Source organism: Dromiciops gliroides, chromosome 1 (assembly GCF_019393635.1).
Source record: "Dromiciops gliroides isolate mDroGli1 chromosome 1, mDroGli1.pri, whole genome shotgun sequence".
In the NCBI taxonomy this organism is placed as follows: Eukaryota; Metazoa; Chordata; class Mammalia; order Microbiotheria; family Microbiotheriidae; genus Dromiciops; species Dromiciops gliroides.
The window spans coordinates 734,284,013-734,572,317 of NC_057861.1; the positions used below are offsets into that span (position 1 = coordinate 734,284,013).

At 39.9% G+C, this 288,305-nt stretch overlaps 1 long non-coding RNA gene and 1 pseudogene across 2 annotated transcripts; both read right to left on the reverse strand.

The window, feature by feature from the left end:
* LOC122753915 overlaps nt 1-9,865 on the reverse strand; it is a 101,570-nt pseudogene extending 91,705 nt beyond the window's left edge.
* A 27,851-nt stretch (nt 9,866-37,716) lies between these two features.
* LOC122737281 lies at nt 37,717-158,334 on the reverse strand. Of its 2 annotated transcripts, none has more exons than XR_006354242.1 (3): nt 158,263-158,334; nt 51,086-51,191; nt 37,717-37,907 (listed from the first exon to the last, which is right to left on the reverse strand). It is a non-coding gene; the product is annotated as an uncharacterized LOC122737281 (long non-coding RNA). The 2 variants fall into 2 exon arrangements; XR_006354241.1 differs by lacking the exon at nt 158,263-158,334 and adding an exon at nt 75,064-75,183.
* Between the last annotated feature and the right edge of the window lie 129,971 nt (nt 158,335-288,305).

Here is a 288,305-nt window from a genome sequence, read left to right on the forward strand (position 1 = left end):
AGCTTCCAAGCTGATGCATCACCGCTATGCTACTAAATCTGCTTGGGTACCTTTGCTTGCTTGCTCGACTCAGTCGATAAATCTAGACTTTCTATGTCTAAGTGGGGAGAGATGGACCCCCCACCCTTATAGCAGCAAAGGATATCTCTGAGGGTATAAATATCTCAGAGATTTTGCAGACCAGCTGGGGTCGAGGTTACAGCTGGGAAGGCCCTGATATTTAAAGCAGCCATCAAAGGACTTGGGTTTGAATTCTGGCTCTTCCATTGACTCCCTTTGGGACTTTGGCCCAGTCCTTTGACATCTCTGGGTCTCAGCTTCTTTATCTGGAAAATGAGGGAGTTTAGACCAGATGCTTCCAAGGTCACTTCTAGCTCAAAATCTAGTATCCTATGATCCCAGGTCTACCCCAAGGACATTCATTTTAGCAGACAAACTTTCCTTCTCTTTCTCTTCATTAGGAGACAACCAAAGACTAATTATTGTTATCGTGCTCCTAGCAAAACCACCCCATCTATTTATGCTCCCGAGGATCCTCACCTGTTTGCAACAGAAAGAAAAAATTACAATGGAAAAAAGGGAATAGCATTTGATTTTTCCAGCTTCAATTCCTCACCAGGAGGAGTCGTGATCAAATCCGGATAAGGCCTTCTCAGAGTTATTTTGGTTTTAATCGTTTCATTTTTTTTTTTTCTTTTAAACACAAGTCTCTTCAGAAATACCTGGCACTAGATTCTATATCAGCAAAGAACAAAGCCAGGCAGTAATATTTATCTCCATTAGCTCAAAATAAAGACAAAGACAATTAGAGGACAGAAAAATCCACCCTTTTTTCTGCAGTAAAAGAATATACTCCCCCTAATAGATCTAGGACAACAAGAACCTGTACAAAGAGGCTCTGACACCTAGTTTGATAAATATGATTTAGTCTTATTTTTATCTCAATAATTATGAGAAAATTGGGGATAAATGTGAAACAAAAATTACCTAACAGACTGATAGGCTGGGTTTCTTATGGCCTCAACTAATGCTATTTTATAAAACATCACTGTGAGTCTTATGAGAATGGAAGGGGATGGTGGTACATGTTTCACAGGATGAACCAGCATCATATCTGGAACCCATACTTCCTACTATGCCTTAAAAATAATAGACACTTAATATTTTTATAAATGAATGGGACAGGTCTTCGCCTTACACCAGCTGCTTCCAGTATCCAATAACAAGAGAGAAAAGAGAAATGATCCTAAGGTCAAGCATGAAACACTAAAGTCAGACCTAAGGAAGAACTTCCTGAAAGGGAAGGTTGCCAAGTATTGTGCATATGGGACTAGTCAGTGTTGGAGGGGCTGTGGGAAGACAGGGTCCATGGACACACTGCTAATTCAGCTGGAAAGTGATCTTAGTCGGGGTGGGGTGGGGGGAGTATGAATAGAGTGCTGGACCTAGTGGCAGAGACCGGAGTTCAAATCTGGTCTCAGATATATCCCAGCTGCATGACCCTAAGCAAGTCACTCAACTTCTTTGTGCCTCAGTTTCCACAACTGTAAAATGGGGACAATAATAGTACCTACCTCCCAGGTGTGGGGATAAAAAGAAACAATATTTGAGGAGTGTTTTGCAAACCTGAAAGCTCTGTATAAATACTGCTGCTGCTGGCCATGATGTTTATGATGGTGGTGATGACGATTATGTGAGATTTGAATTCAGATCTTCTGTCTCTAGAACCAATTCCTTCTAGTGTAACACAGTGCCTCTATTGATTGTCCTCTCAGAAATGTCTTGAAAAAGGAGCCACATATTCATCTCCTGCTGGAGAGGCAGTAAAGATGTAAAATGCACAGACAGTTATTTTTGGGTAAAGCTAATTTGTGAATTTGTTTGGCCAGACTATGAAGATCTGCACTGAGGGACTTTTTTGTTTGTTATATTTGTTTAATTAGGGGAGAGGTAATGAGAGGGATGGATTAATTAAAATGTTTGTTACTTGAAAAATAATGTTAAACCAATTTTTCTAAAACAAACAAACAATCAAAAAAGATGGTACAGCAGGATGGAAATAATAGTGGCCTTGGAATTCAGCAGTTCACTTCAGACACAAACATGGGGTGTGGTTACAAGCAGCTCACTTCACCTCTTGGAGGCTCGATTTTCTGTAAAAGAGGCCCAACTTACCATGGCACTCCCTGTCTACCTCGTGAGGTCTGGGCTAAGAGAGCACCAGAGCCACCTTTCATGCCAAGGCCCCGACAACCAACGCTAAGGAAGACAAGAGGTATTCTAGCCTCTCAGGAAGAGTGGGAGGGGAATCCCCTGGGAGCCGGTGGTTTTGCCTGCCTCTTTCTGAGGGGTGAAATACCTCCATTTCTACGGAATTTAGGTCAAGCAGCTTCCAAAAATCTCTCAAGTTTTCTGACATTTGCAAGTGGGTTTGTTCTTTGAGAGCAGCTTCCCCACATCTGTTTGCCTTAACAATAAAAGGGAGGTCAGAACCATGTAAAAGCTCATCATGGTGAAGGGAGGGCCTGGTGTAGGTCTTAGTATCCCAGAAATGCCACAGCTGTTAGGAAGAAACTCTTCTTCCCCCTTCTCTCTCCCTCTCTCCCTCTCCCTCTCCTTCTTTCCCTCTCTCTTTCTCCCTCTCCCTCCTTCTCCCTCTCCCCCTCTCTCTCTTTCTCTCCTCCCTCCCCCCCACTCCTTTGGCTCCTAGGGATCCTTGGTGCTCCACCTCAGCAGAGATAAGGCTCTGTTGAAATCTATACCTAGACACACACAACTCTCCCCCCACTCCCAGTCACCCAACAAACACCGTGTATATAACAAAACTCTAGATTTTTCTCTACCAGGGTGGACAGAGACTAATCATCCTTAATATTCATAGAAATCTGCGGTTCCTGCCCACCAAAAAAAACCACAACCCAACAACTCCTTCCAGCCTCCACTTCACTCCAATCCCTGCCATTTTACAAGCACTGCAAATAAGGAATAAAGCTGCCCTTGACTTGGATTTCCCCTTTTCTCCATGGTCTGTTCAGCCTGTCACAGAGAAACTCCCAACCAACCAAGTGGATAAAACACAGGTAAAGAAAACTATCTTTTTTTTTTTTTTTTTTTACAATTCTCTGTATGGCTTGGCAGGTTCTTGAGACAACTTTTTTTTTTTTTTTGCCAAAGTATACATTCATTTCCCAAGCCATCCTCTTTGAATAATAGTGAATAATGGAGTTTAACTGAGGTCCTACAGGTGCAAGGTAAAATTTGAAGTGGGTGTGGGGGAGAGGGCAACAATCCCAGCCCTCAAGGAGTTTATAATCCCCAATCTTCAGACTCGAGGGCCAGTGAAGACAAATTAGAGGCAAATGTGTATATAGGCACTGGCTCCATCCGGACAGTGTGTACAGGGTCGGTAAGATCACTGAATTTCTCCTCTTTGTGAGCCAACGCAGATTGCCACCTAGTCCTGGCAGTTTTCCCCAAACAGTTTTTGCTTAAGGGAAGCCACTGGTGAGAAAGAGATAACAGACTTTGAGTATTAATATGGAAGATCAAACCTGATAGAGTCAAAAGAACATAGGACTGGGAGTCAGGAACCCTGCGTTCATAGGATCATAGAGACCATCAACTGCTACCTGGGCATTTTACAGATAAGGAAACTGAGGGATAGAGAGGGAGTATTATATGCATGGGGACAAGATTGGAATCTAGCACTTCCTGACTCCAAATTCATAACATGCTCTCCACTACTCTGTGATGATTCTCTTAGATACACTTCTCACTGTTGCTGTTACTACTATTAATACTACTACCACCACCACCACAATAATTATTAATAATAATAATATAGATGGACACTTAAAATACTCAAACTAATACTCAAATGGATCTGTCATATGATGATATTGGGAATGCTCTTCAGTGATGAAAATCATAACCCAATCATCCCTGCCTATCCTGTGGTTTATTAGGAGTTCCTATAAATTTAGGGTTCATCCCCTGGTCTGGAGGCCTCCTTTGTTTCCTCTTGACACAGTGTACTATTCTGCCTCCTTACTGTATAAGATACCATACCCTTGACATTGGTTAGCACTTAATTTACGTAGCATTTTCTCTGATTTTACTAGTGACTGATACTCTCTCTCCTGAACTTTTGTGGTTGTTATTGTTGTTCTGAATATGTGATTATGCTGACCCCTGGGAATTCTCGGTGAGGAAAACCCCTCTCCCAATGCAGATCAACAGCTGTTTGGCATCTTAGGGCTCTAGGGAGCTGCAGGGGGAAGGGAGATGGGGATGGGGTAGAAGGACAGCAGAACAATTAAATGAATTACAAAGAGTCAAAAATCAAATCCATTTGGTGGCAAAATTCTTTAACCCAGGTCTGCCTGACTCCCAGAGTGATTCTCTATCCATCAAGTATCTGCTTATGGAAGTTCAGGCTGTTTGCCTCCAGTGGAATATAATCTTTTTGAGGACAGAAGCCATTTGGATTTTTTTTAGGCAGCCATGTTTATCTCGTTGAATTGAATTGACTTTTTTTTTTTCCTGGAAAATGAGGGTTATGGGTCACACAGTAGTAAGTATCAAGTGTCTGAGGCCAGATTAGAACTCAGGTCCTCCTGAATCCAGGGCCAGTGCTTTATCCACGGCACCACCTAGCTGCTCTGAATTGATTTTTTGCAAATTCCACAGTCCAGGCAAACAAATCTACTTCTTAGAATCCCATGTCCTTTGCAGATCACCTCAAGGACCACCATCTAAATATGGCTTTTCTTGATCCCCATAGCTATTAGTGCCTTCCCACCCCCAATTATGTTGTGTATTTTTTTTTGTACAAATTTATATAAGGAGGAGGATCCCACTTGAAAGCAATGCCCTTTGTCAGATGAGAGCACATCTTGATTGAATCAGTCAATCAGAACTAGGCATCAACAGGGTCTGGACATCTCTTTGAATTTATACAAGACATTTCAACTAGTTGCACAGGAAGTCAGTTCTAATTGGGAGCAGAGCTTGGTAACTCCCTGTGGACACTACATAAAATCAGGAAAGAAGTTCAGAACCCAAGAGATTCCAGTTGAGAGGAGAGAATATTCCAGCTAAGCCCCTAAGAAGTTATAGATTGGGGGAGGGTGGAGAAGGGGAGAAGACCTGGATTTCAAAGTCTCTTTCCCATCCTTTTCTGTTCTCATACCAGAACTTGTGAACATTGGAGGTTTGGGAGGATTTGGACTCTTTCCTTGGTGTCTATTAGTGTGTTTGCAGAGTGTGATTTCAATGTTGCATTAAGCCAAAGTAGACTGGATTCAATGAGGAAAGCAGATGCAAGGCTCTCCAAAGAGCCCAGCAAAAAAAGCTACACCATACCTAATGACAACATCTCAAGAACTAAAGTAAAGGACTCAAAAGAGCTGCCAGTTACTAAGTTAGTACTTGTGGTCTCTAAGCTAGAACCCACTTTCCTCTGGATGCTTTATGTATGTGTGAGTATGTAGATTTTTGAGATATTTTGTACTAACTGTTTTTACATGTGACCTTAGTAAATGCCCCTTTTATACAAGCTCTCCGAGTCTAGCTGATGATCAAAGGGAGAGATGTATACCAGTGGGAGCTTCTGTACTATCCTGTTAGAAAAGTAAACCTTAATACCTCAGGGTTAGTCCTAGAGCCATGGATGGATGTATTGGCTATGCAATAGAGACCTAATTCTTAGGAATGAGTAGGAATTTGGGTAAAGACCTCCAAAGTCTTTATGTACTATACTTTCATACATACACATATCGACTCCCCTGATACAATATGTAAAGAATTAATTGTTATTTGAGGTTTTTATGCCTCGGCACACATTGGCCTGGGGCTCCACAAACCGCACAGTGCTCCACCCACTTATTTGTAGCCATTGCCATGGCGCTGGCACATCAGGTCATCACCACTCCCTGATGCCTACATGGGCCTGGCAAAATTATAATGATTGGAAGCCTAGTGAGGGCAGTCATGTGACTGTCAGAGCAGCCAGACAATTGGTTGGGGGCTATGTGGGGTTTAGGGGAACGGGGAGAAGTCACCATTCTAGCAGGAAGCTGGAAGGCAACAGGAGCTGTGTATTCTCAGCTGATTCCTGGTTGGTGGTATTTTTTCAGGTTCTAAAGTTTCCCTTTCCCCATTTTATTTCCTTTCCCTTGATCCTACTGATCCTGTTTGTGTTTTGGTTTGTTTTTTTTTTTAAGTTCATTCTTGTTAAAATAAATCCTGTTCTGTTTTGAGGAAGGCTGCTGGTCTCGTTCCTTGCCCCAATATTGCGGTGAGCCGCTTAGCTAGCACTCCCCAATTAAAAATTGGTCCCCACAAATGTAAACTTCTTGAGGGCTGGAATTATTTCATTTTTGTCATTGTATCCCCAGTGCTAAGCACAGAATGTGTTTCATAATAGGAAATTTAAAATACTTGACTGAAACATATACATTGTTTCATGCTATAACTACATGAGGGACCTTGGACAAGTCAATGTCTTTTTTCTCTCTGGGCTACTGCCTCCTCTCCTTACTAATGAGGAGGTGGGAACTGGTGACACATCTGCTTCTGTGGTTCTGAGGAGCCATTTCTCCTTATCCCTCCCAAGGAATCACAGGAGATGCCTGGATTGCTAGAATAAGAGGTTTAGAAGAGCACGACCCCAGAACGTGTGGCTCTTTTCTGGGCTTGCTTCGAAATGGTAATGTTTCCCAACTGATTTATGTGACATTTGGAAAGCAGACCCCAGAACAGCCTGTTCTCTTGCTCAGCACTGTTAACATAAACACATGCACAGGCTATACACGACTGACTCCTTCTATATACAGGAGGCTTAGGGCTGGATGGTTATATCTTACCCCTTCAGATCCTGCCTCCCCACACACACACATCCCGCCCGCCAGCCAGAAAACCAGACCTGTGAAAATGGAGAGTGGGAAAAATCAAAGGAAGTGGTGCTCTCAGGGTCTCTGAAATGAAGAGGCAAGAGGAGATGTTGCTAAGAGACAATGTGAAGCTAAGATACTTCAAAGCAAGTATTCAAGATGGCATGTGGTCTGAAAGAAAGACTCCCTAAATAGGAGTCGATGCTAGAGTCCTCAACCAATTCCTTTGAAAGGGGTGGGGCAGTGGGTAGGGTTCTTTTCTTCCTTGGCAAGGTCCAAGCAGCAAGGATCAAATAAGTGATGGAGAAGCCAGCCAGCATGAATGTTTGGCTAATGCCATGGGAGGGACTGACAACAGAATGGTGGGGAGAAAAGCAATAGCATTAATTATTGTGGAAAAAAATGAAATGAGGAAAATGGCATGAGCTAAAGCCTCTCTCTCTCTCTCTCTCTCTCTCTCTCACTCACTCACTCACTCACTCTCCCTCTAGCCTTCCCTCATATGTGTTCTACTCCCCAGAAAATTCTCTGTCCCATAAATATGGAGGAAAAAGAATGAAATAAAAAGAGATCTGGATTTGGAATCAAAGGACTTGGGTATATAGTAGGTGCTATATAAATGGTCCCCCAAGCTATCAAGGGGATTTCTTAAGAGGTAAGTATTTATCCAGATGACCTGTGAGAAGGCTTCCAAGTCTAAAATTCTGTGATCTCTTCCAGTTGGTTTCTTCACTGGACTTCCTTCATTAGACCCAGCCACCTAAAGGTGGTGTAGTGGATAAAGAACTGGACTTGGGAGTCAGGAAGACTTGAGTTTATATCTTGCCTCAGAGACTTAATGGTTGTGTAGCCCTGGGCAAGTCATTTAAACTTTCTTGGCCTCAGTTTCATCCTCTTTAAAATGAGGGTAATTATAACACCTACCTCACAAAGTGGTGCTTAGGATCAAATGCACTGACCCATGTAAAAGTGCTTTACAAATCTTAAAATGCTATATAAATGTTAGCTATTGTGAATATTGCTAAAACTGGAGATCATCAATGATCTTCTTATAGCCCAAACTCAATTGCCCACTCTTCATCTTCATCATCCTTAACCCTTTGGATCTGAAAAAAGAGCTAGTCCCAGAACATTGAGGATGTATCAGAGACGAGGTCATCTATGTTGGTGATAGGCATAAGGAAACAAGGCTGTTAGCAATGAAGAATTGCTAGAATGGCTTACCTTTCTTCCTAGAATGGAAGAATGAGAGATTTTCAATCACCCTCCTCAATCTTCCTCTCTCCAGTTGGGTCTGCAACCAGATGGCTATCAATTTTACTCTTAAAGATAACCAGGGAATTGGTTTCCATGATCCCTCTTGGTGGTTGTATGGTTGTTTAGAGTTCTTGCCTATCAAGGCATCTTTCCTTATGTCCATCATAAACCATTCCTATTCCAACTGAAGCTGATTAACTCTTAATTAGTCTCAGGAGGAGATGGAGAACAATTGATTACTGTCCTTTATAAGGAGAAATCTTAGTGGTCCGAATGTTCCCTTTTAACCTTCTCTTCTTCAATAAGAACTACAGTAGCTCCTTTCACCTTTACATTGCTGACAGATTGCAACCCCTCTAGCCTTTAATAGATAGGATTTAAGAAGTACTAAATCAATTAGAGAGGCTCATTGTTTACCCTCCACCAAAAAAAATAAAATCATTACCTGGTGGCAATGAGCCTTTCCAAGGTGGGTTACCCTGGCCTTGAGACAGAAGACACTGGCTGTCATTAGACCTATACTCAAAGCTTGAATTGGACTGTTAGAAGTGGATATATCAGCTAGATGGTGCACTGGAGAGAGTGCTGGGTCTAAAGTCAGGAAGACTCATCCTCCTGGGTTCAAATCCGGCCTCAGATGCTTATTATCTGTGGGATGTTGGGCAACCCTCTTAGCTTCAGTTTTCTCATCTGTCAAATGAGCTGGAGGCAGGAATGGCAAACTTCTCTAGTAGCTTTGCCAAGAAAACCCCCAGTGGGGTCATTAAGAGCTGAACATGACTGAGAGCAACCGAACAACAAGAGGCAGATATGGCCTGAGAAACCCAAGTTCAATCCCGGAGCAGGAAGGGCAGTCAGCAGCAATTCAGGGGAGAAGGACTATTGTGTGAGGTAATGTGTTTTAGTGGGAAGAACACCAGATTTGGTCTCTGAAGACCTGGATTTGCTCCTCAGCTCTGCTACTCAGTACTTAGGGGACCTTGGGCAAATCAAGAATCTCTCTACTTGACTAGATTACTCTTATTTATTTATTTATTTATTTATTTATTTATTTATTTATTTATTTATTTATTTATTTATTTATTTTTGGTGAGGCAATTGGGGTTAAGTGACTTGCCCAGGGTCACACAGCTAGTGAGTGTCAAGTATCTAAGGCTGGATCTGAACTCAGGTTCTTCGGACTCCAGGGCCAGTGCTCTATCCACTGCACTACCTAGCTGCCCCTGGACTAGATTACTTCTAAGGGTCATTCCAATATTGAGTGTATAATCCTGTGATGTCACTTCCCCTCTCTGGGACTCTGCTTCCTTGATCTGGATGATGAGGGAGTTGAACTAACTGACCACTGAGATCCCATCCAGTATTCAAACTATGACTTCATTCTGCTTTCAGATCCCCCTCCATTGCTTCAGGTGTTCCCATCTCTACCTTAGTCTTTTGTTGCTCAAACAGCCGACCTCACTAGGTTGCTTCTTTCGTGCCCGCAGGAAAACTCCAACTTCTTCAGGAGCTGCTGGCACAGCTGCCCGAGACATGTCATAAACAGCCCATGGAGGGAATTTGCTTTCAAAGTTAAAAGTCAAAGGCAATAACAAGACAGTGAACATGGACAGAGCCGGCACTTGGCAGCAGCTGCAGGAGCATGGGCACCGCCCTGAAAGTGTGTCTCTGCAGGACCACACAAGTTCAGCATGATGCCAAAATCCTCTACTCATGCATCCCAGGCTCTTCTGCCAACTTAGTGGAGAAGACTGGGAGGAGTTCCCTAGTGGCACCTGTACTCAGCTATGCCAGTCGTGGTTAACTGAGATCACCTTTGTGGATTTCACTTTGCTCTGAAGGCCTACCACGCCCCACTCCACCCCACACACACCTCCTGGACCAAGGTTTGGTTCCATTCTATTTATGGCTCCCTCCAGGGATGGGATAGATACAGGGGCTGCTCAAAAAAAAAAAAAAACACAACAAAACACAAAAAACCATTCAGAGAAGCAAACAGCTATGGAAATCATTTCACTGATGGCTGGGGCCGAAGTCAAGATTTGGATCAAAGTTCCATTATTGCAAAAGACATATGGTTTTTGTTTTTGTTTTTTTTGGGGGGGAAAGTTACTCCAAGATTAAAAAAATAGTTTTTTGGGCACCAATTCTATGACCCAAATCAAAAGTGAATACTGGGGGCAGCTAGGTGGTACAGTGGATAGAGCACTGGCCCTGAATTCAGGAGAACGTGAGTTCAAATCTGGCCTCAGACACTTGACACTTACTAGCTGTGTGACCCTGGGCAAGTCACTTAACCCCAATTGCCTCACCAAAACCAAAAAGAAAAAAAAAGTGAATACTACAGATTAATATCTGTTGAGCTTGAGCAGGGAGGAGGTGAGTCTCCAAGGTAAGTCTTCTGTCTTTCTCTCCTCTCTCTGATCTTCCCTACCCCCACTCACAACTCTCAGCTGCTCCAAAAGATGGCTGTTGGGGCAGCAAGGTGGCGCAGTGGATAGAGCACCAGCCCTGGAGTCAGGAGGACCTGAGTTCAAATGGGGCCTCAGACACTTAACACTTACTGGCTGTGTGACCCTGGGCAAGTCACTTAACCCCAATTGCCTCACTAAAAAAAAAAAAAAAAGACAAAAGATGGCTGTTACTGTGTTTTCCACAAAGGAGGCGAGAGAGCAGAGGGTCTGAAAGGAAGAAGCGAGTCATGAGCTGAATTTCCTACCCATGCGGGAATACTCTTTGCAGTACCACTGACAGCTGATCATCCAGTCTCTCCTTGAATGCTTCCAGGGATGAAGAACTCACCCAGCACATTTTCAGAAAGGTCCAAGTCAATTCAATTTAATAAACATTTTTTAGGCCCTTCAACTTTTCCAAGCATTGGGGACACACAACTGAAAGTGAAACGGTCAGAAGATCATAGATTGAGGACTAGAAAGCACCTCAGAAATAATCTATTTCAACCTTTCTCCCCTCTATTTTATGACATAGAATATAGACCTAGAGTTGGAAGACAACTTAGAGAGCATCAAATCTAACCCCCTGATTTCACAGATGAAGAAACTGAGGCCCAGAAAGGGAAGACATTTGTTTAGAGTCACATAGGCAGGAAACCCTTGAGTTGGAATTTCAATGTGGGGCTTCCTAATTTCACCTCCAGGCCTTTATCCACTCTTTTATCCTGCCTCTCTAAGAACAATAAGGCTCAGAGAGTCAAGTGACTCACCCAAGGTCACATGGATCACAAGTGGATTCGAACCCAGGTCCTCTATCACTCAAGCGTTGTTTTGTTTTTCTATCACACCATGTGACTTCGAGGTTCTTTTATTGTTCTTTAGAAAGTTCATCATATTGCTCTGAAATCTGCCTTGCTGGGAATTGGATCTGGTGATCCTAGCTCTACCACCTTCAAAGACTCAAAATGGATCTAGACCTCTTCCTGCATGGCAGATCTGCCCAAGTGGGAAGCCATATCATAGTCCCTTAACTCTTCCCTCTCCCTGGTTAAACATTTCCTGTTCCCTCAACCATGGCTCCTATATCGTGGTTTTCATATCCTTTATTAAATCACCTTCTTCTCATCTGGACACCCATCCATGTTTCCCTTAAAACATGGTGCCCAGAACAGAAAATAATATGTCTGGCATGGGCTTAGGGTGAATATATTTTTTTAAGATTAAACAGGATTTGGGGCAGATAGATGGCGCAGTGGATAAAGCACCAGCCCTGGATTCAGGAGGACCTTGTGTTCAAATCCAGCCTCAGACACTTGACACTTACTAGCTGTGTGACCTTGGGCCAGTCACTTAACCCTCATTGCCCTGGACAAACAAAAAAAGATTAAATAGGATTCCTTCAATTCCATTTTTCAATGCTAATTTGTTAACAAATGGCTATATGTGAAGTCCTGTGCTTAGGGAGACAATGAAGAAATGAGGCACAGTCTCCTGTCCTCAAGAAACTTACAGTGTAATTCAGGGATCAGATATTATACAAATTAAGGAGATAAGACAGGATGAGGGCGAAGGGCAGGACAAATTATATATATGTTTGCCTGTGTCTGTGTGTGTGTGTGTGAACTGGACTAGATAAACTCTGTAATCTTTTCTATTTCTCTAGAACTTTTAATTTCTTACTGCCTCAGAGGGCAAAATTTTGTATGGAATTCAAAATGTTAAAGCTGAAAGTGATCTCTTAGAGCTTATCTAGTCCGATTGCGGTCATTTTATAGGTGGGAACATTAAGGACAGGGAATATTGACTGTCTTGCCAAATGTGGTAGAAGCACTATCTGCCATGTCTGCCAGGGTAATTTTTTCCTTAAAAGGCACTGAAGGGGGCTGGGGGCAGCTAGGTGGCACAGTGGATAGAGCACTGGCCCTGGAGTCAGGATGACCTGAGTTCAAATCCGGCCTCAGACACTTGACACTTACTAGCTGTGTGACCCTGGGCAAGTCACTTAACCCCAATTGCCTCACTAAAAAGAAAAAAAAAGGCACTGAAACCATTTTCAAGATTTAATTGATTCAGAGGACTAGGTTTGGGCCTTTTGTTGTAGCTTCCTAATAGTTTAGGTAAAAATAAAAAGCCAGACCAGGAGGAATCAGGAGTTGTTCTCTCTCAAGTTTCTAACTGATAGACCATCATGGCCCACAAAGAGGCAAGGAAGTTGTAATCAAGTGAATCAATACTGTATTCTTCCTGAATATTCTTTCCCTGCTATGGCTAAGTGACTCTTCTTTTATTAACTATTACATGGCCTATGAGTATATTTCATTTCATTTGAATTTGTAACTAAAGCACTTTTACCTGCTTAAATCAGGACTAGCCTATAACCCCATGTAAGGTAGTACTCTTATCAGTATTCAAATTATGTCCATCAAGCTTCAAGGGATTCCTGAGAGGTCTGGTTCAAGTTCTTACTAGTTATACTTACCCATGACCAACCCCTGTGGCTGTAAAGACTTCAGTAGGTGGTTTGGGGGGTTTTGTTTTGGTTTGTTTTATATAGAAACAGTTTGGTCTCTGATCTGCTAAGCTGGGATATATAAACTTTTTTTTTAAATTTTGTTTTGATTACTATATTTCAACATATTGGGTTGTGGGTTTTTTTTTTTTTTGCAGTCCTATGTATTTTTTGCATTTAAAAATATTCCAAGAAGAGGTCCACAGGTATCACCAGACTGAGGAAAAATGGTCAAGAACCTCTGGGAAGAGTTAGAAGACCTGAGTTTCAAACTTTGTCCACTATTTACTAAAGCTATCATCCTAGACAAACTCACTTATCCTTCTTGAGACTTTGTTTCCTCATCTGTAAAATGAGACAAATAACCTTTTTTCTGCCTACCCAGAAAACATTTGTGAACATCAGAGAAGATTACATATATGGAACTGTTTCAGAACTGGAAAGCATTATGGAAACATGTACTACTAATGATATTCAACCATATTCTTTCTCTTGCCCTTGTCTTTCCAGATTAATAACTGAGGAGACACAATTTTGCTCTGAGACATTTAGTAACAACTCACATGAACTGAACATGCCTTTTTACTAACCTGGGGGCCTCAGGCTACATTTCTTACATGACTTTCCATCCTGGGATACTTAGTCTTGGCACTGACTGATGAAGATTGAGGGACAGATGGAAATCAATCCCCATGTATTGGAAAAATGATTACCTGGAACAAAATACCCAGCATGGCATTATCTGAAGAAATCCCTGGCACCAGTCACTGTGTATTGCTATGAAATGAGCCAATTTAATATTCCCTTTTCCTGTCTCAGAAATCCCTTTGTTAAACAAACTGAAAAACAAAATAAAAAGGGGTGTAATGAAATGGAAAGATTATTGAACGTAGAAGTAGGAAAATTTGGTTTAAGTTCCAGATGTAGCATTTCCTAGCTGTATGTTACCAGAGGCAAATCATGTCACCTCTCAGTTTCCTCCTTTATAAATGAGGACCTTGGATGAAATGAGCTCTGAGGATCTTCCCAGCTTGAATATCCCATTATTCTATTAATTTTGTTAGTAAATGAATATGAAGAGGAAGTGAAAAAAGGATAAAAACCTTCTGGAAAATAAGTTCTCCATAGTTAACTGTGGTAGAACAAGAGAGGAAAGCCAAGCATAATATATCTTTGAGATTTATGGAGAGCAGATTTCAAATGGTTCAGAGAAAGGATAGGTAGGCTATTATGTACTTCAATTCTAACAGGGAAATCAGCCCAGGGAGGAAGATGAGCTCTAAACCAATAAGAAACAATTTGAGGAGAAGGAAGAGTTTTCTAAAGAAATGGATGTGGATGCTTAAGAAACTCCTAACCAAGTTCAGAGTTTTCAAAGCCATGCACAGAAGATGGAGAAAGCTGGGGCAGGCAACAAGGAATGAATGAAAAAACATTTGCTTCATGCCAAACACTATGCAAAGTAAAAAGGATATAATATTAAAAAACAAGATAGTCACTGATCTCAAAGAGATCATATTCTAACAAAAGGAGGGAAGGGTTCAGCTGCATGGCAGATGGCAAGTACTGGTGAATCTAGACAAACAGGGCTAATGGTAATGCACAAGGATCTGCAGGATGTGGCAGTGCGGCAAATAGTAAGGCCCAGGGGAGTTTTCAAAATAGCAATGGTAAAGTTCAGACTGTCCTGAGGCTCTAGAAGAAAGTGAGAGACAAGGAAAAAGTGACTTTTAACAAAAGCCATACTGGGGGGAAAAGAAGAATCAAAGAAGGAATATTGCTCATGGTACATGTGAATATGAGAACCGATGATGGAGAAAAGATAGAGGGGTTCGTTTCTGTGAATTGAATGTTTACCACACATAGAGTACTGTACTAGATATCCCATGCCTCAAATACCATTTCACACATCCAGTGAAAATTGCCTTCCTAAAGAAAATTCTAGCCCCAAATGCCCTCCTCATGTGTGTGCAGTCATTCATACTCCATCCTCAGATGTACCCTCTTCTCTTCGGTGGAGAAACTGTATACATCTCTGTTGAAGAAGAAAGCAGCCAGCACTGAAGCACCACAACATGTAAAATTCAACAGCAGACTAAGAATGGAATGTAAAGTTCCTTCCTGCTCAGAATAAGAGGCCCATAAGAGGACTCGTTGGTAAGTATCACTTTAAAAGTTCCTTCCTTTGTTCATTAAAAATATCTTTGCTTGAGATAGAGGCACTGGAATGCAAAGACGCTGGTCCCATGAACGACGTCCACTCCTTATCACTATTGGGATGATTTTATTCATTTATTAAGTACTAACAGTGCAGAACACCAAATTAAAGGCAGTTCTGGTCCAGTGGACAGCAACTTAATCTAAGAAAAGTCCTCCATCAGACTGAAAAATGCCATTTCAGAAAATGATGCCTTCCTTACCTAAAGTTCAAATGTCTTCTTTTTCCTCTGGGTCTAGGGGGATATTTCAAAATGTTCAAGGTATTCATTGGTGGGATTTGTTCTCTCCGGGTTTGAACTCAGAATTTTTTTCACTCTTACTATAAAGCCATTACTTTCCTTGCCTCCCTCTCACCCTTCCCTGGCACCCTACAGAATGCAGGGACATTCTCTATGCATCGCTTTAGTCAAGAGAGTCATTTTGGGTCATATTCCATTAAAATAGAGAAAATAGGCCTTGAAACAATTATTCCTGAAATTATAAGCACTGGAGAGACACTGCTATGATTCATAAGCCAATCCACTTCAGCCTCAGGTGCAAAATGGATGTTTGGTGAATAGAGTGATTTGGAATCAAGAATCAATCAGTAATTATTTATTAAGGACCTATCAGTAAACAAACATTTGTGGAGCCCCTTCTAGAAAGAACTATGATTCTGAAAATAGTATGTCCATCTACTCCCCTAAGACCCCAATTGCTTCCTATAATTTGCCAAACTGAATATCCCTCTCTGAGGGTTCCCCTCAAGGGCCAGGAAGTGTCTTTGCTTTTGTAATTGTACCTTCAGCATTTAACACGATAGTTAGCAAGCAGTAAATGCTTAATAAATGCTTATTCATTCAATCATTCACTCACTCACTCACTCACTCACTCACTCACTCACTCACTCACTCACTCACTCACTCACTCACTCACTCACTGCATATACCAAGTACTCTGTTTGGCATTCGAGATAAAAAGACAAAAGCGAAATAGTTCTGCACTCAGAGAGCTTATATTCTGAGGTAGAGAGAAAGAGACAACAGGAACACATGCATATCATAATTCAAAATAGAGTCAAGGTTTGTTTGCTTGTCTGATTTTTGGGGGTGAGAAGGGGGAGACAAAATAAAATCACCCTTCCTCTCAAGGAACTCACATTCTATCAGAAACCTGGGCTCAAATCCTAAATCTGATATATAGTAGCTCTGTGATCCAGAGACAAGTCCCCCAACTTCCCTGAGCCTCAGTTTCCTATAAGATGGTGATATCAGGTCACAGCTGTAGTGCCTCCGTCTTTGAGCCTTAGTGTAAGAATCAAACAGTGCTTTGCAAACTTTACAGCACTATACCAGTGTCATCATTCTTTTTTACTGTTATCATTACACCAATACAATGTCCTTTTAAACCTTTAAATGATTAATATTGCTTTCCCCCATTCATTCATTCCTTTGTTTTAAAATTTCTTTATTTTTGTCTTTTTTTGGGAAACAGGTTCACCAAGAAGAAAGGACTTAGGCAATACTAAACTTTTTTAAATAGAATTTTATTTTCCAAAATATATGTAAAAACAAAATTTTAACATCAATTTTTTAAAAACTTTGTTTTCCAACTTCTCTTCCCCCTCTTCATTCGCACCCCCCACCCACAAGAACTCAAGCAATTCAAAATAAGTTACATGAACTGAAGCAGAGTGAAATGTACTGTATACAAAATCACAGAAACACTAAATTTTTGCAGCTAAAATGGTGGACTCTTGGCTAAGCTGAAAAAGAGCTGCTATTAGCTATGCATGCCTGCAGCATTATGAAAATAAGAATCAGGTTTCTTGGCTTGGACCATTTGGGGGCGGAGGGAGAGAGTGGGTGGGTTGGTTAGAGGGACTGTCTTAAGATGTAACCCCCGGCTGGAACTAGAGTATGCTGTTTGGATCATTATCATCTTAGGAAAGCTAGAGATGAGCTGGTATTTCCACTGCGTCACATGGAAACAAGCACCAGTGAGCCCAGAAGAATCCAGGTATTTCAATCATCTCCCCAAAGTCATCTGGTCTGCCCATATACACCACAGGGGCAGCAGTTAGGCCAGTCTTAATCATGCCTCTTTTCTGATCTGGGACAAATTGGTGCTTTGTATAAATCATTGCAAATGAGCTCCCTGATATATGTGAGGGCCACTGAGTCAGCCATCAGTTGGAGCTGTTAAAAGAAGGGCACTTTCTTCCTTGGAAGCTTTCATGTTTAATTAGATCTGTAAATTAGACATTTTTTTTAACCTCTCTAACTTTTGTCTTCGCCAACTGGGACCTTGCCGGTTTGGCACAAGAATCAAAAAGACATGTCTGGCTTTGCAGGTAATGGTGACTCACTGTTATAAAACCTCCCTGTGTTACTAAAGAGGACTGCATGGCCTCTCTGGGACTGCCAGCCAGTTCTAGTGGAATAGGACTGGCTGATTTAAAGGGGCCATCATCACCAGACTTCCCTTGGGGATGTAAGAGATTGTTCTCCCTGTAGTTATTTCTAGGCAGGTAAAATACATGGAGGAAAGACTCCCAAATTCTGATTATTGCAGCAACCAATAATAACCTTAAAGGATTTCTTCAACCAAGATTCTCCCTTCTGGGGGAAAGGTGGGGGACTACAAGTCCTGAATGAGACCTAGGTTGCCCTGTTGTCAGGTATGGTATGGCTAATGAGACAATTTATCTTACTTAACCATATTTATTTATTACAGGGGAGGGTTCTAGGTCAATAGTAAGTAGCACTGAGTGTTGCACTAAGACTTTTGGAACACCCTGTAGAAATAAAAGACATGGCTATGAGTTGGAGCAAATAGAATCAATAGGTCAGCTCTGGGGATACAACAAAAAACAAGAGTCCTATTCCTACCTGCAATAAGCTTACATTCTACTCAAGGAGACAACATAGGAATAACTATTCACGGACAAGATATAGTTAATATAGGTGATCTCATGAGGAAGGCACTAGGAAGTGGGGGGCAGGGGAGGAGGGGCACAAAGACCTCCCAAAGAAGCTGACATCCTGAAATGAGCCTTGAAGAAAGCAAGGGAAGCCAGGGGCAGGGCTGAGGAGAAGAGCATTCCATGGAGGAACAGCCAGGGAAATGCCTGGAGTGGGGAGATCGATTCTTGTGTGTGGCCAAATGGTGGAATGCAAGGTGTGGGGTGGGGAGTGCAAGCAAACTGGCAAGTCGGGAAGGGGGTGAGCTGTGAAGGTCTTTGAAACCAAATACAGCATCTTATGCTTGATCCAGGAGGCTTATCAAGGAGTCTCCACTAGAATTCAGTTAGGGAGGGTAATATGATCAGACCTATGCTTTCAAACAAAAACAAAAACAAAAAACACCTTGGCAGCTGAATGGAGGATGGTGTGGAATGAGGAGAAACATAACATGGGTAGGAAATTAGAAAACTATCAGAATAGTCTGGGGAAAAGGTACATTGAGAATGGCGAACCTAGAACCAAGAAGACTTGAGTTCTAAGACTGATTCAGGCATTCACTAGCCATGTGACTCTGGATAAGTCTCATAACTGCTTTGGACTCAGTTTCCTCATGTGTAAAATGGGATAATAATAGCACCTACCTCACAGGGTTGAGGTGAGAAGCAGGTAAGGCATTATTTGTCAATTATTTCATAAACCTTAAAGCATGACATAAATATTATATTATCATTGTTTTTGTAATTAAAAAGAAAAGGAATGACAAAATTGACTACGGATGCAAATGGCTAATTGCTCCCTTGTAATTAGCAGCCGTGGGTGGGATGATTTGTCCCAACTTTTTTGGCTGTGAAAAATCACAGATTGGACGCACACAGTTTGGGACTCCATTTTTCTTCAGCTGTTTAATTCGTCACAGATATTGAAAGAAGCCAAATCAATTTAACAATGAACTTCAGGGCTTATGTGTTGTGAGTGGAATGTGGATGCCTTTTAATCTTTAGGGGGCAGAACCTTACTCCTGAAAGGAACTTAAGAAAGGAACTTGGGAAAGGAACTTAAGACATCCATGGGCTCTCACCAGTTAGACTCTGGAGACACCCAAGTGGAAGAGCAGATGGCTGGGTGGAGAAGGCAACCAACATCTTTACTCCTCTACTGCTTTCTCAAGAAACATAAAAGACGATTCACAAGTTTATCATTTATGCTCTTGGGTAAGGTATGAGAACCGCAGTTGATCAGGATAGGCAGTCACAGATGGGTTGGGATTGGCATCACTGAATGGGAATACCCACATCCCAGAGGACATAGAATTACAAAAGAATGGTGAAGCCAGCAGCTTTAAACTCAGAATGGTCTAGTAAATAGAGCACTAAACTTAAAAGTCATGAAGACCCAAATTCAAATCCTACCCCTGACACTTACTAGCTGCGGGGCCCTGAGGAAGTCACTGACCCTCTCTGGGCCTCAGTTTCCTCATCTGTAAAATGAGGGAGTCAGAATTGATAACTTTTAAAGGTTCCTTCTAGATCTACAATTATATTTTCTTTTGTACGGATGGGAAGATGAGTTATGGGAATATAGACTTAGAGCTGGAGGGAAATTCAGAAGTTAACTGGTACAAGTTCTTCATTTTATAGGTGGAGAAACTGAGACCCTGAAAGATGAATGATTTAATGACTTGCTCAAGGTCACATAGTAGAACCACAATTTGAACACAGGCCTTCCAGCTATGTACTCAATGTTCTTTCCACTACCATGCCACACCATTAAGTTAACCAACGAACTCCCACATCCAAATGGGCCAATTGTTCTGGAGGATGACTAACTTTCCTGGTATGATTTAGGCAGTTTATAATATACAATGACTCTTTGTGTTCACAAATGCACCATTTGGTTCAGGGGGAGTAGTGGGCCAAATATGGAAAGGATGACTGAATGTAACTCAAACTGGAGGGGAAAGGAACTTAAGACATCAATGGGCTCTCACCAGTTAGACTCTGGAGACACCCAAGTGGAAGAGCAGATGGCTGGGTGGAGAAGGCAACCAACAAATGCAGCTACCTACAGCAATTAGCCCTGTCCACCAATTCCCCAGTCATTTAGGGAGCATCAAAGTCATGATGCTGGTGATCATATTCTAGCAGAGGAGATAGGAGCTCTGGGTGTTTGTGATGGAGCATATCAAAAGCAGGATATAGAGAGTTCAGAGAATATGAAGACAGAGTACAAGCAGGAGTCAGTGATGGAGTTCATATAGAGACTAGTGGCTTGAGTCACAGAATTGCAAATTGAGAAGTAGAAGGGTCTTCAAAGTTACCCAGTCCTCACTGTGGGGCCAGTCATTATCTGGGCTAATGTTTTGAAAGGTGGGGTTTTATGGTATTCTGCCTTATTAATAGTAGTAGTTCTCTACCCTCCCCCTCCAGATTCAATAGAAAATCATGTCAATGTGCTTCCCTCAAAGGGGTTTCCAAGGGGAAAGCTGGGGAAGATGTCCCCTCTGAGTCCACTGGAGGGGGAATTCAAGTCCAGAGTTACTATGGGAAAAAAACCCTTTATAGCACAACATGAAGATTAGCAATGAGAAAAAGGCATTTAATAGGCTGCCTGCACCCTGGAATTTCAGGGAACCAAGTATAGATCACTGCACAGAGAATGGCACCATTTTTTTAACTTCCAGTTGCCATGTGGCAAAGTGTTTGAATCCCATTCCTCATTATCACAGTTGTTACATGTCCCTTATGGAAATGAATGAAGTTAAGTGAAAGATACATCTTAGGGTAATTCAAAGTAAGAGACTAAATTGGAAATAAATAAAGAATATCACCAGGCTGAGTACTGACTTGAAGCTGAATAAGAGATGCTGCTACAGCATTTGGAGACCTAAGGGAATGGAAGAGCAGCTGGACAAATGGTAGCAACAAGAGCAATAGAAAAGAAAGACAAGTAAACAAACAAAAAAGGAGAAGTGGGGCTCAGAGGAAGAGCCATATCTAGGACTTTCAACACCTGAGGCCAGAACCCCCAAATACCCCAGATGCAAACAGTTGATGAGAAACAATAGAATGAGAGACTTTGGGGAGCTACTTGGTGTCTTCCTCTTTTAACTAGTCTTGCCAACTGAGCACTAAGCTTAGTTGTTGTTGGCTTTCTATGGACCATAAGCAGTGTGATTTCATTACATTTCTGGACCATGGGGAGAAAACTCCAGTTATAGCACTCTATCACCTCCAAAAGTTAGAACTCTGCTTGGAGGAAATGGAAGAGGAAGAGCAGAAGAATATGGAAGGTTCAAGAAAGTTGGCTTATGACGTTATGGAAGAATAGATTTCCAAAGGATATGAAGGGTGAAAAGGAGGCTCCACTCAAGCAGAAACTGAACATTTGGGAACCAGCTTCAGAAGGCCATTCTGTCCAAAGGCATGATGGAGGGGCCCTTGACAACACTTCCTTCCAGGGTAAGATGGGGATTAAAAGATGAAACTGTTAGACTTCAGGTGTCATCAAGGTGATAAGGAGTGTGAGCCTAAGAGAAATGTTAGATCCACCAGCCCATGGGCTAGCCTCAGGAGACACCCAAGTGAAGAATGGACAGATAGCAGTGTGGGGAAGACAACATGGTAGCTATCAGCTCTACCCATTCCCTGGCTATTCTGGTAGTCTCAAAATCTTCCTCTGACACTGAGAATGGGGACTTGGTACAGCAGTAGGAGAACCAGCCCTTGCATGTGTCAGAAAATGGAGTGGAAGGTGTATGGGGAACAGAAGGTGAATGGAGGCAGTGAGTCAATGCTGTGGTTGGAGAAGTAGAGTAGGTGCTGAGGTTGGGGGTGTGAGTCTCTTTCCCTCCCTCTTCTTCTGAGCTAGGAGAGGGGAAGGGAAGCCCCCTCCCACCGGCCTTGGACTGAGCCTTGATTTATGGGGCATAAAGGATACATCCTGGGGCTGGTGGGCATTGGCCCGGATGCTTTGAAATGCCCTCATCTGGTCCACCTCTTTGATACAATGCTTTTCCAAAAAGTGACATCGGTGTTTGGGGAGAAATTAGAAAAGATCATAAAATGATAGATTTAGGGCTGAAAGGGACCTTAGAGGCCATCAGCTCTACTTCCCACATCATGCCATCAAGAAACTCCAGGATGTCTCCGTTGCCTCAAGGATCAAACACAAATCCCTGTGTTTGGCTTTCCACATCCTTCCCCATCTAGCAGCAGCCTAACCTTTCCAGGCTAATGGGAGATTAGTCCCTGGTAGTCTTTGTTCCAGCCAAACTAACCTGCCTGTTATGTTCATACAGCATTGCCCTTTCAGTGTCTCTGCCTAAGTGATAAACCTGACCTGGAATACCCTCCTCTCCTCCTGCTCTTAGAATCATGGGCTGCCTTCAAGTCTGAACTCCAACACCACTTTATAGAGGAGGACCAAACTGATCCCTCCATTAAAAACTTCCCTTCCCCTCTCCCCCAGAAATGGCTTTGCAGTTACCTATCTGGGAACACGGTATTTCCCCCAACTAGAAGGAAAGGTCCTTGAAGGAAGGTAGTGACTGCTTTGCTTTTATTGTATCCCAGACCTCTAGCATGGCACCTAGCATATTTCCCCTACCCCCACCCCCACACTGGATTTATCAATATAGGAAATCCTCAGTGATGAAACTCCCTCTGCCTATGCAGATAGACACTGATGTCATTTTGTGGAAAGACATTACAACCCAGAGTTGGACCAGTCTCAGAGTATTTCAAAGCATCTGGGCCAACCTCCACCAGCCCCAGAATCCATACCCTGTACTTCCACAAATCAAGGCTCACTCCCAGACTGGGTGGGAGGAAGACTCCCACAACTGTACCCTGGGGCTCTGCACTCAGACACACCCTACTCTGTAACTTACAATCTTAGAGAATCACCTAGAACCCAGAGAGGTTGTGACTTGTCCAGAGTCACATAGCCAGGTTGTCAAAAGCAGGTCTTAAAGCCAGGTCTTCCTGACTCTGAGACCACCAGCTCACTATCTACTCCACCATATAATCTCTTCCAGGCTCAAAATAGGTACTTATGAATCATTTGGTGAATGAATGAATGAAACAAACAAAAATAAAAAGTATTCTGAGATCTGCATTAAAATCAGTGGGGTGTACAGTAATGACAGCAAGGTTTTGTGATTCAGCCCCTCAGTTTTCTTATCTCTAAAATGGGAAAGAGTTGAACTACATGGCCTCTGAGGGCCTTTCCAGCTCGAGATGTGTCATCCTAAGATATAGTCCAACCGGTATCTGAACAAGAATTTATCTCATTCCCATGTTCCAGCTTCTTCCCAGCTTCATGTCCATGCCTTTCCCCCACATTGGCATTAATGGGAATGGAATGCTGATGCTCACTTGGTGTTCTGATGTTCATTACCTCCCATTTGGCCAATACCCTCTCCAGCAGAGAGCTAAATTGGCAAAGGAGTTATTTTCTCTCATCAAAGGTATGTAAAAATTGGAACATTAATAGTCTTTCAATTCCTGATTACTCACTGAATCACACATATACTGAATGAAAAATATGATTCTTGGACCAATGGCCATAAAAAAATCAAATGAAATAGATTGTGTTACTTTTTTAGGATAAGTGAATCATCATACTTTTCGCAATTAATTACTAAAATATATTAATGTTGAAAATATATCAGCAGATGACAACACCTGAATGGATTCACTTGGAATTAGTTGTCTAAATTAGTCTTTTAGGAGTAATTCTCATTTGAAAAACTTCATCTAGCAAATCTCAGGCTAGACATATTCCTCAGATAAAGGACAAATTATCTTTGTAGAAGACAAAGTGAAATACCAGATTGAATCTTACTGAAAAATGGATGAAACTGATGTGAGTTGAGCCTCTTTGTACTCCTAGTGGAAAAATACAAGGTCTTCCATTGCTATCCTCACTTTCCTTATAGCCATTTTATAGCCTCCTACCATTTTCCAATTCTCATATTACTAAATATCCCTGTTCGCTAAAAACAAAAAACTAAACTAAACTAAAAAAACAAAAAGTAGGTGAAGTCATATTTCTTCTCATTGTGAGATAAACCACAATCATAGAATCTCCAAGTTCAAGGCACCAAACAAACCGAATGATGAAACCCATATTTGAATGAAAATTCCTTCTACAATATACCAGACAGGTTTCTGTGTAGCTTTTGCTAGAATAAATATAATGAACGGGGAACTCATTACTTACTAAACCACCCATTCTACTTTTGGATAGTTAATCATCAGTTTTTTTTTTTTTTTTTAAGGCATAAATCTTTCAGTAGCATTTCCTTTCGGCTATGCCCCAACTAGCTCTCAGGTTTGATCTACAAAAGGATAACTACCCCAGGTTCAAGGTATCCTATGGGACTATTTAAATTATGACTCCCAAACCCCCACTAGTATGTTTAGCTTTTAAAAGTCAGTCAGACACAAATAGCTCAAAATAAAGGCATTTATTGAAATGTCAGAGAACAGAACATCTCTCTCATTAGCCTGGGGCACATGCTACAACAAATACACCCAGCATTGGTAGGGAGGGTGGGCACACACAGAGATTGCAAATAAAAAGGTACATTTCTAAGGAATGCATGGGACACAGGTCTGGGTGAGGAGCAACAATTTATTCTTCTGATGCTATAGAATGCTGCTCCACTAGACACAGCCACATTGCTCCTGGTTCTACTTTCTGGAGCCAAGTAGAATAAATCTAATCCCTTTTACGCATGAGACCTTCAGTAATTGAAGAGAGCTAATATCTAGATTCCCAGTCTTCTTTTCTCCAGGGTCAACATTCCCAGTTCTTTCAACCAATCCCCATGTAACATGGATCCAAGACCTTTCCCCTTTCTGGCTCTTCTCCTTGGACACTAACCAATTTCAAAAAGTCCTTCTGAAAGTGCCCTGAACTGAAGACAATAATCCGGATGTGAACTGAACACAATACTCAAGATGTAAACTAACCAGAGCAGAATATGGTGCAATGAACACCTCCTGCTTCCTGGAAGCCACACCTCTCAAACACTGCCTAAGTCTGTATTCCCACTTTTTGTAGCCATCTCCTGAAGCTCATTCATAGTGAGTTTTTCAGTCCACTAAAACCCCCTACATTGGGGCAGCTAGGTGGTTCAGTGGATATAGCACCGGCCCTGGATTCAGGAGGACTTGAGTTCAAATCCGGACTCAGACACTTGACACTTACTAACTGTGTGATCCTGGGCAAGTCACTTAACCCCCATTGCCCCACAAAAAACAAACAAACAAAACAAAAACAAAAAACAAAATCCTACATCTTTCTGAGATAAACTTTATTACCCATCACCATCTTGTACTTGTAAAGTTTATTTGTTTAACCCAAATGTATGACTTTCCATTTAGTCCTATGGAATTTTCTCTTATTTGATTCAACCCAATGTTTGACCTGGAGATGTATTTTTTTTTTTGGATTCTTCCACTTTCTTTTTTTTTTTTTTTTTTGCAGGGCAATGGGGGTTAAGTGACTTGCCCAGGGTCACACAGCTAGTGTCTGAGGCCGGATTTGAACTCAGGTACTCCTGAATCCAAGGCTGGTGCTTTATCCACTGCGCCACCTAGCTGCCCCCACTGTCTTCTAACATAGCCATCCATCCTTGCTCAGTGTCATCTGAAAATTTTTTAAAGTATGCCATGTATGTATCTAGCTAAATAACTGATTTAAAAAAAAATGCTATGCAGCATAGGACAAAGCATAGATCTCTATGGCACAGCAATAGAGGCCTCCTCTTTCTCATTTCACCCTGGGCCATTAACGACTTCTATTGGGGCCCAGTCATTCAGCCAGGTCCATCTTGATCTCATCCATAAGAACAGCATGAGAGACTTAGTCATTTATAAATTTTTATTAAAATAAGTAAACTATATCTTCAGTATTCCCTAGGTTTATCAGACTAGTAATATTGTTCCCCTCATAAAAGCAACATTAATCTGGAATTCCATGTTGGGGCTTTATGATCACCATTTTCTTTTATAGATATTCACTAAACATCCTTTAAGGTTACATCCTAGAATTTTGCCAGTAATTAAAATCAAGTTCACCAGACTATTTTGGAAACTCCATTTCATTCTCCTTTTTGAAAATTGAGACATAGGCCTTCCATAGGCACCTTTCCCATTCTCTATTGTCTCTCACATATTACCAATGGCAGGTCAGAAAATTCTTTCAGTCCCTTAGTATAGCGTTTACCTGGACCTGGTTACTTCCATAAAGGATAGCTAGGTGCTCTCTTGCTATATATTTATTTGACTCTCTATCTACCCCTTATTAGTCATTTTGGTTCTTTGCTCTTCAGTCCAAACATCATCCTCCTTGGAAGAGAAAACTGAAACAGAAAAAGAACTGAGCAGTTCCCCTTTTTCATCTGTTATCATTCACCCAAGAACCCTGAGTAGTGCATTTAATTCTCTGATTTTCCTCTTTTCTCTGACATAGCTTTAAAAACAAGAACTTTTGGCTGTCCTTAGCTTCCCTCACTAGTCTCAGTTGATTTGGAGCTTTCACTCTCCTGACACTATTCTTACAGGACCCTGTTATGCTTATGTCTTCTTTTTTCATTACCTGACATTCCTTCCATCTTCTATATCATCTTTCAAAATTCAAAATGAGTTATCAAGTTCCCTACACCTACACCAGTCTCTTTACACAGTCATTTCAGGCTGATGGCTAACATCCACTGACAATGGAATCCTATTAGACTCACTGAAGATACTCCAATACTTCAACATGGCCTGATATCTCAATCTGGATAAGCCCTCCATGGATGCAGACCACAGCCCATCCATGCTTGCCCTTCCTGTACAACTCTTGTCCATGCCCCCCCCCCCCGAATTCAGTACAAGGGGTCCACCCAATGTGCTTGGGACCTTCCTTGCTTTCTCATGATTTTGCAAGGATACCAGTGGAGAACTCTAGCTGAGCATTGGTTGTTTTCATTCTGTTCACATGACAAAATTTAAGGTGAGACACATTTTGGGTTATACCTGTGCATTAGCATTGTACTGGATTCTGCTCCTGAATTCCTTCAGTCTCCATCAACCTCAGAAGAATTATCCCTCTGGAATCTAGAGTAAAGAGCAATGGGAGAGATGGGAGAACATTGAAAGGAAAAGGGTGGAATGACCCATGAGCCAAGTGTATATTTTCCTTCCCAAGGGGCCTGTGGCGTTGGCTTCATTTTTTAAAAGTGTACCAGGGCTCCCATAATGTTCTACTTTGTTTCTTATTCAATTAAGTGAAAAGAAGTGCTGGGATTCACATCCAAAGACAACTCGAGGGGGGCATATCTTGAATATTCCCCTTGCAATGGATTTTTCTTTTCTCTCCAGTTTATCTTGATGGCAATAAAAACAAATAATGCACAGATTTGGTAGAGACATTAGGAAAACAAACCCAAAAGTTGCCACTATTTTGAGCCATCAGAAATGCCAGAAGTCTTAATTGCTAACAAATGTGTCCTGTACTCTGTATTATCTCACTAGGCTAAATATAAAATGAGCTGCTGCCCCCCACATCTTGCCCCCTGTAAAGTGACCCTGAGATTACTTTGTGAACAATGGATGGAATTTCTGATGTTTCCTTCTGAGTGGGCTTTAAAATCTCAACAGTACATCCAATAATCTCAGATAGACCCTCCATATCTTTCCCCCTATATTTCTGTGGCTATGTTTCATATGTCAGGGGTCTCCAGACCTATGTTAACACATAAGCATCTCATTTTTGAGTTCTTCTCCACATTGGTTGTTTTAATTAAGTGATTAAGATGTTTATGGAAAGTGCTAGGCTCAGAATCCTTGCAAGCAAACTTCTTTCAAAGGCTAGGCAGGGCTCCAAGGTGACCTAAGGCCACTCTCCGGCAGCTTCACTGATGTTGCTCCAGCCCAGTGGTGCAGGGCTCGGCCGTGGTCTGAGCCAGCAATCGACAGATCCCATGCCATCCCAAATACCCTCACCCAGCAGGGGACTGAGGGAAGGAAGCTATGGATGAGCTGCCTCCGCTTACTGTTCCAAAACTAGATGGCAATCACAGGTGCCAAGATTTTGTGATGAGGGCGTGGAGTTGTAAAGGACATGGGATCTACTGGGTTTGGAGCTATTGTGCACAAGAAAGGTTACTCTTTGTGCTCAGATTGACCACTTTTAGGAACAGAAGTCCTGTAGCTAGGCCATTATGTGGAGTTAGGATCATCACTTCCAAACCATCTTTATTCTGCATCTGTCCATCCATCCTTCCATCTATCCATCCATCCACCCATCCAATGTGGATTTCAGTGTCTACAATGCATCACGCATTATGCCTGCTCCTGGACATACCAAAACAAACAAACAAAAACAGTATCTGCTTTCAGGGAGATTATAATCTAATCTATTAGATACAACTGAGTGAAAACCAAGTAAATACTATGTATCTTTATCTCTCTCTCTCTATCTATATATAGACACATGCATATGGAATGGATACATTGCATTTTAGAGAGGGAGGGCACTAGCAGCTTTCAGGGGATTCAGGAAAGACCCTGTGGGGGAGGTAACATCTAAACTGAGCTCGGAAGGAATCTAGGATTCAAAGAGTCAGAGTGGGGGGGGGGGGGCCGCGGAGATACTCTTTAGGCATGTGGGGAAGGGGGGGAGGTAGGGCAGCCTGAACAAAAGTGTGGAATCAGGAGATGGAATGCCATGTATGAGAAACAGTAAGCAAGTCAATTGGACTGGAGTGTGTGAAGGGGAGAAAAAACCCTCTAAATGATAGTTTGTATTTTACCCAGGAGACAATTAGGAGCCACTGAATGTCCCTGAGCAAAGGATTAACAGAGCAGTCAGACTTATGGTTTCAGAATATCAATTTAGCAGTTGTGTAAGGGATGAATTGTTTCTTCTGGAAGGCTCTGAATCAACATTAGACACCCCCCACCCCCCACCCACCCTGGGAGAAAGCCTTCAGGGTCACTGGGTCCTTCCAACCTCTGTTCTTTCTGGAAGGTCAGAGACCATGACACAGTCTAGTGTGGTGGATGCATGAGAGAGACAAAGAGAAAACTTCTGAAAAAAACAAAGGTTACAATTCTCAGGTATAAAAATGTCAAGTTTTCTCCTCCCACAGGGAAATGTGGGCCAAGGACACCGTGCCCTGCTCTCTTCCCAGAGTGCTTGCTTGGGGCACACTGCCCTTCAAGGTGAGCTGGGCATTTGGTTCTAAGAACTTAGCTTTAATTTATCAAATTCTTTGTGATCTCAGAAGAGAGGAGGAGATCAAATTTCATCCCCTGGAGATGAGTCAGAAAAGCAGGATGATCCCTTTGGAAGAGGTAAAATATGGGGGTACCTTGTGACAAAGGGAAAATGGTATAGTGAAAATTAGTCAATTTGGAGTGAAGGATGTGGGTTCAAATCTTGACCCTGTCAATCTCTGCCATATGACCTTGCAAGTCATGTTTCTCTCTGGGTCTTAGTTTACTGACATGTATAACAAGGTGGTTAGACAAGATGTTTACCCATCTGGTTCTATCTGTGGTTTAAATACAAAGGTCCAGAAAATGTCCTCAGTAGAGTTCCTAGATGTCTAAGATGCCAAGTCCTCTCTGTTTCCTGAGAAAATGCTAGCATTGTGCTGAATTCACATGCCCTTTAACATTTCCTGAAGATAAGATGAGCATTTCTTGGCCAGGTTCTGAGGCCCATGAGTTTGAAAAGAAGAATACATCTGATAGAGTTAGGAATACCTTCCCATTTCCTGGGGGTGGCTAAGTAGAGAATCAGATAGAGTGCTGGGCCTGGAAGTCAAAAAGATCCAAATTCCAATCCTACTTTAAACACTTACTAGCTGTGTGACCCTGGGCAAGTCACTTAACCTTAGCCTGCTTCAGTTTCTTCAACTAGAAAATGGATATGATATTAACACCTACCTCCTAGGATTGTTAAGTGAGATAATATTTGTAAAGTGTTTAGCCTGGCATTTAATAATTGCTCCCCCACCCCCCTTCCTTGTGGGGTCAGAGCCAGGCTTTATGTAAATCACTTCACTGAATGTAGAAGATGGATTGGAGTGAGAGCAGACTGGAAGAAGGGAGACCAAATAAGAGAGCATTTTGATAGTTCAGGCTAGAGCTGATAAGAGACTGGATTAGGGTGGTAGCTAAGTGATTAGAGAAAAGAAGACAGACATAAGAGATCTGGAGTCAGAAATGACAAGATTGATCAGACAGGTAGAGTGGGAGAAAATGAGAAGTATTATGTTCTTCCAGTCTATCAGAACCCAAACTTCTCAGGCTGATCCATGTAGCTTCATGGCTGGTAAATCCACTGGTGTTGGTTGGGGTGACAGCTCAATGCATTTTGTTCCACATCGAGAAACCAATTTGTTACAAAATAAAGAAGAAAACCCAGTTACAAAATAAAGGGAAAATCCTTCACATGCCAGCAGTCATTCTGTCTATGTGTGTAGACTGAAAGGGATGATTGAAAGGTAAAAGTGTTCAAGAAACCATTCCTTCACACGGGCACTCATTCACTACAGTGGGGCTAATGGAGCAGCTGACTTGATTCCTAGTTCCATGATTCTCAGCTCTGAGCAAGTCATCTTGAAAGCCAATTAATTGTGATTAGAGTAAGGAATTCCGGCTAAGTTCCCCTTGCCCCCCTTCCCTCCCCTACCTTGCTTTTGATGTCTTTGAATATGTATCTCTGTTCACCAATACAAACTACCTGAGTGCAGCCTGGGGGAAGGAATAAGTCATAAGAGGTAAAATGCTTCCTTCCTTCATACTGTTTCCTAGTTTGCTTTTCCCCCCAATTGGTAGGGTCCTCCATTATGATCTGATTAGTACAAACTTAATTAAGAAAATGGGAACAGCAAGTCAAAAAAAAAAAATGTGAACACATCTAATGAACCATGTGCCCCAACTAGTAGCCATGGCAGAGGTTTAGACAAGAAAATAATGCAGGCAAATTTTGTCAAAGGGAGAGAAGGGTTTCTGGAAAAATAGCAGAAAAACAATTAAAGGGTCTGTGTACTTTTTTTACAAAGACTGTGGTTGTAGAATCCCATGTAGATTGTGAACAGACCACTGAATTTGGAGTCAAGAAGACTGGACTTCAAGTCCTACCTCAGGCACTTATTATCTGTATGACTCTGGCCCAGTCATTTAACCTCTTTTGGCCTCAGTTTCCTTATCTGTAAAGTGGAAATAATAATAGCACCAAACTTAGTTGGGTTGTTGTTAGGATCAAATGAGATAACATACAAAAAGTGCTTTGCAAACTTCATAGCACTAAATAAATACTAACATTATGTACTGTCACTCAGAACTTCCACTCATCCCTCCTTTCCCTCCTCCCCAAGCTTCTGATTGATGAGTGCCTCGTGCATGGTCCATGATATCAAGCCAAGTGCTCAAGCTCTGCTTTGCTTTAACCACCCTGGCATCTTCTCCTTAACCTACCAATTGCTGCCCCTTCCTAATTTCCCCACTGTTTTCTGATTCTAGAACCATAATCCAATCACCACGGCCACTGCTATTATAAAGGATGCACAAGTCTATATCTCTGTGGCTCCATGTACCACCACTATAGCTTTAGAAATCAAAATACCCCTCCCTGGCTATGTGTTGTCTCCTCTATTAGAGTGTAAGCTCGTTGGGGTCATTAAATAGTTCTGCTTTTGACTTTATCTCCACTGCGACCACAGTGAGGGCTTAATAAGTATGATTTTCTTTCTTTCATTTTCTCTTTTTATAATTCATTGCCATAAGAGATGAATTACTGGGTAGGAAGAAAGAGATATAAAGAAATTTATGTGGTATAAAAATCAATCAATTAATAAGTACCTACTATGTGCCAGACTTTGTGCAACATGTTGGTGGTAGAACACCTACAACCAAGAAGTTCTAACAGGGGAGGTAAAATCAGCATATACAGGACCAATACAAATACATATGAGAGTTAAATACAACCTAGATGGGAGGACAGTAGCTGGATGATGATGAGGAGGTGGTGGTGGTAGTAGTAGTAGTAATAGTAGTAGTAGTAGTAGTAGTAGCCGCCTCCGTAGTCATCATCGTCATTGTCATTGTCCCATCAGAAATAGGGAAGGCTTCTTGGAAGAAGGTGGTGCCTCTCAAAGGAAGAGAGGGATTCTATGAAGCAAAGGTAAGGAGTTCATTCCAGACATGGGGGACAGCCAGTGCAAAGGAAGGGTGATGGGAGATAAAGTCTGAGCTCTTCAATTAACCTCTTTATGATTCAGGCAACTCTCATGGATTATAAATTACAAGTAGGTGCTGATTTGCATCAGTAAAAGATTTCCTCATTGAAGCAGCCTATATCAATGAAATCATAGTCTGCCTCCCCTCCCCCTCCAAAAACAAAACAAAAACCCAATGGTTTGGTAGCCTCGGTTCTTTCATATAGCTCTTGCTTATGTGCTACAATGAATTCTGAGGCTTGATGGACACTTTGTGGCCAATGAGCTACATGTGATGAGCAAAGTTACAGAGGGAAGCGGCTCCTGGGCCAGCCAAGTCCTTGGGAGGATCAGCTTGGAGATGAGATTGCCGTTCCATTTAGGAGCACCCTGAGATCTCAGCCAAGCTAACATCCTGTATTCTAGGATGAGAGCCAAGGTAGGCTGAGGGGGCGTGCAGAAGGCATGCACCAGGGAGCTCTCCCAATGTCTACCATATGTTTGCTCTCTCATTCCTCTGTGTAGGCAGGAGCACACAGCAAGTTCGAGGCCAAATCCTTCCATCCTCTTGGTTATACTTGCCTCATCTAGGCCTGGCTTCACTGTCATAGGGATATAAAGCATCTGAAGCTGATACAAACTCCAGATGAAGACTCAAGGGACACCTTACTTGCATAACATGTGTGGATTACTCATTCTTTTCATTGAAAGAAAATACAGACCCATGGCTTCCACTAGGGATTGGTTTAAATGGCTCCGCATCCAGTTTGAACATTGGAAATTCACAGACAGAGGCTCTGTGTTGCAATAATTGGGGAGTAGAAAAAGTCCTCATCTCTACACCATTAGTATGAAAATCACTGGTTTCCACTGTGAGCCAAAGTGCCCTTGCTTAGAACCCTTACATTTTGCCCAAAAGAGAAAAGGAAAAATTAGTTTCTACATATGTCTCGTGTCTCTGTCAAAAAACCTAAAGCCTTTGGAAGCCCATCTTGGACCCAAGGTAAGGCTGAGATAGCACCTCAGACCAATTATATCATTAAACAAGGCATAACACACTCTGTGCTTCAAGTTTTCAGTTTTTTTTTCTTTTTTTTTTTTTTGTTCAGGAAAAAAAAAGTGAAGGGTGCCAGCACTCAGCATTGCTCCAATAGGTGTTAGCTACCGATGTGCCAAGGGGAGGTTCAGGGATCAAACCTGACAAAAGAATTCTTCGGGGTTTTCGAGGAACACAATGACACATGATCACTTAAGGATTTTTAAGACTATTTTTTTAAACATCTAGCCATTTTTCTGTATATACATCATCAGATTGAAACATGCCTCAGAGTTACACATTCCCTAAGCCCCAAAAGAATGGCTTGGCAAAGGAAGTCTTCAGAGCTCAGCAACTCAGCATGTTGATGTAACATACGAAGGCTCTACTTGGATTAAGATATTGCCAGTGGAGGGAAATCACAGGGTCTAGCCAGATTCTGTCTACTTCCTCCCTCTCTCCCTTCCCCTCTCCTTCCCCCTTAAAAGAGATGAACTGCGCTTTCCAAACCTCTGTGCCCCAACAGATATATACTACAATGGGATATTACGAGAGACAACATCTTAAAGAAGAAGAATTAGGTATTTTTCTAGTAAACCAACTGCTGGCAATCATTTCTAAAGTCAATCAGAATTTATTTGATTCTTAAGGCAGAGGATATGGGTGCCAGATGGTGATGGTGGGAATGAAAGCTCTCAAGTCCAATAAGGCTGATTTCTATGTGTAACAAACACAACAAACACATGTTATGAGAGTGTTGGCCCATCCTTTACCTGAGGACAATTTAATCATTCCTTTCATGAGAAATGAGGAAAGGGATGTGCTCATTTGAGAATAGCTGAGTTCTAAAGGTTTGTATTTATGAAATGATTCATTGGGTTCTGATTATGAAATTAAAATAATAATTGGTGCAATGAGTATGGTTTGTTCAGAAAAGCCTGAAGCACACGATCATAGATTTTTTAGTTCAGAGGGACACCAGAGGTCATCTTGTCTAGCCAACTCATTTTACAAATGAGGAAACTAGGGCTCAAAAGTTAAATGACTTGCCCAGGGTCACACAGCTAAAAAGTGCCTAAGGCAGGACAAGAAATGTTCCTGACTCCAGGTTCCTCATGTAATCCACGATGACAAGTTGTCTCTCCAGTCACTCATCATTTTATTAAATCTTGAGAATTTATTAGGGATGGGACTTAGTCAGACTTGGACTTTAGGAAAATTATTTTGGCAGCTGCATGGAGGGATTATTGGGGAGGAAAGAGACCATAAGCCAAGAGTTCAATCAGTGATCTGTTGCAAGAGATAATAACTCTTGAACTAGAGTGATTTGCATTTAAGTAGAGAAAAGTAGGTCTTAGAGATGTTCTAAAGATATAATCTATAGAATATGGCAGCTCGATGGTGTGGTGGATAGAATAATGGGCCTGGAATAAGACTTGAGTGCAAATATGACCTCAGGTATTTACTGACTGTGTCACCTCAAGTTAGTCACTTTGCCTCTCTTTGCCTCAGATAACAAAAGTACCTGCCTCCCAGGTTATTGTAAGGGCCAATTGAGAATAATATTTGTTTTTGTTTGTTTATTTTCACTTGACAAAAGCTATTTATTTCTAACACATTTTTAGAAATTTTATTTTTGGCTGGACCCAGATTTGGAGGTGGAAGTTCTCAGGGAAGACAGTCAACGTCTCCTAGCAATCTGTTCTTGTTATTTTTAGTCTCCTTCATTCTCTTGGCCAAAAGTTTGGCATAGAGAATAATTTTTGTAAAAGTGTTTTTGGAACCTTTAAAGCACTTTACAAATGATACTTATTATTATTCTATGGAGAGGAAGGAAAAGGAAGATTCAAGGATGATTTTGCCATTTTGAACCTGTCTGCTGTGACAGAAATAAAGAAGTTTGAGGGAGGGGTGGGTTTAGGAGGGAAGATAATGAGCTCTGTTTTGTATACAAGAGTTTCAATGACATAGTTAGGTTAGTTAAGTTAGAGTTGGAATCAGTTCATTTCTCCCCTCCCCACCCCTCCCCCAATTTTCTGGGATTATAGTGAGAATTGTTTTTTTTAAATCATACACCGTACAGGGTTGTTGTGAAGATCTAATGAGACGATATGTGTAAAGTGTCTTGAAAGCCCTAATATCTTATAGAAACATCAGCTATTATTTGTAGCTAAGGGAGGGTTGTGCTGTGTGTGTGTGTGTGTGTGTGTGTGTGTGTGTGTGTGTGTGTGTGTGTGTGACTACTTGAACTAATATACCAGCTTTGACCTCTCATGGTTACTGGCTCATTCCCCTCATTAGTTCTCTCTCCAGGTTTATAAAGGTAGAATAAGACATACATATCTTAGAGATTACTAAAAATCACACAATCTCTCTCTGATTAGCTTGTTGCCTCCAACCAAAAGTTGAGTTAGGGAAAATCTCCTCTCTCCATCTCTAACCACACACTTAAAGGCTTGGACAAGAAATCATACAAATGGTCTTGTACTCTAATAGTTTTAAATATCATAGATACATAGGTAAGCATTGGAAAGGTACAAAGTTTCTAAGTGTAGGCTACAATGGCTTCAGCCAGGCAATTGCATGTCTTCCACCCAACCTCTTTCCACTGATTGAAGAGGGATTGGAAAGTGAGTGGTTGAACAGCTGGGTGGAGGGTGGATCACCTGGACAGTGGTGAGGGGAGGGGAGGGGAGGGGAGGGGAGGAAAAAGGAAAAGGAAAAGGGAAAGGAAAGGGAGTTGTGAAAATGGACTTTAATAATCTCCCTGATCACCTTTATTCAGGACCAGTCTGATCTATTCTCCAGTCTAGTTTGTATTTGCTGACTCATCTCATCTAGTCAGTACTACATCTCCACCCTTGGTTGGAGCCTGCACTGGCTCCCTAGTTTCATGGGGAGATAGGGAATAGGAGGAGTTGTATTCAATTCCCTTTTCCTACCAGGGCAGGGCCAGTGGATAAGCAGGGCCCTGGTGCAGCCCACCCTCTTCTTTCTCTGTTTCAACCATGTGGTATCTCTCCTTTCCAGGTCAGAAGCCCCAGAAGACTAGGGAAGTCTAGACACACCAAGGTCCACAAAATCTCCATGGTCACATCCCTGGGGGAGGAGCTATATATTTTTATTGGGGGTGGATGAGAGGCACATGAGTTATATTAGGTGTCTACTGGGATCCTTTCCAACTCTGAACATCTCTGATTCTTTAAGAGCATCCATGCTTCTACGTGGATGTGTGGGCAGGACTGGGAGCTTTTAGCTCTTTTTCTTATATGTCACATGAACCCAAGAGGATGACTGGATGATACCAGGAAATGGTCCATGGAAAGTTTGAAATAAAGACCAGGGATAACCTGGCTATGGACATTGAATGGTGAAGTGGATAAAGCACTTGACTTGGAATCAGGAAGACTGATCTTCCTGAGTTCAAATCCAGCCTCACACACTAGCTATGTGACCCTGGGCAAATTACTTAACCCTCTTTGTCTCAGTTTCCTCATTTGTAAAATGAACCACTCCAGTATCTTTGACAAGATAATCCCAAATGGGGTCATGAAGAGTCAGGCATGAATGAACAACAAACCACTTCTGACTGAACAACACTCCACTTCTGAAAACAAACGAATGGAAGGAATATATGTCTATGATAGATGGCATTTAGTGGAAAATTTGGACCTGAAGTCACAGGAGCAGAATTAAAATCCCAGATTTGTCCTGTGTGATTTTGGACAGGTCACTTAACTTTTCTGGGTGTCAGTTTCCTCACATATAAGATGAAGGGGCTGGACTACATGGCTCTTCATTTCCCTTCCAGCTCTAGCTTTGTGGTCCTGTGACCTGGCTTTGAGTCCCAGCTCTGATACTTAGGGGCTATGCCAAGGCGGGCAAGCTCTTTGATTTCCCTTGATCCTCCTCTATGAAATGAGACTATGGATTGGATGATCTCAAGTGTGTCTCCCAAGTCTCTTTCTTACAATCTCATAGAGTCAGATGAGAAGAGTGTCATCTTGTACCTGAGTGTCCAAAGTCAACATTAAAGGAGGTTCAACACAAGGAAACCAAGCATCTCTGGATATTCAGAAAAGAGTTTACACTTGTTACAATATGGACAAAAAAAGAGTCATAGAGTTTAGCAGCAACATGACTACATGTGTCTTTTATAGGTCTTATGCGTAGCACAGGGTGATGGAGAGAGAGAAGGGGCTCAGAGTCAGGAATACCAAGTTCAAATCTTGCTGTAAAAGATACTGGCTTCTTGATGATACACAAGTTACATTAGCTTTAGTGAACCCAGGCCACTGCAGAAGAGTAGAAGTTACCAAGGAGATGCTGACAGGCAACGAAGAAGTTTCCAAGCATGGGTATTCTTCTCACTGAAAGGGGATGATGATGAAAATATGGGGTTAGATGATGATGACCACCACCACCAGCACTACTACTCTCTCTGTCTCTGTCTCTCTCCCTCCCTCTTTCTTTCTCTCTCTTGGCCTGAAGGAACTCTCTGAACTATAAAGGGGGACAATAATGGTGCCTCCCCTACTCAGCTGTTGTATGTATCAAATGAGATCATGTCTGTAAGGCACTTTCTAAGTAACATGCTGTCATTAGTAATTTGGAACTTATCTCTGTGGTCAAGAGATGAGCACAGGTCAGAGTTGAGGCCATTATTTCTTTCTTCCCCTTCACAAAGTCACAAAGTCACAGATCTTGAACTGGAAGAGACTTTTCTCTAATCCATGGCCCTAGATGAGGAAAAAAAGTTCCCAGAGGGGATCAGTGACTCATCCCATCCCCTAAAGGCTGAGTAGTAGCAGGGAAGACCTGAATAGGTCCTGATTCCAAATGCAGCCCTCATTTTACCATGTCATATGGCCTTTGACAGGCAGGGGTAGAGGATGATCTTACACTTCCATCCCAGAAGGCAGAAAGGGTATTAAAAACGCCACCAATGTCTCAGGCTCTGCACCTGTAACGGCCTCCTAAGAAGTTCTGGACTGGCTCTATGTGGGCTCTTATTTCTAGTCACTCAGCTGATAGGCTCAGTCCCTCTTAGAAATGCAAGAAAGTAGCCTAGCATTTCCATACACAAAACCAGAGAACCAATGGGTGGGAGGACTTAGGAGAGGTAGATGAAGTGCTTTCCTTCCAATCCAAAGTTTAGCAAGACAAATAATCTCCATTCCAAAAGACTACATTTTTAAATACATCATACTTGTTGGCAGGTAACCTCTGTGAAAGCAGAAGATTATATTGTGCATGGATTCTGTAGATCATCAAGTACAAACTGGGATGCTCAGTACGTCATCAAAATAAAAACTGTCTGAGGAAATAGAGGAATTACCTCTTAATATGATTTCATTCAGAGAACATGACGGAGAAAGCAGAAATATAAATGTTTAACAATCAAGAATTTCTTTTCAAGAAGGAATGGTGGAAACCATACTGTTTCTACTTTTGGGTTGCCTTTTTTTTTCTTTTTTGAGGTTTTTCCCTTGTGTTCTGATTCTTCTTTCACATTATGACTAATGCAGAAATATGTTTAATGTGATTGTACATATGTAACCTATATCAGATTGCTTTCTCTGTCGGGGAGGGAAGGGAGGGAGGGAGAAAAATTTGGAACGAAAAGTCTTATGGAGGCAAATGTTGAAAACTATTTTACATGTAACTGGAAAATAATAAAATACTTTTATGATTATTTTAAAAAACCTTTTCAAATTTTGACCTGCATGCTTTTCAACATATATTTATATCTCTATCTCTATCCATAGATATCACTCCTTAGAATCATTATCATGAATTGGAATAAAATCAAAGATTTAGGCCTGGAGATGATCTTGGAGATCACATAGTCTAACACCCTCAAATTATAGATGAGGAAACTGATAGAGAGGTAAAGTGCTCAAGGTCACACAGGTGACATTGTGGCAAAACTAGGATCTGAAGCCCAGTCCTTTGACCTGACTCTGAGATTCTTTCTCCTGGACTGCATCTGCCCTTAATCTAAACAGGATGGTTATTTGAATAGGCTAAGCTGAGAAGTAATTTATTCAATGAATAGCACAAGGGTACCTCGCTTCACGTTACTGAAGTACTACAGCATCAAACTTTGATTTGTCAGTTCGTCCAGTGACCAACACTGTTCCACAAGTGGGCATGTTGCTGGAAGAGCTTAATCATATATCTCAACAGTCTTGCTATAATTGAAACCAAGAGCAAGAAGGAACTTGCATCTAAATAGGAGTGTGGTTCCCAGGTATTCCTTGGAGAGGTGAAGAAAGAAGTTGGCAGAGTATATTTTGTTATACACTCCAAAGCTACAAGAAACATTCTTTTAGGAGACATTTGGTCATCTTGAATTGTGACATTAATGATAAGTATTTTTTAAAAAATCAAAAAAATTGCATCTTACATGCCAATACTTGTTGCTGAGGATAAAGTAGAAAAATAGTATGAAACACTTGCTGAGATTCACCAAATCAAATGAATATAAACTCTATATGGTGAACAATACATGAGATAGTTTTGCTCATGAATAAGAAGTGAGAAATATCAAAGTTTTGTAGACTATGTAGAAGCTTCATGGCTCTAGATAATAAAACTTTAATAAAAAAGAAAACAAGTGTAAATGTTAGACTTATAGACATGGCAACATAGAATTCATGGCAAGAATGAAACTCACTCTTTTAACAGACTACAGAAACTTCTAGACACAAGAGCTATCTTTGAGTCAGCTGTCCATGCACAGGCAGACTACCTTCTCATTAGAGCTAGGATCAGAATTTGTAATGAATAAAAATAAAGGACAGTAATCATAAAAATACCTAGCATAGAGTTAAGAAGGTTTAACCCTGAATTATTTGAACAAGCTATGAAAAAAATAAAAAGGAAATGTACAGCAGAGATAACATTGACATGCTGTGTAATAATTTATCCAGAAGTTGACCATGTAAATTAATTGCTACAAGATGAAGACAAAGGAGACTAGAAAGCACCATGGTGAGCAAACATTGAACTTGGCAAATCCAAATGGAGAGAGAGGGCTTCCAAAGGCAATATCAGGTTAGAATATACACTTATCTGTAAAATTTTATGAAGGATTATGGATGATTCTGAGCAGTATTGTCTCATAAAGCAGACAGAAGAATTAACAGGTGAGACCACTCTAAAGAAAGCATGCCAAAAATTAATTAATTCATTTTTAAAAAAGAAAGCAAGTTATCCAACTAAGCAAAGGTATCCCAAGAGTATTCAAGGATGACAACAGAAAGAAAACCACAAACGGAAGAAAAATAGAAAAGATTTGCAAAAACTATTATGACCCACTGCTTTTCTCCATTAAGGATAGTGAAATCCCCCTCCTCCCCCCCCGCCGGACCCTAATATCACAGTCTCTAAAGAACTTGCAGAGGAAAATTTCTAAATCACTAAAGAGAATAAAACTGGAAAAAGCAGCCAGATTGGATCACGTATATGGAGAAAAGATCCATGCTGAAGGGGCTACAATTGTGAGGGTTCTGAGGATCTGTTTACAAAGGAGGTAAAGATACCAAAGGAGTGGACAACATATAGGACTTTCTTGATGCTAACAAAAGATGAATGAGGAAACATCAGCAGCTACTGACCCACATACCTTCTCTCCTATCCACAGGCATGCCCCAGAGATATTGTGGGTTCAGTACCAGACCACCACAATAAAGTGGATTTCAAGTGAGTCACACAATTTTTTTTTTGGTGAGGCAATTGGAGTTAAGTGACTTGCCCAGGGTCACACAGCTGGTGTTAAGTGTCTGAGGCTGGATTTGAACTCAGATCCTTCTGAATCCAGGGCCAGTGCTCTATCCACTGCACCACCTAGCTGCCCCAAGTCACACAATTTTTTTTGGTTTCCTAGTACCTATAAAAGTTATTTTTACAATATACTGTAATTTCACTGGTGACTGAGGACAAGAGGGATTGTGCAGTTCTAGGTATTTCTGGAAAAAGTCTCAGTTTTAATTCAAAGATCAAAATTCATTCTATTAAAAAAAAACAACAAATATTCAGTCTGTTTTTGTGAAGAGAGATTTACAATTTTGTATTTCATTATGCATTATATTTGCTATTTGGTTATATGCCATAACTGTAAGTGCCAGAAGAGTAGAAATCAGGTCATATGTACATTTTGTATAAATAGTCCTGAGTGTTCTATGCTCTGAAAACTCAATGGTGTTTTGTGAGTGAATGAATGATAAAAAGATATAAACTGAAAAATTCCTTGCCTTCAAGGTACTTACATTCTATACTGAGGAGCACCATGTGCCTAAAAGAATATATACAGATGTGTTTGGGGGAGGCACTGGAAGCTGGGAATATTGGGAAAGGCTTCATCTTGCAGGCAGTGAACACAGTTGGTGGGTAATAAGGATTTTTAAAAATTCAAATTTATACATATTTACAAATATATGAATTTTAATCTATACTTTTCCATGTTGTGCTATACTTTATTTATTCATTCATTCACAGGTTTGTTCTTTCTTCCTTTTCAACAGGATACACCTGATGCTACTTGGCAGTGATGCTATTATTTTTTAGCAAATACAAATATCTAACCATTTCATAATTTTCTCGAATTCAGTTCCTCTTCATGAGCTAATGGTGAGTGTTGGGAAAACAAATCATTGAAATTTTTTATGGTCAAGGTAATGACTGGAAGAAACTGTGAGGACTTGATGATGTGTGGGATTAGTCCCCTTGGACAATACCTTAGGAAATTAGTGGCCTGTCTCAATCACTATCTCTTCCTGGCAATGTGTCTTTGATTGCTTAATGAAAATCCACTGTTTTCCATAAAAGGAAACTTTTGGCTTTCACAAATTACCTTTTAGAGAATTCAAAATTAGGAAATTATGTAACAGCTTTCACAAATTGGAGGCTTATAAAAATGCTGACATAAAATATGATAGCAATACACAGCGTAGCTTGAAAAAATAGACAAAAATACAAAATGGAGAAGGAATACTTTGGTTTTTGTACAACAATATAAACACGTGATCTTGCCTTTCTAATCAAGTATTTCCTGGCTCAGGGATCCACAATTCTATAATTTATATGCACGATTTACTATATGTGAAAAGGTGTCCTAATACCTTGTAAGAACATGAACATAGTAAACTTCTTGTTTTTATTGTACCTTCTGATCAAGAGTAGCCCCATCACTGGAAGGAGATTTAAGTGATCCATTACAATACATGAAGAACCATGTAATTAGGTGCAGAAGGATCACACTGGGGCTCCAAAGCGAAGGAGTACACATATTAACAGAAGTTAAAGATATAGAGGAACAACTGAGTTCAATTCCTACCTCAGACAATTACTAGCTGTGTGACCCTGGACAAGTCACAAACTTTCTCAGTCTGCTTTTTCCTCTACAAAATGGGAATAATAATTGCACCTACCTCACAGTCCTGTTGGAAAGATTAAATAAATTAGCATATGTAAAGCATTTTGCAAACTTTAAGCTGCTATATAAATGCTAGCTATCATTATTATTAGTGCATCTGTGTGGGAACTCCACATTCACACAATGCTTGTCCAAGAAAGTCTCAGTCAGTGAAGCACATACTCTTTAGGCTGTCCCTCCCAGAAGCCTGGGTGGAGGCTTCAAGATATAATGCCATAATCCAGCATAGACTTTGGGTAGGAATGCTTTCAGCATAAAAAGAGGATAAGGTTTCAGTGAGAAGGTAAGACATAGGGTGATAAGAATCTAGAAAGGCAGGCATAGCTGGGGAAGATACAAAGGTATATGAAGAAATTATAGATGAGTCCAGGATGTGCTGAGAGCAAGGAGGTTAGCTCCAGTACCAAGCTAATATGAAGACTGGAATAGCAGAGACAATGGAAGAGTTTGGTTTAATTTCTGTTGGCCTCTAAGAGAAATCAACCATTTTCTCAAGACTCCTGCTATACCATTCTACTCTATCCCTAAAAGCTTTCTGGGATTGAATATATCTCCCCATTCCTGATTTGTTGGGGACACGAAAGCATTAAATCAGAAGTCAGCTAGGGCTCCCGGAAGATATTTGTTGGGATCAGCCATTTGAGAACCAGTATCAGAGGTGTTTAGTCTTTGATCCAATTTCCTTGCCTGCTTAAACACATCTTTGCTTTGAGATTATACATTATGTGGCTTGCTCTGGCATAACAACACATTGGTGAGAACTCAGTTGTAAATCTGATTACTCAAATGACACCAGAAAGTTGATCAGAACTGAGAGGAAAGCAATATGAAGGAATCCTTGAACTAAATAGATATTTCTGTATAATTTCCAGTTAATAGAGTTCTAGTTAATAGAATGATACCAAAGAGTGTTTACTATGTTTCAAAGAGTTGCATGTATAGTACCATGATAGTTGATATAGAACAGTTCCCTCTTTCACACCCCAACCCAAGCATAGGGGTTCTACCTCCAGGAATTTGGCTGACCAAATCTAGGTAATTCCAGGATATTACTCATTAAGATTCTCGAGGAAAGGAAGTTCATTTTTTGCTTGATCCTCATCACTTCCCTTATCTGACCAGAAATGACCAATTAATTCCCTGAGTTAGGAACAATATCTACCCAACAGCTGACTCAGATCTTGTGAAAAGTACACTCCCACAATCCATGGGAGGAGAGCTCATTTTCTTCTTATCCCTGATTTTGCCCAACAGCAATGGAATGAGGTGCAGAATAGTAGTGGGATAGAGGCATTGACAGTACTCATCCCAGGGCAACATCATTGACTGTGATTATACCTATCTTCTGGCCCCTCTGCAAATACCCAGAAGGTGACTACTTCTCCAAACAATTTCCTTCCTGCCTCCTCACACTAGTCAACTGGTCTACATTCATATGAAATACAACATATGCTTCCTCTTCATGTTGGTCTTTTGGCAAGACGAAGGAGGAAAGTAAGAATAAGGAAGTTAAGTTTGGGAACCGGGGTAAAACAAGGGGAAATTCTTGGAGCTTGTTTGGGGCAAATTGCCTAGTAGCAACACTGCTAACTTTGAAGAATGAACAAAAGTAGATTATAGAATATGAAGTTCTAATCCTCAAGTGACTTGGGAACAAATTTAAATAAATAAATCAATCTATCAGCAAGCAATCATTAAGCAGCTATTGTGTGACATGCATTGCATTCAGCATTAGGAAGAGAAAGACAAAGAGTAAAACAATCCCTACTCTTAAGAGACTTGAAAATAATATATAAAATAAAATTAATTAATTACAATTTTAAAATCCTCTGATATTTTAAAAGACCCCAATTTTTTTTGCCAGCCTTACTCCAGACCTAATTTGGCCTCCACATTCTGTAATCAAGACAATGTTCCTCATGCAGAATATTTCCTAGCCTGAGTTTGTGCCTTTGGAGGGGCCATCCCTCATTCCTTGAAGGTGCTCCTTCCTTACCTCTGACTCATTGAATCCCTTTCATCAAGACCTACCTCAAATACTGTTTTCTACATCAAGGATTCTTTTTTTTTTTAATTAATAAAGTATTTTATTTTTTTCCCCGTTACATGTAAAGATACTTCTCAACCTTTGTTTATACAAGCTTTACAATTTCAGATTTTTCTCCCTCCCTCCCCTCCCTCCCCCCCTCCCCTAGACAGCAGGTAATCTGATATAGGTTATATATATATATATATATATATATATATATACATATATATATATATACATATATATATACATGTACATAATAACTTTAATCCTATTTCTGCATTAATCATGTTATAAGAGAAAAAAAATCAGAGCAATGATGGAAAACCTCAAAATAGAAAAAAAAACAACAGCATCAAAAACAAAAGAAATAGTATGGTTCATTTAGCATCTATAGTCCGCAGTTCTTTTTTTTTTTTCCTGGATTTGGAGATCCTCTTCCATCACGAGTTCCCTGGAACTCTTCTGTGCCATTGCATTGGTGAGAAGAATATAGTCCATCACAGTAGATCAACACTCAATGTTGATGTTACTGTGTACAATGTTCTTCTAGTTCTGCTCATCTCACTCATCATCGGCCCATGCAAGACCCTCCAGGTTTCTTTGAACTCCTCCTGCTCATCGTTTATAATAGTATTCCATTGTATTCATATACCACAACTTGTCCAGCCATTCCCCAATTGATGGGCACCCCCTCAACTTCCAATTCTTTGCCACCACATAAAGAGCAGCTATAAATATTTTTGTACATGTGGGTCCCTTTCCCCCTTACATCAAGGATTCTTAACCTGGGGACCATGGTGCATGGATAGAGTTGAGGAGGTCTGTGACTTTGAATGGGAAAAGAATGAGATCTTTATATTCACCTTGTACTGAAATTGAGTGTTTTCGTAAATCATGAAAATAGGCCACAAACATAAATAAGAGAAGGAATCAACAGGATTTGCCACTTTGGCAAAGTAGTCAGAGAAGGCTTCTAGGAAGAGGTGTTACTGAAACTGGCCTGGGAAGAATTCTCATGTATGGAAAAGGCACACCTGGTGCTGGAGAGAAAGAGGAGGGGAAAAGCATTTCAAGGTGAGGAAATAGCATGGTTGTAATGAGTAGGGGAAGCAATAGAGGCAAAGGACCTTTAAGCTAATGCTTAAAAAGCCTTCAGCAAATGTATGTCTTTCTCCCCAAACTCTCCTTGCAAGAAGGATTTTAGCCAGAGATCTAAGCCACCGGAGAACTTGGGAGGTCTCCTGAAGACATCAGTGGAGAGACCCAAATGATGAAATAGGCAGCCTCTTATCAAAGCTCCAGGCCCCGGGAGTATGGCACACTGACAAATGATATTTGAAGTGATAAGAAATGAACAACGTGAAGCAATGTGTATTAATTCACATTGTACCAAGGCCCCTGAGATATTATCTCTGACTACTGTAGGCATATTTAGGACCAACCTACCAACATTTCCTCATTAGAAAAGTATGCACTCTGAGCTGAAGAGCCACAAATTGGTTATCGGTGACTACAGTTTTCTGAATTGTGCAGAACTGAAGGTTTTTAAGTGTCTGCCAAAGATGGTTTGAAATCTAAGAGGAATGTATTTCTTAGTTAATGGGCCAGTAATGTCAGCATCAAGTCCAAAATGGTTAGAAATGAAATCATTTCATTTTGAAGACTGTTGGCATGGAGCACCTACATTATGGGGTAACTATTTCTCTAGTCAATGGACCTATAACTAGTAAGAGGAAAACAGGGCTCTGGCCCAAGGGGGCTGACATCAGGGATGGGGTACCAGGTATTTCCTCCCTTTTAATGGGGACACACATTCTCCATCTGTTGGTTCCTGCTAGTGACCACAATTGCTACAATCATCCCTGGGCCAGAGCCTCTCCTTGTTGCTATATGTTATCTCTGTCAGTACCCACATTTTCCTAAAACCCTTGCAGAGGTGAAGGTCAGACTATTCCCTCTCTCATATTACTTGATCACCTGCCACCCTGCCCCACCTCAGCCCATATAAAGCTGCTTTATAGGTTCAAAAAAAACTGTGGTGCTTATAATGCCCTTTCTCTTATCACCAAGCAGGTTTCCATCAATCGTGCCAGGTAGAAGGCCCCTATCTGATCATAAAAGAACTTTTCTTTACCTTTCCTACAGGTCTGATTCCAGCATTCAATTACCCCCCCTCTCCTCCCCTTTCTTTTTATCCTTCCTTTTTATCTTTCCAGCCAAGAAGGCTTTATTAAGCACTATATGCCAGGTGAGGTTCTAAGATACAAAGAAAGACCAAAAAATAAAATAAATGAAAAAATAAAAAAACAAACCCAGCAACAAACAAAAACCATGCACAAACACACACACACACACACACACACACACACACACACACACACACACACACAGCTCCTGCTCCCTAAGAGCACACTCTGATTGGGGGAAACAACCTATAAATCTCTAGGCACAAACAAGGTATTTTTAGAGTACAAGAAATTTACCTGCTGGGGAACCAGGAAAACTCTCCTGAAAATGGCAAGAAAGATGAGACTAAAAGGGCACGGAAGGGCAGAGTATGGTGGTCAAGGAGCCAGGCCATGCCAAGGTACAGAATTTGGTGATGCTGACTTGTGTTTGAGGACCTGCCAGGAGGCTGAGGAGCTGGATCCTAGAGAGGATTCCAGAGGATTAAAGGAAACGTCTTGAAGGCAGGGATTATCTGCATTCCTTGTATTTGTACCCTCAGGGTTTAGCCCAGTGTCTACAACATAGTAAGGATTTAATAAATCAATCAATATCTCTCTCTCTCTCTCTCTCTCTCTCTCTCTCTCTCTCTCTCTCTCTCTCTCTCTGCCTGTCCCTGTCTCTGTTTCAGCCTCCCTCTCTCTCCCTCCCTCCCTCCCTCTCTCCCTCTCTCTCTCTCTCTCTCTCACTCTCTTTCACTCTCCCCTCGTCCCAATCTTCTTCAGGTTTTACCTGTCATGCACCTGCTCAAACATCTTCTGTGCGTCCTTCTTACCTTCAGAATCAAATAATCAAGTCAAAGAAAGTAAGAGGGTTGAAGGGCTTTAAAAAGTAAATGGAGGGGCAGCTAGGTGGCACAGTGGATAAAGCACTGGCCCTGGATTCAGGAGTACCTGAGTTCAAATCTGGCCTCAGACACTTGACATTTACTAGCTGTGTGACCCTGGGCAAGTCACTTAACCCCCATTGCCCCCTCCCCCCCACAAAAAAAGGTAAATGGAGGGTTTGATATTTGATCCTGGAGGTAAAAGAAAGACCTACACTTTAGAAAGATCCAGAATCTGGAGGTGAAACAGAGACAGAGACACAGAGATATGGAGAGGCAGATGGAGACACAAAGACAGAGAGGAAGATGGAGAGAGAGAGAGGAGGCAGAAACAGAAAAAGAGAAGAGAGTAGAGGGAAAGAGAGGGAGGGAGGGAGGGAGGGAAGGAAGGAGAGAGCATTTATTTAAGAACTTTCTAAGTTCTAGGCACTGTGCTAAACCCTGAGGGTACAAATATAAACAATGAGGATAACCTCTGCCTTTGAGGCACTGACATTCAGACAATGTGCAAAGGGAGCAGGCAATGAGTGATGGGGGCTGGCATAGGAGTGTAGAGAGGGGAGTGAATGCTAACATCCAATGATGTTGAGAAGGTAAAGTTAACAAGACTTGACAACTGACTGTATGTTTGTTTGAGCTACAGAAAAGAGAGGAAGAGACCTCCTAGGCCATAAACATGGTGACTGAAATGACTGGGCCTTGAGGAAAAGGGAAGAGCTTACTGTGAAAGAGAATAGTTGGGTTTTTTGGACATAATGAATATGAGGTGCCTACAGGATTAACTTGATTGTTGTCCTTAAATGAGTGTGCTTTCATGTTCAATTCAATTTAATAAACATTTACTAAGTATCTAGTTATGAGCCAGGCCCTGTGCTAAGAGTGGGTGTAACAAGAAAAAGGAAGACAGTTCCTGCCCTCAGTGAGTTTACAATCTAAAGAGGGAACACACCACACAAAAGGAAACTGAGGGGAGCTAGGTGGTGTAGTGGAGAGAGCACCAGCCCTGGAGTCAGGAGGACCTGAGTTCAAATCCAGCCTCAGACACTTGACACTGCTTTACCAGTAGGAAAAGTCTCTCAAGTTCAAATATTGATGTCTTCAAACATAAGTGTTTATGCTTTCTCCTTTCTTGGCTTTGGACTTAAGGTCTAAAGCACCCCTCCCTCTCTCCAGGCACTGCAGTTCTCTAGTTTGGGAGTTTAATTAAAATATATGCCTGGTGATCTCCAAGGAGGGTGGGAGGAAGCAGTGGTGTATGTCTGCTTTAGTAAGCAGGGGGATTTATTCACTGTACAGAGCTTATGTATCCATGGAATTTTTCTTGGGTGTCTTAACTCCAGGGTGGATTTATAGAGGCTCAGAGAAAAAGCCTGGAAGTCAACCCATTCCCCTGGTTATGAGCTACACAAAAGCTTAATTGACAAGTCAAGGAGAGACCTAGGTCATGGTTCCCAAGGAAGCAAAGGGCTTCCTTCCAGCAAAGCTTCACATCCCAAACACCCCAAGTCCCTGAAGACTGCAGGAGTAGCTGCCTGAGGCACCTGGAAGGAGGGACTCAGGGACTACACTGTGAGGGGAGGAAGAGTCTCAGCACTAATTCTTATTCCTTCTGGTTCTTAGGCAGTAACACCAGAAAAGAGGCAGATGTATGCCACTCCTACCAGAGTCTGCATCCTAAGTGATGTGTGCTGACAATCATCTACCCACTTATGGACATTTCTCCGGGGAAGGGAATCCCCTCAAAAGAAAGGCTAAATAAGACTTGAACTGGGCAAGGAGACTTGGATAGGATTTGGCTAGGCATCTCCCATAAGGTAAAACCCCAAATCCCTAGGCTAATATTCAAGGCCTTTATCATTCCTACTTCTCTACATAAATCAGTAAATGTTAATTAAGTGCCTACTACCAGTGCTGAAAGGCAGGGTGGTTTAGTTAAAGAGTTGGCCTTGGAGCCAATTAGACCTGGGTTCAAATCCCTGGGAATATCACTTAATGGCCTAGTGGGATCTATGGACCTCTTACAAAAATCCTGTGTTTTTTGTTTTTTTGGTGAGGCTATTGGGGTTAAGTGACTTACCTAGGGTCACACAGCTAGTGTTAAGTGTCTGAGGCCGGATTTGAATTTAGGTATTCCTGACTCCAGGCTGGTGCTCTATCCACTGCATCACCTAGCTGCCCCAAGAATCATGTTTTTAAAAGCATAATTATATATATATATATAAAAGGTTACAAAGGCAATCACATTGAAATGCTCCAGGTTAGAAACTCCTGGTGAATAAATGGAATAAATATCAGGAAAATTAGGAGGATATTGAGGAAAATCCTAGGCATTGAGCAGGTCAGGAATGGAGGCTTCATGTAGAAGGTGGCCCTAGAAGTCAGTCCTGAATGAAGGACACTAGGAATGCTAAGAGAGTCCAAAGCAGAAAGCTGAGGCTGGTATGAGACAGGGAGAATCATAGAACCATAGGACTTCTAAGGGTACACTGCTTGCCATCAGCCTGGCCAGAACTGGTTTTCTCCAGTGCTCCTCAGTTTGCCTGTAGATTTTTGGAACTGGGCCTCACTGATGCCTGAAAGCTTTCCTAAAACTTAAGTTTAAATGAACATATCCAGAACCCAAATCCCAAGCCTAGAGATACCATGGGAAGATTACAACTTTGAGCTTCAAGCATCCTTTTCTCTCCAAGAAGGCAACAGGAGTAAATGTGAACTTATGTAGATGTCATCTTGGCCTGATTAACTCTTAGAAAACAATGCCAACCTTCATGTGAGTAATCAGGAAATTTTAATCATTTGTACTTTTTAATCAGAGTTAAATTGAGCAAAGTAGTTTAAGAGATAACATGAATAAGGGAAGCCATTTCTGGGAAACAAAGAAACAAAAAAATGATTCCTTTTCCCATAATAGCTAATATTCAGAAATGAAGAACAAACTGAGAACAACAAATATAAAAATTTACATTCATAAAGGGCAGTACAAAAGGTCACCTAGGAATGGTCAAGCAGGTCATAAATGACTCACCTTTCACTTAACCTCTTAGATCCTATGCCCATTGTTGATATTGGGCCTCTCTTCAACTAGTCTTATTCATGTTTCAACCACAGATTCTTAAGGCAAGGGAGATTTCCTAGGATTGGAAAAGACAAGAAAGAAGGCAAATTAATGATAAAGCCAAATTCTCTGGCCACCAGTGCACATGAGCCAATTGTGATGTTGTGTTAAATACTACTGATGCATATTACAGGCTGCAGGGTCTTGGAATAATCAATTAAGAGCCATAAGAAAGCTTAGAGGCCAACCACTCCAACCTCTTCATTTAGAAGAAGAAACTGAGGCATAGGAAAGTGATTGGTCCAAGGTCACAGGGCTAGTAAGAGTCAGAGAAAGGCTTCAAATCAGAGTCTTCTTAACTCCATCGTCCATTACATCATGATGCCTTACCAAACTATGTGGTATATATGATGTTTCAATCAATTAACTACTATTTAATAAATGTTGATTATGTGCAAAGCTTTAGGGAGATGAAGATAAAAATGAAAGTCCCTGCCCTCAGAGAGCTTACATCCTAGTGTAGGAGACCACATGAATGTACAAAATATATGCGATTTGTTTGCAAAAGAAATACAAGGTAGCTGGGGAGGGAGGGTGCTGGGAGTGAGAAGAGACAAGCAAGACCTCATGAAGAGAGCTGACAGATTCCAAAAAGGGTAGGAGAGGAAGGGGTACCTTTCATTCATGGTGGCAGCTGATACAAAGACAAGGAGGCAGGAGATGAACTGTTATGTGTACAATGAATCTAGTGGGATAGTCTGGCTGAATTACAGAGTACAAAGAGGAGTAATGTGAAAAGCATCTAGGTAGTGTAGTGGATAAAGCATAAAGCCTGGAGTCAGGTAGACCAAAGTTCAAATCTGGCCCCAGACACTTACTAGCTGTGTGACCCTGGGCAAGTCACTTAACCCAGCTTGCCTCAGTTTCCTCATATGTAAAATGAGCTGGAGAAAAAAAAATGGTGAATCACTCCAATATCTTTGCCAAGAAAACCCCAAATGGGGCCAGACACAACTGAACAAATCGAACAACAATGAAAATTGGGAAAGTAGGAAGAGAGACAGATTATGGCGAGACTGAAGTGTCAAGAAAAAAATGGAGGCTATGGAGATTTAATGAATGAATGAATGAATGAAATGTATTTTAAGTGCTTACTACATACCAAGCACAGTGTTAAACACTGGGTAATCAAATATAAAAAGAGAGAATCCCTGCTCTGAAGATGCTTATATTCTTGGAGAATAGATCCAGAGTGGGTCACTTCCAGGTCCCCTTCATTTTAAATTAACTACATTGTTCTTTAAAGTCTTTTGTACTAGGCAAGGTTGTGGAATTGAGAAAACTCTAATTCTCATATCTTTTGTTTTTATCCTATCCTTTCTAGGCTCAATAAAAGTAGAACCAAGAATGGAGCTCCCTTAAATGAGTGAATGCATGAATGCATGAATGAATGATGGAATAAGGTATAGATAGGTCTTTTCATCTTCATCAGCTGCTCAAAAATCATAACTTATAATTTTTGCACAGTCTTGTGATTTCATTAATATACAACTCTCTCATCAAGGAAACTTCCTCTATCAACAGAGGTCAATGCCCACTGTCATTTATGACTGGGGTACAAGAAGGGTAATTGGCTGGTCTATGGTCATACAGCTGGTTTGTTTCAGAGTCAGGACTTGAACCTGGGGTATTTCTTGACTCCAAGGTCAGTTTCCTATTCATGGGTCACATTGCCTCTGTTAATAAAGTACTTTCCTAATGAAAACTGTTGACAGTAAGGAGAGTGATGTGCCTATCCCCAATCTAAAGCTGAGTAGAGTGATCATCAGAGAAGATGTACCACTGATTTGTTCATGGTCATACAACTAGTTTCTTGAGAGGGATAAGCAAATAAAAGCTCATTTAAGAAGGTCATGAGCACCTAGAATTAGGAGAATCATAGAAAGCTCCTAGGAGGAGACAGTACCCACCTATATGAATGCAGGGAAAGAAGTCCATGTTAAGAAATAGTCAGTCATCTACTTTGTGAGATACAAGGAGAGGGAATGTGAAACCAGGCTTGAGGGGTAGGATGGAGATTGATGGGAGAGGCCTATAAATGGCACACTGTAAAATTTGTATTTTATCTGAGGCCACTGAAGTGGCAGCATAGTATAGTAGGTAGAAAGCTGAACTTAATAGTTAGGAAGCTGAACCTTCCACGATACATCACCTCTCCAAGTTCTAGTTGCTCATTACCTCCTAAAATCACCTTATCTTTTCTTATCTGTGTCCATATTACATTTTTCCCATCAACTCTTGGAGGGAAGAGACCATTTCATTTTTTTGTCTGTATTCTCACGCTTTCCCTATGCCTTGTACAGGTTGGGCTTAGTAAACATTTGAGGATTAACTGAACTCAGTGCAATCTTTTCAACTTATAGATGGGAAAACTAATCCTAAATACTATACATCTGTTAACAAGTAGCAAATGAAGAACACTGGCTTTGAGGTAAAAGGGCCTGGCTTCAAATCCAGATTCTGGTCCCTTAATGTTTGGGCGACCTTTGTCAAGTAATGTAACCTCTCCAGGACTCATTTTCCTCATCTATAAAATAAAGAGATTGGATCCAATGATTTCTCTAATGTGCCTTACAGTTCTAAACCTATGATTATATACTGAAGTTTCACCTTTAATTTCCTTCTTGATTTGCTCTCGGAACAAAAATGGTGAAAACCAAAGAAAGAAAGAGGAGAAGAGAGGAACTAGGGAAATCACTTAAAAAAAAAAATTGTTAACACAGGGTTAACTAGGCTTAGAAATTTGGCTGATCTGTTTCATGTTATCATTTCTTAAACTCAATGACTCAAAGGGGCAGGTTCTCTTAGCATGAGAAATCCCAAAAGAGGAAATGAGGGTGGATCAAAATTTTGATTTCCTTAAGACGATTAGAGTCAATTGGTTAGTTTAAATCTTGAATTCATTTAGCAACTTTACCTTGAACTCTGGAAGAACCCCTTTCCTTTCTTTGTTCCTTTCTCTTAGCCACTTTTCATTTTAATTGCTACACCCCCTTACCACTTGTACAAAGGCCTAAAGAACTTGGAAGTTTGGGCATGTTCCTAGTGGAAAAGCCCTGCCCAAACCCACCCACTGACCACTACCCACCACCCATTTCCACACACAAACCTCATTCTTTCAGGTGTTTGTGAATTTTCCTTTCCCTTGGTGACTCATGAACTTTTATGCTATACTCTTCTCTGCAGAATAAGAATCATACCCTGTATTTCAAATGTTCTCAGGCATGGAGAAGCAAGAGTATTCAAGAGAACCTAAGATTTCTTAAATTGTCTTAATGCAAAGGAAGCTTATTGTACATTCCAAGATGGGTTCTTATTCAAGGTGAATAATCTGGAAATAAATGTGCTAATGAGACACCTAACCAACTTCAAAAATCAAGGGTTCAAGTGTGATGTGTGTGTATGGGCGGAGTGGGTTGAGGCAGTGATCCAGCCAAACTTTCTCAACATTCTCCTCCAAACAACTTTAAAATGATGCATCAAATAGAATTCTGGAGAATCAGAGCCAACAAAAGGTCAGGGTGAGACATTTTTCCAGCTAAGAACAACTCAAGAGGTTGGTGGGAGAGGTTCGTAAAACCAGGGGAGGAGGAGGAGCCATCCAAGAGTGCATATGATAACAATACCAGCTGTGGGCCTTGGAGGTGGTAATAGTGGCAGCAGCAGCATCTGGATCTCTTAGGCCAGATGTAATATGGGGGCCCGACAACTGGTCAGAAATAGATTATAGAGGACTTTCTGTTATCACTGGGTACAAGATCTGGTGCTATTTGGCAACTTCATTGACCACACACAGTTCTGGGTCATAGTTCCAGGATAGAGAAGAGTAAGTGTGATTAGTCACAGGAAGCAGTGGCCCCCAGTAACAGTTTCAAGGCCAAGAGAAGATATAATGCTTTTGCCTGCAGGGGAAAAGGAATCTTTCCTGCATAAAAACTATATGACATACCATAAAAACAATGAACACACCAATCCCCAGATCATACTATCTTGAAAGCACTGAAAAATTATAGATCCTCGGGACAAACTCTAAAAATAGCAGCATGAAAATGCCTGAAGCTTAGGACTGTTCCTCCCTATCGAAGGTGAGCAATCTAAGTTTAACTTAAAGTTAAAAGTCAAGAAAAAGGTTAGGAAAATGAACAAACAACAAAAAATTACCTGAAATAAAAAACTACTATGGTGACAAGGAAGATCAAAATAAAACTAAGAAGATAGCAATATCAAAGCAGCTACAAAGTATCAAAGGGGGAGAATGTGAATCACATACAAGCTCAACAAGGATTCCTGAAAGAGCTAAAGAAAGAGATAAGAGTAGTAGAAGGAAATCTGAGAAAATAAATGAGTGCTGAAAGAAAATTATAAAAAGATAATTAATATATTGGTAAAAAGAGGCACAAAAATAGTGAAAAAATAACACCTTAAAAAACTGAATTGACCAAAAAAAAATGGTGGGCACAAAAATTTACAGAAGAAAAATATTCCTTAAAAAGCATAATTAACCAAACCCCCTCACACTCACGATGTAGAAAAATAAATACAAAATCACACTGAAAAATTAGCTTCTTAAAAATTAGAATTATCAAACTGAAGATAATTATTCCATAAGATATCAAGAAACAATAAAACAAAGTCAAAAAATATAAAAATGGAAGGGAATGTGAAATATTTCATAAGAAAAACAACTGACCAGGAAAATAGATTGAGAAGAGTTAATTTAAGAATTATTTGGACTGCCTGAAAGCCATGATCAAAAAAAAAAAAAAAAGAGAGAGAGCCTAGATATAACATTTCATGAAATTTAGAACCAGAGGGTAAAATAGACATTGAAAGAGTCTACAAATCACCTCTCAAAAATGTTTCAAAAGGAAAAGTTTCGGGAAAATTATACCCAGATTCCAAAGCACCTATGTCTTGAAAGCTGTCAGAAGGAAATAATTTAAATATGGAGCCACAGTCAGGATCACATAAGATTTAGTACCTTCTGCATTAAAAAAATGGAGGGGTTGGAATATGATATACTAGAAGGCAATCGAACTAGGACTACAACCAAGAATAACCTACCCAACAAAACTAAGTATAATCCTTCAGGAGGGAAGATGTTCAGGTCTTTCAAGCATTCTTGATGAAAAGACCAGAGATGAACAGAAAATTTGACATTCAAATACAAGACTCAAGAGAGCCATAAAAACAAGAAAGAAAAATCATAAGGTACTTAATAAAATTAAACACTTGACAGTGATGATACATGTAACTTCTAAGAATTTTATAATTATTAGGGCAGGTAGAAGAAGTCTACATAGACAGAAGTCATGTGTATGAGTTGATTATGTTGCGATGATCTCAAAAAAATTAAGGCATAAGAAAGAGGAATGCACAGGGAGAAGGGAGAAGGAAGAGAAAAATGAGGAAAATGATCCCACATAAAAGAGGTGTGCAAGGAAGAGCTTTTATAATGAAGAGGAAAATAGGAGTGTGGGGTGAAGAATGATAAATAGAAGAAAACAAAATGAAGGGAAATATGCAGGATTCATGACTGTAAATGTGAATGGGATGAATTTGCCATAAAACAGAAGCAGATAAAAAACAGATTAGAAACCAGAATCTAATAATATGCTATTTACAAGAAGCACATTTGAATTATAAAAATACACTCAGGGTTAAACTAGGGGCTTTAGTAGAATCTACTATGTTTCAGCTGAGTTTAAAAAAAAGGCAGGGATAGCAATCATGAGATCAGACTAAGCAAAAATAGACCCAATTAAAAGAGATAAACAGGGAAACTAAATTTTGCTAAAAGGTACCATAGACATTGAAATAATATCAACACTAAACATATGCACACTGAATGACACAGCATCCAAATTCTTAAAGGAAAAGTTAAATGAGTTATAGGAGGAAATAGACAGTAAAATTACATTAGTAGGGGCCTCAACTTAACCCTCTCAGAGCTACATAAATATAATCATAAAATAAATAAGAAGGTCTTTAGGAGATGAATAGAATTTTAGAAAAGTTAGATATGATAGACCACGAGAGACAAGTAGATGGAAATATAAAGGAGTGTACCTTTTCATTAGCAGTATATGACACCTTCACACAAAAATGATAATGTATAAAAACTTCACAAACAAGTGAAGAAAAGCAGAAATATTAAATGCACCCTTTACAGACCACAACGAAATAAGAATTCCATTCAACAAAAGGCTTTGGAGCATAAATTTTAAAATTAATTGGAAGCTAAATAATAGAATCTTAAAGAATGAATGGGTCAAAGAACAAATCTTAGAAACAATAATGTTATTAACAATAAAAATAACAATGAGAAAACATAACAAAATTTGTGGGATGCAGTCAAAGCACCATCTTGGGGGGAATGTATATTTCTAAATGCTTATATTAATAAACAAGAGAAAGAGTAAATGAAAGAATTGGGCATGAGATTAAAAAAAAACTAGAAAAAGAGCAAATTAAAAATCCTTAATTAAATTCCAAAATAGAATCCTAAAAATTAAAGGAGAGATTACTAGAAAGTTGTGGGATATGATTGTGATAGAATGCTACTGTGTTATAAAAATGACAAACAGGATAGTTTCAGAAAAACCTGGGAAGATCTGTATTAATTGATGTAGAACAAAGTAAGCAGAACCAAATAATTGTACACAGTAAAAGCAATATTGTAACTATGATCAATTGTGAAGGTCTTAACTACTCTGATCAATACAATGATACAGTTCCAAAGGACTTATGAAAAATGCTCTCTGTTCCCAGAGAGTGAACTGATGAACTCTGAGTTCAAGTTGAAGTATAACTTTCACGTTATTTTTCTTGACTTTTTTTTCTGCAACATGATTAATTTGGAAATATATTTTGCATGATTTCACATCAATAGGTGATATCACTTGCCTTCTCAATGCCTTCTCAATGGGTGGGGGAAGGTCTGGGAGGAGGAAGCAAATCTGAAACTCAAATTTTATAAAATAATGTTAAAAATAAATACATCTTGTAAGTGTGTACATACATGTATTTGTATGTATATATACACATGTGTGCATATATCTGTGTCTGTATATCTATATTTCTCTATCTACATCTATCTTTACATATATATCTCTATATCTATCTATCCATCCATCCATCTTTCTATCTTTCTATCTGTATGTCATCTATTCTAATCCATACCAGAAAACATCCCCTCTCTGCTGCACTGAAAAAGGAGTCATTTGGACTTTACTTGAAGACTTTCAGGGAAGGGAAATCCATTCACCACCAAGGTAGCCCACTCTATTCTGAGAGTTGCAATTGTAAGAAAGTTTTCCTAAAAATCAAGCCTAAATTTTCTCTTTACAATTTTCATCCATTCCTCCTAATAATAAATTAATTCCTCTTCCCCATCTAGGTTTTCAGGTACTTAAAGACCACTTTACTCCTTTCCCTATTCTCTAAGCCTTCCCTTCTCCAGGGTAAATATCTCTAGTTCTTTCAATGGATCTTCCAATGGCAAGGTCTTGACTTTGCAATTCTTGTTACCCCATTCTGGACACTCTCTAACTTAACAATATTTTTTCTAAAATGCAGTGCCTAGAATATAACAGAATATTATGAATGTATTCTGAACAGGACAAGAGTATCACTTTCTTATCCATGGAAATAATGCCTCACTGTGCCTCCCTTACTGAAGTCCAAGATAACATTCAATTTTCACAGATACTGTACCAATCCAACTTTTGGAATAGAGAAAGGTCAATATTTTAAACTTTTTCTTTCTAAAGAAAACTCATTGAAATAGGGTCCCAATTCAACCACAGATAAATCTTATGTGTGGGTGTTTCAGGGTGCTGGAGAAAGGCAATGCCTGTGTTAGGAAACTGTATTCTTTCAATCCATTCTTCCATCAATCCATGCTTCTATCAATTCATTTATTCATTCATACATTCATGTGATGAACCTCAGAGGTCATTCAGTCCAACTTCTATCTCAACAGGAATTGCCTCTACAATGTTCCTGAAGACTTCCAGTGATAATGAAACCAACTGGCCCCTAAAGCAGATATTTCCACTTTGGGAGATGTTGAATTGCTAGGCAGTTTTCCTTCTATCAAGTCTACTCTAATTTAAGCAGCATGGGACCATGGAGTAGACAAGCAGGGTTCACATACCAGCTCTGCCACTTACAGTCTATAGGACTTTGGGTAGAAGTCACTTATCCTGTTGAAGAATCAGTTTCCTTATTATAAAATGAAGAAGTGGGAAGGAAGGAAGGAAGGAAGGAAGGAAGGAAGGAAGGAAGGAAGGAAGGAAGGGAGGGAGGGAGGGAGGGAGGATTTGTTATGTGCCTACTATGTTCCAGAGACTGTGCTAAGCTCTGTACAAATATTATCTCATTTCAAACCCTCACCTAAACACATACTTTCTGTGTGACCCTGGACAAGACATTTAATCTCTCTTGGCTTTTGCTTTCTCCTCTGTAAAATGAGGGTTATGGATCATGCCCAAGCTCCCTTCTTTCTTTAAATCTATGATCCTATGAAAAGATAGGAAGGGACCAATTTCAATGCCAAACAAAGGACATAACCATTTACTTGAAGACAATGACCACACGACTCCATCCTGCCTAAAATTTGGCTTCTGAAACTGAACACAATAGGAAAGATGGCATGTGGATGGGCCAGAGGACAGGTGGGGGCTATCACTATTATTCATTCATTCACTTATTCATTCATTTCAACATTCAACAAACATATATTAGGTGCCTATGCCCAGAGCATTGCACAAAGCTCTAACAAAATAAATTGTTTCTATTCTTGAAAATTTAAAGACAACAATAGTTAAAAGATGAAATAAAAAATATTTCTCTGTGAATCTCAGATATGCCAATCACTTGCCCTATGCTCCAATCAAGATCCTTGTATCTTAGCCTAAAACCCTCCTCTCTAGCCATCACTCCTCTATATGTTTTGTGTCCTCCATTATAATGTAAGCCTCTTGAGGGCAGGGCCTGTCTTGCTTTTGTATTTGCATCCCCAATGTTTCACACACAGTAAGTGCTCTTCATTCTTTCAAAGCAAGGTTCAATATGAGATTAAGGATCAAGTAAAGGGTCCACAAAGAAGGTTTGGGGGAGTTAACAGAGAGAAGAATCTGAACTAGAATCATTAGAGAAACCTCCATGGAAGAGAAAGGAGCTTGGCACTTTACCTCTTCATATGATCATAGATATAGAGCCAAAATGGATCATAAAGAGCATCTAGTTCAACTCTCATTATACACATGAGGAAAGTGAAGCATAAAGACATTAAGTGACTTATCTATGGTCACACAGATAGTGGCAGAAGTAGAATTTGAACCCAGATATCAGTTTTCATACCCAAAGCGCTTTTCTTCTCTGGGCCTCAGCATGCCATAATATTTGTTGTAGTTGTTCAATTGTTTCAGTTATGTACAACTCTTTGTGACACCATTCAGGGTTTTCTTGGCAAAGATACTGAGTGGTTTGCCATTTCCTTCTCCAGCTCATTTTACAGATGAGGAAACTGAGGCAAATAGGGCAGCTAGTGTGATTTGAACTCATGAAGATGACTCTGCTTGATTCTAAGCCCAGTGCTCTATCTACTGTACCACGTAGTTGTCTACTCATAATATTAGCTGTCATTCAATTTAACTAGTGCCCTTTAAGCTTTGTAAAACATGTTATTGTGCCTACACTAACCCATTTGATCCTAATAACAGCCTTGTGAAATAAATCCTAAAGGTATTGTAATCCCCACTTGGCAAATAAGGAAACCGGTTGAGAGGGCCACTTGCTTATATGTTTAACTATGCTGTAACTATGCCCTGCACTCGAAACCCAAAGTAGTCTCCCCAATAACTAGAGTTCCATGGAGTCAGTATCCTCTTTGTTCTACGTCTGTATTGTTTTTATCTGCCATCCATTTCAAGACTTGTATAAATGTGGCTTTAATTTAGGACAGTTAGAATTCTCTTTTAGTAACCTCCAAGGAAAACAAAATTATTTGTTGTATTTGAAACTGGCTTGAACAAATGATTATTGCTGCAGGGTGTGGAGGTGAGTACAGTTGTCAGGTCTGGATATGAGCTTTTCGATTTGTTCTGCTGCAGAGGGAGTGCTGAACTTGGAGGGCTGGCTCTGGGTCTTTGAGAAAGCCAAGAACTCTAAGAAGAGGAGGAGGAGGAGGAGGAGGAGGAGAGCATTCTAGGCATGGGGTCAGCCAGGACAAAGCATGGAAATGGGGAATGAACACTGTGTGTGGGGAATAGCAAGGCTAGACTTAAGGGAGTTCATGGAGAGGAAAGTAGGGATTAGTTCATTGTTTGTTTTTGTGCCTCTAGAAATGGGTACACATTCAACCATACTTACTGTGTGATTGTGATGAAGTTAGTAAAATTGGGATCATAATTCTTGAAGCACCTACCTCCTGGGAATCAGAGATGATGTCTGCAAAGCACTCTTTAACCTTTAAAACATTCCATAAATGTCATCTGTTTTTATCATTGCCTTTGCTCAGGTCATGCCCCACTTGCCCCTCTCCCCACCTTTGACTGCTGATCAACCCTTCCATATACTCTGCCATTTAAAGACAAGATGGAGCCTCCCCTAATTTTTGCCCTTACCAACTAGCTTGCATTGTACACTCTAAAACTATTGCCCCTTTGCACTTTATTTTTTTTAAATTTTTTTTTTTGGGTGAGGCAGTTGGGGTTAAGTGACTTGCCTAGGGTCACACAGCTAGTAATTGTTAAGTGTCTGAGACCGGACTTGAACTCAGGTCCTCCTGAATCCAGGGCCAGTGCTCTATCCACTGCGCCACCTAGCTGCCCCCCTTTACACTTTAAAAAGGTCTTTTATCAATATTTTCCCCTCACCCTTCTCTGTTCTCCCCCACTAAAAAATCCTACAAACACAATATTTCATAAAATATTTGATTTTCTAACAGACACTACCTTTCTATATTTAATTTGCAAAAGAGACAGCACACAGGCAATGAATTAGGCCTGGGGCTGAGGAAGTAGGGCAACAGGGGGGTGGGCTGGAATGCCCTTGGGAAAGTGAAGCTTTTCCCTGAAGAGATCTTATGTTTTAAAGCCAATATTCTTCTAGAAATTATATCTAATATTTAAAATGATATCTAATGTTGTAAAAAAGCATTTTATGGTTTGCAAAGTTATTTATATACATATGTGTGTATATATACACAAGTCTGTATATATGTTGTTGTTTGTCCTTGGTTCTTGAAGAAGACCATAATATTGCAGTGATATCATGACCTGCACTGAATTGAATTTAAATGAGGCTGGGCTGTGCATGGTCACCAACCTCACTCATTCTTCCAGAGCAATCTAGTCCAGTGGAGATTGGTCTGGATATTTTAAGGCATTTGGGGTTAAGTGGCTTGCCTAGGGTTACACACCAATAAGTTTCTGAGGTGAGATTTGAACTCAGGTCCTCCCAACTTGAAGGCCAGTAGTCTATCCACTGCACCACTTAACTGCCCATATATACAAACTGTGGTAAAAAAATATGAAAGTTTTTTAACAGTCGGTTAGGATAACTGAAAGACTCCAGTTTTTGAAGGACCACCCTTTTTGGGAGGAGACCAACAGTCTGCTTGCTGCGCACGTCAGACTGCCTGCTACGCACTCGACTTCCGGGGTGGAGAGAACGGTCTCTCTCTCTCCAAAGGTGGCCTTTAGGTTTGGGTGATTTTTATACGGAAATATAGACTAAGCCTAGACTTAAGACGATTTGTATTGTATTTCTACTTTCCTATCCTTCTAATCAACATTACCTTGTGACTACCATACAATAAAAGCTCTATCTAGAAAACTAGAAGCTTCTTCCATTTACTAGTCTGGGAGATAAATTAAGGGAAAGGTTAAGTAGGGGAGATTTATGATCTAATATCCAATTTTAATCTCACAAAACTGTTCATGGGAAAGATATATGTATTTAGATATCCCACTGTATTTGTGGTGATCCTCATAACAAACCTGTGAAGTTGGTGTTATTATTGGACAGCTGGGTGGTTCAACAGACAGAGTGGCAAGCCTAGAGTGAAGAAGATTCATCGTCTTGATTTCAAATCTGGCCTCAGACAGTTACTATGTGATACTGGGTAAGTCATTTAATCCTGTTTGCCTCAGTTTCTTCATCTGTAAAATGAGCTAGAGAGAGAAATTGCAAATCACTCCAGTATCTTTGTCAAGAAATGTGTAAATTAGGTCACAAAATGTTGGATACAGCTGAAAAAATGACTGAACAAGTGCTTTTATTGCCTCCATTTTACGCATGAAGAAACTGAGGCCCAGAGAGGTTAAGTGAATTACCCAGAGTCCTATAACTAATAAGTATCTGAGGCAAGATTTGAGCTGAGGCTCAAATGGACATCCTGGTCCTGGATGTTATCTACTAATCCACCTTGTTGCCTCATGTAATATCATAAGCAAAGGTCCTGCAAAGGTCAATGGAGAAGGGCATAATGGCCAAGAGTAGGCTGGGTGTCTTTTAAAATGAATAATTAAGCTGGAGATGTATAATAAAAATATGTTATCAGAGAAACATATGGCAATAAAACAAGCTGGGCTCATCATTTGGAGGATTGTTGAAATGATGGATGAATTAATGGATGGATTGATGGATGAATGGATGAAAGAAAAAGTATTTATTCGGCACTGAGAACTATGCTGATTGCTAGGGATACAAATACAAGTAGAGCAATCCCTTCCCTGAACTAGCTTATATTCAAAAAGTATAATACAACACATGTAGGGGGGTGTTGATGGGGGTAGTAGAGGGAGGGATTTGTTTTGGAAAGTCAAAAGTGTAGTTATTAGGGAATAGAATGACACTATTTTCCCAGTAGCCATGGTAGGACTGATTTAATTATTATTAGAGAAATGGAAAGCTGGAGGGTTGAGCATTCGGAAAGGAGACAAGAAGTTAGAATGAATGACCCAGCTTGGGAAGGGCTTGCTTGAGATAGTGGACCACCATTAAGGATGGGGTGAGTCACAAGGCAAAAGTTGTAGAACTGAAACTGCTAAGTTTCTAGTAACGTATAATGGATGGGGAACCAACATGTTCCACTGGTATATTTCCAAGGTCAAGACAACCTAAGCAAAGCACATTGGGTCAAATTTATGGGGCACATGGAAAAGAGTAGCTAAGATGAAAGACACAGATGGGTTATGATTCACAACATTGGAGAGAATTTCCATATTGATGAGAGTAGAGATCCACAAGAGTATCAAAGCATTATATTCAAATGATAACACTACAGACTAATATGAAAGTGACTGTGTCTCCATTATAGAAATTATAGTGTATCTACAGGGACAGAGACTAATAAAGGAACTGCTTATATTGCATTTTAGGATAATAAACTTTGTTGAAAGAGATAAATAAATATGACTCCCATGATAATAGGATCATAGATTTCTAGTTTGAAGGGGCATTAAATAGCTATGTAATACAAGTCTTTCATTTTATCAATTAGGTATTTGAAGTTCAGAGATGTGCCCAATGTCACATAGGCTATTAGATGGCAGAGCCATCATTTGACCTCAGGTCATCTTATTCTATACCCAGTATTCTTTCTATCATACCTGATTGCTATTGTAATGTAAATGAAAAGCTCATTAAAAAGAAACTACAATTTGAATAATTGAAAAACCAATAATGGTCTTAGAGAACAGATAATGAAGTGTAACAGTATCTTCCTGGCAGAAAATTGGGGGGGGAGTTTCCAAGAACAGAATGGGGCCAATATATTGATAGGCTTATCAATATATCAACTGTCAACTGTACTAGTTGTTGTTGTTTTTTATTATCTTCTTTGTTCTAAGGTAGGTTCAATTCTGAGGGATGGGATGGGGTAGATAAATCCAAAAAATAACTATGTTGTAGAAACAAAAGATATCAGATATCAGTATTGATATATCAATCAATGTTTTTTTAGGTGATAGGGAGGATATATGGCTTATGAGATAGTCTCTGATGAAATAAAAATGAGAATCTCCCAGAAAGCCATGGAAAAGTACATGGTACATGGGGGTAGGCTGCAATACTATAATAAAAATAACAATAACTAATATTTCTGGAGTGCCTACTATGTTTCATGTACTATGTTAGTACTTTACAAATATCACTTTTGGTCTTCACAACCCTGGGAGGTAGGTGCTATTAATATTCCCATTTTACTGTTGAGGACTTGTCCAGGATCACAGAGCTAGCAAGGATTTGAGGCTAGATTTGAACTCAGATATTCTTGATTCCAGGCCCAGCACTCTGTGCATTGTGGTGCCACCTAGCTATACTCATGAGGTTATAAAGTTAAAATAGAGGTATTAGAGATAGAATGTAACAGGGAATTATGCAGATGTGGGATAAAGGATGCCATTAAAGAGATGCAGGAGTCAAAAGGAAGATGGACTGGTCACTTTTTAAGAGGGAATTCCATTGGTATCCTTAAAATATCATGAGAAATTGAGAAGGCCTCTGGCATATCAAGCATAAATTTAAATGTGGAAAACAGCCACATTGGTGAATTGTAGTTGTCATTGGAGGGAATGACTATCTGGATGAGATCACAGATCGTATTGTAATACGTCTTCTTTCTTGGTCAGGTGTGGTTTGTACAAGATTACCCCCAGGTCCCTTCCAAATTCTGTGATTCTCTAGTACCCAGATTTCAAGTCATCAGCCAAGAAAAGCAGGCTTCTACTCTTATCTCCATTCAGGTCCTTCAAATTTAAATTGGTGGTTGCTGCAATTAACATGCCTTCCATTCTTGGCTAATGTAACCCCCCTCGAAGAAAAACCTCTTTTAAAACTTTATTTCCTTTTATAGTGAAAGATTCCTTTCAGGTGGGGGCTTGGACCACATGTTGCTGGTGTCCCTTCCAATTAAGAGAGTCTGTGATTTTGATCTTAAAGACAGAAGTCAGAATCTCTGGATTTTGAACTTGAATCAAGTCTCATAGACTTGAACCTGGAAGGGATCTTAGATTTCAACCTCCTTGTTTTACACACACACACACACACACACACACACACACGCTTTGGCTTTGGGACAACTTGTATCTCCTGCCCTCATCAACCTGTATTTTTCTCATGAAGAAACTACTGAGGACTTGAGGTGACTTTACTTCACAAATTGACATCTGCTAGGGTTTTCTCACTACGGTTCCCAAGCAACTTTCTCTCACTCCACAGAGCTCAAGCCAGGGATCCGGGGCTGCCCCTCCTCTTGAGCTAGTATCACAGGCAGTGGCTGCTGTGTCTGTTTCGCCCTAGATTCCATTTACTCCAGACAGTCATAACTAAGGATTCAGTCCATCTGGATACAGAATCAGTTCCAGGTACCTTCATTTGTAGTTCCGAAATTCACCATCAAATTTCCCAGGAAGGTCCTATCCCATGGAACATTGAAATCTCCCAAATCACACTTCCTCTTGGTTATAGCAAAATCCATTTAGTCAACACACCCTCTCTCCTTTCACAAATTTACATAAAGTAAATACCAATTCTCTATCCTCTACCCAAGCAAACACTGTTCTTCATTTTGTACCATAAACACAGGGAATGATCTCCTTACACACCTACCCTATGTTCAAGTAATTTATAATCAGCTAAGTACTACTAGCAGCTAGCAGCCAACCCTTGATGACCAATTGTTTCCTTTCTAAAATCTACTAATTCTCATTGTGAGAATTCCCGCAATCAATAGAATCGATAGATATTTTCTTAAAACCTTTGAAGATGAGAACACAGCCAGGCAAACCTGTATATTATCCACAAACATTAAATTGACTACATTTCAGTTTCTCAGTAAACATACCAGGTATGCTCACATTATCCCTGTTTTCCCTTTTTTTTTTTCCTCCTTATTATAATGAGTTCTCCCCTTCTGTCCAGTTCTCTTGGCTATATATTTTATAAAGAGATTTTTTAAAATTCATAATTAAGATAGATATCTTTCTTTTCTTTTTCTCAATGTTTTAAAAATAAGTGTCCTTCACAAAGAACTCTGATGCCTCATTGTGGCATGGAGGTGACCCTGTGTTCTTTTAGCCATGCCAGCAGTGCAAAAAGTTCTGGCAGGTTCTGCCATACTGGAAAGGCTTTGCGCATGGTCCTGGCAACAGAATACATCTGTTTTCTGATGAGCAGCCTAGCTAAGTAGAGAAAGGCTCATTACCAGCAGGCTGGTGACTTGGTGATGAATTATTTGGCCATGGCAACTCATGAAACAAAGAAAAATACAAAATGGTCCTCAACTGGCAACACTGGTTTAGAATATAAACTCATTTGTCAACTCTTATAGAAGAGGATTATGAACAGTAGGACCTCATAAAACAGTGAAGAGCAATGGAGAAAAAAACCCACAAGCTTAGAGAAGGCTTGGCAAGATACATCTAAGCAAAATCACCCCAAGGGCATTTAAGGATGAACTGGGAAGGAGGACAATGAACAGATGAGAAATGGAAAATATCTGTCAAGATTCTATAACAAACTCTTTTCTCCATCAATGACAGTGGAGTCACCACATTTGGACTCTCACATCACAGTCTGTAATAAGCTATATGAGGGAGTAGGACAGGCAATAAATAAACCAAAGCAGAAAGAACAGCTGGACTAGCCTAGATATAAATAGCTCCAGTCTTCTATTGGAGGCAACCCAATTTTGAGAGCAATGGAGGATCAATTCTCAAGGTATCTGAAAGAGAAGAGTAAAACAAACTTGGGGGCAAGGGGTGGGGGTAGGAATAAAACCACAGACAAAAACAAAAAGGAAATGAATTATCAGTAACTAGTGATCCCAGTGACTACTTTCCTATTTTTTAAAGATAATTCCCCAAATATTTATGAGAAATATTTGATGGATGGTTTGAGGATGGAAGAGGTAGTCTCTCACAAATGATATTCTTTTCTTGGGGGGGGGGGCGTGTGGCATGCAATGATGGTTAAGTGACTTGACCAGGGTCACACAGCTAGTAAGTGTCAAGTGTCTGTCAAGATAACGGAAGGTGATAGATGAGATTTGGCAGATACTCAGGAGCCCACCTGAGTGGACTACTGGCTGATTTGACTGGATTAGTGGTTGACTAGATTCTAAGCACATCTGGCTGGTACTTGAGAGTACTTAAGAAAGCATGGTTCTCAGAATCTAAAAAAACTTTCAACTTCCAGCCCAGTCAACCAACCAACTTGAAGAACCTCCCATTTCTGACTACCAGTTGAAAGGACTGTACGAATTTAGCCTAAAACAAGCAAATATTCAGGGGAGGTGTGAGATCTGTCCTGGTTTAACAAATCTGTAGTCCCCACCCCCTTTGGTACCATTATAATGGCACACTTTATCCCACACTGCATTCTCACATTTCCAAAATGTGTCTTCCCTTTTGAAGGTTGCAACAAAATTTACTCATCTCCAGATGCCTGGAACCTTTTCCACAATCCATGACTGCATAACACTTACCCAGAGTAGTTTCATGGTCAGTATGAGGGAGTTTTTTAGCCCCTAGGAATACAATTCACCTAGGTCTGAAAGTAGTTATTGTCCTTCCTACAAAAAGTTGCTGCTTCATGTACTTGGAGCTCTGTTTCTCACAATGGGAAGAGATTTGTACCTTTCCAATGGACCCATTTTTACACTTTTACTTTGTGACCAAGGATACACGTTTACAAAATATCTCACTAGATTTAGAGATGCAGTAAATTCTTTGGCTGAGGAAGGATAAAATCAGTCAATCAATAAGAATTTATTAAGCACATCTTACATGCTAGTCCTGGGGATATGAAGGAGGGAAAAAACATAGTTCCTACCCTCAGGGAGTTCCCATTCTATTAGAAAAGACAGGGAGCGGCTAGGTGGCACAGTGGATAGAGCACCGGCCCTGGATTCAGGAGGACCTGAGTTCCAATCCGGCCTCAGACACTTGACACTTAGTAGCTGTGTGACCCTGGGCCAGCCACTTAACCCTCATTGCCCTGCAAAAAATAAAAATAAAAAAACCAACAACAACAGAAAAAACAATATACAAATAACTGTACATAGGACATAGATATATGTATATGAATGTATTACAAATCATTAAAAACAATTTGGTACTGATTTTTAAAAAAAGATCAGTGGAACAGAATAGGTACACAACATACAGATGCAAGCAAACCTAGTTTTGATAAACATAAAGACTTCAGTTACTGAAAAAAGGTTTCGTTATTTGACAAAAACTGCCAGGAAAACTGGCTAAAGGTCTAGGAAAAATTAGGTTTAGATTAACATCTCATACCATATAACAAGACAAGCTCCAAATGGATGGATATATGAGTTCTATTTAAAACGCCACATCATAAATAAATTAGAGAAGCAAGGAAGAAATCACCTTCTAGATCAATGGATAGAGAAAGAGTTCATGATGAAAGAAGGGACAGAGAATCCAAGTCATTCCCCAGTTGAGAAATGGTCAAAGGATATGAACAGGCAGTTTTCTGATGAAGAAATCAAGGCTATCTATTGCCACATGAAAAAATACTCCAAATCACTATTGATTAGAGAAATGCAAATTAAAACAACTCTGATGTACCACCTGACACCTATCAGATTGACTAATACGACAAAAAAGGAAAATAACATATGTTGGATAAGCTGCGGAAAAATCGGAACACTAATGCATTGTTGGTGGAGCTGTGAACTGATCCAACCATTCTGGAGAGCAATTTGGAATTATGCCCAAAGGGCTAGCAATACCACTTCTGGGTCTTTTTTCTAAAGAGATCATAAAAAAGGGAAAAGGATCCACATATACAAAAATATTTATAGCTGCTCTTTTGTGGTGGCAAGGAATTGGAAATTGAGGAACTGCCCATCAACTGGAGAATGACTGAACAAGTTGTGGTATATGAATGTAATGGAATTCTATTGTGCTGTAAGAAACGATGAGCAGGAAGAGTTCAGAGAAACCTGGAAGGACTTGCATGAACTGATGATGAATGAGATGAGCAGAACCAGAAGAACATTGTACACAGAATCATCAACATTATATGTTGATCAACTGTGATAGACTTGATTCTTCTCACCAATACAACGGTACAAGAAAGTTCCAAAGGGCTCATGATGGAAAAGGTTCTCCAAATCCAGAACAAAAAGAATTGTGGAATATAGATGCTGATTGAATCATACTATTTCTTTTGTTTTGGTGCTGTTGTTTTTCTTTGAGGTTTTTCCTTTTTGCTCTGATTCTTCTTTTATGACTATTGCAGAAATATGTTTAATGTTATTATGTGCATATATATAACCTATATCAAATTTCCTGCTGTCTTGGGGAGGGGGTGAGGGAGGGAGAAAAATTTGAAATTGGAAATCTTATAAAAACAAATGTTGAAAACTATTACTACATGTAACTGGAAAATAATAAAATACTTTTATTTAAAAAAAAGACGGAACAGAGAGGACTATACGAGGTAAAATAAACAATTTTGATGTTATAACATTTGACAGTTTGTGTACAAAGAAATATACAGCACAAATGGAAGATAATCTTAAAGGGTGGGCATGTTGCTTTCAAAGCATTAATGTGTATGATAGGCTGAGTAGTGCAAGTAGTGGCAACAGGAGTAGGGGAGAGGCGTAATGTTCACAGTCAATGTGTCTCTCTGCCATCTTTAGTACAGAAGACATAGGTCAGTAACTCAACACTATGAAGCTGGCTCTATTTACACAGTGGCCTGAGTTATTTACTTATGGATGCCTATGATACAGGGTCATCAACTAGGATTTGGAATTACAATAGACCTTAGAGATGACCTATCAGATGTTGTTGCATAAATTTTGGGTTTGTGCGTTTTGTTTTATTTTTGTAATTTTGAATACTTATACTCTCATATATTAGGAATCAATTTATTCTCCCCTTCTTTTCTAAAGAAGAGAGACTTTGGGAGGTGGGAGGAGCTATGATCACTATCTTATTTATTTGGAAAAAGAGATCAGACAATCTGCTTGGTCTCAGAGCTGGGAGCTGTATAGAGGTTGATTTAGGCTGGATGGAAGGAGAAACTTTTTTTTAAAGTTGTAAATGTATTATACATCAGTCAGTTTATTCACTTAAAAACCAAGAGCAGAGTACAAAAGGCCTGTGACCTCCTTTCAAGTCAGAACATATTTCAAATTACATGTTTTCTTTTAAAAGTATTGTCAACACAAATTTATTTATAAAAGTTGTATGTGTGCATGTATACATACAGATTTATAATTTTCAGTCAATACCCTCATTACATTTATAAATACAAGATTTACACAGCATCCCATCAGGAAAAAAAATTAAAACTTCTTGAAGGTATTTACATAATATTTCATACACATCAAACATTCACAGGAGTATATCATTAGAGTTGGGTGATGTTCAGTGGTCCTTTTAATGTTGCAGCAAAAATTATATATATATATATATATGTATGTATATATATATATATACACATACATATACATATATATGTATATATATCCCGCCCCCCCATAAAACATCTTAAAATATTACCGAGGGCTTCATAGTGAAACTTGGCCCACTAAAGCATCACTCTTTTTTTTTTTTTGCAGGCAATGGGGGGTTAAGTGACTTGCCCAGGGTCACACAGCTAGTAAGTGTCAAGTGTCTGAGGCTGGATTTGAACTCAGGTCCTCCTGAATCCAGGGCCAGTGCTTTAACCACTGTGCCATCTAGCTGCCCCTAAAGCATCACTCTTTGAGAAAGAAATTTTACATGAGTGTTCCCATGATATTCAGCAAGTGAAAGAAAGAGATTGATATGAAGTCCAAGTATCATAAGAAATGCACATTAGAGAACAGTTAAGGCAGTCATGCAATTAATGGGAACAAAGATTGCCCAGGTCAGTTAAGAGAGAGGGAAGAAGGGAGAGGAGAGAGGGGAGAGGGAGCTGAGTACCAATGTAATAATTGTGTATGATTCTGGATAAATATTCCCTTAGCACCCAGTGATTTCATCCCACACACAGTTAGGAAGGTTCACATTTATTGAGCCTTGAAGGCAAGGGAGTAATCTCAAATTCTATTAAATGTGCCAACTAAAAATGTTCTTTTCCTTTGAAACCACTTTGGATCAGTCCTAGAATTTAGTAGTTCTACTTGATCCATGTTTAAAGAACCCTTTCTATGTTTAAAAAAAAAATAATTGCTCTCTGTATTATTACTGCACACTGGCATGATGAATTTTGCTATAGTCAAGACCCGGGAAGGATAAAATAAGTAAGGATCCTGCAAATTGAAATTAAGATGATTCCCTTCCTAAGAGTAACTATATGATGTAGTCCCCTCTCCAAACCGCATAAACTGACTGGGATATACATTCAAAGAAATCAGCAGAAACACAGAAAGGAGCCTTAACTGTTTCTTATAAAGAGAATGTAGCCCCTGTTAAAGCCTGCATGGTTTGCTTCAAGCAAAGGTGGTCTTGAAAGATAACACATGCCCCATGAGTGCTTGGTCCTCCTGTTGCTTTTCTCTCTGTTGTGTCTATTCTTTCCTCTTCTCAGGTGAAGGAGGATTCAAGATGAAACAGGATTTGGTTTTGATCTTGTGAGATTCAAAAGGCTGGAGAACCAAGGATCTAGTGAAAGCATCATCAAAACTCCAAAGAACAACCCAGCATTGAACCAGACTCCTAAGCTCAAATAATGGTTGCTGGTGGGACTTGATCCATTACTTACACCATATTTGAAAGTGAACTTGGTAGAGGAAATCTTTTTAAGCAGCTGCTTTAAGGTGGAGTCCACTCTCCCTAGGCATGAAGGTGGTACAGAAAGGAGTGTCCCCTAAATCCCAGGGGAATGTTTGGTACTTGTATATATTGTGTATAAATATCCTTTGTAAAAGTTAATTGACAGGGGCAGCTAGGTGGCACAGTGGATAGAGCATCAGCCCTGGATTCAGGAGTACCTGAGTTCAAATCCGACATCAGACACCTGACACTAGTTGTGTGACCTTGGGCGAGTCACTTAACCCTCATTGCCCCCCTCCCCCAAAAAGTTAATTGATGTCACTTGACTACATGATACTGGGATGATAAGAGCAGAATCAATTAATAATATAAGGGAGATGTTAACTATAAGTAGTAATTAATGCTGGGGAAAGCCATCAGAATGGGGATGTGTTTGAGTCAATGACATTAGAGGCAGAGGCACCTCAAATCCTATTAGAATGCAAGTTTATTGAGGTCCCAGATTGTCCTTGCTTTTGTATCTGTATCTCCAATACTTAGTACTTCCTATTTGAGATAGTTAATAAATGCTTTTTCATTCTTTCATTCAACTCCATAGGACTATAAGCTTCCTGAGGGCAAAGACTGTCTTTTGCTTTTCTTTGTATCTGCAGTGCCTAGCACATTGGTGCTTGATAAATGTGGTCCTATTTGACTCACCACTATTTTGCATTATGTGCAGTTTCTTCCATTATTTTACATATTAAATTTAATGCTAAGCTTTAGAATCACAAATGATAAAATCATAGCCTTCAAAGCTAGCCAGTATTAGAAGCTACATAATCCAACCTTCTCCTTTTGAACCATGTGCCTTTAGTAAATATCAGTATTTGCCTTGGGTTAGATAGTGGTTTATAAAGCCAGTGAAACAAACACAGTGGAGATGAAGATGTAAAATGCGTGAAAATAAATCCCAAAATTTTATTTCCCTAAAAACCAAGCTGGGGGACATAGCCATAACAAATCAATTGAGTATCCAGGGGAAGCAGCATGAAACCTTTCCTGAAATCAAATGTATAAGTCTTCTGATAATAATAAAAAAGTAATTAAGACAAATTCAATTGAGGGTGGGGAGAAAGAGACCCTAGGATACAACGAAAATGTTGGGGAAGGGAATAGCTAGGTGGCACAGTGGATAAAGCACCAGATCTGGATTCAGGAGGACCTGAGTTCAAATTTGGCCCCAGACACTTGACACTAGCTGTGTGACCCTGGGCGGGCAAGTCACTCTCATTGCCCTGCAAAAACAAAAACAAAAAACAACAACAAAAAAGAAAATATTGGGGAAGCCACTGACATTAAAGGGGTAGGGAAGGGTGAGACTAGGGCCAGGAGTCTCATTTGGCAAGCAGCTGCTATAACGGAGGAAGAGAACCATTTGGTAGTTTTCTATTTTAATTATTTATTCCTACTAAGTAGAATTTAAGCTCAGTTCTTTCTATGACATTGAAGAAGTGTATTGCTAGCCAAACATAAGTGTAACAAATATTAAAATGACAAAATCTTTTAGAAATCACTTTAAACTTTTAAGTCCTCAACGTTTTAGTTTCCTGAGACAAAGCCCCAGTTGGATCACCCTAGTTTCTGCTGCACCATTTAGTATGTCATGAATAAACACCAAGCCCTTCAGCTCTGCTCCAGGAACATTTTGCCTGAATAAAAAAAGTGTCATTTGCTCATTTATTTCACTAAATCTCCAACAACCACAAACACATTTTTGGCAAACAAACCTGGCATGGTTTGGGGGTCAGTGAGACAAGTCTGAACCGCTATAGTTCTGACAAGAGCAAGGATGTCTCTTTTTCAAAACTTTACAGAGAAAGAAAGTCAGAGAAGAGGAGAGAAAGTGGCAATGGGGAAAAGAGAAGGAAAGAGGAGGAAAGGAAAGAGGGAGACAGAAAGAGAAGGAAACAGAGGGGGAGGGAGGGAGGGGAGGAGGGAGAGAGGGAGAGAGGGAGAGAGAGAGAGAGAGAGAGAGAGAGAGAGAGAGAGAGAGAGAGAGAGAGAGAGAGAGAGAGAGAGAGAACACAGTTGTGTAACTTCCTTGACTGGTATAATTAATTTTCTTGTAAAGAAAGGCAAAATTAAAGGGGTCACCATTTTTTCCAGCTGTATTTTCTGTGAAGCAATCCAAAAGGGCACCCTTCCCTAGGTCCAGCAGCAGGAGAAGAAGACAAGAACATGCTCCCTGCACCCGCAGCAGGAATAAAGGGTTTCTTAAACCATGGTAAACTCTTACTGGTTTCCTCCCCAACCATGACTTTCCCGCCCCCTTTCCTCAAAAGCCCAAGTCAGCAGAATCAACCCTAAGCAAACAAGCCTATTTCCCACTTGAATTCTTTTCATTGTGTGCTGCAAAGAGAGCCTCCAGGTAAAAGGTCATCAGTTGGAACAGTGCAGGTCAGCTCCCTTCCTGAACTTGGGGCCAGATTCCCAGGAGGAGGAATTGCATTCCCTGCATGGTTCTTTCCATTCTATGTTAAGCCAAGCTGTGTGCTGCAGAAGACCGGGGAGGTAGTGGAAATGTCGCAACAGCTGTGCTCTCTGCACTTGGGGTTTGGCTTCCTCTAGAAAAACTCAAAGGGGAAAACAAAGTTCCTGACATCTCTGGGCAAACCATCATCCTCCCACCCTGCTTTCCAGACACCCGAGGGGGAGTGTGGAGCATCAACAAGTGCCATTGTGCACAGCTGTCCAACAATAGGCAGACTTTCGCCCTTCCACCCCTTCTCTCCTGGGGCTCTGCTCCCCAATCTCGACTGACTGAGGGGCAGCCTGGGATCTGTGTGGTATCCTGAAGCCCTCTGAGCTTGGCCATTGAGCCTGGCCACCTGCAGCATGTGAAGGGACAGGCCTGGCTGCCTTCAGAGGCCCTGGGCTTCATTTTTATGGTTTTTTCTTTTACACAGGAAAAGTCATTTCATGGACAGCTTCTTGGGCAAAGCTCTGGCACACAGTAGGTGCTTTAGTAAATGCCTTAGTAAATGACTTTACTTCAAAGGATAGGAAGATGAACAACTCTTGGGTCTCAGAGCCCAGAGTGTGGTCACTCTACTACGTAGTTGTATTTTTTAAATGGGTATAGGTTTCTGCAGAGCAGCTAGGTGGCACAGTGGACAAGTGGAGAGAGTTCCAGCCCTGGAGTCAGGAGGAGTTCAAATCCGAACTTGGACACTTACTAGCTGTATGACCCTGGGCAAGTCACTTAATCCTCTTTGCCTCAGTTTCCTCATATATAAAATGAGCTAGAGAAAGAAATGACAAACCACTCCAGTATCTTTGCCAAGAAAACCCCAAAAGGGGTCCCAAAGACTTGGACATGACTGAACAGAAGAGAAGACATTAATCCCCTTCCTGCCTAACACAAAGTTCTCCACAAATGACCTTGTTCTCATGCCCTCCCGGATAGTCCTCTATCATTGATTCCCACATCATGATTTCCCTCTCTCTCTCTCCTACCTACAGATATATAACTCTTATAGCCTAAAAAAGTCCTCAAGTTATCACCCAAACTCTCTGCTCCCTGTTATCATCAACCTTCTAAAAGTCAACAAGAGTACTCTATCCTTCCTCTGCACATGCTCACTTATTCCTCTGCATTCCAGAACACCCCTCCCCTTCCCTTCTCAGTCCTGCACTCTTTTCTGGCTCTACTCCCATCATCTGTTTGCTCCTTCTTAGTGCTGTTGACTGGTTCTTCTTCCTCCCTAAGCCCAGGTGTGAGAAAATAATGTGTTTTGGAACTCCCAAAGGTCCCAGCTGGAGGGGATTTAGATTGATTGGATTGACTGACTGCTGATTGACTCACTTGAAGCTGACTTGATTGAAACCTGAAATGCTGGCTGGGTTGGGGGGACTCTGACCTCAACACGGGACTACTCTTTTTTTGTTGTTGTTCGTTTGGGTTTTTTTTGCAGGCAATGGGGGTTAAGTGACTTGCCCAGGGTCACACAGCTAGTAAGTGTCAAGTGACTGAGGCCAGATTTGAACTCAGGTACTTCTGAATCCAGGGCTGGTGCTTTAACCACTACACCATCTAGCTGCCCCTGGGACTACTCTCAAGTCCAGTGAACCAATGGATTTGGGTGATGCTAGCCAATTAGCTTGAAGCATTGTGTAAGGATGGCCTTTCCTCCAGATGCAGAGAAAGCTTCTATTCACAGTTGCTCTTGGGAATAGGCTCATGGTGGAGAACTTGAGGAAGGAGGAGGCCAGGCTGCAGCTATAGGCTAAATAGGCCTTTTCTTAACTTTCTTACCCAGTGTTCTCTTTTTACTAATACTTGGTATGTTTTAATAAATGTTTAATACCCCAAACTGGTGCTAAAGCTTTTAATTTATAAGTAATAAATATATTAGAAACCCTAGCTAATTTTCCCTACACTTGGGACAGAAATAAGGCAACTACACATTTAATGTTAAATGTCATACAGGCATTCTCAAAGGCTCTGTCCTCAGCCCTCTTCTCTCACCATATCTCCTTATTTCATTCATTTCCATGGTTTCGATGATCCCCTATATGCAGATGATTCCAAATATCCCATTTCCAGCTTACTCCCCTGAACTCCACTCTTTCGTTTATGATTGCTTGGTGTACGTTTGTACCTTCGAGGTCCTCTTTGCAGTACCTCCGACTCAATATGTATAAAATCAAATCCATTCAAATTTATTGATGCATTGCCATTATCCTCCCTGCCCCCCAAAAAAACCCCTCTGTATTTTTGTTGATGGCAGTCACCCAAGCTCAACATTTAAGAATTACTTTAAACTCTTTACTCACCATTATACCCAATATCCAGATGCTGTTTTATTAAATCTAATTTCACAATGCCTTTTACATCCACCTTCCCCTTACCTGTTTTAATTCCCAGTCACTACCCAAATTCTCCTGACCTCTGGTTTAGACATTTGTCATAGTCTCCTAACTGCTCACCTTACCTCCAATTGCTCAATCGGTAAACGTTTAGAGATCCAAAGACAAAAGCTGAAATAGTCCCTGTCTTCAAGGACATACATTGGTTCTGCAGGGGGAAACGCCATGTATACATATACATTTACTAAAAACCAAGGATATAAAATGTGTAAGGATAATTTTGGCAAAGAGGTGCTAACATCTGGGACACTGAGTTTCTCTTCTTGCAAATGATTCCTTCCCACTGCCAAAGTAATCTGATCAGGTCACAGAATTTTCAGTGACTCCCTGCTATGTATCAAATAAATTATAAACTCCTTATACTCCTTAGTATGTCCTTCTTGGTCTGGCTCTAACCCATCTTTCCAGTCTTGTCTTATTTCATACTGTTCCCCTTTATGTTCCAGATGAACAGGACTCCTAAGGATGCTGCTATCCTTCTCCATCCTCTCCCACCTTAACCCATGTGTGCACACTATATTTAATGCCTAAGACTAGTTCCCTCCCCATGTCTGCCTTTAGGACTCATGCCCTTCCCTCAAGGTCTAATTCTTATATCATCCCTCTAAAACCATTCCTGAACAACCAGACTTGATTATCCTTACTTTTACATCCAAGAAATCCCAAAAGATCTGGATACATTTCAGGGATTCAATCAATGAATGGGGTAAAAAAAATCTTTTTTTTTTCACTAATCTCTGAAATTTAGCATTTCCTTCTATTATAATTAGACAAACATTATTCTGAGAAAGGGTTCGTGGGCTTCACGAGACTGCCCCCCCCAAAAAAAAAGGTAGAGTACCTCGGGCCTGGACTCAAGGAAATCCTTTCATCTCTGCTTTCCCTAGTTTCTATTTGACCTTTCCTGGGTTCATTTCACATCCTGACTCATCTTTATTTGTATAGATGTCTCTTCTTCCACTAAACTGTAAGTTTTGAATTCCCAGAACTGAACACAAGATTTTGCATGCAGTAGACATTATATATGTGTTTAATTGAGTTGGAAATTAGATCATATGGGTAAGGTGTTTTGTGCTGTCTAAATGTGAGCTATCATTAGGATATGGATTGACTCTTCCTCTTTCATAGAATCTCCCCAAAAGGACCTTTGGGTTCTCCCAGGCTTACCCATAGCTAATGAAGAACACCCCCAGATCCCAATATTTTCTACAGTTAATAAGTTGTCACTTATCTAGATGTTATTTACTTGCAGGCTCCCAGCAAGAGGGCCACCCACTTCCTCATGATGCAGCCAATCCCACTTTGAGATGGCTCTGTTAGGCAGATTTTCCCAACAGAAAGGAAAATCTGTTTTGGTTTGTTTCCCTCCTCTCCAACTTTCACCCTTTACTTCTAGTTCTGCCAAGCAGAGCCTGTTTAAAACCTCTTTCATCTGACAGCCCTTCAAATACTTGAAGAGAGCCCATCTATCGCTCCCCACCTCCCCCAGCAGTCATCTTATCAAGCTAAACATCCCTTTGGTTTAAATAAATTTGCCAATCTTCACATGGCATGAAATCAATGACCTTCACCATCTTGGCTGCCCTCTCTAGATGCTGTCAAGCTTATCAGCACCCTTCCTAAAACACGCTACCCAGAATTGAACACCATTCTCCAGGCATGGTCTAACTAGGGCTGAGGACAACAGGTGTATCACCAACATGGCCCTGGACCCACCAAAAATTAATAACTCCTCAAGCTCTAGCAGTGGGAATAGCAGAATTTTCATCAGAGAAAGTTCGTCATAAATGCTTGTTGACTACTGACTGACCTCCAATCCCAGAACCATGCTCCTTCAGGCCCACTGCCAACTTTGGGTCTGAAAAGTGTGGTCAGGGCCAGTTGGATACAGGCCATGTAAAATGGGTGAAGCTGATAGGTAGAGAAACCTATCTACAAGGTTCATTTACTACACTGATAGGGAGTGGGGATGCTAACAGTTCAATACAAGAAAACTTTGGGAGTCTTAATCTGCCAAATAAAATAGTTTCCTTGGAGCTAAATAAATATTCTCCTGTGGACTGACCCGAGGAATCAACCAGCTGCTTCTATTTAAAGAATCCCCTCTGTCTCCCTTTGTCCACTTGATCAGATCAGCTCCAGGAAGAGCCAAGCTCGGTCATTTATGAAGTCCCCCCTTTCCCATAAGGAGACAGAGGACATGGAGAAGGAGATGGGCAGCAGCTGCTGCTTCCATCTCAGTTGACTTGTCACAAGGCTAGAGCAATTAGGGCTGGAAAGGACCTTAGACAGGACCCAGCCTAATCTCGTTTTAAGAATGAGAAAGTTTGGGTGGTTTGCTTGACCAATGAACAATGCTGCTGCTGCTGCTGCTGCTGCTGGTGGTGGTGGTAATAAGGATAATGGTGGTAATGGTAATGCTAAGGATAATATTAACAATAAGCACTTATATAGAGTTTTAAAGTTTGCAAAACACTTAAAATATATCATTACATTTCAGCCTCCCTGTAATCCTTTTGAGGTTGTTAAACAAGCACTGTTGTGCCTTTTTTATAGATGGGGGAACTGAGGTTCCAATGAAATGAATAACTTGCCTAGGGATCAAGTGGATAGTATCAGAGTCAATACTGGAACCCTGAGATGACTGAATGCAGGTACAGTACCTTATCGACTCTGTTTGTACATGGCTGTCTCCCACACCCACCTGCACCCCTACCCCCATTAGGTTATCAGCTTCTTTTTTGTTGTTGTTTGCCTTTCTTAGGCATCATCTACACTTAACACAGTGCCTAGTACACAGAAGGTGCTTAATAAATACTTGCAGACTGATTCTCTTGGTCATGGTCAACAGCTTTTTGCAAAATTTTACAGGTTGAAGTGAATAGAGTCAGGAAGACCTGAGTTTCAGTCCTCCCTGAGACCTTTACTAGTTGTATGTATGACCCAAGGCAAGTCACTTCACCTGTCTTGGACTGCTTCCTCATTAGAAAAATGGAGATAAAAGTAACACCTTTCACACTGGATTGTTGTGAGGACCAATTGAGAGAATAAATCTATTTTATGTCATTTTATCATATCAACAAATATTATCTATTATGTTGTCATTTGTAAAGTGATTGACACACCTCAAACTGATATAGAAACATGAGCAATTGTTATTACTAATCTCTTCCAAATTTAAAAGATTTGCATTTTAACATAGGATTCTAGATAAGCCCTCCCTCCACCCCCACCTCAGCCCACACATTTTTCCTTGAGTTTTGAATTTCCAGTGGTGAAATTCCTGCCACCATAATAGGTAAGCCATTCTGTTCAATTAAGTAAGCATTTATTAAGTACTTACTATATGCAAGACACTGCATTGGTACTTGGGGATACAAAAATATGGAAAAGACAAAACAATCTAAAATCATTTCATTCTATGGGTGCATAGAGCACATACCCAACAAAGTGTCATATAAGGACAGTTGAGGAGGGAGGGAGCAGCAGTAGCTGGGGGAATCAGGGAAGGCTTCATGGACGTGGCATCTGAATTGAGCCTTGAAGGATGATAGAGTCTGACAGCTGGTCCTGAGGAGTGAATGTGTTCTAGGCACAGGGGATAAGTGAACATAGGTCTGCATATACTATATATATATATATATATATATATATATATATATATACCATATGCATATACTATATGAATATGGCACTGAAGATGGAGGATCCGGTGTGTAGAAAGGCTCATAGCCCAGTCTGGCTGGAAAGTTGAGTTCCTAAAAGGAAATGGTATAACATAATCCTGGATGGGCAGATGGAAGCCAGATTGAGATGCAGGTCCAACAATGCCCCTCCCCTGCTCAGGAACCTTCAATGACTGCCTGTTTCCTCTGGGATAAGATATAACCTCCTCTGTTTGAGATTTCAGACACTTCATAATTTGTCTCCCATCTACTTTTCTAGGCTAGTTTCATATTACTCTCCTATACTCACTCTGCCATCTAGCCAAACTGGCCCATCCCATATATAGCTTCTAAACCTTTGAACAAGCTGTGCCCTACAGTTGGCAGACTTTCCTTCCTCACTTCTATCTCTTAGAATCCCTAGCTCCCTACATGTTTCAGTTCAAGGGCCAGCTCCTATGCATCCAGCCTTTCCTAGTCTTCACCCCTGTTAGTACTCTTTGCCCCCCCCACATCCCCCCAGGTTATTTTTTAAAGTCTTTCACATTTTTTGTTTATGTGTATATGTATGTATTATGTATGTGTATATATTTCTATATACACATACATATTCATATACACATACACACATACACTTACACATATATTGTGTGTATATGTATATATGTATATATGTGTATGTGTGTAGATAGATAGGTAGATAAATAGATAGATAGGTAGGTAGGTAGGTAGGTAGGTAGATAGATAGATAGATAGATAGATAGATAGATAGATAGATAGATAGATAGATAGATAGATAGATAGATATGTTTGTTTTCACCCCCAAGAAAATGTAAGTTATTGAGGGCAGGGACTGACATTTTGTTTTGTTATCTCCCTGTATCCTTAGTATCTGGCATTCAGTGGGAGTTTAATAAATGCTTTGGAGACAGTTTCTCTTTTAGAATCATGCTTATACCACTTGGTAGCTCTGTATCAATCTTCCACAAATCATTTAATCTCCTTGGGCCTCAATTTCCCCCTCTGTAAAATGAGAGGGCTGGACCATCTGAAGTCCCTTCCACTTCTAATTCCAGAACCCTATAACGTTAGGAATTGAACTGAATGAAATGACACACCAGCTAAAGGATTTGTCCTTCATCTACATTACCTTACCCAGTATTCTCCTTTTAAGTCTATCTGCCATAGTCCTAAGTTAGACGTATCTGGTGGCTTCAGAAAGTTTGTCCAAAGATATTTAAATACTGTATTTTCCAACATATAAACACATTCAGAATATAAACTAGCAAGTTGGGATGTCATTTTTTAAAGCAACCATTGAGAATATTTTGAAGATGAGAGAAAGCCTGGCTTATCATCAGGTCAAAACTGCAGATAGATTCTGGTGCCCTGCCTAGCTAGGAGAAATGTATCATGGGTTTCCTGTCCAACAAATGACAATATGGCTCTTGGAATATTCTCTTCTTCAGAATCAGAGACTGTCAATTAGGCCTGGTGTTGAAAATCCAAAACATTCCAGTTGGCTAAACATTGGACTACTGTGAGTTCAGTGATGGGCTCTGACTGTTCTTTCTGAAAAGTCTTGGGAATCAAGGCGGGGGGGCAGATTAAAGAGAAAGAAAAGAGAGAGGAGAGAGGTAAGAGATGGAGGAAAAGAGAGGAGAGAGAAACAGAGACAAAGACAGAGAGACAGAGAGAGACAGAGAGAGAGACAGCCAGGTGCTAGCCACTACTTCAAGGTGTCTCTTTCTTTCAGATTTTGCATTTGATTAGAGATCCAGAGGCAAGGGATTTTTCCAAGGACAATTCTTTCACTGTAATTTATTTCCTTCTCTTGCAGACCCAAGGTGCCCAATTATTGACAGGTACACAGTTCTCTCATCATCCTCATTTGTAGGAAGAGGAGGGAGGATAAAGTCCAACATCTTGGGCAAGTTTGAAGGGATTTATTTGAGAGGCAGCACCAGGGTCTTTCTGGATAGGTGTATTCTTCTGCCTTACTAAATGAATAAGTAATGCCACTTTAATATAGAAGGGGTCCTTAATGCAGTCAATTTATATTCATGGATGACTCCCCCCACCCTTTCCTACAAAAGCAAATGAGCTTTTTGGAAACTACATGAAGGCTGCCTAAAGAGGTAAACATTTGGGTGGTCTGTTGATATTCACAGAGCACATTTGAAATTAACTAAATTGCTTTCTATGAGAAACAGACTTTAATGCCCGTTCAAAGAGCTAGGGGCTTGGAAGAGAATTTGGTAAGTAGCATGAATATGTCTTTGTGTATACTGCGACTTGGGTTGTTGTTTTAATGGTAGCATCTGCTAATGAAGGAAAGAAATGGGGTGACTAGAAACAGAGGCTGAAGGCCATGTAATACCCCCACCTACCCACCCACCTAGGGGATTTCAGCCAGCAGGAGAGATCTGACATATTTACCATCTGGTATGTCCTTGGACTTTTCCAGTGAAAACCAATCTCCCTCCCTCCCTCTCCCTCCTCTCCCTCTCCCTCTCCCTCTCCCTCCCCCTCTCCCTTTCCCTCTCTCTCCCCCCTTCTCCTTCCCCCTTCTTCCTTCCCTCCCTTTCCTTCTTCTTCTCCCTCCCCCTCTTCCTCCTCCTCTCCCTCCCTCTCTTCTGCACTCTCTCTCACTCCCTCTCCCCACCCCCCAACTTTGTGTGTCTCTCCCTTACGGTCTCCCTCCCTTGCCCATCCTCTCCTACAGCTCAAACAATAGGTGAATTATCCCACCTGGGAAAACAGTAGAAGTTCCCAGAGCTTTACCCACATGGTGTAAAGGCTAAGACATAGGCAGGGGTGGGATCTCCCAAAGTTTAGAAGACTCTAGAAGTACTTACAAGTTTTTAGTTGGGTGTCAACAATAAATGGTGGCCCCTGGTTAGAAAGAATAATTATGGTGCAGCTAGGTGGCACAGTGGATTAAGCACCGGTCCTGGATTCAGGATGACCCGAGTTCAAATCTGACCTCAGACAAGACACTTACTAGCTGTGTGATCCTGGGCAAGTCACTTAATCCTCACTGCCCCACAAAAAAAAGAAAAAAAAAAAGAAAAATTCATTGAAATAGGAAGTCCCTAATTGATGAACCTCTTTTTCCTCCCCAGCATCCATCGAAGGGGAGTTCCTGTTGGGGCAGCCCCTTCTCTGTCCCCTTCCACACACATACACATAAACACACAGAAGTCCTCAGCAGTGACCTGAGTCCCAAGGTCTACCTCCTTAAGGATTTCTTGTCCTCGGCCCCAGAATTTGGTTTTATCAAGTTTCACTCATCTGCCAAAATGACAATCATAGCTCTAATGGGGGGGGGGCTCCCCTTACCTACAAGTTATTATTTGGTAGGAATAAATGTCAAGGTGAGGGGCAGCTAGGTGGTGTATGGATAAAGCACTGGCCCTGGATTCAGGAAGACCAGAGTTCAAATCCGACCTCAGACACTTACTAGCTGTGTGACCCTGGGCAAGTCACTTAACCCCAATTACCTCACTATATATATATATATATATATATATATATATATATAAATGTCAAGGTGAGGGAGGAATAGTCATAGTAAATATTTATATAGTTCCTCACTTTGTGTCAGGAATGGTGCTAAGCACTTTACAAATGTTATCTCCTTTGATCCTCACAGCAGCCCAGGAGGGTAGGCATTATTATAATTATCTCCATGTATCCCCCTCAGGAAGCTGAGGCAGACAACAGTTTAAGGGACTTACTCAGGATCACAAAGCCAGTAAGTGTCTGAGGCTGGATTTGAACTTTGATTTTCCTGACTCCAGGCCTTGTTCTCTATCCACTGTGCTACCTACCTGCCCCAGAAGAAGTGAGCTGGTATGTGGAGAGGGCCATGCACATGTGCATGTATGCACGCGCGCACACACTCACACACACACTCACACACCCCTCTAGTATCAAAACTGATACAGAGCCCAGTCAAGTTAGTCAATAGACATTTATTAAGCCCTTACTATAAGCCAGGCATCCTTGAAAGACCTGAGGATACCAAGGAAAGCCAATAAGACCCTGCCTTCAAAGTGCTTATATTCTAACGGAGGAGACCACAAGCAAATAACTAGATACAGAGAAGATACATAAAGGAAAAGAAGGGGATCTCAAAGGGAATGTACTCTGCCAAGTGGACGCCTGGATCCCGTTGTGACAATGAATTGTCCTGAAGTGTCTCTTGCTCTCTTTGGTGAGGACTATGGTGGAGAGCAGAGCTAAAGATACGCTCTCCCTTTGATAGATAGAGGAATCTAGGCCTTTCTCTCTCTCTTCACTAAATCCTTATTCTCCTTAATAAATACTTAAAAGTCTAACTCTTGCTAAAGCTTATAATTTATCAGCAACCACTCATTAGATATTTTAGACAGACTAGCTAGAATTTTAGCCCCTTACACCCAGTTTTACAGGTGGTGATGCCCTTAGAAAATACCTCTAGTTTTATGGGTTGCCCTGAACTGGAAGCCTCAGGTAAGTTGTCCTCTGCTGGGTACCACAGAACTTTCTGGTGCTCATGGATATTGCTCCAATTATAGAACCATATATCCACATCTGAAAGGGGTTTCAGAGACCCTCTAATCCAACCCCTTCATTTCATGGATGGGGAAACTGAGGTCCAGAGATGTCATACATGATAATAATCTGGAAATCATCAAGAATCTTTTAGACAATGTATCAATATATCAATACTTATCAGACATCATTAGGACGTAAGTCTTGGAGAATCTCCAGAGTCTCAGGCTACGCACCCCATTGGCCAGTGGTTACAGGTTTAATAAGTGTCAGTGGCAAGATTTGAATGCAGGTCTTCCTGACAAAGCCCATGTACTTTATCCATACATTATTATACTTTTCCCATAATGTGTGATGGATAGATCATTCTAAGGAGAGAAGTCTGACATTAGAAGCAATGACCTAAGAGGGCAATGAATCTAGAGTCAGGTCTGACTTTAACTTAATAACCGGGTGACCTTGGACAGATCACTTCAATTTCCTGTATAGCAGTTTCTTCACCTGTAAAATGAAGGAGGTGTTGGCCCAGTCTGTGAGGTAACCTTCCCAGTTATAGACCTGTGAATATATGGCCCATATTAAGATCAACTTTCTCATGGGAAAAATTAATTTTCATTAATTTCTTCTTCCCCCTTTCTGTCATTACCTTCCCCCTGACTTAAACTCTCTCAGTTCTATGTACACAGACACGATCACACACACATGCTCACACATATTCTCTCTCTCTCTCTCTCTCTCTCTCTCTCTCTCTCTCTCACACACACACACACACACACACACACACACACACACACACACACACACACACACACACACACAGAGTCACACATGGCCTTTCTCTCTCTTTTATGATTTCAGAGACGTCAGGCCTTGCAGAGTTCCTGTATTTCCTAGAGGAAAAAGGAGGCAGTTCCTTGAACTGTTTACAGATCCTGTTGCCTGGCTGCAAGAATCATTTCCAGCTTGAAACCCAAGCTGATGGCTACCCTAAGAACAATCAGCACTGGGACCGAGGCCAGCTGACGTGTTCTCTTTCTGAGCCCCCAAGAACACGTCAGGAGAAAAGTCCTTGGCCGCCTTTCTCATCTTCCTCCTTCTTCGAGAATGGCCCCAAATGAAATGCTCTTAAGTACTCTACCAGGATATTAATGGATGGGAAAGATTACTTTCCAAAGGACAATGGGGTAATAGGTCACTAGGTTGTCTATGAGAGACAGCCTAGCATAACAATATGAATAGCAACATTTAAATAAGATTTTAAGGTTTGCAGAACACTTTAATCACTCATTTGATCTCCTGGGGTGGGTGCTCATGGTTATCTTCATTTTACAGACAAGGAAACAGGCTCAGAAAGTGACTTGCCAAGCATCAGAGAGAGAGCTGAAACCAAGTCTTCATGTTTTCAAGTTCAATTAATGCTAGAGGCTGGACTTGAAGTCTGGAAAACATGGTTCCAATTCCCACTTCTGGCACATGCTGACTAGGTGACTGCACAATTCACTTGATCTGATCTGCATTTCCTCTTCTGTACAGTGATGACCATCAACATCATAGGAATAGCTAGGTGGTACAGTGGATAGAGCACTGGCCCCGAAGGTGGGAAGATCTGAGTTCCAATCTCACCTCAGATACTTACTAGCTGTGTAACCCTGGGCAAGTCACTTAACCCCAATTGCCTCAAACATCCAGGGCCATCTCTAGTCTTCCTGATGTATATCTTGCCACTGGACCCAGATGACTCTGGAGGAGAGAGTGAGACACAGCCCTCCCTCACTTAAATCCAATTCACTGCAAGTCATCACGCTGATGTCATCACCTTGATGTCACTGTCCTCTTGAAGAACCAAGGACAAACAACAATCATCATCATAGCTAACATAAATGCTACTGTGTGCCTGGCACCGTGCCAAGTGCTTTACAATTATTATCCCATTTGATCTTCATCACAACTCTGTAAGGTAGGTACTAATGTTATCCCCATTTTACATCTGAGGTGACTGAGGTAAACAGAGGTTAAGTGGCTTGTCAAGGGTCACTCCAAAGCCATATATACATACGTCTGTGATATTCCTAGCAAGTCATTGTCGTTGTGATCATCATCGTCGTCATTATCATCATTGTAATCATTTGGGCTGTGTATTTATGGGGCAACCAGAGACCATTTTTACATTAGCAATATGGACTTTTCATCAAAAAACAAATCTGAAATATATTTTCCTTCAAGGCCAATGCATAAAGGGTTGATCTTATTGATTGATTGATCCACTAGTGGGGTGATTTTGGAATAATAATGCTTCCTCACCCAATTTTCAGAATAGCTCCCATTGCTTCCTTGAACACTCTACATACTCAGAAGAAAGGAAGGTATTTTTACTGACAAAAATTTGCTAGCATTAATGAGACAACTTGACTTTTACTTTTTTTTGAAATGTTATTGTATTTCTTCAATGCCAACTCCCACGAACCTCTAAAAGCCTTATGGAGTTGCAAAAGACTCCCCACCACTTTAAGCTTGAAATTATGTTGAACACCTCAGGAGATTGGTGGGGAGGACGATGAATTTTTCTGGTTCGCCTTCATAACTCTACAAATCTTAGATGTAAACAGCCTGGTTTTGCCTGGGAATCCTCCGTCTGAAGGTGACTTATGGGGAGAAGTAGCTGAGGCTGGAATCAACATGCCAGCTCTAAGACTCTTTTGATCATCCAATCGGTCTTATTCCCCCAAACAATCTAAAGTTTTTGATGGAAGTTAAAGCAACCTTAAAATCGCCCCAATGGGGAGTGGAAAGGGAGAACTTACAAAGGAGTGAAGATCAAAATGAGATAATATTTGTAAAGTGCTTAGCACAGTGTCTGGTATACATTAGATGCTTATTCCTTTCCCTCTTACTAAATCCAAAGCCCTTTCCTCAGTCCTTATCCTTAACCATCCTCTCCTGCTAGATATTCTTTCATCTCTGAGTTTTCATGCTACTGTTCTCTTTCAGTTCTCCTACCTGTCTGGCCACTCCTCAATTTCCCTTATTGGTTTATCATCCATATTCTGTAGCATAACTATGAATGTACCACAAGACTGTTTCCTGAGCCACTTTTCTTGTTCTCTACCCTCTTGTTCTTATTAGCGCCAATAGGTTCAATCATCATCTTCAACTCAACTTATCCAAAAGGAGGACTCATCTTTCCCCTTTCTTTAGAACTTCCCTATTATTGGTGAGGACATCAATATCTTTCCAGCAACCCAGGTTTCCAACTCAAGTGTCATCCTCAATCTCTCATTGTCCATTATCCCCCATGTCCAATCAGCTACCAAGTCTTTTTAAGCATAGCTCCATAACATTGTCTTGTATCTGTCCCCTTCTCTCCACTCACATGGGCAATTCCCTAATTTACCACATCTTGCCTAGATTATTAAATCATCTCTATGCTTTCATTCTCTCTGATCTACAATCTATCCTTCACACAGCCACCAAAACAAGGAGCTGATATACCAATCTGACTATATCACCCTGCTATAGAACCTTCAATAGCTGCCTATTGTCCCCAGGATAAAACATACAAACTACTCAGATTGTCAGTCAAAGCCTTTTACAACATGTCTGCAGTCTACTTCTCCAAGCTTATTACTCCTGGTCAAGACTTTATGTTTCACCCAAACTACCATACTTGCTGCCCTTTATGCACAACATTCCATTTCCTTCATTCATGCCTTTGTAAGGTCTGACTCCCATGCTTGCAATGTTTTCCCATCTTACCTCCATCCTTTAGAAGCCCTGACTCTCATCAAAGATCATCTCAGGTGTACCCTATAAACAGGTTTTCCTTATTCCCTCAGCCATTAATGCTATCTCAGTCCTGGAAAAAAAATAATTACTTGGTATTTACCTGTAGTATCCCTCCATTAAAATGTAAGCTCCTTGAGGGAGGGAATCAATTCATTTTTATCCTTGTATCCTCAATACCAGAGAGACCTGGGTTTAAATCCTGCCTCCCCAACACATACTGACAGTATGACTCTGTAAGTCTCAGTGTTCTCACTTCTAATGGTAAAAAGCTTCCAGTTCTAGGAGCTTTCCCTATCAGTCAAATCATAGGATTGATCTCTCTCCTTCTCCCTCTCTATATTCATATCCCAATCCTAACAATCTCAATTTCAATCCCTGTCATTATCCCAATCACCAATGACTAGCACAGTGCCTTATACAGGTTGGGCCAAAAGCCACACATAGTGCAAACTTATTTCCTATATATGCCTTATATGATGCCATCATATTGTAAATTATAAATGAAAAATAAAGGAGTTATTAAATATCGAAATCCCATCATGACTTTTGGCTGACCCTGTAAAGACTATATGCTTAATAAAGACTTGTTGAATTAAATTGAGTTGAGCCATCTGCTTTTCAAGCTTATATCAACCACACAAGACTAGAAAAGTTCAATGAGCTTCATCTGTTCCTAATACCATCAAGAGAAGGAAAGAAGGAAGGAAGGAAGGGAAGAAGGGAAGGAGGGAGGCAAGGAAAAAGAAAAGAAAAAAGGGAAGGGGAAGGGGAAGGGATGTTGAATTTCTAGAAAGAAACAAACTGTTCTAAAAATTGAGGGAGATATTTCTCAAGTACCTAATCAACTTCTTCATTTTAAGAAATAGACTGCTCTCTGCAGTCCATCTTTTCAAGTTCTCTTTGTCAAAATAAGTCTTTAACTGGAGCTGCAGAGGGAAGGGTTCAGTCATCTGAAGGGATGATGCTCTCACAGAACATTTAATATTCATAATGTTTCCCCTTGTATTATCTCCCTGATAGGCAAGACATAGGCACAATTGACTGCATCATTGTTCGAGAAGAAAATCAGCTCAACAAATACAGAAACTTTCAATGAGAAGAGAACCCTTTTCTTAGACTTTCTCTGGAAGCCTGGGCAAGGGCACTTTAGAGGCCTGGTGAGCCAATCTGCACTATCGAATAACTTACAATTAGTCAGAAGAACTGAAAGGCACTACCTATATAAACACATAAAGACAAGATTGTGAAAGGAAAGAGACTAACAATTTGGAGGGGAGGGATAGCAAAGCAGCCTCCACCAACCCTATTCCATTCTTTTGTTCCTCACCTTAAGGGTTTAGGCTCCTTTTTTGTTTTCTTTCTAAATGCACCTTTCAGCAGAGGAAATTCTAGGTTTAATAAGATCTTAACACTAGAGAAGTTCTTAAGAGCAAAGGAGGGGGGGGAACCCTTTATTTGATTTTCATTTGGAAACACCTGACTGCCAATTTTGAGGTACATCAAGGTTAAACAAAAATGGAATGGAAGGATGATGGGAAAGAAAAAAAAAAAAAGAAAGGTCACAGCCTTTCAATGAGCATGACAGGTTAGGGGGAGAATATATAAAATGTTATGGCCAAACAAGCATTTTAGCCAATAAATCCCCCTTGTCACTGTTAGCAGCTTGGTATTTAAAATCCCACCCATGTGTTTAAAATTGCACATTAAACAAGGATACCCAACCCAGACCCATGTGAAGATAAACCATGGTGGCCAGCTGTTTTTATTTTAAAAGATATTGAACTTTCCATATTAAATACTGTAGGTCTTTTTAGAGGGCAACTAACATATGTCTCCTGGGGAAATAAAAAAAAAAATCAATCCTCCCCCCCCCCCCCACTAAAAACGCCCGAACAACAACAAAAAATCCCTAAACTCTTTAAAATAACAACACGTGAATCTAAACCCTCCGAAGTGCAGTCAGAGTCACTATGTCACAGATGACCCCTCAACTGGAGGCTGGAGAAGAGAAGGGTAATTATCCTAAGTGCTTTGGGGTGGGGGAGGGGAGAAGGCATCTCAGTAAGATGGATTGGGGACAAAAGAATGGTTCCAAGACACTCTGTAATAAAAGCTGCTGTTTCCATAAGAGCCTAAATCCACAGCTGGAAGTAACCTCAAGGGACATTTTGCCCAACCCCTTCATTCCACAGAGAAGAGAACTGAGGTCCAGAGTGGTCAAAGAAATTGCTTAAGGTCACATAGGAAGTATTATGTTTGTTTGTTTGTTTGCTTTTTTGTGGGGCAATGGGGGTTGAGTGACTTGCCCAGGGTCACACAGCTAGTAAGTGTCAAGGGTCTGAGATTGGATTTGAACTCAGGTACTCCTGAATCCAGGGCCAGTGCTCTATCTACTGCACCACCTAGCTGCCCCACATAGGAAGTATTATGGATGGGATTAGAACCCAGGTGTTCTAACTCTGGCGCTAGTATTCTTCTTACTATATTACACTGCCTCCCACGAGCTTTTCTATGCATTATGTCCTTTCAGCCTTGAAACAACCTTGTGACATAGGTGCTAAGAGTATCATCATACCCATTTAACAGATAATGAAACTGAGGCTCACTTTCTCAGTTTCCTCTCAGACTGAGAAGTGACTTGCCCAGGGGCATATAACTTGCTAAGTATCTGAATTGGAAGTTGAACTCAGGTCCTTCTGATACCACTTCTATCACAGTGATTCTTTGGCCCAATATGGTAGCCTCATGTCCCCTCCTTTGAAATCTTCCTTCCCTATTCCCTCCTCCCTGCCAGAACTCTGTGTACTGTGGAGAAATGATATAAATAAGTTGGGTAGTAAAATGACCTTTTCTCAAATCACGTTTTGGGCAAGATTCGTTCTACAGCTGTCTCGTTAGTCCGGGTCTCCAGAAGCCAAGAACCAGAATTTTTTTTTTTCCACAAACCCTGTTCAAGATTTGATATCCAATTGAATTCAGTTCTGAGGAAACGTGATTCCACATACTTCCTTTTCATGATATTTTGGCACATTGAAAGCATGTGCTGCCAAAGACACAGGGAGCAGTGAGGTGTGTTCCAATAGTATCCTAATCTTAGGGCCTGGAAGTTTTATTTGAAGGGACAAAGGTGTAGAGAGAGGAAGGAGAGAAGAAGCAAAGGGTGAGGGGAGAGGAGAAAGAATGAGGGAGAGGAGAAGAGAAGAAGAAAAGAAAGGAAATTAAAAGAGGAGAAGAGGAGAGAAAAAAAGAGAGGAGAGAGGGACAGAGAAATAAGAGGTGACAAAGCAGAGAGAGCAAAGAAAAAAGAAAAGTGGAGAAGAAAGAGGGGGAGACGGGGAAAGGACTGTGGGAGGAGAGGGAGAGGAGCCCCAAGGCGGGATGTTGGAGAGCTTTGGGGCTGGGGATGGAAGAGAAAGTTGTAAAAGGAATATTAAGGATAATCAAATACACCCCCTGGACATCACTAAATATACTATCATGTAAATAAGGGCAAAGAGGGAAAATAAACAGAAATGCTCACTTTCTGTTGCCTCTCGTCATCCTTGGGATCCTGAGGAGACAGACCCATGTACCAGGGGATTGCACGTTTAACACATGGCAGTGTTTAGGGCCATGCCTGACAGACAACAGTATTTGTCAACACAATGTAATCCACATTTCAAACAAAATTTCTTGTCTGCTTGTAGGATATGGCACATCCAGGCCTATTTCTAGCAGGGTCAGAAATCACAGGAAAGCATAAATACCAAGGGGGATTAGCTGGACTTGGAAGGAGCAGTGAAAGGAAGGAGGGGCACAGAGACCCCACCCTACTTCCTTCTTCCTATATTTAACTTCTCCATTTAAATTCTAAACCATGCCCCCTATGTGGAATTGGGGAGGGGGTAGGGAGAAGGGCCCTCAAGTGTAGATTGAGCCTGGCATAATAAAAACTCTGGGCTCAGTGGTGCCTCAAGTCCAGAATTGGATGCTTCTTTGCCTCAAGACTGAGGACAAGTCATTTTAGACATGACTGCCTCGGTTTCCTCATGGGTAAAAAGAGGCTAATAACACAAGCAGTGCAAATAATCCTACAACTCACGAGATTGTTGTGAGGAAAGCACTTGGCAAATGAAATGTGAAGCTCTATACTTAGCCTTTTAAAGGCTTTATTGTACTCCCTTACTTCTAATCAGGGTTAGGGTCCTTCTAAGTTCCTCTCTTCAACTTTTCCTGTCTTCCTAGTTCTCTTCTTTCCTCCCCTTTTAAAGTATGACTGGAGAATGGGTTGAAAGTCTACTTTCGAATCACAGAATCATGGCAGACATTTGGAGCTAGAAGGGATCTGGGGTCATCTAGTCCCTACCTTCTTAAACTGTGGGTTAAGAAACTGGATGTGAGGGTCACAAAAAATTTGGCAAAAATAAAAGGTTATGTACACCCATTTTATATACCTATATACCTGGGGTCATGTAAAGATTTCTCAGGCAAAAAGGGGTCACTAGGGGAAAAGATATAAGAAACCCTGGGCTAGTCTAACCCTCTCATTTTATAGATGAAGGAATTGAAGCCCATGGTGGGGGGCTGAGGGGTGGGAGGACTAGGCTGAGCAAGATCACACAGTACATACTGTGCGACAGTAACAGGATTTGAACCCAAGCCCTAGAACTTCCCATCCATCGCACACTCTCTAATGCTCATGAGTGACTGCCTCCTCTTCCTATGTGTTAAGAAAGCTTAGTCTAGGGGCAGCTAGGTGGCGCAGTGGATGGAGCACCGGCCCTGGAGTCAGGGGGACCTGAGTTCAAATCCCGACTCAAAGACTTAACACTTACTAGCTGTGTGACCCTAGGCAAGTCACTTAACTCCAATCACCTCACGAAAGAAAGAAAGAAAGAAAGAAAGAAAGAAAGAAAGAAAGAAAGAAAGAAAGAAAGAAAGAAAGAAAGAAAGAAAGAAAGAAAGAAAGTCTGTCCAATAATGATGTTTGCATATAACAGACATTTTAGGTAGTGATGGTGGGGGAAGGGGAAAGCAATGACCGAAGGAGCCCAAGGCGCAGCTACTTCTGGAACCTTAACTCCTGGATTTTCCCCAAAGTTGGATATTAACATTTTGTTTATCTTGTGTTCTACTACTTCTATCCTCCATCAAGCTTATGAGCCATCTCTTCCCCTGACACAACTTTTCTACACAAATCATATGGAAAATTCTGTGTTTCTGTGTGCACACACGCATGTGTATGTCCCAGTCTCTCTGTCTCTCTCTCCCCCTCCTTCCCTATCTCTTTCTCTCTCCCTATCTCTCTCACTGTCTCTCTCTCCCTCTCTTTTTCTCTGTCACTGTCTCTGTCTCTGTCTCTGTCTCCCTTCCCTATCTCTCCCTCCCTCTCCCTCTCTCCCTCTCTCTCTCTCACTCACTCTCTCTCTCTCTCTCTCTCTCTCTCTCTCTCTCTCTCTCTCTCTCTCTCTCTCTCTCTTTCTCTCTCTCTCAAAAATGCTTGCACTTAAAAACCATCATCACTTGGAGTTTAAACAGTCCTTGGAGATAGGTTCAAAGAATCTTCCAGCCCACCAAGTAAGTGTGAACCAAGTTTCATAAAATCATTGACCGCAAGAGTTGTAAAGCACTTTAGAGTTAATCGGATTCAACTTTCTCATTTTATCGATGAGAAAACTGAGGCCAAGAGGACAGATGACTTTGCCAAGACCCCACATCTAGGCAGCAGCTGAGCTGGCATTAATAGTCATGTACATTTCTACAGTGCTTTACAATTCACAAAGCTATGCTCCATATACCATCTTATTTGGTTCTCACAACAACCTTATGCTATAGCTAATCTATAACTGAAGCTCCTTGAGGACAGACTGTTTTTGTCTTTATATCTTCAGTACCTGACACATAGTAGGCACTTAATAAATGCTTGTTGATTAGTTACCTATCAAATTAAAGTTGCAGATAACCCAGAAGGCCATGGAAAAATCCAAGCCAATAAAAAACTTATATGTGCCTATGTGCAAGGCCCTGGGCTAAGTGCTGGAGATACAATTAATAAAAAAAATGAAAGACAGTCCTTGCCCTCAAAGAGCTTAGAGTCTAATGAGGAAAGACAACACACCAAAGGCGGGGAGGAACTCGATGATATGGAGGCATCCTGGTCTATGGAGTTCAAAACAGGCAGCCTATGCTTAGTGGAGTGAACTGGGAGTTCAGTTTCTGCCCTCTCTAAAGGAAGGCATTGGGAGGAATTTAGTATTCCTAAATCAGCAGAGAGGGGAGAGGAGGCTGAGGGAGGTGGTGTCAGTCAAGGATTGAGTTAGCCCCATGATAATGGGATTAGAAATAATGAGCTTAACTTGGAAGGGCATCTTCCCAGGCAGAGTCACAGAGGCAGAGTTAAGAGAAGCAAAAATTCCTGGAGGCCAGGTGCATCCAGGAAAGATGAATCATGAATCTATGGAGACCACCCATATCTCATCAATCATAAACATAGAGTCCTGAGTTCCTAGAAATGACATAAAAGATATCATTCAGGAGATATGTGATTGGAAAAGAATATAGGCTGGTCATATGTTGGGAGCAAGTTGCCAGGATACTGAATATATCAAGTCCAACTTCCTCATTTTATAGGTGAGAAAACTGATACACAGGTATAGTGACTTACCCAAGATCATTTAGCTAATAAGTGTCTGAGATGGGATTTGAACCTCAAAGTCCAAGTGTCCTATCCACTAAACTGTGATGCTTCTCAATGTAATCATAATATATTATTTAATATAATTACATAGAAGAATAGTAATTGATCATAAGCATATAGGACTTTCCAATGCATTTGAAATATATAATGTTTTCTTCACATCTCTGAGGTAGAAAATGCACATATTGCTATCCCCATTTCCTAAATTAGGAAACTGATGTTCAAGAAACTCATGGAATTTTAGAATAAAAGATGGAGGAAGAAGGAGGGATCATGGATGACAATCCCTTTCCCTAGGTCACGTTGGTAAGTAACAGAATCAAGTTTGAACCCATCTACTCTACCTCTAACTCAGTGCATTTTTCCAGTGATCCATGAAGTGACAACAGAAAAATCCCATGACTTTGGATGTCCTGAAAAAGATTCTATTGTTGCAGAGACAGCCATGAAGGAATCTACTCACTTCGACATTTGTAGTAAAGCTCAGCTCAGGATAAGCTATTGTTGTTATTACCCACTGACAATAACACTTTATGGTTGACAGAATGTGTTACTTACAGTCTCTCATTTGGCTTTCATAACATCCTTGTCTGGGAAATACTGAAAGTATTGCCATTTTAAAGAGGAGGCAATTGAAGTTGAAAGAAATTAAGTGACCCAAAACTCCACAGGACCTGAACCCACAAATTCTGCCTCCAAATTCAGGGCTCTCTACACTACATCAAAACTGCCTCACTGAAGTAATAACAATAACAATAATAATAATCGTCTCTAGCACTTGTAAGTTCTGCAAAGCACCTTAAAAATATCTCATTTTATCCTCACAATAACCCTGTGAAGTAGATGTTATTATTATCCCAATTTTACAGATGGGGAAACTGAGGAAGATATTTGTGAAGTGAACTGCCCAGGATCATACAATTTATAAATATCTGAGGTGAGATTTGAACTCATGTTCTTCCCAACTCCAAAATCAGTGCTCTATCTACTAAGCAGCTGTCCCTGTTTCTTGTCCCTGGGATTTTGAAGAGAAATGGGTAATTTTCTATTTATGCTTTTGATCCATTCATTTTTTAAAAATAACCTTACTTACTAAGGTCCAGTTTATATCAACGTGTACCTGAGTTTAAAGCCATTAGAGCTATCTCAATATGTCTCTGTTGAGTGATAAAATAATTTTAACTTTTAAAGTACAATTGACTCATCCAAGGTCACACACAATTTGTAAGTATGGCAGAGCCAGGACTCAACATAAGATTTCTAGATTGTAGATTCAATGATCTTTCCACTATGCTGGAAAGTTTTTCCACAAGGAGCTAGTTTCAACTACAATAACCCAAACTATTTGGAAATCAGAATTTCTGCCTGCATTTCTGAGATCCTTATTAGTAACTTGTGCTCCCACATTTCTGCCTGGTGTTCTGTGACCTCTGATTTCACACTTAAATAATTCAAGCACTGAAGACCATGGCATCCTAGACTAAGTGATTAAAAAAATAACTAGATACAGAAAGCTCTTTTTACAACTTCATCCTTGAGCTTCATTAGGATAAGTACCTAAATAAGGATGTAGAACTTTGACAAAGTGAATTACTGAGATGACATGAGAGGATTTCAGATTGTTGTGTAAAAATAGAAAATATTCAATTGAATTTTGGTAAGTGATAGACATTTTCCAAAATAGAATAATCTATCCATTCAAGCTTTGATTCTTCTCCATGACATCTCTCCCATTCACCCCTTCTCTCCACTCTGACAACCTCAGCCCTAGTTCATCATTTCTCATCTGGGCTATTGTGGTAATCTCCTACTTGAATTCCCTGCCTTTACTCTTTCTTCTCCCCTATCCATCCTCCAAACAGCTGTACAATTCATAATCTTGCAGTGTTGGTTTTGTGGTGTCCCTCACAGATTCCAAAATCTTCATTGAGTCCCTGTTGCCCAATGTAATCTTGGGTAGTGGTAAGAGAGACGAAACTTCTAGAAATATGGCAATAATGAACCTTCTGTACTCCACCCCTCTGCCCCCGGTCAGACCACACCTGTAGCATCATATTCAATCAAATTTAGAAAGCACATTGATAATCTGAAGAAGGAGTGCCAGGATCCTTGAGGCCATCTCATAGAAGGACCAGCTGAAGTAATTGGGCATGTTTAACATAGAGAAGAGAAGAATCAGGGAAGACATAAAAGCTGTGTTCATAAATCTGAAGGGTTATCTTAGGGATTGGTCCCATAGGACAGAATCAGGAGCAACGAATTGAAGTTTCAAAGGTGGAAATTCTAGACTTGTGTCAGCACAAATTGGCCTGACTGTGCAGGTACTGACTTCTCTTAATGGTCTTCAAGCAGAGGACAGATGATCATTTGTCAGTGATGCTATAGAAGGCAGTCCTTTTTTTGTCTTCAGGGAAAGGAGGGTTAAGTGACTTGTCCAGGGTCACAGTGCTAGTAAGTGTCAAATGTTTGAGGCTGGATTTGCACAGGTTCTCCTGAATCCAGGGCCAGTGCTTTATCCACTGGGCCACCTAGCTGCCCCCGAGGGCAGTCCTTTTGTATATAGGTCTGGAGTACAGGTATATTATGGTCCCTTCCAGCTCTAAAAGTCTGTGTTTCTGTAATTCTATCTCAAGAAAAAATACAAAATCTTGGCCCCAAATTTAAGGCCCTTTAAAATGGATGGCTGCCATCCATCTTACCCGACTGATTTCATATTTTTCTGTTTCCAGCATTCTCCATGCCAGTTGAACTGATCTGGTAAGAGTTTTCTGTACACAAGGTTAATTTTCCCATTCCATACTTTTGAATATGGTGCTCCACATCCCTCATTTGGAATGTACTCCATCTTCACCTCTGCTTCATAGAATTCCTAGCTTCCTTGAAGGCACAGCTAAAGTGTTATGTCCTTCATAACTTTTTTCTGAATCCCCCTAGATATTTACACCCTTTACCTCTTTGAATTCCTTTGTTCTACTTTGGACACAGTCGACTTGATGTTGTATCCCACCCCCAGCCCAGTAGAATGGAAGTAACTTGAAGGCAGGTAATGTTTTCATTTCTGCCTCTGCATCTCAAGGGCCTAGCACAGTGCCTCGTACATTATAGATGTTTGTTGAATTTAACTGAAATCACTTTCATTAATCTCTGGAGGCAATAGGCCATATAGCCACATAAAGTTCAAACCTCTCGATGGAATAACCATTAAGTTTCTCTGTAGCTAAGCTTGCCCTAAGTGCACCCTATGTCCTAATGACCTTTCCAGGCTGACCATTATCTTATTGTTCTAACCATCAGGTTTCTGTGACTATTACAAGAGAAAGCTAAATTTATCATTTTGAAGATAATTAGTGCATTGTTTAGGGAATAAGGATATTCAAAGTACTGGGTATAAATAGTTGTTTTCTTTAGTTTCAGTTTCAAGACTTGAAAACTTCTGGGCCTCTTGCCTTTAGAAAGAGATTCAGGTTCATTATTCTAATAGTAAGTTGACCATGCCACAGTCATGGGTGACAATTATTCATTCTGACACTTGGCAAATCTGAAAATAGAACTCCTCCACGTCAGTGTAGCTACACATGGTGCTGGCCTGATATGGCTTGGGACTTCTTTGTGGAGCCTGTATCTTTGCCATATTAGTCCATTTGAACCAGATTGAGACTGACTCATTATTTACACCCAAGCCACACATAATATTTTCTTCTTAAAATGATATAGTCAGTCAAGAAAGGAAGGAAGGAAGGAAGGAGGGAGGGAGGAGGAAGGAAGGAAGGAAAGAGTGAGGGAGGGAGGGAAGGAAAGGAGGAAGGAAGGAGGAAAGGAAGAAGGAAGGAAGGAAGGAAGGAAGGAAGGAAGGAAGGAAGGAAGGAAGGAAGGAAGGAAGGAAGGAAGGAAGGAAGGAAGGAAGGAAGGAAGGAAGGAAGGAAGGAAGGAAGGAAGGAAGACATACATCCAAATGTTTCCCCTTATCCCAGTTTCCTGGTTCACTCAAGAGCAATCCCAAATGGATTTGCTGAAATGGTATCCATGGCCTAACTCTACCAATCTCATCCATGCAGGACCATGTACCTAGGTTGGGCAAAAACTTGGGGAGAAAAAACAATCAAATATAGATGGGTAGAATCTGCAGTGAAAGGCTTACTAATATTATTCAAACAAATTGGAGAGAAGGAAAAAACAATCTGGAGTGCAAAGTCTTAATGGCAGACTATGTCCCAAGAAATGAGTTAGACTTGAAAGTCCTATCCAAATTGTGTTAATGAGTAAAGGTTAGTAGCAATTAGCATTCTCTTTGTTTGTTTCTATATGATTCCTGAAAAAACTTTTCTCTCTTAAATAAGTTAAACATTTCCTCTGCAGTCTCTACAGTATTATTCATTGTATTTCATTCAATATTGAAAAGTCAGCCTGGCATAATAGATGAAATGGTGTCCTCAGTGTGAGGAAGACCCACCACTGGCTATAGGATGCCAGCAAATTCACTTAACTTTTAATTGTTACAAGCTGAGCAAATGTCACAATATTAAAGGGGGTTTCCTTATCTAGATCTTCCTATGCCAGTGAAATCTCAAGTCTAGAACTACTTACATATATGGAGAGTGTCCCAAAGTTCTTAATGTGGTTTTGTTTTAATAGCTTAAAACTGCACTAAGACCTTTGGGATACATTGTATATGGCTATATATCATTTGATCCCATAAAAACCCTAGGATGTTGATGATATTATCCTAATTTTACAGATGAGGAAACTGAGCCAAATAGAAGTTAATATCTGTGTATATATGTATATATACACATATGTATATGTATATATATAATAGAGAGAGATTTAACTAAGTGAGATCTAAATGATGTTTTACCAAATATTTTAAATGTAAAAAGTGACTTTGCAGCATGGTTCCACAACCCAGCCATGCCTTCACATACTGTCCATGTTCTCTCCAAGGTCCCCCATGGAAGATCTATCCAATAGGTCAAAGGTCTTCTTCTCTATCTTAACATTTGGTGGGCACTGGTACAGCATTTGGGCTGTCCATCTGCTGTCCCTCCCTCCCACCATATAGCCAAAGAGCCTCCTGAATATTTCTCCTGCATGAAATCTTCTGCCACTTCTCCCAAGTGTGTCATTGTTGGTACTGTGCTGTGGTTTCCAAGGACCTAGGATTCATCTCTCTATTGCCCTCTGGGTTATCTGAAACTTCTTTCAGACATTCATTCTGATCAATCAATCATCAATATTTCAATGCCAACTCTGTGCCAGGCATTGTGCTAACACTGAGGATGCAAATACAAAATGAAACTATCACTGTCCTGTAAAACATGTCCACATTTACATAGATACAAAATAGCTACAGTAACACTACGATTTGGGGAGGGAAGCAACTGTGGAAATAAATACCCTTGTAGGACATGATACCAGACTTGAACTTTGAAGGAAGCTAGGGAGTCTAAGATACTATCAAGATGGGAAAATAGGGATCTAGGCTGATAATTATTAATGGTCTCAATCATAATATATGCATATATTGTATTATATCAGTGTATATTGTACTTCAATATAAATATATATTATAGGTATTATAATATAGGCACATATTATGATATATAATACAGGTACATATTATATCATGTCATAATAGAATATAAAATAGGTATACTAATCGACTGTTGGTAGAGTTATTAACTGGTCCAATCATTCTGGAGATCTACATAAACCCAAAGGACTATAAAACTGTGTATACCCTTGGACCCAGCAATACCACTACTGGGTCTATACCCCAAAGAGATCAAGGAAAAAGGGAAAGGAACTATATATGCAAAGATTTTTTATTGTAACTCTTTTGCAGTGGCAAAGAATTAGAAATTAAGGGGATGCTTATCAATTGAGGAATGACTGAATAAGTTGTGGTATATAATTGGAAAGTAATACTATTGTGCCAAAAGAAATGATGATGGGGATGGTTTCAGAAAAACCTGGGAATATTTGTATGAAGTGATGCACAGTAAAGTGAGCAGAACCAGGAGGAGTTGTACACAGTAACAGCAATATTGTAACAATGATCTCCTGTGAAGGATTTAGCTGCTTTGCGCACAATAATCCATTTCAATTCCAAAGGACTCATGATGAAAAATGTCATCTCCCTCCAGAGAGAGAACTGATATATTCTGAGTGCAGAGTGATACTAACTTTTTTTCACTTTCATGATTTTTCTTGCTTCCCCCCCTCCAATACGACTAATGTGGAAATATGTTTGATATGACTTTACATGTGTATTGAGTACCTTATTTCTTATCTTCTCAATGGGTGGGGGAGGAGAAAGAAAGGAATTTGAAACTGGAAATAAAAATGTAAAAATAGTTTTTCAAATGGGTGATATGAAAAAATATGGCTGATAGAGGAGGGGAGAGATTACACATACCTGGTACAATGCAATGACTAAAAGATTTGGGCATTTTGATATTTCACAACAGAGCTACTTAGTTTTATTAGCAGCTGCCTAAAAGCATAAGATCTGCTTATGCTTGATGTTGCTGTTTTAATGTGACACAGATCAGAACTTTGAGGTTTTTGCTCAATTGAATCCATGAAAATTCCTGACAACGGATAAGAATAACTGGGTTTTCATTACTTAGATTTTTTTTCCATCACATATGTATTAGAAGTGATCCCAATGGACCATGGGTAGAGCTGAGTTGAGTTTCCCTGACAACTTCCAGAGACATATGTTCAGCCCTGAAGGATTCTGGGATCATAATCCTTTGGTCCCTATAATCATAACCCAGCAGAGGTAAGGAGTCCATTAAAAAGAACTTGCCATGGATCCAAGAAGAACAGACTACTCAGTAGACTGAAAGGGGAGAGAAAATGTCTGTCTTCACTCTCTTCTTCTTTCTCTTAAATATGTGACTTGGAACTCTCTCAGCAACTTCCTGCTGGGAGAGAGGGGGGAACTCCTCTCACCCAAGCAGATGTGGGAACTGTTCACCCAGGACATCAGACATATGTACTGTCAGTGAGTCTGACCATAGACCTGTAAGGTCTAAAATTCTAGCTGTGATGTCTAAAATCTAATGAATGGTTGCCTTAAATTAGAAAACATATAGCACCAATCTTTGGGCATTAAGTATTTATTAAAGTGTATTAGGGTATAGTAAAGAGACACCCATAGATAAAGTGTGAGATTTGCCTGCTCTCCCTGTCTTGCCTGTCCCTATTGCCAAGCCAAAGTCCAGAAACAAAAAGACCTCGCTCCTCTGAGGCTCCTCCCAGAAGCCTCCTGTGAAACCAGAAACAGGGCCATCCACCCACACAGCTCCAAGCTAACTGGCTGGTAACACTGATTGACAGGACCCACGGGCAGCAGATATCACTTCCTGACGCTAATCTGACCTTCAAAACCCCAGAGAGGTCACTTCTGCACGCTAACTCACATGCTTTCTTTTCAAGGCAGAGCTTCCCTGCAGTATCTTTCTCAACAAGTTGGTAGCGCTCTAATTCTCCCAGACCTCACATCCCCAGCTGCCTCTTCTGCTGTGTATTCCTCTCCATGCACATAGTTGAGTGAAGGACAGTCAAGAGAGATAGACTTTTTTTTTTTTGCAGGCAATGGGGGTTAAGTGACTTGCCCAGGGTCACACAGCTAGTAAGTGTCAAGTGTCTGAAGATGGATTTGAACTCAGGTACTCCTGAATCCAGGGCTGGTGCTTTAACCACTTCGCCATCTAGCTGCCCCGAGATAGACTTTTAAAGTGACTTCCTCAGGAGTTTCCTTTGGGAGTTTCTAGGTTGTTAAGGCAAAGATGACTGACAGGAGGAGTTTTCTGCAAATATCTCCTTCTCAGATAAGATGACAGCAATAAAGGACCTGCACTCCAGCCATGCCCTGACTCAGTGGAGGGAGATGGTTGGAAAGTGCAAAGCCAAGGTGGAAATGGAAGTCCCTATTCAACAGTCTGAAAAATAGACTTTTGGTTTAATGTTTTAGGGTTCAACCTGGGAGAGGATCATAGAAGTGATGCTTTACTGCTTGGTTGCTGTGTTAAGGCTGTGAATGTACACTTAGGTACACATCTTTGGCATTTTATACACTTTTTTTTTCTAATGAACAAAATAATATCTATCATGTCCTGATTGAATACTTCTCTGATCCTTTCTGGGGAGATCTTAGACACACAATAACCCTAAACCTGAAGTGATTTCCCCCAGAGCTTTGGGGTGGGGAGTCAAAAGCCAGACACAGTAAGAACGAGGCTGAACTAGGCTTTGGAGGCCAAGCATGTCCAGAACCAACCCTGCAGCATGCAAGCCGAGAGCTGGAGACCTTTAGTCGAAGAGGATGCCCACCAGCATGGAAAGCCATGCCAGGCTGGTGGCCCATTTATGTCAGTCTTGCTTTAGTCTTGCAGAAGCCTTAGGCTTTAAAATTCCATGGCACCAAACAAGGAGGACTTGATTAAATCCCTAATTTAAACAGAAAGTAAAAATGGGCCAACTTCATCTTCTACACCTAAATGTACAGAACGAATAAGAAGCAAGAGCAGCTGTGCCCCACCCTTAGAAAATCCAGGCTATGACAAGTGGCTCTTAAGAGAAATACAGCCAGGAATGATCTCAAGAAGGGTTTCTTTAAAAAAAGACGGCTCCTGGGGCAGGTAGGTGGCACGGTGGATAGAGCACTGGCCCTGGATTCAGGAGGACCCGAGTTCAAATCCGGCCTCAGACACTTGACGCTTACTAGCTGTGTGACCCTGGGCAAGTCACTTAACCCCAGTTGCCTCACAAAACAAACAAAAAAACAAACAAAAAAAGATGTCTACTTAATGCATTTCAAAGGTGGTTTAATTTGCAGAACTGCATCATACTTGGGATTTCTTAAGCACCAGAGAAAGAAAAAATATGGTAGAAAGAGGTTTAAAATAGCAAGTGCTTAACATAGATTTCTCCAATAAGTGAACATTCACTGAACTGTCATGGACACTATGCTCTGGGACAAGTCAATTCTCTCCCCCAAGCCTCAACTTTATCATCTGTAAAATGGAGTGGAAGGGGGTGATCTCTCTAAGGATCCTTCCAGCACTGATTTCCTGTGACAAGAAAGCTGTTTCCACCTTCCATTGCATACAATAAGTATGCCTGAATTGAGGACTCATCCTCAATTTATTGAAGATAACATGAAACAAATGTGCCTACCATGTGCAATTCAGTTCAATAAGCTACGATGTGCTGGCACAAGCACAGTGATTGAATTAGAAACTCATTGGAAGTCATGGAGAAGCAATCAAGACGATTCCCATTGAATTAATAATCAGTGTGCAGTAATCAATCATTCTGTTTTTTTTTTAATTTATATGACTCGCAGAATCTTCAAGTGAAATGGAAATTCAGAGGTCACTAGTAAATGTATACCAGTATAAGAATCTCCCCTAAAACAGAAAATAATAATAGTGGTAAGAATAACAACCAATAATAGTTAACATTCCTAGGGTGGGTTAAGGTTCGAAAAATGATTTACATACTTAAATTATCTCAATTGATCCTCACTTCAACCCTAGGAGGTAGGTGCTATTATTTACCCATTTAAAAGAAGAGAAAACTGAGGCTGAGGAAGATGAAGTCACTACCACAGGATCACCCATGAAGTGATCCAAGGCAGGACATAAATTTAGGTTTTTCTGACTCCAAGTCCAACACTCCATCAGCTATTAGTGATTAGGCTGCTAATAATGATGATGATAATAATAATTATAAACTTTTTTAAATAACCCCATTGTATTATTATTAAAATATCCCAAACTAGCTTTTATTTGAATATATCAGTGAGGGACAGACTATTACCTCCCAAGTGTAGGGGCCAAACTTAATAAGGGGAGAGTTAATTGGATGACTTGCCATAATATTGGCGTCCTGAAAATAATGACGGACCTCTAGGTCTAAAGCTCCCTCCCCTCTGAACTGCCTTTTTAGATATTTCTCCCAGGCCAATAAGAAAGGAGCCTAATGGCCTCTTTTCCACAAACGAATCAGATTTTATTAATGGGAATAAAAGACAGCAAAGGTGAAAGTAATAAAGTCAAAGACAAGGGAATAGGGAAAAAGAAAAATAGATAATCCCCCTAAATCTAACCTAAGTCTATACAATCCCCAAACTCACTTCCAGTTCAGCTAATTCAAAAGAGCAGGGATCCTTTATTAACTCACCACCTGGGGTCTGTAGCTTCAATGGGAAACAGCTATGTATGCAGCCCGGGGCCCACAGGACAAACTGCCAAGAAAAAAAATCTCCTGCAGCTCTCATGATCGGAAAGAAAGTATGCTCCCCTCAGCAAGCCTTTATCTCTCCCTCCCCCAAAAGGGGAGGTCCTTCAAACTTGATTGGAGAGTGGTTTCTCCTGCTGACATCAGCAGGACAGGCCAGGTGTGGCCCATCCCAATCAGTCTGCCATATTCCATTATTTTACCACATAAGGCAGCCTATTAGATGTTGGCATAGCTCTAATTAGAAGTCACATGAAATATATATATATATATAAATTTAAAATAAAAAACAATAAAAAATAAAGAAGTTACATGAAATCCAAAGCTGCATCTCTTTGACGTTAGTGCAGTGCTCCTAATTCTGACAAATGGAGGTCAAACAAAGAAAAAAAAAAGATTGTCCTTCCCCAAAGTAGAATCCTTCAAATAACTTGAAGATAGCTATCATGTCTCTTAAAAATCTCTTCCTTGGAGGAGCAAGGTGGCACAGTAGATAAAGCACTGGCTCTGGATTCAGGAGGACCTGAGTTCTAATCCAGCCTCAGATACTTGACACTTACTAGCTGTGTGACCCTGGAAAAGTCACTTAACCCTCATTGACACCCCCTCCCCCCAACAAAACCCCTTTCTTTCCAAGTTAAATAAAACCATTTTTTAAAAACTGGCTGCCATGTGGGCTAATCTTCCAGTCCCCTGCAAAATCTAGTACTCCTTGTCCTTACATGCTGCAGTCTGTCTCTGGCTTTCGTTGATTCTTCCATCTCCCCCAAATGCTGAATCCAAATACTTTCCAAATTTTGTCAATTCTATCTTCACAATATCAGTCCCTTTCTCTGTCCCACTGAGCTCAGCCCTTCATCAGCCATCCGTTCGACTATTGCAATAGCTTCCTAATTGGCCCCCCTACCTGGTCTCTCTTCTCCTGAATCCTTAATCAATAAACATTTATTAAGAACCAACTATGTGGGGGCAGCTAGGTGGAGCAGTGGATAAGGCACTGGCCCTGGATTCAGGAGGACCTAAGTTCAAATCCGACCCCAGACACTTCACACTTACTAGCAGTGTGACCCTGGGCAAGTAACTTAATCCTCATTGCCCTGCCCCTCCCCCCAAAAAAAGAACCAACTATGTGCCAGGCACTGTGCTACAGGAAGGGTCTGACCATGTCATTTTACTGCTCCGGTGGTTCCTCATTACCTCAGGGGTGCAATCCAAACTTCTCTGTTTGGCACAGAGGCATTTCCTAAGCTGGCATCCACTTTTCATTCCATACTGATTCCACATTGCTAGCCCTCATGCAATTCAGGCCAAACTGGCCCACTTGGTGTTTCCTGTACAAGACATTCCATTTCCCACCCCCATGCCTTTGCACAGCCTACGTCCCCCTTTCCCCAACTCTGCTTGGAATGATTTCCCTCCTCACCTCCAGCACTTGGCATTATCAGATCCATTCAAGGCTCAGCTGAAGCACCACAACCTCTGAAAAGAGTTTCCTCCACCCCCACCACTGCTAGCTTTTCTCTGAAATCATGTTGTAATACACTGCATATATTTTATATTGACATTTCTCTGTTCTGTTGTTTTCCCTCTACCATAATTTATAAGTTCCTTTGGAGAAGGGGCTGATTGTCGTTTTCTTATCTCTATCCCTAATGCACTGCCTTAAAAATCTAGATTTTTCCACATAAATCATTGTTTAACCATAGTTCCTCCAACCTGGATTTAAATGGTTGATTTTTTAGAACCGAAGAGTAGTGTTTTGTATTTCCTCTTAAATTTTACATATTAAATTTGGCCCATCACTTTAGCCTGAAGAATTTATGGAAACCATGAGTTAGGTGGTTCGGTGGATAGAGCACTGGACCAAGAGTCATGAAGACACATTTTCCTGAGTTCAAATTTGGCCTCAGACACTTACTAGCTATGTGACCCTGGGCAAGTCACTTGACTCTGTTTACCTGTTTCCTCATCTTTAAAATGAACTGTGGAAGGAAATTGAAAACCACTTTAGTGTCTCTGCCAAGAAAACGCTAAATAGGGTTGTGAAGAGGTTCACATAACTAAAACAACTGAACAACAATCCATATTCATTATTCCTCCTAGAGCTATGTCATCTAAATGTTTGCTAAAGGTACTTTCATCTCAGTCATTGAAAAAAATGTTGACACGAGGGCAAGGAAAGATACCATTAAAGTTTGTTTGGTCATTTCTGATTCTTTGTGATCTATTTGGGGCTTTATTGGCAAAGATGCTAGAACAGTTTGATATTTCCTTCTCCAACTCGTTTTACAGATGAGGAAACTGAGGCAAACAGGGTTAATTGACTTGCCCAGGGTCATCCAGCTAGTGTCTGAGACCATAATTGAGGTCAGATTTCCTGACTACAGGCCTAGCACTCTATCCACTGTACCACCTAGCAGCCCACACCATTAAGGACTTTCTTTCAATCAATCAAGTCACTAATCTCTTTGAGTCCAGTTATTCAGCTAGCTCCAAGCTTCCTAACAGGAGTCATCTAGGAAACATTTCTCTATCTCATCTGCATAGAGACCAAAACACATTGTGTCTAATGCCTTGCTGAAATCTAAGAAAACCATAGCTACAACATTCCTCAGACCCATCAGTATAGTAATCTTGTTGGAAGGAAGGAAGGAAGGAAGGAAGGAAGGAAGGAAGGAAGGAAGGAAGGAAGGAAGGAAGGAAGGAAGGAAGGAAGGAAGGAAGGAAGGAAGGAAGGAAGGAAGGGAGAGAGGAAGCAAGGAAATGAAAAGAGAGGAGGGGAGGGGAGGGGAAAGGAAGGTGGAGGGGAGAGGAGAGGAGGGAGGGAAGGGGAGGGGAGGGAAAAGAAAAGAATGAGAATTTGAACCCAAATTCTCTGACTCTGAATCTAACATTTTCTCCTGTACCACACTTCCTCTTTCAGCATGGTCCTGGTCAGAAATGTCCCAAACAAGTACAATTTCTCCAGACCTACATAGGATCTGAGTTCCTTGAATATTTCTGAAATATTCATTTTCCCTTGTCTCCTTTATTACAGGATTCAAGCACCAGATCCCAAGGGCTACTGTGAACCCTGACCACTAAATCCACCATGTTACACAAGTTGGTCCATAAGGAAGGCCAAGGGGTGCCAGACTCACCATCCAGTCTGCTCAGCATTCTGTCTTTGGCAGTGGCAGTCCCTGGGGCAAGTTGTGGGAGAGCTTCATTAAAGTCCATTGACAGGCATTTATTAAATGCTTACTATGTGCCAGGAACTGCTCTACTCATGAGTGATATAAAGACAAAAATGAGAACAGCCCCCACTCTCATGGAGCTTACATGCTACTGAAGAAAAATAATATGTACACAGATAATAGAGGATGTATGCAAAGTAAATAGAAAGTAAATTCAGGATAGGAAAATGCTTATAGTCAGGAGGATCAGGAAAGGTCTCTTGGAGGAAGGAGTACTTGAGACTGAAATGGAGCTAAGGATCATCATGGGACAGGAGTGAAGAGGCAGAGCATGAAAGGCATCAGAAACATCATGGGCAAAGGCATGGAGGAAGGAGATCTAATGTCACAAATGGGCCATTTGGGCTAGAACTGTATGAGGAGGACAAAAGTGAGAAAATTCTGGAAAGACAGTTTGAATCCAAGTCACAAAGGCTTTAAATGACAAGCATAAAAATATATTATTTTAGAGGCAACAGAAAACTGCTGAAGTTTCTTGAGTAGAAGAATGGGATTAATAGATCTTTGCTTTAGTATTATTGTCCAGGAACAGCTAGGTAGTGCAGTGGATGGAGCAGGGGCCCTAGAGTCAGGAGGACCTGAGTTCAAATCCAGCCTCAGGCACTTGGGACTTACTAGCTGTGTGACCCTATGCAAGTCACTTAACTCTAATTGCCTCACTCATACAAAAATAATTATAGCTCACAGAATCATAGATATAGAGCAAGACCCCAGTAAACATCTAGTCCAATCCTTTCATTTTACAAATCAAGAGATCATAGATTTACAGCTGGAAGTGACTTTATGGGCCAATGAATCCAATCCTCCCATTTTACAAATGAGGAAACTGAAGAATTTAAAGATTATGTGACTTGACCAGACACATAACTGGTAAGCATCTCTGGTAGTATGAGAAAACTAACACCCATGGAGGTTAAATGACTTCCTCAGAGTGACACGAGTAGTAAGCATCAGAAGTAAGATTTGGACTCAGGGTCTCTAGCTTCAGGGTCAGTAGTCTTCCCATTGGAATATCAATTGAGCAGCTATATGGTTTATGGATTGAAGGGGGTGGGGTTGGAGGCAGGGAGATCAATTCTGAGGCTGTTCTAATTATTTAAGCTAGAGGTGGTGAGGAGACTGTGTAAGTGGAAAGAAGGGAAAAGATAAAAGTTCCAGAGGTAAAATTGATAAGATAAGGCAACTGATTAATAGCTGCCCTCAAATTTCCCTCAAATATCCTGAACTTTCCTTTAGAAGAAATCCCTTCTGGATCTACTGTCTTTTGATGAATTTATCTTTGCAAATGGACAACTTAGTTATTATTTTCAGGTGTATAACAAATTCTTTGTTTTCTTGTGCGTGATCCCTATATACATATATCCAATTCCTATTAGTTCTACCTCAAAAACAATTTTCCCATCCACCTCACCTTTACCATTCCCACTACACCCCCCTGAGTTTAGAGTCTCATTTTTCAGCTGGATCACTGCAAAAACATTCCTAACTGGCTTCTGCCCTTTACCTCCTTCCAACTCACTCCTCATGTTAGATTACCAGAGTGCTCATATTTAAGCATAATTATTCTGCTTTTGTCATGGCTCTGACCAACAGCCTTCACACTATTTATCAAATATTTAAGTATACCAGCACCTCTCCAATCTACCTTTCCAGCCTTATCTTATGTTGTCCTCCTTAACATAGCTAAATTTGAGCCAACCCATTCTATTGACTTCCCCATACATTCTCTTAGACCTTTCTAACTTGACACTTCTTTCTATAACCATTCTTCATACATAGAATGAACTCCCCCATCACTTCTCATCTCTAACTGCTTCAATCCTATGTTTTCTTCAAAGTGAAGGTCAAAAGCAATAATTCTTTAAATTTTAAATTTTCTAATTTTTAATTAAAATTTTAAATTAAATTTTTTAAACAAAAAATTAGAATTTAAATTTTAAAAATTAATTTAAAAACTTAAGAGTAATTGTTTTTACATTTAATTTAACTTTTTTTAATTTTTAAAAAAGGGTTTTTTGTTTTTTGCAATTCCTCAAGCCAAAGAGATCCCTGATTACTCTTAACTATCCAAGAAGTGGTTTCAAAGAGAGGATGTGATTGGCCCAACTACTCCTATTTGCCCTCATCATAATATTGACTCTGCCCAAATTGGTTTTCCAATATAGATGCTCCTCTATGTTGTGAAGTTGTATTATAAGATCTATAATTATCTTTATCTTTTTATTAGCTCTGAGCCCCCAGCCTGAGATAGATAGCACTTCTCAAAAAACACTTCAAATTTTGATCTAAGTCTTCTCTGTAAATATTTTCCCCTCAGTTCTTTCTTCCCAAATGTATTTGTAATATGTATACACTACTGGCCAATTTCACAGTTTACAAAGAAAAAATAAATATTTAAAACAAAGAAAGGCAAACAGTCATCCTTTGTGGAAGGGAGAGATGTGGAGAGAGACAAAGACAGAGACAAAGAGAAAGAAAGACAGACAGACAGAAAGTACAGCAAAACTAACCAATACGTTGACTTAGTCTAATGGGATATAATCACATGGGAAGGAAACAAGTATTTATTGAGTACCTGCTATGTGCCAATCACTGTGCTACATGCTTTACAAATATCTCATTGGATCCTCACAACAACCCTAGGAGATATGAGCTATTATTATCCCTATTTTGCAGCTAAGCAAACTGGGACTAACCAAGATTAAGAGACTTGTTTAACATCCTAAGTGTCTGAGGTCACATCAGGTTTTTTGATTCCATGAGTACATAGAGCATAGCCCTAATATCCAAGTATGCTAGCCTTATAAATGCCCTTGCAGTCTTGATGCCATATTCTAGTTAATTTTGTACAATGATTGGGGTTCCTTTCCCCACTATTAGATTGCAAACTCTTTGAAGGAAGGGACCATGTCTTGTTCATCTTTGTATCACAATGCATTAAATTGCAAGAAAAGTCTGACAAAAAAAAAAAATAAGGCATCATGGTGCAATGAGAAGAGTGCTGGATTTGTAGCCAAAGGAACTGAGTTCAAATTCTGGCTCTTCCACTTACTACTTCTATGACCTTACACAATTCACTTCATTTCTCAAGGCGCCTGGTCCCTTATCTGTAGACTCTGGGGATTAGAACACATGATCTGTAAGATCCCTTTCAAGCTTTGGACTCTGGTCCAAAGGGTTCAATTTCTATTGGGTATGTGCTCTTCTATTATCTGGGGCTGTTTCAAAGCTCACAGTTCTTATAACACCCCCCCCCAAGAAAAACCCAGCTGTCAATTAAATATTTACTTAGTTCCTTGAGAAGATATAGGAGAAAAAGAAGAAAAATGTTAATGATTAAAGAAAATCAAAGAGAAGTTATGATGGCAATGGCTATAGGGTTGCTTTTGAAGTCAAATCCAGATTTGAATTCAGTCCTAGCACTTGGAAGCTACATGACCCTCCGCAAATCATGTAAGTCTTCTGAGTCTCAATTGTCACATCTTTAAAATGCAGACAGATGCCTGTAGAGCCTGACTTATGGGGCTATTATAAAGAACCAATGAGATAGGATATGTAAATCACTTTGCTAACATGAAAGTACTATATGGGTAACAGCAGCAGCAGTTATAGTCACCATGATTTTATAGATTCTCTTTTCAGTTGTCTTCTAAAAAATGTTATCTTGGGGGCAGCTAGGTGGCACAGTGGATAGAGCACTGGCCCTGGAGTCAGGAGTACATGATTTCAAATCCAGCCTCAGACATTTAACACTTACTAGCTGTGTGACCCTGGGCAAGTCACTTAACCCCAATTACCTCACTAAAAATAAATAAATAAATAAAAATTAAAAATGTCATCTTTACTTTCTTATCACTATGTGTTCTGTACTCATGAGCCTGTGGAGCCATTTTAATGGCATTGTTTTTAAAACTGTAACAAAGATCCTCAAGAGAGCTCCTAAAATTATTTTGGAAGAGTTTTTGTCTATTTTCCCTCCAAATGGTAAATTAGCCTCTCCTTAAAACAAACGTCAAAATGGCCATCTGTCTTCCTCTAAAAATTTCATTTCCCACCCCCCATTTTATCGCACACTAATGGTTGTTTCCACTTCCTTGCTCCCCTTGTCTAAAGTGCTGCCCAGTTCACTTGTAGACCCTGGAGGAAGAGGAACAAATTTAGGAAGAAAATTCAGAAGGGAAAGGTTAGGGTTTTTTGTTGATTTTTTAAAACCCTCTCTGGCACATTTTGCCTTTTCCTATGTGAATGAAGAAAACTGGAGCTATTCATAAGGGAATGAAGAATCCCCAGAGGGTCATTGAATCCAGACCTATGCAAATGACCTTGCCACAGGGGAATGAGAATGCACTTTCCCATCTTAGAATTTGGATGGGAGTACCATTGTGAATCTTCATAAAACACAGTTCCTAAAAATACAGAATTGGTAAATTCAGTATACCCAACCCTTCCCTCCTGAATGTTGGGATAAGTTTGGGGAAACAAGAGAGATGTCAGAAGCGAAGATAATGTGAGAATATTTATATGCCTTGCTAAATAAAGCTCTGTGAATAATAATGATATCAGAGAGGCATAATAGCACCTGGCTCACCATCATCCTCTCCTCTTTAGCTTGTGTCCTTCTCCCTATTCCCCAACCTCCTAATATTCCACAACCTTCTCTCCTCCATCTCAGGCACATGTAGAGATAATCATACACTAGATCTTAACTATCCTCCACAATTATTCTGCTTCCTTAATGAGAAAATGACATTTATTTACTTATTTATTTATTTTGCAGAGCAACGAGGGTTAAGTGACTTGCCCAAATTCACACATCTAGTAAATGCCAAGTGTCTGAGGCTGGATTTGAACTCAGGCCCTCCTAAATCCAGGGCCAGTGCTTTATCCACCATGCCACCTAGCTGCCCTGAGGATTGCAATATTGTACAGGAGGCAGGAATAAAAAATATCCCAAAGAAAAGCAAGAAAACAAAATGACCGCCTAATGAGTCTTTACAAATAGCTGAGGACAGAAGAAAAGTGAAAGTGAAAGGAGAAAGGAAAAGTTATATCTAGTTGAAAGTAGAATTCCAGAGAATAGCAAGGAGAAATAAAGTTTTCTTTTTTTTTTTAATTTTCATCAACAAACATTTATTTTATTTTCAAGTTACATGTAAGGGTAGTTTTCAACATTCATTTTCATAAGATTTAGAGTTGAAATAAGGTTTTCTTAAACAAGCAATGCAAAGAAATAGAAGAAAACAAAGGAATGGGGAAGACAAGAGGCCTCTTCAATAAAATTAGAAATATCAAGGGGACATTTCATGCAAAAATGGGCATGATAAGAGGCAATAACAGTAGGGACCTAACAGAAGCAAGAAGAAATCAATAAAAGCTGACAAGAATAAAGAAAAGAAACATACAAGAAAGATCATAATATCACCAATACCCACAATTATGTGATCACTAATCTAGATCATGACATCCTGGAAAATGAGGTCAAGTGGGCCTTAGGAAGCACTTTTTTTTAAGTGAGGCAGTTGGGGTTAAGTGACTTGCCCAGGGTGACACAGCTAGTAAGTGTCAAGTGTCTGAGGTCAGATTTGAAGTCCCCCTGAATCCATGGCCGGTGCTCTACCCACTGTGCCACCTAGCTGCCCCAGGAAGCATTATTAACAATAAGGCTAGTGGAAGTGATGAAATACCAGATGAACTACTTAAAACCCTAAAAAATTATGCTGTTTGATGCTACATTCAATATGTCAGCAGATTTGGAAAACTCAACAGTGGTCATTGGATTAGAAAAGATCAGTATTTCCTAATCCTGAAGAAGGGCAATTCCAAGAAATGTTCATATTACCAAGCAGTTGTGCTTATTTTACATACGGATAAGGTTATGCCAAAGATTCTACAAGCTAGGCTTCTGTAAGATATGTACTGAGAATTAACAGAAGAGTAGGTTAATTGTCAAAGAGGTAGAAGAACTAGAAACCAAATTGCCAACATTTGCTGGATTATAGAGAAAGCAAGGGAGTTTCAGAAAAACATCTATTTCTGCTTGATTAACTACACTAAAGCCTTTGACTATGTGGATCACAACAAAGTGTGCCAAGTCCTCAAAGAGGTGGGAGTTCCAGATCATCTTACTTGTTTCTAGGGCAACCTGTATGTGGGCAACAGTTAGAACTGAACATGGAACAACTGAATGGTTCAAGATTGTAAATGAGTACAACAAGGCTTTATAAAATCACCTTATTCATTTCACTTATATGCAGAGTACATCATGAAAAATGCCCGGCTGGATGAATCAAAAGCTGGAATTAAGGTTGCCAGGAGAATTATTAATATCATATTCTTAGTTGTGCAGATAATAAATACTATTCTGATGGCAGAAAGTAAAGGAGAATTAAGAAGCCTTTTGATGATGGTAAAAGAGGAAAATATAAAAGTTGGCTTGAAGCTTAACATAAAAACAAAAACAAACCCTAAGATCTTGGCAATTGGTCCCATTACTTCCTAGCAAATAGAGGGAGACAAATTGGAAGCAGTATCAGATTTTATATTTTTAGGCTCAAAGATCACTGCACACAGTGACCAAAGCCATGAAATTAATAGAACTTGCTCCTTGGAAGGAAGGCTATGGCAATCTGGACAGCATTCTAAAAAGCAGAGATATCACCTTGCCAATAAAAGTCTGTATAGTCAAAGCTATGGTCTTTCCAGTAGTGATGTATAGCTGTGAGAGTTGGACTAGAAGAAAAGCTGAACACTGCAAATTGTGGTGCTAGTGAAGACTTTTGAAAGTCCTTTGGCAGCAAGGAGCTCAAATCAGTCAATACTTAAGGAAATTCATTCAGGCTATTCACTGGAAGGTACAATACTGAAGCTGAAACTTAAATACCTTGGCCACATAATGAGAAGACAGCACTCATTGGAAAAGAACAAAGATTGAAGGCAATTGGAAAAGAAAATGAGATGGATAGATAGCATCATGCTAACAATGAATATGATCTTGGACAGACTTTGAGAAATAGTGGAAGATAGAAGGGCCTGGAGTCACAAAGAGTTGGACATGACTGAACAACAACAACAAAACTATTCCAAACCTTCTCCGCTATTCTCTAGTCTCTAATATTTTCCCATCTCCCCTTTCTCTCAGCTGAATACCTTGATTCTTATTATACCAAGAACATTGAGATCATTCAATGAGGCCCCTCTTTTCCCTTTCCTTCACCTCCAAACCCCTGGACATCATCTCCCCTTTTTTCCTTTCACTCAGTTTCTGACAAAGAAGGAGCCATTCTCCCTTCTTTGTCAGAAAGATCATTCCCCCTACATGTACACTTGATCTCACTCCCTCTTATTCTCTCCAGAAGACTGAAAGATTGTAAACTCTTATTATTCATTCTCTCTCTCTCTCTCTCTCTCTCTCTCTCTCTCTCTCTCTCTCTCTCTCTCCTTCCCCCTTCCTCCCTCCCTCCATACAAGTTCCCCTCCATGGATCACCTTTGTACAGGTAATTCAGATATATATCTATATCTATATCTATCTCTCTCTCTCTCTCTCTCTCTCTCGATATAGATATAGATATAGATATAGATATAGATATAGATATAGATATAGATATAGATATAGATATAGATATAGATATAGATATAGATATAGATATAGATATATAGATATCTCCAGTCATAGTCTTTCTCTTGAGTTTCAGTCTCAAATCACTAACTACCTCTTGGATATTTCAAACAGAATGTCCATCAGACATCTCAAATTCATTGTGTCCAAAACTGAATTCATGTAAGTCAGCCAGATTCAGAACCTGGGCATTATTCTTGCATCCTCGCTCTTCCTCACCCCACATATCCAGTAAGTTCCTACATCTTATTATTTCTCCCTCCACAATAGCTTTCATGACCTTCTCCTACTTCTTCTCTCCACTCAGTTATAACCTTAGTTCAGGCTTTTGTCCAGCCTCAGGTGTATTATTTCAACAACCTGATTGGTCTTCTTGCCTCAAGATTCTCATCCCACCCCAAATACATTGTACACACCACTGTTGAAGTAATTTTCCTTAAATGTAGATAAGTCAATCATCTATTTAAACAATTCTAGTGACTTCCTATTGCCTCTAGAATCAAATATAAACACATTTCTTTAGCTCATAAAGCCCTTCACAACCTGGTCCTAACCTGGCATTCCAGCCTCACTGGATATGATTCGCCCTCCTGCACTATCAGATCCAGTCAAGGTGGTCTTCCATCTATTCCTCACCCATGACACTCCATCTCCTTTCTCTAGGACATTTCATTGGCCATTGCCCCTACCTCCCATGCTCTTCCTCTTAACCTCCACCTCAAAGAATCCCTCTCCTCCTCCCCACACACAGCTCAAGCAACACTTAATATGAAGACTTTTCTGATCCCCCAATAGATAGTACCCTCCCTCTCAAACTACCTTATATTTAACTTTGTTGCATTTATTCTCTTTATATTTAATAAATGTATTTGTGGTCTTTCCCATCAGTAAGTTTCTTGTGAATAATCTTTGTATCCCTATTGCCTGACATAGTGCCTGTTAACAAAGGATGTGCTTAATAAATACTTATTGATTGATTGAGTAATGGACAGAGAAATAGCTTTGAAGCCAGAAAGACCTGGATTCAAAATCTATCTTTGACACATCCTGGCTATTACTTCACCTCTTAATGATCTGGAAAAATCTTGGAGATTCTAAACTGAAGAGAAGGTGATAAATTTGGCAAGATCTATCAGTGGAGGAAGTTCCCCCACCAGGAGATCCCCAAACCAATCATAGGTCCCATGGCTATCTATGTTGTTAATAGCATCCAAATTTTACATAGCACTCTAGCTCCCAAAGCACTTTCCATATATTATCTCTTTTGATCCTCGCAACAAGCCTGGGTGGTAGGTGAGTCATTCACTACCTCCCTCCAAAATGATGCTAACATAGATCAAATGGCACCAACATAGATATTCACAGCTGCATACAAGATGTTAGCAGAGTGTCTAGTGTCAACCATGTGGCCCAACATGGAGTCAATTAATTTATTTCCTTTGAAACGATCGTCTGGTGCTGTGCTCAAAATAAAATCGAATCATCAAACTGAAGGAATAATCAGAGGTAAGATTGTCCCAACTGATTAGTTCAAGACAATACCTCCTTGAGGCCCATTTTTTAAACTTTGGGCTTGAGGATATATTTATTTAGTTGGTTTTAGGAGCAATGATATACTTACAAAATGGCATGTTCTTTCACTATAGAGGAATAGACATGGGTGGGCCTTTATGAGAGCTAGGGCATGAACTCAAGTGGAACTAATGCTGAGTTCAGTGATTCTTGAATTCTTTATTCTCAAGATTCCCTTATATTCTTAAAAATATATTGAGGATCTCTCAAAGAGCTTTTGTTTCTGTAGGTTATATCAATTGACATTTCTCATATTAGAAATGAATACTTCTTTCTATTGTTATGAAAATAGTTTTGATCACTCTGAAGTACCACCTCACACTCATCATTTTGACTAATATGACAGAAAAGGAAAATGATAAATGTTAAAGGGATGTGGGAAAACTTGGATACTAATATAGGTTGGTGGAATTGTGAATTAATCTAACCATTCTGGAGAGCAATTTGGAACTATACCCGAAGATCTTTCAAACTGTGCATACCCTTTGATCCTGTAATACCACTACTAGGTCTTTTTTCCCAAAGAGATTGTTTTAAAAAGAGAGGGGTGGAGGGGGAAGCTAGGTGGCACAGTGGATAAAGCACTGGCCCTGGATTCAGGAGTACCTCAGTTCAAATCTGGCCTCAGACACTTGACGCTTACTAGTTGTGTGACCCTGGGCAAGTCACTTAACCCCCATTGCCCCGCAAAAAAGAGGGGGGGGTAGAAAACCTATTTGTAAAAAAATATTTATAGCAGCCCTTCTTGTGGTGGCTAAGAATTGTAAACTGAGGCCATGCCTATCAGCTGGGGAATGGCTGAACAAGTTGTGGCATATGATTGTGATGGAATACTATTGTGCTATAAGAAATGATGAGAAAGATGATTTCAGAAAAACCTGGAAACATGAACAGATGCAAACTGTAGTGAGCAGAACCAGGAGAACACTGTGCATGCTAATAGAAATATTGTATGATGAACAACTATAAATGACTTAGCTATTATCAGTAATGCAATGATCCAAAGCAATCCCAAAGACCTCCTGATGAAAAATGCTATTTATCTGCAGACAAATCATTGATTGTATCTGAATATAGACCAAAATGTACTATTTTTCACCCTTCCTTCCCTCCTTCCTTCTTTTCTTTGTTTGCTTCTTTCTTTCTTTCTTTCTTTCTTTCTTTCTTTCTTTCTTTCTTTCTTTCTTTCTTTCTTTCTTTCTTTTTCTTCCTTCCTTCCTTCCTTCCTTCCTTTTTCTTTCTTTCTTTCTTAGTTTTCTTCTACAAAATGATTAATATAGAAGTATCATTTGCTTACCATCTCAGGGAGGGTAGGAAGGGAGGGAAGAAGGGAGGGAAGGATAGAATTTGGAACTTGAAACTTTAAAAAATGAATATTAGAAATTGTTTTTACACATAATTGAGAGGGAATTATTTAAAAAAATAGTTTTGATCTCTCAGATCCCTCAGACCCCTTATACACATATACATGTACATGTGTGTGTATAAAGAAAGAGAGAGAGAGAGAGAGAGAGAGAGAGAGAGAGAGAGAGAGAGAGAACACAAGTAGAAAAGTAGTTTTCAGAGTGTAGTCTATGGGGGTTCATGAGATCAAAACTTTTTTCTTCTTAATACTAAGATGTTTACATATATATGTTACAGATGCAAATATACATGCATATATATATATACACACATACACACACACACACACACACATATATATATATATATATATACACACACATACACACACACACACACACACACACACATATATATATATATTTAGTGAGGCAATTAGGGTTAAGTGACTTGCCCAGGGTCACACAGCTAGTAAGTGTCTGAGGCTGGATTTGAACTCAGGTACTCTTGAATCCAGGGCTGGTGCTTTATCCACTGCGCCACCTAGCCACCCCCATACATATATTATTGATGGATTGGCTTTTGTTTTTATACTTCAGCCTTTTCAAGATATGCTTTCTCCTATAAACTCCTCCTTTGTAACAGAGAAAAGAGTTAAGGACAGCCAGCTTCATACTCATATGAGAAGAGGGATGTGTGTCTCTGGTTCCTTGGGGATATACCCCAAAGGTCAGTCCTATCCTCCCTTTTCTTCAGCTACACACTCTCAGTGACCCCTTTAGTTCCCTTGATTTCCTTATCATCTCTATGCTGATTTCCAAATCTATACATCCTGTCCCAGCCTTTCTCCTGGGCTCCAGTCTTCAACTAACCCACTGCCTAGCTGACATTTCCAGAGGTCTCTGGAGCTCTATGTCTTTGACAGAATTCATCTTCTTTCCAAAACAATCTCTTCCTTGACAGAGCTTCCATTGGGGAGCAGGATGAGAGACAATATCTTTACAAATAAGCACAAACAGAAGTAATTTCAAGAGAGGAAAATATTCATATCTGGGGAGGTCAAGAAAGGCCTCAAACTGGATCATAGAAATACAACTGGTAGGGAGCTTAGAAGTCATGTAGTCCAACTCAGTGGCTTACAAATGAGAAAATGGAATCAAGTGACTTACCCAAGGTCACCCAAGTAGTAAGTAGCAGAGTAGGCTTTGAACCCAAATCCACTGACCCTAAGCTATAGTACCAAATTTCCTATGAAATATGGCAGCCCCTGAACTATGTAAATTTCATACCCTAATAGGCTATGCTCACTATAGCCTAAATTGTGCCTTAGAGCAACACTTTTGCAAGGACTAGGGTGACTTTTTACCTCCTTTGTGGGTAGATCTGTCAAGAAAATGAGTTGGAGCTAGAAGACTCCTATTTATTGTTTGCTGTGCATGCTTCATTTACATATCAAAAGCTCTGCAATACCTACTGCTTGTGTGACTGACTTAGTGCTCTGTTGAGAGTAGCCAGCACTCATTACACTCTTTATCAAGTTTCCGACATAAGTAACCTTCCAATTATGCCCATTAAGATGTTTTTTAATGACAGGATAATTTATCTAACAACACAAGCCAGATTTGTTCAGGGTTTGAGATTACACAATAAACCATCTTGCAGAAAGGAAGAACATAGCTGAATTCCCCCAAGATTCCCAACGACTTCAGCTGGGTTTATTATAACTGGATGTCTCTTCAGAGTGTACTGGAAATGGAGTCTTTGTTCTTTTTCATAACAGCATTGCCTACTGACATGCTACCAGAGTGGCCTTGTTACTGGTTCAGGGTTTGGAACTTCTTGGAAGGTGTGATGATCCAGAGGATGGGGAGGGGGGAAGCTTCTGGTATTCTGGGCCTGGTCCTATGGCTTTGGACACTCCTTCTTCTGTCTGGAACCCTCCATGACTCAAGTCTTCCTTGTTGGCAAATTCTATTTCTCTGTCTGAGACAGCAGAAGTGGGAAGCCAATTGAATCCCCCCTTCCCCACCCCCTCTGACTTGTTATAAAACCCTTACAGCTCTTTGGAATCCGGGAATCACACTTGATATAGCTGCGACAATGGATTCCAGAGTCTGACTCTTGGATGACCTTTTTGGACCCATGCACTGAGTCCACAGATGGGTCTCTCACAGGAGCACTGGGGTCTTCCTCTTCTTTGGGCCATGGACTGAATGTCCCTGAGGATCTGGCATTATCCCAGTGTAATCCCTTCCCTTTCTAATTTTATAGGGATCAGCAGATACTATAGTTTGGGGGTAAAGTAAGGGGAGTACTGACCTCTTCTTGCCCTCCATGCTCTGTCTTTATGACCTCCAATTAAAATGAAGAAACCTTCTGTTAAATTACCAAAGAATTGTCTTCAGCATAGAACACAGTCTAACTCCGTTTTTTAACCAATTCTCTTTTGAGACTCAGAAGGCAAATCCTGAAAACAACATTAGAAATCACCAGTAGGAACTGCTCTTCGCTACCTGCCTTCTTTTTCAGGCAGAGTTTGGTTTTTTGCCAACTATACATCTTTCATGACCAACTGCCAGCAGACCTTGGTTGAATAAGCTCGAGAATTGACCCCAATCCCATGGGCTCCCCAGTGCTTCAGAAATTTATCTTATTTTAGATATGCTTTATTTTAAATTCTTAACACACTCCTCTCCTAACAAGGGGTTTGGTTAGAAATCTGTAATGATATCTCATAAAATACTTCACCCCATCACCTCTTTATTTCTAAAATCTACTAGAACTCTCATTCCACCTGCTGAGCATTTTAACAGGCTAAAATATTATAGCCAGTTCTGGAAAAGTCCCCTAAGTGAAGACGTGAGTTGTATCATTATTTTTGACCATCTCAAGTATGAATGATGTCTCTCAGCATGATCTGATTGTTTCAAAGCTACTTTTATGTTTAATTGTCTTACTGGTTGGAGAGAGATGAAAACACTCCGAGAATTTTAAGTCATTAATCACCAAGGAGATAAAATTATGTCATAGGCAAGAACTTAACACAAAGTACCCCAATGAGGAGAATTTAGACAAAGGGAAATGGGGCAAGTGTCAAGAAGTATCTTCTAACAGCAAACAGAAGGAATAAAGGAATCCCTCCTGCTGGAGATGCTTACTCTGTCAATCTACAAGTCTAAGCATGCGGAATGGGACAAAAGGAAAGCAATCACTGGTTCGAATTCATTGCACCTCATTAAGCAGCGAGTTGGGGATGTCACAATCTTGGAGCCTGGAGGATGAGCCTCAGAGAACTGGGATTATCTGCAAAATGAGAGGGCTGGACTAGATCATCCCTGAAGGCCCCTTTCTTCTCTAACACTCTATGATCCACTGGAATGAATGAATGAGTCTTTCTTAGAGGAAAGAAAAAGAGAAGTTCTCTGATTGAATGCCCTTGTTTTAGAGACAGAGCAGGATGGTTTGTGGAGCACTGAACTTGAGGTCAGGTAAATCTGGGTTCAAATCCTGAGCCAGACCCTTAGAAGTTGTGTAATCATGGGTAAGTCACTTAATTTCTCTGACCCTCATTTACCCTCATCTGTAAGATGGGCAGAATAATAGGCCCCACCTTGGATATTATTTTGAGGATTACATATACCTATATATGTATATGTATGAGTTCAAATCTCACTTCAGACACTTCCTAGTTGTGTGACCCTGAGCAAGTCACTTAGCTCCAATTGCCTCCATCCAGGACCATCTCCAGTCTTCCTGATGTATATCTCACCACTGGACCCAGATGGTTCTGGAGGAGAGAGTGAGGTTGGTGACTATGCACAGCCCTCCCTTACTTAAATCCAATTCAGTGCAAGTCATGACATCATCCCGACATCATGGTCTTCTTCGAGAAGAAAGGACGTAAAACAGCAAACATATATGTATATATCTGTACACACATGCATGCATACACATGCAATACACATGTGTGATGCATCTATACATGTGTGTGCATATGAATGTATACAAGTTTATATACATAGATAAATTGTGTCATATAATACACGTATTGTGTATGTGTATTGCATATTCACAAATATATGTGTACTATATCTATACATATATACACATTTATATGTACATAATATAGATGCATATCCACATATGTACATGCACACATGTATTGTGCCTATATGTATTTCATTTGCACACATGCAATTCTATATGTATATATATGCAGATATGTGCACATAAAACACATGCATGTGCATGTCCATGCACATGCTTATATATACATTGTATTGTGTCTATATATGCATGTAGTAATGCACACAACTGTACATACATGTATGTACCTGCCCATAGAGTGTATACATGTCATGAACATGTCTGCATGTATGCAGTGAACATATATACATGTTATATATAGTCACACCTATATAGTACACTTTTATAAACATGCCTGTGTGCACATATAGGTGGGTATCTATAATACACATATATTCATGCATGTGTACACACATACAGACACACATTGTCCTTCATGCACTGGAAAGCACTTTCTCAATGCCATTTATCATTGATGTTTTCAGATCAACCTTTGCCTCTCCCTGGTTATAGCCACAGCCTTAGATCAGGCTCCTATTCATTCTCCCAGAAACTACCTAAATAGGCTGTTGATTGGCCTCCCAGCTGCAAGCCCTTCCCCTCTGCAAGCCCTGTGCTCACCTCTGCCATGGCACCTTCCTTAAACACAGCTCAGGTCTGATTGCTTCCCTCCTCTCCTCTCGGCTGGCTCAGTATTAGCTCTGGGATCAAAACATAAACTCCTTTGTTTGGTTCTAAAGGCCCTCTCCAACCTGTCTCCAACTTATCCTTCAAGCTTCATCACACTTGACTCTCCTTCCTGAACTTTACAGCTCACACAAACAGGTAGGGGTTTGTTTTGGTTTCGTTTGGTTTGGTTCGGGCTCATAAGATCAAAGATTTAGAACTAGGAGACACCTCAAAGGCTAGGTAGTCCAACCCTATTGTTTTATAGGTAAGGAATCTGAGGCAAAGATAAGTTAAGTGATTTGTCCAAAGTCACATTTTGTCCAGGTTGACTTACTCCAAATCCAGTCTTCTCTCTACTATATGGATTCTAAGTCAGAAGAACATGACCTTAGGCAAGTAAATCACTTAGCATCTCTGTGCCTCAGTTTCCTCATCTGTGAAATAAAAGGGCTGGACTCGGTGGACTCTAAGGTCCCTAACAGGTCTAACACTATGATCCCATGACTCCTTCTGGACATCTGAGTGAGCCATGCTCCTTAAGGTAGATTTTTTTTAAACAGAGAAACTTAATATTCTATTGTCCTGGATGAAATGAACTGGTTCTTTGTTCTCCACCTCATTTTTTCTTTTGGGGTTTTTTAGCACCACTTTCCCTCCTATCATTCAAATTATTTAAATGAGTTGCCTGGAGTCCCCCTGTTCATCCTTTCCTAAGTTGCCTTCCTTATGCTTCTCTTGCTCCTCCTCCTCCTCCTCTTCCACACCCCACCCCAAACTGCTAGTGTGCTTAGAAGAAAACTCTTTGACTCATCATCTCTCCAATGACTGTTGTAGGTAAAGAAACTGGAAGAAGGGCTCCTTGGGGACTTCACTTAATATTTCTCCCAGATGCACTTAGTGCCTGACAAAAGGCCTCTTTGTCCTGAGTGGTGCGCCAGCTCTTTGTCTAGGCTGGTATCCAGCACCAAAGGAAGAAAATGTCACTGCTCTCCATTTAATCAATGTTTGATTCTTGGCTTGGACTTCTAGGGGAGGAATGAAACAGTGATTCAAAAGCAATCACACGTGTGTGGGTTTTTTCTCCATTTTTAATCCCTGGTCCGTCTTATGAGGAATCTCAGTTATTTAGACCTGATTTTCATTACCCCCAGATACAGTGGAGAAATGTGCTATTTATCTGCGGAAAGACACAACAGCTGTGTTGATAGGACTATGCCACAATTGGTTTAAAAATTTAAAAAAAAACTTTCAGTTTAATTGGGACTATCCCTCCCTCTGGCCCCCAAACAAGTTTTTGTTTATTTTTTTTTTTATTTACTGAATCCATTCTCTTTTGTTTTGGTCAAAGCCATCAAATTTCTCAACGTGTGTAGGCACATCTAGCAGGTCTGGCAAAAACCTGAAGAGCTTCTAATATTAAAAATAGTATGTAAGAAAAAATAGTATGTTTTCCCAACCCCTAGTGGAGTAGAGCTCTAATTATGAAGGGTAACTGAGACCTGGCCCAAGGTCATCTATCAGGCAAGACTTAAATCAAGGTCTTCCTGACTGTGAGATTGGTGTTGTCTCTCTGTCTCTCTGTCTCTCTCTGTGTCTATTTGTCTGCCTGTCTCTCCCCCCACCACCAAGGAAAAGTATACCAATGATCATAGCACACTTTTAAACTTTAATTACTTCAACTTGATTAGGACTTTTGAGGTACCCTGTATAGAGGATACTGAACAGAGAGGGCCATGAGAGCCCTTGCAGCACTTCAGCAATGGAGAAACAACAATTTGGCACCTAAAGTCTACCTAGTTATTTACATGCTCTCTCCCCCATTAGAATGTAAGCTCTTTGAGGTTGAGGACAGTGTTTCCCTTCAATTCTAAGTACAGTGCCTATGTGTAGTCACCCCTTAATAAATCATTGTTGACCAACTGACTGACCTAGCTAGTCAGGAAAAATAAGTAATATCTAATTAGGCAGCTAGAGGCTGTGGTGGATAGGATATAGTCCATACCTGACCTCAGACCATTTCTAGCTTTATGACACCGGACAAGTCATTAAATTCTTCTAGCCTTAGTTTCCTCAACTGCAAAATGGGGATAATAATAGGACCTACATCACTGGGTTATTGTGAAGATGAAATATGATCGATCATATTTGTTAAGTCCTTTGAAAACCATTAAGTGCTATATAAATACTAGCTTTTATTAGTAATAGTGGATAAAATAGGATATTTCCAGATGGTGACTAGAGTGAGCTCCTCCTCTGCCCCACTTTGAGATAGTATTTGTAATGTGCTTAGCACAGTTACTGGCACATAGCAGGTATTTAATAAATGCTTATTCCCTTGCCTCTAGTTCTCCTTCACTCCCACTACTGCCCCAAATTTTTGCATAGCAGCCTGTTCAAGATTGAGTTCCTGCTGGTGTCCCAGGGTCTCTGTCTTTTTCAACCTCCAGTTAAGAGTAGGTCATGTTCCAAATGGTTCCCCTCACAGAACCCTGTTTTTGTGGAGCTCTGTCTTATAGGAAGATGGAAAGAGATGAGCAGGCATGGATGATTGTTGGCCAAAGTGAGGGGTAGTTGGTCTGTATGGTGCCCCTAAAGGTCCACAAGAGTGATGAAGTCAAATGTCCTTGTGCATAAAGGCTCTCCTTGTATTCCTTAAATATTACAGGTTCACTAGGGTACTGCAACAGCATCAGAGTTCTTGGGAGCAGCCCTGACCACTCATTCCCCCTCAAATTCCAAGGCATCCAGTTGTGAGATTATATCAATTCAGCCCAATTCTGTTATTCTCATGCCAAAAGTCAAAATCATCTCCCCCCAAAAGACTATGTAGTTTTCATCTGCTGCTGTCCTTTCACCCCGTTATTTCCCTAGCTCTGCCTAGCCTCCATCTGTAGGTCAAAGAATAGCACATATGGTGACTTCCAATCATTCTAATTTTAGCAATCATACCCTGCAAATTCCTGAACCTCTGAAATCTCCATAGGAAGCCTTCTATTCCCTTTGCATTTGTGGTTCAGTATAATAATCCTTTGTGCTCTCCATCATAGTTTTCTAGAGAATCTTCATCTAACTAGCTCATCAATTCGCCAAAGTAGGGAAAGTTACATACTACCATATTATCTATTGGTTTTCCATGTGCATCACCCAATGGGGTAGAAAGGCACAGAAAAGACCACGCATTCTCTCTCATTTATACAGCTAGTGTTTCCCATGACACTGGAATTTTTGAGGAGGTGTGAGCTGGCCTTGTTTCCTGAGGAAATTTTGGATCAGTGTCCAATCAGTTGGCCAACTACCATCTCCTAAACAGGGTTGGAAGCCTCTCAGTTTTGCTCTGGGAGGTGTGTGCTAAGGAAAATTCAAACCAGTTTCGAGCCCAAGAAATTGTTTAGGACTATTTCTGGAGACTAAGGAAAGGAAGGGACAAGTCGCCATGCCAGAACTAGCTGTTTCTAAATGAAAGCTATGCATTCTTTTCCCTCCAATGAAAGAAAAAAAACACTGGATCCAAATAGAATTTGAAATGTAGTATCATTTTGATTCCCACAGAAAAAACAATACGACAACACTAACATCTGCTGAGCCATATTTTTTCATGTGAGGCCAACACCATGTTATAAACCACTACTGATGCTTACCCTCCTCAATCCTTCCCCAACAAAAAAAAGAAAAATAAAATGAAAATACAAAAACAATTTGCATTTACTTCATTGTAACAGAATGTAAACTGAAAAGGATCTTTGATGTTCCTGCACAGATGGTGGGTCCCAGCTCTCCCATAGCAAATACTAACAAAAAGCGACTGAACCACAGGAAGTTAAGGAGACCACAAACATCTAACACTACAGAGATGGCCCAGAACTGCTATTGACAAACATAGAATATCTCAAACCATTTTTTCTTCTGAAACAACTCACGTTCCCATTTTTACACTGCATTTCTACCAATTTCTTCTAAGTGGCATTCACTTCCTGATCATGTCTTCCCATCTCTATCATCTTCTCCCTCCTGCTATCTAATCAAACCCTAGACCCTTCTCTAAACTCTAGACATCTCATCATAGATTCCTAGCCTCTGCAGCATCTCTCCCCCTCCCCTAGTCTAACCCCCTTTCCCAACCAAGAGCAGGCATGCCATTCTTGCTGTTGCTCTGAGGACAGTAACAAAGTTGACATTACCACGGCTGTTGGGAAGAGCATGCTAATCATCTCCCTATGACCTGTTTGACCGAAACACCCTTCTCTCCTCTCCACTTTTCTGCATGTGTTGTCTTCCCCCTAATAGAATGTAAATTCCTTGAAAACTGGAAATGCCTTAGTGTATTCTTAGCACCTAGCACAGTGCCTGGCACATTTTTTTTTAATCCAAGGCTGATGAATTTTTGATTGTAGGGAGCTCTCAGTGAGAAATTCCTTCTGCCCATACTCACTGCCCCTTCACAGTCAGTAGCTTAAGAGTTTTGGAGAGTGTCTGAGACAGAGAGAGGTTATGTGGTTTGGCCGTGGTCACAGAGCCTGTGTGTGGTAGGGGTGACATTTGTAGCCAGGTCTTCTGATTCCCAAACCAGCTCTCTATCCATTGTAACCTGCTACATCTGCTACACAGTTAACACTTAATAAATGTTTTGTTTGGGGTTTTTTCATCTATTTATCCTTCTGTTCAGAATGATCCCAGATCAATCTTTCTTTGGCAAAGATCTCCACTCAAAATCCTTCAAGAACACCATGTTGAGCCCCCAATAAAGTTCAAACTCCTTAGCCTGGCATCCAAAGCCCTTCAAAATATGCCTAATGAAGAGAGGGGCCTTCAAGGAGTTCCACATTCTGTCACCTTTCCTAATCTTGTCTCATATTCCTGTTCAGTCATTTCGATTGCGTTTGACTCTTCATGACCCCTTTTGAGATTTTCTCGGCAAAGATTCTGGAATGATTTGCTATTTCCTTTTTCAGCTCACTTTACAGATGAGGAGACTGAGGCAAACAGGGTTAAGTGACTTGCCCAGGGTCACACAGTGTCTGAGACTGGATTTGAACTTAGTCAGGTCTTCCTGACTCCACTCTACTATGCCACCTATCTTCCCATTGTCTCATATTACTCATGCTTAATCTATTCTACAGTAACTAAGCTTGTTTCCCACTTACACCCTGTACTTTCTAATTTCCATGTGACTGTTTATGCTCAATTCTACTCCCTACATGCCTCTAATGGCCTTTTCCCTTTCCCCAAGGCCCCCTTCTCCATTGAAACACAGTTCAAATGCCACTTCTTTCACACAGCCTTCCTTGAAAGATCATTGTTGACAATTGGCTTTCCCATTTGGACCTTTGTTTTTATCTCTCTTCTGCACTTACTTGAATATTTGATGAACCATGATTTCCTCAGTAAGGGTAATCTCTACAACTCTTCTATGACTTACTAAAAGGTCTTAGAGAGTTGATATGGCTGAAAAATTCATCACCCTGTGACTGATGAGCTGAGACACTCCTCGGAGTTTGCCTAGGCTAAATCTCAGACAACAGTCACCTGAGAATCATGTTTAGTTCTGTTTCATTGCCTTTGAGGAAGTATGTCAATAAGCTAGAGAGCACATGGAAGAAAGAAATCAGGACAATTAAGGAATGACCTTGGGCCCCTGACATAAAAGAATCATTTGAAGGAAATGAGGCTATTTGGGCTTAGATGGTGGTAGCATTTGAGATTCATTTCCCCATTAGTCCCGTAAATTGCGCCTCTCTCACTTGGAGTATGGAGGAAGTTTTGGAAGGGCGTTTCTCCCTAAGTGAGGAGAAAAATTTACTTCTGTGGGGAACTAAGGCTCAACTATGCAAGGAAAAAAGTGTCCTATATCTACATTCACCCTTCAATATCTGACCCCAGGTCAATCAGAAAGCCTAGGAAAGAGGCACCATGGATACCTGAGGCCATTTCTGAAGATTAAAATGCAGAGGGCTCCTAATAGCTAGGATCCCATTTCCATCTCTGGTCTCTGAGCCTTTGTATTGGCCATCCCCTCCTTGCTTTCATCCTTTAGAATTCCTGGCTTTCTTCAAGCTTCAGTCCAAATGTCATCTTCCGTAGGAAGTCTCTCCCAGTTCTCCCAGGTCCTAAGGCCTTCCCCTCTAGGATTGCCCTCCACCTAGTCTGTACATACTTATTTGTACATTGTCTCCCTCCATTAAAATGTAAGCTCCCTTAGGGCAGGGACCATATCTTTGTAGGGCCATCAGTTAGCATAATGCCTGGCACATAGTGGGTGCTTAATAAGTGCTTGTTGGTTTTTTTAACATGATAGCTGTAGCCAAGAACTTCAGTGGTTATTTAAAGGCAGAGAGATTTGATTTACTCTCCTTGGCCCTGGCAGGTAAAACTGGGTGCAATGAGTAGAATGGGCAAATTTATGTTCCAGGTAAGTCACAATTCTTCCCCATGAGAGCCATCTCAAGGTGGGATGAGCTGCTTCCAGATGAGGAATTGGGTTTCTGGAGATCTTCAAGTAAAGGATGGCTGATGGCTTGATAGTGTATGGGGAGCTTCTTAGTGAGGTGTGGGCTTTACTGGGAGGTGGGCTACTACTGAAATTTTGTGAATTACACATTTACCACTGCCAGAGGCCTTAGGAATCATGTTGTTTCCTCTTCTCTTTTTACAAAAGTAGGAACTGAGGCACAAAGAGTTTAAGAGATTTGCCTGAAGTCCCAGAGGTTATAAATGGAAGGATCTGGAGTCTACCCCAGGTCATCGGACTCAGAATCCTATGCTTTTTTTGCTATACCATGAAAAGAAATGACTCTTCTCAAAGGACACAGTGGTGAAATGGGATACCATCCAGAATGGCTTAAAAACAGTTACCTAGGGCCATTCACTTGTGGCTCCAAACCTAGCTGTTCACATGACCCACAAAAGTTCCAGGCTGCAGGGGTTTCAGTGGCCTGCCTACAGCCCAGCACGTGACTAGACACTGATTTCTTCCTCCCCCCTCCCCCCCCATCAAAACCTGGAGACTAAATCGAAGATTTCCCACGTAGCCACTATGCCAACTCTGTGTTTCTGTGCATGTTTTGTATTTAACTGTTATAAAAGAGCAGTATATTAGCATAAAGAGTGCATGTGTTAAAAGGAAATAGATCTATCATTTTAAATTAATCTTGCAAGTGGTTCTCATTGTAATAGCAGGAAACTAGTGTCCTTTCAAAACTTTATTAAAATCATCTGGATATACTCAAACTAATAAAACCACAGTACACGGCTGCTGGACTTCCTGTAGTTTTAGCTACGGAGCAAAGACGTCTTATGAGATAGGCCTGGACATGAAATGTGCCGAAACCTACACTGTTGACCCTAGAAAATGTGTCCTTTATGAAATGGACATTTGCAAATAGCACCTCCAATCCTCTGAACTGGGAGGAGATGAGTGACGGCTGCTTTTGAGCTTCAGCTTGCCTGCATTTTCATTCTCAAAAAGTTTGCCTGGGTCAGTGATGGGCCACTTGATCAGGGAGGCTGCCAGGTCTTACACGTTTTCAGACATTTCACTTCTCTACACCAGGAAGTCAACCTCAGAATGACCCTCTTGGAAGGGCTGTGGTCTAAGAGTCTAAGAACTCATTCAAATTTCTCCTCTAAAAGAAAATGGAGGCAAATTAACCTTTAGCCCTAACTGGATCCTGTTTAACTTGGTCATTTAAATGACTAATTACCACTCTAGACTTTGTAAACTCCCAAATGAAAGTTCTAAATAGGCATGGGGACCATATTTATTGTGTTCTGTTTAATGAGGTCACTTGAGGGTTGAAATCTTCTCTAGTATGACATCTTGCTCTTTTATTCTCTTTCAGGGGATGGGGTAAAACTCTTTGTGCCATTTTGTTCAGTTGCTCTAAAAAAGTGGCATCTCTGACTTTTAAGAATGAAATCTCTGGGGGCAGCTAGTTGGCACCATAGATAAAGCACCAGCCCTGGATTCAGGAGAACCTGAGTTCAAATCCAGCTTCAGACACTTGACACTTAATTAACTGTGTGACCCTGGGCAAGTCACTTAACCCTCACTGCCCCACAAACAAAAAAAAAGGAATGAAGTCTGTAAATTTTCAAAATACATCATATGGTTTTATGACACTGAACTGCAAGATTCTTAGACATCTAAAAATAAAAATAGGAGACAAACAGGTAAAACGTTCAGAAATAGGTACTAAGAAGTCTTGAATAGCATTTTGGGGAAAGAGAACAGTCAGTGTTGGGGCCTCCCAGTGTAGAAACCCTCATTGATACAGAGCAGAAGTATGCCTGTAACTTATCCTAGAACATTCCATGGAGGACTGAAATGTTAAACATCTTGACCAAGGTTGTGTCCTGGGGCAGGACTTTAACTCCATTTTCCAGACTCCAAGACCAGAGCTCTAACCACTGGGTTGAGCCGCCCTTCTGTATATGAATTCTCTGGTTAATATACCAGAGTGGTAGCATTATCCTTGGACCGCGAATAGATGCATTAATTATAAAACTTTCATGATCTGTGAAAAATTAGGTTCTTTAAAATATTGTTTCTTCTTAAAGCCAGAATTCTAAATGTCATTTTGAAAAGTACAACCTGAGAGAAAAGTTCCCTTAGGAAACTTTGATTATTGGTTTTCTATCTAAATTTTTAATTCATGTGCAAAACCTCTATGAAAAAATTCCTCCCACCTCTGCCAAAAGAATGATAACAGTAGTTTCAAAAAACAACTGACCACTCAAACCTACGTGAGTAAAATTAGATAGGACCTAAGTATAAAGAGAAAAAGAAAGGCAATTTTCTTTTTTGGTCTTCTCCCATTTCTTATCTCTTTTCCTTGGCACTGGACATCTTCCATGACTGGAGTACACTCCCTCTTTACCTTTGCCTCATAAAACCTCTCTCTTCCTTCAAATCATAGTACAAGTAACACTTTCTATGCAAAATCATTTCTGATGCCCCAACTGGTCATGCTTTCTCTCTCTAACTACTTTGTGGGTTTTTTTTTTCTATATACATTCACATTAACATGTGGATGTGTGTGTTGAATCCCTTATTAGAGTGTAAGCTCCTTGAGGGTAGAGATTGTTTCATTTAAAAAAAATTCTATCCCCACTGTTTAATGCCTTAAAGACCTTAATAAATGCTAGTTGATGTCTTGTTTGAGTCTTTGTTTCATGCTAATAATAAAAATTATCTTTTTCCTCTTTGGAATCTCCCTTCTTTCCTTAGCAGTCCATTTAGAAAACTAACAGAGTTTTAAAAAAGAAAAGCATCTCCCTGGAAGGCCAGAAGAGAGAGTAGTAGATGGATCATGGGCCTTAACATGAAGAATGATAAATTATCAGGCAAATGTATGTAGGAGAAGAGAAAAAGATAATTATGTCTCGTGATTGCTCTGATAAGTCTAATGAATGTTTACCAAATATTATTCATATTATTAGGCATGTATTAGTCTGGATGATTCACTTCTGTACAGTCAAAATAGGGTTCGGGACAATGGATTTTTGAGGTCTCTACTGCTCTAATAAGTGTGAAGATAGGTAATGATGGGACACTAATACATTTTTGGTGGAACTGTGAATAGAACCAACCATTCTGGGGAGCAATTCAGAATAATGCTCAGAGTTCTTAAACTGTGTGTACCCTTTGTCCCAGCAATACCACTGTTAGTTTTGTTTCCCAAGGTGATTAGGGAAAAAGGAAAAGAACTTATATGTTCCAAAATATTCATAGCAGCAATCTTTGTGGTGGCAAAGAACTGGAAATTGAAGGGATGCCCATCAACTGGAGAATGGCTAAACAATTTATGGTAGATTGTGATGGAATCCTACTGTGTTATAAGAAATGATGAATTGCAGCAGTGCATGGCACAAACACAAAAACTGACCATGTGTCAGGGCACAAAAATCTCACAGTCAAATGCAAAAAGGCAGAAATAGTACATGCATCCTTTTCAGATCACGATGCAATAAAAATTACATGTAACAAAGAACCATAGGAAAAGAGCCTGAAAATTAATTGGAAACTAAATAATCTCATTCTAAAGAATGAATGTGTCAAACAACAAATCATAGAAACAATCAATAAATTCATCCAAGAGAATGATAACAATGAGACAACATACCAAAACATAAGGGATGCAGCCAAAGCACTTCTTATGGGAAATTTTATATCTCTAAATGGTTACATGAATAAAATAGAGAAAGAGGAGATCAATGAATTAGGCATGCAACTAAATTAAAAAAAATTAGAAAAAGAACAAACTAAAAATCCCCAATTAAATACTAAATTAAAAATTCTGAAAATCAAAGGAGAGATTAATAAAATTGAAAGCAAAAACTATAAAATTAATAAGTAAAATTAAGAGCTGATTTTTATGAAAAAAATCAATAAAATAGATAGACCTTTGTTTAATTTGAATTTAAAAAAGAAAGAAGAAAACCAAATTACCAGTATCAAAAATGAAAGGAGTGAATTAACCACTAATGAAGTGGAAATTAAAGCAATAATTAGGAGATATTTTGCCCAACTGTTTCCCAATAAATTTGTCAATCCAAATGAAATGGATGAATATTTACAAAAATATAAACTGCCTAGATTAACAGAAGAGGAAATAAAAGACATAAACAGCCCCATTTTAGAAAAAGAAATTGAGAGACAACTATCTCCTTTGGGTGATTCTCTCTGTGGTCAGCACAGTATGATAAAAAAAAAATAAAACTTGGGAAATTGAAGAAAAAAAAAGAAAAAGAAATTGAACAAGCCATCAATGAACTCCCTAAGAAAAAGTCTCTAGGGCTAGATGGGATTATTAATGAACTCTATGAAACATTTAAAGAAAAATTAATTCCAATACTACCTAAATTATTTGGAAAAATAGGTGAAGAAGGAGTTCTACCAAATTCCTCTTATGATACAAATATGGTATTGATACCTAAACCAGGCAGAGCCAAACAGAGAAAGAAAATTATAGACCAATTTCCCTAATGAATACTGATGCAAAAATCTTTTTTCTCTAAGCACCTGGTCTTGGTCTTTCTCGACCAAAGTCTTTAACATTGGTTTGGCTTTTTGTTGTTTTGCTTTGTTTTTTGGCAATGAGGGTTAAGTGACTTGCCCAGGGTCACACAGCTAGTAAGTGTTAAGTGTTTAAGGCTGGATTTGAACTCAAGTCCTCCTGAATCCAGGGCCGGTGCTTTATCCACTGTGCCAGCTGGCTGCCCCCAATGCCAAAATCTTAAATAAAATATTGGCAAGGAGATTAATGCAATTTATCACTGGGATAATACACCGTGTTCAGATGGAATTTATACTAGGAATGCAGGGCTAGTTCAACATTAGAAAAAACTATCAACATAATCAACCACATCAATAACAAAACTAACAAAAATCATATGATTATCTCAATAGATACAGAAAAGGCTTTTGACAAAATACAGCAGTATCTACCTAAAACTATCAGCAAACATTATGTGTAATGGGGATAAGTTAGAGGCATTCCCTATAAGATCGGGGTGAAATAGGGATGCTCATTATCACCTCTATTAGTTAATATGATACTAGAAATGTTAGCTTTAACAATAAGAAAAAGGAATTAAAGGAAGTAGAATAGGCAAGTAGGAATCAAAACTATCATTCTTTGCAGATGTTATGGTATACTTGGAGAATTGTCTAAAAAAATACTTGAAACAATAAACAAAGTTGGAGGATATAAATTAAACCCACATAAATCATCAGCATTTCTATATATGACAAACAAAGCTCAGCAGCAAGAGATAGAAAGAGAAATTCCATTTAAAGTAATTGTAGACAATGTAAAATATTTGGGAGTCTACCTGCCAAGACAAACCTAGGAAATCTATGAACACAATTACAAAACACTTTTCACACCAATAAAATCAGATCTAAACAATTGGAAAAATATCAATTGCTCATGGATAGGCCAAGCTAATCTAATAAAAAGGATAATTCTACCTAAATGAATTTATTTATTCAGTGCCATACCAACCAGACTACCTAAAATTATTTTATGGAGCTAGAAAACATAATAACAAAATTCATCTGGAAGAACAAAAGGTCAAGAATATTGAGAAAATTAATGGAAAAAAATGCACAGGAAGGTGGGCTAACCACTATATTATAAAGTGTCAGTCATCAAAACTATCTGGTACTGGCTAAGAAATAGAGTAGTAGATCAGTGGAATAGGTTAGGCACAGGAGACACAGTAGTAAATGACAATAGTTATCTATTATTTGATAAACCCAAAGATTCTAGATTCTGGAATAAAAACTCATTATTTGACAAAAAAAATTTGGGAAAGGGGGCAGGTAGGTAGCATATTGGATAAAGCACCAGCCCTGGATTCAAGAGAATCTTAGTTCAAATCTGGCCTCAGACAATTGACAATTACTAGCTGTGTGACCCTGGGAAAGTCACTTAACCCTTATTGCCCCACCAAACAAAACAAAACAAAAACAATGATAGGGGCAGCTAAGTGGCACAGTGGATAAAGCATTGGCCCTAGATTCAGAAGAACCTGAATTCAAATCCAGCCTCAGATACTTGACACTTACTAGCTGTGTGACTCTGGGCAAGTCATTTAACCCTCATTGCCCTTCCTCCCAAAAACAGTTGCTGAGAAAACTGGAAGATAGTAAGGCAGAAACTAGGCATAGACCAATTTCTTACACCATATACCAAAATAAGGTCAAAATGGGTACATGATTTAGACATAAAGGGTGATACCATTGGTAAATTAATAAGGAAAGGAATAGTTTACCTCTCAGATCTATGGAGAGAAGAATTTATGACCAAACAAGAGAGAGAACATTATAAAATGCAAAATGGATGATTTTGATTACATTAAATTAAAAAGTTTTTATACAAACAGAAGCAATGTAGCCAAAATTAGAAGGGAACCAGAAATCTGGAAAACAATTTTTACAGCCAGTGTTTCTGATAAAGACCTCCTTTCTAAAATGTATAGGGAACTAAATCAAATTTATAAGAATCCAAGTCATTCCCCAATTGAGAAATGGTCAAAGGATATGAACAGGCAGTTTTCTGATGAAGAAACCAAAGCTATCTATTCCCATATGAAAAAATGCTCTAAATCTCTAATGATTAGAGAGATGCAAATTAAAACAACTCTGAGGTACCACCTGACACTTATCAGATTGGCTAAAATTACAAAAAAGGAAAATAATAAATGTTGGAGAAGCTGTGGAAAAATTGGAACACTAATGCATTGTTGGTGGAGCTGTGAATTGATCCAACCATTCTGGATAGCAATTTGGAATTATGCCCAAAGGGCGATAAAGCTGTGCATACTCTTTGACCCAGCAATACCACTTTTGGGTCTTTTGCCCAAAGAAATCATGGAAGGGGGAAAGGGACCCACATATACAAAAATATTTAAAACTTCTCTTTACGTGGTGGCAAGGAATTGGAAGTTGAGGGGATGCCCATCAATTGGGAAATGGCTGGACAAGTTGTGGTATATGAATACAATGGAATACTATTGTGCTGTAAGAAACGATGAGCAGGAGGAGTTCAGAGAAACCTGGAGGGTCTTGCATGGGCTGATGATGAGTGAGATGAGCAGAACCAGAAGAACATTGCACACAGTATCATCAACATTGAGTGTTGATCTACTGTGTTGGACTATATTCTTCTCACCAATGCAATGGTACAGAAGAGTTCCAGGGAACTCATGATAGAAGAGGATCTCCAAATCCAGGGGGGAAAAAAAAGAACTGTGGAGTAGATGCTGAATGAACCATACTATTTCTTTTGGTTTTGGTGCTGATGTTTTTCTATTTTGAGGTTTGTCATCATTGCTCTGATTTTTCTCTTATAACATGACTAATACAGAAATATGTTTAATGTTATTTTATATATATATATATATGTATATATATGTGTATATATATATACATATATATGTATATATGTATATATATATGTGTGTGTATATATATATATATATATAAGATTACCTGCTGTCTAGGGGAGGGGAGAGGGAGGGGAGGGAGGGAGAAAAATCTGAAATTGGAAAGCTTGTATAAACAAAAGTTGAGAACTATCTTTACATGTAACGGGAAAAAAATAAAATACTTTAATAATTAAAACAAAACAAAACAAGGGGCAGTTGGTGGCGCAGTAGATAGAGCACCAGCCCTGGAGTCAGGAGTACCTGAGTTCAAATCCGGTCTCAGACACTTAACACTTACTAGCTGTGTGGCCCTGGGCAAGTCACTTAACCCCAATTGCCTTACTAAAAAAAAAAAAAAAAAAGCCAAACCACACCAAAACAAAAAAATTAGAAGGGAAGCAGAAATCTGGGAAACAATTTTTACAGCCAGTGTTTCTGATAAAGACCTCCTTTCTAAAATGTATAGGGAACTAAATCAAATTCATAAGAATCCAAGTCATTCCCCAATTGAAAAATGATCAAAGTATATGAACAGGCAGTTTTCAGATGAAGAAATCAAAGCTATCTATTGCCGTATAAAAAAATGCTCTAAAGCACTATTGATTAGAGAAATACAAATTAAAACAACTCTGAGGTAATAACTCATACCTATCAGATTGGCAAATATGACAAACAAAGAAAATAATACATGTTGGAGAAACTGTGGAAAAATTGGAACTCTAATGCATTATTGGTGGAGTTGGGCACTGATCTAACCATTCTGGAGAATAATTTGAAACTATGCCCAAAGGTCTAGGGGGCTGTGCATACCCTTTCATCCAGTAATATCATTACTAGGTCTATATCCCAAAGAGATCACAAAAAAAGGGAAAAGGACCCACATGTACAAAAATATTTATAGTAGCTCTCTTTGTGGCAGCAAAGAATTGGAAACCAAGCGAATGCCCATCAACTGGGGAATGGCTGAACAAGTTGTGGTATATGAATATAATGGAATATTATTGTACTATAAGAAATGATGATCAGGCAGATTTCAGAAAACCTGGAAAGACTAAAGTAGACTGATGCTGAGTGAAGTAAATAGAACTAGGAGAACATTATACACAGTAACAGAAACATTGTGCAATGATCAGCTGTGATAGACTTAGCTCTTCTCAGCAATACAATGATCTAAGGACTCTTGATGGAAAATGCTCTCCACATCCAGGAAAAAGAACTGTGGAATCTGAATTCAGATTGAACCATACTGTTTCTGCTTTTTGTTGGTGGTGGTGGTGTTTTTTTTTTCTTTTTTGGAGTTTTCCCCTTTTCTTCTGATTCTTCTTTTACAACATAACTAATGTAGAAATATGTTTAATTTGATTATACATGTATAACCTAAATCAGATTTCTTTCTGTCTTGGAGAAGGGAGAGGGAAGGAAGAGAGGGAGAAAAATTTGGAACTCAAATTGTTATAAAAAGCAAATGTTGAAAACTATCTTTACATGTAACTGGAAAACAATAAAATACTTTTATTATTAGAAAAAAAGAAATGATGAGTTGATAGATTTTAGAAAAACATGGAAAGACTTGCATGAAATCATGAAGAGTGAAATGAGCAGAACCAAAAGAACATTGTATACATTAAGAACAATATTGTTCTCAAGAACAATTTTGAACGACTAAGCCATTTTGAGTATTATGATTACTCAAATTGACTACAAAGGACCTATGAAGGAAGATGTTATCAATTTCCAGAAAAAAGAACTAAGTAGAAGCTTGTATATTATGGTTTTACTTACATACATATGTGTGTGTGTGTGTGTACACACACATATTTGTGTCTAATGGTAGCCTTCTCTAGGGCAGAGTGTGGAGGAAGGGAGAAAAAATAGTACACAGCAGAAAACAAAAGAAAATTTAGAAGGAAGCACAGAAAATCAGGGTAGCTTTGAAAACAATGTGTAATATTTATTACATAGTTTTTTTTTTTCAAAAAAGTAAACAGTGTGAAATGGAAATTCATGGTTTTATATTGAATCCTCTTTTTTATGTTGTGATATGTACATGAAAACTTTTTTGTCTTTCTGCATTTGTTCCAAATGAATAAGATTTTTTTAAAAAGACAGTTAATGGTTTGATTTAATTCAATGAACCTTTATTAAGTACTAGCACATGAAGTGCCAGCTCCTGGGTTGACTGACAGGACAAAAATTCAACAGTATCTGCATGCAAAGTACTTGCAGGAGGGATATACCATTTACACAGATAAATGCAAATTCCAAGAGAGCTTAAACTGAACCCAAGGGAAAAGCCTCATAGAGGATGAATACACCTGGCTGGTAAGCAACAAAAAGGTAGCTCCCTTCTCAAGATTAGAAAACAGTCCAGCTACCTAGAATCACCCTGCAGCTTTGGCCACCAAGAACTCAAACTGTCCCCAGAGGCTGGAGCAAGAGCGGAGTGGCCCCTCAAGATGTCCTTTGGAATTGCTAATACTTTGTATCCTTGCCTGGACTGTAATGGGATGAAGAATACACCTCCCCCAAATAATGGAATGAAAACATGCTCTATGGTCTAGCCAGACGGATCTATTTGCTTCTCCTTGTACGTGACAGGAAGCTGTTCCCTCTACAATGCCCTGTGCCTGGAATAAATTCCCTTCTTACCTCTCTGCCTCTTAAAATCTCTGGCTTCCTTTAAATACCAATTCAAGTACCATCTCCTCTGAGAGGCCTTCCCAGTCGCTACTCCCCCCTTTCCCCTATTATTTTTCTAAATGTATATATTCATATTTGATATAATTACATATAATATATTTTATTTTTTATATTTTGTATTTATATGTTTGCATATGCATTGAATCTTCTGAATGGACCATATGTTCCTTGATGACATGGATTGTTTTCATTTATGGGGCTTTTGTTTGTTTTTTGGAGCCTTTTTTGTATGCTCAGTACCTAACACAATACCTGGCACATGTTAAGATCCTAAAAATCATTGACTGATTGATCATGAATTACCCATTAAAAGCATAGGCACAAACTTTTCAGTGGGCCCAGAAATGCCTTTCTGACTGAAAATCCACCTGGGGTTCAGTATTTGGCTATAATGCCTACTGAAAAAGGAAAAAAAAAAATCCCTTATTTGCTTTGCATAGACATCTCACAGAAGCAATTATGCACACATTTTATACGTTCCAAATGGGAGTCTACTTTGCCCTCATCTGAATTCCACATATAAATTTTCATAATCTTGAACTCCATCCACAAGCCTCCAGGTGCCAGTATAAAATGCGGATTTGGGCTTTTTAAGAGCACCGGGATTTCATTTTTTGACTTGCAGGTGAGAAAGAGCTGAAACTGCATTCCATTTGCAATCCATAAGTACATTTTTAATATAACATTTTTATTCAGGAGGACCCCGGGGTAATGTATTTGAAATGCATTGTAATATGCTTGTAAAATATATATAGGCATCAAGGGGGAGAAAGGGATCTCCCAAAGAAGGTTATAGATCATGATTTGTGTGGCTGGATTAACTGTCCCATGAGACAGCAGAGAACCAGCTGTCGAGGGAACAACATAAGTCTTTAAGACCATCTTCATCTCCGAGATATGCCTAACCACAAAAATCTGAGGTTACTTTCTGGGTCTGGGCTTCATTGCAGGAGAGGTATATGACTGAAAAGAATTCTCAAAAGTCAACCAAAAAAAAAATACCAAACAAAAAACAAAAGAAGAGTCAACCGACACCACTGCAGATGGAACAAAGACCTGTCCCGTGGAAAGTGGGGTTATGTAATTATTGGGTCCAGTCAACCAAAAGCGTTGGAAAATTCTTATCCTATCACACTCACTGAAGTCTCCTCTCCATTAAGTGATTATTAAAAAAAAAACTTCTTTGAGAGCAAGGACCCTTCTGTATCCATAGTGCCTTGCACATAGTTGACATACCATAAATGTTTCCTAAAACTCAAAGGCAATCAACAATCATTAAGTATTTACTGTGTAGGGGCAGCTAGGTGGCACAGTGGATAGAGCACCAGCCCTGGATTCAGAAGGACCTGAGTTCAAATCTGGCCTCAGACACTTAACAATTACTAGCTGTGTGACCCTGGGCAAGTCACTTAACCCCAATTGCCTCACACACAAAAACAAACAAACAAAAAGTATTTACTGTGTGCCAGGGATTGTACTAGGCACTGTGGATACACAGGCAAAAATGAAACAGTCCCTGCCCTCAGAGGGTTTTCATTTTAATAGGGGAGACTACACCTGGAGGTATTTTGGTACACAGGAAGGAGCATGTGAATCAGAAAATGTGGGTTCCAGTCCTACCTCTCATGCTGACCACCTCAAGCAAGTTAATTCTGCTCCCTCAGTTTCAGTTCCCTGTAAAACTAAGGGATTAGGCTAGAGGAGTCCTTCCAATTTGATTTCTGTCATCCTATATGTATATGTAAAATACAGGCAAAATAAATACAAGGGAATTTGGGGGGGAAGAGGGGAAGTATCTAGGAAAGGAAGAAAGTTTTCATCAAGGAGATGGTATTTAAAAGCAAAGCTTTGAAGGAAACTAGTCATCATATTTCAGAGTTGGAAGTTCAGAGATAAGGGCAATGGTGTCTAACATATCCTTGTGAAATCACAATGTCAAATGAAGTAATGTTACATAGTCAGTTAGTGCTAAGGCAATGTTATTAATGGGAAATATATTTCTGGGCAGGGGATGGTTAGGAAACAGGGAGACTAGAAAGAAGGGCCCCAGCATGATGCTGAGTAGAGTCAAGCAGGCACTACATGTTGCTGAAACAACTGATATTTATAGAGTACTTTAAGATTTGCAAAATGCTTTATAAATATCATCTCAGTTGATTTTCACAACAACTGTAGGGGGTAGGTGTTATTATTATCTCCATTTAACAGATGAGGAAACTGAGGCAGAAAAGTGGCTTAGTGACTTGTCCAGGGTAACACAGTAAGTCTCTGATTTGGGACTTGAATTTGAGTCTTCCTGACCCCATGTCCTATACTCTCTCCATTGCACTAGATCCCTGGGTGAGTAACAAAAGTGGCTTTAGTATGAAGGAAAAACTAATGCATACTGAACTGGTTCAGTTAGGGACTACACTGCCTGGTGTGAGGGAGCCTTGGGGCATGCAGATGAACCCAGGGAAGAAGGTGTTGGGGTGGACAGGATGGGACCCACTGTGGCTAAATTGTCTAGACCAAAGCTTCTTAAACTGTGGGTCATGGTATAACTGAATGTAGCTTTCACACAAAAAATTGATAACAGTAAAAGGTCATGTATACACATTTTATATACCTATGGGCCACATAAAAATTTCTCGGGCAAAAAGGTGTTGTGAGTGGAAAAAGTGTAAGAAGCCCTGGTCTAGACCCACTACTGGGCACATACACCACATAAATCAAAGGCAGAAACAAAAGTCCAGCTGATGCCAAGATATTCACAGCAATCTTCTGTGGTAGCAAAAGTGGGTGCAAATGGTTAAGAATATCTGGGGAAACAACCCTATGGTATATCAATGTAATATAGTATTACTGTGAAGTAAGAAAAGAGAAATATAAAGAACTCAGAGAAAATAGGAAGATTTTTATGAGCTAATGTCAAAACAAAAAAAAGCAGAATTATGATAATTATATACATATGTTATATCTACACACATATATGTACTTACATATACATACATATATACATATATACACACAGACATATGTACTTCGATATGTATACAACAATGCTACTGAAAAGATCACTCAAAGGGAGACAAATTCTGAGTAATGGAAAACCAGTGATGGCCCTGGAGAAGGCATAATGAGACATATGTCCTCCTTCATGGCAGAGAAAAGATAGATTAACAAAATAGAATTATATATATATATATATATATATATATATATATATATATTAAGCTTTTGTATACTTTTTTGGGGGGCGGGGCAATGGGGGTCAAGTGACTTGCCCAGGGTCACACAGCTAGTAAGTGTCAAGTGTCTGAGGCCGGATTTGAACTCAGGTCCTCCTGAATCCAGGGCCAGTGTTTTATCTACTGCGCCACCTAGCTGCCCCTATATATATTTTTCAGATCAAATTTCATCATTCCATGTTTCCGCTTAATCATTTTTAGTTTGTTCCAATTAAGGGTTCAATATGGAGCAAAATGGAGGATGATTGCAAAGAGAAAAAGTATTTATCTATATGTCTGTCTCTCACCCTATGCTTCAAACATAGATATACATACATGTATATATACAGAATACATATATATAATAGCAGACATGCATATATACATATGTGTGTATATAATATATTATGCTATATACATATATGTAGTTGAGGTTTAGGTTGACAGACAGACAGATGGGCAGAGACCGATAGATAGGCAGATAGATAGAAAGATAGAAAGACAGACAGACAGATAGATAGACAATAGATAGAGGATAGATAATAGATGATACATAGAGAAAGACAAATGATAGATGATAGATAGACAGATGATAGATAATACATATAGAGAGAAAGATAATAGATTGATAGATAGATAGATAGATAGATAGATAGATAGATAGATAGATAGATAGATAGATAGATAGATAGATTAGCATAACTACCAAAGGATAAATAACATCTTGGCATTACATTAGGATTTGGTAATAACGTATTTATGATGCTATTGAAAAATAGCATAGTACAGTGGAGAGAACACTGAAGACAAGGGTTTAAATTCCATCTTTACCACTCAATACCAGTGTAACCTTTGACAAGTTTTCAATCTTTCTGGGTCTCAGTTTTGTCATTTATAAAATAAGGGGGTTGGGCTAGATCAGAGGTGTCAACCACTAAGTGCATGGGGCCCACAACATTCCCAAGTACAGCCTGAACTAGATAAAGATGTGATTGCTAAGTATTTACAAAATAAATGAAAACACAATAAAACATAGATACTATTACATTTAAAAACTAAGTCAATCTGGGGACCACAGAGATCCTTATGTATAGAGTAGCACTCCCTTTTCTTATTTGAATCTCTCAGCACTGGAGTAGATGACCTCTGAGGTCATATTAACATTTTGTGAGGAATTACTATAAACAAGAACTCTGTAATGCCAATTCATTTTGCATATAATTGCCCCACACATAAAAACACATTAAGCAACTTCTTGATATACCAACACCTCCCCCACTCCTACACTAAAAAATAGAAAACCTAATTTCTTTTTAAAGGAGGTAAAGGGTGGTTTTCTCTGTGATTTTACTGATATATATTTATTTATGCATTCCCCCCCCCTCCCCAGGGCCATTTAGGGTTTTGTTGTCAGCTGTCCATCTGTACAAGAAAATTATTTGGCTAAAAGCAACTAGTAACTAACCCCCAATGTGTGCATGCTAAAGGATTTGTTTCCTAACACAACTCCATCTCCAAGTGAAATATGTAAAGAATGCAATGTAGAAGAGCCTGTCCAGCTACTGGATTAAGCGTCCAGTTGGCTATCAGGAGTGAAGAAAAAAATTCCCCATTGTTTGGGTGACAGCTGGCTCCATTTGGTAGGCTTCTATATACTACTCTAGGAACTGGAACTAAGCCAGCTCCTGCCATGCAACGCTTTCTCATTTTCCACTGAAGTGAGAAAAACACCCTCCATTTTCTTTCCCTTCTGAGGGACCCCATGAAGGTTCCTTCAAAGTCTTCTGCTTGTGAGCTTTGGGCATCACTCCATCAAGGGTGAAACTGAGAAGGATGCTGATATAATTCCATGCATTAAGTACACTGGGGTGCAGGTGGGGATGGGGGATCTCCTTGATCCTCCCATGGATAATCCCCCATGGTGCAGAGCATGGTACTTGGGATCCCTGAGGAAGGATACACATAAAGGACAGAAAACACACATGCCCACCTCCAGGCGTAGCATGTAGTATAGCAGATCATTCATTCCACCCACAACCTCCTGTGTCCTCTAGGCAGTGGAAGGCATAGCTCTCTGGTTGTGGAGTCATGAAGAACTGCATTCAAATCCTACCTCAGATACTAACTGTGACCTTGGGCAAGTCACTTGACATCAGTTTCCTCATCTGGAAAATGGAGATAATAATGGCACCAGCCTTCCAGAGTTGTTTTGCAGCTCAAACAAGATAATATTTGTAAAGCACTTTGCAAACCCTAAAGTGCTTTATAAATACTATTTTGAGCCTGCATTGGCTTCCAACTTTATGTAGCCATAGGAAGTGGGTAGAGGAGGACAAGCCCGCTCCCTCTTAGCTCCACCTTTTAGAGTCCCTAGGGTTTTGGTTTTTTGGTGAGGCAATTGGGGTTAAGTGACTTGCCCAGGGTCACACAGCTGGTGTTAAGTGTCTGAGTCCAGATTTGAACTCAGGTCCTCCTGAATTCAAGGCCAGTGCTCTATCCACTGTGCCACCTAGCTGCCCCAGTCCCTAGGTTTTTTCAGAGCGCAGCTCAAGTACCTCTGCCTCCCTCCCTCCCTCCCCCTCCTCCTTGAAATTACTTTGTATTTCCCTGTATACATATTTTATTACCTATTGGAATATAAGTTACTGGAGGGTGGGCTTCTTTTTATTCTTGTCGGTGTATCTCCAGAGCCTAACACAGTTCATGGCACGTAACAAATGTTCAATCGAATGAAACTGGGCTACTTTGAATGGGCTAGATCACACAGAATGGAGATTCTGATTAGCAGTGACATCCTACTCTTAACTTGGGCCCCTTGGGAGAATCGCTGCCTTAATCAACCGGAATTTATTAAGCACCTACTATGTGTCAGGCACTGTGCTATGTGCTAAGGATTCAATGACAAAAAAAGAGATAGAACCCCTGTCCTCAAAGAACTTACATCCTACCAGGGAACACTAACAACATTAGGAATACCTAGCATTTAGATGGTACTTGAAAGGTCACCATGAACTTCGCATATGATACTTCATGACTTGAAAATGCCAGGAAACTGAGCACTAGCCACCCCTGTCCAGGCTCAGAAACCAGTGGGAGGGGTACAGGAACTCCCAGGTGAGAAAACTCTCTCCAACAATCTAGATTAGGACCTTCTCTGAGAGAGTCGCGAACCTGAGGTTGTCAGTCTTTACCCATGTGCCCTGATACCTTCCTTACCTATTCAGAGGTTGTCAGTCCCTACCCTATACAGGTAAACTTTTCTATCTTCCTTACCATTCTTTTTGTTTTTGGTTTTTGCAAGAAACTCTGGGAACTCTGAGGTTGTATCTGCCAGATGCAAACACTAGATAATTCTGTCCAAAACTCAGCAGAATTTGTTTTTCAATACGTACTTTGGTGACTTTCTCACTTTTCCCAGCCCATCTGTTGCAGGCAGATGAGGTGTGTGTTTTTTTTGCCTAATGACATAGAGAACAGAATAAGGGAATTTGGAATTGATGGCACTGAGAAATAGGAACTTTAAAAATTCCAGTGCCTACAAGGTACCTTTGGAGGTCATTTCATCTGTCCTCCCTCTTAATTTTATAGAAAAATAAACTGAGGCCCAGAAAGGAGGAGTAACTTGTGTAAGGTCACACAGCTCCTTTGAGGCAGAGCTGGGATCCAATCCCAAAGGTTCTAACTCCAAATTCAGTGTTCTTTCCTCTATATGACTATTATTAAGAGCAATTTAAATTCTGAAGAAAAAATATTAGTTTTATAGATCTGGTGATTTTTAAAAAATATTCATGAGGTTAATATATAGTGACAATATTCATAGAAGAAAACTGAAGTTATCCAATCCAACCCCCTCTCTTTTTATAGGTGAGGAAACTGAGACCCAAAGTATGGCTGAGAGATTTCCTCAGCCTCTCTAAGGAAGGAGTAAATGATATTATTAGAGAACTGTATGATGGGAAAAGTTGATGGGCTGGGCAAACACCTGGGATGAATACCCTGAGTGAATAGCCTCGGTACTCTACCATCATTTCCCAGATGTCAAGAGGAAGGCCTCTAGTGCAGTGGTTCTCAAAGTGGGGAGGCCCCTGAAACCATCAGTCCTGTTTTAATTTAATTACTAAGATGCTTGAATTTCTAATCCAGGAAAGAGTGACATATAAGATATATACATAGACACATACATAGATAAATATATATTAGATATCATGTATATGTATAGTCAACTGTCCTTAATTTTGGTTCCAATTAAAATGAATTAAAAGTTTGCATTAATTAATGTTTTACCATTGTGAAGAAATAAGTGTACTATATCCTCATTTGTTCATTTACTAAGCACCTAAGATATGCCAAGTCCTGTATCAATCAGTCATTGGGTGATGAATAGTATTTAAGTAAGTTTCCATGCCTATCTTCATGGAGTTCCCAATCTTTCTGGATGATAATTTTTATCACACAGGATTTTGTTGTTGTTTTTTTTTTTTTTTTTGTGAGGCAATTGGGGTTAAGTGACTTGCCTAGGGTCACACAGCTAGTAAGTGTTAAGTGTCTGAGGCCGGATTTGAACCCAGGTATTCCTGACTCCAGGGCTGGTGCTCTATCCACTGCGTCACCTAGCTGCCCCAGGATTTTGTTTTAAGATACGTATTTCATTATCTTGTTTCTTAGTTTCCATCCGTTCTGTCTGAGGATTTACCTGCTATTTTTAGAGTTATATTCTGATCCTTTCTTGGCCAGGAGATTCTGGGAGTTTGAGACCATTTGTCACATGTCAGATGCTCTTGCTCCTGTATCTATAAATTAAGGACCATGGATCTGTGAATGTCTTAGGCTATGTAATGTTCTATTAAGTTATCAAACTGAGGCTTAGCAGACTTTGAATATTTCAAAATTGTTCATTTTCATGGAGATTGAAATTGACTTCATTTAGCCACACCAGTAGTAAGACAACCTCAGAAGGTCAAACAGGATATAGATTTTAAAAATTGAATGTCTTCTGCCCTTCTACAATGTTATTAATGTTGGTGGGATCAAAATAGGTAAGAATCACAACTAGATTTTCAAATATTTTACCACCTCAAAGCCCTGGGATTGCTTTGGTGAAGGGAGTCTATTCATCAGTGCAGATCACAATCTTTCCTGAAAAATGATTTAACTACTGACCAACTCTCCGGGAAAAAACCCTCTGAATTTATGGAGGCTGGCCCTGAGGCATAGGGCCAATCACCAGGTCTGTATTCAAACACTTTTGATCTTAGTAGACACATCAGAAACTCTGTCTTTGCTGGAACAACCCTTTAGAACCCCAAGTGGTCTCCATGCCGTGATCAGAGGAGACCTCAAGTGCTAACAGAATGTGATCTGAAAACAATGGAGGTGCCCTATCCCTTTGGTAGATAAGGATAAGGTAGATATAGACTTGAATGGATCTGTGCGATCTCATCTATGGTGACCTTCTTTCTAATGGTACAGTATCCAATCCATTCAGGTTTTCTCATCCTGGGTGATTCACGTCCATGCACTTCCATGTATTCTCTTCAGGAGGTTGACTCAACATTCTGGAGGACCTTCCTCTAGACTGATTGACAATGAATGGATCCTAACAGAGAATCAACAATATCCCTTGTTCTCTCTATTTAAAAAATTAAATCATATAATATATATAGCAAGTTACAACTCTCCACATGTTGTCCCTTTCCTTCCCATTCATAATACACACACACACACACACACACATACCACATATGAGGCAGTATGATATAATGATAAGCATGAATATTCACATAGCCCTTTAATGTTTGCAAATCACCCGATATTTATTACCTCATTTGATTTTCAAAATAACCCATTAGGCAGGCACTATGATTTTCCCAATTTACAGATGAGGAAACTGAGGTTCTTCTCACAAAATCCCTGTGAGTTGAAGTACCATCATTCCCTCCATTGGTGCCTACTTCTAAAGGCTGTGAAGATCCAGTGAGATAATATTTGCAAAGCACTTTGTAAACCATAAGCCCCATGTAAATGCTAGCTATCAGTATTATCAGATGAGGAAACTGAGGCTCATTTCACAACCTTGTGAGGTAGATGCTGTTATTATCCCCATTTTACAGATGAAGACACTGAGGCTCAGTGAGTTTAATTGATGTGCCCATAATTATGCAGCTAGTAAATGTTTGAGGCAGGATTTGAACTCAGACTTTCTTGACTCCAAGTCAAGTCCTCTGTCTACTGTGCCTCCTTGCTGCCTTGTGGTGGCTAGAGAGCCAAGCTTACAGACAGGAAAATGTGGGCTCAGTTCCCACCCTCTGACACATATTATGTTACTCTGGGCAAGTCATTTTAGCCTCTCAGGGCTCCCAAGGCAATTCTTTAAGACTACAAAATGTAGAGTAGATATAGATCTTCATTGGGAATGGGAATTTACTCAATTGAGAATTCTTTGTGCCAATGAAATCACAGGTCCAGACAAAGAAGAATTAGTTGACTATTTCAAAAACGTGCCCACAAAGTTACCAGTAGACTAAGCCCACATAATGTCTTCCTTGCCTTCATCCTCAGCTAAGACTAGTTCTTCATCATGTCACCTAAGAAGGAATGGCCAAATGCCCAAAGTCTGTAGTGGTTTGGGAACTGCCCCAGCAGACCATGTTCATAAATATAATGAATAACCCTGCTTCTGATTACCAAGAATCTGAACTAAACTTGGCCCCAAATGTACCAAGATAAAAAAGAGTAGCACCGTGGTTCATGGTACTATTCACTTCACTTCAAATTAATTTCATGGGGGAAAAAAGCAGATTAATTGCAAGGACATCTAAAATGATGGGTTTCCTTTATGGCCTTTGGCTCCAGAACAAAGTGACTCTTTTTAGAAGGTCTTTGTTGAGAGAGAGAGAGAGAGAGAGAGAGAGAGAGAGAGAGAGAGAGAGAGAGAGATTGGAATTGTTGTTTAAATGACATTTGGCTGGTTTGAAGACTGGACGTCCACCAAGGAGGGGTCAATTAAAATATAAACTGCTCCAAGAGGGAATTCTTATTTTCATCTAGGAATCATTTTGTAGGTAGGGAGCAAGTATCTATTAATGTGGGATTGACAAATAAGAGTTCTCATTGTTAGAATTTTTTCCACCCAAGTAATTCTATCTGGTCTGAATTTTCTGAACACACTGCATACCTCTGTGATTATGTATTTCTCTCTACAGTTCTGCCAAATACATAGAGCCCCCTATCTGCAATTTGACCCCTGGCAGAGACCACCCTGGTGTGCTAGCTTACGCCATTCTCTAAGGTGTACAACAGCACATCCAAGAATGGCCTGCTTCTATTATGTTCTGGGATTGAGTGGCCTTTCCATGGGTCAGTATGCAACTGGATAAGAAAGGTCAAGCAGTATCACTCAGGGGGTGGAGGAAACACTTGTAAAGCGATTTGGGTCCTTCAGATAAGCAGTTTTGAGTGGCCATGATGACATTTCCTTTAAAACCAAGCCTTACGCAGGGAGTAAAGAGAACACTGAAGCAAAGATAGTACAAGCCTAGAGAGAGGAAGGACAGAGAAAAGGAGGAAGAGAGAAAAGATTTGACCAGTATTGAAATGGAGACTGGAGATAACACGGTAAAATCACTCAAGAAATAGAGAAGATGAGAGCAGGACAAATGGAAATGTGGGGTTTTGATTTAATATTTTCTGAGAGCAACAAGAGGATCCGATCCTAGCTCGAGGAAATTTTAAAAGCCCATAATTTTAGAATCTTGGCGTTAAAAGGATCACAGGATTATAGATTTAGAGCTGGATGGAAACTCAGACACCATCTTGTCCGACTTCCTCATTTTCCAGATGAAGAAACTGAGGCCTGCAGAGGGTGTGATGTGCTCAAAGTTAGATAGGAAGTTAGTGGCAGAGCAAGGACCCTAGTGGTGATCAGTTCAAGCCACAGCTGTAAAAGAATGCCAACTGTAACACGACCAATAAGTCATCAGCTACCCTTTGTTTGGAGGATTACAATGAGGAAGAAAAGACCCCATTCCCTGATAGCACATGATCTAGCTAATAATAGACATGAAACCTTTCCTTATGTCCCCAACTACCAGAACCCTCCCCCCTCCCAACAACCTTGTAATTAACTTCTTCGTGCTTATTTGTATTGGTTGTCTTTATAGGTATTCTGGACATACCAGATTTACGGACTTGTTGTCGTCCCCATGAAAATGGAAACCTCTTGAGTGTGGGGATTATGTCACCCTTTATACTTATATCCCTAGCATCCAGCACAGTAGTGAGCACATAGCAGTAAGTGAGTCCTGGTTGACTGACAGAACTTCAGGCCAGTTTCCAGAGCTAATCTTTGCAATTTCTTTTTCTTCTTCTTCTTTTTTTTTTTTCAGTCTTGTATGTTGAAGTGACTTTTACCATCAGGTGTCCTGAACTTCTTTCCTAAGCCACCATAACAATTCCTTTTTTATAATAATGGAAACTTCTATTTATAAAGGACTTGTTGACTTGCAAATGGCTTAAATGCACAATCTCATTTGAATATTGCAACATCTCTACAAAATGAGCAGTCAAGGTATCAATGCCTCCTTTTACAGATGAGGAAACTGAGGCCTCTAAGAGGATGAGGGCTTGCCCACAGTCAAACAGCTGGTAAACATCAGAGGCAGATTTTGAACCCAGCTCCTGGTATATTGGTGCCTTCTGGATTCCATGGGAGTGTTTCAAAATTCAAAAGCATCACTGTTTTCTCAGCCTTCAGCAATGAGTTGGTATTTCCAGCTGACGCAGCAGATTTTGCCTAAATGGGGCAATACCAAGACATTGTGGCTTTCTCAAGATCTTCCAAACTCAAGGACCTCCTGGGTCTCAGATACATTTTACCCAGGGATCATTAGCTCGCCCCAGAGGGAAATAATAGGAACTGATGCCAGATTGAAGTGAGGCTCACATGGGTTCTAATCCCAGTTTGGGCACTGCGTAACCCTGAGCAAGTCACTTAACCTGGGACTCAGTTCCCTCCCCCTGTAAAATGAATGGATTATACTGGAAAGCTTTAAAGTCCTTTCCAACTATCAGTCTCTGTTCTTCTGCTACCCTGTAGCTATGCTATGTTCCTGATGACCCTATAGTCTTTCAGTCTCTTAGCAGTACAGCTCTTAAAATCAATAGCTCATGCAGTTTATACTTTCCATCATGCACATCTATTCTATTGTAGACCATGATGATTTTTGAGTATTTGACTTTTCTTCCTAGAACCTTCTATAACCCATCGATAGGGAATTGGGACACAGGTCTTCATTCTCCTGTGCCCCCATCCTCCATAACTGGAAGAAGGGGAAAGCCGAGCTTTACCTGCATAACAACTTAAAGTTTGCAAAGCATTTTACATTCATTAAAATTCACATCCCCATTGGGTAAACACTATATGTATTTTAAATCCATGTTATAGGTGAAGAAACAGAACTTGTATGTACTACTGAACCCATTTTAAAAACAAAACAAAACAAAAAACTTGATCCGCTGTGTGATGAAGTGATTGGGAAATCGAAGCTCAGACAAGTGTCAAAGGCAGAATTCAAACCCAAGGCTTCCAGATTCCAAGTCCAGCACTTTATTCATTACTGCCAAGATGTGTCAAGATAGTAATATGATCACAAAATTTCATCCTGTCACAATAAAAGCCCAAGAATTGACTGATCATCTTTTTTGCAATGCAACTTTGAGTCTCTCCAATGAAAGTTTTACCTAAAGGCTATTATTTGTTATTGAAACATTATTAATGTCTAAGAAAAATAGGGAGAGGAATAGGGAGAGACTGAGAGGGAAAGTCTTAAAAAGTGTAATTGCTTTTGACTCATCTCTAAAGCTTTACTTCGTGCTGTTATGGAAACATGACTATAATATTGCAAAACATTCATACCCACATCACTTGACATCCTTTATGTTCCCAGAGCATTATTTCATCACATCACAATGAAGACAACTGTCTTTTGTGGGAGACATTCACATAGCTGCCTGCTTTGAAGTATATTCATTTTGAAACTTTTTCAAATTAGTTTTATTTCTCATTGATGCATTGATGTCCTATAGCATGACTGCTTTGCTGCTTATTTGTCTCAAGTTAGGGTTTGTTAGGAACCAGAAGGAAACAGAGGTTGTGAGAGGCGGTCTGTATAGCACAATGGAGAAGGCACCGGACTGGAAGAGGGGAGACTTTGGGCACTTCAACATGGATTCAACAATTTCATAAACATTAATTAGATAATATAATGAAGACCCATTAAAAAAGTTACCTTGTTCATTCTACCTACACAATATCTCTTCCCTCTGGCTCTCTGCCTTAACCCAGAGAGCCACTACCCTAGTTCTGGCCCTCACCAGAAATCCCTGGGGTATTTTGTGCTCCACCATTTTCAATGGCTCCCATTTCCATAGAGCTATGAAAGCCTGGACCATTCCCATCATCTTCTAATAGCTCTCTCTGCTTTTGGTCCCTCTGCTCTCCAGATAGCTGTCATATCCATATTCCTAAGGCAAAGATCTCAACATGTTATTCCCTTAAAGTCCTCTGTGGCTCCCTATTTCCATTATTTCCATTAAGATAAAATACAAACTCCTGAGTCTTACAGAAAACTCTTTAAAATCTTGCTCTCATTTTTCCAGTCTTATTTCAGGTTATTTTTAGATACTCTCCTTTCCCCGTATGCAGCATTCCTTCTCTTCTTGTCATCCAATGCTTTGACATGGTCTGTTTTTCCCCTACCACTTAAATTCACTAAGCTCTTGCCTCCACCTCTTAAGGCAAAGCTTCTTGAACTGTGGGTCTTGACCCCATATAGGGTCATGTAACTGAATTGGGGGGTTTTGAAAAGTTGGCAACAGTAAAAGGTTATATATACCTATTTTATATACTTGTACAACCGGGGTTGTGTAAAAATTTTTTGGGCAAAAAGGGGTTGCAAGTGAAAAAAGTTTAAGAGGCCCTGTCATAGGGTATTAAACAGCCTCTATAAAAAAATCTTTCATGGTCTCACCATTGGCTAGCACCTATCATTTGCCTAAAATAATTTTGCTTTATACTTATCTATGTTTACATTATAATTCCCTTCCTGATACACAACTACCCAAGCTCACTAGAAAGCAAGCTTGCTGAGGGCAGGAATGTTATTTTTTTCTTCTTTGAGTCACTAAGGCCCTGGCACATTGCCTTGCTAATAATAGTTGCTTAATCCAACACTCACTTATTATGTACCTATCATGCAAAAACACTGGGGATACAAAAACCAAAATGGAAAAAAAAAAGTTCCTGCCTTCAGGAAGCTTACAATCTAGAAAGGAGACACAACTTGCATACAGATAAATACAAAGTAAATTTTTGAGGTAGAGGGAGGGGGAACATTTAACAATTAGGAAGAAACTGGTAAAAAAAAAAATCATGTAGGAGGTGACATCTGGGCTGAGCCCAAAAGGGAGCTAGGGCTGCCAAGACACAGGGGTGAGGAGAGAAGGCATTTAAGCATAAGAACAGCCTGGATAAATATTGCTTGAACTGAAGGAATCTATTCTTTAGCATTGTTGTCCTTATTGCTAGTGTTGCTGTCATCGCACACACAGAATAAATGTGAGTACCAAATGTTGGAGCTTTTCCATTTCTAGAGCAAGATGCAGACTGAGAACACAAGGGAAAGGAAATCAGTTTCCTCTTCTCCCTCACTCACAACCATACACACACACACCCAACACTGCAAAGAAATTTAGCATAATGTGAATTCCATATGTTCTAGCTTAATGTTTCAACTTCATTTGGCCATAAAAAAATTAGTCTTTCTGACTGAACCCCAATTGAAGCTTAAATAGGTCATGTCTCGAGCCCAAATCCCTCCTCAAAATCCTCACACACCTGCATCATGCCACTATCCAAGGCACAATTTATTAGCTTAAAAAATTAGTTCAAAGATCCACCTGGAAAAGGCAACTCATGCCCTGAGAAAGAGAAGCAACATGTTATAGTAAATTGGGAACTGCACTCAGTGTCAGAACGACCTGGGTTCAAACCCTGTCTCAGACACTTAGAAGCTGTTTGGCCTTGGACCTATTGCTTAACCACTCTGCACCTCAGTTTCCCCCACTGTGGGGGAAAAAAGAAGTTAGACTCAATGGCCTTCAAGGTCCCTTCTAGGTCTGAGTCTATCCTTCTATGGAAGGAGTAGACCTATGTCTAACCTCAGAATGTGTTGGGAAAATTAGAAGCATGAATAGCTAAACTCTTCCCATAGAATCATTATGCATTGCATTATGGGGTCTCACATGAGAAATTTTGTGTAAATCAAAATGAATTAGTAATTATCCCTTCAGTCACACTGCAGCAAGTTTTAATAGATCACATACTCTCTATCCCTCCCTTTCAGCATGACTGAGGTTGATTTGGGCTCTCAGTAATAACAGAGCAGAGTTCATGCATTGGGATTGGAAGCTGGTGATAGATGGCTTACAAGCAGTGTCACAGAAAGGAGCCAGGCCAGATACCCAGGAAGCTGTTTTACTCTAGTTTTGTCATTTGGAATTTGAAAAGAGATACATGCAAAACTCAAGAGTTTCTGAGGGATGGTGCTCCACTGTGTCCATTTCCAATTTGATGCTCTCAGTCTTGTGGGGCAGCTCTTCCTTCATCACTCTCCAGACTTTCCAGAATGGATTTCCTCCCTCCACCCACCACCATGAATACATTTACTGTGAGAATTTGTTTTCCATCCCAGCTATTAAATGGAGTGAAGAAGTTCTGATGTGGTAAATGTCCACTCAGTCAATAAACATTTTTTTTTACTATGGGCCAGGAATTGAACTAAGCACTGGAGATAGAAAAAGAGGCAAAAGTTGGTGCCTGCCCTCAAGGAGCTCACAATTAAATGGAAAACCCCTTCCATCATACAAATCAGCAACTCCTTTTGTAACTTATCATCTTAGAGAGTTGCCTCGGACACAAAGATATTGTGACTCACCCCCTTCAGAGGGAGCCCTGCCCAGTGCACATAAGTGAGGATACCTTTGTTCAGTAAAGAAGAAATGTCATGTTTCCCCCCGGTTAGTTGCCCATACTGTCATATCAAGTTAAGGTCATCATTAGAGACATACATTGGTGTCAGGATGGTTCCTACCTGGTATTTTGAGTATACAGACTCCTCCAACTTAATTCTTTTCAAGTCTTCCCCATCTTCTTCAGGGGAACCCTAAGGAAAGTCATAGAATACACAGGGTTTAGGTTTTAGGTGGCTTCTTTCTCATCTCCCCCCTCTCAAGTGACCCTCCCCTCTCCTTCAGTATAATCTTACTTCCTCTATCAGAAATGTTTAATGACCTTGTTCTCCAAACTCAATTGCCCTGAGAACCCCACCCTGGAGTCTTAGCATGGCAGCAATGCCACAATCATGAGCTTTTCAATCCAAGGTGGAGGATCCTTGTCCTGGGCCCCTTCCTGGCAGAGCAAGGTTTCCTAACCTGAGATACACAAAGGCAACGAGATGTTTTTCAAGAGAGTAGGGGTAATATTTTATAAAAAGCTACATTCTCCTATTGAAATATTCCAAAAATAATTGTGTTAGTGAAAAAAACAACAACAGTGGATTGGCCAGAAAAATGGGGAGACAGAAGTGAATTGAAAAAGAAATGGAGGAATCTGTGATAAAATAATGGGATTTAGCAGATACTCAAAGGCCCACCTGGAGATTAATCTAAACTGATTGAATTAAGTGAGAGTGGCTGACTGCTGATTAGCCTACTTCAAGTTAACTATATTGTAATCACATCTGGCTAGCCCTTAAGAAGGTATTGTTCTCAGAAGCTAGACTGTGAACTCAACTTGAGAACACCTTCAAAACCAATGGATTTGAATGACGCCAAACAACCAGCTTGAAGCAGTGTGTAAGGACCGCTTCTGTTTCAGACCTATAAAAACCTTCCACAATCAGTTTGCTACAGAGTTCATGATTGAAGCAGGCTCCTGGTGGAGGACTTGAGGAAGAACCCGACCAGGCTGGAACTCTAGGCTAGATAGGCCTTTTCTTAACTTTCTGAACTCCATGTGAATACCTGTATGCTTTAATAAATGTTTAATGCTAAAAGACTGGTGCTAAAGCTTCTAATTCAAGGCAATCACACGTTTAGATTTTAAACATCACAAATCCTAACGCATCTGAAAAATATGATAGGGCTTAAGGACTAATTGCTGCTGACCAAAACCATTCATTGTATTGAAAACCCTTCTCATAGTAGACTAGATTGAAAAAATCATCAACAATGGTCTGGTTGAAAATGAGATAATTGATCTTCATAATAACCAGAAACTGAATCAATTTCCAATCAAGGAAGTTACAAAACATTAGATGTTCCCTTGGAGAAGTAGATTCCCCTCACAAGATTTTACTTCCACTAATTAGAACTTATCTCTACGAATCAAGATTCTCAGCCGTGTTCTCAATCAAATCCAAAAGCAAGAAACAAACTGGAGGCTGAATGGGATGTTTGGGTATCTCTTTATTTTATTTATTTATTGGTGAGGCAATTGGGGTTGAGTGACTTGCTCAGGGTCACACAGCTAGTAAGTGTCAAGTATCTAAGGCCAAATCTGAACTCCAGTCTTCCTGACTCCAGGGCCGGTGCTCTATCCACTATGCCACCTAGCTGCCCCTTGGGTATCTCTTTTTAAAAAAAAATTATATGACCCACATGTACAAAAATATTTATAGCTGCTCTTTACGTGGTAGCAAGGAATTGGAAGTCGAGGGGGTGCCCATCAATTGGGGACAAGTTGTGGTATATGAATACAATGGAATACTATTGTGCTGTAAGAAATGATGAGCAGGAAGAGTTCAGAGAAACCTGGAGGGTCTTACATGAGCTGATGATGAGTGAGATGAGCAGAACCAGAAGAACATTGCACACAGTATCATCAACATTGAGTGTTGACCTACTGTGATGGACTATATTCTTCTCACCAATGCAATGGTACAGAAGAGTTCCAGGGAACTCATGATAGAAGAGGATCTCCAAATCCAAGAAAGAAAAAGAAAGAAAGAACTGTGGAGTATAGATGCTGATTGAACCATATTATTTCTTTTGTTTTGGGTGCTGTTGTTTTTTTTTTCTATTTTGAGGTTTTGCATCACTGCTCTGATTTTTTCTCTTGTAACAGGATTAATGCAGAAATAGGATTAATGTTATTATGTGTATATATATATGTGTGTGTATATATATATCTCTATATGTATATGCATAGAGATATATAGATATAACCTATATCAGATTACCTGCTGTCTAGGGGAGGGGGGAGGGAGGGGAGGGAGGGAGAAAAATCTGAAATTGTAAAGCATGTATAAACAAAAGTTGAGAACTATCTTTACATGTAACGGAAAAAATAAAATACCTTATACATTAAAAAAAAATTATATGAAGAATAAAACTGTCGTTGTCAAGAAACCGAGCTAAGGGTCCCACTAATTGATTTTATAGTGTTCTAATAAACAACGAATAACTCTATGGTACTGAAAAAAAAAAAGAGGCAGTTAGTGAAGCAGTGATAGAGCGTTGAGGCTTAAGTCAGGAAGGCCTGGGTTCAAATCTGTCCTTAGATGCTTCCTGGCTATGTGACTGTAGGCAAGTCACTTTACTTCTGCCTGCCTCAATTTCCTCAGCTGTAACATGGAATTAATAATAGCACATATTTCACAAGCTTGTTGTGAGCATCCAATAAGATTATTTTTTTAAAAAAAGCACTAAATGCCTGGCACATGATGTAGATGCTTATTTCCTTCCTTTCCCCATATTCCACATAAAGTTTTCTTTATGAAAAAAGGTATTTTATTTCTTGTGTGATCATCATAGTACACTCTAGAACAGCAGAGTCGAACTCAAATAGAAATAACACCCCTAAACTGTACATAAGGATATGCTGTGGGCTGCATATTGACTTAGAAAACTATATATTAACATCATCTACATTTTATTGTATTTTTATTTATTTCATTAGACATTTCCCAGTTACATTTTCATCTGGTTCAGACAGCACTCATGAGTGTTGTGGGCTGTATGCAGGCTGCATGTTTGGGATTTAGTTCCTTTTACAGAAATATTTCAAGAAATATTTCATATTTCAATTTCAGTCAGAGTACTAGCCTAGAGTCAGGAAGAACTAAGTTTGAATCCTGTCACAGACACTTCTCAGCTGTGTGACTTTGGTCAAGAAACATTGCCTGTTAGTTTCCTAGGTAGCCACAGTTTCATACTCTAAAGCACTGATGATAGTGGCAGCCATGGGACAGGATCATGCAAAGGTGCAGCATCCAAATCTGATTCTTTTGCTGTGGTCAGCAGAAATTAGTCCTATAGCCATGTCACATTTTTTCAGATGTATTCTAACTCCTTCCCTCTCCCCCATCTCCACTTTTGCTGTTTTCTCTGCAATCCACAATTCTTGATCAACGGTCATCGTGGAGAGCATTTTGGGGAAACCTTCAGTATAAATGTTAGCTATGTAAATGTTAACTGTCATTCCCTCCGGTTTCTATTGAGCCATTGGCCAAATAATACACCACTTTCATTTAGGTTGATGTTATAACAGCTTAACTTAGGTTTTTTTAAAGGACCTTTACTCTAAAGTAGTGACCAAGTTGGGAACTCCAGGCACCCAAGAAGGTTGAGTGACATCTTGGGAATATATTTGAGGTCCCTCAAATCATATCATGGAAGATAGCTTCTACTTCTGCCCATACTTTTGATAGATTAGTGATCTCCCCAACATGGTATTCCCTTCAAAATGAAGATAGTAACCCATCTATTGTTGCACAGAACTTGACCCTTGCCCACACCTTATTGTAAATCCTCTACAGGTGTCCACACCAGCATTCTCAAGACTTTCTGCTACATCTCTTGACATTGCAAAGACCCATATGTTGCTTATTTCCTGTTCTTGCTCCATGGCCAACCAATCATTTTTCCCCTTTCTGGTCATCCATGTTTTTCTCATAGCATCCTTCATATGACTTCTCTGTGCCATTCTCTGTTAGTAATGTGTTATAGTCTACTTACACTGAATAACTGTGCTCCTCTCCATTTCCTTTTGGGTGTTCCTCAGTTTCCATTCATTGGACATTTTAAGACTCTACCCTGCTCGTGACTAGTCAGAATCTGGAAAGTTTCCTTCCCTCCATAGGCTCCCCTTCTCTATTTATCTTTAGTTCACACCTATTTAGGGCAAAATGGGAGAAAGGAATTTTCCCTTATGGATACTTGGAAAAACAAGGAATCCATTTCCTATAGCCAGGTCATAAAAAAGGGGTTACTGGCAGCTGGTTTTCATATCGTTTTTCAAGTTTGAGACATAGATGTATATAAAATGAATATAAACACTTGGCCAAGAGTGGACTTGCACATGTGTGCGAACCAGCCAGTTGACTATAACTATACCTTTAAGATAATACATCTTGGAAGCATAGAAGCTGGAAGCAAAGTCAAAAGACCTGAGTTCAAATCCTGTCTTCTTCCTATCTATGTGACCTTACATATAATATTTAATCTCTCTGAGTCTTGGTTTATTCATCTATAAAATGAGGAGATTGGGCTAGTTGGTCTCTGCGGTACCGTCCAGCTCTGTATGAAATTATGCTATATAAAGTAAAGAAGTTGGATCAGACACCCTAAGGTGCCTTTGACTCTAACTCTAAATCTGTAATTCCATGCCCTACCTCAAAGTACATGATTCAACTAAATAACATCTGTTAAGAACCTATTTTACTATCTGTAGGGCACTGGTGATATAAAGATTTTTTAAAATCCCATGCTCTCAAGGAACTTAGAACACACTGGGGAGTATGATATGTCCATGAATAAGTAAATAAAAAGTATAAAGAAAATGCAAAGTATCTCAAGAAGCAGAGGGCAGTAACAGTCAGTAGAATTCAGAAAACGCTATGTGAAAATGATGGCACCTGGGTTATACTTGAAAGAAGCTGAGGGTATCAGGAGAGCAAGGCAGATATGAGGAGGAAGTCCATCCTAGGCACAGCGGGAATGGGATGGGAGCTGAACACCATCCATAAGGATCAGCTAGGTGGCCAGTTTGCCTAGAATGGAGATTACACAAATGGGAAGTCACTTTGGGATTCATCTATTTTAAACCTCCTTTTTAAAAGAAGTTGGATTTGCACATGTCTGAGATGGTTTAAGGGAGGTCTTTGCTAACAACTGGCATGGAGAGGATGACCCCTTTGATTTTCTGATTCAATTCCACCTAAACAACCATAAAGTGATTGGTGAAGAAATCCTTGCCACTGCTGCCCCCCTCAAACCCCCACCCCTTCCTCTCTCAACTGGAGTGAATGGGTATTTAATTATTTTCTTGGTAGATTGACCTAGCTTTGAAGGAGTCAGGTGTCAGCTTTCATACATTTCCCCAGTGCATTCACTTTATAAAACTAAGGGGCTAAAGACTCAGTTATCTAGGGAATTAAATTGCATTCAAATAAGATTAAGGATTTGAACTCACAAAAGATAGGACAATCAATGGCCTAACTAAGACTAGACAATTGTTCAGCAAACTAATCCAGACATGGTTAGCACAAAGAGATTCACACCATTGGACAGGGATGGGGAATGGCCCCTATAGAAACAGGCCCATGGGATTAAGTTGGAGGAGAATTCCTCCCATCTTGGCTGAAGCCCCATCTTTCACTTCCTCAATTGTGAATATGGGCTTTGTAAGTCTAGCCTATTATGGTCTGGACCCATTACATGTGCTCTGTGATCCCTTTAGATCTCAAAATGTCAAGTAGGGTTAGCACCTCTAAAAGAGTCTTCCATTTGCTGAAGTGGTCCTGGAGGCCCTTGGGAGATAGGACTGCACATTAGGGAAATGTGATGTTTGTGCAAGGGACTTTGCCCTGCTTTGCCTCAGGATCAGGTTGACCCTGGTACTTAAAATGGATGGACTATCCCACAAAGCATCACCTGGGTTTGATCTTCAAGATGCTAGACCAAGAGGCTCCTGGGAAGTGACATTTGTGTAAAGGACAGGGTATCCTGAAAGGCTTTGTGAAATTTTATTCTATTAAGGTTTCCAACTTCACAAAGACTTTTGGGAGAGTCTGCACTTCCCAGGCCACAGTGGAATTGATTTTGTTCATTGGCTCCCATGAAATCAAATGAGAAGCCACGAAATTGCAAAAGGTTTAATAATACCTAGTGTTTATATAGCACTTTAAGGTTCGTATAGGGCTTTAACAAATATGATCTCATTTTATCCTCACAATTATGAGAGTTGGGTGCTATTATTACCCACACTTTACAGATATGGAAAGTGACGCAGCATGTACAAACCATATCAGATTGTTTACCACCTCAGGAAGGGAAGAGGGGAGGTAGGGAGGGGTAGATAGAATTTGGAACTCAAAACCTTTTTTAAAAAGTTTGAAAATTGTTTTAACATGTAATTCGGGGTGGGGGTGGGGGCAGCTAGATGGCACCGTGGATAGAGCACCGGCCCTGGATTCAGGAGGATCTAAGTTCAAATCCGGTCTCAGACACTTGACACTTACTAGCTGTGTCACCCTGGGCAAAATCACTTAACCCAAATTGCCTCACCAAAAAAACCAAAAACCAAAAACACCACGTAATGGGGAGGGGATTAAATATAGAAAAAATACACATTTTTAAAAAAGAAAGAGGCAGATGGTGCTTAAGTGATTTAGCCAGGGTCACACAATTAGTGTCTGAGGCTGGATTTCAATGTTTTGCTTTTTTCTCTGAATCCAAATGCAGAGTTCATAACCACATCTCCAGCTGCCTCTCATCTACTTTATTATTTATCATGAGTCAGGTACACTTAATGAAATGTTCCAATCATGCCTCTAACATTTACTAGCTGTACGGCCCTGAGCAAATCACTTAAGTTCTCTCTGCCTCAGTTTCCTCATCTGTAAAATAAAGGAATTGGACCAAATAGTCTCTAAGGTCCCTTTGTGCTCCAAATTTACAATTAGTTAATATGACTTTTCCTGCAGAGAAGACAAGGTGTTTCCCTGCCAGAAAGCAAAAAAACCCTCCTCTACTCTAATTAAGCCAGCCCCTGTCTCATTTCTAACTCTTTCAATTAAGCAACAAACATTCATGCAAGACTGTCTTAGGTGCTGGTTTCACAGACAAAAGAAAGGAGAGAAAGCAAGAGGAAGAGGAAGAGGAAGAGGAAGAGGAAGAGGGAGAGGGAGGGGGAGAGGGAGAGGGAGAGAGAGGAAGGGAGAGGGAAGGAGGGAGGGAGGGAGGGAGGGAGGGAGGAAGGAAGGAAGGAAGGAAGGAAGGAAGGAAGGAAGGAAGGAAGGAAGGAAGGAAGGAAGGAAGGAAGGAAGGAAGGAAGGAAGGAAGGAAGGAAGGAAGGAAGGAAGGAAGGAAGGAAGAGAAAGAAATGTCCTGCCTTCAGGAGCTCTTTGTATTTAAATTAAATTTAAATTAAATTAAATACAATATTTGATATATAAAAAATATATAAAAAATTTATTTTTTCTCATTGGGGGAGGAATTAAATGGCCACATGAATGTAATGCACACTGGAAATCTTCAAGGGCTCTATAAGTGTTATTTATTTTTCTTACTTTACAGATAAGAAAATGAGCCCAGAGATGTCTTGTGATTCACCCCTCATCACAAAGCAGCAGAGTCTAGACTCAAAACTGATGTTATGGGATCAGGGAATAAGACAAGACTTCAGAGGCCAGCTAGTCCAACTCCCTCAGTTTACAGAAAAATAAACTTGGTTTCAGAGAAGGAGATGACCTGAGCAATGAGCCCCAGAAGTAGGATTTGAACTCAGATCCTATGACTCACGAACCTCTCCTTTTCCTCTATTCCCTACAGCCTTTTCTAGAGTAATGACTCTTTCTTTGGGGAAAATTTTGGATCTCTTCAACTCCTTTCGGTCTCCCTTGGCTCATTTTGGGACATTGTAGATATGTCCTGCATGGAATAACATATCAGTCATTACATTTCCCAGGAGCTATAAAGCAAGGTTTGATGTTCTCCCCCTTTCTATTGTCAGAATGAGGCTTTAGCATGCCCAAGGTCTTTCAAATGCATTCCTCCCTTATGCTGTGTGCATGCTGAACATCTGGTATAGGTCAGGAGGGAGGCAGTGATCTTTGTGTGTTTTTCTACAAAAATACTTGGAGAACGGGAAGGTGTGGTGTCATCTAGAATCATTAACTCCAAGACCATTGCTGAGAGTTTATCTCCAACCAGATGTGAGAAAGGAAAACATTAAGGCAAGTTTGCTATGCTAGGCTAAAGTTTCATGCAGTGAGTCAATTTAGAGGAAGACCAACCAAGGGGGAATGAAAATGGGGACCTCCAGGGTCAATTACTGTTGGGATCCATACTAGGAAACCAAAATTGGTGGAAAGTTGGGAAAATTTTGAGGGAGATGAATACTAAATGAACTAAGACTCTGGAGAACTCATTTCTAGTCCTGGTTTCATTTTGGTCTGGTTCTTCTGAGTTTTACACATTTTGAGGAGGAGAAGAAAATCTGTGATTAAATCATTGAAGAGAAATTTGGGTATCGGAACTAATTTCATCCATGCAGAACTGCTCCTCCTCTTAGAGTCTTAGAGAGTAGCTGGAGTCACTGAGAGACCATGTGAACGCCCAGGTAGTATTGAGAGTGGCAAAACTTGAACGCTAATCTTCCTGAATCCAAGGTCAACCTTCTTTGTGCTGAATTGCTCCAGGAGTTGTACAAATTAGGGGCCAAATGGATGTACTGAATTGAAGTGTCAGGATGGAAAAGAACAACGTAAAGAAGACAGGCTGTAGGAGAGGACCTGGGTTCAAATCTCACTTTTGATATTTGCTTCTTGCGTAGCCCTTGGCAAGTCATATTAATCCCTGGTGCTTATTTTTCTCATTTGTAAGATGAGAAGTTTAGACGAGATGGTCCCTTCCAACTCTAAGTGAACAATCTAGTAAATTGAATTGCTATTTCTTGCATCTGTTGGCCTCTTGCTCTTTCACTTTGGAAAACTAAATGAATATGGTCACAGTGGCCCAATCTTCTCAATGGGCAGGGCACACCTGGACCAGAAGGAATGTTGAGTTAAATGTGTAACCAAGTACTTTTTTTTAAGTGACCAAATAAACTGAGGAGAATAAACTCTCTTAGGACTTCAGCATTAAGGACAGACATGTTAAATAGAGAAAATAGTCAGGGTTCTATCCAGAGACAGCTAATTAAGTCTAATTAAACATTTCACTCAGAGCAACCTATGTCTAGTTAGAGCTGGTTCACCTCTAATTTGTCACCAACTACCATCCATACTTTGATAACAAAGTTTTTAAAATGTGAATGGCCAGATGCTACCTCTTCCCCTTGAGCTTTTTCTCTCTCCCCTGTTAGTAGATGTTAGAGGGATCAGTTGGGGGGCAGCTAGGTGGCGCAGTGGATAGAGCACCTGACCTGGAGTCAAGAGTACCTGAGTTCAAATCTGGCCTCAGACACTTAACACTTACTAGCTGTGTGACCCTGGGCAAGTCACTTAATCCCAATTGCCTCACTAAAAAAAAAAAAAAAAAGAGTGATCAGTTGTAAGGAGTGAACACTCTTTCTGGCCTCATTTTCATTAGTAGACATTAGTAGAGCAGGAGGATACAAGGGATTCAGAGTATTGGGGTAGCCCTTGACTTTGGGTCATATTCCAATGTAGGATAGCTCCCGTGGGGATGGGCCCACTCATGTTCTTAATGGAATCACGTTCCCAATTTGAGCTCAGAATCCATTTGGAGCCCTTGTCTGCTTGGTCCTCTTGGTCTTTGCCTTGCTGATCCTCATTCTAATAAGTGGCACAAGACCAAATTTTGACAAAATAGGCACTTTTCACCTTTCTTCAGCTATCACAGAATCCAAGAATTTCAGGGTTAGAAGGCCTTCTGGTCCAACAAAAATTCCTCCTACAATAGTTAGGAAGAGGGGGCAGCTAGATGGTGCAGTGGATAAAGCATTGGCCCTGGATTCAGGAGGACCTGAGTTCAAATCCGGTCTCAGACATTTGACACTTACTAGCTGTGTGACCTTGGGCAAGTCACTTAACCCTCATTGCCCCAGGGGGAAAAAAACAGGTACCTTTTTACCTGATTGGTTTAGGCCTTCTTGTATTCAATCATTAGGAAGAGCCTACTCCCTTCAAAGGCAGCCCATGCCTCTCTGATCAACAAGAAGAATGGTTGTTTATTTGGGTTTTTTTTTCCCTTTAGATCAATCCTAAATTTACCTCTTTGCAAATTTCTATGCTCTGTCCACTAAGCATGGGTATGCCCCATGGCTCTGACTTCAGGGCTCTTCTCTCTATATGCTTTCCTCAGCATCCATGGGATCAATGATCACCTCTACACAAGTGACTCTCCCATCTATATCCCCGACCCCCATCTCTTCCCTGAGCTCCAGACACAGAGAGAGAGGGGCCAGATTTCACCTTCACATCAAACAGGAATAAACATCATTAGGCTCAAAGAAACATACTGAAGCTCTCAGAATCAGAGTCCAACAGAACTGAAAGGCACAGAAAAGGCTTCTGATGAAGCTTCAGGTATTTTTATGCTGCTGCATTCATGAAGGGAGACGAGCCTCTATTTGGCCAAAAGAATGCCGACACAATGCTGCTCACTCATGGAAGCGGAGGAGCCAGGGCCAGAGCTTCTTCAGGAAGAGGCACATGGAAAGACTTTAGAAGCTGCAGACTTGTCGGGAAAGCCAGACCCTCAACATTCTTCTGATTTCCAGCTCGCCTCCCTGGAGAATCTGGAGCTGTCCTTTGGCCTGGGATCAAGCTCTTTCCATTTGGGCTGAGATCTTATCTCACCGCCATCTACAGAGAACAGGAACTGCTATATTTTCTGGTTTATTCTAACCTGGAAAACATCTCCAATTTCTATTTGTTATTTCGCTTTGGATAAATGTGTTCATTCAACATGGCAGTTTGTCTTTCATGTGGCCACTGTTTGGGGTGGGGGGGAGATAAAGCTGACAACAAGACTAAAGGCCCATTCTCCCCTTTAAGAGTAACCAAGGAAGGGGCTTTGTGTCTAAACTAAAAAAAAATTACTCCTAATTCCATAGACTACATAGTTGAGGAAGGGTGTATGTGTATGTACATATGTATTGCTGCATGCAAGCATGTGTCATATGCATAAAAATGCACACACATGCACAATGCACACATAAATATATGCATATACCCATGTGTTTTACATACTTGTACATATGTGTGTATATACGGGTGTATATTTTATACAGGTATATGTGCTTATGTGTGTATATGTATATGCACATACATATATTATACAAACTTATATACACATACACATACACACACAACATACATATATATATGAAATGGTTTATATATGTAATAATTCCTTTATTTTTGTTTTTAATTTATAATATCATAGCATCATATACAGTATATATAATGTAACGATTGGAATGACGCCACCTGCTGGAGACTTACTGTAGACAAGCTCCGCCATGAAGTGAAGGTCTTTGAGGGCAAGACCAGGAGTCTTTTCTTTGGCGTCAGGAAGTGGCATTTCCTGGTGGGAGAAAAAAGGGGGGAGCCTGGCTGGGGCTCTTTCCTGGGGACTCTGGTGGAGAAGGGAGTGAGAAATGCGTTCTCCCTTTAATAGATTGATGAATGTAGGCCTTTCTCTCTCTCTTTACCAAACTCTTATTATACTTAATAAATGCTTAAAAGCCTAACTCTTGCTAAAGCTTATAATTTACTGGCGACCACTCATTAGATATTTTAGACAGACTAGCTAGAATTTTAGCCCTTAACAATAAGAAGTATAGAAAAATAATTTTCAAAAACTTATTAAAACATCAGACTCCTTTATGACTTTTGGCCCACTGTGTGTGTGTGTGTGTGTGTGTGTGTCTGTGTGTGTGTGTGTGTGTTCCTGATAACCTTCTTAGAGGCAGACAAATGAAGGAGCAAGTGCCCAGTCATGGCCCCTTTCCTGCTCTCCTCAAAGTAAAAATCACATTAGCCCTTTGAGAATGGTGAGTCAGACTACAGAACTGCCCATACATGCCACTTATGGGCCAGGGGTTAGACAACCTATGTAAATATGTGTATCTGACATGGGCACATGTATTTTACCCATAACTGCAAGAGTTTTACCTATACTCAGTCTGGTCCAGAAAAGAGTATTGGATCTAGAGACAAAGATCTGGGTTTGAATCCTAGAATCCCAGTAGTTCGGATCTTAGGAAAGTCATATAAGCTCTGTGGGCCTCAATTTCCTCACCTGTAAAATGAGAAAGTGGGACCAGATAACCTCTAAGGCTCAGGTGAGCTCTAAGACTGTCTGTGATCATAAGAATTTCAGAATACAAGCAGTTAAAGGCAGATATGTGCCTATACTGCCTTTTCACAGGATTCTCTGCTTCTCAACTTGGGTCCTTTCTATATCTAACATCCAAAGCCAAAATTCTGCTCTCTATGGCCACAGGATCCAGGACTGGTACTAGGAGACATCAGAATGGGAGAGATATCTGAGGCAGCTGTCATGGCGCCAGCAGTTTGGAAACAAACACATGTGGGGGCATCAGGGTGGGGTGGGGGTGGAATGACATGAGGTCATCAAAAATATACATTCCTCCTGACCTGTTCTTCAATACTCTGGTTCTATAGTAAATGGAAGGATAGAGGACAGACTCTGACCTCACATAAACCTAGTCATTCTTTTTATCAGCCCTGAGAGAAAGTTTTGTGGTGGAGGGTTATTTTTTTTTAAATTTGAGGGCACAGGGATTTATTGGATAAACAACAATCCATGACCTATAATTTCTCAGTGGATTTGCTCTTGTAATTATTGTATTGCTGTATGTTTATGTTGATTGTATGTTTTGATTAAGTCTCTTACATCTGTTCATTCCTTTCCTTCATATTTATCAAATGCCTATATGAAGGGCGCCGTGGGAGCCACGAAGATGAAATTGTTTAAATGATCCCTGCCTTCATAGAACTTGAAATCTACGAGGGAAAATGGGGTCGGTCTATCTCCTTTGTTAGATTATAAACTCCTTTTGGGCAGAGGCCAAACATATCTTAAGTATATACTGCTTTCTGAGACAGCACGACCCTTTATGCTGCCTTGTAACTCAGGAATGCTAATGAATTCCAAAACTTTTTTAGGACCTCTAGTGTTTTGATGCTTTCATTTTCTTCATCACTAGGCATTTTTGAGCACTTCCTGTATGCAAGACACTACACTGTATGCTAATAGGACAAGATGCATAAAACATTATCTCTATTCTTCAGGGGGTTTACAGTTTATTTAGAAGAAGAACAAGTATGAGAAAAATGAATAGAAGTAAGATAGATAGATGATAGATGATAGATAAACAAATAAGCAAACTAGGTAGATAAATATATTAATAAATAACTAGATAAAAATTAATAAATGAACTGATAGATGGATGGATGGATGGATGGATGGATGGATGGATGGATGGATAAATATTAAATAACCCTCAAAGCTCAACCCATCATCCATTTTATAAAGGGGGAAGAGCAGGACATCTGGATGACTCTACATGCACTATGACTGCTACAGTGTCTAAAAAGATCTAAAAGGAATGTTGAAATTCCAGCCATTTGGGTTCTGGAGATACCATTGATTAATTAGGTTACCAACCCAGTCAATGTAATGAAACTGAGCCAATGAATCTCAGAAATAGACGGAGTGTTCTAAGAGCCCCACTGTAAATTGTCATGATAGCTACACATGAAAGATGACTGAATAAGCTGTATTCCTTTGGGATTTGGTAAGCCATGAGAAGTAAAGGGACATCAGAACAAGTCAGAAATACCAGTACTCATATGCTAGCAGAGCTTCTGTGCAGATAGCATGGACCACTAAGTTGTGCGAACTATGTGTGTACATGAAATAGCTGAGGATGTGAATGCCTTTATGTTGTGTGTTTACCAGTCTGGCCATTGAGTAGATCTGGTACCAGCTCTAAACTGGGATTTCATATTGCTTTTTGTCAATGAGATCCTCAGCTCTAAACTTCACAACAATGATTGTAGATGGATGCAGCGCAATCACATGATACAACTTTATCCCAATGTCCAAACTAGATGAAAGAAGAACAGAAATGAAAGGGAGCAAAGAAAGGAACTTGAAGGCATTGAAACTTTGAAATTGAAAATTCATACTAAAACTTCAGGAGTGCTACCTAGTAACAAAAGAGATGGAAAAGAATGGTATCAAATGATACTGTCAAATGAAAGGAGATGGGCATACTTAAAATGGAATTTCAAAAAGCCCTATTTGAGTTTTATGGCACAAATCCAACTAATAAGAAGAATATAATAATAATAACTAACATTTATATAGTACCTACTATGTGCTAAGCACTTTATAAATATGATCACATTTGATCCTCACACATCAATCACTGGGGGTAGGTGCTATCATTGTCCTCATTTTACAGATGAGGGAACTTAGGCAGACAGAGATAAAGTGACTTGCCCAGGCTCACACAGCTAGTAAGTGTCCAAGGCTGGATTTGAACTCAGGTCTTCTTGGCTCCAGGCCACCGTTTTATTTACTGATCTACCTAGCTGCTTAGGTGCCAAATATTTTAGTATTTGTATCCTCAGCAAAGGTCACCTATTCATTCCACTTTGGGGAAGTTCTAATGTTAGGAAGTTCTTCCCTGCATCAAGTCTCAATATGCCTCTGTGCATCTTCTATTCAATGCTTTTAATTATATTCCCTCTTTTGACAAGCAACCGTGCCTAATCCTGTCCTTCAACATATACTTTCAAACATATGGAGACAGTTATGATGACCCCTCCCCCATATATACATGTCTTCTCTTCTCTGGGGAAAATTTAATGAGGTTCTGGACTCACTCTCTCACACAGGGAAAGGCTGAACATGTCTTCACATAAAGGTACTAAGGTTCTCCCTGAGAGATCAGAGATGTTTTCCTCTAAAAATTCAAGGCTTAAATCTCTATTCTAATGTGTTTCTCTCACTGTTAACTACTAGTAATTAGTGCCCCAGTTTTCTTTAATCAATTAACATCAATCAGCTTTTTAGAGGGAGAGTGGTATTTACTGAGAAGATACCATAAGAACAAAAGTTAAAGACATTTCCCCAAAACACATAAGGCATACTCTTCCCTGTTCCTCTTTGGTCCTTGGGGAGAGTGGGCTCAAGCACCTAATCACCCTATTATATAAATACCCTCAGTTACTTCGATCAATCTTTATATGACATGGTCTCTTGGTTCCTCACCATCCTAATCATACTCTTCTATATGTTAGACAGTTTGTCAAAGTCCTTCCTAAAGCATGCCTCCCAGAAAAGAATATAATACCACGAGAAGCAAGGATGCCCATGAGTTTAGACTCTGAGTTAAGAATGTTTTATGGAGAAAAGGGTACTTGAGCTGAACCATAAAAAACAGGTACGATATAGATGCCCATTACCCCAAACCAGGTCCTGTAAGGATGCTATTTCTCAGGAGAGTCTTTTCAAAGAACTTTATCCAACAGAGCACTCATCTTTATGTAGGATGTACCCAGCAGGGTTTCTGAAACCTGTGACCCTTGAGAACACTAAAGCATGCTGGATTTAAAGAAAGTAGCTGGCCCAGAAAAAATGGATAGCTTTTCTGAATGCCACACAATGAATTTTCCACTTTATGAAGAACATAATTCCAAGGAAAGCAATGGATTAATCAGACATAGAAGGATCATTATTTGAATGGATCGAAGCCTTGAGAACTACAGACTAATTTGTTTACTGGTTTAAGGCAGTTCTACAAGATTTGTGAAGTCATTAGAAAAGGCTTCTTAATTATAATGATTTTCTAAACTAATTTTTCAATTACATGTACTAGCCTACTATGTAACAATAACTCCAGCACCCTGGGGCTAATAAATTTAAAGCATGTGGAATACAAATATTTTGAAAGAGTCTCTTCATCCAGTGAAATCTATGATCCTTCGTTTCATTTTCTACAGTCAGACTTCAGTCAGGAAAATCTTAGCTCCAATGTCTCCTTTACGTCAGGTGCCTAATGAAAAATCCAGCCTCTGATGGCAAAGTGGGCCTCTACCTGTTTTTTTGTAGCATCCAGGAAAGCATGGGTGACCTAAATTTCCATTTTAATGAAATGTCTGCTACCTTATGAGCCAACTAGTCTTGGGATTAAATAGCTTATTTAAATGATTCTAGAAATACAGAAAATTATAAAGCATCTTCCTCTGGTCCAGATAGGTCCCTAAGTGTTTACAATGATGTGAATACAATTCCTTAACTCAACAGACACAGTCTAATAATTGGAAATCAAAGGAATGCCCATCCATTGGGGAATGGCTAAACAAACTTTGGTATATGATGGTGATGGAATATCATTGTGCGTTAAGAAATGACAAGCAGGATGATTTCAAGAAAGGCCTGGAAAGACTTGTATGAACTGATGTATAGTGAAGTGAGCAGAACCAGGAGAACATTGTGCACAGAGACAGCAAGATTGTTTCATGAAGAATGACTTAACTATTCTCAGCAATGAAAATGATCCAAGATAATCCCAAAGGACTCATGATAAAGCATTCTCCACCCCTAAAGAAAGAACTGATTGAACACAGACTGACGCATGCTATTTTTCTCTTTCTTTTCTTTCATCTTTTGTTCAGGTTTTCTTATACAAATTGAATAATATGGTAATGTCTTGCATAACTGCACATGCAGCTGAGTGGAAAGACAATCAGCCAGCAAGTATTTGTTAAAAGCCTTCTATGGGAAGAAAAAAAAAAAGCTCTGTGGGGCAGCTAGATGGCACAGTTGATAGAGCACCGGCCCTGGATTCAGGAGGCCCTGAGATCAAATCCAGCCTCAGACACTTGACACTTACTAGCTGTGTGACCCTGGGCAAGTCACTTAACAGCAATTGCCTCAGAAAAAAAGCCTTCTATGTCCCAGGCATTGTGGGAAGCACTAGAAATAAACATACAAAGATGAGGTTGCCCCTGCCTCATGGGGTTTATATTCTAGGAAGAGAAGAACAGGAAGAACATTGGACTGAAAGGATGATTTTTGTTATCAGGAATAGCTCATAGGTCTTCCCTCTGGTATAATGGAAGGGCCATTGGCCTAAGAGCCAGGAAACTAGCATTGTCATCTCGAGTCTATGTACATGACCTTGAATAAGTCAAAGAGGCTATATCAAGAGGGAGGAGGTTCTCTCTCCCTGGAGATCTCCCAGCAAAAGTTGGGAGACTGCATTATGGAAGCAGGATTGGTTTCCCTCTTTTCAAAGAGACAGACTGGATCTGGGTGTTATGAAAATAAGTGAATTAAAGAAGATAACATGGGATAGGCATTTGAGGGTAATATAGGGAAGGAAGTAAGGTGCTTATTTCATATAAACATCACTGTAGCAAGTAGAGGCAGTGTGGCCCAGTGGTTTGTGTGCTCAGCTTGAAGGCAGAAAAATCCAAGTTTAAATCTTGCCTCCAACAGTTACTGGCTGTTTGACCCTGGGCAAGTCATTAAACTTTCTGCACCTGGGAAGTTGACTTTCTGGCCTATCTACACATCTACCATATCAATCGCTTCTTCATAGAGTTCTAATGGCTGCCTATTGACGATAGGAGAAAACCTAAACTCCTTTATTGGGCTTCTTTTTTTTTTTGTGGGGCAATGAGGGTTAAGTTACTTGCCCAGGGCCACACAGAGGGCTTTTAAATCCCTTTGCAATCTGGCTCAAAGATTATCTTTCTTAGAAGATTAAACATTATTCCCATCATACACATTCTTCATTCCAGGAAAGTCCCACATCTATGGCATTCCATCTCTCATTTCCAAATCTTTTTCCCATGCCTGCTCTTCACCTATATCTCTTGGAAACCTCAGATCCCATCAAGGTTCAGCTCACGTGTCTACAGCCAGTAGGACTTTAATAAATGCTCATTAAGGGGGCAGCTAGGTGGTGCAGTGGATAAGCACCAGCCCTGGATTCAGGAGGACCTGAGTTCACATCTGACCCCAGACACTTGACACTTACTAGCTGTGTGACCCTGGGCAAGTCACTTAACACTCATTGCCCTGCAGAAAAACAAACAAGCAAGCAAACAAACAAACAAACAAACAAATAAATAAATAAATAAATAGATGATAGATAGATAGATAAATGTGCATTGAATTGAAGAACAATCAATCAGCACACATTGATTAAATGCCTGGGATTTTTTTTTTTTTGGCCAGGCACTGCACTAAGTGCTAGAGATATGAAGAAAAATTTAAAACAATCCCTGTCCTCAAGGAGACAAATAGATTAAAAATATATAGATAGGGGCAGCTAGGTGGCACAGTGGAAAGAGCACTGGCCCTGGACTCAGGAGGACCTGAGTTCAAATCCAGCCTCAGATACTTAATACTTATTAGCTGTGTGACCCTGGGCAAGTCACTTCACCCCAACTGCCTAACAAAAAAAACAAAACAAAAAAAAAGTATATAGATATAGATACAGATGATACATCCAAATAGATATATATGATATATAGAGAGGAGATAGAAGGGAATCTTGGAAGGGAAGGCACTAGCAGCAGTGGGGACTAGGAAAAGCAGTGTTTGAACTAAGTCTTGAAAGAAATCAGGAATTCTAAGAGGTAAAGGTTTAAAACAACATTCCAGGTATGAGGGACAGCCCATGCAAAGGTGTACAGATGGGAAATAGGGCATCATGCATGAGAAATGGAAAGTCTGGCAGGATGGCTGTACCATAGAGTGGGTGGAGGGGAGTAGTAGTATGTAAGAAGACAGGATAAGTTTGTAATACTATGACATAGATATCATCACCATCCATGATGGGTATGTTGCAGATGGCCATCAGGGGCAGCTGGTGACACAGTAGATACTGAGCCTGAGATCAGAAAGACTTGAGTTCAAATCCAGAAAGTAGTCATGTAATGCTGGGCAAGTCATTTAATCTCTGCCTCAGTTTCCTCAACTGTACAACAGGGATAATAATAGTACTGACCTCACCAGGTTATTGTGAGGATCAAATGAGATATTTGTAGGGGGTGTGTGTATGTGTGTGTATGTATATATACATACATATATAATACATATGTATATACGTATACACCTTTGTAGGTATACACACACACACACACATACACACACACACACACACACTCACACACACACAACACAGTACCTGGCATATAACAGAGGCTATAAAATTGTGTTTCTTTCCCTTCCTCCTTCATCTTAAAGTGAATGACCTCAAAAATCCTTTCTAACTGAGATTCTGTGATTGATTCTACCATCATTTTTACCATCCTAGGGTTGAGCTTCCTAGCCTGGATGGAAAATGAAGAGCTCAACAAAATCATCCATCAGGTTCCTTCCAGTAGCACCATTTTACTTCTGCCTTTGAAGTTGAATTCTACACATTACAATAGGATTTTTATGATCGCTGACATTTAGGGGGCTTTTGTTTGGTTGGTTGGTTTTTTTGTGGGGGGTTGCCGGGCAATGAGGGTTAAGTGACTTGCCCAGGGTCACACAGGTAGTAAGTATCAAGTGTCTAAGGTCAGATTTCAACTCAGGTCCTCCCAAATCCAGGGCTGGTCCTTTATCCACTGTGCCACCTAACTCTCCCAGATTGTTGAAATTTATACAGCACTGTATACCCATCACCTAATCAGATTCTAGAACCACTACAAATGCTACAACTAATCATTATCTCCATCTTACAGTTGAGGAAACTGAGGCTCAGCAAAGTCACATGGTCCCAGAACTATTAAGAATCAGAAAAAGGATTCCAACCCGCTTCTCCTTTGCCCCCCAAATCCAGTGCTCTTTCTAGCTCACCACTATGCTTACTGTACCTCATTCTGTCTCAACTCAGAGGGCTGATTTTGATGAGAACAAGAGGGAGATGGAACCCACTTTGACTACACTTGCATGAACTTAATAGAGGCAGTTGACAGAGAGTTACCAGAAACATATGTATGTTCACAATACACACATTCATGCAGCTTAATCGCCTGTTGGCATCGAAAGAAAGGAAAAGGAATCCTGGATGAATAGACAACATCTAATCCATCTGTGTTTGTTTTGGGGCATCCTGGGTTTGGGGAAGATACTTTTAAGGGAAGTAGCCTAGGGTACATTGACCTCAGTCCATAACAAGTAGCTGCAAACAACCAGACTGGGTATAAAACAAGGGGTGTCTGTCTCTAGTGTCTATGGCTAGGTCACTGAAGGCATGTGGGGAAAATATGTTCCGATAAAGGCTACAGAATTGTTAACACTTTTAATTATGTTTAGATTATAGCGCATTAGAGAACTCGCTGAGTCGGCATTATTGAAAACCAACTCTCCACCATTCAGGATCTCTCCCAGCCGATAAAGCCTTCCACCGAGGTTGGCCATTTCTTCATTCAGGGTGTTTGTCCATCCATGCAGCATTTGGAGTATTCTTTTGAAGGGCTGAGCTGCCTGTAATCCCAACAAACAAGAGCTCTTAAATTCCCTGCTATTCTTTATCCCATAATAGTTCAAGAGGAAAACACAAAATGGTTCCTTCAGTCGTGGTTTTTCCCCCTTCCTTTTCAGATATCATTTTGAGGAATACAAGGAGTGCTTTAGACAATGACACGATAAACATTCTTGATAGTATTGATCATTATTATAAATTGTGTTGGAAAAAATGCATTAAAATTTCAGTAACCTGGAGAGCGTATGCTTCTTTGTTTTATTGGGGGAGGGGGGAATGTGGGTTTTGTGTGTGTGTGTGTGTGTGTGTGTGTGTGTGTGTGTGTGTGTGTTTTCATTTTTGTTTTGCCATACAATTATGCTTTGGTTGGAAACAACTATATGTTCTGTTACAGGGGAGGGGGGAGAAGAAATCCAACCTTGCCACACGTTTACGAGTTTCATGTTAAATTTGGTCGATCAAAGGAAAGGAGTTTGCATCACCTAGTGGGTAAGTGCTGATATTCTAGCTGAGGCCCACAAGGCTCCATCTGCCAGAGTGAACACAGGTGATGTGGATCTGGGCTCCACCGGGCGGGCAGTTAACATTACAAAATGTCAAGTTTAAGGAGGCCCTGGTGGGTGATGGAATAGCTAATGCCTCACCGCAGAGCCCAGAGGAATTTAATTCAATCCAATCCCTTGGTCTCTGCATGTGCGGGATCAGACATACAGCTCGATCCCCAAAGAAACCAGCTGAAGAAATTGCACCCGTGGCTGGGGGAGTGAGTTTTGTTCCTCCAGCATTAGCATTCTGGACAGCTGCTGCACACAGCCGGGGAGAGAACACAACATGACCATTCAAAAAGAGAGATAAATAGCTAATGGTTAAGTAGTGAGAAGAGTAGAAAAAAATGTAATAGCTTTCTCCTTCATTCTCTACGCTCCTCCATCTCTCTATATAGCTTTCATCCATCTACCTGCCCCCAAATCTGTCCTATCTACTTATGATCTACACAAAGAAAAGTCAACTGTATGAATAAGTTATGCAGATAGCTGAAGGGTACTGGAATGTATGATCAGAGACTGGCAGGGCTCACTGGAGGGTAATTCTCAGTGGTTTGTGATGGAAGGGTGAACGTGACTTCCTGTTGGACCAGCCATTAAAGGTACTATAGAGCTTATAGTCCCCATAGACATCGTATGTATAATTGTAATCTTGTTAGTTTTCTAAAGAAGAACTGATAAATACAAGATGTGTAGAAAGATTACACACAACACACACATTTGTGACTAAAGTAACCATCTCTAGGGTGGAGGTGGGGTGAAGAGGGAGATAAAAAGGAGAAAAAAAGAAAGTTACATGATGACTTTATTATATATTTAAAAGGACTACTATGTTATGGAAATGCTTGTTTTATTTCTTAAATTCAGAATAAAATAATTTTTTTTCAATGCAAGGGAGAAAAGAAACTCTAAGTTCAGAAACTGTCTACCGCCTCCTTTGTTTCCAAAGATCCAAGAGGGTTTGCCGAGGTCAGCTTTTTCACACATGGTTTGGTCTGCAACTTTATCGCTGGAATCTGGATATGTTGAGTTAAGTGGGCTCTTTCCAAAAGAACTGCCTTCTTCAGGTTTGTCTCAGGACAAAACGTGCCCAGGCTCTGCTCTCCTGGAATTGCTCACTGCCAACATTGTAAGCTGACTGCCAGAGAGTCCCAAGGCACCTGCCAAATCCAATAAAACCCCTGATGTTAGAGAAAGCACTGCGGAGCATCCTCTTCCTTCTCTTCCCTTGAGGGTTGGCCAAGCCTGGGTAAGATGTTATCACCAGTTGTCACCAAGAAAGGGATCAAACGGTGGCTTCACCAGTTCTGTCTCACCAGTGCCAAATGGTTTCATGGCAAGAAATCACCTTGGTCTGTTTATCAAGTTGATTCTTGGTTTGGGGGGGGGTGTTGTTTTTTTGTTTTTCTTTTTCCTCCTGTGCAGGAGTTTGCCTCTCTTCTCAATACACCTCATTTTCTTGCCTGGCATCCCTTCCTTATCCTACTGCTGGAACCTTCTATACTAGGAAATTTCCACGCGCTATTGGAAAATATTCATATTCATTATATGAATATATCATATTCAAGGAGAATCAGGTCAAGTCCAGGGGTTCTTGCCCTGGGGTTTGAGAACTTTAAAAAGATATTTATAAGAGTATTTCAATATAATTGGTTTCTTTTATAATCCTACATATTATATTTTATGCATTCAAAAACATTTTTCTGAGAAGGGTCCACAGATATCATTTCAATTGGCAGCTACATGGTTCAGGGATAGAATACCAGGCCTAGAGTCAGGAAGTCCAGAGTTCAAATCTGGCCTCAGACACTTACTAGCTGTGTGACTCTAGGCAAGTCTCTTTACCCTGTTTGCCTCGTTTTCCTCATCTGTAAAATGAGCTGGAGAAGCAAATGATGAACCACTCCAATATCTTTGCCAAGAAAACCCCAAATGGGGTCAGGAAAAAATGGATAGGATTTCAATGAGTTGGGGGAGGGTAGCTAGGTGGTTCAGTAGATAGAGTATTGGGCCTGGAGTCAGGAAGACTCATCTTTGTAAGTTCAAATCTGGCTTCAGACAAGAAGAGTTGGACTCAACTGAATAACAACTATGGATTTCACCAGATTGACAAAGGAATAAAAACACAGAAAAGGTGAGACCCTGGTCTAATCTAACATGTAGCTGAATGAGGATTGTATGAAGCTTATTTGTAAGGAACCTTAAAGATCATTTGCTTCAAACACCTCATTTTAGAAATGAGGAAACATGTGCCCAGGGGGAGGTGGAGGGATGATTTGTACAAAGTAATGCAAAAGGGGCAGCTAGGTGGTACAGTGGATAAAGCACCAGCCCTGGATTCAGGAGGACCTGAGTTCAAATCTGACCTCAGACACTTGACACTTATTAGCTGTGTGACCCTAGGCAAGTCACTTCACCCTCATTGCCCTGCAAAAAAACAAAACAAAACAAAACAAAAAAACAAGAATGTAACCTTCTTCAAGAGAGGTATTTTCTTAATTTTTGTTTTTGTATAGCCAGTGCTTAATAGAGTGCATGGTACATATCGAGTTCTTGACAAATATTTTTTCATTCATTCATTCATTATTCATTCATTCATTCATTCACTTCTTTCTCTCTATCTTTTTCTTTCTTACCTTTCCATTGTCTTCTCTGGACCTCTCATTTTATTGCTAACAAACTGCCATTCATATTAGAAATCTGTCTGCCATTCAGAAATGTCTATATGTGACATATTTTTCAATTTCCTTTTTACAGTGAACTTAACCAATAAATAGAATCTTTTCAACGTACAAAGAAGAACAAAGAGATTGTGTCAGAAACCATGATCACATTGCGTATTTCATATTCTATATTTTGTCTCTCCAACTGAATATGAGTACCTTGAGGGAAAGAATTACTGTTTTTTGTCTGTACTGTGCTTAATAGCGCCTGGCATAGACTGGGTACTCAATATGTTCTCGTTTAATCAAATCAAATAGAATCCCCAAATGACCAGTCTACTGTTGATGATTTATTTTGCCAGGTGGTACCATGAAAACAGGAGCAGCTAGGTGGCGACATAGTGCATAGAGTGCCAGGCCTGGGGTCAGGCCTACTTGTCTTCCTGAGTTCAAATCCAGCCTCAGACAACTACTGGTTCTGTGACCCCAGACAAGTCCCTTTGCCTTATTTGCCTCAGTTCTTCATCTGCAAAATGAGCTGGAGAAGGAAGTGGTGAACCACTCCAGTATGTCTGCAGTGAAAACCCCAAATGGGGTGATGAAGACTCAGAACCAACTCAACAACAACAACAGTGAAAATGACAATGAAAATGAAAATGACAGTAGCAACAGCAGCAACAACATCATGAAAACTGACAGAATTACCAAGACCTTACTTGAAGCCTTTCCAGCATAGCAGAAACTACCACTCTACTGGTATGGGTTTTGAGAACAGAATCAATTGGAAATTTGAATATAGAAAAACAAAAGGAGGGGCAGCTAAGTGATGAAGTAGATAAAGCACTGCCCCTGGATTCAGGAGGACCTGAGTTCAAATCCAGCCTCAGACACTTGACGCTTACTAGCTTTGTGACCTTGGACAAGTCACTTAACCCTTTCTGCCCTGCAAAAAACAAACAAACAAACAAACAAACAAAACAAAAAAAGAGAACTAGTCATTGTCTTCAAGAAGCTTCAACTCTCTTGTGTATAACATTCATGGTCTACTGTATATGATGTGTCAACCTGCATCATTCGAATGAATTTCTCCACCTGGAGTTAGTTCCCTACAGAAATGAAATCATGGGGGGGAAAAAAAAGAAAAAGAAATGAAATCTTGGGTCCATTCTCTATGTTTCTAATATGTATAATTCCTATCCTCAAGTAGTTTCCCTCCCCCCACTGTGTATATGTATAGTCCATGTTCTTCAAAAACTGTGTATCATATATACATGGATAAGTAAACACAAGGAAACCTGAGGAGGGAGAAGATACTAACAACTGAGGAATTAAGGAGGCTTCAGAGAGGAGACGGGAGCTCAGTAAGTGTTTATCAAATAAATGAATACATATATAATGTGGTTGGAAGGAAGGAAGGGGTGTTGAACCTATGCCTGGGCAGGTAGAAGAAAGGAACCCCTTCTCCCCAAGGTCATAGATGTGTCCTGTACTTTAAAAAGCTGTTAAACACTTAATTGTAATTCTTAGTGTTTATTTCATAATAGTCTCCACTTTGTCCAAATCCTGGGAAAGGGGAGAGAAAGGGGGGAATCAAAGAGATGGTTCCCTGCTCTTCCATAGTTCACATTGATAAACCAAGTGTTTTTCATTTCAATCCATTTTACAAATGTGAAACTGACACCTCTTCCCCCGCTTGAGTTCCGAAGGCCAGTGTAATGAATTGTGAAAAGGCAAAAAGAATTGGAAGTAAGAAGGAAGAGACTGAGATGAATCCCCAAATGGCTCATCTTAATAATTCTATTCCTTTCCCCATTAACTCCCTAAGTAAGAGGAGTCTTAGGGGAAGGGAGGGGGTGGGGAGTAGAGATACAGCCTAACCTTATCAGAGAAAAGAGTCTCACTTGGAGGCCACGTTTGGAAACTGACTTCTGTGGCTAAAGGGGTCATGGGAAAACTCAGGTGGAGCTGTAATTATAAAAACAGTAGAAAGACTTTCCCCTTCATGGAGACTTTGCCTCTGTTTCTGCTCTTTCCCATGTTTCTTCTCCTCCCTGGGTGGTTGCTTAAGTTTGCTACTCAGTTCTGGAAGCCCCAGTAGGTGTTGGTCTTACTGGAAGCAATGATTACTAGAAATTTTAGTCACTGGACTCTTGGAAGCCAAACCTTGAAAGCTCATTAGGTCTCTCTCTCTCTCTCTCTCTCTCTCTCTCTCTCTCTCTCTCTCTCTCTCTCTCTCTCTCTCTCTCTCTCTCTCTCTCGTGCGTGCGCACACACACACACACACACACACACACACACACACAATGGTACCCATATCTGTTGTATTTTGGCAAAGGGTACCAATGGATTTAATGGATTTAAGCCACTGGGAAATATTCAAATATGTTTGCAGTTGTTTCTTTAGTTATCATAAATATTTACATTGCTGTTATCAGGCATATATAGAGCCAGAGGGCCTCCTTCACAAATACCATGAATAGAAATCTCTTCACTAATTGGGAGAGGAAACAGCTGTTTGGCACTCAAGGACCATGACTGATAACTTGAAGAAGAGCAGAGATGAGAAGTATTTACTTTAGGCTCCTTCCAGTGGCGCTCAGGAGTCCTGGAAGGGGAGTCTAGCGATTAATGACTTTCGTGTAGCCAGGAGCTCTTCTGCCAATGTTTGATATTGAAGATTCCAAATCTTCCTTGATGAGTGGTTGGCCCATTGGGGACCACCTGGGAGAGCAGCATTTTCCTCTGGAAGAAGCTGGATTTATCACTGAATTAAATTGCCTTCTAATGACTCAGATTGGGTACCCCTCAGTGGGGTGTGGGTGAGGGGGATGGGTGCTAATTGAGTCTGTCGCTTCATATCCTGGCTTGATTTTTAAGTGTTATTGTGTATTGATTTGCTAACTGGTTTGCAAGTTAACAGCTCTGAGGAAAGACCTTTGAACTCTTTGCTTCTCCCAGGGGAAACATTATCTCTATGAGCTTCATTCTTCAATTGACAAAGAAGAAAGAGAACATGGCTATTGGCAGGGACATTCTAATCTCTCACGCAAACCCAACTACAGAATGACTCCAAACATCAAAGCAGACTCCAAGATTCAGATCTGGAAGAGACCTCAGAAACTTGTCCAAGGCCTCCTTGTTCTGGAGGTCCATAGAAAGGGAGAGATTTTGCTAGATGTCTACTGGGAGGAAGCAGCTGAGATAGGACTTCTGTCCCAAATCAACAAAACAAGTATTAAGCACCTACTGTTCACAATGTCCAATAGAACTGAAATTCCTTCAGGACAAAGAATGTTTTCATTTTGTCTGTGAATAACTAGTGCCTGGCACACAACTGGGGCTTAATAAATGTTTGTTGATTTCAATTGCCAGACACTGTGCTAACTGCTGGTGTTAAAAAAAGACCAAAAAAAAAAAAAGTGAAGCAGTTGCTTCCCTCAAGCAGCTTATATACGTTTGGAATGTAATACAAAGCCATTATACTACTTCCCTACTCGTCTTTAATAAGAAAAAAAAATGTGAAATGAAAACGAGAGCCAACATTTTAGTAAAAAGAATTTAAGAAGGATGTGGTTAAGGTTAGTTCTTCCTCCCCACCCCCTCATAATCTCCCCTTTCCTCATCATCCAGTGTTTATATGTCAGAAATTTACTACCCTCTTTTAAAAATTATTTAAGGTGAGTTCACCCCTAGTGTAGCTGAGCTAATGTCTTAGGAAAAGCTCATTTTTTTCCTAAGGCCTTTCTGAGTTAACAGGGTGTGAAGTTTAATTTGAAAATCATATAAGTTCAGTTTATTGAATTTTAAATGTTCCAATTTTATCACTTTGGAAGCATTCCTTCAAACATGCCATTAAAACTACCGAAGTGGGCTTTTTGCATTGACATCTCTTTCTAATTAGCCTTCTCTACCAAATGAATTCCCATTATCTTTGAGGGGAAATGGTTCTGCAGTCAATAGTAAACATAGATTAACTCTCTACCACTTTAGCTTGGGCTATTCGACATATTTGAATAATAGCCAGAGCTTTTCAAAGCTCCAGGAATTCCTAAGTACATACTTTCACTTTTCCTCTAGGGATTACCTTTAAAATTTAGGCCTGGATAAAATCATTACTAAAATGATCTTGCAATTCCATTTGCTGTTTTCACCAATTGCCCTAGGGCTCATTATTTTTAGAATTTTGCCACACCAGGATGCCCTTCAGGATTCTCGTGGGAACTCATGAGAAAATGAAATAGAAACCTTGGGAGGGACTACTCCATCTCAGAATTCCCAACTGAGGAGAGGAAAGCCAGGCTTAGGCTGACATGCAATCTAGATAATGGGAGAACAGATCTCAGAGTTCAGAACACAGAAAGGGAAGATCCCAGGGCCTAAAATTTTATGGAAAGAGTGGACAGGCCCTGAAAGGAAAACAGACTCTCAAGAATGAGATTATCTTTGGTGCAAATGCAAACCATGCCACCAAGGAAGAAAAGGAATTGTTGAAAGTCTAGTCTTTGGAAGACTGCCTAGGATACGGTAGGTGCTTAATCAATTCTTGTTGATGTGACTAAAAAGACCTAAGTAGATGCACCAATTTAGATTTTTAAAACTTTAGTGATGCATAATTATAGTGACCCAGCTCAGACCAAAGGCAAAGTTAAGAAACTACACCTTTGTATAAACAAAAGTTGAGAACTATCTTTACATGTAATGGAAAAAATAAAATACCTCATACATTAAAAAAAAAAAAAAGAAACTATACCTTTATCTCTTCTTTGCAAAGTTCAGAACTTGAAATGAAATGTGTAGTCCTGGATGTGAAGTCAGGACCAGGTGATATACTGGTTGCTTTGACTAAACTTCTTTCCTCCTTTCCCTTTTCTTTTTTATTAATCTTTGATACAATGGATGGTTTGCTCATTAGGGCTGGGAGAAAGGATATACTCAGAAATAAGTGTGATATAAAGACAAAACTATCAATAAAAGTAAACTGGACCTGCATTTTCATTGCTTTATGAAATTCCCTCTACTAATACAGGTAGCACCTTCTCTGAAATTTAGAGCCCCAAGGAGTTACTCAGAACACTAAGTAAAAATGATTTGTTCAGCTTGAATAGACAGTATGAGTCAGAAAAAGGACTCGAGAATGAAAGAGGGTAATATTGGAGACTTGCAAAATCATGATTTTTTTTAAGGGAAATGGGATCTTAAAACTACTGGTGAGTCAATTTCTGGCAAAATCTGAGAATATATTATTAGAGGTATGGTTTACAAGGATTTAGAATAGAAAGCAATAATAATTAAGAGTCAGCATGTTTTTTTAAAGAATAGGTCATTACCCAACTAGCCTAATGTTTTTTTTGTTTTGTTTTGTTTTGTTTTTGCTGTGGATGTTAGATGGGGGAGTTACAAGCATGCCCCAGACATACTTTACCTGGACTTCCTCAAAACATTAGATAAAATCTCTCCCTATTCTTGTGGACAAGATGGAGAGGTGTGGGTTAGATGATAGCACAGTTAGGCAGAGTCAGAGCTGGTTGGGTGACTGGACCCAAACTGTAGTCGTTAATGGATCTGAAGGAGACAGGTTTGTAATGGAGTGGCACAGGCATCTGTCCTTGGCCCTGAGACTAAAAACATTGTTAGAAATAGGTTGAATGGAGGAAAAGATGTAACTGATAAAATTCTCAGGTGGCACAAAACTAAGAGGGGTAAGTGGCAGCTTGGATGGCAAAAATTTCAAAAAGAATTTTATAAATTAGAAGAGAAGAGGCAGAGTGACATTAGGGTGTGGATAAAGAGCCTGCCTCAGAGCCAAAAATTTCTGGCTTCCCTTTCTCTAGTGACACATTTTTTTCTGTAAATTATTTAGCTTCTCGATGATATGAGCAATTGTCTTAGACTATATACGGCAGACAAGGTTCTGTTCTGCATTGGTACAAGGAATTGTGTACACACACACACACACACACACAATTAATTATATGTATTTACATATAACAGTCTACACACATAGGGGCTCCCCAAAGTTTTAGTATATAGTGTGTATGTTCATATCCACATATACATATATAAATGTGTGTATGTATATACACATTTCAAATATGGTATAAATAATGACCAAGAAAGAAAGGCAGGGATTCCTAAAAAAGTTTGCCCTCCTTGAAAAATAGCTTTAGACAAGCAAAATCTGTGTGGGAACAGATCTCTGTTGCTGCCTCCCTAGGCACAAGCAGCTTGCCTTGATTTTTGCTCATTTGGGAGTGGGTTGTCACTGGACTTTGAAGACCTTTGGCAGGAGTCTGGCCCTTGGCTCCTTAGACACACAACTCCTCCCCGTGACAACAAAGCTAGACCTGGGGCTGTCCCAGGGCCAGCGAGTGGCTTTGGAGCCTCCAGGGCTGCTGGCTTGGGTTCTGGCTTCTGCCAAGGAGGAAGTGGGGGAGGAGAGAGTAGTGCCTCCAGCTGTCAGAGGCTCCTGGGGTTGAAAGCCATCTCTCTGGGGCCTCACACTCTCAGGAGTTTCTGGTAACAACAGAAACAACTGCCCAGTGGAGGGGGTTGGAAGACACAACCTGAATCTCTAGATCTCTTCTTGGGGGTGACTGAAGAAGGTGGTAACAGAACAGGGGTTCTTCACCTGCTTTGTGTCATGGACTCCCCTGGCAGTCAGTCTGGTGAAACCTAGAGAGCCCTTCTCAGGAGAATGTTTGCAAATGAAGAAAGTAAAACACAGAGCATCCCAATGGTATCCAATGATGTTGAAATGCAGTTAATAAAATATTTTTTAAAAAAGGTCATGGACCCCAGGCTAAGAATCACTCCAACTGAGACAGCTTCTCATCCCCCCCCCCCCAGCTCACCTCCCCCTGCAGAAAACCATAGATCACTGAGACCTGGGAGAAGCCTTAGTCGTCACCTAGGCTAGGACCCCTGTCACAGCTAATAATCCATCCATATGTGCTCCTTGAGAGATGGCAGAGAGAAGAGGCGACAGATACAGCCAAGAGTCTGCAAGCCCAGCAATGCAACCCAGCTTCAAAGACAGTCCAGTCATATCAATATGCATATAGTCATGCTGTGAGTATGCATGTATATATGTGTGTGCATGTATATTGTATATGTGTGTATAAGTATAGACGTATGTTGTATGTATGTATATGTCTGTGTGTTGTGAGTACATGTATATGTATGTGTGTGTGTACAAGTGTATATGTGTGTACTCATAGACAAAGACCTGCATTCAAGTCCTGCCTCTGACACATACCGGCTGTGTGACCCTAAGCAAGTCACTTAATTTTCAGTACTTTGAGCAACTCTAAGACTATAAGCTGCAAAGATGGGGCTGATCTGCTTTGGTAGAGAAAACTCCTCATGAGAAGCTTTTGAAACCAATGAAATCACAGGGACTGTAAGAAATAATTGTGGGGGAGGGAGAGACAGAGAGGAGGAAGGAGAGAGAAACAGAGGGAGAGAGAGAAGAGAATTCTGTAAGGTGCTGAATTGATAGAGGGAATATTCTCACTTTGGGCTTACCTATACCAAAGACACCAGAGGGCAGGATCAAATAATCAACATCTTAGACATGACAAATGAACGATGCATTAACGCCATAAACTGAATGGGAGGAAGGGAATTAGGCTGGGATGCTTTCAAGAAATTGCAAAATACTTAAACAGAACAACAACAACAATAACTTTTCTTGCAAAAGGCCCATCTTTTAATATCAATATTCCACTAATGGGGTTTTATGGCTATGAGTCATAGCACACTAAAATTAACACAACAACACAACCAGAAGACCAAGGAGAGGCAGGCAGGGCCAGTCTGTACAGAGAAGAAGATGGAACAACAGGGAGGCCCCAGTTTGGCTGGAAGGAAGAAAGCATGAAGAGGAGTGAGGTAGATGGGAGCCAGATGGTGGAGGATTTTAGAGGTCAAACAGAGCAGTTGATATTTGAATCTACAGGCAATAGGGAGCTACTAGAGATTATTAGCAGAACAGTGACATGATCAGACCTCTGTTTCAGGAATATCAACTTGGAAACTGACAGGTGGATGGGGTGGAGAAAGGAGAAAAGGTGGCAGAGTGACCAATCAGAAGACTGTCCTCCCAGTGAGGGTGATGAGGGACTAAGCATCCATGAGCTGGCACACTGGTTACTCAAGTTCTTTAGTACAATGCTTGAAAGCAGAGAAAGTCACCATTTCATCTGAGCCTCACAACAAGCCTGGGGAGTTTTCTTTGTCTTGTTTGTATGTAGCATATATTACCCCATTTATTTACTTGTCTTGCCCATTAGTATGTAAACTCCTTGAAGGTAATGACTTTGAAGGGTTCTTGCCTCTCTTTGTATCCCTATTACTTAGTACTCTGTCTGGCCCATAATAAACACTTAATAAATACTTGTTGGTTAATTAAAAGATTGAGGGAAGGATTCAAACCCATGTCAGACTCCATGCTGCCCCTCAGACAGATAAAAATATGGCTCCAGGGAGGAACAGATGTGTTTTCCACTCCAAATTTAATCAAGGTCGATTTCTCAGATTTAGAAATTTCAATGGAAAAAAAAAGGAGGAGGGAGGAAAAGGAGAGAAGAGAGAGAAAGCTCAGAACAAAGTCATGGACAAAGGGCATCACAGCACCCTCTTGGCAGATTGAAGTGGGGCAAGAATCCTCTTTGGCACCATGTTGTCTCAACAGTAGGAAGGATCCATAACGCCTAGCTGTAAACTCTTTTAAGTGAAAATGAATTAGAAAGTTTTTGAAGGAAACTATTCACAGTTACAGCTGTTGCCAAGAAATTAGGAAAAAACAAACATGGTGAAAACCCCCCAATTCAAATTTTTCTCCATATAGGAAAATCTCCCAGTGCCTAGTCAGAGGACATCTGTGATCACTTACTCTACTATTGATTGACCTTCTCTCAAAATGTCTCCAAGATCTCTTAACACAAGTCTATAGCTGATAATGGCATTCAGCTAAGTGACCCAACTGCACTCTCAGTTTTCACCTTAAGCTCACTGTTTCTTCTTATTCACTCATGAGCCAGCAGAAATTGTTTTCCTGCCCTCATGGCTGAAATTATCTTACTCTTGCAAATGTCTTCACTTCAAAAGAGTTGAAAGATCATATATTGTAGTAAAAGTAGCATTGGTCTTGGAATCAGTAGAGACCTGGGTTTGACTACCACTTCCTTAGCTATGACTGTGAGCAAGTAATTCTCAGAGCCTCAGTTTCCCTTTCTACAAAATGAGAATAAATATTATACCCACTACCTCTCTCACAGGGTAGAAATATATTTAGAGACATATGTGTGTGTAAAGGATGGAATCTAGACCTGTAATTTCATTGGCATAGGGGAACTCTCAAGGAAGAACAATCCCTCAACCAAAGCAGGATGACACATTCTCTGCAATTTGTCATCTTGCCTAAAGAACTTGCTTCTAGAACCACCCGGAGTGTTGAGAGGTTAAATGATACTTGCCCAGGACAACATAGCTAATATGTGTCTGAGGCAGAACTTGAACCCAGGTATTCTAGGCTCTGATGCCAACTCATATATTAAAGCATCTATCAGGAAAAGAAACACTAACAGGGCAGCTAGGTGGCACAGTTGATAAATCATAGGCCCTGGATTCAGGAGGACCTGAGTTCAAATCTGGCCTCAAACACTTGACACTAGCTGTGTGACCCTGGGCAAGTCACTTAACCTTCATTGCCCCACCAAAAAACAAAAACAACAAAAAAAGAAATACTAACACTATAAACTTTCATACCACCTCCTTTCCCTTCCCTTTAACCCTAGTCATATATGGAAAGCTAGAAGAGACCTCAGAGAACTGTCTACTCCAACACCATCCTTTGGCAAGGACAAAATTCTAAGGCTCAAATTTGAAGTGACTTGGCACAGGTCTCATAGCTAATAAATAGCAGAGCCAGAATCAAACAATATTTTTTTGTTGTTCTAAGGCTACTGGTCTTCCATTAACCCATGTCACAACTTGATTTGGCACATTGTTTAAATGCTGTTGAACACAATTTCACTTCAACCCTAGTCTTATCAGAAAATGGCTTCCATGATAAAATGTCAGTGTAGGTAATGGTCAACATTGGCAAATGAGAAGAAAACAAATGCAGGTTTGGGAATGTAGAGCAGGGCTTCTTAAACTTTTTTCTACTTGTGACCCCTTTTCACTTGAAAAATGTTTATTCGACCCCAGATATATAGCTAAACAAAATAGGCAGACAGAACCTTTTACTGTTGCCAAATTTTTCACGACCCCTATATTCAGTTACATGACCCCGTATGTGGTTGTGACTCACAGTTTAAAAAGCTTTGATTTAATGGTTCCTGGCTGGAGAATGACAAGGTTGAAGGATGATACCTTTGTTGTAGAGGTCTCTCTGTATGGAATATAGACACCATCATTCACTCCTAATCAAAGGGACATCATCAAAGTCAATGATGCTGATAGCATTTTCATGTTTGCAGAGCACTTTAAAATATTAACTCATTTTCTCCTCACAACAATGCTTGGATGGAGGTTCTATTGTTGCTACCATTTTACATTTGAGGAAACTGAGGCAATCAAAGTTTAAGTGACTTGCCTGGGGTTCCACACAGCTAGGAGGTATCTGAGACTGGATTTGAATTCAGTTCTTCCTGACTCCAGGCCCAGTACTCTATTAACTGCATCACCATTTTGCTCATTCTTTTTCTCCCAATCTGGCTGTTATCAGGACTATCTGAAATTTCTTGTGAGGAAAAAAAGTCAAAATGCTGGCTCCTAACCTAAAGTTTATAAACTTGAGGGTTTTTTATTAATGGTTTGATAACTCTTTTTATATAATTGGTTTCCTTGTAATTCTATGTTTTTTTATTTGTATTTAAGGATATTGATCTGAGAAGGGGTTCTTAGATTTCGCCAGACTGCCAAAGGAGTTGGGTGGGGGTCCATGATTCAAAAAAGGTTGAGTTCCTGCTCTAGGATAAGACTGAGACATTTCCTTCTCTGTACTGCTCACATGCTGCTGTTCCATAACTAAATCCAATGGTATCTGGGTTACTTTCAATCACAATGCCAATAAAAGTATCATTTTCAGTAGCCAAGTAAAGTTTACAGCAGTTCTCACTTTACATAAAGTTGAAAAATTAATTTGATTTTACATAAATAATTCTGAAAGATAATATTTCTTGCTACTGGCAGATATATAAAGGGGAGAAAGATCCACTTTCCAAACATCTCCATAGCTTCATAAAAAAGTTGGACAGCGAGTCGATCACCAGTGATAAAGGGTAGGTACAGTGGGTGGCGAAGGAGCAACATACTGCCCACCTATGTTAATTTTACTGTACAATATTGTGCATACTTTATTGCTAACTTTATCTTTCATTTCATGTCTGTTTATTATCATGGTGCAGTATTTCATATGTCTGCATTTTAGTACATTTTATAACTTGTGTGTTTGCCTTTGTATATATAGGCTTTGGGTAGGGACAAATTTGAATGATGTAAAAAATCGCTTTATGTAGAAGTATATGGAATGGTCTGCTTGCATAAAATGAGAACTGTTTGTATCAAACTTAAAAGAACCAAACTGAAATTTTTGTCATGAAGACAAAGAAAATCTTCCAGAAGACCTAATCCTAGGAAGTCTATTCAAGTCCATTTAACAATCTTCATTCATCCTTCAGGAAAGAAAATAAACTTCTAAGTTAGATCTCCAAGGTCCTGTAATTTCCACAACCCAATATGCCTAAGATTCACAAACCAGCTATACCACACTCTGACGCAAAAATAGTCTGTTACTCCCTATGCATCAAATGAGATGATATTTGTAAGGTGCTTAGCACAGTGCTTGGTACATAGTAAGTGCCTAATACATATTTATTCAATTCTATTCCTATGATTTCTTAATCCTGTCTAACCTTGAGCTCAAACTGTTCTCCACAACTATTTTCTAATGTACTTCACATAGTGCCTGGCACATAGTAAATTAATAAATGCGTGTTCTCTTCCTCTCCTCCTTCCTCTTCATATATATTTGTGCACATCTCATAAATGACTTATTCATCTGTGCACATCTTTTAGGATCCAAATAGAATCCAAGTTCTTTGAGGGCAGGCACTACTTAATTTCTGTCTTTGGGTTTGTTGATGCTGAAGTGCAAGGATCACAGATTTAGCATCAGAAGAGACCCCAGGCAACCATCTATTCCAATCCCCCCAGGGTCCCACAGGTGATAAGCATCAGAGGCAGAGTCCGAACCCAAGCCCTTTGAGTTGAGTGTCAGTGTTCTTTCCAAGAGTTTAAATTGTACAGTGTTATTCTCCGTGAGCTCATATTTCTATTGAATAGTTTCCTTCCATCACCCTCCTTCCTGCTACAGAGCCCCATTCACCTGTTTCCAATCAAAGCCTTTCCTTCAACTTCACCAAGATCTGCCCACAAGAGGAGGAACGTGTGAGCCCATGCGAGTCGAGAGCTGTCATGTCTGCATCAGGAAGGCCGTGTAGACATGTGTTCAGATGACTTAGTGAATACCATCATAGCACATGGGCAACATATGTGAGGCTGACAGCTCCTCCCTGCCTCTGGATGTTTCAAAAATCCCAGCCTGAGTCATTAAGGCAGAAGAGACACTGTTATCCTGTCAAAAAGATAGGACTTTGCTTTATTCTCCAATCACATTAGTTTATCAGCACTTGACAAAACCAAAAAGGTTTCAGGTTAGAGAAGGATGCTCTCCCACTTCTTGTTTGTTTTAAAAAATGAAGGGGAGGGTCAGTGTGGATGGGCATGTTCTTTGAAACCTCTAGCCAGTCTTGCATTTGGATCAGAAACTCTAATCACACTTCCTCTGCCCATATCTGTTCTAGACCAGCAAGCCACAATAAACAAGTCCCTTTTCAATGTTGGGGGAAAAAATGAGAAAGATGACCTTTTCCTAACTTTTATTTTGGATGACTATCCACCGGATTTAACATCCTTTTGGAAGCTCTGGAAAAACATTAAACTTCATGTTAATGAAATCTGCAGATGATGCTATACTGGGAAAGGTTGCCTGGACAGAGGACAACACGGTGAAACAATTGCCTCCAATAATTTATTGGGTGGGAGGTGAACACAGATGAGAAGGACCCACCTAAGAGCCACCTCCTGTCTTTTGCAAAGGAGAAGTTTGAAAAAGACAAAGGAAGATCTCTAGCACAGATGCAGTTTGCTCAACAGACAGGAGAAGCTCAGGAAGCTGTCACTCCAGGGTAGAAATAGAGTGGACAGTCAATTAGGAGTGTGGAGCATCAGAAAAGAGCAGAGCTATTTTCAGATCTCCAGGCAGAGAGAGGCATTGGATCTCAGAACACACAGCCTTTTCTTTCAGGACTTTAATAAGACTGCACCTGGTATGGGATGTTCAGTTTGGGAACAGTGCTAGAAAGATTTTTAGAAAGATTTTTAATGCATTTTATGAGTTGGGTGGGTTTCTTTCTTTTTTTTAATTAAGAAACAAAATTGCAGCCACCTTTATTTTTCAGGAACTCCCATCAATATATTTGGCTATATATTTGTTTTTCTCCTTTGCTATTTGGTACAACCTTGGTGCTTGCTTTGTCCCAATGTTTACCTAGGCATATGAGAGTTGAGAATGACCACTCTTATAATTCAGGTCTGAAAACAAAACAAAAAACACACACACACACACACACACACAAATTTGTTGGATATCTTTTCTATCCCAGGGACTGTGTTAGGTAGGCCCTTGGGGATACTGAGATGAATAAATACATTTCCTGCCTTCAAGGACTTTACAGACTAGTGGAAAGACAAAACATAGACACAAAGAGCTATGATGAAAAAAAAAGTAGAAAGCAGAAATATAATACACTCAAAGGAGCCCTCAATTTGGAATCAGAAAACCTTATTTTGAGTCTGCTGCCTGGGGACCAGACGTTTTGGGTCAAATGACTTGCCCGGCTTCATCAGATCATAATAAGTTTGCTTAGAAGGGACCCTGGAGGTCTTCTATCCCATCCAGCCCCGTCATTTTACAGACTAGGAGACTATAGTCTCAGAGAGGTAAATGCTTGCCCAAATCATAGCCCATAGGCAAGAGTTAGAAGGGGTTTTAGACCATCTAGTCAAGAGCTGCCAAACTGGCTCCCACAGGCCAAACTGGATTAAAATATAATTGGGAAGTTTTTGACAAAACAAATAAAAATACAATGGATAATGTTAATTTATAGTTTTCTAAGTCAACATGCAGCCACAGTTTCAATTTGAGTTTAACACCACTGATCCAATCCAAAACCCTCATTTTACAGATGAACTGAGACCCCAAAAAGGGTGACTTATCCAAGGTCATATATCAAAGTAACAGTCAGAATTGGAAATAGAGTCCTACTCTCTGGGTAACCGTTGCCTCTTGTGACAGGGACCCCAGAGTTTTCTCTTCTGAGAAAGGGGAATTTTCACTAGATGACCTCAAAAGTCCCTTTCTGCTCCAAATGTCTGCTCCTCTTTGATCTGCAAAATGAAGAACCAACTGGCCTCTTTGGGTCTTTCCCTTTCCAGTTCTAACCCTATAACCCCACTCCACGATCTTTCCATTGCATCAGACTGCCGCCCCTGTTCATCAGAGCTGCTGCAAGTCTGCTGAAAAAAAAAATGGCTTTCAGAGCACCTGCCTTATCCGAGTTGATAGTTAAGAACTTAATTCTCTTATTAATTTGAGGATCACCATGAGATTCTTTTCTCCCATCTGCTGTTCGAAGAGCGCAGGCTTTTCAATACCCCTCATTGTCTCTCCCTAAGAGCTGCGGATTGAATTTAACCCTCTCTCTGCCCTCAGAACACCTCCCCCACTGGTCCTAATTAAATCATGAGAGGGGAGGATTAAGGTACATATCAGCAAAGCTTTTGGAGGATTGATCAAGCACCGCTGGGCCAGTGTCCCTGGGAAGAGGCAGGCCCCGAGTTTGACTCCATTATCAAAGAAGCAATGATGATGAGAGAGAGAGACACTTGTAGAGATTGATGGGGAGTTAGAAAAATGATCCTTAATCCATTTATTCCTTGGCGCCAGCAGCCAGAACACAATCTCTGGCTGGCAGGAAGATGGGGAATCCCAGGCTCAGGGAGCTCGATGGGGTTTTCCCACTATTGAGAGTTATAATGTGTCTTAAGGAGAAACCAGTATTTTAGGGAACAAATGGCTAGACAGTCCTGAGAGTGAGGAGAGGGAAGGGAGGACTGATCCCCTGGTCAGAGGAACAGAAACCTGGAGTTTGAAGGGTCATAGAGGTCATCTAAGCCAACCCCTCATTCTTACAGATTAGGAAACAGACCAGAAAGTTTAAGTGACTAATAATAATGATAATGACAATAATAAATAATAGCTGGTTTTACAGGGCTTTAAAGTTTTCAAATAATTTTTTAAATATCATCTCATTGGATCTTCTCAACTCTGGCAGTAGTAGGAGTAGGAGTAGTAATAGTAGCTGGGATTATATAGTACTTTAAGGTTTTCAAATAACTTTATAAATATCTCATTGGATCTTCATAACCCAAGGAAAAAATAAATAATGATGATGATAATGATGAACACAGTGGTGGTGGTGGTGGTGGAGAAGAAGAAGAAGAAGAAGAAGAAGAAGAAGAAGAAGAAGAAGAAGAAGAAGAAGAAGAAGAAGAAGAAGAAGAAGAAGAAGAAAATTATAATACCTTGTGTTTATATGATGCTTGATTGTTTTCAAAGAATTGTACAAATATGTCATTTGATCTTCACAACAACCCTGGGAGGTGGGTGCTAACATTGATAGCTAATATTTATATAGCACCTACTCTATGCCAGGCACTGAGCTAAGCAATTTAGAAAATTATCTCATTGGATCCTCCCAACAACCCTGGGAGGTAAGCACTTTTATTATAGCCATTTTACAGGTGAGAAAAACAGGTTAAGTGACTTACCCAGAGTCACACAGCTAGGAAGTATCTAAAGCTGAATTTGAACTCAGCTCTTCCTGACCCAATGTTTTATGCACTTAGATTTAGAGTTGGGAAGGACCTTAGAAGTCATCTAGTCCAACTTCCACAGTGAGTAGATAAGAAAACTGAGTCCTAGAGAGGTTAAGTGATTTGTCCAAGTTCACTCAGTGATCCAAATCCCAAAGTTGGGATTGGAACCCAGGTCCTACAGCTCCAAAATTAGGATTCTTACTGTTGTACCTCTCTCTCTCTCTGTCTCTCTTCCCCTGTCTCTCTATCTGTCTCTCACTCTTTCCTTCTCTCTCCTCCTCTGTCCCATACAACCCCCTCTCCTCTGTCTGTCTGTCTCTCTCATATAGATACATACAGACAGACAGAGAGAGAGAGAGAGAGAGAGAAACACAGGCACTAGAACTATATAATTTCCCCTAGTTGGGGGATGGGAGGGATATGGGCATAAGGAGAGGTTGTGAAAAGGAGATCGGCTCATGTACAGTAAGCTGAGCAATGAAGCTCTTATCCTGAGTGGATAAGAATGGAGTTGGGCTTGATGGGAAAAACAAACCCTCCCATTTGCAGCACCACTTCCTAGCGAGGAGCCTAGATTTAGAGCTGAGAGAGACTGCTGAGGTCATTTCTTCTAGTCCAAGCTCCTCATTTTACAGATGAAGAGACTGAGGCCCAAAGCCGAGAAGTGAACTGCCCAAGGTCAGCCAGCAACTGACAGAGATGGGATTTGAACCCCTTTCCTCTGCCTCTCGAGCCAACGGTCTTTTTTTTAACTGGTTGAATTGATTTAGTCATTGCTTCTACAGCAGTACCTTTGAAGATGCCTCACTTCCGGACATACCTATTACATGTCTATTACATAAAGGAAATTCATAATAGATTATATTTTCTTAGCTTTTAGCAATGTAAGGTGTGCTCTTTTTTTTCTTTATGGTCATTGCTGATCACACATGATCACAAAGTTAGTAAGTGTCTGAGGCTCTATTTGAATTTAGGTCCTCCTGACTCCATCTACTGCACCAACTAGCTGCCCCCATGCCCTATTTTAGATCACTTTTTAATTGTCATTTAAAGTCAGCATTTTAAAACATTCATTCCTTGGGGAAAGGTAGAGGTAATGGGACATATGTGGTGATAGAGAAAGGGGGGCAGAAGAAGAAAAAATGATCAGAGGCTACTCCAAGTTCAGACAACCAAAGCAGTACCACGCCCTTCTCACCATCCCCCACCCCACCCCCAGCCCCATGTCCTGAAGCATTACCTCACTGTCCAGGGACAAGCATCGTCCATGCTACTGGGGGCAGGGCGGGGGGGGGGGGGAGGGGGGGGAAGAGGCCTTTTGGGAAGAAAAAGAGCCAATGGTCTTGACACACCACCACTTTGTTCTGAATGGTGAATGAAGAGAATGACTGCATTACTTTCAAGTTTGTGTCTGACAAATAAGATCTTGGCCACTCAGTTGGATACAAGGGTTTGTGTATTTTAGAAAAGCTTAAATGATGGCTGAAAATGTCTGTATAAAGCAATTTAGATTCTATTGTCATTTCTCTAACAATGGATGTCACCATTCTTATTTTGCTGTTGAGGAAGGTGTGGCTGACAGAGTAGAAATGATTTTGTCCAGGGCCATACAAGCAGGAAGGATCACCTATATTGACTGGCAATTAAGTGTAAACATACTTAGTCCATTATTGTTGTTTCTCATCCTTGATTCTAGTTCTTGAATAGTACCCATGATATCACAAGGGTTGATGGGTTAATTTGCAAGTGAATTGGATTTAAGTGAAGCAGGGCTGAGTAAGTCATCAGCCTCATTCTCTCCTCCTGAGTCATCAGAATGCAGTGTCAAGACAAAAGTTAATACCAGTCTATCTAACTAGTCCCAAACCCTGCTTCACAATCACATCCCAACATCCACCCAAGTTATATTGCCATATGCCTCTTTTCACCTTCCGTTCCTTTTCTACTTCTTGCTCTAGGCATCAAATAAATACTTTCTTAAAAAAAAAAAAAAGGAGTACCAACCAATCAACCACCCACCCCTTGGATTAACGATGAACTAGGGACAAGTTTGTCATTAAGTGCCTACTATGTGTCAAGCATTGTACTAAGCACTGGGGGATACAAATATGTGTAAAACAATCTCTGCCCTCAAGGTGCTTACATAATGTAATGGCCAACCACACTCCTTCCGGTGACATGGAGAACCACCATGCTAACAAATCTCTGGGTCTTGCTATCTGCCCTGCTTTGTAACTAACACTTGAGTCTTCTGGACTGTTCCATCCTCCCTAAAATTGGACTCACTTACCTGTGCCAACTTCCCAAAATAGAGTGTGATTTCCTTGAGAGCAGAGAATGTCTTAATTTTTCCATTGCTTTCCTCAGTTTCTCAGTGTTTTTCAATTATTCAAGAAATGCCTTTCAGTCATTCATCAGTTGTGACTACTGAACCAAAACTCCTTTCCCTGGCCACCATTCCCCAAGAAGAAGGTAAACTGTTCAAGGGCTGAGAAAATAAGATCCTAGATTTCTAGCATGAAGGGACCAGACCATCTTGCTTTTTTTATGTGTATTCCCAATGCTTAGCCCAGTTCTCTGGCACATAACAAATGCTTGGTAAATGATTATTTATTCATTTATTCATGATCCCACATCTTTCTGACTCTGAGTCTGGTATTCTCTCCAACCTCAAAGTGAGAGAGCTAGATGAGATGAGCTATAAAATTCCTTTTCTAAATCTATACTCCTAATATAATAGCAGTTTTAAGGATTACCTAACACTTTCTCCACAAAAGCCCTGGGAGGTAGGTTGTCCAAGTATTGTGGTTCCTATTTTAATAATAATAGTTGGCATTTTTATAGCAAGGTAAAGTTTGAAAAGTACATTTATTTATGCAATTGTGTGATCTTCACAACAAGGGTTATTGGCCCCATTTCACAGATGAGGAAACAAGTTCTAAGAAATGAAATCACATAAAAAGGGCTTGTACTGGACTGAGACATGGAGGGTATTAGTGGCAGAACCTCCAGGGGACTCCTTTCCCCTGTTTTCTCCATTACCCTCAAAAAAAGCTTTATGGGATATGAATTTATGTCATACATTTCTTATTTCTATTGGAAGTGAATTGGAAAATAGGATTCCTTCTCTTAGGGCATGTACCCAGAGAGAAAGAGAGAGAGAGAGAGAGAGAGAGAGAGAGAGAGAGAAACCACAGCTCAGGATTGCAATAATGGTGACACCAGGGACTTGCCTGGATTTCTGACCTGTCAATAATGCCAGTTGAGGACTATTGCTGGCCTAGGGCTAGAGCAACTCAAGCACACTGGCTCTTTTGTTGTCGAGTGTGTATGATCAAATTAAGAGTCAGGATGAAAAACTTCCCCCGCCCCTTCTTTGTCAGGTTTTGTATCTAGGTGCCCTAACTCTGGGGGCTGCCCAGAACAGATAGGCTCTCACAGTACCCTTCCTCACCATTATCCCCTACCCCAGGCTAATCACTGCCATCCCCCCCCAAAACACTCTTGCTCTGGGTCACTAAGCACCAGACTGGCTGAATGAATACTCATGGCATGTTTTCATGAAGCCCAGAACAGAGAGAAAAGGTGAAAAATATGAACATGATGTTGTTGACTTGCATTGGGTAGATAAAGCATTTCAACCATTCTGAGGTAATGTTCCCCTTCTCATAGAAGGATAAACTTAGAAGTATAAGGGACCTCAGTAGTCATCTAATCCAACTCCTAGAAACTGAAGCTTAGAAAGAGGAAATGACTTGTTCAGAGTCACCTAGAAAGCCCATGGAAGAGGTGGGAATTGACCTCAGGTCCTTAGATTCTAAATGGAGAATTCTGGACCATGTTATCTCTCTGTTACCATGCATGGACCCTGAGCTTGTGTTTACCTTCCAGGAGGGAAGAATCTGGGTAACCTCTCCTATCTCTCTCCATCTTTTAAGAGAGTGAGGAAGTCTAAATGACTGACCACCTGCCTCTATTTGCATAAAGGTTCCTTTGTCTGGGGCTCACACCAACTAGACCTGTCTAGAACAGAGTGCTAGATATGTAAGCAGGAAGATTTGGGTTCAAATGCTACCTCAGGCACTAACTAGCTATGTGACCCCTGGGGAAGGCACTTAACCCTATTTGCTTCAGTTTCGTCATCATAAAATGAGCTGGAGGAAGAAATGGTAAATCACTCAAGTATTTCTGCCAAGAAAACCCCAAATGGAATCACCAAGTGCCTGACACAACCAAAAATGCCTGAACAAAGGACTTGGAGCCAGATCTCAAAAGAAAAAAAGTAAAGAATGTTGGCTCAGAGAACCTCAGTTTGAATCCTGCCTCTGATACTCATGATCTTGGCCAAATCATTTCAACACCTAGATCTCAGTTTTCTCATCTGTAAAATGAATGCATAGACTAAAAGGCCTCTGAAGTTCTCTCCAAGTCTCTACCTATGACCTTTTCTTAATTCTAAGGCTGCCCTTCTATCTATAATCTCCTAATGTTGCTCATCCTTACCATGGCCCCTAAGGACTCCAACAAACCAGACAGTAATCTTGAGCAACTTTACCACTTTTGGGCCAAGAGTATTCAGTTTCTCTTCTAGACTTTTTCATTTTTATTCTGTTAAGTCAGGGGTGAGCCAAAGTAGGATTATTTGTTGGCACAAAAATTATGAAAGCTTGGCTCTGAACAAGATAAGCTTAGCCTGGTACCAGTGGCTGCACTGTGAAAAGATACTCCCGTACTTTGAGTTTTCACATCATCATCCTTACTATTGATAAGAAAGTGCTTTTCTTTCTAAATAAAGTTCTTTGCAGTCATTTCTATTATTTTTCAGAAGAATCCCCTAAGGCAAGATTGTTTTAGCAGAGAGAGATGGAGTCCATCAGAGTTTTATTGAAGAACCCCCCCCCAAATCCTTAAAATATAACTTTTGGCAGTGAGGTTTCATGTCCCCAAAATTAGGATTATCTTTGATTATCTTCCGTAGCTGCCTAGGGCACTAAGGGGTTAAATGGCTTATCCAGTATGTCCCTAACCATTAATCGATCTTTGATTCTTCCTCCTCCCTCACCTCTGAGAATCAATCAGTCATTAAGTCTAGTGACTTGCACATCCACCATCACCCCTACATCGGTCCTCTCATATTTTTATTGCTAGCACTCTAGCCTAAGCCCTCATGACTATCTACTTACACTATTACAATAGCTTTCTAACAGATTTTCTTGACTATTCTCTCTTCCACCCTCTCAATCTACCCATGACATCTTTGCTAAATATCTTCCTCATGTTTCAGTCTGGTGATTAATAAAGCTATTCAAATTCACACAATGGCTCGTGATTGATAAGTGAATCAAATTATTATATTTATATGCTGCTTTGAAATTGACATTATTATTATTATTATTATTATTATTTATCATCCCCATTTTTAGGTGACTGACGAGGTCCTTTCCCACTCTAGATCTATGATTCAAATCTGCTTCACCTCTATCTATGCACTTTATTTTCTTCCTCTGTAAAAGGCAATTTTTCAAATTTGGCATCAGTATCCCATTTTGGGAAGCACCATTAGCCACTGACCTTTTGTCAAGTAGATTTGTTAGCAAGAGGGAAGGTCATCATCATCATTGCAATGTTCTCTCATCCCTGCCCTATCTAGCATCAAACTCTTCTCTGAGCTCATGTCGTACAAGGTACAAGCTGCCTGCCTTCCAGTAGCTTGCAGCCAAAGATATCACAAAAAAGAACACCAAGTATGGCTTAGAACATGAACAAAGGTAAGAGGAATGGCTTTTCCATTTCCAAATGACAAGTCTCCTCATCTCCCTCATATTTTCACCTCACAGAAATGATGGCAAAGCTATGGTGAGAGGGGTGTAGTTTAAAAATGAATGGACCAGGGGGCAGCTAGGTGGCGCAGTGGATAAAGCACTGGGCCTGGATTCAGGAGTACCTGAGTTCAAATCCAGCCTCAGACACTTGACACTTAATAGCTGTGTGACCCTGGGCAAGTCACTTAACCCCCACTGCCCCGCAAAAAAAAAAAAAAAAAAAATGAATGGACCGAGAACAAAGCTAAGATGGCAGAGGAAAGGCAGACTCACCTGAGCTCTACCCCAAACCCCTCAAAATACCTTTAAATAATGCCATAAGACAATTCCTGAAGCAGTAGGACCCACAAAAGGACAGGGTGAAATAATCTTCCAGGCAAAGAAAATTTAGAAGGGTAACAGAAAAGGTCTGTTGTATCAGGGCAAATGGAACACAGTCCAGTACACACTGTCCCAGTGCAGAATGGGTCAAAAAAAAGCAGGACAAGGCCTTGGGAACCACTAAATCAGTAGCAGCAAGAACTGCTTCTGTAACTCTCAGCTTACAGATGGTAAGGAGGTTGAACAACTGGTCAGAAGGAGATTACATGGGTATCTTTGCTGGCACTGAGGCAGGACTCTGTTGCTTTGCCCATACTCATATCCAAGTTGCAATCCTACATGGCAGCCCCATAACTGACTCCTCTCCTCACAGTTCCAGGACTTCTGGTTGGTCACAGAGCAGAGCACAGACCAGGAGAATAGTAAACACACCTCTCCTTAGAAAATACCACCTTGGAAGAACTGAAAACTTACAGGTTGCTAGAATTATCTCTGAAAACAGCTGCATAACCTCCCTGAAGTGTGGGACAGTTCACCCTCCACCCTGAAAGCAGAGCCCTACTTTAACAAATAATTAAAAATCAAGAAATAGGCTGGGGAAATGAGCAAACAAGAAAAAAAATTCTGACTGTAGAAAGTTGCTATGGTGACAAGGAAGGTCAAAACACATCATCATCAGAAGATAATAAAGTCAAGCTCCTACATCCAAAGCCTCAAAGAAAAAAAATATGAATTGGATTCAGGCCATGGAAGAGCTCAAAATAGACTTTGAAAATAAAGAGAGGTAGAGGAAAAATTGTAAAGAGAAATGAAAGTAACATAAGAAAATCATGGGGGGGGGGAAGTCAACAGCTTGTTAAAGAAGACACAATAAAATACTGAAGAAAATAAAACTTAAAAAAAACCCCAAGACTAAGCTAAATGAAATAAATAAATAAAGAGGCACAAAAGAAAACAATGAGAAGGATGTCTTTAAAAGAGGTACAAGGGCTCACTGAAGAAAGTAATTCCTTAAAAAATAGAATTGAGCAAATGGAATCTAATGACTTTATGAGAAATCAAGAAACAATAAAACAAAACCAAAAGAGTGAAAAAATAGAGGACAATGTGAAGTATCTCATTGGAAAAACAGCTGACCTGGAAAATTGATCCAGGAGAGATAATTTGAAAATTACTAGACTACCTGAAAGCTATGATCAACAAAAGTGCTTAGAAATCATCTTCCAGGAAATTATCAAGGAAAACTACCCAAAAATTCTAGAACCAAGGGGTAAAATAGAAATTGAAAGAATCTACCAATTACCCTGAAAGAGATACCAAAATGAAAATTCCCAGGAATATTATTATCAAATTCCAGAGCACCCAGGTCAAGGAGAAAATATTTCAAAGAGTGAGGAAAAAACCAATTTAAGTATCATGGAACTACAATCAGAATCACACAAGCCTTAGCAGTTTCTACATTAAGGGATTGGAGGGCTTAAAATATGATATTCGGGAGGGCAAAGGAACTAGGATTACAACCAAGAATCATCTTTCCAGCAAAACTGAGTATAATCCTTCAGAGGCAAAAATGGTCATTCAATGAAAAAGCAGACTTTCAGGCATCCTTGATTAAAAGATCAGAGCTAAATAGAAAATGTGACTTTCAAATACAAGATTCAAAAGGAACATAAAAAGGTAAACAGGAAAAGGAAATCACAAGCAATTTAAAAAAGGTTAAACTGCTTACATTCCTACATGAGAAGATGATACTTGTAACTCAAGAACTTTCTAATTATTTGGGCAGTTGGAAGGAGTATATATAGACAGAGGCTACAGTGATGAGTTGAATATGAAGGAGTATCTAAAAACAATAAATTAAGGGGTGAAGCCAATGCACTGGGAGAAAGGGAAAGTGAGAGGTGGAATGGGGTTAAATTATCTCATAAAAGAAAAAAGAAAAAGTTTATACAATAGAAAGGAAGATGGGAGAGGTAAGGAGGAGTGAGTGAATGTTACTCTCATCAGAATTGGCTCAAAGAAGGAATAATATACACAATCATTGGAGTATAAAAATCTATCTTCTCTTAAGGAAAGTAGGAGGGGAAGGGGATAAAAGGGAGTGGATTCTGTGATAGATGGGAGAGCAGATTGGGAGGGGGGTAGTCAGAAACAAAATACTGTTGAGGAGGGACAGGATGAAAGGAGAGAGAATAGAATAAATGGCAGGAAAAGTATGTAGGGAAATACAGTTAGTAACTGAAAAAAATTTGAAGAATGTTTCTCTGATAAAGGTTTCATTTCTCAAACATATAGATAACTGAGTCAAATTTATAAAAATAAGAGTCATTCCCTAATTGATAAATGATTAAAAGATATGAACAGTTTTCATATGAAGTAATCAAATCTATCTATAATCTTATGAAAAATGCTCTAACACACTATTGATTGGAGAGATGCAAATCAAAATAATTCTGAGGTACTACTTCATACTTATTAGATTGGCTAATAGAACAGAAGAGAAAAATGACCCTGGGGAGGAGATGGGGAAAGTGAAACATTAATGCACTGTTTGTGGAGTTGTGAACTGATTCAATCATTGTGTAGAGCAATTTGGAACTATGCCCAAAGGGCTATAAAACCATGCATATTCTTTGACCTATCAATACCACTACTAGGTCTGTATCCCCATATGTACAGTAGCTGTTTTCTGATAGCAAAGAATTGGAAATTGAGGGGATGCACATCAATTTGAAAATGGCTGAACAAATTGTAGTATGTGATTATGATGAAATACTATTGTGCTACAAGAAATGATGAGCAGGATTCTCTCAGAAAAACCTAGAAAAACTTACATGAGCTGATGCAAAATGAAATGTACTGTGTACAAAATAACTGCAATATTGTAAGATGATCAGTTATGAATGGCTTAGCTATTCTCAGCAATACACTGAACCAAGACAGCTCTGAAGAACTTATGATGAAGAATGCTATACATCCCCAGAGAAAGATCTGATGGTGTGTGAATACAGATTGAAGCATAATGTTTTAAACTTTATTTTTTCTTGAGGTTTTTTTGTTGGTTTTCTTTCACAACATGACTAATATGGGAATATTTTACATGACTACATGTATATAACATATCAAATTGCTTGCCTTCTCAAAGTGGGGTGAGGGGAAGGAATGAAGAGAATAAGGAACTCAGAGTTTTAAAAATGAATGTTAAAATTTGTTTTTATGTGTAATTCAAGAAAAATAAAATACTAAGTAAAGAAGAAAAATCAATGGACTATATATCAAACCTCAACATTACCACTAATTCATTATAGGATCTTGAGCAAGTTTCCTTATCTCTGTTGGCCTCACTTTTCTTTATTGGTAATAATAATTCACATTTTAGGGTGCTTTAAAGTGTGCAAAGTACTAATTTTGGCTTTCAACAAGTGAGCTAATTACTGTGAGTTGTATTATTCCCACTGTACAAATAAGTAAACTGAGAGTTAGAAGAGCAAATGGATTTTCCATTATCACACATTATCAGAGAAGGGTTTCAAATTAGGTCTTCCTGACTCTCAGTCCAGCATTCTATACACTATCTAATATTATTCTCTAAAACATCATCATTATTATTATCTAAATATTTCTAAATTATTCTCTAAAAGTAAGGTAGATGTTAATTTTAATTGTCAAAAAATTACTCTAAAATGAACAAAACACATATAAAAATCATTTACAAAATTAAAAATTTGGATATAGTGATCTCCAAAGTCCATCCCAGCTCTAAGAGTATGAATCTGCAAACCTTATCAATACAACATTTAGAAATCAATTCAACACATTTTTACTGCTATGTATAAATCACTGTGTCAAGCACTGCAGATTTATCACAAAGATGAAAAGATGAGCTTCCTTGAGCTCACAGGTTCTAAGGCAACATAGAAAGAACTATGGTGGAAGGTAGACTGCCCCCATGGGGATTTGTGGGTGAACAAAGGCACATTCTGTTTGGGGCAACAAGAAAAGATCCTTAAGGAGGCAATGTTTGACATGGATTTTGAAGGATATGTACAGTATTAATAAGCAGAAATTAGAGGGAGTATATCCTAGGCATGGAAGAAATACAAAAAAAAATATGAAAGATGCAGGAGTATATGGGACATGTTGGGATAATACCAGCTCACCCAGTACATAGGGATCATATAAAAAAAATAGTGGGAGAGAAAAAGGGAAGACAGAATGGGGGTTCAGAGATCCAATTTCAGAATCCCTTGGTAGTGGGGGCAGGGGTTAGCCACCACATGCTCACATCCACCTCATGCATGGGTTAGGGGAAAGAAAGATACCAAATACTCTTCTTCTAGGGAGAGACTCAGATAGTAAGGGAGAGTAGGTTAGACCTTTTTAAAGATTCACCAAGTTAGAGACCAATAATAGAGTTGCCTTGTCATCCCAATGTGTCCAAGTCTTTGGTCCTGAGCTATTTTATTCCAAGCATCCAGGGGGCAGGTTAACAATCCTTGGGGTATACTGCATCTCAATTCATACAAAATCATATACTTTGCTTTTTATACTGGGAGTCAATTTCTTTGCATGTGAACTAACAGAACTTCCATTTCTTTAAAAAAAATACCATTTTCTTTCTTTCTTTTTGAGAAGTTTAATGTTGATTTGTGGTCCAGACACAATGCTAGCTCCCTGTCAGTTAATATTACATCACTTTCAGTGAACATCATGTTCTCATGAGCCTGGTCTCTCTCTGGATGCTTCAAGCATGTAGAGTTTGTCTATCTTTTGAGGGTTTTTATCTGTCTTCAACAGTTCATGGATAAACAAAGATATAAGGAAGACACAGCACTCCTCATGCCTGAGTTTATTTACTGTGCTTTCAGCAAAGGAGGCTTTTGTTTGAAATATGAAAAATCAATAAAAAGTCATCATGAGAAAAATTTTAAATAATCCAAAGACCCCAGTCAGAGTTCAGGTTGAGTAAGATTTAAATTCTCCAAACCTTGGAAATTTATTTGATAACATATGCTATAGTAATCTGGCTCTACTATTTATTAATTCTATGACCTTAGACAAGTCACTCCAAACCTCAGTTTCCTCTTCCGTTAAAAAAAAAATATGATTATAATGTTTATGATGCCTACTTCATGGAGTTCTTCAGAAGACCCAATAGGGTAACAGATTTAGAGCTGTCATCTAATGTAATTATATTAAAAAGAGAGAAACTGAGGCCAAGAAGTAATGGGCTTTGCCTAAAACTGGCTCCTGTAGAAAGCGCAATTCATTCAGAAAATATCTGAACTTGAGACACTCTCTCTAGGTTCTTAACAACAAGAAATAAAACCATCTTTGCCTGTCAGGAGCTTCTATTCTTCTGAAAATAGCTTATTCCATCATAATATAGCACATAGTAGTATATTATAATTTTGTAATTGCCAGTTTATGTATATTTTATAGTAATTGTTCATTCAAATTTGGAATTTGGGTCCATATTAACTACATACAAAAATATCATGCCATCTTTTCTTGAGGATTAGCTCTAACAGAAGTGGCAGATGCCAGCAACAATACCTCTCAGAAACTGTGTGTGTGTGTGTGTGTGTGTGTGTGTGTGTGTGTGTGTGTGTGTATTTGTGATGGGAAGGGGACTTTGCTCCAGGGTGCCAACTTCCAGGAGAGTGATTTCTCCCTGAAGGGGTCTCAGTCTTGCCCCAGCTCCATGGTGATGCTATGAGGGTATTGTCCCTCTCCTCCTTCCCCTCCCCACCATTACCTGCTGCTTCTTAGGAGAAGCTTGGCGTGACCACCTGCCTGGAAGAGCTTAGCCTTGTGTGTGCTCCTCCCCTAACCTACCAACCCTAATTCTGAGTCCTGGCAGCTGGGTCTCTTGGTTACATCTCTGACCACTCCCTTACCCATTTCTTGATTTTCTCTGTCCTCTTTGACCCCAACAATGTAAATGCTGTCATATAAATCCTTCTGTGTTCATCTAGAATTCACATCAAAAATTTTAAATGAACACCTACTCTGTGCTTAGTTTTGTAAGTTGTCATCAGCTTATAAATCATGGACTGTCAGAACTTTAGCAGATGCAAGGAAAGAAACCACATAGCTTAGAATCTCCAAATTACTGGTCTGTTAGGAATGTTTTCCAGTCAATAAAATGTTATTACCAAGAGGTTTCAATTTCTTAAAATCTATATACTTAAAAACAAAACAAAAAAGATTCCTCCTTTTTGCTTCATTTGATCAATAATCCCATCCTTTCCCCTTCTCCCATCTTCTGGTCTCTGTCTCCAATGAACCACCAAAGACAGATAGATTTTTTTAAAAAATCAACTGCAGTTTAATTTGGTCTGGGAATCATTGAATTAACCCATTCCTTCCCATGAAGAAACTAAGGCCTACAGAATTTAAGTGACTTCCCCCAGTTATACAGCTAGTTAGTGTGCAAGCGGGTGGCACAGTAGGTAGAATGCTAGGTTTGGAGTCAGGAAGACTTGAGTTCAAATCCTGCCTCAGACACTTACTGAGACACTTACACAGACACAACTTCTATTTCCCTCAGTTTCCTCATCTGTAAAAAGGGGATAATGATAGCACCTACCTCCCATAGGATCAAATGAGATAATAATTGTAAAGTGCTTGGCACATAGTAGGGCAGCTAGGTGATGCAGTGGATAGAGCACCAGGCCTGGAGTCAGGAAGACCTGAGTTTGAATTCGGCCTCAGACACTTATTAGCTGTGTGGCCCTGGCTAAGTCACTAAACCCTTTTTGTTTCAGTTTCTTCATCTGTAAAATCAGCTGCAGAAGGAAATCCAGTATCTCTGCCAAGAAAACCCCAAATGGGGTCAAGAAGAGCCAGACATGACTGAAAATGATAGAACAATGGCACATAGTAAACACTCTATAAATATTAGATCTTATCTTTATTATTAATGGCAGAGCAAGCCTAGAACCCATATCCCTTGATTCCCATGTGAAGGGCTCTTTGTTGTACCCTAAGCATTTCATCTGCAAACATGCAATAACTGCCTTATGGAGCATGGATCTTGACACTGAAAGAAAAATTATCAACTGATCTGGAGCCAACCATTATTTTAGCTAGGGCAGATCCACAGCTCTGTCCTTGACAGCTTCCATTTTCCCTCGCTCCATATTCTAGCCTCATACAAAGAAGAATGCAAACTTGTTAAATCAATTTAAAATCATTCTGCCACTTATCAGGCTAATCCTACGTCCAGTTCTGCCACTAGAAATTGTAAGTTGTCTTTTAGGACAAATCTGAATTTTGCAGAATGAACACTGGACTGCTGAGATAGTCAAGGACACTGCCATTGCCTGAAGCCTAAACAGAGACATTCTCCAGCAGTCTAGATGTCAGGGAGATCTTGGCATAATCATGCTCCCTCTTTATCCACCCTCTAACCAACGCTTACCAGGTTGAAAAGGGTTGGTTTGTTTGGAGAGTGGTTTTAAAAAATAATAATTTTAATTTAATCATTTTTTAAATTAACTTTAATTATTAACAACTAGTTTGATGAATTTGTCTTATTTTCCATTCCTGCCAATAACTCAATAGTATGGCCCTGGGGAAAGAGCTTGATTTGTAACCAAAGGACCCAGGTTAGGAATTTAGGCTAGTCACTTGTGTGACTTTGAGCTGGTTTTGTCTTTCTGGGACTCAGACTCTCCTCATCTGTCCAATGAGAGGTTGAACTAGATGACTTCTAAATTCCCTTTGACCTCTAAATCTATAATCCTTGCAGAATGTAAACTGCTAGAAGGTAGGAATTCTCCCCTTTGTACCTAGCACACAGCAGGTGCTTAATAAATGCTTGTTGATTGACTCTGTGGCCCCATGATGTATCATGGAGAGGTCTTCTATTCTAGAAAGGGGGTATAGTAAAATGGTTATTGGGTTGGATTTCAATTTAGGAAGACTGGGGTTCAAAGCTTACCTCTGACACTAACCATATGATCATGGACTTGTCATTTCCCTTCTCTAAACTTGACTTTTCTCATTTATTTAAAGAAAAATAAGGATAAGAAGACCAGTCATGTTTATCCCTGATGGCCTTTAAGAAGTAATAATAATTCTCAATGGGGGAGGAGGAAAAGGGAAGGAGGGAAAGAATTTGGAACTCAAAATTTTAAAACAAATGTTAAAAGTTGTTTTTACATGTAATTAGGGAAAAAATAAAATATTAAATTCAAAAAGTACCACCACCAACAATAACAATAACTAACATGCAACATGTAATATCACTTTAAAGCTTGCCAAGTGTTTTATAAACAGCATATCTCATTGGAACTTCATAATGACCCCATGAGGTCAATCTTGCAGGTTATGATAATCCTGATTTTATAGATGGGGAAAGAAGGCTCTAAGAAGGTCATGAAGCTAATAAGAGCCAGAGGCTGGATTCCAACCCAGTTCATCCTGAGTCCAAATCCAGCTCTCTCTCACACCATGTTCTCTCCTGTTAAACACTATTGGAATGTCTATTATTATTATTATTATTATTATTATTATCCTGGTCATTTAAAATGCCCAGAGATAAACTGCATTAATAGCTTTCTACCAAGGGCAAAGAAAAGGCACATTTTCAGCATTTTAGAGACTTGATAAATGATAATTCCCTCATGGAAGAAAGAAAAAAATCATCCTTCCCGTACAAATATTATAAGAAGATAAACAGTGTATACTCCATGGGCCAACTAAGGAAAATCTAAAAATCTCAGTGGATTCACCAAACAATGCTGACTTTGTGTCACAATAGGACTCATCTTACGGTCCCCTAGAAATGGCAAGAGATAAAACAATGCTCGATCACACACAGCTTTGCTGGCAGGGATCCTGCCTTCCTATTTATCCTATAGGCTGCCCAGTGACAATAGGGCTTTTGTGCTGACACCTGCTTTGAGGGGGAAGAACCCAGGACAGGATGTCAGGGGTTTTACATGAGGAAAAGCAGGACAAACTCCTCACCCCCTCTTCTAACAGTACATCCCGTTTCATAATAATATGCCTTCCAGGAAAAAAAGAAAAAGAGTGGAAATGGGCGACAGCAAGGTAGAGTGAGTTGTATTAGCCTTGGGAAAGTCACTTCGGTGTCTTTATATGTATGGAAGGGTGAGGCATCAAATGAGTCATCAAAACATTCACCCCCCCCCCTTAAAGTGCCAAGACGCTGACCCTAAAAAGGTGAGAATACTGCTCAATTAATAATGATGATAATAATAGCTAGTATTTATATGCCATTTTATGTGCAAAGCACATAGAAATATTTCATTTTATCCTCACAATAACCCTTGGGAAGTAGGTGTTTTTATTATTCCCATTTTAAAGATAAGGAAGCTGAGGCAGACAGAAGTTAAGTGATGGGCCTCACACATCAAAAGTGTCTGAAGCAGGGTTTGAATTAAAGTTTCCCTTTCTCCAAGTCTCGTACTCTGTCCAGTGCATCACCTTTCTCCTACCAGCTGAAGCAATCATAAGCTCTAAACTAAGAGCATCAAAACGCTTGATCAATTTAGATATCCTTGAAAGCCAATGGATTTAAAAGAGTGATGTCACACAGAAAGTGTGTTGGCAGTGGTTGAAAACATTTGCTCGTGGCCTGTGACCAGTTCAGAACTCAGGGATTAGAGTGTGTAGCAGTGAGAAAGTTTGACATAAGGGGCAGCAAGAAAGGGCTTCAGCCTCCTCCCATCTCCCCCTTGACCAGAGGACAACCATATGAGTTTCAAAGACTTCAGAGGATTTGAGACTTCCCATCAGCTTCTATGGAGCAGTCAGGCGGTACACTGGAAAGAGCACTGGGCCTGGACTCAGGAAGACTCATATTCCTGAGTTTAAATCTTGCCTCAGATACTTACTAGCTGTGTGACCCTGGGCAAGTAATTTAACCCTGTTTGCCTCAGTTTCCCAATCCGTAAAATGAGGTGGAGAAGGAAATAGCAAACCATTCCAGTATATTTGCCAAGAAAACCCACGGAGTCAGACATGACTGAAATAACTGAACAACGAAATCAGATTTCTAGTGGATGGCATTGTGTTCATCTTGAGGAAAGGAATCTTCCCGATTCTACAAAGAAACCAGCAGAGAAACAGTACTATATCTAAGGAGAAGGAATATCTTAAGGACTCTAGCTAAAGGGTGTGTAGGAGTTGTGAGTTACCATATATGGTCTCTAAGGTTTCCCCTGGGTTCTATGTGTTTGAGGGGAGAGTGTCACTGATATTTGGTAAATGCTTCTTTCTAAAAGCTAATTGTTTATGACTCAATAATTGATAATAAACTAATCATCATGGGGTAGAATACACTGGGGGGATTCATGAGGTAGATTATTAGAAAGATACTCCCTCATATTAGCCCATTACCATACCTATTTCCCTCCATCCCATTCCCTTCCCATGATATTTACTCTATTTTCTATCTTCTTTTAAACTATTCCTCCTCAAAAGTGTTTTACTTCTGACTGTCCCCTCCCCTACTCTCCATTCCCTTTTTGTCACCCTTCTACCTTATCCTCTTCCCCTCATACTTTCCTGTAGGGTTAAATAGATTACTTCTCCCAACTGGGTGTGAATGTTATTCCCTCCATGAGCCAACTCTGATGAGTTTAAGGTCTTTGAGATAATTCTGTGTTCCAAATTTTCTTCCTCCCTCTCTCCTCAACCCTCCCTATGAAATCAAGCATTTCAATATGTCATACTTGTGAAGTTTGGGGGTTTTTTGACTGTTTTCTCTCACAATCTAGCTAATGTGGGAATGTTTTCCATGACTACTCATGTATAACTTATTTTGAAATGCTTGAGTTCTAGTGGGGGGGGGGTGGGAATGGAGGAGGAAGAGAAGTTGGAACACAAATTTTTTTTAAATTGATGTTAAAGTATGTTTTTACGTATATTTTGGAAAATAAAATTCTATTCAATAAAAAAACAAAAAAAAAAGAAAAAGAAAAAAATGATGTAGTCTAGGGATGAATGCTCTGAAGTATTCATGGGAAATTAGTCAAGAAACATTTATCTACTTTGGGTTAGTCGTGTGATTAGATTAGATTAGGGCAAGGACAAAAAAAAAAAAGATACTCCCTCAAGGATTCCCTAGGACCTTAAGGGAAAATGTAGCAGCCTCACTCTAGGGAACCATTGCAAATGGAGATTGGGCAAAAGCCTTGGGACACATGGGACATGTCAAAGGAAAGGGTCAGAATAGTTGAATTCCAAGATTTCTTTGAGTACTCAATCTATGATCTCAAAATCATAGAAATCAGAACCAAACAGAAGCAAAACCTGTCTCCAAAAAATTAAATATGAGGTCACAAGGATCAATATGACAGTGGGTATTATCTTGGATCTGGAGAAGCAGACAAATGACTTTATTCAGACATGACATAGCAGCTGTCTTCGACCATCTAAACATCTGGAAAGGGGGAAAAGTGATTTGATGTTTCTGCTTGGCCACAGAGGATTGAACCAGGAATAATGGTTGAGAGGGGCAGATTTAAGCCTGACAAAAGGAGAGATTTCCAAACAATCAGAGCTAAACCAGAGTAAAATGGGCTTCCTCTTGATGTAGTGTGATCCCTTTCATTGGCAGTCTCCAAGTAAAAGCTGGATAATCTCTAACTGAAAATTAGACTAATTGTCATGGCTGTCCCTCATGCCCCTGGCTTCCTTCAAAATTCAGCTCAAATCTTCCCTTCTACCGGAGACCTCTCCCAGTCCCCTTATCTGCTAGTGTCTTCTCCTTGAGATTGCTTCCCATCTACACTGTATATATTTTGTATGTACCTAGTTGTCTGTTGTCTTGCCCTTTAGAATGTAGTTCCCTGAGAGCAGGGACTATGCTTTGACCTTGCTTTGTATACTTAGCACAGTTTCTGGCACCTTGTAAGTGCTTAATAAGGTTTTTTTGTTGTTTTTTGTATTTTTTTTTTGGTGGAGCAATAAGGGTTAAGTGACTTTCCCAGGGTCAAACAGCTAGTAAGTGTCAAGTGTCTGATGCTGGATTTGATCTCAGGTCCTCCTGAATCCAGGGCCTGTGCTTTATCCATTGCATCTCCTAGCTGCCCCATTAATAAGTTTTTTATTAACCCGTCAGCTCCTAATTTCTTAGAATTCAACACTAAATAACTTTATTGCCATAATTATATTCCAAAAGTTCAAACATTTTAAAATATGTATCAATTGGGATGAGAAGGTCTGATATGCATCTCAAAGGGACAGAAATGGCACCTGCACTGATATGAAGGCTTTGAGTTTAATTCTTCCTTCTCTTTCCATCTTTGCCTGCCCCCCTCCCCATACCATCTAAACAAGAGCCGAGATGACTCAGTTTCTACAAAAAGGCAGTCCCTTCCCTCATGGAGGTAACATTGTATTGAGGGGATGTAACATGTTACTGCATAGAGGACACAAAGAAGTGAATTGGTCTCCCTGAATTCCATTTCTCTCTTCGAATATGTCCTTCACACAGCTGCCAAATCGATCCCAAAGAGCAGTTCTGCCCACATTCCTCCTTCACTTAATAAGCTCCACGAGCTTCCTGTTATCTCTAAGATAAAATAGTCATTCCTGCTTTGCATTTAAAGCACTTCCCAATACAACTCCAGCCTTTTTTTAGACTGATGTTATAATATTTCCCTTCATAGGAGTACTTATTATTCTGATTATTATTATTATTATATCTCCCACCTCCATACCTTTGCCTTGCATATTCCATTTTCTTAGAAGCTTCACATTCCCTCTCTCAGCAGGCATAACTGTCTTTTAAGGTTTGGTTGAAGCACTTCTTCCCAAAAGAGAGGTTTCCCATTCTGAATTTTTTTCACATATTTTTTATTTGTTTATCTGGGAATACTCTGGTTTCTATCCAAGTAGAATGTAAGTTCCTTAGGAGTACAAACTATGTTTTTGTCTCTTATATTCCTAGCCCAGTAACTGGCCCATAGGACATGCCTAATAAATACTTGTTGGGCTTAATTGAATTATCATAGGCTCATAAAGCCTAAGAGCTAGAAATGACTTTAATTCTTTCACTCTAAAAGCAGCCCTCTTCCTACAATACTATCCTGCCTCCCTGAACTGGACTGAACTCTGTTCTTGCCAATATACACAGTGGAGCTCAGTTCTCATTGGACTAGCACCTAAGAACGCTATGAACTCTTTTGTGGGAGTGAAGAGTTACACAGTATGTGGGGTTTCAATGAACTGATTGAAGCATCAGAGGCTGAGCCTGCGGGCAGTGATTAGCCCATGGTGTGTGCTCTCTCAAGGGATGGCCCCATGCCACATTTAGCAATGACACTCAGTGTTCAATGGAGAACAGCAGCTGAGTTTGAGATTTACGGTGCCCTGGAGTTGAAAAAGGACCAGCAAAAAACAGATGGGTTTTCTGGGGTGAAGGAAACAAGCCTTTCCCCCCACCCCTTCCAGCTTTACTATTTGTTACAGCCTCACACACTATTACACAGGCATGTGTTCATGCACACACGCATAAACATATACTTCTGGCTCTAGAAAATGGAAGGAGGAATGGTAAACCACATGTCAAATCAGGTCACTAAGCTGGCAGGGTCCCGCTATAACTATTGCGGGAAGCCCAGTTGCCTCATCTTGCTGGCTCTACCCAAGGTAAGAAAAATAAGATCAGTCTCTAAGCCCAGTGGCCTCTGCCAACCTTGCCTCAAATTCCCTTCTGAACAGTAGTGAAACAAATCGGTCTGTACCTTGGTGGTCCCAGATGCCCACAAAGAATGGGGCAAAGAAGCAGATGATCGCAGATTCTTCTGGGATATCTGCATGGCACATGGAACAGTGGAAAGAGAACTCACAAGTTCTGGAGTCAGAGCAACTGGATTCAAATGCTGGCTCTCCCACTTGTGTTAGTAAACCTTTGGTGTTTGTTGACTGACTACCTGTGGAGCCTTGGCCAATTCTGTAGTCCTCCATTTCTTCTGGTATAAATTGAAAGGAAGGCTGGACTGGGTAACCCCTCACAGACAACAATACTGCCCTAAAGATGTCCCAGAACATGGTTTAATTTTATCCCATTCTACTTTGAGCTTTTGTGCTTGTAGCCTAAGGAGAACAAATTGAAAAGGATGTGATTTTACTAGTTGTTGAATTGATCAAACACGTAGACACCTTTGTGCCTGTGTGGGGCAGGATGGAAGCAATGTAGACCTATGATTTCAGTGGGGGCATCTCCCTGCATGGGAGCTCCCTCCCCTGGGGTCTTGTAGTCATTATGTGTCAGAAGAGGGGTTAGAAGCAGTCTTCCTGCCTATGAGACAAACCCTCTATCCACGACAACATGGTGACTCATAGATGGATACAGAACCACATAGGCACAGGGACTGTACATGTTTCTTCATTTGGGAGCTCCCAGGTGAGGAAATTCTCTTTACAAATGGAGGTCAGCAACTTCTCCACAACTTTGAATCTAAGAGAGTTTCCTGGGACACTGAGAGGTTCCATAACTTACCATGGGTCACAGAGCCAGTAGATGTTAGAGGTGAGACTTGAATCCAGGTCTTTGGGGCTCCAAGACCTGTTCTTTATGTCCACATATGGATACATACATACTGCAACATTCATCTGTAAATGTATATATATATATATAATAAAAGCTGTATAATTTTAGATGTATATGCCTGTGTCAATACCTATTACTAATGTGAATGGTCCTAAAAAAATAATAAAAAAAAATAAATAAACAACTCTCTGTCTTGTGGTCTGCTTGCATTAACAGAGAGCATGGTATAGTGAAGAGGGCACTAAACTTGGGGTCAAAAGACTTGGGTTTGAATCTTGGTTCAGATTTCATGTTACCTTAGGAAATACACTTGAAACTACTGGACCCTCAATTTCCTCATCTATAAAGTGAGATACATGGGATCATAGGTCTAGAACTGGGACATAACCTACCTGAATCCACTTATTTTACATTTGAGGAAACTGAGGCTCTGGGGATGTTAGTGACTTTCCCAATCTCTACTAAATTTCTGAATCCCAGACCTTTGACTCCAGGGTCAGTCCTTTCTACAGTTCTTAAGTTAATGACCTCTTGAAAGCCTTGTGAGCCACAATTTATACTGACTTTGTTCCCCTCCAAATATTATTAACAGTGATGGAGACTTTAGGAACTGCTCCAGAGGCAGCCAAACAATATTCATGACCACACAGCCATCTGTCACTCCCAAGGACATCTACTTTTAGGAAACATCTGTAAAAACCAGTGCCGATGCTGGCCATTTCCAAGATCTAGTGGTACATTGGCAGGTTGGTGGCCTGTTGGTTCTGCCTCCAATGGGGCATTCCCTTTCCTTTTTTTGTCTGTGGCTCATGGGAGCCAAGGGAAGTCAGTTAGAGATGCTCCACTTTGTCTTTTCTTTTTCTTTTCTTTTTTTTTTTTTTTGGTGAGGCAATTGGGGTTAAGTGACTTGCCCAGGGTCACACAGCTAGTAAGTGTCAAGTGTCTGAGGTCGGATTTGAACTCAGGTCCTCCTGAATCCAGAGCCGGTGCTTTATCCACTGCGCAACCTAGCCACCCCTTCCACTTTGTCTTTTGCTGGTAGAGCGGGAAGAAGATAGGATCTGGGGCCAGAGAACATGGGTTTGAATTGTACAGGCATAAGGGTTATCCCTTTGATTTCACTTGTATTGAGAATTCCCAGGTGAGGAAATTCCCTTTACCAATGCAAGTCAGCAACTTCTCTGCAACATAAGCATCCTAGAGAGTTGCCAAAGGAACATACAGGTTAAGTAACTTGTCCAGAGTTAGTTAGTATGTGTCAAAGGTAGCTCTGCCATTCACCACCTGTGTTACCTTCTTTAAATCAAAACACCTTTCTAGACCACCTTTTTTTCATCCATAAAATGAGGAATTTGGCTTAGATCATTCCTAATTTCTCTGCCTGCTTTACATCAACAATCTACATTATGATTGAATAGGGGGGAAGGGGCAGGGAAGGGATCAATGTAAGATATCACCCTCTAATACGGGAGTGAGCAGACTAAGGGATTGTGAGGCTACTGGTCCTTTTGTCCTACTGACCTTTAATTCAGAGATCATTTTCACAATAAAATGAAGCAGCTTTTATAGTCCCCTGGGTCATGGGGCTTTACAAAGCCTTAATTTAAGGATTATCCACATAATAAGCTACAACAGCTTCTAACATCATATTGTACATTAGGCTCCTTTGTCTTCCCTTTCTAGCTATGTTCTCTAGATACAAGAGGTCCCCAAAAGTTAGTGCAGTTTCAAGCACCTTCAAAGTTGTCTAGACTACCTAGTTCCTTTTCCTCTCCTACTAACTCTTCCACTTTTCCCATTCTGGCTTTTGATCTCATTGTTCAACTAAAACTGATCACTAATGATCTTTTTTTATTTTTTTGTTTGTTTTGGGGGGCAGAGGATTAAGTGACTTGCCCAGGGTTACATAGCTAATAAGTGTCAAGTGTCTGAGGTGGAATTTGAACTCAGATGCTCCTGAATCCAGGGTCGGTGCTTTTATCCACTGTGCCACCTAGCTGCCCCCACTAATGATCTTTTAATTGCCAGATATGACAAATTTTTCTCAGTCCTAATCTTTCTTCCTCAATTCAAAATAGGTTTTAAAATTTATATATATATCTATATCTATATCTATATATATAATTTATATATGTATATAAAAGATATATGCACACATATATAATTTTTATTTATTTCATAAAATATTCCCCAATAACTTGTAAAAGAAATTTAACTTTTTTTTTTAAATTTGAGTTTCAAATTCTCTCTCCCTCCTACCTCTCCCCACTCCTTGAGAATGCAAGCAATTTGATTCTGATTATACATGTGAGGTAGTGCAAAACATATTTCCATATTAGCCATGTTGCAAAAGAAGACAAACAAAATAAAACAATAAAAATACAGAAAGATTTTTTAAAATCTGCTTCAATCTGTGCCCAGAGTTCAGCAGGTTTTTTGTGGATAGCATCTTTGATCATGGGTCCTTTGGAACTGTCTTGGATCATTGTCCTGGTCAGTGTAGCCAAGTCTTTTATGGTTGATCATGCTTAAAGATTGTTGTTACTGTGTACAATGCTTTCCAGGTTCTGCTCATTTCACTTTGTATCAATTCATATGTCTTCTCAAGTTTTTATGATACCATCCTTATTGTCATTGCTCATAATACAATAGTGCTCCATCACAATGACATATTACAACTTTTTCAGCCATTCCCCAATTGATGGGGGTCCTCTCAATTTCCAAGTCTTTGTCACCACAAAAAGAGCTGCTATAAATATGCTTTACAAATAGGGCCGGGGCAGCTAGGTGGCACAGTGGATAGAGCATCAGCCCTGGAGTCAGGAGTACTTGAGTTCAAATCCGGCCTCAGACACTTAACACTTACTAGCTGTGTGATCCTGGGCAAGTCCCTTAACCCCAGTTGCCTCACCAAAAAACAAACCAAAAAAAACCCAACCAAATAGGGCCTTTTCCCTTTTCTTTGATCTCTTTGGGATACATACCTAGTAGTGTTACTGCTGGGTCAAAGGGTTTGCACAGTTTTATGCCCTTTGGACATAGTTTCAAATTGTTCTCCAGAATGGTTGAATTAGTTCACAATTCCACCAACAGTGCATTAGTGTCCATTTTTTTTTTTACATCCCCTCCAGTATTTGTCATTTTCCTATTCTGTCATGGCAGTCAATCTCAGAGATATGAGGTGGTATCTCAGAGTTGTCTTAATTTTCTGTAATCAGTAGAGATTTGGAGTATTTTTTCATGTGACTATTGATAGCCTTGATTTCTTCTTCTGAAAATTGACTATTTATATCCTTTGATGATTTGTCAACTGGGGAATTGCTCTTTTTAAAATGAATTCAGCTCAGTTTCCTATAAAATATATAGGGAGAGATGAGACCTTTACCAGAGAAACTTGTTGCAAAAATCTACACCAGTTTCCTGTTTTCCTTCTAATTGTGGTTGCATTAGTGTTTCTACAAAAGCTTTTTAATTTCCATGTAATGAAAATTATCTGTTTTGCTTCCCATAGTCTCCTTTATCTCTTGATTATTTACAAACTCTTCTTTTATCCATAGATCTGACAGGCATATTTTTTCGATGCTCTCTTGATTGCTTCTTTTCCTAGGAGTCACCATTGCTGGCTCATATTCTACTTCATGTCTCCAAACTATAAATTTCCAAAGATTTTATCCTGGGCTCTTTTTTCTTCTCTCCCTATGCTCTCTTTTTCTTGGTAGTCTCATCAGTTTCCATGGGTTTAACTATTTTTTCTATTCAGATGACTCATATCTCTATCTACAGCCTCAGTTTCTACCCTAAGTTTCAGTCCCATATTATCAATTGACTATTGGCTATTTCAAATCATATGCCCTTAACATCGACAGTATCTAAAACTGAACCCATTCATTATCTTTCCCCCTAAATCGTTCCTTCTCTCAAACTTTCCTATTTTGAAAGGTTCTACCAACCTTCTAGTGTTGCATGGTCATAATCATCTTTGTTCCTCACATGTGACTCAATCTCCCATGTCTATGCCTTTGTCCTAACCATTCTTCATGTCTGGAATGCACTCTTTTCTTACCTTACCCTCAAAAAGTCACCTTTTCTTCCTTTTTGATGCATCTCAGACACCATCTTCTGCACAAAACCTCCCGCCCAAATTACATTGTACTTAACTACTTTGTATATATTTATTTACATTATATTTATGCTGTAAATATTTTGTATTTGAATATAAGCTCCTTATGAGTAGGGATTATCTTGTTATTTGTGCAATATCCCCAATGCCTTCCACAGAACCTGGCATATAGTAGGTCTTCAATAAATACTTGTTGATTTGCTGACTGGTTGAAATAGAATTGCTGTATTTTGTCTCCAGTGTTTAGCATGGTTTTTATTTAGCAGAATGACCTGGGCAGGAATTTTGAACAAAAGGGGAACCTACTATCACTTTTAACCTTCAGAACTTTCCAGATGTCTGATACAGTCTACTGAAACTCTAACCAAAGTAAGCCCGTAGACATGTTGCTTAGACATAATCCAAGTAAGGAAAGTGAAGAGCTCAGACCAAGAAGTCAGAAATCAGAATTTACCCTGAATCAAACCACCTTAGGGAAACTTGGCTAGTCCTCAGCCCTGGGCTGAATCTGAGATCCTGGTATAACAACACTGATTACTCCAAGAAAACAATAGCAGGGGTAGAAGTTCTACTGGAATCACTTGAAAATATGAAGCAAGAGTTTAAAAAATAAAGGGCAAAATGTTTTTATAAAGAAAATGAGAAATATTAAAGAAAAACTGGAAAAGAAATTATTACCTGGGCATAAGAGAGATGCCTTTACCCAAGAAACTCCCTGAAAATTAGAATGGACAAAATAGAAACTAATGACTTGGGGCAGCTAGGTGGCACAGTGGATAGAGCACCGGCCTTGGATTCAGGAGTACCTGAGTTCAAATCCAGCCTTAAACACTTAACACTTACTAGCTGTGTGACCCTGGGCAAGTCACTTAACCCCAATTGCCTCACTAGAAAGAAAGAAAGAAAGAAAGAAAGAAAGAAAGAAAGAAAGAAAGAAAGAAAGGAAGGAAGGAAGGAAGGAAGGAAGGAAGGAAGGAAGGAAGGAAGGAAGGAAGGAAGGAAGGAAGGAAGGAAGGAAGGAAGGAAGAAAGAAAGAAAGAAAGAAAGAAAGAAAGAAAGAAAGGAAGGAAGGAAGGAAGGAAGGAAGGAAGGAAGGAAGGAAGGAAGGAAGGAAGGAAGGAAGGAAGGAAGGAAGGAAGGAAGGAAGGAAGGAAGGAAGGAAGGAAGGAAGGAAGGAAGGAAGGAAGGAAGGAAGAAACTAATGACTCCACAGGACAGAAAAACAAAAAAATTAAGTCAAAAGTCTGGAAAACAAGAAGAAAATATAATGTATCTCAAAGATAAAACAATTGACCTGGAAAATTAGCCTAACATGGAGAAAACAAATAATTGGAGAAAAAAAATTTCATTGAACTACCCAAGAGCCAAGACCAAAACAAGATCTTACACATCTTATTTCAAGAACTATTAAAAGAACACTATTAAGATATCTTAGGATCATAAGGCAAAGTAAAAACAAAAAGAATCCACCAGTCAAATCCTAAAAGAAAACCCAAAATGAAAACTCCAAAGAAAATTATTGACCAAAATCCAAAGCTTCCCTGTCAAATGAAAAATAGTGAAAGAAGTCTGAAAGAAAGAATGCAAGTACCAGGGAACCTCAGTCAGAATAACACACCACTATAGCAGCCACCACCATAAAGGAACCTCTAGAGACCTTAACATACAATATTTGAGAAGGCAAAGGCTATAACTTACAACCAAATGTAACTTAAACAGAAAAACTGAGAAAAATTCTACAAGAAAAAAATAGATCTTTAATAAAATAGAGGATGTCTAAGCATTGCTGATGAAAAGACAAAAACTGTATAGAAACTTTGAAGGATAAACATAGGAGTCAGAAGAAACATAAAAAGATAAACATGAAGAAGCAATCATAAAAAGAATAAACTGGGGCTGCTAGGTGGTGCCATGGATAAAAGCACTGGCCCTAGATTCAGGAGGACCTGGGTTCAAATCCAGCCTCAGATACTTGACACTTACTAGCTGTGTGAAGCTGGGCAAGTCATTTCACCCTCATTGCCCCACAAAAAAAAAAAGAAGAAGAAGAAGAGGAATAAACTGTTTACATTATAATATAGTAAGATGATATAAATGTCCCCTTAAAACTTTGTTTTGCTCAGGGGTCATAGATGAAGTCTAATTAAACAGAAAGACTGAAAAGAGTTCTCTTTTTGTTTTGTGGTTTTTTGATTATCTTAATGGAAAAAGTTGGAGGGTGGAGTTTACTGAAGGGTAAAGGGGAGAGAAAGGATGTGGAAAGGAGAGAGAGAGAGAGAGAGAGAGAGAATGCAAGCTGAGTACAGAAATAAATTTCATTCAACAGGGAAATATGAGAGAAGGGGAGGGGGAAGGAAGGGGTGAATTAAAGGAATGCTATATTAAGGGGGTATTTAGTCCTAAGTAAAACAAACTTTAGCCAAAGATATACAAAAATATTTATAGCAGCTTTTTTACCATGGCAAAGTCTTGGGAATCAATGGGATGTCCACCAATTGGAGAATAGTAGAATAAGTTATAGTTTATAAATATAATGTGATACTATTGTGTTTTAAGAAATGATGAAGGCATGATTTATGAGAAACCTGGAGAAGATTTTTATATTTACTGATGCAGAATAAGGGGAGAAGAACCAGGAAAACAATTTATATAGTGACAAAAATATTGTAAATACAAACAACTTTGAATGACTTCTGATCATCATAATGACCAACCATCATTTTAGTGGACACATGATTAAACTTGCTGTCCACCTCCTGAAAGAGAGGTAAAAATGGTAGAGGGCAGATTGAGACATATTTCTTTTTTGAACATGACCAATGAGCGAATTTGTTTTGTTCAACTATATCTGTCTGTGTCTGTCTGTATACATGTATATCTGCATATATATACACACATGTGTACATGTATATGTATAGCATTAATTGTTATTTGAGGTTTTTATGACCCCATCTTTTGGCTAGAATTTAAAAACCCCCAGCGTGCACACTGGCCTGGGGCTCAGGCCAGTGCCTCCGCAAACACATGGTACTTCACCCACCAGTTATAGCCGTCGCCATGGTGCTGGCAACTCATGTCATAACCACTTGCCAACACCTACATGGACCTGGCAAAATGATAATAACTGGAAGCCCAGTGAGGGCAGTCATGTGACTGTCAGTCAGAGCTGCCAGCCAATTGGCTTGGGGCTGTGTGTGGTCATTCTGGGGTCTCCCGGGAAGAAGGGAGGTTTTTCACCATGCTAGCTGGAAGCTGGAAGGTGACAGGATACTGCTGTGTGTTCTCAGCTGATTCCTGGGCAGTGGTGTTATTCAGGTTGTATCATTTCCCTTTCTCCATTTTATTTCCTTTCCCTTAATCCTGCTGATCCTGTTTGTGTGTGTGTGTGTGTGTGTGTGTGTGTGTGTGTTTTAGTTTGTTCTTGTTAAATAAATCCTGCTCTGTTTTGAGGGAGGCTGTCGGTCTCCTTCCTTGCCCCAATACTTCGGCAAGCTGCTTAGCTAACACTCCCCAATTAAAAATTGGTCCCTACATATATATGTATATATGTGTATATATAAAGGGTCTTTTCTTTCTTGGATAATAGAGAAGAGAGAAGACAGATTTTTGTTTATTAAAAAATTAATTTAATTTAAACAAAAGTCTACATTCAGTAGAGCTCCCTGTTAGAGGCACACTGATGCTTTACACAAATGGTAAAATGTCATTTGAAAACTGGAACATTTGGAGGACTTCTGCATCTAGAGGGAAGTATTTGTCTGTTCAGACTGTGCTTTAGAAATCCTCCATGTTTGTGTCAAACTCTCCTGGTACAAAACCATCTTCTTGTTAAATGCCTTATTTGATAGTAATAATCAGAGAAGTGGGCAGCTAGGTGGCCCAGTGGATAGAGTGCTGGGCCAGGAGTAAGGAAGACTCATCTTCCTGAGTTCAAATCTGGACTCAGATATTTATAAACTATGTTACCCTGGTCAAGTCACTTAACCCTGTTTGCCTGTTTCCTCATCTGTAAAATGTACTAGAGAGGGAAATGACAAACTATTCCAGTATCTTTTACAAGAAAACCCAAATTGGGTCATGAAGAGTTTTACATAACTGAAAATGTTTGAAGAACAAAAATCAGTCATTGAACTCTTCAGTTATGCTTTACAAGGAATCTTCTGTGATTTTAATAAATACAGAGAAGAAACCTTTAATAAGTCACTTTGTGAGGCAGCTAGGTGGCACCAGCCCTGGAGTCAGGAGTACCTGAGTTCAAATCCGGCCTCAGACACTTAACACTTACTAGCTGTGTGACCCTGGGCAAGTCACTTAACCCCAATTGTTGAAGAAGAAGAGGAAGGAAGAAGAAGAAGAAGGAAGAAGGAAGAAGGAAGAAGAAGAAGAAGAAGAAGAAGAGGAAGAGGAAGAGGAAGAGGAAGAGGAAGAGGAAGAGGAGGAGGAGGAGGAGGAGGAGGAGGAGGAGGAGGAGGAGGAGAAAAAACAAGCCAAGCCACCTGAGGGCAACAAGGTTCTATCAAGCCCAATCATCCACCCAGATAGTTCCCTTCCTGCCCTTTGTCCTTAAGTATCTCAAGTATATACTATATCTCTCCTACCACCCTCACCTTCATGCAGATTAATTGCAGCAATAAAGAATCAATTATGCTGCTGAAGTCACTCTTCTCCCTAGCCATATGCTAAGAAAATAAGTTCAGACTTCCAAAACTTAGCTCCCCTTTATGCTTTACAGACACATCTTGCCTAAGCCAGAAGTTGTACACTCATTGAACTCAGCAACCTACAATTTAGTTTGTGATTCCTACTTCCTTTTGTGAAGTTGGAGTCTGTGATGGGTGCTGCATCAAATATACCCATTCCTTAGACATTTGTAAAAAAAAAAAACCAACAAACATGAAAACTAGTGGATCCATGATGCTCCAAACAAAACTTACACCACATAGTCCCAAAGTAAAACAGGATCAAGAAAATATTTGTCTGTCTATGCCTTTCCATTGCTTTCATCTGACATTATTCCAAGCAATCACTAAGTACTTGTTAATTACCTGTTACATGCCAAATACTGTCCTATGCACTGGAGATACAAATACAAAAGAATGCAATAGTTCCTGCCCTCAGAGAGCTTATATTCTCTCAGGGGAAGACAACATGTGCACAAACAAGTAGACATAAAATAATCAGAGTACTTTCCATGAAAACTGAACCTTATTTTTGCCCTGAATTACAATGTTGGCCTGTTTCAAATGAACCATATTCATTTATATGACATGAACCATGTAATAAGCAAGATCTTCAATCTTGGAATTACTTGGACCAGCTTACTCTATTGAGCAAATGAACCGGGTAATTGCTACATCTCTGCCTTCTTTCATACTGATTTGATGTAGCCTCTGCTATGGTTTTTATTGTCCAAGTTATTTGGAGAATCCTTCTATACCTCCTCTTCTTTTTGCCCTTGTAGACTCACTCTACCTAGTTTATGGAGTCTATTCCCTAGGGCTACTCTACTCCATCCAAGTATTCACAGCCTCAGTACAAAGCAGTCATCTCCTGCATGGTCCTTGCTTCCTGCAGCAAAATAACAGCTATGCAAAGGAAGTCAGAGGTTGCCAAATATTCAGTATCAGGCCAGCAGGATTAACTCCAAATCATCTATTAGCCAGTTTTTGAAAATGAAGAGAATTTGTGACCTAAAATCTGGGAAAGTATCTTAATAGAAGAAAAAGATGGTCCACATGAAGTTTTCTGTGTAACTTCCTGCCAGACAACTGAAATGGTTTGTGTCATTTCAAACATCAGTTTCTGGGGCTAAACATGATTTCTGGGACATATTGTCATAATGAAGACCAAGGCCAAGTGTTCCCATCCCAGTTTGAGCTTGAAGCAGATTTCTCAGCTGCAGCATCTAGGGTACAGGATTATATAACTGCCCAATCAATACTTCACTTCCCACTGGGGCCATGAGAATACCAGCTCATTAGAGAATAGGGCAAGCCTAAAGGGCAGAGGCAGAGACAGAGGAAAGAACCTGGTTATTGTGAGCTCCCAAACCATGTGTTTTCCAAACATAGACACTCCATGAAGCTATCTAAAAGACGCTGGCCAAAAGAAATAAAAGAAGTATGGAAAATTCAAATCCAAGAATCCCCTTGGAAAAGATCAAATATTCTACTGTCTTCTCCATTTATTCCAAAGGTTAACTCTTGTGCATCCTGGACCGCCTGCCATTCCTGGGGAACCTAGGAACCCCCAACTCAAAATCAGGATTTTTAAATGTATAAAATATATAGGATTCTAAAGGGAGCCAATTATATGGTGATACAGAGATCAACATACTTTGAGAGACAAGTTCAAGGACTCTAGGCTAAGAACCAGTGACTTACTATGAATTATTACTCAGACCTGTTGATAATACCTAAATGACTCTAGCCATGAAAATGCCCCATTCAGCACCTCTTGTCCATGGTCCTTGACTTTCCCTGCCACAAATTGATACTTTCCCAGGCTAAGTGGCAATTTTCAAGGTTGCTTTGTCTAATGTGCACTCCTGAATTACTGGAATATAAATACACTAAATGCCTAGCTAGGCACTTCCTCACACCAAACACAAGAGAGACAGACAGATGGGGGACAAGGAACAGAGAGAGAGAGAGAGAGAGAGAGAGAGAGAGAGAGAGAGAGAGAGAGAGAGAGAGAATGAACAAGAACACAAGGTACCAAGTCATATTCAATCAACTAATAAGCATTAAGAATTGAGGGGAGGGGGCAGCTAGGTGGCACAGTGGATAAAGCACCGGGCCTGGATTCAGGAGTAACTGAGTTCAAATCCAGCCTTGGACACTTGAAACTTACCAGCTGTGTGATTCTGGGCAAGTCACTTAACCCCCATAGCCCCACAAAAGAAAAAAACAAAACAAAACAAGAATTGGAGGGGGGGGAAGGAGTGCATTTGTGGAAAGTATTAACGTACATTTGTAATAATAGCTGACATTTATACAGTGCTTAATGTTTTCATGATCTCATTTGAGGTGGGTATTACAGGGTTTATAATAACCATTTTAAAAATGAAGAAACTGAGGCCGAGCGACAAGACTTTTCCCTGGTCACACAGCTACTATGAGTCAGGGGCAGGATTTGAACCCAGATCTTCTTTGCTACAGGGTCAGCCATCTACCTCGTGTTGCTTTTCTTCCCTTTATTTTTAAAGTTAGGTACCTGAGCCCCAGAGAACTGAAATACATAGATTTAGAGCACAAAGAAACCTTAGAGTCCATCAAGTTCAAACCCTTCATTTTACAAATGAGGAAACTGAGGCCCAGAGAATTGAAGTGACCTGCCCAAAGACACCCAGACAAATAGTAAGAGACAAAGCCAAGGTTCACATACCCAGGTACTCTACTTCTATCCCGTGTTTTGTTTTCCCACTGCTTCATGTTAACCCTCCAAGAAGGAATTTAGGCAAAAGTTACAGTCCTATTGCTCATTTGTGTATCTGATTCTCACTTTTTACATGGTTTGGCCAGGGTTTGGGTAACATATCTGTGTATGGCAAGTCCTGGAGTCTGTTCCCTAATTCTGGGATGGGACTGTGCACTCAAGTTAAATCCACACAGATGCAGCCTTCCCATGTGTTACATACATCATGTTCTTTCTCATGGACTGTTGAAACTTGTTCTCTGTTTGTATTAGCAGAACTAGAGACCCCCTTTCCTTCCTGGTGAGCCAAAGATTGTGCTCTTGAATATGTGAGAGATCACATGACACAAAAAGACTAGGCTGGCCATTTGACACAAAGCTCTAACATCGTGCCAAAAATAATACCTCTGTAGATGTGCAATCTCATCAATGTGGAAACTCTGTCCAATGTGGTAGACTGCCTCATTGTTTTTTATTTTGTAAATTTAAAATCATTTATTTTCTCTCACTCCCAGATCAAATTTAAAGACAACATTTTCAATCCTTATTCTGTCCAACTTTTGCCCTAATCTACCACAAATCTTTTACAGGGTCTAACAAATATTCCAAGAACCTTCCCCTGGATCTCTTGACATTGTATGGTCACCAACGGAGCAGAAAGAAACTGTCTCCATTTGGGCATTTGTTTTAGAAAGAAGTCTGAGGTTTTTTAAAACACCATCATTTCCCAAAGGCAATTCAACTAGCCCTCTTCTTCCTTTATCATTTAGGGCCCAGTTCATTGTCCAGACAAGAAAGTATACAATACAGTCACAACCCCCCCCCAAAAAAAAAAATGTTGTTCCTAGTAATATTGTCAATAATAATACATTTGAAGAAATTAGTAATACTATCAATAATGACATATTTGAAGACATTAATACCTACACAATATCAGGCTCAACATATACTCCTAGTAATGTAAAATGGATAATAAAAGGTGTGAAAATTATCCTGATAAAAATATATACAATATGAACAAAATAGGGGGCCCATTTTCTAAACCAGCTTTAGAAAGATTAACATTTCCTCATTAAAAAAGAGGAAGATATGGGCAGCTAGGTGGCTCAGTGGATAAAGCACTGGCTCTGGATTCAGGAGGACCTGAGTTCAAATCTGGCCTCAGACACTTGACACTTACTAGCTGTGTGGCCCTAGGCATGTCACTTAACCCTCATTGCCCTGCAAAAATTAAAAAAAAAATTTTTTTAAAGAGGAAGATTCATATACAGATATTTTCTTTTAAAAAAACATATTTATTTAAAGTTTTGTGCTCCAAATTCTATCCCTCCCTCCCCCTTTTCCTCCCTGAGATGGTAAACAATCAGATATGTTATACATATGCAATTATGTAAAACATTTCCATATTAATGATTTTGTACAAGATGACAAATAAAAAGGGAAAAAATGAAAGAAAGTGGAAAATAGCATGCTTCAGTCTATGTTCAATGAATACCAGATTTTTCTTTGGAGATAGATAGTATGCTTCATCATTAGTCCTTTGAGATTGTCTTAGATCGTTGTGCTACTGAGAATAGTTAAATCATTCTTCATTGAATCATACTGCTGTCATTGTGCACAATGTTCTCCTGGCTCTGCTCACTTCACTTTACATCAGTTCATACAAGGCTTTCCAGGCCTTTCTGAAATCATCCTGTTTATCATTTCTTATAGCACAATAATATTTTATCACAATCATATACCAGTTTTTTATCCATTCCCCAATTGATGGGCATCACTTTAATTTCCAATTCTTAACCACTACAAAAAGAGCTACTATAAATCTTTTTGTACAAATAGGTTCTCTCCCCACCCTTTTTAAATCTCTTTGGGATACAAACATAGCAGTGGTATTGCTGGATCAAAGGGTATGCACAGTTTTATGGCTCTTTGGACATAGTTCCAGATTGCTCTCCAAAATGGTTAGATCAATTAACAACTCCACCAACAATGCATTAGTGTCCTAGTTTTTCCACATTCCTATCCAACATCCAACATATCCCTTTTTTGTCATATTTGCCACTCTGATGTGTCAGGTGGCACCTCGGAGGTGTTTTAATTTGTATTTCTCTGATAAATAGTGATTTAGAGCATTTTTTTTCATATGACTATAGATAGCTTTGATTTCTTTGTCTGAAAACTGTTTATACATATATATTTTCAAGGCACATGATAAACAGATCAAAAATTTATGGGGGCAGCTAGGTGGGACAGTGGATAAAGCACTGGCCTTGGATTCAGGAGGATCTGAGTTCAAATCCAGCCTCAGACACTTGACACTTAATTAGCTGTGTGACCCTGGGCAAGTCACTTAACCCTCATTGCCCTGGCAAAACAAAAACAAAAAAAATTTACAGAAAAAATAATTTTGGACCATACAGATATCACATTACTAGATAATAGTAAAAAGCTAATGATAAGTACATAGAACTAGATTTCACAAATATAACTGAAAGTGAAATCAAAGACCCTCCATGGGGACTAGCCAGATAAACTTTACCAATAATATACATACAAAGAAACATCAAAAAATGCCTGAAACATGGATTTGCTCCTAGAAGCCGAGGGTGGTAGTGATTATGACAGTGATTCAGGCATAAACCACTGACACCAAAAATTTCAGAATGACAATTATGAAGGATGGCAGAGATATTGATCAAAGCAACTACAACAAGAAAATACTAGAAATTGTACAACACATCACTTCAGGTTACAAAAATTTCTCACCTAAAAATATATGATCTGGGGACAGCTAGGTGGCACAGTGGATAAAGCACTGGCCCTGGATTCATGAGTACCTGAGTTCAAATCTGCCCTCAGAAACTTGACACTTACTAGCTGTGTGACCCTGGGTAAGTCACAACCCTCATTGCCCCGCCAGAAGCAAACAAAATAACAACAACAACAAATTTATATGATCTGTTGGTTAGAATTAGACATCAGAAGCTCTGTATCTTTCAAAAACAGACAAGAAATCTCTATTCCTACAAATATAGGCCTCAAAGTTTCCTTGAGAATTCAATCAATAAAGTGTACTTGAAGCATTATCCCAGCCAAAACAGTTGCCCACAATCTCTAGGACATAGCATTGATCCATAAAATATAAGAACACTTTCAATATAGGACACTATATGAAACATTGAATCACCTACTTACATGAAATGAACAACTCTCAAAACATAGAAATATAGCAGAAGAAGCTAAAACCATGTGCAAACATGCTAAAGTGCATAGCATGCCTTTTGTCCAGTCCAAAGACCCTTTCAGAGAACCTAGGAAATATGAACTTACAACCCACTGTTCTTATTCAATCACAAAAAGTAATCATTTTATCCATGCATGTAATCATCTTTAGAAAATTAAATATAAAATAACTAATAACCAACATTTGTGGAGTGCTTTAAGATTTGCAAGACTTATGTATGGGTATATATGTATGTGTTCATATGCACGCATATGTGTATGTGTCCTATATGTGTACATATACATTTATTGAACACATGGAATATATACATATAACATATCTATGTATTGTCTATGTATACTGATTATGTTTATGACAATAGCTAACACTTTTATGGGCCAGTCATTGGGCTAAGTACTTTAAAATCATTATCTCATTTGATCCTCACAACTCTGGAAGGTAGATGCTATTATTACCCCCTCTTTACAGAAAAGGAAACTGAGGTTTAGAGAGACTAAGTAGCTTAGCCAGAGTTATATAGCTAATAAGCATCTGAGAAAGAATCAATCTTGGTCTATTTCATTCCAAGTCTACCAATGTATTGATTACTCCACAGAAAATAGAGACCTGACCCAGAACCATTTCTATTTGAACACCATCAGCAAAGAGGAGAGGAATGAGATGAATATGAATTTAAGAAAAATTTGAACCCCATAGAATGATGATGGGAACTAGAAGACAATAACAAACAATAACAACAACATTTTTCAAAGAAGCACACAGACAGCTGTGATCCAGGGGTGGGACTGGAAAACCCCCAAAATACTACACTTAAGATATCTGTTTGCAGTCAGTCTGTTCTTCAAAGAGGGGAGGACACAGGAAATTCAGTTGATTGGCACCTAATCAGGCTAAGTTTGGCTTCTGTCATTGCTCAGGGCTTGCTTAGGTTCTATAGTCAAGACTTACTTGGATAGTGGACATCAGCTGCCAATGGGCAGATGACCAAAAACAGCTCAGGATCAAGGCAGAAGGATCTCAGACTAAGTTTCCCTCCAATCCCTTTGCCCCTTTTGGTCATCCTGAATCTCCCTGACTACCTCTCAATGCCCAGGGCTTCCTATTCTGATTTTCTACTTGGACTTCTCTAAAGCCCAATCCAACTCTCTTCTATCTATCTTTGCCATTGAAATGGATCTGTTTACAGCTCAAATCACATTATGCACGTGGTTTATCTTCTACTTCACTGTGAGGCCAGGTCTGAAAACAGACTCACACCTCACCTAGGAGTGAAAAATATCAGAGTCTTTTCCACCAAGGAGAGAAGTCCCTATCTCCTTAGGTTAAGGGAAGCAAGGCCATTGGGGGTGCAAGCACATGGAAAGGACTCTTTAGGCAGTAAAACAAATCTGTTCATACAACATCACCTTGTTCCATTCTCTTGCACAAAGTAAACTGAAAAGGGATGGGTAGAACCAAATAATTTGGTTTTCTTGGATATGATGGTCTAATGTTGACTCACTGATTCAAACACATAAAAAGAGACAAACTTGTTGCCCTTGATTTTCTTGGATTTCATCCATTGTTACCTTGGAGAAATGTCCAAAGTGAGCATTTTAGGGCATTTTATGGTTAGTATTATTCATCTAGTCATTCCTTGTGAAACACTGTCTTTGGGTGTAATATGACAATGTTTAATGTCACTCCTATTTATTGCTGATGGACCCTGGAAAAGAATCTGGCGGGGGGGGGGGGGCGGGGGGCTTTCTCCATCTAACATCAAAATTAGTTGGCATGACTGTGTTTGGCCCAAGAAATCTCAATTCATCTGGACTCACTTTTGTATATTTTCAACAACAATTTAGCTTTCATGGGTTTAACTAACAGATTCATATGTCTGTCTGTCATGTCCAGTTTTTGCCAATTCCACTTCTTTACCACGAAGTTACTTTCCAGCTTTGAGCATCATCTTAGCCTTGGTGGATACAATATAGATTGCACAAGGGACACAGCAACACTGAACTTAAAAGAGGACTTATCACAACTGGATTTCTTGCTGATCTCTCTTCCAGGAAAGCACATCTTTGATACAATAAAAGTGCAGAACATCAAATGAATGTTAATATGCCCTATATCCAAGGAGAAATTTCTTGGCCACATTTTTGGCATGAATAGTAATACTTTATAGCATAAAGGTTTGTCTTCCAACAAATTCAAAGCTTCAGAGATGGATGTATGACCTCATTGATCCTCTCAGTATCCTGGGGGAAGCAAGGAGGGAACACAACAATTTTCTTCCATTTTGCAGATGATGAAACTGAGGCCTGAAGATCCTGTGACATGAGCAAGGCCACATAAGAAATGACTGACATAACTCCAGCCTCAAGCCACAATTAATCCACCAGCCTACCCTCCCTCTCTTTAGATCTTTAAGAAAAAGGACACACTATGAATGCCAATGAATCACAAAAAGTGCTTTCAAAAGCATTAGCCTTCCAGCAACTATGATGTATTCAATGGGTTTTCTGCTAATGAGAATCTACTCTCCTAGTTATTAAAATCATCAATGAGATTTTCTTCTGTATTCTCCTTTTAAAAACTTATCACTTAACTGATTCAACCATTCTGGAGAATGATTTGAAATTATGCCCAAAGGCTATAAAACTGTGCATACCCTTTAATGCAGCAATACCACTACCCAGTTTATATCTGAAAAACATTATAAAAAGTGAAAAAAACCCACATGTACAAAAATATTTATAGCTGCTTTTTTGTGGTGGCAAAAGAATTGGAAATTGAGGGGCTGCCCATCAATTGGGAAATGGCAAAACAAGTTGTGGTATATGGATGTAATGGAATACTATTGTGCTGTAAGAAATGATGAGCAGGCAGATTTCAGAAAAACCTGGAAAGACTTACATGGACTGATACTGAGTGAAGTGAAGAACCAAGAGAACATTGTACACAGTAACAGCAACATTGTATAATGATCAACTGTAATAGACATAATCTCTTCTCAGCAATACAATGATCCAAGACAATTCCAAAGACTCATGATGGAAAATGCTCTCCACATCCAGAAAAATAATTATGGAGTCTAAATGCAGATCAAAGCATACTATTTTGACTTTTGTTGGATTTTTGTTTGTTTCTTCTTTCTTGTGGTTTTATCTTTTGTTCTGATTCTTCTCTCACAACATGACTAATATTGAAATATGTTTAATATTTGTGTAATGTATAACCTATATTAGATTCCTTGCTGGCATAGGGAGAGGAAGGGAAGAGAGGGAGAAAAATTTGGAACTTAAAATCTTACAAAAAGTGAACTGAAAACTATCTTTACATGTAATTGGAAAAAAAAACAAAATAATATTTAAAAGGAGGGGAAAGTCTGTTGCTTTTATTTATGTAGCATTCCTTGTTAACTCTAAGATTCAGTGTTATCTCTTAGGTAATCAACCCTGGCCAGAGCCATCATCCAACCAAAGGCTCTATTGCCAGATTATGCAAGATACACACAAAGCCAGAAGAAAAAAAGCATTTAATTAAGGGAGGAAACAACGAGAAAGGAAATCCACTAGTAAACGGATTCCCTGCACTCATACATACATGGGTGTCAACTTCTAACAGTACAGTTAAAATGAAATTGCCCTTTAATCCCTCTGATTTACTAGCCCATAGAAGGGACAAATCCCCCTGATTTGGGAGGATACAGTCACTTCAAAACTCATAGTCCAAGGATAAATGTTCCGAGTGAAATATTACTTGCCTCTCATAGTTTCTTTTCTCAGAGGTTTGGGCTAACCTAGAGAATGGCTAGAATCCCTCAATTATATTCACCTGGGTCTGGCCACAACTTGGAATAAGGAACACCACAATCTTACCATTCTTCATCATTTTCTAACTAAGGGCCCCAACTTCTTGCATTTCTGCTCATGCTACTCATTCTGACTACCTTCTCTCCCTTATGCATCCTGCCTACTTTTTAAGCTTTCTGCAATACAGAGAATCCCCCACAAATCTGGATCCTTTCCTAGATGCATCCCTAAACTCTGCATTCAGACATAAAGCCTTCTGAGAAATGTAGTTCAGAGAATTTCTCCCTTAGATCCTTGAGAATTGCTCCTTAGCAATGCTTCCTCAGCTTTATACCTTGTAGGAAAGGAAGGCTTAGAAACATCAAGTCAACACTTATTTTCAATTACATTTCTACTAAGACCTTAATAATATTCTTTTATCATCCTCTTCTAATCTTTTTATCCCCTTCAGTTGCTTGACTTCTCAACTAGATGGTTTTACACTTCATTAGACTGTACGCTACTTGAGGGCAAGGACTATCTTTTACCTCTTTTTGTATCCCCAGAGCTTAGCACAATGCCTGGCATGCGGTAGGTGTTTAATAAGTGTTTATTGATTACTGATTGCATTTACCAACATGGTTCAGTACTTGAAGTTTGTTGAAATTGAAAGGCAAAGCAATCATTCCTCTGCAGTCCCAAGCACTCACTACAGTCTCTCATAAGTTTGACATGAATATTCTTAAAGGAGATATTTAGAAGGCTATCTTTTTGTACATCCTCCTCCCTCTTCCTTTCTACCTTACACACCTTCCTCCTTCTTCTGCCCATTAACTAACCTGACCAAATCTCGCCCTGCTGGGTCTGGCATCTTTAAGGGAGTTGGGATTAGGCCAACATGAAGTATTCCAGCATTTTCTAACAATTTACCAGAAAGAAGAAAAAAAAGATTAAGCAGGATTTATTGTGATTTTCAGTTGCATGTAAAGGAGGACTGGGGAGCTTAAGGGAGTCCTAATAAATTCTGGAACCTTTCACCTCTGACTTGCCAGATCAAAAAATGGACCAGCTGACAGTGAAAGTGAGTGCTGCCTATCTCCTTGTGTAGCCTTCTCTGGATGAGTTAATGACCTGTCCTGCTACACTGGATAGAGTGCACCAAAGATCCTTGTTAAATACCTTTCCCGGACTCAGAAATAAATCCACAAGCGATTACGTCTGTTTCACGTTTCCCTCAACTCCTGTTGCCAACCAATGTTGACCCAGCTTCCCTCCTAGATAAGGGCTTGGGAATTCCCATTAATTCTCCACAGCATTAACACATGGCCTTAAGACCATTTACTCACAAACGGGCTCAGTTTCTAAACACCATCAGTTCCTCTGTGTGGACACTTGAAGTTGGGGAAACAAATGGTCCCTACTGATCCTCTTGAGAAAAGTAAACTCCATTTATCTTCCTGGGAAAGTAAGTAAAAACAAACACACTGGCTGCTTTGAAAATGGAGAGTTGGAATTCTAGCCTCCCCAACTGAAGGCAAACACTCTGAGGGTTTCTGGATCTTACTAGAATGGTCTAAGGCTGCTTCGCTTTACCTGGTTTATTGAAAAGATAAACTGACTCACAAGTCAGGCTTTGCTGCCCAGGCTTCCTTTGCCAATTGGAAAATTAAGCACCAGAGAGATGCTCTTCATATTCTCAAACTCAGGGTTCATTAGTAAACAGTTTATCTTCACCTTGTTAATATAGTGAGGTATTTAACGTAAACTTTGAATTATTCAAAGCATTCAGAAAGGCAGCTGCAGTGGTTGGCGGCTGACTGGATTTTCCTTGTTTGGTCTCCCCCAGCATGCTGCGGTGATAATGTGTTTTGGAGAAGAAGGAGATGACTCCTGGTTTAGTCAGTTTCCCACAGCTGTGTTTATAAGCATCTTATTTAATGGATAGGTGAGCAGGACTTAAGCAACTGGGCTTCAACTGGGCTACTGTAGGCCTGGGGGCATTCACTCATAGGATGCTCCATGTAAGCTGACCAACTGGAGAACTTCATGCATCAATGAAACTCATGAATATAATAGGTTCATACTTAAGGTTGGTAGACATTCGGGCAGCTGAGGGTGTAGTGGATAGAGTGTCAGGCCTGGAGTCAGGAAGACCAGAGTTCAAATCTGACCGCAGATGCTTACTAGCTGTGTGGTTCTGGGAAAGCCACTTAACTCTGACTCAGTTTCCTCATCTGTAAAATGGCAAAGGAAATGGTGAACCACTCCAGTACCTTTGCCAGGAAAACCCCAAAAAGGATCACAGAGAGTCAGGCATGACAGTAAGGACTGAACAACATATTTTTTGTTTATTTGTGTCCATGCTGATTTCCCCTTCCCTTAAAAGAATGTAAAACTCCTTGAGGGAAGGGAATGTTTATGTTGTTGCCCTTGCATCCCACCCCTCCTTAGCACAATGCCTAGTAAACACTAGGTGTTAAAGATATGTTTGTTGATCAACTGAAGAAATTTTTTTTCCCTAATGGAGCCTTTACATCTCTAATTAAACATTCTCCTTAGCCACAAGTCTGAACAGATTACTCCTCTGCTCAAAAATCTTCACTTGCTCCCTATTGCCTAATTTGCAATGTTACACATATTGCAACATTATTTTGCATATGCAATAATATGTCAATTGCTACATTCCTTTGTCTCTGGCTTCAAGGCAGTACAATCCTGCATTACCCATCCCTCCCAGTCTTTCTCATATATTATACATTCTAGAGCGACTGAATTAAGCTCCTTCTTCAATATGCCCTGTGACCTCCCATCCTGTTCCAGGATGTTCTCCCTCCTTTGCTTTGTTAGCCAAATGCCTGCTCATCCCTAGATGCTACCTTTCCTGATCGCCTAGTCAGCATTAGCAATAATCATAGCATATACCAGTAGAGCACTTTAAAGTTTATAAAGTGCTTTAAATGCATTAATTCCTTTATGCCTCATGGCAATCTGGTGAGACAGATGCATTCTTATCCCCATTTTACAGATGAAGAAACTGAAACTGACATAAGCTTGCCTAGGGTCACAAAGTTGGTAAGTGTCAGAACAATTTGAACCCATCTCTCTTCTGACCAGAAGCCCAATACTCTTCTGTCCTCCCTTTAAGACCTTAGAAGAGAACATTGTACCAGGTTGATGTACTTATCCATAACACACATTAACACTTGACATTCCCATAAGTCTCATCCCTCTACTAGATGGTCAACTCCATGAGGACAGAAACCACATCAGTTTTGTATTTTCCCTAGGGGGGTGCTAAGGACCAGTACTTAGAACCCAGTGCTCTGCATCTGATGAATGTTTCAAGAATGTTGATTGACTTGAATGATTTTTTTTCCTCGACAGAAAATCTTCCACATAAATGGGTAGCATCAATGTCCCAGTTCAGGGCAGGTTTTAAAAGGCTTTAAATGACAAATCAAGACTTTTATATTGGATTCTAGTGGTATCAGGAGCTTAGAGTGGTGAGATTCTAGTGGCATCATTGAAACTTGCTGAGTAGGCAAGCAACATGGTCAGGCCTGTGCCTTAGGAATCTGAAAACTGACTGGAGAATGGATTGGAGCGGGGAGGGTCTTGAGCCAAGGCACACCATTTCGAAGGCTCTTGCAATTGTCCAGGAGAGATGTGATAAGGGACTCTACTAGAAGTGTAGCTATGTGAGTGGAGAGAAGGGGCCATGGGTGAGAGCTGTTGTGAAGATAGAAATGACAAGAGATTAAATATGTATGCGGTAAGTAAGACAGCAGTAAAGGATGACGTGGAGTTTGTGAGTCCTGATGACCAATGAGATGGTGGTGCTCAAAACACTAACAGGAAAACAGGGAGGAGGGGAAGGTTTGAGGGGAGAGGTGTGAATTCCAAATTGGGCCTGTTTAGTTTGAGATGATTAAGGCATGTCCAATTCTACCTATATAGATTCTTAGCCTTGGAAGCTGCCTTGAAGAAAGGGGTGCTTATACTTCCTTCAGCCAGGGAACCTTCTTCTAGTCTTCTATTACTATTCATTTAAAATACTTTCCTCATCATCAGTTTCTAGATTTTACTTATCATCTCTGCCTATTAGTGGCTACCCACCATTCGAGGCTTAGCTCACTGCTCCTCTATTTTCAACTTCCATGGTGCCTGCTTATATCCACATGTCACTTACCTCCCTTGGATTGTCATTATCTGACTCTGCATCTCATCCTCCCAAATGGTAAGCTTTTTATAAAGACCAGAGCCTTGAGTTTCCCTTTAGCTTGACTCTTTTAGAGTGAGAGCACCCAAAGAGCAATGGCTGTCTTTTTTTCCTATTGTATCACTAGTACTTAGCACAGTGTTTATAATGAGTGCATAAGATATAGTCATGGTTGTAAACATCTTTGTGTCCCCCAGAACACACAGCAGTGGGATTTTTACATGGTTTGTGGTGGTTCTTCCGTTATTCGGTTGTGTCAAACTCTTCTTGACCCCATGGGCCATAGCATACCAGTACTGTCCACAGGGTTTTCTTGGCAAAGATACTGGAGTGGTTGGCAATTTCCTTCTCCAGTGGATTAAAGTAAACAGAGGTTAAATGGCTTGCCCAGAATCATACAGCTAGTAAGCTATGAGGCTGGATTTGAACTCAGGTCTTCCTGACTCCAGGCACAGAGCTCTATCTATTGGGTCACCTAACCGCAACTCTTAAAGTAACTTGCCAAAAATCAAGTGGATGTATTCTTTGCCTACAGTAATCTATGAAACAACATTATACACTGGGAAATCTGATGCATCCATGTTGTAACAGGGTTCTATTTTTCATTAGAAATCTGAGCAACATTGTAATGACTCAACTTCTCCTATTGCTACAAGAGAAAAGATTCAAGTAGAATGTTTCTGAAGATATCTCTTCAGCTTTTGAAATCAACTCAGTGATTAACATATAGATGAATGGTTAACCCTAATTTGGTTTCCTGCCTACAATAACCCTATTGTCCAGTGTACTCCTGAGTAACTTACCCTACTGTCTAACTGGTACACAACCTAATTCAGGAAATGCAAATGGATTTTTATTATTTTTATTTATTTAGCTAGTTAGTTAGTTAGTTAGTTAGTTATTTTTGCAGGGCAATGAGGGTTAATTGACTTGCCCAGGGTCACACAACTGGTGTCAAGTGTCTGAGGCCAGATTTTAACTCAGGTCCTCCTGAACCTAGGGCCAGCCCTTTACCCACTGTGCCACCTAGCTGCCCCCAGTGCAAAAGGATTTTTTTTTTTTGGTGAGGCAGTTGAGGTTAAGTGACTTGTCCGGGGTCACAAGTGTCTGAGACTGGATTTGAACTCGGGTCCTCCTGAATCCAGGGCCACCTAACTGCCCCCTGCAAATGAATTTTAATGTAAGTTTAAGTATGTTGCATAGAACCAAGGCTGCTCTTAGGTTCAGGGTTCATGGGATCATAGAAGCTTAAGTCTAGAACTGAAAGAGACCTTAGAAGTAATCTAGTTCAATTTTCCATTTTACAGATGAAGAAACTAAACCTTGGAAAAGTGAAATGACTTATCCAAGGTCACACAGGTATGGCAAATAGTAAAGTCAGAATTTGAACTCAGAATGTGTGACTCCAAACTCAGTACTACTCTTTCCATGCCTGCCCCTTATCCAATACTGATTCTACCACAAGACCTCAGTTTCCTTATCTACAAAATGATAGAGTTGAACTACGAGACCTCTAAGGTCCTCATCTTGTTCTGAACTTATGAACCTAGGTAAAACATTATTAGGAAAGCACATATTTAATTTTAAAATATATATATAAACTGGGGGCAGCTAGGTGGCACAGTGGATAAAGCACCAGCCCTGGACTCAGGAGGACCTGAGTTCAAATTTGGCCTCAGACACCTGACACTTACTAGCTGTGTGACCCTGAGCAAGTCACTTAACCCTCATTGCCCTGCAAAAAAAAACAAAACAAAGTAATATGTTTGTGTGAATATATATATATATATATATACACACACACAAACTGCCAACAAATGATTTGGAGATTATTCCCTATCATGAGTTATTTATTACAATACCTCCTAACTCTAGAGTCAATTACAGATACTTTTTTTCCCTCTTTCCTTGTCTTCCTCCAAGTCAATGATTTCTGGGAACACTTGTGTATTCAATTATTCAAAGACTGATGATTTCTCTAAGTAGGTAGAATGGGGAAAGGGGGAGAGAAGAGGCTCTGCCTCCCAAGTCAACTCTACTATGTGACTTCATTCATTTAAGCATTTCAAGGCCTTTTCATTAGGAAAACTTTAATTAAAAGGAAAACATCCCTAAGGTGGGTCCTGCCTTGAGCCCTTATCAGCTATGGACATAATTATGAATGAACACCTTAGCAAGGGATTGGCTGAACAGAATACAAGACAGGGGGGTTGGCTGCAGTCAAGAGAAAAGTACAGAGAATTGGATGTGATAAAAACTTGACTACTTCCCAATTTTGTCAAGGATTTCTACACTTGGGTTCAAACCTTACCTCTATTGTTTACTACCTGTGTGATCTTGGGCAAGTCATTTAACATCTTTTTGCCCCAGTTTCCTTATCTATAAAACAAGGAAGTTGGACTCAATTACCTCTAAGAAATCTATTATATTTCAGTTCTAATCTGAGGATCTCTGAATAATGATATAATATTTTCAATTCTTAAATAGAAGTTTTTCTCAGCATCTTTTGAAATATGTTTTCATTCAATTTAGTATATTTTTAAGAAGGGCTAGAAAATGTATCCTCCCATATCTTTTATTTATTTGTTTGTTTGTTTGTTCATTCATTCACCCACTTTATTTGTTTGTTTGTTTGCTTTTGGGGGGGGAGGGGAATGAGGGTTAAATGACTTGCCCGGGGTCACACAGCTAGTAAGTGTCAAGTGTCTGAGGCCAGATTTGAACTCAGGTCTTCCTGAATCCTGGGCCAGTGCTTTATCCACTGTGCCACCTAGCTGCCCCCCCCATATCTTTTAAATTAAAAAATATATATTCAATCAAAATTCAACTAAAACCATGTGTGTACACTCCTCCAACCAATAAGAGAGTACATTCAATCAAGTCATGATCTAATACGGAAATATGTTTAACTTGATTGTTATGTATAACCTATATCTGATTTCTTGCTCTCTTGGGGAAGGGGAAGGGAAGGGAAGGAGGGAGAAAAATTTGGAACTCAAAATCTTACAAAAATGAATGTTGAAAACAACCTTTATGTGTAATTTGAAAACAAAATAATATACTACCATAAAAAGAAAGAAAGAGAGAAAGAAAGAAAAGCCACAAAAACAAAAATCAAGTCTTGCTAATCCTCATTTAAGATCATAGGACTTAGAGGTATATGGTATCTCAGAAATCATCTAGTCCAACCCCTTTATTTTACAGATCAAGAAACTGAGGAAGCAGAAGTGATGGCTGCACAATAAGCAAGCTGTAAAGGCAAAATGCAAACTTGTGTCTTCTTACTCTTAACCCAGAATTCTTTGGCCTCTGTCATGTCACTTTCCTCTTAACACCCAGTATTTCCATCTTCATCTCTCCTCTCCAGCCTTCAGATTAGATGGCCTAATCTCTCCTCCAATCTCTTTCCCTTTCCATCTCTCATTCCTGGCACATCAATTTAGCTTCTGCTTTGCAGTCAAACTCCCTCCTGACCCCCCCTTGCCCAGTATAATCAATCACTAGGCTTTTTGTATGAGTTCTAAAGCTGCCTTGCAACTCAACAATGAATGCAAAGGGAAGTCGCTTTGATGAAAGGGTGCTGGGACTTCTTTCATCCAGAGCACAGTTCTTCTGTTACTATTAATTTAGAATGTTTATCCAATTATGGCCTCTCGGATTTCTGGCTCACAGCCGAAGGAGTAGCAAGGACCAGGCTGAAAAATCCTCTTAATCCCCCAACTGTAGTCCTCTCCACATTACAGAGGGTAGGAGACGGCACAGACCTTCTTGGGAAGGCCGAGACAAATCACAAAACAGTCTGGCCTTGTGGTTAGCTCTGCATCCCTAGGGAGCATGAGGGACTGGCCAGATGCTAAGCTGATTCTAGCACTCTGATTGATTTGTCTCATACAGTGTGAATATGACATTAAATGACTTGCCCAGGGTTACACAGCTAGTAAGTGTCAAGTGTCTGAGGCCAGATTTGAACTCAGGTCCTACTGAATTCTGGCATTAGGGTCGCATTAGGGTTAGGGTTAGGGTTAGGGTTAGGGTTTTATCCACTGTGCCACCTAGCTGCCCCCCATATCTTTTAAATTAAAAAATATATATTCAATAAAATTCAACTAAAACCATGTAAGTGTCCACCCCTTCACCCAATAAGAGAGTACATTCAATCAAGTCATGCTCTAATATAGAAATATGTTTAACATATTTCCTGCCTGCCTCCCTTTCCACAGGCCTTGATTCCAGGACTGCCTAACCCCAAAGCTGTCTTTTCCTCTGTGAAGTACTACACACCACCTCTCTAATAGGTCTGGACCTTATTTTCTAGTTCCTTCCTTGGCTACCATTTGTGCCCCTCCCCCCTTTCTCCATCTAGAGATATAAAGTCCTTATACACATCTACACAGCACAGTGCCCTCACAAGAAGGTATTTAATACATGTTTGCTGAATAAAATCGAATGGTTAAATTCAAGGACTCATAGCATGGCAGTATGTATAATTTCCAAACTTTACCTGGACAGAAATCCTCTCTACAACATGTCAGACAAGTGGTCAGCCCTCCTGGGGAGAGGGTGGGGAGGTGGGGTGGGGTGCAGGTTGCGGAGGAGGACGGGGGCAGCTAATCTATGTTTGGCCAGCTCTGATTCCTTTCTATTAATATCAAGCCTAAAATTTAAAAAAATTTTAAAAATATCAAGCCTAACTGCCTCTTTGTATCTGTCCCCCACAGCTCCTAGTGCTGCCTCTCCTCCGGGACCAAAAAGACCCCCCAGTTCCAAGGGACAGCCTTTCAAATATTCAAAGACAATCCCCATCTCCACTTCTTCCCTCTTGCCCCCAGTCTTCTCTTCCCCAGGCTTCTTCTCCCTATATGCCCTCACTGATCTTCTCAGGAAGTGATCTCGAGGACTTCCATCATGAGATCATTTGGACCCGAAAGAAACTTTAGAGGTTGTCTAGTCCGGGACATCTTTAACTTTTTCCAGTCGTTACCCCTTTTCACTGGAGAAATTTTTACATGACCCTAGGTATGTGGGTCCATAGACTAGGGATATAAAAGAGTAAAAGATAACCTTTTACCGTTGCCAAATTTTTCATGACCCCCACATTCAGTTACATGACTCCACAGGGGGTTGTGACCCACAGTTTAAGAAGTCAGTTCTAGTCCAGCCCCTCCTTTTATAGATGAAGAAACTGAGGCAGACAGAGCTTAAGAGATTCATCCTGGGTCACAACATGAGGAAAGTGTTGAACGCACATCCTAACTCCAAATTCAGAACTCAGTTCATTCCTCCCTATCTCCTCCTCCTCCTCTAGATGGTCCCTTGCTTATGAAAAGATAGGGTTATGGAAGCAAATACTCTGTTCTATAAGCAAATGACTGGACTCCAAACTTCATTTCTCCCCTTAGCAGTGGGGAAAATAATACCTAAGGGATGGTGCTTTATCTATTCTTGTCCTGGAGGGGGTTGAAGTGGACTAGTATGCTCAGCTGGCAATCTGGCAAGCTTCTGGGGCAACTTGAGATCCCAAATGAGAAACTTTGCAGCCCAGCAGGTCAGCAGGCCTGTGGGTTGAAAGAAGGGGGCGTCATTCCTTAGAGCGTAGATGGAAGCCATGACTCAGGTCATATGGAAGGAAGAGACAAGTATATTAAGCTAATAGGCCTGACTCTCCAGGGTCTCAGAGCAGGGCTTCTCAAACTTTTTCCACTCACAATCCCTTTTCACATGAGAAATTTTTAAGTGACCCTGGGTATATAGGTATATAAAATAGGTATACATAATTCTTTAGTATTGCCAGATTTTTCATGGCCCCCACATTCAGTTACATGACCCCATATGGGGTCACAATCTACAGTCTAAGAAGCTTTTTCTTAGGGTAATAAATTTAGGCACATAAGCCCTGCTGTCTTCCCAATTAAGAGGGGAGTTAGGTGGTGCAGTGGATAGAGCACCCAGCCTAGAATCAGGAAGACCTGGGTTCAAATCCAGCCTCAGAAACTTACAAGCTATGTGACACTGGGCAAGCACTTAATCCTGTTTGCCTCAGTTTCCTCATCTGTAAAATGAGGTGGAGAAGGAATGGCAAACCACTCCAGTGTCTTTGTCAAGAAAACCCCAATTGTGATCACAAAGAGGTGCACGTGACTGAAATGACTGAACAACAATCCCTAATAAGCAGAACTAGACTTAGGAAATCTGGCAACTAGGAGGTATCTTCTTGGGCAGGGGGCAGGAGAGAGAGGTCCAGAGGACATTATGCAGTCATTGGGTGCAGTCATGTCCCGAAGAGGCTGGTCTCAGTCCCTAAGGCGTGGCAGACAGCTCCTGACCCCATTTAACCTTGGAGAGAAAGCAGGAAGGAGGAGATGGAGGTGGGGATTTGGGGGTACAATAGAGGAATGTGAGGCCCCGGAGAAGAGTGGGCTATTTGAGGTAGCACTGCGCAATAGACAGGACTACTGTGGGGAAGAAATATGCCCCCAAGATGTCACCACTCAAGGGAAATTCTTGAGTTACTCGACCCTACTTATAGCTCTGCTAATTAGCCTCAGGAACCATTTCTCATGCTTGGGTGGCCACCAGTGATTGTTTAGGGATTCCCAGGGCTGGTTTTAAGTTTCCTAAAGCAAAGACCAAAAACTTTCCATGACTCCTTCATATATATTGAAGAATATTCAAGCTTCCTCGGATGACATTCATTGCCCTCTGCAGAATCCCCCCAACCTGGATTTCTAACTCAACCTTACCTTTTGCTCCCACACATTGAACCTTTAAACCAGATCATATTCCATGAGGTTGCCAGAATATATCTCATACTTTCTCACCTCCAGACCTTTCCTCAATCTATCTCCTAAACCTGGAAAGTTCCTCTTCTGCCTGCCTCTACCTCTTTAATTCCTACCTATCCTTCAAGTTTCAGTATACTGTATATATCATTGCTTCCATGATGCATCCCTGATCACCGGCTTGTCCTTTTCCCCTTAGCCAGAAGTTTTATTCCTTTTAATTTCTAGGGGGTGGGGGCAGCTATGTGGTGCAGTGGATAAAGCACTGGCCCTGGATTCAGGAGGACCTGAGTTCAAATCTGACCTCAGACACTTGACACTTACTAGCTGTGTGACCCTGGGCAAGTCACTTAACCCTCATTGCTCTGCAAAAAGAAAAAAATCACACACACAAAAATTTCTAGGGGATGCCACAGTACACAGAGTGCTAGACCTGGAGTCAGAAACACCTGAGTTCAAATCTGACCTCAGACACTTGCTAGTTGTTTGACTTTGAACGATTAACTTAACCTCTGTCTGCCTCAGCTTCCCTATCTTTAAATGGGAATAATAGTACTTACTTCCCAGAGTTGTTGGGAGGACCAAATGTGATAAAACTTATAAAGTGCTTTGCACACATTAAAGAATTATATACATGCTATTATCATCCTTAGTATAATTGGCAATTATATATTAATAATTCAGTCACTTTTTTAGTTATGTCTGACTCTGTGACCCCTTTTGGGGATTTTCTTGGTAAAGATATTAGAGTGGTTTGCTATTTTCTTCTCCAGTTCATTTTACAGATGAGAAAAAGTGAGGCCAAATGGATTACATGACTTGCTCAGGTCACACAGCCAGTAAGTGTCTGAGGCTGGATTTTAATTCAGTTCTTAATAAATGATCATTAATCAAAACCATCTGCCCTGCTAATCATCTCCTGGGTCACCTTGGGCAAATCACTTAATTTCTCTGGGCCTCAGTTTCTTCATCTGTAAATTGCAAATCAGATGGCTCTGGTGTCCCTTCCAGTTTGTATTCTCTGACCCTAACAGAATGGCCAGTATGGAACATGAGGCTCAGAGTGCTATGCTTGCTGCAAGGCAATCCCCACAGGATGCATTTCTGTTTGAAATGCAGAATTTGAGCAGATGAGAGCCAGGCCCTTTAACAACAGCCCCAATGCACAGCCTGTCTTATCATGTTAGAAGATCCTGGGACACCTTCCCAAAGCTGTGAGCTCAATAAACAGCCCTGCCAGCCGAGACAAGCCACCGGCCTAAGGAAATGGGACGATATCTCCAACATCTTTGGCAAGGTAATGCCCCCAAGAAAAATGAAATGGTCAAAAGCCTATAAACCTTTCAGAGGTTACCGAGATCAGAAGAGCAGCCTTGGCCAACCAAGGGAACAGAGAAGGGTGAACTTGCCTGAAAAAGCATTGGCCTGGAATTCCACTGGGTGATGCTATTCCCACAAAGTGCTTTGAAGTGAGTATGGACCAGGGTTGTGCTGGAGCCAAAGCAATACACCAATGACACACAGATCTCTCCACAGCTGGAATCTTAGCTAGAGTCTGCTACCTGTGCATTCAGGGGCAATGTCAGAAAAGCACTCTAAACGTACTATCTAAATTGGATGCAACTCCAAAGCAGCTGTTAGCTTTCCTTGAAGGACATGGGGGCAGATTCTAGCATCATCTGAAGATGAGTTTGCTGAGAACACAGATATGGGATTAAAGAAGGTGAGTTGACTAATTGTTCTCCCTTCCTCCGTATGCTTCTTCAACTGTCTGCCTAGGTCAGTTTGCTGTTGTTCTTTTTTTCAAGGTGGTTTTCCATTTTTAAGTCATTTTCCCCTCATTATGTTAATATTTAATTTTAAAAGATTTCATATTTTTCTTCATTGTGTCAATATGAAAAGCTCAGTGAATCATTGATCATAATACAGATTATTCATAAAATGCAGTTACTTTATAGGCACCTAACAGAAAGAGGTGACTGGAAGCCATTCCATAGGACATAAGTGGCCAGAGGGTATAAACAGCTCTCAAAATAGAAATCAGGATCTACAAAAAAAAAATTGATGAAGAATGCTCCAAATCATTAGCTGTAAGGGAATTTTGAAACAAAATAATTCTGAGGTTTCACCCTATACCCAAAAAATTTGCAAAGAGGATAAAAGATTTGAACAGTCATTGTTGAAGGGATTGTGCTATTGGTAGTGATGAATTGGTCTAAATATTCTGGAAAGCAATTTGGAATCATGCACGGAGAAGGGGGTGACTACGATGTCCAAACCCTTTAATCTAGATTCCACTGCTTAGAATATACCCCAAAAATGTCAATGACAAAAAGAAAGTCCCAATGTACACCAAAATATTTAGAGTAGCACTTTTTGTGGTAGAAAAGAACTGGAAATAAAGTGGTTGACCATCAACTGAAGACTGGCTAAACAAATTGTGTTACATGAATGTAATGGAATATTACCAGGTTGTCTTTGGGTTTTTTTAAGCATATGAAGAATACAGAGAAGAATGAAAGGACTCCCATGGACTGATGCAAAGTAATCAGAGCCAGGACAACAGAATTGACAATGACTACAACAATGTTAAGTAGAAATAATAATAATAACAACAAAACAATTCAAGATAAATTATAAGGACCAAGCTTGGACCCAAAGAAGGCTGCTCATGCTGGTTTTTGTTGTTGTTGTTGTTGTTTTGCTGAGGTTTAGAATGCTGTGTAAGCAGCTAGATAGTTTGGGGCCTAGAGTAAAGAAGACCTGAGTTCACATCTAGACTCAGATACTTAATGGCTATGTGACCTGAGCCCAATCATTTAACTTTTGTTTGCCTCGATTTCCTCAACTATAAAATGAGCTGGAAAAAGAAATAGCAAACCATTCCAGTATCTTTTCCAAGAAAACCCTAAATGGAGTCATGGTGAGTTAGACATGACTGAAAACAACTGAACAACAACAACAACAGAACATCACATATAATGTCTTACTTTTGACAACTTGACTAGATTTGATGAAATACACTTTTCACTCTTTTTATACTTTGTTATAAGAGATGGCTCTTGGGGAGGTACTAGGATATAGGTTATATAAAATTAAGAAGTCAATACAAATTCATTTTTTAAAAAACCAAAGCATCAGTAAAATAGTTTTTAACAGCTTATGAATAGAGTGAAAAGGATTTAGAAAGAAAGAAGTCAGAGGAATGAGAATTCCTAGACTCTCATCAACCTCACACATGAACTCTTGCACATAGCCTGCTGCTTAGTGTCTCTGACTCAAATCTCTCCCCATTCCAATCCACTTGATGTGGTCATTCATGGTCACTCAGCTGCTAATGTGGCCTTCCTAAAGAGCAGGTGTAACCTTGCTAACCCTCTCCACCCCCAACCCAATACACTTCAATGGTTCCCTATGACTTCCAAAATCAAATATAAAATCTTCTACTTGACTACCTTTCCAGTCTTCTTATACTTTCTTCTTTCAGTTATACCTGCTATACCTGCCTTCCTGCTGTTCTTCAGATACCATACTCCATCTCCATCCCCTTGCCTATTTTTTCTTTCTTTTGTTTTTCTGGGGCAATGAGGGTTAAGTGACTTGCCCAGGGTCACAGAGCTAGTAAGTGTCAAGTGTCTGAGTCTGGATTTGAACTCAGGTCCTCCTGAATCCAGGGCCAGTGCTTTATACACTGCAGCACCACCTAGCTGCCCCTTCATGTCTTTTCATTAGCTGTCCCTCATAGCTAGAATGTTCTCCCTTGTCATCTTCACATGCTGGATGCCCTGGTTCCTTTAAGGCTTAACTCTGATTTTACCCTCTGCAAGGAGCCATTCCCAGTCCTTCTTGATATTAGTACCTCCCTCTGAGGCTACCTGATATTTACACAAGTGGGGGTTCACAGTTGCTTGCAGGTTGTGTCCCCCAGAAGAAAGTGAGCCCTTGAGAGCAGGGACTGTTTGCTTTTTTGCCTTCCTTTGCATCCCCTGTACTTAGGGCAGTACCTGGCCCATAGTAAGTGTGAAAGAAATGCTTTGTGATTGATTGACTCATTGGGAAAAAGCAGAGAGGTTGGCAGGATTCAACATGACAGGGCCTTTTCAATTTGTATTGACCCTGAAACCTGATTACATAAAATAGAGGGTTATAAGGTTTGTGGTCACTTGTTATTCAGTCCTGTCTGACTCTTCATGACTCCATTTGGGGTTATTTTGGCAAAGATACTAGAGTGGTTCAATATTTCCTTCTCCAGTTCATTTTACAGACGAGAAAACTGAGGTAAACGTGGCTGAGCAACTTGCCCAGGGTCACACAGTTAGTGTCTGAAGCTGAATTTTAACTCAGGAAGAGGAGTCTTCTTGACTCCAGACCCAAGGCACTATTCATTTTCCCACCTAGCAAAATATATACTTGCAGAATTTAATTGAGTTGAACTGAATCAAGTAAGGCCTAGAGAAGGAGGTAGTACTTGAGCTGAGCAGGAATTCTTAGAAACAAACCCATTGCTCTCATCCCAGCCAACAAAGAGAATGTAAGAAAATGCCTAAGTTTTCTTTCAAACACACATTTCTAGAACCCACCCTCCCTAAACTGTTATGGATATCTGTCTTACAGATGGCAATATTTGAAGAAAGCTATCCTATCACTACTGAGTCCTCTCTTCTCCAGGCCAGACACACCCAATTCCTTCATCCAGTTCTCATGGACCCAAAGCACTCCAGCATCCTGCCGGCTATTCCTTTGGACATTCTCCAACTTACCAACATCCTTCCTAAAGTATAATACCTGGAACTAAAACACTGAAGATTCCAAATGTGACTCAATCTAGGCAGAGTACAAGAGCACCTTATTCCTTAGTCCTGAATGCTCTGACTTTCACATCACTTCCCAAAGTCATATTAGTCTTTTTATGGTTGCCATGTCACACTGTTGACTTATAATGAGCTTCATGTTCACTGAAACCTCAAGATTCTTCTCTGACAACCTGCTGTCTAGGTATGCCTCTCCTTTCTTGTACTTTTGAAGATGATTTCTTGAACCCAAGCATAAGACTTTACATTGTTCCCTATCAACTTTCATCTTATTGAAAAGCAAAATGGTGCAGTGAATGATGAGCTGGTCTTGAAGCTAGGAAGACCTTGGTCCAAATCCCATTTCTGACACCCATGGGCTCCATGACCCTGGCAAAATATTTAGTCTCTCAATGTTCTACACAACTTCCTAAGTTTATATGTTGTAGAGAAGACTTGCATTGGTAGAGGGAATTTCCCATGCCAGTGAAATCACAAGTAGAGTTCTTCCCTCTCCTTATTAGGCTTATCCCTGTGTTCTAACCCAATGGAAACTTTTTGTATCCTCTGATACAATGTATCAGTTGTATCAACTGTCTTGCACCATCTGAAAATTTGATATACATATCATCTAAACCTTGATTCAAGTCACTGATAAAATTATCCAACAGCAGAAAACCCTAGACAGAGCAGGGGACATTTCCTTCCAAGAGGACATCTGATCATTAATGACAACTTCTTGAATAGGACTGTTTGAATAAATCAAATTGTACTACCACCTAACCTGTGTTCATTGCTCCCTCTTTTCCACAAGAATACTATGTGATACATTACCAGACACACTGCTTAAGTTTGGGTAAAACAAATCTACAGAATTCCCCAGATCTACCAGCTTAGAAACCTCATCCAAAAGAAGGAGGAGGAGGAGGAGGAGGAGGAGGAAATACAGCTAGTCTTATAGGACCTATTGTTGTATGATCTGTTTGTTCATGGTGAAGCCATGATGACTTTCAGTGAAGACTTCTTTTGTAAATGTTCACTCTTTGATAATATCCCTTAGGATAATGAAAGGAATAATATTTAAACACATTGACTTGGAGTTTATAAATTTCCTTCTCTCCCCCACCCTTTTTTGAAAATTATAATAAAAATTTCCCTTTCTTGTCCTGTCCATCTTTTAAATATCAACTCACAGTGGCTTAATAATCACATCAGACAGCACTTTCAGCATTCTAGGATGCATTGCATCTTGGCTAGGTGAATTGAACTCATCAAGCTCTCTTCCTATCTCCTAATCAATTCCCTATTAGCCAATTGTGTTCTGTCCTATTCCACAGATCATTTAATTAACAGCTCTGCTTTCTCTCTGTTGTCATTTATCAGTGTCTTAGCCCTTCTTTAATCTTTCTCCTTTCTTTTACAGATGGGGCAACTGAGGCATAAAGAAGTTAAGTGACATGTTCAGGATCACACAGCTGGTAAGTACAAGACTGTACAGAGCAATATTTGCCCCACATGGAGGGGGCATAACTGAATGTGGGGGTTGTAAAAAATTTGGCAGTAAATATTAGATTTTTATGCATATTTTCTATAGCAACATACTAGGGGTCATATAAAAACTTCTTGGGCGAAAAGGGGTCACAAGTAGAAAAAGTTTAATAAGCCTTGATTTAGGTGAATCTCAAAGGAGACAAGTATACAAATCCTCTTTCTGAATTAGTGATCAAGATAAGGGATCTGTTTCTGAGTAGTAGACCTGAAGCTAAATTAAACCCTTTAAAAGATAATTTGGGAAGTAATGATGATAACAATCTTATTCATACAGCAAAAACTGAATTCTAACCTGGCTTTAGCCAGGTTTTGATTTCAGCCAACTCCACTCAAGTCTGTTGGTTTTTCAACCACAGTTGCCATAATTGTGAAGCTGGGGTCCAATGGGCTACTTCTGTGCTTACAATAAATCAACTATGTGGTGCCTGGTCTAGTTCATGCCCCTTCCTGATTGTTCAGAATACTCCAAGTTAGTCCATCTTAAAACTACAGTTGAGATTTAAGGGGCCTTTGCCATTAACTAAAAACACATTTTCAAAGGAAGAATTATTGTGGTCAGGGATTCAAAAGCAATAAACACAAAAGAACTGAACAGAGTCCAAACACAAGACTACTCGGCAAGTTGGAAGGCAAATCTAAACACAGTTCTCTTCACTGAGGCAGCAAACTCTGAAGGAGCAAAAATCCCCAGTTTATACAGCTCATGCTGTTGTTGCTCTGTCCCAGCTATATATAAAATAGCTCCACTCTGGCCAGGGTTAGGTCTTGAGCTAATTTCCATGCAGATTTCCAAACTGCCTCTAAAGATCTAAAAATGAAGGCTGGCTCTCTTTCTCCAAATACCAACCCACCCTGGTAAGCAAATCCCAATGTATTTCTGCAAAGGCTAAGAGATATACTATATGTCAAGAATTGACTGATTCCAGCAAAGTCAGCAGAAACACAGGATCACCCTTGTGGGTTTTCTCTGTACCTGATTTACTTCATTTTTCTTGTTGTGTGACTATTTGAATGGCCCATCTTTCCATAAGATATAAATTCTTCCTTTACTATGCTATTTATTCACTGTGAATGTTTTTTTTAATGCAAAACACAAATCCTAATGTCATTTACCAATAATTTCTGGATCTGCTTAGAGGTGATCTCCTACGTATCCTCCCTCCAGTCCCTGTCAGAATAATATATGGATAGTTGCAACTTTCCTTTCAGATACAGTTATAAATGGTAATAGACTATAGGGTGGGGATTTTTCCCCCTTCTTTTGATCAATAAATGTCCAAAAACCATAACATTTCCATACTTTTTACTATTTTGAGTTTTGTTTTTTTAGACTAGGGGAAATTCAGAATATGAGTTTCTGAGCATGAAGGGGGAAGATGTTTCCTATCCTCTCTTTTTCCAAGGATTGTTAATTGAATGAAGTGAATTCATTCAGTTAAGAAAAAGCATGTATTAACTCAAATATCATATTGATGAAGAACCAGCCTCAAAGCCAAGAAGACTGGGGTCTGAGTTCTACTTTGGCCACATACTGGCTCTGGGACCCTGGGCTCACCCTCTCAGTGTCCTCAACTAAGAATATAAATAACAGAGAAGGCACGAAAGGATTGTCTTCACTTGGGGTCCCAAACCTCAAAAAAATCACAAGTCCAGAATAATCACTAACCTACATGTGCTGGGGTTAAAAATACAAAATGGAGAGGGCAGCTAGGTGGTGCAGTGGATAAAGCACTGGCTCTGAATTCAGGAGAACCTGAGTTCAAATCCGACCTCAGACACTTGACACTTAATAGCTGTGTGACCCTGGGCAAGTGACTTAATCCTCATTGCCTCACAAAAAAATAAATAAATAAAAAATAAAAATGGAAGACAGTTTCTGCCTAAAAGGACTTCCATAAATTATTAAGCTTTCTTTAAAAAGGTGGGCCACGTGGTGCAGTGGGAAAAATATAAGATTTGACACAAGAGAACCTGGATTTGAATCCTGACACCTGCCTCTTATGCAGCCTTGGGCAAGTCATCTCACCTCTCAGGGTCAATCATTGATTCATTTATTCAATAAACATTTATTAAGCACCGAAAATGCCACCCATTTTGCTAAGTGCTGGGAATACAAAAAAGAGGCAAAAGACAGTCCCTACCTTTAAGAAGCTTACAATTTAATGGCAGACAACATGAAAAAAAGTATGTATGGATGTATGTTGTGTATGTATTGTGTGTGCATGTGTGTAAGAATGTGCATATGTACATATACACACACAGCAGGCTATATGCAGAATAAATTGGAAATCATTAAAAGAGGGAAAGCCTTGGAATTAAGGGGAGATGTGGAAGCCTTCCTGTAGAAGGTGGAATTTCAGTTGAAGCTTAAAGAAAGCCAGGCAGGTCAATAGAGTCCAGGGAGTAAAGCATTGCAGGCATGGGGGGGCAACCCAGGCGTGACTCCTTATCTGTAAAAGGAAGGGGTTGGACTAAATGATCTGTGAGGACCCTTCAAGCTCTAAGTCAAAGATCCTATGGAGACTAGAAGCCCAGTAGGGTCTGCTCTACCAGGGAACCCTCTCCAGGCCTGGTCAGTCAAATTCTCTAAGCAGGAGGTGGCATCTCTAGGTCTTAGTATTGACAAAATAATTAACTGCAGCGTAGTAGGTGTTAGGTTACAGATAAGACATTTGCATCTTAAGGGCCAGATCTCCCAAAGCCTGGGGGATAAGCTCTTGAGCCAAAGTGGGCTTTTTATACACAAATGAAAAGAGGAAGTCACTGAAAGTCCTTCCCTTCTTTATGCAGATCCTCAAAACTCTCACTAGGCACAAAAGCTCCAGGTCTTGGAAAGTGAATGTGGGTTTTTGGGGAGAGATGTGGGAGTTAAGGAATAAAGAAAGCTCTAGCTTCAGGACCCAAGTGTAATTAATCACAAGTTCAGCAGACGTGAGGGGATGAGACTGAGTTCAAAGGAAGCAAATATGCACGGAAGAAAAGGTGTCAATCTCCTTACCTCCTAGTCTATCAGAGACAAAAATTACTAGATCCAGGTCTGGAAGTGAATGGAACCAATTTTACAGAAAGTTAGTCCCAAAGAAGGAATTATTCAAGGTAGAAAGAATGCGTCATGGGGGTGGGGTGGGGTTGGGGGACATAAATTTAGACCTTGAAGAAGTCTCATAGGCCATCTGCCCCAACACTTTCATTTTGCAGTTAAGGAAACTGAGGCCCAGGGGACCTAAATGAACCTAAGGTAATCGGCATCAAACATGGTATTGGAACCCATTAGAACTTGAGAACTCTTAAGTCTGGTTCTCCAGAAACTCATCATTCTGCAAGATCAAATTAACTTTATAAGTCACAGCTCCTCAGATCATTTGCATCTCTGGTGCAGAACTTCATCGTGCCCCCATGCAAAGTACTACACCACCCAATCCTTCTGGACTTTTGGGCTTATTTTTATGTGTTGCCTCCCACATTAGATAGAATGTGATTTCCTTGAGGGCAGAGACTGTCATGCCTTTCTTTGTATCCATAGAGCTCAGCATAATTCCTGGCAAACAGCAGGTGCTTAATAAATGTTTAGGGACTCTGATTCTGACTATTAATCAAATACCTATTGTAAATACCATCCCATTAGGACTCCTTGTGTTTTCATGCAATGACTGACACAACTAAATTCCAGGGCAACCAACATATTTAGAAAATTCCTTGGAGTATGTTGTAAAGGAGCCTGACCCTCTGGGTTTGGGGAAAGCACTGCTATGATTGAGGACAGCTGTGTCCTAGAAAGGGCTCAAGCTCTCCAGTCCAAGATGAACTTGTGTGCCGAAGACACTTTTAAAATAAAACCTTAGAGTGTGTAGACTCAGTTCTCTATCCATTGGTCTTTTTCTTTGGCAGAGAAGGCGGGGAGGGGGGGGGAAGGGAGAGAGGGAATTCTATGAAATCCAAACAAACATGTAAGAATGAGAGAGGTTGGCCAGTTCACGCCATGGAACATGACCCATCATGCGCCTTCTTTCAACTGCTCACCCATTTCTTTCCCCAAGGAGGGAAATTAAATATTACAAGCTCTGTGGACATTAAAAACAAGCCATCACTTAGAAGTAATGGGCACTCATGCTACATACATAAATAAAATATCTGTCCAAAGTATAAACACATTTGTAGGGACTCCTTAAAGATTTTGCCTTTTCTCTATAAATGTCCTGAAAGATTCATTAAGAGCTGGAGACCACATCAATCCTGATTGATTAACTGTATATTTAAGCACCAGACTGAAAACAGTTCCTGGTGATGTTAACGTACTATTTGCCCACCAGTGATTAGTCTATTTATTTTACTTACTGACAATATTTCTGGAATTAAGTCACTGTTAATCTATGTCAAGTGCGGGGAGACAATAGCACCTCCCTTTCACCTCCCAACCTTTAGCTCTTCCCTCTCTCCTGCTGGTATCTTTAAAGCCAAAGCTAAATTGGGGTTAGCAAACAAAGACACCCTTCACTGAGTGAAGGACATACCCTGAAGTTAGCTATGGCCTTTCCAACTCCTCCATCAGCACTTTTGGTGAGTTTTCTCTAGCCTCTCTGGAGCACAAAAGTCTTGACACCAACTACATTTCCCACCCAAAACAGGAATAAGCTTGTAAATGTTTAACAACCAGCTTTCTGGGTTTGTGGTGTGGGTGGGTGGGGGTAGGAGTATACACAATATACTTTAAAGTTTAATTTGCAATATTAACATTTTCTCCATCACTTCCATAAGTCTAGACAATCAACAAAATAATCGATCAAGCCCTGATTTTTCGTGTTTGCCAATTTCCAAAGTATTAATGCTCACATGGAAAATTTCATATTTGAACTGGCTCCAGCACATACCTGCCCCAAACCCACCACATGTGAAGGGAACAAGACAGAAAATATTCACTCCCAAAACAAAATTTAAGTAATGTTATTTGTATACAGTGAGTTCATATTTGTTGTCTAGCCATTGATAAGCACAAAAATCCTTTTGATCATTTCAAGTCCTTCACAATTCAGTTCTAGCCTAACTTTTGAGGGTTATTGAACATTTTTCTTTCTCATGTGCTCTTTTTTTTGGGGGGGGGTTGCGGGGCAAAGGGGGTTAAGTGACTTGCCCATGGTCACACAGCCAGTAAGTGTCAAGTGTCTGAGGCCAGATTTGAACTCAGGTACTCCTGAATCCAGGGCTGGTGCTTTATCCACTGCACCACCTAGCTGTCCCTCATGCACTCTTCATTCCAGACAAACTAGCCTACCTGATGGTTCTCTTAAAAGATGCTCCATCTCCTACCTCTGCACCTTTGTATACACTGGTTCTCCCCACCCCCACCCCCCAACCTGGAATGCACTCCTTCTTCTCCTCTGTATTAGAATTTCTACATGCCTCAACACAAGTACCACCTCCAAAAGTTGCTAGTATCCTCATCATTGTGCTTTCTACCTCTCCCAAATATTTTATATTTCCTTTAATTAAAAGTGTATAGGGTTTTTCCCAAGAGGAATGTCAGTACCACCAAGGGTGATCAGTCAAGTCAACAAGCATTAAGTGCTATAAAGATAAAAACAGGGTCACTGCCCTCAAGGAGCTCACTTTATTATTGTTTTTACTCACAAAAGGTGCTTAATTAATGCTGGTTGAATTCAGTTCAAGGCCACAATGCATGTAAATCAGTTCTGTTACTCAGGACTTTGTTGCTATTTTACTTTCTCCCAATCTAGTTCTTGTCACTTTGGTTTAAACTGAGAGCAAGGGATAATCTTGTATTAGAGTCACACTTGTGTCAGACCACGGTGCCCAGAGAGGCACCATCATGGAAGGGAGAGGATGCCCAGACTGGGGGTCAGAACAATGGAAGTGAACTCCCAGCTCCAGGCTTACTAGCTGGAACCTTGGATGAAGGGAACCTTACTGCTCCAAGCCTCAGTTTCCCCTGCTGTAAAGTGAGTTCTACAGTGCAACGTTCCCTGTGGGTGCCTAAGAAAGAGATATATGGGTCAGTAAGGAAAAACTGGGCCAGGAGCCTGTGAACCCGAGGTGAAGTGAGAACATTCCTTTTGGCTCGGTTTGTGAACTGTGACCTAAGTCTCCACTCTGTGTTTATTAATAAAATGATGGAGCATATTTTAAAGATCAGGTCATGCTTCCAAAATGGCCATAGGCTTCCAAAATGACAACAGTCTTCTAAAAACACTCCATCCTATGATGGTGTGGCCACCAGAAAGCACTGGGAGGAAGACAAGAAGGCTTGTGGTCCTCCCCCAGGGACCTGAGGCTCTCTCCACTCGATCCTCCCCTGCACCCTACATCAAGCATGGAGACCATGGAATTCAGAGAGTATTCAGAGAGTATTGCTTAAGTATTTCACAGAGGATCAAGACTTCAATATGTCATACATAAGTTATACATCACAGTGAAGATAGTATTAATATTACAAAGCTTCTCATAGTATGAATACTCCAATATTTCTAATAACATTCATACTCTAATACTTCAGTAGTATCATGCCTCAGTACTTATGTGATAAAATAATGGGATTTGGCAGATGCCCGGGGGACCCTACCTGAAGATTGATTTGGAATTGATTGAATTGGGTGAGACTGAGAAACTAAGAACCTACTTAAGATTGATAAAATTGAGACCATGCCTGGCCAACCCTGAGTGGGGTGTTGTTCTCAGAGGCTGTGGACTTCTACATAACAGGAGACCACCCTCAACCAATCAGCTTGAAGGACCTCCCCTTTCAGGAAGGGAGACAGGAAGTAGGAAAGTGAGGGTGACTCACTGGATCACTCTTTTTTTCATCCAAGACTTCGGCATGGTGGCAGAACTTCATGTGGGCTGCTAAGGAAAGACAAAGTTTTCTCTCCGGCTATAGCGAATAGATCTAAGCTAGGGTTTTCCATTCTATAAGAGATCTGTTCTCATCCTATCACTCTTAACTAACTTCTAATACACTTTAATAAATACTTAAAAGCCTAAACTCTTGTTGAATTTATCAGTAGATCTTAGCTAGTTTCCCCCAAAAAAGTGGGGGGGGGGGGCAGGTAAGGACCCACATTAGATTTTAAACATGACACTGATTATAGTACATCAGTACTTCCAGTGGTATCAATACCTCAATAGTTCTACTGGTGTAATACTACTACTCTAATATTCCCAATAGTATTATGTGGTAAAAAGTGAAAGCTTCTAACAGTTGGTTGGCGATAACTGAAGGACACCAGTTTTTGAAGGACCACCCTTTCAGGGAGGAGACTGTGACTAACCGCCTGGCATCTGCTAAGCACTCCACTTCCGGGGTGCGAGCTTAAAGGCAAGGAGAGAACAAAAGTGGGCCTTTCTTTTTCTCTCCCTCACTCGCTCATTTCTCTGCACACACACGCTGACTCAGGTTCGATAGCGTGGTCCTTGATGATGGGTCTGGTCCTCCATAACAGCACGTGCTTGACGAGGTTCTCAGCCTCAGAGGTGGTTTTGGGATTTGGTGAGTTCTATACGGAATATAGACTAAGCTTAGATCTAAGACTATTTATTTGTATTTCTACTTTCCTATTTCTCTAATCAGCATCGCCTTGTTTGTTGGCTAATTAATTCCCAAACAATAAAAGCTAAGTAATTCATCTCTAACTAAAGCTCAGAGGCTTCTTTCTCTTACTGGTGTGGGAGATATATAAGGGAAAGGTTAGAGGGGAGTTTAATGCTCTTGTATCCAATTTTAAATCTCACAGTTAATACCTTGATACTTCATGTATAATTACTGCTTCAATACTGATTTTAATATTAATACTTCAATACTTCCAGTGGCTTCTTTTTTTTTTTTTTTTGTCAGGGCAATGAGGGTTAAGTGAACTTGCCCAGGGTCACACAGCTAGTAAGTGTAAAGTGTCTGAGGCTGGATTTGAACTCAGATCCTCCTGAATCCAGGGCTGGTGCTTTGTCCCCTGCACCACTTAGCTGCCCCTTCCAGTGGTATTAATACCTCAATAAGTCTAGTAGTATTAATACCCTAACCCTGTCAATAGCATTCATATTCTAATACATCTAATAATACTAATACCTCTGTACTTCACATAGAAGTAATGCTTCAGGACTAGATATAATATTAACATTGTACCATTTCTAATTATATTAATGCTTAAATATTTCTATTAATATTGCTGTCTCAATATTTCTAGTAATATTAATACTTCACTACTACTAGTAGTATTGATATTCCAATTCTTCTTATAGTATTAATATGGCAATACTCCATAAAGAAATCAATACTTTTAGTGCTTCAAAGAGCTTTAATATGAAAATATTTTATCATAATTAATACTCCAATACTTCTAGGGGTATTAATACCCTAGAACTTTTAATAATATTCATACCGTAATATTTCAAGAAGTAGGGGGCAGCTAGGTGGTGCAGTGGATAAAGCACTGGCCCTGGATTCAGGAGGACCTGAGTTCAAATCCAGCCTCAGACACTTGAAACTTACTAGCTGTGTGACCCTGGGCAAGTCACTTAACCTTTATTGCCCCGGAAAAAAATATATATATATATAGTTTTGAGAAGTATTAATACCTCAGTACTTCATATAGAATTAATGCTTCAGTACTTCATATAATATTAACACTGTACTACTTCTGATGGTATTAATGCTTCAATATTTCTAATAATATTGGTATCTCAATGTTTCTAATAGTATTAATATTTCAGTACCACTAGTAGTATTAATACTCCAATTCTCCTTATAGTATTATTACCTCAATACTTCATGAAGAATCAATACTTTAGTGCTGCAAAGAGCTTAAATATTGGAATACTATCAGCAGTATTAATACTCTAATACTTTTTGTAGTATTAATACTTCAGTGCTTCATAGAAAATTGATGCTTTGATGCTGGATATAGCATTAAAATCTCTATACGTCCAGGAGGATTATTCTTTCTGCATGTTGGATTCAGACATCAGTCCTTCAAATGGCAAAACATTCATGTTTCAGTACTTGCCATAGCATCAATGTTTTAGCCCTTATTGTAGCATGCCTACTTCAGTATTTTACATAGCATCAATCAATCCACAGATCCCAAGCATCACTTCAATTAGTTTTCTGGCATTAAAACTTCCCTCTTCCATACAGCATCATGACTTCTGATGGCATTGCCACTTCTGTCCTTCTAACATCAATGTGTCCAGATTTCATAGACCAGAGCATTCACATTTTAGTCCTTCATTAAAGCATCAGTGATTCAGAATCACATGACCACTTGAGTGCCGCCTATGACATGGCCCTCAGACTTGGGCAAGGCCCTTCGATCTTCCTGCAGCCTCAATACTCCAATATGTCTGATAGCATCAATACTTCAGGGCTTCATAATCCTCAATACTTCTTTCCTCCTTGCATCACTCATACTGCGGAATACTATACAGTGTCTTCATTCCTATAGAAATACCAAGCAGAAGAATGCCCAAGTTGTCCTTAAGCTAATGTGAGGCTAGCTACCTCAGTTAGGAGCAGTTGCTCAAAGCATGGTCTTTTCAAAGATCTGCCAGATCCCCTTCATAGAATTCCTGAAATAGATAAATGGACTTGCAAGGAGCTTCTGGAGGGAGGGTGAGGACTCAATACCAGATCAGCAATAGAAATGTCTAATCTATTTTGGGGGATGGGGGGTCCTCCCTGAGTAACCAGGTCCATTGTTTAACAAGCTCTGTTATCAGGAACTTCTTCCCTAAATCAAATTGAAAACCCTCCTGCTGTTATTTAATCTCATTACTTTCCCTTTGGTTCCCAGGGGAGTGGGCCCTCATGTGTTTGAAGATTCTTGTAGAGTTGTCTCTTCTCCTGGCTTCATATTCTCTACTACATTAATGTCAAACAGCTAGGTGGCACAGTGGATGGATTGCCAGGACTGGAGTCAGGAAGTCATCTTCATGAGTTCAAATCCAGCCTCAGACACTTATTAGCTATGTGACCCACGGCAAGCCCCTTTTTTTGCTTCAGTTTCCTCATCTGTAAAGTGATCTGGAAAAGGAAATGGCAAACCATTCCAGTATCTCTGCCAAGAAGATTCCAAATGAGGTCATGAAGAGCAGGACACTACTAAACAACAATAACAACAAGTCCTTGAATGTTCCTACTAAGGACCTGGGTATAATTTCTTCTGCCAATCTCTGACTCTTCTTCCATCTGTCCAAATAGTTTGTTTCTTGCTATTGCTGCTTAACCTCACATGCAATTAACATAAAGTTGTGCTTCAAAAATTCAATGGATTTCAAAGCTGGACCATCCAGCCCAACGCATAGCCCCAGAAGGACTCCCTCTACAAAATACCCAAGTCTTCTTAGTCTCCCTTTGAAGATCTCCAGCAAAGAGGAACCCACTCTTCCCTGAAGCCATCCAGTCCACTTTGGGATTAGCTCTCATTATTAGGTAGTGGGGGAGGGGGGTGTTCCTCCTTACATTAAGCTAAAATTGACCTCTGAGCAGTTTCTACCCATTGTTCCTTGTTCTACCTTCTGAGACCAAATAGACCAAATCCAATTCTTCTTTCAATTACTTGAAGATACGTCTCATCAATACCCTCCCCAAATCTTTTTTTCTCCAGACTAAACATTCCCCAGCATCTTCATATTCCCATGTCTTTTTTCTATTTTAAAAATCCTAATGACATGACTTCAAAAATAGGAAAGAATTAAATGAGAACTTAGAAAAGACTAACTTGGCCTCAACTCTTTAGTTCCTTGGTTAGTCTCCAAAAGAGATTCTGTTCAATTTCTGCCATTCCTAGATGGGTGGCATCTGGGTAGCATTTGACTACAGCAAGTCCACACAAATACCCACCAAGTCACAGAATGTCAGAACAGAAGTAACCTGAGAACCTGATGGTCCAATTCCCAGGTAACATATTCAACTAGTCCTCCTCTAACCTTTGCCTAAAGACTGTAGGGGGGTTCTAGTGCCAGCCTATTCCATTTGGGGGAGCCCTCATTGTTAGGAAGTTTTCCCTTATATTTCCTTATATAATATATTTTCCTTATATTTCCTTATATATATTAATATTAACTTATATGTTCACAAATAGCTTCTGGCTCTGCCTTCTGGAATTTAAAAGAAGAAGTTGAGTTCTGTCTTTCATAAGATGGCTCTTCAAGTTACTGAGGATGGCTTGTCACGGACCAGGACCAAGTTTGGGATCATTTCCAGTTACACAAATGATACCCACAAGAAGGAGGTTTCTTTGGATTCATCTTCTGTCCTTTACTTGGCATAGCTATGTGATCAATGCCATCCAGTTAGCATTTATAAAGTATTTCTTATGGGCAAGGCACCATGTTAGGCATTAATGATAGATACCAAGACAAAAAAAGTAAACAATCCTTGCACCCAAGAATAAAAAAAAAAAAATAAGGTACAAGAAACTGGAGATCACTGTGTCCAGGAAAGTTGTATGAGAAATTCTCCAACTGAAATTTATCATTTCTTCTAATTATGAATGAAAAAAACCCACAATTCTAAGAACGTGTCCTCAGGCTTCAAAAATGCCAAAGGGGTCCTTGGCCCCCAAAAAGCTGAGGGATCCCTGATCTCACTCCCCTCATTTTTACAAATATGAAAGCTGTAGTTCAGGGAGGCTGTGACCTACCTAAGGTCACCCAGACAGTAAGTGGAAGAAGAAGGATTGGAAGCCTAAATCTCTGCTTTTCCATCCAGGGCTCGCTCTATAGTTCCCTATGGCACTATGCTTGTGATTCACAGAATGGATCCTGCCCTTAGAGCCTGTACCACAAAGAAGATGGCTAGTTATGTTAGTTGTTTGGTTTCACATGGGGATTTTTTTTTTAGTGAGGCAATTGGGATTAAGTGACTTGCCCAGGGTCACACAGCTAGTAAGTGTTAAGTGTCTGAGGCCAGATTTGAATTCAGGTACTCCTGACTCCAGGGCCAGTGCTCTATCCACTGCACCACGTAGCTGCCCCTAACATGGGGATTTTTAAAAGAAATGGGGAAATATAGGACAGTGAGAATGAAAGTTGGCTTTAGAATCAAGCTCCATCAAGGAAGATGGTTCCCACTCAGAGCTGTAACTTGGCCATGGCAACTGGGGTGCTTATTTTAAAGGGCGCCACATTTAGAAGGTGTTGACAGTACTTGCAGATCTTAGGTAACTTAGTTAAAACAGGAATCTGCTATCTGGTGTTCTGGGGTGAGGTCATCCCTTCTTCCCCTCCCAAGCTTCTCCTCCCTCCCACCATATTCCACTTCCCAGTAGTGGTCAGTGCCTAGATTCTCTGCTTTTCAGACCTTATTCGGATAAGGATATGCTTCCTGCCACTCCTCTAGCTATGATTTATAATACTTGTCCCAGGTACGAAAATGCCAACTTACATCTCTATCCTTGAAGAATCAGTTTAATCTGAAGAGAGGAGGATAATAGTGTTAGAGGCAGAAGAAACATTGGGAGTTAAATAGTTCAAATCCCTCATCTTATTAATGAGGAAACTGAGGCCCAGAGATGTTAAGGGACTTTCCCATGGTCACATAGCTATTAAGGGGCAGGGCAAGATTTGAACCCAGCTCCTCTCCTTCTAAATCTATCTAATAAGCTTCCTATTCTAAATAAGGTTAAGAGCATGAAGGTAATAGTATCTAAAAAAAATTCTTCCTGACTATGCATAGGATTGAAATAATGGCACCCCCATGCCAGTGTATTTATTTATTTAATTACTATATGGCTTCCAAGGTCTTTTCTATCCCTGAATCTATGATCTGCCTTTGTATATCCTGATCATACCTACTCAATGCCTCACTCTTTTTCTGTTTTTTTGTTTTGTTTTGTTTTGTTTTTTGTAGGGCAATGAGGGTTAAGTGACTTGCCCAAGGTCACATAGCTAGTAAGTGTCAAGTGTCTAAGGCCAGATTTGAACTCAGGTCCTCCTGAATCCAGGGCTGGTGCTTTATCCACTGTTCCACCTAGCTGCCACCCAGAGTATTTTTTGAGCATTCATCTTGTCCCAGGCAATTCAATAATATTGTTGGATCTTACCTCCAGAGCTGGCAGGGCCTCAAAGACCATGTAGCCCAACCGCCTTCTCTTACAGATGAGGAAAACAAGCCCAAATTGATGAAGTGACTCCTAATGAGCTTTGGGTTTAGTATTTCCTGCTGCTCAAATGACCTTTGTAATCTATCCACAGCCGGAGAAATGTAATGATGGAAGCTGCCAACCCCTAAGTTGAAAAAATTCTAAAAAAGCCTTTTTTTTTTTAATTTTTTCTTTTTTTCCATTATTTTTTATTTAGAATTTTATTTTCCCCCAATTACATGTAAAAGAAATTTTAACATCCATTTAAAAATGTTTGCATTCCATAATATTGTGCTGTAAGAAACAATGAGCAGGCAGATTTCAAAGAAACCTGGAAGGACTTGCATGAACTGATGATGAGTGAGATGAGCAGAACCAGAAGAACATTGTACACAGTATCAACAACATGATTTGTTGATCAAATGTAGTAGACTTGATTTTTTATTCTTCTCAGCAATACAATGGTACAAGATAGTTCCAAAGGACTCATGATGGAAATTGCTCTCAAAATCCAGAAAAAAAAACTGGGAATATGGATAAAGATTGAACCATACTATTTCTTTTGTTTGGGGTGCTGTTGTTTTTCTTTTTTGAGGTATTTCTTTTTGTTGCGATTCTTTTTTCACAGCAAGACTAAAGCAGAAATATGTTTAATGTGATTGTACATATATAACCTATATTAGATTACTTGCTGTCATGGGGAGGGGGGAGGGAGGGGAGGGAGGGATAAAATTTTGAAACTAGAAATCTTATAAAAGCAAATGTTGAAAACTATCTCTACATGTATTTGGAAAATAATAAAATACTTTCATAATTTAAAAAATTGTATTCCAAAATTTCTTCCTTCCTCCTCCCCTCCTTTAAGAAGGGGAGCAATTCACTATAAGTTATACATGTGTAGTCATGTAAAACATCCCAATATTAGTCAGGTTGTGAAAGAAAACAGATAAAAAAACCTCAAGAAAAATAAAGTTTAAAAAATGCTTCAATCTGTATTCAGACACCAACAATTCTTTCTCTGGGGATGGATAGCATTTTTCATTATATGTCCTTCAAAGTTGTCTTGGATCATTGTATTGCTGAGAATAGCCAAGTCATTTACAGCTGATCATCTTAAAATATTGCTATTACTTTATACACAGTACACTTCACTCTGCATCAGCTCATGTAAGTCTTTTCAGATTTTTCTGAGAACATCTTGCTCATCTTATAGGGTGTTCTATCATAAGCACATTCCAAAATTTGTTCAACCATTCCCCAATAGATGGGCATCTCCTCAATTTCAAATTCTTTGGCACCAGAAAAGAGCTGCTATAAATATTGTTTGTACATATAGGTCCTTTAACTTTTTGTTTTTTATCTCCTTTTGAATACCAACCTAGTAGTGGTATTGCTAGGTTAAAGACTATGCATAGTTTTATAGCCCTTTGACATTGTTCCAAATTGCTCTACAGAATGGTTGAATCAGTTTATAACTCCACCAATAGTGAGTGCATTAAAATCTAATTTTCCCCATATCCCCTATAGCATGTCATTTTTTTCTGTTATCCAATCTGGCTTTCACCTTTCTAATCAATAGTGAGTTAGAGTATTTTTAAATATGGCTATAGATAGCTTTGTTTCGTCTGAAAATTGTTCATATCTTTTAATCATTCATCAGTTATATAATGGCTCTTATTTTAATAAATTTCACTCAGTTCTCTATATGTTTGAGAAAGGAAGCCTTTGTCAGGCAAACTTGCTTCAAAAATGTTTTCACACTTACTAATGCTAACTGTATTTCTCTCCATCCTACTCCCTCCCCATGACATTTGCTCTATTCTCTATCTCCTTTCACCCTGTCCCTCCTCAAAAGTGTTTTGCTTCTGACTGGCCCCCTTCCCAATCTGGCCTCCCTTCTTTCACCACCACCCCTTATTCTTTTCTCCTCCTACTTTCCTGAAGGGTAAGATAGCTTACTATACCCAATTGAGTGTTTATTCTATCCCCTCTTTGAGCCAATTCTGATGACATTAAGGTTTACTCACTCTCCCTCACCTCCCCCATTGTTCCCTCCACTGTATAATCTTTTTGTTGTTTCTTTAATGTGAAATACTTTATCCCAATAATTTACCCCATTCCACATCTCCCTTTCCCTTTTGCCCAGTACATTCCTCTCTCACCCCTTAATTTTATTTTTTAAAGATATCTTCCCTTCCTATTCAACTCACACCTGTGCCCTCTGTCTAAATATACTCTATTCAGCTTCCCTAATTATGGGAAAGTTCTCTTATGAGTTACACATATCATATTCCAATGTAGGAATGTAAACAATTAAACCTTTTAATATCTCTTATGATTTCTTTTTCCTATTTACCTTTTTATGCTTCTCTAGAGCCTTTATTTGGCTTTTTTTGCAGGGAAATAAGGGTTAAGTGACTTGCCCAGGGTCAGACAGCTAGGAAGCATCAAGTGTCTGAAGCCAGATTTGAACTCAGGTCCTCCTGAATCCAGGGCCCAAGCCTTATCCACTGTGCCACCGAATCTTGTATTTGAAAGTCAAATTTTCTATTCAGTTCAGGTCTTTCCATCAAGAATGCCTAAAAATCCTCTCTTTCATTGAATTACCATTTTTTTCCCTTGAAGGATTATACTAAATTTTGCTGGATAGGTGATTCTTGGTTGTAATCCCAGTTCCTTTGCCCTCTGGAATATCATATTCCAAACCCTCCCACCCTTTAAAGTAGAAATTGCCAAATCTTGTTATACTCACTGTGACTCCACAATACTTGAATTGTTTCTTTCTGGATACTTGCAATATTTTCTCCTTGACCTGGGAACTCTGGAATTTGGCTATAATATTCCTGGGAGTTTTCATTTTGGGATCTTTTTTTTTGGTTGGGGGCTGGGCAATGAGGGTTAAATGACTTGCCCAGGGTCACACAGCTAGTAAGTGTCAAGTGTCTGAGGCCGAATTTGAACTCAGGTCCTCCTAAATCCAGGGCCAGTGCTTTATCCATGGTGCCACCTACCTGCCCCCATTAGGATCTCTTTCAAAAGATGATAGGTGGATTCATTCAGTTTCTATTTTACCCTCTGTTTCCCCTGTATTTATTGAAAGATGATCCCTAGGCTCTTCAGGTAGTCCAATAATTTTTAAATTATATCTCCTGGATATCTTTCAAGGTCAATTGTTTTTCCAATAAGATATGTCACATTACCTTCTATTTTTTTCATTCTTTTGGTTTTGTTTTATTGTTTCTTGTTTTCTCATAAAGTCATTAGCTTCCATTGGCTCAATCCTAATTTTTAGGGAGTTATTTTCTTCAGCGAGCTTTTGTACCTCCTTTTCCATTTGGACAATTTGGCTTTTCAAGTCATTCTTTTCCTTATTGGCTTTTTGTGCCTCTTTTACCATTTGGTTTACTCTGTTTTTTAAGGTTTTATGTTCTTCAGTATTTTTGTGTCTCCTTTACCAAGCCGTTTATTCTTTTTTTCATGCTTTTCTTGCATTTCTCTTCCCATTTTATCCTCTATCTCTCTTACTTTATTTTCAAAGACCTTTCTGACAGCTTCTACGGCCTAAGACAAATTCATATTTTTCTTGGAAGCTTTCGATGTAGGAGCTTCGACTTTGTTATCTTCTTCTGAAGGTATATTTTGATCTTCCTTGTCACCATAGAAACTTTCTATGGTCAGATGTTGTTTTTTTTTCTGTTTGCTCATTTTCCCAGCCTATTTCTTGGCTTTTAACTCTTTGTTAAAGTGAGGCACTGCTTCCACGGTGGAGGGTGCACTGTCCCGAGCTTCAGGAAGTTTTTGCAACTGTTTTAAGAAATATTTCTAATGATTTGTAAGTTTTCAGTTCTTCCAAGGTGGTATGATTTAAGGAGAAGTATGTTTGCTATTCTTCTGGCCTGTGAGCTAGTTAGTAAGCAACCTCAAGCCTGCTTTTCTGCCCTGAAACTATGAGGAATTATGTGGAACTCTCCAGTTCCACTGTGGCTGAAAGCTCTTGTGTGCTAATGCTCCTCCCTGGCCTGGGACAGCCACGAAGATTGTAACATGGATCTGTGATGGGCAAAACTGTTGAATCTTGCCTCAGTGCTAGCAAAAAGACCCCTGCAATTTCCTTCTGGCCAATTATCCCTTACCCTTTGTGAACTGAGTTCCAAGATCAGTTGCTATTGCTGATGATTCAGTGGCTCCCAAGGCCTGCTCCTGCTTGCTGGGGATGGGTTAACTATGTTGGTGTGGCCTCTTCTAGACTGTACTCAATTCTCTCCCAGAAGAGAGAGACCTTTCCTACTGATCTTTTAAGTTAACTTTGGCTGGAAAATTATTTCACCCTCTCCTTTTGTCTCCTTTTGTGGGTTTTGTTGCTCCAGGAATTGTCTTATAGCATTATTTGAAGGTATTTGGAGGGGTCTTGGGGAGAGCTCGGGTGAGTCACTGTCTTTCCTCCACCATCTTGGCTTTGCTCCCCTAAAAAACTCTTGATGAAACTTGGTTCAAAGTCAAAAGAAAGCATGACTTCAAACACTATCATTGAACAGGAATGAAAAACAAACAAATAGTCTCTTGGGAAGATGAAGGTAAGAGACTAATTCCAGGCACCACACCACTTGCACACCCAATAGATTGTAAACAAACACCAGTATGGAAGAAAGAAATCATTTAGATCATACTTCTGTTTACTTTCCTGCTGTTAAGAAAGCTTCTTCCTCTTTCTACAAATGATTTGACTTATCCTATGCTGTTACTCTAGAGTGAGTATCCCTAGCATACAATTTTCACTCCAGGGACCCTCACAGGAAACAGTGGCCTAAGCTGTGTGCAAACTTAAGGGTGTTCACTGGTCATAAGGTAAGTGACAGTGATGATGTGGGACCCAGATGGATTCACAGCTGTGGACACTGGCCAGACTCAGAATCATTATGAAGCTATAATTACCCTTAGGACTTCAAATTGAAGTCACTATTTTTGTTCCTGGAAAAATAAATCTCGACGGCATCTCAGAGCCATGTTTGGCAAGTTTCCTTTATATTCCTGTGGTCCTCTGCCATGCAAAAGTCTCCAAGTGATGTGACTACTTCCTAACAGCAGCCTATGACATTCCAAGGAGCACTCAGAACCACTTTGGGCTTGGCTCCACAGCTCAATAACCCCAGGGGTCTTATGAACATCCCTTCTCACTGAAAATGCTATCTGTTTTCATTGGGTAGGAGACAAGCTTAGACAGAAGCCTTTGTGCTTCCTGTTAATGCTTTATTCATATTGTCTGTAGCATTGTGTCTTCTTTGATGTCAATCAATCAAATAGCTTGTCAGTAAACATTTGGTAACCACCTACAGTAGGCCAGGCACTATGCTAGGCACTGGGGCTATGGAGACAAAAGGGTACAGTCCTTACTCTCAAGGAGCTTACACTCTATCAGGGGAGACAACATATGCAAATATAGCAAATAAGAAATTGATATAAAAGGCCACTCGAAACTGGAGACTGACGTACATTTGTACACTCAATTATAATCTCCTTGAGGGCAGTCACTATGTATTATTGTTGCTGCTATTATTGTTTTTATATTGGGATTTCATTGGCATAGGGTTCTCTCTCAGCAAGTTTCTTCCACAAAAATCTATCACAGCATCTTGCACATCTTAGAGAGTTATCCAGGGATATAGACAAGGGAAGTAACTCACCTGGGGTCACACGGCTAGGTAAGAAGCAAGATTCGAGCCAAGATCTTCCTGACTACAAGTCTGGCATGCTAGACTTCCATCAATCACAATCCTCATGGACTATGGGCCTCTGAGGTTTGCAAAGTGCTTTTATCTCTACAGTCCCTCCCATAATACAGCCTAGTACCTGGCCTTAACTAGGTACTCTATAAATACTTTTCTATATAGAATAACCAGCCCTTACAGATTTCCTCTCACAATCAATTAGTACAAATTCTGTTGTTAGTACAAACTATTAATATTGTGAAAACTCAATGCCAAGGATGTTTATTGCATACCTACCCCATATAGGAACCAGCTGAGGTACCAAGAGAAAGACACCCAGGCAAATAAACCATAAGTTTAAATCTAGTAGGAAAGAAGATATGGAGCTAAACCAGGTTGGATACAAGGGCAGAGGTGAGCTAGGAGCCAAGCCCTCTCAGAGTTCATCACTTGCACTCACAGGGATCAGAATACACTTCATGGAGTCAGTGGCATTTGAGCTGGGCTTTGATGGATGGGTAGGATTTCAGGAGGCAGGGATGGGCAGGCAGAACCGCCAAACTTAAGGAGCAGTGTGAGCAAAGGCTTGGCAAATGAATTTGGCCTTTGTTCAGCATGCAGTGTGAGCCACTGAGAGTTTCCAAATAGGGGAGTGACACAGCTACATCTGTGTGTTAGCAAGACTCACGTGGAAGAGTTAAGATGAGAGTTATCCTGGAACTGTCGAAAGGAAATAAAGATAGAGAGATAGTAAATGGCAGATACATTGACATAGAAATTACAGCAATAGGGATGAGATAGATAAATGATAGACAGAGGAGAGAGAGGAGAGGGAAGAGGATAGGAGAGAGAGGGAGAGAGAGGGAGAGAGAATGAAGACTTTATTAAAGGCTTACTATGTACCAGGCACTGTAAGTGCTAGATAAATGAATACAAGCAAACAAGACAGTCCTTGCTTTCAATGAGCTTACCTTCTAAGTAGGGAAAGACAAATTATAATGGAGAAGTGTAAAAGAAGTATTAGGCAGCATGGTATGGAGTCCTGGATAAGACAGAGGAGAGAAGGAGGAGGGAGGGGGAAAGGAGGGAAGAAAGAGGGAAGGAGGGGAAGGGGAGGGGAGAGGAGAGATTTCTTTAAAGATGTCAACATTATTTGTAATTGAAAAAAAAACTGAAAATAAGTTGAATGTTTAACAATAGGGAATTGTGTGATTGTGATACATTTGTGAGATGTAATTCTATGAAGAAAGTATCATGAAGAAGAATGAGGAATATAAAGCAATATGGAAAGCCCTTTATGAAATAATGCAGAGGGGAAGGACAGAGCACCCACCAAGTACCACTGTCAGAGACAAAACAAGTAAGAAGAAATAGGCAAAATTTCTCAATGGAGACCTCAAGGGAGTGCAAGATAAGCTAAGGTCATGTTTTATGGAATGAATTCTATTTATCTAAGTTGCAAAAATAAATTTAAATGATTTGTTTTTAATGTTGTTTTACAAATCAAAGCTAGTGGTGTTACCAAGGGGCCAATAGATGAAAGTTAGGAAACAGTCCTCCCTCTGTGGTTTGGCCCTCATTCAACCAGAAGGGGAAGTATAGGAAGAACCCTAGCTCAGGGGTCAGAGTGGGTTTAAATAGGACCTCTGACATTTACTACCTTGGAACCTTGAGTAAATCACTTGCATTTCATGGGCCTCAGTTGTCTCCACTGTAAAATGTGGGAGTTGGATTAGATGGCTTCTTGAGGTCCCTTCTAGATTTGGGGCTTTGGTCCTTTTTACAGTATTTTCTACAGTTTTGATTACAGGATATTTTCAAGAACATGGAAAATTCATTTCAAAATAAACTCAATGAAAACTAGTTCGTCCCTGGTCTAATGCTGAGGAGAGGTCTTTCTGCAGTTACAGAGACTAGCAGAAGTGCTTGCGTCGCTCCTCACTGGACTCCCCATCTTCTGGGTACTTCCATCAACTGCAACTATTTCAGTCTGAGTCAGATAAAACTTCTGAAACAGATGAAAAGGAAGACAGACATGGTAACAGACAGAGACATTCTCAATGGCCATCCCTTGTCTGTTCTGAGCAAATTTAAAAAACCAAGAAAACACCTTGGCTCATGGAATCATTAATAAAAATGACTGGCTCTCATGGCCCCTCTGGTTCAACTCCCTCATTTTACAGATGAGGGAACTGAGGTCCATTAAGGTTAAATGACTCACTCAAGGTCACACAACAAGTAACCATCAGCATCAGAGGCAAGTCTCCTGACTCCAGAACAAATGTCCTTTAGGATCAGGAAGAATGATACCTTCTCTTTCAACAGCATCTTCTACCATTGAAATCACCTTCTTACACATTCTTTTCTTTTATCCTCCCAACAATTCACAGGTGGGGAAGCTTTTATGCCCCCAACATGGTTCAAATGAACTCAGTCAGTAAGAACCATTTTTCAGATGGGGTGAGAGTATTTTCTCTCTGCTCCATTAAAAAGTGAATATGATTCATGCATCCAGAAAATGAAATGTGACCAGATTTAAGAAATAGAAAGGCGGTGGTGCATATGTGGGAAGATAAATCAATGTTAAATAATGATCCCCAAACCATGCTTTCAAAAAGAATGGGCAGCTGGTGGGAATACACATTAGAAATGTGAGGGGTGGGGGCAGCTAGGTGGTGAAGTGGATAAAGCACAGGTCCTGGATTCAGGAGGACCTGAGTTCAAATCCGGCCTCAGACACTTGACACTTACTAGCTCTGTGACCCTGGGCAAGTCACTTAACCCCCAATGCCCCACAAAAAAGAAAGAAAGAAAGAAAGAAAGAAAGAAAGAAAGAAAGAAAGAAAGAAAGAAAGAAAGAAAGAAAGAAAGAGAGAGAGAGAGAGAGAGAGAGAGAGAAAGGAAGGAAGGAAGGAAGGAAGGAAGGAAGGAAGGAAGGAAGGAAGGAAGGAAGGAAGGAAGGAAGGAAGGAAGGAAGGAAGGAAGGAAGGAAGGAAGGAAGGAAGGAAGAAAGAAAGAAAGAAAGAAAGAAAGAAAGAAAGAAAGAAAGAAAGAAAGAAAGAAAGAAAGAAAGAAAGAAAGAAAGAAAGAAAGAAAGAAAGAAAGAAAGAAAGAAAGAAAGGAGAAATGCAAGAGGTGGGAAGGAAGGTCTGAAAATTGAGATGGAGAGGGTATTTTGAGGGGAGAGTTCTTTCTCCTCACCACCAGCCACCGAGGACATCACAAAGAAGAGATTCCCATGAGGTAGATAGTTGACATGGGGAGGAAGTACAATATCTGGTACCCTCCTGTTTGAGTTTATCAACTATAGGCTTACTTTCGATCAGGCACTGGCCCGGAAGCTAGAGTTATAAAGACAGAAGTGACAGAGTCCATACCCTCAAAGAGTTTATGTTCCTAAGGAGCTCTTAGTCTTTCCATTTTCTGTGTGACTGCTCCCTTCTACAATCACCTCCTACAATTAGGATGGGAACTACTTAAAATTGAGCACAGATCTGGAGATGGAAGGGACTTCAGAGGCCACCCTGGAGTCTACCCCCCTATTCTACAGATAAGTAAACTGAGAGCAAGAACTGTATCATTATTTTATTTGTATCCCCAGCACTTAGCACAGTGCTTGGAGTATGGTAAGCAATTCATTCGTTCTTTCAAGAAAGATGAGAAGGATGGAGAGACTGAGAGAAGGAGACAGAGACAAAAGGGGGGAGGCAAAGAGAGAAAGAGAAGAGAAAGAAAAATGAGAGAGGGAAAGAAATGAGATAGATAAAGAGAGAGAGAAGAGAGGAGAGGAAAGGAGAGGGGGGAGAGAGGGGAGAAAGAGAAAGAAGAGAGGAGAGGGGAGGGAGAAAGAAGGAGAAGACAGGAGAGGGGAGGGGAGAAAGAGAGAAGAGAGAGGATATGGGAAGAAATGGCAGGGAGAGGCAAGGAGAGGTGAGGAGAGAAAGGGAAAAGGAAAGACAGACAAAATAGAAACAAATTTGCAAGGCAAGCAAAGGGATTGGGGCAAGGGAGTCACTAGCAGTTTGTTGGGATCAAGAAAATCTTCACGTAGATGTTGCTGCTTAAGTTGCTTCTTGAAGTAGACAACATATTCTACAAAGATGAGCCAAGGAAGGGAATGAATTTTAGGTGTATAACTAGGAGTTGAACTCAGCTGTTTTCACCCTGCTTTAGGCCAGCAAGGGAAATTATTGCCCTCGAAATGTGAGTGCCCTGATGCAAAACCTAGGCAGCTCTATCTTAGTTCCAGCACTGCCCCAAACCAGAATTGCTAATTCTGTTTCTGTTTTGCTGAATTAAAAAGCATTCACAAGAAAGTACTATAATTTCATGCATATAATGTGCATAGTCTTAAAAAGTGCACCAGTGAAGGATGTAAACACTTAGAGTCGTGCATTTCACGGGTTCCCTAAATCGACTTCCAATTTTGCTTTATAATCCCTTCCAAAATAACCACTGGGCATAATAGGCACTCAGGATTCCACATGCCTGACCTCCCTTTTTTTCCCTCCTTTCTACACCTCATATAATGCACGGTTATAGTCATGGATTTAAAGGAAGATATAATTAAATGCTTCTTAACATAAAGTATAATTACCTTCTCAAAGGCCTGGCTTTAGGAAAAGGGGCCAAAAGACAACGGGGCTGTATCCACAACCCAGCATGAGAGAGAACTGCCAAGGAAGATAAAGCAGAGAGCACTGAAGGCTCTTTGGTAGCTCCAGGGGAAGAAAGGCAGTGTCTTACCTGCTTCTGGGTTGCTGAAGGTAAGCACAGCCTACTGCCATTCTGGGCCTTGACTTCCTTCTCTGCACAAGAGCCAGCTAGATATAGCAGCAGATGAGGCTGATCTCAGAGCATTGGTGTGGTAATAAATATTTAACAACCATCTCTCTGGAAAAAAATAAAGGAGGCATTGACATACTTTCAAGCTTAATGTACATTATTAAGATTTTCTCCATCACTTTCTGAAGTTTATTGTTGTTGTTGTTGAGTTGTTTTGGTCATGTCTGACTCTTCTTCATCCCATTGGAGGTTTTCTAGGCAAAGATACTGGAGTGGTTTGCCATTTCCTTCTCCAGTTCATTGGACAGATGAGGAAACTGAGGCATACAGAGTTTAGTGACTTTCTCAAGGTCACACAGGGAATAAGTGTCTGAGGCTGGATTTGAATTCAGAGAAATAAGTCTTCCTGACTCCAGGCCCAGCACTCTAGCCACTGTGCCACTTAGCTTCCCTTATACCTCACATAACAATAAATTCCAGATAGACAAATAATATAACTATAAAAAGTCTAGAACAGGTGCTCTATCCACTGCACCACCTAACTGTCCTTTCATAAAACTAGGCAATCAATAAATCAAGCCCTGACTAGGAGCATTTCTGGGGTATAAATTTAACCAGCTCTTGGGAGCTCAGAAGAGCAGGCTCCAGTACACCCCTAAATTGGAATCAGAAAACCTAAGATCTAATTCAGCCTTAGGGATTTGCTAGCAGTGTGACCCTGGGCAAGTCAGTTAACTTCCATCTGCCTCAGTTTTCTCAACTGTAAAATGGGGATAATAATAGCACCTCCCTCCCAAGAGGGATAAAATTAGATGATATTTGTAAAGCACTTTGCAAGCCTTAAAGTGCTCCATAATGCTACCTATTATTATTAAACTAAGGGGCTTGTACTAGATGACTTCAAGGTCCGTTCCAGGTTGATAATTCTACCAGCATCTGAACTACTGCAGAGGACTGAGAAGATTCTTCTTGTTTTGTTTTTTAACTTGCAGTTTTATCTGGAAACTTCCTCTACAACTAAAGGTTGGAATTTTCTCTGTAATTTGGACTCTGAGGTGGTCACCTAGGACACTAAGAGATGACTTGTCCAAGGTCACATGGCTATTATTGATAGAGCTAGAACTTGAACCCAGGGCTCTCTGAGTCTGGGACCAGCTTTCTATCTACTATGCCATTTGTGGAATAAAAGGAAAACCTGTTTTTGACTCAAGCAAGTGCCATTTGGAGAGAATGTTCAGAAGTGAGCAACCAATGTGATAAAGGACCTTCTGAGGATTAGCTGAAGGCATTAAAGATTGTTTAGCTGGCTACGATAGACTAGGCTCTTCTCAGTAGTGCAATGATCCAAAACAATTTCAAAGAACTAACACATGATAGAAAATGTTCTCCACGTCCAGAACAAAGAACTGTGGATTCTGAATGCAGATTGAACCATCTGTTTCTACTTTTTGGCTGGTTTTTTTTCACCTTTTTTGAGGTTTTTCCCTTGTGTTCTGATTCTTCTTTCATAATATGACTAATGAAGAAATATGTTTAATGTGATTGTACATATGTAACCTATATCAGATTGCTTTCTGTCTGGAGAAGCGGGGAGGGAAGGGAAGGTGGAAGAACAATTTGGAACTAAAAACAAATATTGAAAACTATCATTATATGTAACTGGAAATAATAAAATACTTTTATAAAAGAAAAAAATGACTTTAGCTGGGAGAAGAGAAGACCAAGGGGGGCACAAGAACTGTCTTCAGGTAGTTGAAAGGCTATTGCTTTTTTAATTTTATTTTATTTTACCAGATCTTTTTTTTTTCAAATTACATGTAAAGATAGTTTTCAACATTCATGTTCATAAGATTTTGAGTTCCAAATTTTTCTCCCTCCCTTTCCTCTCCCCTCCCGAGGCCAAGTATCAACCTGATATAGGTTATAAATTACAGTCATGTTAAACATATTTCCACATTAATCACATTGTAAAAGAGTCAGAACGAAAGGGAAAAAAACACAAAAAAGAAAAAACAAATAAACAACAACAAAAATTAAAACAGTATGCTTTGATCTGCATTCAGAATCCATAGTTCTTTTTCTGGATATGGAGAGCATTTTCCATCATGAGTCTTTTGGAATTGTCTTAGATCATTGTATTGCTGAGAAGAGCTAAATCTATCACAGTTGATTACAGTTTTAATTTACATTTCTCTAATCAGCAATGATTTACAACATTTTTTTTCATGTGCTATAGATAGCTTTAATTTCTTCATCTGAAAATGGCCTGTTAATATCCTTTGATGATTTCTCAATTGGGGAATAATGTGTATTCTTATACATTTGATTTAGTTCTTTATATATTTTATATATGAGACCTTTATCAAAAACACTGTCTGTGAAAATTGTTCCCCAGATTTCTGCTTTCCTTCTAATCTTGTTTGCATTGGTTTTGTTTGTACAAAATCTTTTTAATTTAATGTAATCAAAATGATCCATTTTGCATTTCATAATGTGCTCTATCTCATCTTTGGCGAAAAAAAAAATTTCCTCTCTCCATAGATCTGACAAGTAAACTATTCTGTCCTTTTCTAATTTGCCTATGGTATCACCCTTTATGTCTAGATCATGTACCCATTTGGAATTTACTGGCTATTGCTTTTTTAAAAAATAATAATAAACATTTATATTTAAAGGTTTGAGTTCCAAATTTTATCCCTCCTCCCCTCCCTCCTCTATCCCCTCTCTGAGGCAGTAAACAATCAGATATAGGTTATACATGTGAAATTATGTAAAACATTGCCATATTACTCAGTTTGTATAAGAAAACTTGAATAAAAGAAAAAATGAAAGTGAAAATAACAGGCTTCAGTCTGTGTTCAATTAATATCAGTTCTTTCTTTAGAGGTGAATAGTATGCTTTATCATTAGTCCTTTGGGATTGTCTTAGATCATTGTATTGCTGAGGATAATTAAGTCATTCACAATTTTTCATTAAACAATATTGCTAACACTGTGCACAGTGTTCTCCTGGTTCTGCTCACTAAATTATACAACAGTTTATACAAGTCTTTCCAGGCCTTTCTGAAATCATCCCACTGACCATTTCTTATAGGACAATAATATTCCATCACCATCATATGCTACAACTTGTTCAGCCATTCCCCAATTGATGTGCATTCCTTTGATTTCCATTTCTTAGTCACTGCAAAAAGAGCTGCTAAAAATATTTTTATATAAATAGGTCTTTTTCTCTTTTTTGGAATATCTTTGTCATATAAAACTAACAGTGGTATTGCAGGATCAAAGGATATGCACAGTTCTATAGCCCTTTGGGCATAGTTCCAAACTGCTCTCCAGAATGGGTGGATCTTTTCACAACTTCACCAACAGTGGACTGGGCTATTACTTTTTTTTTTTTTTTTAGGCAATGGGGGTTAAGTGACTTGCCCACGGTCACACAGCTAGTAAGTGTCAAGTGTCTGAGGTCGGATTTGAACTCAGGTCCTCCTGAATCCAGGGCCGGTGCTTTAACCACTGCGCCATCTAGCTGCCCCCTGGGCTATTACTTTTTATAAAAGAACCAGACTTTGTCTGTTTGGCTCCCGGGGGCGGAACTAGAAACAATAGGTGGAAATTACAGAGGTACAAATTTAGACTTCATGTAATGAAAAACTTCCTTGCAATGAGCCCTGGGCTGGCAGCCTCGGAACTGGAGAGGTCTCTCTCATTTACAATCTTTAAGAAAAGTTGGATCACCATTGTTAGGTTGATTAGCTACAGAGGGAATCTGAGGTTCCTTCTGGCTCCAAGATTCAGTGATGCCATGACTTTATGGGCCAAATGCCCATTTCCCATCTTGTTCTCTTATCAATTGTTTTTATATAGATTCAGGGATAGAAAAGACCTTGGAATTCATATAGTATGTTCCCCTCATCTACATATGAGGAAACTGAGGCACAGAGTGGTTAGAGGATGTGCCCAGAGCTGATATGCATCGAATAAAGTCTTTTAACTCTGAACTTAACTCTGACCCTAGTACTCAATCTCCTATGCCACCTGACAACAACAAACTGTGTACCTAAAAGAGGCATCAAAGCTTCATCAAAGAGATAAACATACTGAAGACAAGGAGTGTAACATCACAACAAGAATGAGTAATAGGAAACAACCCATGTGTAGCAATAATATGGCTAACATTAAGAGTTCCAAAGAAAGGCTTTTAGTTTCTTCAGTGGACCCCCTGTGGAAGATGCATCTTGAGAAGACATGGACAATAAGGATATGTGATGACAGGGCATGGAGTGGTTACAATATGTACCACTAGAGTAAGGGTCCATTGGAGTGAGATCGTAGATACATGTTGTTGTTGTTGTTATTGTTCATTCATTTCAGTCTTGTCAAACTCTTCTTGATCTCATTTGGGCTTTCCTTGACAAAGATACTGGAGTGGTTTCTCATGTCCTTCTTCAGCTCATTTTACAGATGAGGAAACTAAGGCAAACAAGATTAAATGACTTGACTGGAATCACAGCTAGTCTGAGGCTGAATTTGAATTCATGAAAATGAGTCTTCCTTATTTCAGGCCCAGCACTCAATCCACTGGGCCACCTAGCTGTTTCTTTATACCTTACATGACAATAAATTCCAAATAGATAAATAATATAAATATAAAATTTCACACTGCTAAAAAAAGAGTAGAACAAGTTTTATTATTTATATTTATGGATACAGGAAAAATATAATTAGACATGAGTTAGAAGTGATTATAAAAAAGAACTCTACATTACATAAAAATTAAAAGCTTTTGCAAAAATCATTGCAGCTAGAGAATAAAAAGAAATGCTTTAGGTTAGGGAAACAATCTTCACATTACATATCTCTAATAATACTCTAGCATAAAATTCTAAGAGAATGAACAAAAAATATACTCTTTTTTGTAAATATTTTATTTTTTCCAAATACATGTAAAGATAGTTTTCTTTTTTGGGGGGGCGGGGAATTGGGGTTAAGTGACTTGCCCAGGGTCACACAGCTAGTAAGTGTTAAGTGTCTGAGGCAGAATTTGAACTCAGGTCCTCCTGAATCCATGGCCAGTGCTCTATCCACTACACCACCTGGCTGCCCCCTAAAGACAGTTTTCAGCATCAATTTTTATAAGATTTTGAGTTCCAAATTTTCTCCCCCCACCCCCTGTTCAGGACAACAACTAATCTGATATAGGATATACATATGCAATCATGTTAAACATATTTCCACACTAGTCATGTTGTGAGAGAAAAATCAGAACAAAAGGGGAAAATGATGAGAAAGAAAAAAGAAAACCAAAAACCAAAAAAAAAAAAAGTGAAAATAGTATGCTTTGATCTGCCTTCAAACTCCATAGTTCTTTTTCCTGGACATGGAGAACATTTTCCATCATGCGCCTTTTGGAATTGTCTTAGATCATCGTATTGCTGAGAAGAGCTATCACAGTTGATCATTACACAATGTTGCTTTTACTGTGTACAATGTTCTTTTGGTTCTGCTTACTTCACTCAACATCAGTCCACTTAAGTCTTTTTCAAGTTTTTCTGAAATCTGCCTGCTCATCATTTCTTATAGCATAATAGTATTCCCTTACATTCATATACCACAACTTGTTCAACCATTCCCCAATTGATGAGTATCCCCTCAATTTCTACTTTTTTGCCATTACAAAAAGAGTTGCTATAAATATTTTTGTATATGGAGGTCCTTTCCCTTTTTTTGTAATCTCTTTAAGATATAGACCTAGTAGCGGTATTACTGGGTCAAAGGATATGCACAATTCTATACCTTTTGGACATAGTTCCAAATTGCTCTCCAGAATGAGTGAATCAGTTCATAACTCCACCAACAATGTATTAGTGTTCCAATTTTCCCACATCTCCAACATTGATCTTTTCCCTTTTCTGTCATATTAGCCAATTTGATAGATCTGAGGTGGTATCTCAGAGTTAAAACATATACTCTTGTTGTTTTGGGGGCAGGGCAATGAGGGTTAAGTGACTTGCCCAGGGCCACACAGCTAGAACATGTCAAGTGTCTGAGGCCAGATTTGAACTCAGGTCCTCCTGAACCAGAACTGGTGCTTTATCCACTGCACCACCTAGCTGCCCCTAAAACATATACTCTCGAAAGCCATTTCTCAGTACACTTATAGTCAAAGGACATGACAGCTTTAAAAAGAATAAAAGCTATCAATAACCACTTGAAAAAAAAATGTTCAAAAGCAATTCAATCTAAAATTCCCCAGTGATACCACCTATCTCACCAGGAAACATCCTAAAAATGGGAAATCACATTGCCTAAAAGGCCATGGCAAAATAGGGAGGTCATTTCACTGCTGGCTGAACTGTAAATTGAAACAACTGCTGTGCATATGATTTGCGATGATCCAAGGGAAGTAATATTCATAGCCTTTGGTTCAGAGATCCTATTTAAAAAGTCATTAAAAAGAAAAAATGGAGGGGTGGCTAGATAGCACAGTGGAAAAAGCACCAGCCCTGGATTCAGGAGTACCTGAGTTCAAATCTGGCCTCGGACACTTGACACTAGCTGTGTGACCCTGGGCAAGTCACTTAACCCCCATTGCCCCACAAAAAAAAAAAAACAAACAAACAAAAAAACACAAACAAAAAAAAAAGAAAAAATGGACAAAAATACACATAACAGCATTATGTATAGTTTATGAAAAAGAAACAAATAGATCAACCAATAAATGCAAGAATGGCAGATAAATGAAATGGAATATTATTGCCCCATAATGCACGACAAATCGGAAGAATTTGAAGAAACATGGAAAGACTTGTGGGAAGTAAATTTAAAGGGAAGCCAAGTCAAAAGAATGATATTTACAATGACTATAACAATTTAAATAAATGGAGGCAACAGAGCTCTGCCCAGTAACAATGGTTAATATCATGTAACAAAAGTTACAGTTAAAAATTGATGACTAGATATTTCTCTGGAAACACAGTTGTTTAAAAGGGAATTTGTTTGGAGTGATAGATAGATAGATGATGAATGGATAGATAAAGATATGTGTGTGTGCATAAAATTGCATCAGAGGAAGGAAGAAAGAGAGAGAGGGTTTGAGGGTTCAAAGTCAGTTGTACTGGTTGAAAAAGGAGATAGAATTGAAGCTAGGCCTAATACAAATACATAAGGATCCTAGAGCTAGAATGGATGGCAAAGGTCATTTAGTCTAATCCCCCATTTGATAGTTGAAGGAATGGAGACACAGACAGAAAAAAAAAAAGATTTACTAGGGGTTAAACAGAAAATAAAGCATCAGATGACGTTCAAGATGAGTCCAAGTCCTGCCACTGTAGCAGAAGGTAAATCAGAGGCTGTTATACCCAGGAAGGCCCAGAAAGGTGCTGTGCCCAATCCCCCCACTTTACGAAGAAGCCAAGTCTCAGAGACATTAGGTACTTTGCCCAGGTCTCCTCGATCCTAGTTCATACTGCCTTCTCCAACTCAAAAATAGTGCTCACTTTACTGGTGGGATTAGGAGAGTCGAATTATTTTTGCATGTAAGGGAGAGCATAGTTTGAGCCTGGTGGATAGACTGCTGGGCCTGCAGTCAGTAAGATGTGAGTTCAAATCTGGCCTCAGATGTTTGCATGTATGTAGTATCTGTGTGACTCCGGAAAAGTCTCTCTGTCTCTCTCTCTCTCTCTCTCTGTCTCTGTCTCTCTCCCCCTTCCTTCCTCTTTTTTTCTTTCCCTTTCTCTATGTGTCTGTCTGTCTGTCTGTCTCTGTCTCTCTGTCTGTCTCTCTCTCTGGTGGTAATAGTGGCATTTACCTCCCATGAAACATTTTACTTATCAGACTTATGGATAGGCAATTTATGAATAAATAAGGGATAGGGAACAGAGTTAAGTATAAAATGGATAATTTGATTACATTAAATGAAAAAAGTTTGTACAAATAAAACAAATGTTGCTAAGATCAGAAGGAAAGCAGAAAACTGAGGAAAAAATGTTATAGACAGTTTCTCAGATAAAGGTTTCATATCTCAAATATATAAAAAACTTTGTCAAATCTATAAGAATACAAGTCATTCCCTAATTGATAAATGGTCAAAGGATATGACTGGGCAGTTTTCTAAGAAAGAAATGAAAACAATTTATGGTCATGTGAAAAAAATGCTCTAAATCATTATTGATTAGACAGATGCAAATTAAAACAAACTTGAGATATCATTTTATACCTATCAGATTGGCTAAAATGATTGAAAGGGAAAAGAACAAATGTTGGAGAGGGTGTGGAAAAATTGGGATACTAATTGATTGTTGGTAGAATTGTGAATTGATTCAACCATTTTGGAGAGCAATCTGAAATTCTTCCCAAAGAGTTATTAAACTTATACACTTTTACCCAACAATACCAGTACTAGGCCTATTTCCATAAATGATTAGGCAAAAAGAGTAAAATTTTCTAAGACAGTTTGCTTGGACATGGTCTATTCTCCTCCCCACCCCTTTTCATTCCCACTCCTCAAAACATAACAAGTCCCTTGAGTGTGTAACCACTGAGCATCAAAGGAATTGTAGCATCCCTGTATCTTACCTGGTTTACTCAAGACTAAGCTATTCAAAAGTGCTTGAAACTGTGTTTACCCTATATTGGTACATCTGAAAGGTTGCCAGAGATCTCTTTGTCTCCCAGAGTAGAACACTGTCCCCACCTCCAAGAACTACCATTCAGGAGCCAAGCCTATGGTAAAGAGGCCATTTTTCACCTCATTCCTTACTTAGTCTTAATCCCTGAATGGGCATTGCCCCAGGAAAACTGAGAACTAGGAAAGGCCTAAGCTTACAAGGCCCAGGTTTCCCACTTCATCTGGGGCCGTCTCCAGTTGTCCTGATCTATGTCTTGCCACTGGACCCAGATGGCTCTGGAGGAGAGAATGAAGCTGGGGACATTACACAGCTCCACTTCACTTAAATCCAATTCACTGCAAGTCATAACCTCACTGCCCTGATGTCATGAGTCTCTTCTAGAACAAAAGACAAACAACAACAAACACCAGGCTTCAGTATTAGCCAAATAGACTAGCTATTTCGTAAGGTCTCATGGGTGTAGTGGCACTGCCTCCATCTAGATGATGCCCAGAGGAGCAGTGGGGAAGCAGGCTACCCACCTCCTGACACAGATGTGATGGACTTGGGATGCATATTTTTGGTACATGGCCAAGGTTGAAATTTGCTTTGTATAACTGTGCTTATTTGGTGGGGGAGAAGGAGAGAGAATAAGCACTAAGTATGGACTCTGTGCCAGGCACTAGGCTCTGTTTTATGAATATTATCACATTTGGTTAAATAAGGTTTGGCACAAGAATTTTCATTTTCTTCATGGAGGAGGAGGTTGGAGGGAGACAAAATAGGTTTTTGTTAACTGAAACAAAATTTAATTTAAAAATCAACCCCTACCCCCCCCCAAAAAAAGACATATGGGGCTATGTCATGGGACTTCTCTGTATCTTTTCTTTTGGCATTAATAAATGATAAGCAGGTATGTTCTTTGTGATCATAAGCATTCATTCTCTCTCTCTCTCTCTCTGTCTCTCTCTCTCTCTCTGATGTTATCCAAATAATAACAACCAGTTCATCTTGAAGGCAGCCTCCATCACCAAAATCCATTCAGGAGCCATCCTCTGAAAATCGTGACAAGTAGAAGGCTTATTGTTTTTGGCTTCATCGTGGAACGAGCAGGCAAAAAATATTTTTGTTGGGATTTTTTCTAAGCCAGTGAATTTCCACTTGGAATATTTCTGTACAGATTTTTTTAGTCCATTTGGTTTCCTTTATTTGGTTTAAGATAATGACTTATAGATACAAATCTGGTGGGGGCAGGGAGAAGGGGGATTCTGAGTTGGCCTGATCTGGGCAGTAGCAGCACTATTGGCCTTGGAATGTGTCCCATCTAGTGCTTAGGCCTGGGGCAGGAGGCAGAAGGGAAAAGAAGATGCTTGTTGTGATGGGGCATCATATATCCTGCATTCAATTCCCAAAGGTTCAAGTACCATCAGATAATCTAGGAAGACAAACCTACCACACATGCTAAGTTAGAACTGGACACTGATGCCAAGTGTCATTCTCTGTGGCATGTGATAAATGACATTCCAGCAATGGAGATCAATGAATTCCTACCCTTTTAGGGAGAAAAAGGCCCTGAAGTTCCAGGGATGGCAAGAGGTAATTCCCTGCCTTCCCAGTGATTCTTCTCTGGCCACCTAGGCTTGATGAGCATGTGGAGCATGGTT